At 43.5% G+C, this 288,358-nt stretch overlaps 2 protein-coding genes across 7 annotated transcripts; one reads left to right on the top strand and one right to left on the bottom strand.

Moving 5' to 3' along the window:
* Nucleotides 1–62,720: 62,720 nt before the first annotated feature.
* WASF3 (WASP family member 3) lies at nt 62,721–212,880 on the top strand. Of its 5 annotated transcripts, none has more exons than XM_059720305.1 (11): nt 62,721–62,830; nt 126,126–126,216; nt 164,854–165,004; nt 170,760–170,902; nt 182,908–183,042; nt 188,438–188,591; nt 194,780–194,897; nt 200,294–200,469; nt 204,991–205,254; nt 208,480–208,850; nt 209,860–212,880. In XM_059720305.1, the coding sequence occupies exons 4-11, from the start codon at nt 170,770–170,772 to the stop codon at nt 210,015–210,017; spliced, it is 1,509 nt and encodes a 502-aa protein (XP_059576288.1). In that variant the 5' UTR covers nt 62,721–62,830; nt 126,126–126,216; nt 164,854–165,004; nt 170,760–170,769; the 3' UTR covers nt 210,018–212,880. The 5 variants fall into 5 exon arrangements, with proteins under 5 accessions (XP_059576288.1, XP_014451421.1, XP_059576299.1 ...); XM_059720316.1 differs by lacking the exon at nt 200,294–200,469 and adding an exon at nt 204,032–204,198 and having other exon boundaries at nt 62,722–62,830; XM_014595935.3 differs by lacking the exon at nt 164,854–165,004.
* Nucleotides 212,881–271,225: 58,345 nt separating this feature from the next.
* GPR12 (G protein-coupled receptor 12) lies at nt 271,226–285,021 on the bottom strand. 2 transcript variants are annotated; one of them, XR_009458945.1, is made up of 2 exons: nt 284,788–285,021; nt 271,226–271,916 (listed from the first exon to the last, which is right to left on the bottom strand). XR_009458945.1 is itself a non-coding variant. In XM_019497383.2 (2 exons), the coding sequence occupies exon 1, from the start codon at nt 284,390–284,392 to the stop codon at nt 283,295–283,297; it is 1,098 nt and encodes a 365-aa protein (XP_019352928.1). In that variant the 5' UTR covers nt 284,393–284,777; the 3' UTR covers nt 271,226–271,916; nt 278,682–283,294. The 2 variants fall into 2 exon arrangements, 1 of the variants encoding a protein (XP_019352928.1); XM_019497383.2 differs by lacking the exon at nt 284,788–285,021 and adding an exon at nt 278,682–284,777.
* Between the last annotated feature and the right edge of the window lie 3,337 nt (nt 285,022–288,358).

Raw genomic sequence — 288,358 nt, 5'->3', positions numbered from 1 at the left:
CCTCTGTATGTGGCAGAGCAGAGAGGGGGCAAGGAGCAGAAAGCAAAGCAGTAAATCAGGCAGGGAGTATAGAGCTGGGAACAGAATGCAGAGCAGCCAATCAGAGTGGCACTTGGGGATGTTGCATGGCTAATTTAATAGATTTGATAGGGCTGGAAAAGGACCTTGTGAGATCATTGGGTCCAGCCTCCTGTCCAAAGGGCAGGAGGTAATATGACCCCAGCAAGATAATCATCCAAATGCTTGCCTGCTGAAAATGGCCCCTATTGGTATAGAAGGGGTGTGTGTGTGTGTGTGTGTGTGTGTGTGTGTGTGTGTGTGTACATATATATATAATGGCCTAGATTCATCACTACATAACAATCCTGATGTCAGTGGAGCAGCACTCATTCTAGCAGTATTTGCACCCATAAGTTTGAAAGCCAAGTCTTCGTCCTATTGATTTTTGCAGTGGGACTGAGATTTTGCCTTGACATACACTGATCTCCTATTAAATGTCCTTTTCTGTGCTTTTTTGTTTGTTCTGGCTGTCCCATGCATACTTAATCAGATATCCTGTCTAATAATAGTCATGAACTGATAAGATGCGTCTCCTTATCTCTCAACCATGATTTTTCATATTAAGAACGTTATTCTCTGCGTGCTGGCTTAAAACACTTCAACAAAAATCCCTTCATAATATAGTTCAAGAAAAAATGTGTTGATTTGGAACGCAACAAATTGCACCCCTGCCGAGTATCCTTACTTGCCATGCAGAGCTATGATACTGGGAACAGAAATGTCAATGCTGTTACTCACCAAATGATTATGTTGACCAATTTGAACTGACTCTTGAGCTCACTTCCTGGAGATTTTTGTTATGTTAGTTTGATTATGCTCAAAATTACCAGTGCTTTAGATTGATGCTGAAAAGGGGCTGTGAACTTATCACAAATCGCAGGTTTAAATTCGCAGGTTTAAAAATGAGGTATTTTAAGCTTGATTGCCATTCTCTAGCAAATGTGACACACTTGTCATAAGGGACAGCATCTGAATGGATAGTGCATAGCAAGAACCGGCATTTCTATATACCCTGTATAAAGATGGAATGATTAGTATGTTCTAGGAAAGCAGTTACAACTCAGTATTCTGTCCTATGGGATTTCATTTATTGGTGTGGGTGGGGAGTGTGTTTGTGTCTGAAAAGACACACACTTGAGAAATTCACTTCAGTGTCCTATTATGCAGGAAAGTAGTGTCCAACTTGCTGCCCTTATCTCATTCCTGGATAATCACAGTGCTATCTCTTCTACACAGACAGCCCATTATAATCCATAAGGTCAGAATGACTGTCATTTTCTCATGACTGGCTGATTCATAAATGGTATTAACATTCTCCACAGAAAGTTGCATCTAGCATACTGCACTGGGAGAAATGATAGTTTACATGTGGTTTTAAGGTCAGGAAGGAGAATGTTTAAAGCAAACCAGTGAGGATCTGGGAAGGTGAGGGCCTAAAGATCCTCACTGGTTTTAAATGCATGCAAAGTCAATAGTGTTGGTTTTCTTTTGCAAACGTTTCCATACTATCTCTTCCGTGAAAAGATGCTGAATGGCAAGAATGTATGTGTCAACATGTGCAAAATACCCGGTTTTCCTGAAAACTGCTGCTCACTTCCTTATGCTTGTCTGCCATGCCTTGATGTTAAACAAATAAAAGGAGAAGCTGAGTGTTGGTACCCAAAAGGAGTAACAGCATTTTCTCAACTGAGAGTGTGTCCTCTTCACAGGGCTTCACCTTCCCTACAACTTGTCCTTGCCACATGTGCAAGGCTGATACCATGGTCTTTCCAATATGGCTGAGTCTCTTCATCAGTAGTTCACCCAGTCACTGATGCTTATCACCCAATAGGACTCACTGGGGTTTGCTTGATCCCAGTACATGCTCCTCTCATTGGTGTACATGCTCTCTGAGTCTAGCACCTATCATGGGGTCCTCACACCCTTGGTTGAGGGGTTCTCCTCCACACTAATACTCCCTCACATAAGCCTCATGGATACAACATTCATCATTGTTGGCCTTGCTTTAGAAAAATCACCCATCTTCCTCAGTGGTGCCCTTTGGTTGGCCTGAGAGCTCCACCAACCAATTCCCCAGTGGGACTTCTCTACAACAGACCATGCAGAATGGTATTCACAGGGCCAAAAAGTTACAGTAGCATTTTAGCATTTTATTTTTTGTGAGCCTGCATTACTCGCTGTGATTTTAGCTGTAAGTTTTATATCCAAAAATATAAATGTAAGTTAAATCATGCTCTCCCTACTAAAATAAGATGTCCCAGGAAGGCCAGGGAACTGTCTTTGTGATTAAAGCATTTCAGATTAAGCCCTGTCAAGTTTTCAAAAGTGGCACCTGTTATCAGCACAGCTCTAAGCCCCATATAAAAATGTTGGATAATCACTACTATAAAGTCCCGTTCCCCCTCATATCATCTGATGTTGCCGGCCTAGTCAGCTCTCTGACCCAAGCACAAATTGCAGGTGGGTAAGAGTAAGATTCCAATGAAGATTATTATAAGAGTGTTTCCCCACGAGGAAAAATTACCATTAAAAACAGCACCGTAGAGTGTGGTTGGCATCATTCATTGATTCTCTATCATACCTCTTTTAAAAGTGAACAGATATTCTCTCCATTTCTGCCCAAGCTGGCTGGGTGGTTATATGACTTGCGGTATACAGTACACATAGGCTGAGAATGAGTCTTTCCATAGCAGCATTCCCTGGCTTGGTTTTAGGATCCATTTGTTGTCATGAATTACTGCACCAGTGTTTGACACTCTTCCTTGGATTAGTGCTTTCAGTAGAATAATATATATGACAGTCTCCCTGAGTACAGGAAACCCTCGCTATTCGCAGGTTCGGCATTCGTGGGGGATACAAGAACATATCCCCCGCGAATGGCGAGGGTTGCCTGTATTTAAGAGTTTTCGCAAGCTGATTGTGATATGTGGATAGAGTTCGTAAATCTGTTTGACAGATTTCATTTAATATCTCTTTACTCTTTACAGTGTTCTTGAATTATAAGGATTTATACTGCTAGCTGCATGTTCCAAACTCAAGGTAGTGCTGGTGGGAACTCTATACGGGGCAAGGACAAATAGGTGTCTTGACAGCTCCAACTTGTTTTAGCCAGACTCCCCTACTGTTGAGTAGGAATCATGTTTAGCTCTCCATTGAGCTTTTGAGAACATAGATCTCTAGAGGTAAATTCTGCACTTCAGTAACCAAGTGAGGTTATCACCCATTGTTATCATCAATGAAGGCTGTGTACATTTGAGAAGAGAGTCATCTTGCTGTAGAGGGCTTGTGTGAGGCCTATATACTACTTACATCCCATTTGAAATAGGTCTTAATACGTGTACAGACCTTGTATTGGCACACTGTGAGGGGAAAAGACAAGGAGAGAAAAATGAAACCTAGAGCTCTAATGTATGTGCACCTCTTATTTGTAGCTGTTTCTTCATATGAACATATTTAAGGTGGGGGTTGACAAAACAGCATTTAGATTTGTAAGGACTTGCTGGGTATGCTGTGGACTTTTACTGTTTCCTGTCTTGAAGAACAGCCTGTGTCTCTGAGTAATCTGGATGAAGCTTGTCCCACATTCGCAGTCTAGTGGCTGATTAGCAACTACTTTGTCAGAACTCATCAAGCCTCTGCTGCATCAATACTGTTGCTTAAGAAATGATGCTGTCATCTAAAATCATGCGCTTTTCCAGTTCACCAGGAAGCATACAAATTGCTGATCAACTCAAAGAACAGGAAGAAGAAAATCAGTGGAAAAAAAAGACACTAATGAACCAACCAGGTGAGTCTGCATACTAGCTTCGATGCTGCTATTGGAACAGGAGAGCCGAAGGAAATTGTTTTGAACACTGCAGGAGTCAGGTGTCAGACCAACCTATTTGCCAAGGAGCTTGTTCCTCGCTGCTTGAAAAATTGGATAGACAGATAATCAAGGATTCAGAGCACTTGTAAGAGCAGACACCCTAAGGCAGATCTAATTGCCCAAGCTGAGACAGGAGAAGGAGACGAGCGTATGGAGTACACATGCTTTATATAGCACACAGTTGTCTGTTGCTCTGTATCCTGAATGCTTGCTGGGAGGAGTAGACCTGTTCATAGCCCTTAGAAGGGCTTATCATTGTGCTCTTGCTCTGGGGATTTTGAAGAGTGTGGCATTACAAATTTAAAGTACAGCACAATGAAACATAGCACCTCATATGATTTACTTCAAATCATAATGGCTGAAACATTCCAAATCACTACCTGGACTTAATACCAGTTGATTATTTCATCTGTGTGTGGACCTCTTTGACCAGAAGATTCAAGTTGTGCATGACTTTTAATCGGTGTGTGATATTACTGGGATATGAGCACAGCTGATGACTTGAGTTTGAAATGTGATTTCAGTGTCCAAAACAAAAAAAGGAAAATGTATTCTTAAAACACAGGCATGACAATCACTTCCCTAACTCCTGATATAGTGTCTGTTTAAGCAAGACATCTCTAGAACTACTAAGGTGCACTGCAAAAAGTTATCAAGGGGATAAAATTCCAGGTGAATTAAGATTTTTTTTTTTTCCAGCTTTTTTCCTGGGCTGTAATCAAGGTGAGACCTGGGTGCAGCCTCCAGTCACTCTGGGGCCAGACTCTGAAGAAGTAAAGAAAAGAAGGCTCTGTTGTCTGATGATCATAACAAACTCTCTTCTTGTTCTGCCAGCAGTGCTGTAAATTCCTGACACATTCAAAGCAGCATTGCATCAGTGTGACAGCAGGAGCAGGATAAGGAAAGAAATTAAGATTTACCAGAAATAAGCAACAAATAAAAATACAAAAAAATGGATGTCATTTTTGGGATGTAGGATATATAACTCACTTCAGAAGAGCGACACCTAAGAGAGGCATGTTTTTGACTTCAAGACAAAGCCCTGGGGAAGGATTTTTATGCCTTTACCTCAGCCAGATCTTAGGCTGAACACTCAGCCATGCAGCTGTGATGAACTTACAGCATCAATGATTCAGAATCATGGATTGTTTGGAGCTGGGCTAACTCCCTCCAGAAAAAAAGAAGTCAGGCTCTTGGCTCAAGCAAAAGAGAAATGCTGTCATACCCCCAAAGGTAAGAAAATCATTTAGTGTCTGAACAGGTGCTGCAGAACTAGATGAAAATACCAAAGATGAAGTCATTAGAGAAGAATTCAAAAGAAATACAAGGATGCAAACAAATTACTGATCTGTAAATGCTGTTGAATCAAACCTTTCCTTGCTGTAATTCTGATGTAGTCAGAGGATAGTTTGGGCCTCAGCACTACGGAGGCTAAAGATTTTCAGTAGCTTGAGTTCCACTGGAATCCCTAAACGGGGTGATCTTGCAGGGGTAATACAGCACTGTGCACAAAGCCTGAACCTTCTTCATTTGTAATTTTAAAATGGGAATATTGCAAAGGTGGAAAGACAAGTGACCAGAGGGGATGGGATTTCCAGAGGGTGGGAGTCACTCATCTGCTCCGTGTGTCCTTCCCTAGAAGCCAAGTAAAATTTCTCACCACTTGTTACTTAACTGCAGTGATTCCCTTGTGCTGGGTGGTCAGTCACTTCCCTTGCTCAGTGCATTCATCACATGGTTTGAGACGGTGAGACACTTTGGGCTGGAATGGCACCACCACAATGGTAACTACATCTCCTGTCATTGCACAGTGATAGAAAGGTGTCTGGATTTGTTCAGTGTCTAATTGGGACAGTAGCTTGGGTGAGAGTTATGCTGAAGCAGGCCTTCCTGTTGGATTAGGGAACTCTTTCCAGGAGACAAACTGATCTTTTTCTTACAAAATGTGTTGTCCACTGCTTGTGAAGAAGTGGTCCTTAATATTTACACTTGCCTCTGTTGCTTCCATGCTGCCTACTATTGTTCTACTCCAGGTTACCCTTGAAGATCAAATATAGAGCAGCTTGTGCAAAACAACAGCTTGGTCACTTACAGAGGTACCATTTGGCCTAGCTACCCATTTGGTCCAATTCCAGATATGTGGGTTAGAGCTACATTCAAGGAAGCATAATATGGTTGGGATCCTACCTGTATTGCATAATATGGTTGGGATCCTACCTGTATTGCATCTCCCTTCCCCCTGGAGATCAATGGCATGCTCATGCTGGCTGCCACCGGACTTGGATGTCTTATGACTGAAGAGGAAGCATCCCCAGTGACACGGGGGAATGTCCTAGGCTCCACTGTTTTCTTCCCTCTGCTTCAGGAGACATAGAAAGCACATTGCAAACCATCTGTGCCTCTCCGGCATTTCTTGGGTGAGTGGAGTGAACAAGGTGAATTATTTCTCTGGCTGGAACATCCTAGTTCAAGTTGACCTTTGTCACCATCTTACATCTACTGTAAGGTAGCTGCAAATTGTGTGCGTGTCTTGAGAGGTTACAAACACAAAAACAGCAATCAGTATGACTTGCGTGTTCTGTTAAATGTTTTCTTCCTTTTCATTTCCCTTTCCCCTGTTCTTAGTTCCCTTCTGTCTCTCCTTTCCTTTCCCACTTTCACTATTTAGTTTTTCCTTCCCTTCTAGCTTTCCTCTTTCCCTTTTGAATGATGTTTCTCTTATTTATCTTCCCAATGTGTATCTGCTCTCATTTCCTCAGTGATTGATTCTCTCTGGTCCCTTTTCTGCCTCTCTTCGTTCCCTCCTTTCCCCCCAACCCCCGGGTGCCTCTGCCTGTCCTCTGTTCCTCTTTCAGTTCTTTACACTGTTTCCTGAGCCCATATTTCTCAGTCACTCTCAAATCCCTCTTTCTCTCTCTTTCTACTCATGTCCTTGGCTTTTTAATGTCTACTTATTAACTTCTTTCCATCATCCTGTTCAGCACAAGCCCAGAGCTTATAGGGGAATGGATTCTGTTTCAGAGGAAAGTGCTCCCTGAGATAACAAGAGGAGGGGGGTGGTCCCTGGAAGACAGTGCAGGTATGCTTAGTTCAGCAGTTCTCTGCAGGGCCCCTACTGCTGTGGATGGGCTGCTGGGAATGCAGGAAGAGGATGTTCAGCAGGTCCAGTCTCCAAGTCGTAAAGAGAAGTCCGTTTGAAAGAACCCAGCAAAGCACCTCTGCTACTGGGCTCCAGGAGCATAGGGAATGCTGTCCCCAGACGCAGACTCCCAGAGGCAAAGACCCATGCACATACTATGAAGTCCTGGGGATAGGCTCTTTTCCTGGACTTGGGCCTACCTCCCACAAGCCCATGTAGCCTGGGACAGAACCCAAGATTTAGCCTGTCAAATACCACACCAAATACCATTTGGTGGACAAATACCATCAATAAAGCTCCTTGTCAGGTACCTCATCCTAGTCTTCAGTGCCTTGAGTTAGGAGGTTAAGGTTCTTTGGGTAAATCTGATATCTTTTATTAGACCAACTAAATAGTTAGAAAATTCTAAGTTAGGAGTTCACCAATGACCTGAAACGTAATTTGCAGCTCCATGTATTTTCTTTCCCTTGGTGCTCCAGATGTCTATACAGAGGGAAATTAGCTTGTAGCATACAGGAATGTGAATTTTCCCTTAAAAGCAAATTGCAGCTAAAATAGTGGTTCATTTTCCCTTGTCACAGTTACAGCATCCCCGATGTGAACACTAAAAGCTATTTTGTATGAGAGAAGGACCCCTAGTGTCAAAACAGGTTTTAGCTCCATTGAAAATACAGGTTGGCCATTTAACACAGCATCACAGAGGTGTACCAAGCCATGTTGTTGCTGTATGAATGTCTCAGAGATGATAAGGAAATAAACAAGGACACACACAGACAGTTCAATGCATATCAAAGCCTCACTCTCAGGGAATTAAGAATACCATTCTGGTATTAATGCAGGTCAGATCAGGTTTGCCTGCTACCATAATCCACAGTAGACAAAACTACCTGCAACTGCCAGTGGTGACACGTAGGGGGTGCACAGGGGTACATGTGCACCCCCGAGAGCGCTGGTGCACTTCCTCACAGCAGTGTTCCCTGCGTAGGTGGCAGGCAGGGAGGGCAGGCATGAGTGCTGGTGCCCCCCCCTGGGAGCACTGGCAGAGGAGCGTGGGTGCCAGGAGAGTGCTGCTGGTGCTTCTGGGCATGTGTCTATCCCTTCCAGGCCACTGGCACTTCTGGGCAGTGTTTCCTCTTACAGCCAGCTTAGAGGGAACGCTGCTTCTGGGTCAGCGCACATGACCAGCTGCAGAGAAACCCCCCCCACTGGTTGATGCTGACTGGCCACTGGGGGGGCAAGTGCCCCTCCTCCAACTCGAGAGGCACCAGTTGCCCATGGCAACTGTTATTACTGAGTGCTGGGCAGCAGTTAAATAACCAGTCAGCCTCTGGTAAATAACAACAGCTTTGTGTAGCAGAATGCTTAGATAAGGGCAGTAGTTATACCCTTGGCAAAGGAAATGCTGCTAAAAAGTTGTGGAACTAAAGTCCACTCCATGGTAGGGCAGACTGGGCTCTTTAACACTAGTCAGCAGCCTAGTCTAGGGGTGGAGCCCCGAGAGACGGACAAACGGATGATCTCCTTTGCTCTGTCACCTCCTGTGTCCAAGCTGGTTCCAAATGTACTGGCACATGTCTTTCCTTCGGATTAAATCAGCAAGGCTGAGAGGGGGACACTGGTGTGTGAGAAGCTCAGTGCCTCCACACACACTGCCCAGGGTTTTGCACCCTAGAGAGGTCACTCCAGCTTCACTTTATCTTTCAAGCAAGGATTAAGTTTAGTGAGCTGCTGTCTTATTCGGGGGTAATTCTATTGTCTCGTGACACAGACAGATGCCTACTACACAAAAGAGAACCGAATGTTGGAAGACATTGCAGAAAACCTGTCTCAAGCTTTCACCTTGGAAACCTCATGTAGCGAATCTTTTATTAATAAATATTTTAGAAAACTGTGCTCTGGAGATGGTTGAGGCATTACTGTGTGGTGTTTTCTGCCTGGAAAAAATATCTGAGCTGCTTGGGTATCCAAACACTTAATATGTAGAATCTGTCGCAAGGAAAAATGTCTTAGGGTGAAATGTCTTTAATAGAAAGAGGTTAATATGTTAGTGATTTTTCTCATTTTAGTAATATCTCGCCTGCAACAAGTAATATCTTGCCTGCAACCTCTTGAACTGTGTTTAACAGCATTCAATAAAGATGATCTAAGGAGTTGTTCATGCTACTGAAGGATTCAAGAACTGTAGGTGAGAATCTATACATTACAAAACTTGTAGTAAACGGGGAACATGGATAAAGCCCTTTCCTGTGATAAACACATTGAATGTGTTGCTCCACTAGTTATTGAAACAGAGTCTAAATGGCTTTGTGAGGTGCCTAGATTTATTTCTGTGGAAAGAAGGTCTTATGAGAGAGACTTTTATTAAAAAGAAAATACATTATGTTAAAACAATGACCTGCAGCAGCAGTACTGCTATAAGCCATTCTTGCCAGGACTGTCCCTGGAGAACAGCGCAGTATAATAGTAATAATAATAATAATAAATATGTTATAAAGCATAGCTGGGAGATTGGTTTGAGAGCTGTCAGAATGAAGAGGTCCAACGGGCCTGGTGACTTTATCCTGGACCTGATTTGGAAATTCTTCAGGCATGCAGTTGCACATTTCTAAGCAGCTCTGCGTGCCAACTGTATGACTGAATATTGACCTGGCCATGTGCAACTGGTTTGAATGCAAAATATTATTGATTAATGATTCTGATGTGTGCTTTTATTGAACCATATTGTTAATTGTATTGGCAAATGAGGAAAACCTGAGGCTAGCTTGAAGGGTTTCAAAATCAAGACTAAAATGTCTTGTCTTTTAAAGTGTCACCTACCTTATTGACAAAGACTGTGTGTGTACACACACATACACGGACTCTCTCTCTCTCTTTCTCATACTGACTGACAAGAGCTGTTCAGAAAACTGCATCTTATAGTAACGTGTGACAGCATAGTTTTGGCTCACAGCTTACAAGAGTGTGGTGGCCCTTCCTTTTCTAAAAAAGGATTTCATATGAGGAAGAGAGTGTGCAACCACATCCTTACCTGGGGTGAACTGGGACATTATTATTTCATATTTATACTGTGGTAATGTCCAGAGACACTACCAAAGATGAGGTTATAGAATCATACAGAAGTAGGCCTGGAAGGGACCTCCAGAGGTCATCTAGTCCAAATGCCTGCCTGCAGAGCTGGCTTTTGGGAAAATGGTACCCTGGTCAAACTTGTATTTTGGTGCCTCTCCCCCCTCCCCCAGTATCCTGGCCCCCAAGTCAGCAGTGCTGCTACAGGCAGAAGCAGGTGGGCAGGGGTGCAGGGTGCAGTCTGATGCAGAGGCAGAGCAAAATGGTGCACCAGGCAAGCAGACAGGAAGGGACCTGCACTGTCAGGCCCAGCACCATCTGGGCAGTGGCTGGAGGAGAGCGGGGAGGAGGGAAGGAGGCTGGGGTGGGCAGTGTTCCTCCTGCCTGGGGCAGGGATTGGCCAAGGTATGATGGGGCAGGGGGAAAGCGCTATTGTAAATGTGGGCTGCTTGCACTTGTGTGAACGTGCATGTGTGTATGTGTGGCACCCTCCTGACAATGGTGCCTTGGCAGTCATCCACATTGCCCACCCCTAAGGACAGCTCTGCCTGCCTGAGGTGGGATCATCCCTATCCAAACCATCCTATACAAATCCATTATCTAACCTCTTAGCAAAACTACACAGGCAACCCTGACGCACAGAAGACGTAACACTTTAACCTGCCATCACACTAAGTTCTCCATCATACTAAGGTCTGCACAAACATGCTCATTGATCTCAATGCATCTGCATCAATTTAAATCCATAGATTCATAGATGTAGGGTTGGAAGGGACCTTGTAGATCTTCTAGTCCGACCCCCTGCCACTGGCCGGAAAGAGAGCTGGGCTTATATGACCCCGGCCAGGTAAACATGGAGTCTCCTCTTAAAGCCTCCCAGGGTAGGAGCCATCACCACTTCCCTTGGAAGTTGGTTCCAGATCCTAGCCGCCCTGACTGTGAAGTAGTGCCTTCTAATGTCTAGTCTAAACCTACTTTCTAGCAACTTATGGCCGTTATTTCTTGTTACTCCGGAGGCATTCAGGGGAACAAGTTCTCTCCCAAACCCTGCTGGTCACCCCTAGTAAGTTTATAGATGGCCACCAGGTCTATGAAGTCCTCTCCTACTCTATCCAAAAGTCCTCTCTAAGGCCATATCTCTGCTGGTATGTTTTATTGCATTGGTTCACTCTAAACTAGCCAGCGACGGAGCTGAAGTGTATCTGTATCACATTGTTCCACCACCTTCATGTGCTTCCCTTGTTAATCACTGCATCCACACAGTTGTGTGGGGTTTGGGGTTTTTTTTCAAATCAAAGCTCAGCCCTCTGGAAAGATAGCACAGGCTAATGTTCTGCCGCTTAGCTGGATGCTCTTAATTTTTTTGCAGGGCATCTTTTGGAGACCACAGGAATCCTGGGATAGGAGTTCGTCAGTTTGACCTCTCTATGTTTTCCTCTCCTGACATCTGTAAATGCTATGAGTGTCAGGTTTGCACAGACATACTGCTCAGGGCCTTGTTTATGACAGTCATATATATGAATAGGAGGATGCACAGACAGTCAAGAGTTGTGTTGGTGGATGGATTTAGCTCTGCAGTCTTATGTATAAAACTGGCTGTAAAGCTAACGGAGGAAGAGGAGAAGGAGAATGAAGTGGAGCAGTTATTTTTTCAGAGCATTTATCTGATTCAGTTGTGCTTGGTAGAGAACTGGTTCTGGGATTTACCATATAGCACTGACTGATATGACAGGGTAGCAATAGGGAGCTGAGAGGACCAGTTGTGGCAGCAGGACTTAAGGAAGACAAATGCATAGACTCCACCAAAGAATGGCAGCAACAGAAGTCCAGCACACTATGCCACATTGTCTCTTACTAAAACTAAACAAAAAATCTCCACTAACTTGGAAAGCTCATGATGCAAACTTAAGGCTAACAGATCTGAGGCATGCCCAAACTAAACAGTGCTCACAAGATTGTGCACAGACCCAAAGGGCTTCATAGAAACAGTAGGACCAGTAAAGTGTGTAACGGAGGATGTTCCCTAACAGCTGTGTGCATTTGCCTTCCAGGGCCCTGGCATTCCTTTTCAGGTCTTAAGAAGGTTCCAGGAAACCATCTCTCCACAACTTCTATGGCCTTCTGTTGGGATGCATATAAAAGCTCCTGGGACAAATCCTCCCCCTACCCCCACCCCACTCTTCCTCTGTTTTTTTAAGTGGGAGATTTGTCAGCTTCTCTATGGGTAGTAACTTCCTTCTGAATCAGCATGTGAGGTAGGGTGGGCTGCCACTGTGGGCTGGGGATAGGGCAGCACTGGGCTCTTCCCGGTGGAGGTCTAAGCTGGGATGCGCTTGGGTCAGGCATTGGTGGTGCTGGAAGAGGGCTATATTGGGGGGGGGAGGGGCTGCAGCCACTCCAAAATTCCCTGTAGCCCCCCCCAACCTCCCTCCCAGTACAGCCCAGCCCAGCCCAACACCCCAACTGGGAAGAGCCTGGCACTGCCCTAGCCCACAGAGGCAGCCCACCCTGCCCCACGTGCAGATCCAGGGCCACTTGCCCCACCCCATGCCCTCCAGGGGGGTATGCAGTGGCAGGAGCCACCTGTGCTCCCCGGACGAGCCTCTCATGGCTCTGTCCCATGCTCTGTCCCAGCTGTGCAGTGCCTGCCCCAGCCCCACTCCCTTCCTTGCCATGGAGATCTATGGGAGGGGGCTATGGGAGGGGCTGCAGCCACACTAGAATTCTCCGCAGCCATTCCAAACCCCCTTCCAGCACCACCGTCACCTGCTCTGAGCACAGCAGGGCCCAACCCCCTCACTGGGAACAGCCTGCCCTGCTCCGTGCACAGATCATGGGGCACTTGCCCCCCATGTCCTCCTAGGGGTGTGAGTAGTGGTGGCACTGGGAGGGAGGGGCTCACTTGTGGCAGCTGCCACCACCCTGCACTTCTGCTTCCCACTGCTGCTGCCACACCCCACACTGCTTTCCCATGGCTGGTAGCATGTACGGCTCTGTGGGCTGCTGACAGGCCTCACAGGTGGCCTGTCGTGAGCACAGAACACAACTTCTTCCCCACCCTTGCCATTCAGACCCTCGCGGCTCTGCAGGAAGAGGGTGAGCTTCTTGCCATCAGCTATTGGCTGAGGGTGGCAGCCAATCAGGAGAGTGAGCTGGGGTGAGGTTGGGACGGCACCATGATGTGCCATGTGGGGCTGGCAGTGCCCGGCATGCTCCTCCTTCTCCCCCAGGTAAGAGGAGAAGTGAAGGAACATGCAGGGGAGATGCTGCCGTGCCCTGGGGTCTACCCCGTCCCCACCCACCCGCATACCTTATGACCTTTCTAAGTACCCTAGGGGTATGCGTACCCCTGGTTGACAACCCCTGAGCTATGGCATTACTGCTGCTAAGGGAGTACAAGCCCCCATAGTAATGTCTGGGTTGTTTGTTGGCTGCCCTGTTTTTAGGTGCAAGGATGTTGGTCTCTGGACTTGTTCTGAAGGCAGTCCCTAGATCCTGCTGCAGTTGGTGGCTAGCTGTTACACGTGGATCCCCACAGGCCCCCATCCTTACCTTGAAGGATACTACCCTCAGCCAATCCTTTGGAGACACAAAAGGTTCTTATTCAAAATGGCAATGAGTTTAAAGGAATCTGGGATTTAGAGAAATACTAGTAATGGTGCAGTGACGGGACTCTGATCATGGGGATGTATGTATACTTTCTGGAAATGAAACTCAAACCCTGCTGTAGTTTCTGGGCTGCTTCCAGTGGAGACCTGGAGGATTCAGTGGAAGCAGCCCAGGGCCTGAGTGCTTCTGGAATTGCCTCCAGCTCCATGTCAACTGAGTCCTGCCAGACAAATGAATCCAGGCTTCCAGCGGTGCAGCTCATGAATAAATGCTTCTGGTTTGTGAGCTAGGGACCTGATCCAAAGTCCAAAGTCACGAGACATATCAGGGGAAAGACTGCCATTGATTACAGTAGCTCTTGGATTGGGCTCTTTGTTAGAATGTAACAAAGGAATGATGGGTCATTCAATTTGCTTGGGTCATTTCCTGGGAAAGAAAAGGCTTTCGGACTCTAATCACTCTGGAGGTCTCAAGGAGATTCATTGTTTTGAGAGAGGTGTTTGAGCTTCTGTCTAACCCTTCACTGTGTGTCACCTTTCTCCCTGTTCACCTGGTAAGTAACCCTACTGCTTCCCTTATAGAAAGCCTGATTTGACTCCCATCTCCTGAAGTTTTCTAGAGGACTTAAATGGGATAAGAAGCAAGCCCTGGGTGGAAGCGCAGCACAGTGTAGGGGCAGCAGCTGGAGGTTCACCACTACAGGGGGAAAATGTCTCTTCCTTTTTTTGCCACCAATGTCTGTCAAGTAGCCATTTAAACACCAGTTTTCAGCAGCAAAAAAGTGACACCCCCCATCAGCAGCAAGGGATGCAGGCCCCCCTAAGTGGCAGGTGGTCAGATTTGACAGTTATAAGAGTATGTGACAATTTTCCCCAAACAACAAAGAAGGAGGATGTTCTGTATGCAATCACTTGCCCATTTAAGACTTTGCAGGAACTAAGTACTTGGCCACCAACGACACACACTGATCTGGAAGTATTCTATGAAGAAATTAAAACGTGGCCTTAATGATGTGATGAAAATGGCAAGCCTCTCTAGCTCTGAGCCAGCCTATCCTTATAAATATTCAAAATAATAAAACTGTTAATGCGGCATGATTAAAAAGTTATGGTTCCCTCAGCAACCAGAGCACTGCTGCATTGCACATGCGGAAGGTCTGAGATTACTGACTCTACTATTAATTTTATACCTTCATCTTTATCTGTACAAAGTAGCTGGGTGAGAGTTGCCATGGGAATAATTGGTCAGGTTTTCCACTGGTGTGAATGTAGAATTTCCCCATAACAGTATTTTAGTGCTGTTGCTTTCCATTGCCTTGGGTGCTGTCATCGCCCCTGCCCTAACCTCCTTCTGCTTTCTATTTTCTAGCCTGTTCAAAATGCTGTAGCTAAAAGCATATTCCTCTCCCTTTGTTCCTCTCACAATTGCTCATCCCCACATCCCTACACTGGCTCTCCTTCACTTTCCATGTCAGCTTCAAGCTAGTTATCTTCACCTTTGAGTGAAATCCTAGCCCCACTGAAGTCGATATCAAAATTCTCATTAACTTGATTGCGGTCAGAATTGCACCCTAACTCTGTTCTTTGTACTCCTTCATCTGGGAGTTAAACTTTCTTTGGTTAGAACCAAGTAAATAATTTACAACAAATGTTATTCACAGAATTTTTCCATTATTTGTTTGTAAATTCTGTGCCTACAAATGGGAATGTTTCCTTTTTATTATCCATTCAAAATTATTTGTATATATAATGCAGCCAGTAGTTTTGGTTTGCAGGTTATTCCAGTGTCAAGAATTTGTCAGATATACAACTCATGTTTTGTATTTCAATTCATATAAGTAACATAACTATGGAGCTGGACAAATTCAAACTAGGAATATGGCAAAAAGTTGTACAGTGAGGATAGCTGACCATTAGAACATCACACCAAGGGGCATTTAGATTCTCATCACATGAATGACTTTCCAAAAGAATATCTGTCTAGCTTCCCATAAATGATTGAATTTGATGCAGGAATGACTGGGTGAAATACAGGAGGTCAGACAAGATGATCATAATAGTCCCTTCTGGCCTTAAAATTTATGGATCTATGAATTTGAAACTGTTCATGTGATTTTAGTATTTGCAATTTATAGTACATTTCTGGTCACTGATAGGATGACATTTACATGACCACATGATATGTAACTAACCAAAACAGCAGATACTGAATTTTGCAGTCCAAAATCCAAATTTTCATTTGCTTTAAGCAACTATTTGATCATTAAAGCTAAAAATGAATTTTTAATGACTACTTCACACAAACTAAGCACGAGGGCTCAAATATTCTTGCAGAGAGACCATGGGGCAGCTTTCAGACAGAAGAAATTCACTTTCAAAATTTCAGCCAATGCTTGTGGGCATTCTCAACTATCCTTAAAAAAATGACATCTTCTCCTTTGTCATTACCCAGGCCCTCATGCCTCTCTCCTCAGTTTTGTTTTGTATCTTTCCAAGTGAGGTTATAAACTCCTTTGGCAGGAGTTTATAACCTGGAGGATTATCTCCAACTTGTTTTTCAAAGTGCAACCTCTGATGCTATAAGATCAATTACAACTATAATTTCAGAGGCAAATATTTCACATAAAAACACTTACAAGAACATTAGGAAGAGATGGATCTGAATCAAGTCTACCATCAAAAAACTCCCACATCCTCTTGGCTCTGCATCTGAACTTCCCATACTAGGCCCATTGAAAACTTTTTTGATATCCCCAGCTGTCATTTTAAATAACCAGAAGTCAAACCAAAAGTCAAATAACCAAACTTTGCAGTATTTTTCTTTTGATATAACCCTTCAACTGTTTTTAATCTTAACATATATAGATAAAGAAATGTTTCCTCAAAATGGTTAAATAATGAATTGTTGCTTAACAAATTCTATTTTCTTTTCTTCAGTAACTTTATTATGATATGACGTGCTAGCATTTACAGTAGCAGAAATCAAACTCTGTAATTAATTAGGTTTGTTAAATTTAAATCTAGAATATGTATAGCAAGCAGTAGAGGAAAAAAGGGCCATTGTTTTATAAAATACATGTTGCGATAAAGACAGAAATCTTACATAGCATAGTATGAAGACTTGAAATTTCTTTGCAGAGGAGAATTTAGAATCTCTTAAAAAGTTGTGTTATGTTTTTTACCTTGTTTTCTGGTAGCTATTGTGCCAATGGACTCAAGGATTTCACGTAATAGACAAGAAGCATTTTTCCCCAGCATTCATCCACATGCAGTTCTTCCTGATACCAGTAGAGGGCAAATATTAAGTTCAGTCAATTTCCACACCTTTTCTTTCTTTTTTCTTTGGTGCTCAGCAAACAGAATTGACTTTGATGTCAGTAAAACACACAATAGCATTACAATACCATTATTTCTTATTTGTAACACAGTAGCACCCAGCAATCCCATATACTAACAAACATGCTTCACACCAACGTTTTTATAAAATAGCAGTGTCAAAGAAATGGCCTGTGGAGCCACATCATCTCGTCCCTGGTGCCCCTCCCCCCATCTGTACCTGCTGCACCCACTCCAGCTGGTCCAGACTGCATCACAAGTGACACCCACTCTAGCCAGTTTGGGATGCAAGTTGCACGCGGTGCCCACTCCAGCTGGTTCAAAGCTGGAGCTGTGTTTAGCATGGGTCCTGAAGCAGGCACCGCATGTGGTACAGTCTTAGATGGGGCAGAGCGGGCACTAGGGCAGGGCAGGATTGGCAGGTGTGCGCCCACAGGGCCAGCTCTGTGCAGTTCACCCAGCCTGTGGACTTTGACAACTCTGTTTGAAGATATTAGGAAATACTGAGATGTGAATCAAAACCCAGAACGAAAAAGAAAACCCCAAACATGAGCATTTAGCTCTGACTCTAAATCTTCTACGCCATGCCCATTACAAAAAATCCATTTGTACTTCCGACTTGATGAGAAAAAAGGTTCCGAGTTTAAAATAAAGCATTACATAGAAGAATGGCGCAGTTGAAAAATGATTTAGAATTTTACCTCAAAGCCTTACTTTGTTGCGATACATTATGGTGGTTCACAAAAATAAATCCCTTTTTTAGCTTTAGAGTTTATCCACTTACCCATAACAGCTTCCTAGATTCCAGAACACAGCATTGATACTGACAAGTAGCAGTAGACACAGGAATTGAAAGTACAATGTACCAGGAATATGACTAACAGTTGAAACTGCACATAATAGAGGAGCTTGTAAAGCCAGGACTCCTATTGCGTCAAAATACTGAATAAAGGCAGCCCTAATTCTTCTGACTCTAATCCTTAATGGACTGGCCGACACCAACATCCTGAGGGATACCCAGCAGAGGTTTGTTGTGGGTAGGTCTTGCCTGACCAATTTCATCTCCTTCTACGACCAGGTGACCTATCACCTGGACAAGGGAGAAGAGATTAATGTCATATATCTTGACTTCAAAAAAGTCTTCGATCTGGTATCCCATGATCAACTCTTGGTGAAACTGGCCAGTTGTGGCCTTGGGTCCATCATGATCCTCTAGCTGGGAAATTGGCTCTGTGGTTGGACCCGGAGGGTGATGGTTGATGGAAGTCAATCGTCATGGTGCGCTGTGACCAGTGAGGTCCCCCAAGGCTCTGTCCTTGGACCCATATTGTTCAACATCTTCATTAATGATGTGGACATTGGAGTCAGAAGTGGACTGGCCAAGTTTGCTGATGACACCAAACTTTGGGGCAAAGCATCCACACCAGAAGACAGGAGGGCGATCCAGGACCTGGACAGGCTCAGCAAATGGGCGGACAAGAACCTGATGGTGTTTAACACTGAAAACTGCAAGGTTCTCCACCTTGGGAGGAAAAACCTGCAGCATCCTTATAGGCTCAGTAGTGCTACACTGGCTAGCACTACAGAAGAAAGACTTGAGGGTCATGATTGACCACAAGATGAACATGAACCTTCAATGTGATGCTGCGGCTAGTAAAGCGACCAAAACGCTGGCTCGCATCCATAGATGCTTCTCAAGCAAATCCCGGGACGTCATTCTCCCCTTGTACTTGACCTTGGTGAGACCGTAGCTGGAGTACTGCGTCCAGTTTTGGGCTCCACAATTCAAAAAGGAAGTGGAGAAGCTTGAGAGAGTCCAGAGAAAAGCCACGTGCATGATCAGAGGTCAGGGAAGCAGACCCTACGATGACAGGCTGAGAGCCATGGGGCTCTTTAGCCTGGAAAAGCGCAGGCTCAGGGGTGATCTGATGGCCACCTATAAGTTTATCAGGGATGACCACCAGTACCTGGGGGGACGTTTGTTCCCCAGAGCGCCCCAAGGGATGCCGAGGTCAAGCAGTTATCAACTCCAGCAAGACCATTTCAGGCTGGACATAAGGAAGAATTTCTTTACTATCTGAGACCCCAAGGTCTGGAATAGCTTGCCATTGGAGGTGGTTCAAGCACCTACACTGAACAACTTCAAGAAAAAATTGGATGCTTATCTTGCTGGGATCCTATGACCCCAGCTGACTTCCTGCCCTTTGGGCGGGTGGCTGAACTCGATGATCTTCCAAGGTCCCTTCCAGCCCTAACGTCTATGAATCTAATGTCAGCTTCCTTGCCTATATGTCCAGGGAAAGCTTGCTGCTATTTCAGCTCTTGAGCACTGAACAAGTTTACCAGGGAAGGGGCTGTAATATGATATTGTGTATACTACTGACTTCAGTGCTGCTGTCTGCCTTTTATTGTGAATCTTGGGCTACTTTTCATATTCATTAAGCATTGGTTTCTGGGGTAATGTAATTTTATGAGAATTTCAGTTTTCATTCTTTTAAAAAAGGAAGTTTTCTAATCCTTGTGGAAAAACCCAAAAATGTGGGATCCTGTAAGTTTCCAGAATCAGAAGGTAAACTGAAAATTCCAAGCTTTACTATTATTATTTGTTTAAATCTCATAATTTTGAATGCTTGGGCTGTCAGTAAAGTGCTACATGGCAAATTAGTATTTTAAAGTTACACAGAAGCTGGAATCATTACGTTTTGTCATGAGCACAAAGGTCTGGGTTTTCTAAGATCTATGTAGATGTGAGGTGTGTACAAAGGCCTCCAGTGCAAATTAGAACAACCTTACACCTGCTTTAACTTGCTCTCCATTGACTATTTGTTGTTTTTATGAAGGTCTGGGGAGAGCAACTGGCTCAGCTGAATTGATTTATTGATTAGGACTATAAAGAACATATTCAATTAGCAAGACACAAAGTTATACATTACCAATCCAATGGAGTCCTTTGTTATGGGGCTGCAGCAACATGGTGGAATGGATTAACATTAATGTAAAAGGGGAGTTTTGTTTGATATGTTCTGCTGTTGGTATTACATTGTTAATAATATAATTACTAATGTATTTTTGCAGTACAGTTAAGCATGAGTATAAAGCATTCTGTGAATATAAGACAAAAACTAACAATGCAAGGCTTTAGCTAACAGCTGACAAGAACAGTACTCTTCCTGACAAAGGACCTTTGAGACACAAAAAGTAGGTGGGATAAAGCAGGATCCAAACCAGAAACATTGGAACCAGTAAAATAAATGGGTATTTGCATTTACTACTAGGATTAATCAAACAATGTAGGAACCTAGTCCTGGATACTGTCAGATTCTTCACATGACTTCACTTTGAAGTCTCCTCTCCTTTGTTACCATTGTTTACAGATATTGTACAATGCAGGTTGTGTTTGCCTTTTTCTGGAAAGCAGAAAGTAAAGTTGAAACATAATTATTACATGGTGGGGGGAGAGGGAATTCAGTTAATTTTGGATGGATTCAGAAGCATTTTACAGAGGTTAAACCAGGGGCCGCCAATTATTTTGGGCAGAGGGCTGCTTACCCAGTTTTGGCAGGCTGTCGAGGGCTGCATGGGTAGCCCCACCCCTTGACAGGTGCCCCGCCCTCTGGTCACCATCTTGGGACCAATGTCCCAGGGCCAGCACCAGTGGGGCCCAGAGCGGGGCACAGGCTGGCAGGGGTCTGTGGAGCCGGGATTGGCTGCACCAGGAGGGAGAGGGGGAAGCTGGCCCAGCTCCATAGAGCTCCTGCCAGCTGGGACCCTGCACTCTTGCCACCCTGCTGTGGGCCCCACCAGCACTGGCCCTGGGACACTGGTGCAGGCCCCGTGCTCCCGCTGGCTCCCCGCCTGCTCACACCCAGTGCCCCCCAGTCCCGCGGTACAGGTGGGGGGCAGCGCACAGCCCTGACCCCCTGCTCACCAACAGGGAAGAAGCTGGTGCTGAGGGTGGAGAAAAGTGGCCCATCGCCTGCCCCATGGCCGGCACTCCCTGCTGCAGGCACTCGCAGCCTACACAGGGCTGTCTAGAGCAAGCACAGGCAGCCTCATGTGGGCTGCAGGTGGCTGCAGCGTGGGGCGCTGGCCATGGGGTGCGCGAGGGGCCACTTTTCCCCATGCTCAACACCAGCTTGTAACCCAGCCCCACTGCCAGCCTGGTGCTGAGCATGGGGGAAGGGGAGAAAGAAGCCCCTCCCTGCCCTATGCCCGGTGCCCCGCACTGCAGCCCCTACCTGGGGCTGCCTGTGCCTGCTCTAGACAGCCCTGCGTGGGCTGCAAGCGCCTGCAGCGTGGGGCACCGGGCATGGGGCGGGCGAGGGGCTGCTTTGCTCTGTACAGGGAAGGAGCCCAGGGAAAAGCTGAGCGCGGGGGGAAGCAGCCCCTCCCCCACCCGGTGCCCTGCGCTGCAGGCACTCACAGCCTGCATGGAGCTGTCCGGAGCAGGCACAGGCAGCCCCATGTGGGCTGTGAGCAGCTGCAGTGCAGGGCACTGGGCGTGGGCGGGGAAGGGCCGCTTCCCTCCCCTACCCCTGAGTTTCCTGCGCTGGGGCAGCCACGTGCTCCCAGCCCAGAAACCCCGGCTGGGCCTTCCGGCTAGGGGGCAGAGCCAGGCTGGTTCCCCTGTTTTTGGAGCCCACTGGGCTTCCCCTGGGTCCTACTGCCCTTGGTTCCTGTCATTTTTGACAGGAACCAAGGGCAGAGAAATATTAATTTTCTACATTTTTTTAGGGACCCCATGGGCTGGATAGAATGGCCTTGTGGGCTGGATCCAGGCCGTGGGTTGTATTTTGCCCACCCCTGAGTTAAACCATGCAGTGAGAGACCAGAAAAATAAACAGGCAATATATAAGCCCAGGGGATGACGGGATAACTATTTAAGGGCCTTTTTACACCTTACACTGAAAGTCACAGAAATGTTGATCAGTGTTAGTGCTAGCTTGGAGTTTGGAGCAGTCTCATCCTTAGGGTGCATCTACACGAGATGTGTTAATTCACATTAGCCTAATTTACTGCACAGTATGGGCACGCAAGTGCAGGTATCAAATTTAGTCATGATTAGTTAATGCACAGTAATGCACATGTATACGTGACTCTATGTTGTCTAAGACTGTCAGCGTGGTGTTCATGTGCATTGGCTGTGCAAATTCTTGTGCTGCGTTTCAGGGAAAGTAGTGGTGTTTCAACCAAACTTTTATGTACATGGGGCTTTTTTCTTTACTTTTCCATAGTTTTGTTACTTCTATGTACAATTTTGTATTGTTACTAATGTGAAAAGGATGATACAATTCTTTGCTGCCATTCCCTCAAGTAGAACAATTCCAGGTACTTCCAGTTTCCAAAGAGGCTTCAGTAATACTGAAGTAATACTTTAGGAAGGCCCAGGGAGGAATAGGACCCCTGCTAAATGGGCAGAAACAATTGGTGACAGACAGGGGGGACAAGGCTGAACTCCTCAACGAGTTCTTTGCCTCAGTGTTCCTAAGCGAGGGACACGACAAGTCTCTCACTGGGGTTGTAGAGAGGCAGCAGCAAGGCGCCAGACTTCCATACGTAGATCCTGAGGTGGTGCAGAGTCACTTGGAAGAACTGGATGCCTTTAAGTTGGCAGGCCCGGATGAGCTCCATCCGAGGGCGCTGAAGGCACTGGCCGACATCATTGCAGAGCCACTGGCGGGAATATTTGAACGCTTGTGGCGCACGGGCCAAGTCCCGGAGGACTGGAAAAGGGCTAACGTGGTCCCCATTTTCAAAAAGGGGAGGAAGGAGGACCTGGGCAACTATAGGCCAGTCAGTCTCACCTCCATCCTTGGTAAAGTCTTTGAAAAAATTATCAAGGCTCACATTTGTGAGAGCCCGGCAGGGCAAATTATGCTGAGGGGAAACCAGCATGGGTTTGTGGCGGGCAGATCGTGCCTGACCAATCTAGTCTCTTTCTATGACCAGGTTACGAAACTCCTGGACACAGGAGGAGGGGTGGATGTCGTATACTTAGACTTCAGGAAGGCCTTCAATACGGTATCCCACACCATACTGGTGAACAAGTTAAGAGGCTGTGATGTGGATGACTACACAGTCCGGTGGGTGGCAAATTGGCTGGAGGGTCGCACCCAAAGAGTTGTGGTGGATGGGTCGGTCTCGACCTGGAAGGGTGTGGGCAGTGGGCAGGGCTCGGTCCTTGGACCGATACTCTTTAATGTCTTCATCAGCAACTTGGACGAGGGAGTCAAATGTACTCTGTCCAAGTTTGCAGATGACACAAAGCTATGGGGAGAAGTGGACACGCCGGAGGGCAGGGAGCAGCTGCAGGCAGACCTGGATAGGTTGGACAAGTGGGCAGAAAACAACAGGATGCAGTTCAACAAGGAGAAATGCAAAGTGCTGCACCTAGGGAGGAAAAATGTCCAGCACACCTACAGCCTAGGGAATGACCTGCTGGGTGGCACAGAGGTGGAAAGGGATCTTGGAGTCCTAGTGGACTCCAAGATGAACATGAGCCGGCAGTGTGACGAAGCCATCAGAAAAGCCAATGGCACTTTATCGTGCATCAGCAGATGCATGAAGAATAGGTCCAAGGAGGTGATACTTCCCCTCTATAGGGCGCTGGTCAGACCGCAGTTGGAGTACTGCGTGCAATTCTGGGTGCCACACTTCAAGAAGGATGCGGATAACTTGGAGAGGGTCCAGAGAAGAGCAACTCGTATGGTCAAGGGCCTGCAGACCAAGCCCTACAAGGAGAGACTAGAGAAACTGGACCTTTTCAGCCTCCACAAGAGAAGGTTGAGAGGCGACCTTGTGGCTGCCTATAAGTTCATCACGGGGGCACAGAAGGGAATTGGTGAGGATTTATTCACCAAGGCGCCCCCGGGGGTTACAAGAAACAATGGCCACAAGCTAGCAGAGAGCAGATTTAGATTGGACATTAGGAAGAACTTCTTTACAGTTCAAGTGGCCAAGGTCTGGAACGGGCTCCCAAGGGAGGTGGTGCTCTCCCCTACCCTGGGGGTCTTCAAGAGGAGGTTAGATGAGTATCTAGGTGGGGTCATCTAGACCCAGCACTCTTTCCTGCTTATGCAGGGGGTCGGACTCGATGATCTATTGAGGTCCCTTCCAACCCTAACATCTATGAATACGTATAGCTTATAACCGAGGATTTGCTAACTTCAAAATGTATTTGGATAACCTAACAAAAATCAGCCACAATGAGTGTAGGTTCTGGTACTTCTTATGTGAAATGTCAGGAGCCCTAGAAAACTGGTTCTGGGAAGCTGTTTCAGCCTATGAACCCTTCCTGAAGGTCAAGGATTGTTTTGGAAGCTTTGGCTTGATAACACGCTCTTCCATCAGCAGGCACAAGATGGCAATATACAGAAAATAAATATTGCTGACTTTTCACGCAGGAACACCATTTCTTAGAAGCGGATACTGTGGGTAGACTCCACTTACTGAGTTTAACGGGGCACGATCTGCACTTACCACTTGCCTAGTCATCCCTCTGCTAAACTACTGACCTGCTGATTCACAAAATGGAAGTTCTTTTGCTGTAAGACAGATAATCTTGTGCAGACTGTGTACAGAGGACACCAAACTTCCTCAGACTATATAGATGAGAACATGCTCTGGGAAGAATGCAATGACACTGGGCATGTATCCATTTTTTTCAGGAAATATCCATTTTGCATCCAGACACATTTCTTTTACACATTGGCAGATAAACCCCTGTTGCTTACGTGCTGCCAGAATCCACCTCCGGAGCATAGAAGTACATCACTGAAGAGGAAACATGTACATGAACACTGCCATAATCAGCAGAAAAGGAATCATCAGATTGGAGGTGGAAAGATAGACAGAAACAAAGGACAAAAAATGGCTTTCTGGTTCCCCAGATCCAGTGCACTGGTCTCTTAGGAAACCATGTCATACAATTCCTTTCCTAAAGTTATTAAGTTCTATTGGAAAATTGAGCTCACTCATGTCTAGTTCAGTGGTGCCCAACCTTTAGCCCAGTGGGCCAGCTGAGTGCTGGGGGGTGGATCTGTGGCTCCGATCCAGTCCATGGACCAGTTTCAGTGAAATTGGATTGGGTCCCAGTCCCACATTCCTGATCACAGCCACTGCCCTGCACCCAATCAGGCCCCACCACCGCAGCCCAGTGTGCGCTAGATCAGGCCCTGCTGCCCTGGCTCTGGCTCCAAGCCCAGCTTCATGCATGCAAGATCAGGCACCACTGCTTGCCCCTAGCACTGTATGTCCAGGTGGCAGGGGCACATCATCTAGCCCAGAGGGCATGAAATATGGCAGTTGGGGAGTGGTGGTAGCATTAATCGGCACTGTTTGTCCCCCCAAGCCGCCCCTTCACTCATTCCCCTCCCCCACTTCCCAAATTTCCAGACCTTTGGGGAGCCCCGCTGGCTGGATGGTTGGGCAACTAAACTTTCCGTGTGTGTATTCTGAGTCCTTTGGAGATTCCTACATGGGTTTTGGGGTACCAGGTCACAGGAAGGACAATCCTAAGAAACTTTCATCTCTTTTATTTGCTCCTCCAACCTGGATAGACCTTATTTGGCCCAATCTCCTTGAAAGATGCTGTACAACAGGTGATACTATGTTTAGAAATCCTAACAATTGTGGACTGTAACATGTTAGAATATGTGTTAGATAGATGTAATTTTGTAGAGTACCTGTTAGAATTAGTGACATAGCAAGCTTGACTGCTTTCTTGAATTTTGGTAATAACTCCTTTAGGTTAGCCTCATAAAGTTATTACAGCTGTTTAAAGGACTATTTGACTTGAGCATCAGTAAAGTCATAGACATTTTTCTGAGATTTAGACTGTAAGAAACAGTGGGAGCTTAGGTAGAGAAATTAAATGTTGCCTAGCATAATCATCAGCTAAGCTTCTCTCATTGGTGTTTAGGTGCTATAAAGTAGCCGTGGTTTGGAGTGGAGAATGTGATTTTAGAATGAGGCATATTTTTTGACAAGTCACTTATTTACAGAAAAAATGCAGACTGAGGACAGCTGAAGCTATTCCCCAAATTGTCTTTAATTTAGTGAGCAGTGAACAGTTTGGGGAAAGAAAAAAATGAAAGTATTAAAAGGATTTGTTTTGACATTTCTCAAATGATTTTTTAAAATTTTGTGGGCAACAGGGGGTTCCGGTACTATTCAGAACCACAGCATGACAGGTTGCATGATTTTTGGGACTGAGCATAAACTCAATGGTGGACTGACCATGGACAGTATGGCTCCCAGGTGCCGACCTTGCGTGCGGGTGACAGCTGGGCCCTTCAGAGTTTTTATAGTGTGACGTGACCAGGGCCAGCATGTCCTATCTGTGAAACCTGTGGCTGCAGGGGGCCCTGCAGAGCTGGCAGTGATGGCCGCATTTGTTATATAGCAGAGGTGTCCAACCTTTTTGAATGTGGGGCCGGATCATGAACTTTTTATCACCCAGTGGGCCAGTGAGCTACATTCAAAGACCTCACAGGAAGCGGTATCACATCAGGAAGTGATGTCATGTGACCTTTGACACCAAGAAGTTGCAGGAAGTGACAATGAAATGGGTCTAACCAGTTCAAACCTCTCCCTCTTTAGCATCCACCTCTGCCACTGTTCGGGACAGGATACTGAGCTAGATGGACCATTGGGCTGACCAAGCATGGCACTTTTTATGCTCTTATGTTCTTTGGCTGAGCTTCCAAACTATGGCTGAGATTTGCAAAAAGGGGTAGATAGGCATGTTACAAAGTTGTCATAAAAGATTTGGAGCCCTCTAAATCTCATTCATTTTAATGGAAGTTGGCCTTTTGACTCAGCTTTGAAAATCTCAGCCGAAGGTGCCAACCAAATAAGTAAAAATATATTTTGCATTTCTATGCAGTGCATCTATGTGGGGCTCTCCAAGCATTTTACAAACATTAAATGAACCTCAGGACATCCCTGCCTTTCAGAAGAAACATGGTGGTGAGGACATTCTTGGAACATCTCTCACTCTCTGTGTGTGATCTGCTTCTACTGTCCTTGGGCCACCCCAGAAGGGCCCTTACTGCCTCATTTCCAGTTCAAAGCAGGTAAAGTGTAAGTGGGTAGGAAAGGCTTGTTTTTTGGCAGCAGGTTTGAGTGGCTTGAAGCTAATGAAGATGTACCCACAATTAGTCACTGACCAGAGTGGGAACACAGTTGTCCTCACTTATTAACATGGATCCAAGGCCCTCCACTGTCTCTGCCTACATGTTTTTCTCATGTCCTCTTGCTTTCCTAAATCTCATGAGAGTAGAGGATTCCTATCATGCCTCCTAGACTGCTGTCACCGGATAGCTGTCCTGGTTCTAAGGTTGTGCTTCTGACCCTTTCATGGCCTCTTTTAGGGTGCACACTTAGAGCTCCGGCTTTTCCTTTCCGCCCATTTTGCTGAATTGTGGTTATTCCCATGGGGCATGAATTTAGTTCAGTGGCTATGATTCTGCTTTCTCATACAGAGGCAATGACTCTCACAAAGTACGGCATATTTTAGTAGGATAAAAACATTTTGAAGGCCACACAGAAGGCAATAAGCAGTCTTTATTCACATGAGCTTACCAGGTATCAACCACCTGCTACTTGGGTTCCTGGCAGGTATAGACACAAGTTTATTAGCACGTTGTTCCAGAGTGAGTCTCTGTGCTATGGTCTACAAGGTCTCAGATCTAGGGAGCCTGACCCCTCCCCAGCCATAGGCTTGTCACGTTATACCAATCTGCTGGCTGGTGCTTACCCGGCTGGGCTCCTCCCATCCCCGGCAGCACATGGGAAGCCAGCTTCAGCTGCATGGCACTTTTCCTGGCCGGTGCTGACCTGGCTGGGTCCATCCCATCTGGAGCATCATGCAGCTGAAGCTGGCTTTCCACATGCTACTGGGGATGGGAGGAGCCCGGCCAGGTCTGCACCGGCCAGCAGAAGTGGCGGCAGAGCCGTGTGCCACTCGAGACAGGACAAGCCCGGCCAGAGCAGCAAGGGCTCAGCTGTATTTTCCCCCTGCCTGCACCAGTGAGTCCCGAGCGGCACATGGCTCCACCGCCTCTTCTGCTGCCTGCTGCTGACCCGGCCGGGCGCCTCTTGTCCCCAGCAGCACATGGGAATCTGGCTTCTGCTGCATGCTGCTCCAGATGGGATGGACCCACCCGGGTCAGCACCAGCCAGCAGAAGCGGCGGCGGAGCCGTGTGCCGCTCGGGACTGACTGGCGCAGGTAGGGGGAAAGTGCAGCTGAGCCCCTGCTGTTCCAGCTGGACTCATCCTGTCCCGAGCAGCACATGGCTACTCCTCTTCCCACACGCACCGCGTCGGCAATGTCAAGCTGATGCGGTGCGTGTGGGAACCTTGTCTCTTCCCCAGCCCTTCAGCAACCACTAAGAAGCTGCTGAGGGGGTGGGGGAGGGACAAGGGGTGGGAACGAAAGTAAACTGTGTTTACCTTCATTTCCCGTCGCAGCACCGCGGGCCACAGAAAATGGCTTGGTGGGCTGCATGGCAGCCCATGGGCCATATGTTGGACAAGCCTGTTATATAGGCTGCCCGCCTGCCCCATGGGCTGAATATTTAGTTACCTGTTCCAGCCAGAAATTCTGGCCACCACTCCTCCCCCTGCGTCTGGTGTGCCAGGACTTTCATTTCCTTCCTGGCTGAAACAGGTAACCAATCAGGGCTAGGGTGGGAGACATTAAATATTGCTACAAGAAGGATGGAGGGAGGGGTGGGGGTGTGTGTGGGGGGGTGCAAATGCAAGCATTGGCCCTTGGGCACCGGAGACCCATAGTACGTCACTGCATAAACTTCCTTAGATCCCAGTCATACGATTAGATTAGCATCTGTGGCAGGTGATCTGCAAGGGGCCTAAGAGTAGAAATAGATATCACCTGATGTTGCATTTGTGCTGCTGTAAAAATGTTTAAATTTGTGAACAAATAGATGTCCCTAACCTTTGTCACACCACCTTGGTGGTGCAACAAAAGGTAGTCTACTTTATTGCAGTGGACCCCTGTCTGTTTGCTTTGTGGTGGGAAAGTGTAGGCAGCCCAGAGCTGCCTGTACTCTCCAGCTACCCTGGGCAGGTGCTCTGGGGACTTGAAGGGCCTGATCCTATGCACCCCAAGAATTCCTGCATGCCTGCCACAGCGTGATCCTCTTTGTTTGTCTGTTTTTACCCTTAGAGACCTTTGAAATACAGAACACTGTAGGTGTGGTACTAAAATGTGCCATTAGAGGGAGCTGGTTTATTATGGCTTATTTGACAGGACCACAGTCCTTCAGCCAGTGGGTGACAAGAAAGCAATAAGAGTCTGAAGGAAGATGTCAGCAAATAAAATGAGGGGAGCAGCTTTACGTATGTGAGAGCGTCTTAGATATCCCTGGAGATAACAGGCTGCCAGCGCTGTATGAAACTTCCATCCTGCGGACAGATGTGTTTCATAGTCATAAATAGATTCTTATCCATGTTGTTATTATATCTGTTATGTATTTCTGAGGCTTATACCAGAGAGGGGTCACTTTTGTGTTAATATTCAGAAATCCTTACCCTTCAGATGGGCTTTTCAACATTAAAACTAGAGAGATAAACCTGAAGGTACTTTGGAGTGAGGTGGGGTTCCTGCAGTGGGAAATCTTTACATTTTAGGAGATCAGCGGCTCTGGAAAGAGCAACCAAAACACCTTTTACAAATTTAGGGTGAGTAGCAAGCAGAGAAGAACTGTACATAGATAAAGGACTGCAAAATCCTGTCTCTACATCCTGTTCAGTTCAGCTCTTTCTTCTCTCTCATTAAGAATGCTGCGAGGCCAAAGAGGCTGAGACTGGGAGAGCTGTTAGAGGGACTCTCAAGAGAACTGGAAATGGAGGAAGTGATTAAGAAGCTATTGGATCAAGAGTGACTGCGTGCGCCCTGATCTGGCTTCAGGGAATTAAGAGCAGATTCTTTTCCGACACTCAGCTGCACATGTCAGGAGGCAGGTATTTACTATCTTCAGACTGAGGAAGGCTATTATACTTGACAAAGATCTGATGTCTTCTCAGGTGAAGGGACTGCAAATAGCCTCAAGCAATATTCCTCCTAATCCAGAACTGAGCAGAGGTAAGTATTCATTTTCTTTAAGCTATTAGAATTCAGTTTGAAAACAGCAACTTCCTTGCCTGATTATTTGTTTCCACACAAAGAGAGACCTGGCTATAACATCTTGATAGAAGTAAGTGACAATATAGTTCAATCTGAGCTTTGTACTAATTAGCTCTGTGGAGTTGTTCTCCCCCAAAATGTTGCTTCTTCCATGTAGTTTCTATATGTTGGGTCTGCTTTTTTATTCCATATGTTGAATCTGCTTTATTTTTAGTAGATGATTCACGTTCAAACTTTAGGGCCAAAGTTTTAAAACACAGGAGCCTAACCGTTAAAAAGCATGGGCTCAATTCATCATTATCCTGCCCTTTATTTACATGTGACCAAAGTAAATATAATGTGCCACCTTTCTGATTCAGTAGTGGTCCTGCTTTTCTCTGTGTTTGAAAGTTGATACAACTGAAGCATAAGTGACTTGGAGAGACTTCTCAGTACTATTTTGGGCGGTAAGCAGCAAAGTAGCACTGTAGGAAAACAACTAGTGAGACCTGGAACAAACAGAGCAGGAAAAAAGAAGACTCAGCAGCTTTCATGTAAACCCAGAGGGTAAAGTTCCCTCTGCTTTGAGCCTGATTCTAGAATTGCAGGATTCTTAGCGGAGTGAGACCGAGGGAGTGAGAAACCTGATGACATACAAGAAAACTCTTGGGAAGCTAGGAACTACAATTACAGCCATGGCATTGTGGGCTGATGTGGCATTAAAGAACCAAGATTTGACCTCATTCCTGGTATCTGAGGCTGGTTTATACCTGAGAAATTATAGTGGTGTAACTGGGTCAATTAGTGATATTATCTTTTTGCAGATAAAATTATAATGGTAGGAGCCCTCATGCGGGTATAGTTATAGCAGTCAGTATAAAGGGACCTTATACCAATATAGATTGTTTCTGTACTTAGATGGGAATGAGCTCTCCCACTGTAAGCGCCTTAATGCTGGTGTAACAGTACGCACATGGGGTATGTGACTGTATCAGTCTAGTTAAAGTGGAAAAACGTGTATAGACAAAGCCTCAGAGAGTGGAGTTCTTTGAACTACATTGTGCTTTATGCTAACCAGGGGGATTTACACTTATCTTTATTGTGGATGTTTTAGTCAGGGAACTTATTATGCCTGAACAAACATTGGTTTATTCCAAGATAAAAGGAATAAAAATAATGTATTCCAAATCCATCTAACTGCCATTTCTTATTCTTGTTTGAAACTCTCTTACAGCTTCTAAAATTCTATTTTAAGGCTATTCCTTCCTTCTTTGGGTGGGCATTTGATTTTAATTAATGCAGGATTTTTAAGTGCTACATTTCGAACAGTGCAGAAACAGGTTACAGAGTAGAGGGAGATGATGCTGGATCCTTTTTTAAAATTTTAAATAAAGTAAATTATGCCAACTGATATAATTTGCGCTGTGCAGCAGGAAGCTGTAGGTTGAAGTTCCCACCATGACCACATCTTACTTCTGAAAAAAAAATCTACCTTTTGTGAATAGTTTTAAATATTGTAACCTGAATGACCATACTGTAACACACAAGTGATGGTTGTATAACAGGTAGATAAAAAGTAGGGGGAAAAAATCTCTTGCCCATTTATTTTTACTTCCTAATAAATTTCACAGTGTAATATATTTTATAACATGTTTCCTGGAAGCATCTACCTTCAGATGAAATACTACGGCCTTTAAACACAGATAGGCAGACTATAGTCCTTCTTTAGCAGTCTCTCTCAAAACACTGTACACACGTGTTAGTCATTAGGGATATAGAGATGTATTGATCAACACTACTGATTCGTATTTCCTTAGAAAGCTAAAAACATGACCTTCAATGTACACTTTTGTCAATGTTCAAAATGCCCACAATTCACATGCAAACCCTCAGCATAGCAGTGAACCATAGAGTGATTCACATGTGCATTCATTTTTTTGAGATTTCCTATATTAAAACTTCATAGAATGAACAAATATTCACAATAGGACATATTTTATATTTTAATTTATTTAATAGACTAGGGAGCTATACGCAGAGAAAGAATGGCAAAAGGAGGCATGCAAGCTGGAACCTGAAGCACTTGGATTTTGGAAAATGAGAAACATGGCTTGGGTGTTTTGCTACCCACAAGTCAAAGTGCACCTTCGTGCAGTACATCTGGTTTTAGGAGAAGGATATCAGATTTCTGTTTGCTTGAGTGCATCAGAAAAGGCCTAGCTTTCTTGAGCTAGGAGCAATCAAATCCAAATTGTAGATGGAATCAATGATAAAACGTGTGCAGGGATCAGAGTCCCTAAGGAAGTCTAGAAAGTTCTACCTGAAGCTGGCAGCTGTGTATACTAATTAGTTTTTTAACAAGTTTTTGATGGTACTGTTCACTAAAATTCAGTTTTATAAGTTGGATACCTGCAGAAAACCACTTGCTGGTTCTTTTTCAAACCTACCTTACCTCCCATTACTTGCCTGCTACACCTTTGTTGTTGTTAATTGTTGATGGGAGAAATCCTTGAGAGTTGGTAGTTGTTTATCTCCTGGCGTAGGCTGATCTGTCCAGCTATACCTGGGGCTTTTTTGCCTTCTCATGGTACTTCCCTTTCAAGGGGACACACCCCATTAGTTGCTGGGGCACTTGTTGGGGTCTCAGCTGTCGCAGCATCAACCCCCTTTTCCTCTCTGGCCATAACCTTCACCTGAGCCTACTGTTCAAGGCCTCAGCCTCCAGGGTTCAGCTTTGCTTGGACAGCAATCCCTTTTCTAGGGTTCACCTGCTCCTCAATAGTGTCTGCCTTTCTGTCTCAGAGTCTGACCTCTGGTACATATTGCACCCTCAAGCACCCCTACCTGTGGCCTCCTTATTACCCCTTTTAGCCACTCCTGGTCCAGGAGAAATCCGATGCCCAGGAGAAATCCGAACTCAATGATTACTTTGCATCAGTATTCTACTAGTCCAAGGAAGCTACCCTGCTTGACAGGATACGGGATGATCAAGGTGGGGGCGATCACCCACCAACAATTGGCGAAGATCTCGTGAGGGAACATCTAGAGAGGCATTTTTTAGAACATCTACAAGTCAGCAGGCCCAGATGAACTGCACCTGAGAGTGCTGAAAGAACTGTCTGATGTCATCGTATGACCCATGGCAAAATGATTTGAGAACTCATGGTGCTCGAGAGAGGTTCCAGAAGACTGGAAGAGGGCCAATGTGGTGCTTATCTACAAGAAGGGCAGGAAGGAGGATCCAGTGAAATACAGGCCAATCAGTTTGACCTCAATCCCTGGAAAAATCCTGGAAAAAATTATCAAAGATTCCATTAGCAGAAGGCAACATTCTAATAAACAGCCAACATGGTTTTATTGCAGGCAGGTCATGCCTTACCACCCTCATTTCCTTCTATGATTGGGTAACACACCACCTGGATAAGGGAGATGAGGTTGATGTCATATACTTGGACATCAAAAAAGCCTTTGACTTGGTCTCCCACAATGTGCTCATGGTAAATTGGAGAACTGTGGCCTCAATAACCCAATGGTCCAGTGGCTAGTGAACTGGCTCTGAGGTAGGACCCAGAGAGTAATAATACATGGAACTGAATCAACATGGTGTTTGGTGATTATTGGCATCCTGCAGGGTTCAATACTCAAACCAGTGCTTTTTAACATGTTCATTAATGATTTGGACTTGGGTGTTAGAAAAAGAGTGGCAAAGTTCTCAGATGGCACAACATTGTGGAGGACTGAAGTCACACTGGAGGATGGGCTGAGGATACAGGCTGACCTGGACAGGCTCACAAGGTGGGTGGATCAAACCCTGATGATGTTCAACACTGAAAAGTGTAAGATGCTCCACCTGGGGAGAAACAACCCGCAACATACTTACAGGCTTGGTAGTGCTACACTTACCAGCACCTCAACCAAAAGAGACCTTGGGGGTCTTGATAGACCATACAATGAACATGGGCCATGAATGCAATGCCATAGGCAGCAAAGCAAACAAAACACTGTCAGGCATCTACCAATGCATCTCAAACAAGACTAAAGATGTCATTCACTCACTTTACTTGGCATGGGTGTGGCCGCATCTGGAGTTCTGAATCCAGTTCTGGGCACCACACTTCAGGAAGGATGTGGAGAAGCTTGAGAGAGTCCAAAGGAGGGCTATGCATATAGTTAGAGGTATGGGGAGCAGGCTGTACAATGAGAGGCTGAGAGACATGGGTCTGTTCAGCCTGGAGAAGACAAGACTCAGAGGGGACTTGGTGGTAACCTGCCAATATATAAAGGATGCATATCAGGGATTGGGAGAACATCTTTTCACCAGGGTTCCCTAGGGGAAGACTAGAACTAACAGTCATAAATGTCTAGAAGACCACTTTAGATTAAACATAATGAAAAATGTCTTTATAACTCGAGTGTCCCAGGTCTGGAATAGACTCCCTCCAGAAGTGGTACAATCACCTACTCTGGATATCTTCAAAAAATGCCTGGATGCTCACCTTGCTGGGCTCATCTGACCCCAGCAATCTTCCCTGCCCAAGTTCAGAGGGGCTGGACCCGATGATCTCAAGAGGTCCCGTCCAGCCCCTAACTTCTATGAATCTATGACTATATATCTATATATGAGTGATGTTTCATTTTAATCATGGAAAAATGTGGATTTGGGGTTACTTTTTTTTAACTAAAATTGGGACCATGTGTGAATTTTCACCACTTTTGGCTCATAAATACTATGCACTTTAGAACTGATTCATCAGTTCTTGACCTCCTCTGTTATTTTAATAAAAAAAGACTGAGCTCAAGGTGGTTTTAAAAATACTCCCATTGGTCTGAATAAGTGGAGAAATTAAATTCAATAATATTTACTACTTATACTACACAGTGCTAAGGCAATAGAATCAGACCTTACTTCTGGAATGTTGATCTTCTCCATGTGACTTTTTTACTCCTTAAAATTTTGGGTAAAGAAAAAAATACTTGTCATTCTCATGAGATCAGTTTACATGCTAACTTACAATGAAAAAAGACCTGCTACCTATCTCTGGTTGCTTGAGATGCATCATGTATCCAATTCTGGTGTTCATGATATCAGACTTAATTTGGTTTACAATTAAGTCCTATGCTCTGGATGTCCATGTGCCCTCTAGTCATTCCTTCATTTTCTTTGCAGCACAGAATCCAGATAGTGTAGGCCTCTGTAATGCTGGGGAAGATGGTAGGGCATGGAATCCACATGGACAACGTAGGTCAACACAAAAACTGTCTAGTAAGGCTCTTTTTCTAATATGTTCTAGACTTCATCTTAACAGTTTGTTCTGGTGGTAGTTAGCTACCTCACATCTACAGTGCCAGAATCCAAGTCTTGTTCTGCAAGGTGAGGCAGGTAACTTGTGAGCTGTGCTGACATGTAAGTTCATTATGTCTGAATATCAATTCTAGACAAATTAAACTGATAGTCTCTTTATGCTGAATTGTGATCATTTTTTACTTCTGAGAAGCTTCAGTACCATGCCTTCAGTATCCCCCATTTCCCTCAAAGATACTATCCAGATACCTCCCATAAAAGTAAAAGCATCCACCTCCATTAATTACATCATTGCTGCTGCATCCCAGGTCATCTGAAGTAATATCTTAATGACTTATTTTAACAGGAAATCCCTGCCCCTGTTACTAAGAAAGTTTGAATGGGTAAAACACCAGGACTTAGGCAGCTAATGAGTCAATTAACTGCAAGTGACACTGGAGAAAGAGAGACAAAAGGATAAGGGGGCACTGAAGAAGGGGGCTCTGAGCTGGAAAGGGACAGACTAGTCCCGTAGGCTATAGGCTAAGGAGTTCCTCTGTAAGCTGGTTGCAGGAGGTGGACTGACTGGTGCCTGTGCAGTGCCAGAGAGCTGTGAAGAAGCCAGGGGGAACTCATAGGCTGCAGAGCAGTATTAACCTAGGGTTGGGAGGATACTGTTTTTACAGCCATGAGGCTGGTGTTCACGTTCTAGTTGACACTATTTGTGCCCACATGGATGAGGAGCATGAGGTAGTGGTTGGAGGGCCAGACAAATTTAGGAATCCTCTCTGCCACATCCCAGATATGGGCCCCTGGGAGGCAGCAGACCTCACAGGCCAGGGGTCAGGGCAGCAGATTGACCCCTCTGTGTGCCTCAGAAGGGAGTTGTGCACCAACACTTGGCACTCCAGAGACCTCATTAAGGAGCATATTCCACAGGTGGGGGTGACCTTCCTCATTCCCAGTTGCTGGCAGCTATGCCAGGTGGCCCCCACAGCCTGGAGCCAGGTGCTCTGCCATAGGCTCCATATGGGTAGAGACCTCAGTGGTATGAAGGGGGGGAGCTTCAGCTGGGGCTGAGGTGGGAAGCTACGTTGTATGATGTGCCCCACCATTGTATGGGTAATAGACTATGTGACTACTGAGTATTCAACTGCTTCTCAGGCTTTTTTCCCAGGGCCTCTTGCCCTTCCCATGTGGCCTTCCACACAAACTCCTGAGCTAACTCGCACACCGGGCCCAGATGTGTTCCTGTTTGCATGCTCTGTTCACGTGGCTCCAGTCATGCAGCTCCCTAGGGTGGTGGCATAGGCAGTGGAAGGGGAGTCAACCCACATTCCTGTGGGGCACTGGGGAGTCCACCCGCACTCCTGTGGGACTCTCCATCTATCCCAGCATTGCAGCGTTCACGAGCCACACTGGTACCTCGAGGTATGTAGAAAAAACATTTAAAGCTGTGTCTATGTCCGAATTACTGATTCACCGAATCAGCATTGAATCTTCAGATTTGGATTCAGCTGAATCAAATCAGGGACAGTGGTCTGAATCAATTAATTGAATCACTGTCCCCCAATATGGGCTGAATCCAAATCCAAAACAAATAGGGCCCACTTTGCACACCCCCAACAAGCAGCCAGAGCCTGCAGGTGGGTGGGAACTCAGCCTGACCAGGCCCCATGTGGAGCAGCACCCAGCTGAGCAGGTAAATGTGTGGATGGGAAGGGGCACCAGGGAGGGAAGGGGCATGGGGTAGCAGATCAAGGACCCTGTGAGGTTGGGTGAGTGGGGCCCTGGGGCAGATTGTGGAATGCTCACTGCCCGGATGGTTCATCCAGGGGTGGGGGTTGGGGGCTGCTGCATGCACCCCTGGGGCAGGCACAGGGGATATGTGCCTCCCGATCTGTGCTGTGTGTGGGGCAGAAGTGGCTTCCACTGTGGGCTGCACCCCACTGCCAGTGCCCCGGAATCCATGAAACACCATGTGCCTCCCACTGCTAGGCAGGTGCTGCAGGCAGTGTGCAGGAGGCACCTGGCATCACATGGCTGCTGGGGCACGGGCACGGGGGTGCAGAGCACAGCCCACAGTGGCAGCCATCTCCACCCCGCAGGCAGCACAGATCAGAGGGGGTGTGATCTGTGCCTTCCCTGGGTGTGTGAGCTCACTGCCTGCGGGGTGGCAGCCATCTCCACCCTGCAGGCAGCATACCCTCGCTCTTGCAGATAACAGAGAGTAAGGGCACAGACAGAAGTGAGAAATGTTGCCTGATTTGGCCCCTGAAAGCACTCTACACTCATGACCTAACACAAGTGCGGCTGCAGAGTGTTTTAAAGGGGCCCAATCCTGCAACAATTTGAACCCTCATTATATGAGAGTTCAAATGAAGGTGCTCCAAAGTGGAGCGTCCCCTCCCCTGCCTTCATTTGTGCAGCCCAGTCCTGCTTCCAGCACTGCTTTCAGAATGGGAAGGGCGGGGAAGGGAGCTGAGGGAACTCATTCTGGGAGTTGCCCAGCCAATGCTGAAAGGTGGGGCAGGTGGATTGGAGCCCCCCTGATGTCGGGGGCTCCTATATGCCCACCCCCCTGCTCCACTGTAGGTTATGGAAGCCTTAGAATGGATTTTCCTCCCACACCTTCTCCTCCTCCCATCCTGAGGCAGCATGGGGGTCCAGGAGAGGGGGACAGGGCTAGGGGAAAAGGATGCTGAGATGTAGCCTCTCTCTCTGGATCAGCTTCAATTTGGAGCTCAATCTCCCACCCTCCTGACCCAACAGCTAACATCTGTTGGGTCAGGAGAATTGGTCTAACTCATGGCACTTTATGTGAAGTGCCATGAATTAGACCAGGGAGCTGCACTTCTGTCTGTACCCTAAATCTCTTGACTGAGAGCAATGAAGATCAAATTCTTTAGTCAAGGTACAATCTGCTATTATGGGAAGTTGTATTCCCCATATTCATTCAGTGCTGGCATGGATTTTACCTTGTTAGATGCACCTTATATCGCTTTATGTAAAGAACATTCACCTAACCCAAATTACCTTCAGATACTTTAATGAGGAGAAAACCCTGAGACCTGGAGAAGAAGGGCACCTTTGGAGACAATAAAGTGCTGATCTCTCTTCTATTTCAAACAGTTCCATTATTACTATTCCTCAAAGCTGTTTGAAAGGTAACACACAATAGGTATCAGTTACTGGTAAACGGTTGAATTATACAATTACTTAACTAAATTTTAACTGTGTCATGAGCTTCTTATGAATGGTTTGCACTAGAAATGTTGAATTTTATTTTTAGGTTCATACAGATGAAGATGATCTTTCTTGGCATCACCCACTTATACCTTGAACTGTCTGCAGCTGGGGACTTAAAAATAGCTACACTAATCAAATTTTAAATATTCTTACTATAATCTCTTGCTTGAGGGGCTAACACTACTAAACATGGAAAGCTTTATGAGGCATTGTAATGAAGGGTGATCCACAATAAAAGAATCAGAGTAACAATACCATTATCACAAATTACAAACCCCTCCAAAATCATGTTTGATGGTAAATTACAGACTGTCTGCAGCTTCCTTTCTGCAGCTGTGGGTTGTTTACTATTTGAATGTGCAACCTTAAATTAGAGGGCAGAGATAAAGAAAGGAAATGGAAGCTGAAGGCATATACGACATAAGCAAGCATATGCAGCGTGTATGTGGGGGAGTGTTCCTGTGTGTCAAATGACTATTCTGTCTTCATTCAAATTCCTCTTTAATTCACCTCTGCAGAGGATTTCAGTGCTAATTTACCACTGAGAGAGAATTTATACACAAACAACAAATTTAAAAATTGCATCAGTGACATGAAATCCAAAAGCAAACAGTCTTGCACCCTGTCTAGGGAACTGGATCACCCCCCCAAAAGAGGTACTCCCATCATTTCATTTCCAATTATCTTCATTATTAGCCTCTGCAGTCTGTTATCTCATCATGGCCTGATTTCCAGAGGCACTGAGCATACTCAGTTTCCACTGAAATTGGTGAATTCAAGCAACAGCTGAACCAGACAACATATCTAAGGGGCTGAGAAAAGGATGTCTAACTTTTGGCAACCCAACTGGCAAATTTCAACCAAGACTTTTACATTTCTGCAGAGCAAATTTTGGAAGCACTGAGGAAGTGCTGGAGTAATGATTTGGTGTAAAGCAAACCAATGGCATTATATCATGATCCTTGGCTGAAGATGATTTTATTGAAATAACAGCAATCTTTAGCATAGACCAAGGCTGTCCATTGTGATCTTCCAGAAAGTAAAGGTCAGTGATACTCAAAGCTTGAAAACACAGAGTTGGGTATATGACCATGCAACCTTAAATCTATTTGCATGGAATTAGTAATAGTGAGGATTATCTATATGTACTCCAGCTGTGTTTGGTGACAGCTGATTTTCATGGTGGAACGATTAAGTGGGGCAGCCTGGCTGAGACCTGATTATGACAGAAGGTTGGGTATTTAGTAGGGCTGCGCAAAGCTTTGGGTGCTGATTCGATTTGGAGGAGATTTGGCCCGATTCGGTGGCCAAATCTCCAAATCTGAATCAAATCAGGGGACCAATAAAAAGGTCCGAATCAATTCAAAGCTCTCCGAATCTTCGGAAAAGGTTTGGAGGTCTTCGATGATTCGGGCAGTCCCCAGTGGCTGCAGCAGGGAGCTGGTAAGTAGGGGCCAGGGGAGTGGGGGCTGGAGGAGTGGGGAGAAGACAGTGGGGGGACCCCTGCCAGCCCCCAGCCCTTGTGGGCTCCCCCAGCCCCCCCACCAATGGCTGCCCCACCCACCCCAGCTCCTGGTGCTTTAAAAAAAGCCCCTACTCACTAGGTGCTGCCGGGTGGGGGGGCAATCCCCATTCTTCCCCAGTGCCCCACGCTGCATGGGGGGCTCTGCCATGAGTCCCCTGCCCATGGCTGCCCCACCTGCCCCAGCTCCGGCCCTTTAAGAAAAAAAACCTGGGAAAGGCCCTGGGACTCACCGGCTCCTGCAGTGGCCACAGGGCTTTGCGGTCTCGTGCAGAGCCCCCCATGTGGCGTGGGACAGTGGGGGGCAGCAGGGACCCCACCCCAGGCAGGAACAGTGAGTCCAGGGGGTTTGTCTTTTTTTCTTAAAGGGCCGGAGCTGGGGTGCACGGGCAGCCCTTGCCGGGGCTGGGAGAGCGGGCAAGGGATGGGCCTGGTTGATTTGGAGATTCGGAGATTCAGCTGCTGCCGAACCTCTTAATAAGATTCAGCCAAATCGATTTGGGATAGTGATTCGAACCCCCGAATGGGCCGAATCCGAAGCAAATACTAGCCACTTTGCACAGGCCTGGTATTGAGGATTATATTCCAGATGGGATGGGTGGTGAGTTCCTATTTGATGTCCAAGTACATGACCTAAGAAAGAAAGTGCATGTGGAGCTCAGGAGATGCAGTGTCCTTTTGTAGCAGGGTACTGTGCTTTCTTGCCATGGACAGTTGGGTGGAAGAATGTAGTGTGTGCGTTTAACAGTGGGTAAGTGAAAGTATAGTGTTAAATGGTTTCATGTAGGGAGACAGAAAAAGGGAAAGAAAGGACTGCAAAATTCAGCAGAGGTGGTGTTTTTTCTGCCCAGTAGGACAAGCAGAGGCAGCTCTGGTTCAGTTCAAAAGCAGAGTGCGAGCATGTGTATTAATTGTGTGCTGTGGCATTGAGTAGAGGGCAGAGTTAAGGGGCGGAGGGGTTGTATTATTGACTTTAGACTTCATTTTCCAGTTTTCAGTAGTTGAAGTTTTGCTGAATCAACCTTCTAGCACAGCATAAGATACCAGGCAATCTTAACTGTACTGATAAAGCTTTCTGTTATTTAATTGAATAGTTTTCTTTCCCTTTAAATGAAAGGGAAATGTTTCTTGCAGCAATCACTTGTGCTGTTGTAATTTATGCAGGTTTGCCTTTAGGATGCTGTATTGACTAGAGAAAATATAAAGGATGTTATGTGGTTCCTATGTACTCTTCTTCTCTCCTTATGCTTGGATTGGGGATTATGGTTGTGCAGTATAGTGTTACTAGGACTAGTAAGAGAAATCACAGACTAGTAAGAGAAATCACAGACCTGATCTATGTCCTAAAATCTTGTTTTGTACTCTGGTAGTTACAGTACTGTCAAGCCCGTTAAAGAAGCACAGTGTGTGTCTCTGCTTCTACAATCCATTCTCTACCAACCCTGTAACATATAGCACTTATCATGCTTCCCTACTATGCAAATAATATGAAAAGTTGCTCCTTGCTCTTTGATGCTCTCTGCTGCTACATACCTATGTCAGAGGCCCACAGTTTGCTGGAGAATCATACATTTCTTCAGCTATGTAGCTCACACAGGGCACCCCTGAATCTAGTTTGTATGGAGAATTAAGGAGATCTCAGACCCCACCCCCTGGAGAAGGGCAGGGACTTCCCAGCACTCAAGTATTAGGCTTGTGTCTTTCTATAGAAGTTAACTCTTTTAATACTGTGTTCAGTATTCCTTCCCCAGAGTGAGGGGAGGGTGAATGCTGAGTAAGTAAGGACCTCATAAATGCCACTATATGATCCCTTAAGGATATGCAAGAAACTTTAATAGACTGTCAGCCTTAAAAAATGGTTTGGTGGGAGATGAAGATGCTACATCATGAAGTAAAATGACTCCAAATTCAAATCACTAGCCCCACTCTGTACCTCTGAAAAGCACATCATATTTAATAAGCATGTGGATTTTTTCGTCAATCTTGAAACGGGAAGAAGTTCTCAAAGGAAAGTGAAGTAGTCCATTCATTTCAGTGTGATGTTGTCAGCTGAAAGACAACATCCCCACCATGTGACGGGTTGTACTTCAGGAGTCCATCACTCAAATGACCCTAAATGTGGAGCCTTTAATCCTATCTCATACTCACATAAGGCATACCACATCTCATGGCAATCTGTGCTAGAATGTGGATTTTTGGAGCACTTAGGAAAGTTAGTCTTGAAGCAGAAAGGGAATTTCAAAATTCATCAGGCACAGGCCACATGCAGGGAGAGGGGGTCCTGCCCCTGGCTGCCTCTCTGGAGAGGCCTTCCAGGGCGTGGGCAGGGGTGTCACCAGCTCCATGTCTTAGTTAGGCTGGAGCCCCTTGCCCCTCAAGCCTGGCTGGTATGGGCCTTGCACCTCAGGAGCAAACTGCCTGGCCTGGAGGAGGAGAAATGAGGGACTTAGGCTGGAGCAGGTGTGGCCAGCCCTGGCTCAATCTGGGGAGGGGGCTGGGAAGGCAGGCTACCTGCAGCAAATGACAAGTGGGCTGCCTGCCCCCATGGAGGGAGCAGGGACAGAGGGCTCGGCTGATGGTCACCTGTGGCAGGGGCTGCCTGGTCAACTTACCATGGTCCCTAGGCAACTGCGCACACACGACCCCCAATCTGAGGCCTGGTGGCTCACAGACCCTTGGTATAGTGTAAATTATCTCTGAAATGTTGCAAACTATCACAAAGAGCCTCTCTGTCCTTGCTCTGCAGGTCCAGCAGCTGCTTACCAGGGGAGATGCACTAGCCACTACCAGCGATGTGGTGTCAAGGATGGTGGTCCCAACAGCTGGCACCCTCCTCATGCATTGCCTCCAACAGCAGGGTTGGACCCTGCTCCTGGACCTGGTCACCATAGTGGAGGAGCGGCTGGTGGACTTGTGGGCCTGGTGCACTGAGGACGTTGTGCATGAGCGGGAGAGGGACTGCGAGGAGCAGGCATACTGTGCTAGGCTCCTGGACCTTGAGGAGAGAGACACTGCCCCCCTTGAGAGAATGGTGGCTTCCCAGGAATGGCAGGCCTCCATGGCGGCATGGGCATTGGGGACCACGGAGGAGGACCACAGTGTGCTTGACAGCATCCTGGCCCTGGTGGCCTCCATGCTGGTGGCCACCTAGCCACTGGCCCCAGCCCTGCATGCTGCCTGGTAGCAGCTTGCTGCCCATCCATGAGCCCCAGCTCCACCTGCCACCTGGTAGCCATCTGCCGCCCAGCCACTGGCCCGGCCCCAATTGCCACCTGGAAGCCACCCAATTGCCCAATCACTGGCCCTGGTCCCACCTGCCTCCTGGTAGCTGCCCACCAGCCAGCCACCAGCCCTGGCACTGCCCACCTCCTGGCAGCCAGCCACTGGCTCTAGCCCAGTGGACCTGGGAGGAGGTCCAGCAGCAGGTGCAGTGGCTAGGACCTCCTGCCCCAAAGCCAGGTCCCCCAGCAGCTAGGCTGCCCACCTTGGCTGGCACCTCCCATTCTCCCACCCACCATGTGGCCCCTGAGCAGGAGATGGCTCCCACTGGGCCTGGCCCCATGGAGGAGGAGGGGGACCAGGGTGGACAGCATCTGCCCTCACCCAGGGCCAAGCCCCTGGGCCACTGGCCTCACTGCGGTCCGTACCCATGGTGGTGCTGCCAGAGGCTGGGTGCTGGGCATTTCTCCGCAGGCTCCATGCCATAGACACGGCCAGGCCACCATTATCCCCTCACACTACATCAACCACAGTCTTGTAAATAGCTGGATGGGGAAGAGGGTGTTTTATTCATGGTGGACATTGAAGTTGTAGGGGCATGTTGTTGGGGAGGAGGGATGGGAGGGAGTGTGTTGTGTTGGAAGGAAATAAAGATTCTTGATTGGAAACTGTCTGAAATGTACATAGTTTTGGGGGTGTTCTGTGGGCCTGGGGTCCATGGGCAGCAGCCCAGGTGTCCTACTGCAGGAGTTGTGGGAGGAGGTGGTTTGCGGGTACCTAGCAGACATGTTGTCCTATCTGCCACTGCTGGGGGAGAGGGTGGGGAGTATCCATGATGAACTCACCACAGGCTCCCAAGACAGCAACACCTGCCAGGTTGAGCCTGCCTGCCCCCTGGAGACCCCTGCCAGGATGAATCTTCCCACCCCTTGGAGACCCCTACCAGGCTAAGCCTGCCCATCCCCCCCCTCCCCCCCCCCCCCCCCAGAGACCCCTGCCAGGTTAAGACTACCTGTTCTCCACTGAAGACCCCTGCCAGGCTGAGCCCTCCCTCCCCACACAGAGCCTCCTGGCACCTGGGCAGTTGCAACTGGAGGCTGCAGCTCCCCCTGGCTGCTGAAGGAGGTCAAAGCAGGGCAGGGGCAGCCCTGGATCTGCTTAGTCCTATAAGGAGCAAATCTGCTTCCAGTGGGTAAACATACAGATGTGTTCCCAAGGCTGTTTATCACACAATAATTTACTACTCAGTAAACCTATATAGCATTAATCGACATGTAGATGTGTTCTCGGTGAGGCAAAGACAGGAAGCAGAAGCCAGAGGAGAGACTGTCTGCTGTTGCAGCCAGAGCTGGGGGTGGGGGAGGGAGTGGTGGCTCAGTGAGAGTCCAGGGGCTGCACATTGCCCCATTGTGGGCTGCATGTGGCCCACAGACTGCTAGTTGGACAACTGTGATTTATTGCCAGGTTGAATCTGTATGTAGCAAGCTCAGAAACTGAGAAATACAAAGTGGGGAATAATAGTTGGTTTTGCTTCCCCTTCTGAGCTGTGCTGAACACTTCTTGGCAACCACTAAAGCTCAGGGCCAGTAACTGCATAGATATGGCTGTGTGCCACATCCATCTAAACATAGCAGAACAATAATGTTGACAACAATGAAGAAGAATATAGGAGTTAAGTACTGAAGGATCATTAGTATAAGAGACAGAAGGGAAATGTTTCTATGATGAAACAGTGAGAAGGAAAACAAAAGGAATGAAATGAGAAATTGTTTTGTTGTTCAAATGAGTGAAGGAGCCATAAAGACTAAACAGGGAAGGAAACAGGAGAATTTAGTGACACACAATGGATGCAACTGATAACAGATTTTTTTCTTTGTTGATCTACATTTCTAAGATGCTTAAAAACATAAGGTTTAGAAACATAAGGAGATGATGATGGGAGGTTTACCAGAGACATGTAGACACTTTCGTGACAAGAAGGAGAAATGCCCGAGAAACCTACAATGTGGACATGCAGCATGACTACTCTAGAGTAATTTATCTTGGCTTTTACTCCACAACCGACTTTCCCAAGATTGTAGTAAGGGCTATTGGCACTCCGGGCCAGCAGGTGGCAGGAGAGCTGGTTTGCATTAAGAACAGTAAACAGTAAATTTGGACAAGGGAAGTGGATATACAAATGGGTATTGCTTCCAAGGACTCACTTTACCCCAGAATGGACTGCCTTATATCAGCATAAGACTATGTTGTGTGTCTGCTCCACTTTTACCCCAGAGTGAAGTCAGAATATGAATTCTCTGGAGTAAGTGTGTTGCGTCTGCGCCTGTAATATTACAGACTAGTTAATGTGATAGAATGTTACTGTGAGATGCCCAAAGAACCAAGGTCAGATCAGTTTTTCTCTTGAGCACAGAAAATGGTAGCAAAGAAGCAGAGGATATTTTTGAATGAAATATAGCTGTTAGCAAATGATTGGGCAGAAGCATAAGAAGGAAGTTAATGTTACACACAGGCTGAGAGAATTTGGAGAAAGGTAGAAGCTGGAGATTTTTTTCATGTTGCCATTTTAGAAAATTGCTTGCAAACACCTGTCTTATTGATTGAAATATACCAATGGCTGTTTGTGTCGTTTAAAAAAAATCATGACTAGTCTCTCTCTTCCTTAGTTTTGGTCAAATCATGACATAGTTATGAAAGTGACAGCAGAGGATAAACTTTATGAAAGTGCTAATGGCAAATCAGGTGTTAGAAAATTGGTGAGATTGGTTCATAGCTCAGTGCATAGCAATCCATACTATCTCACATGAGAGCTGGATCTCCAGCTCATCAGACTAGGTAAGTGGATAGCCTTCCTTGACAAAGTTGTGTTACTGTGCCAGATCTATGAATAGCATTGATGGGTTTGAAGGAGGAATTCTATCCAGCCCTTCAACAAGGCAGTGTCCTATTGCAGACAAAAATAGGAATTAAAAGGGAAAAGGTAATGGTTGCTAACCTGGCAGGGATAATTTGGGCTGTGTAACAGTTCCTTGGAAAATATTCAAAAACTTTTCAAGCAGTTGGCATAAATCCTCCTGCTGGCTGTGAGAATCCTTTCTGGAACTTGTCTTCCACTTGTGCATTTAAAATTTAAATTTCTAATGTGAATTATGAAGTCATAAAAGGTAGAAGCTGATTTGACAGCCCTGCAGAATAGAGGTCTCTTTCTGGAACAGGTACAGCCCTGGCTGCAGCAGCTCTAGCTTCCCCCCACTGTATTGCCTGTGTGCCTCAGTCTGGCTTCAAAGAGGCATTGCTATGGGGGTGAAAGGGCAGTCCAGTCTTCGGGACTCCAGTGCTAAGTCTCTCTGCTGACAGTCAGTAAGGTTTGTAATGGTGGTCTTTGATATTGGTGCTTGTCTATGGATGGCTGCATTGAGATCAATAAGCTGGTTTTGCATGAGCCATAAAATAATAATGGTTGGAGTGGACCCAGAATTTGAACAGCTTTTCATAGGAATTTAGGAAACTAGGACTGGAAGAGACCTCACAAGGTCACCTGGTCCAGCCCCTGGTCAAGGTGGGATCATCCCTGCCTAAACCATATCAGTCTTATGTCTATCCTGCTCTTGAAAACTTTCAAAGACAGAGATTCTGCAACTTCTCTAGGTAGCCTGTTCCAATGTTTGACCACCCTCATAATCTGAAAATTCCACATAATCTCCAACCTAAATTTCCCCTGCTGTAGTTTGTGGCTGTTGCGACTTGTCGTATTCACATGGCTACAGAAATAAAAAGCTCATTTCTATCCTCTCTTTAATCATCCTTCAGGTATCTGAAGACTGTTATCAAATCTCCCCTCAGTCTTCTCTTCTCCAGACTAAATAGCCCAAGTTCTTCAGCCTTTCCACATAATCCTGGTCTTCCAGGCCCCTAAATATTTTTGTTGGTCTGCGTTGAACTCTTTTGAAATTGTCTACATCCTTCTTGAAGTGTGAGGCCCAAAGCTGGATACAGTACTTCAGGTGAGGCCTCACAGGTGCTGAATAGAACAGCAAAATTACTTCCTTCCATTTGCAAGGAATACTCCTGTTAATGCAAACCAGAATGCTTCTTGACTTATTTTGCAACAAGAGCACTCTGTTGTAAATCAAAAGCTCGTATTCAGATTATGGTCCACTGCAACACCCAGGTCCTTCTCTCCAGTACTACAGCCTAGCCAGCCATTCCCCAGCCTGTATTTGTGCATGCAGTTATTCCGTCCCAAGTGCGTCCCAATGTCTCTTTCTGGAACAGGAACAACCCTGGCTGCCGCAGCTCTAGCTTACCCACACTGTATTGCCTGTGTGCCTCAGTTTGGCTTCAAAGAGGCATTGCTATGGGGGTGAAAGGGCAGTCCAGTCTTCAGGACTTTGCATTTGTCCTTGCTGAATTTTATCTCATTTATTGTAGAACATTTTTCCAGCCTTATCAGGTTATTCTGGATTCTAGCCCTACTTTCTGGAGTATCTGCAAGTGCATTCAACTTGGTGTCATCCTCAAATTTGCTAAGCATGCATTTGATCCTGTCGTCCAGACCATTAATGAAGATATTAAACAATATCAAACTCAGGACAGACCCTTGGGGAATGTCACCTGATACGTCCTCCTAACTAGACATTGAGCCATTGATGACTACTGGCTGAGCTACGTACTTTTATCTAGTCTGCATTTCCTTATCTTGTTAATGAGAATATTGTGAGAGGCATTCCATGAGTATGTGTCAATATCAAATACCACCTTGACAAATCTTATTTTATCAGTATCAGATGATTTGAACGAGCAACTGTAATTCAAGAAGTCCTGTAATTCAAGAAGGATAGCAGTTAAGTGTTGTTCATCCTTCGCAAGTGAAGATGGCTGCATCCGACAGCATGGCAGAAAATACCATGCTGAAAAGGGTAGGTGCGAGCACACAGCCCTGCTTGAGGCCATTCTATTGAAGCCAGCTGAAAGTAGCTTCATGAAGCTATACACTCTGCAGCTCTTGAGACCCTGGGACAAAGCATCCACAGACACCAAGACTGGTTTGATGAAAATGACCAAGAGATGCAATGGCTACTGCAAGAGAAACAATGTCTCCACAGAGCTTACCTCTATGATAAGTCTGTGTCAGCACAACACGCCTACAGCTCAATATGGAAGAATATTCAATGCAAGCTGCGAGAGATGCAGGACACATGGTTGAAGAACAAAGCAGACGAGATCCAGCACTATGCTGACCGCAACTAAAATAAGAAGTTCTTTGGTGCCCTAAGGCTGTCTACAGTCCTCAGGTCCTCGGATCCTCCCCTCTGCTGCCTGCCAATGGGACCACACTGCTAACTGACAAAAACCAGATCATTCAGAGATGGGCTGAACTTTTCAGTGCTGTCCTCAATTGGACCTCCTCCCTCAACATGGACGTCATCAGCAAACTGCCCCAAATTGCCATCAACACCTTGCTTGAAGCTCCGCCTACAATAGCAGAAGTCCAAAAATGTCTAGTCACAAAGCTCCTGGAGCTGATGTGATTCCAGCAGAGGTCTACAAATTAGATGGTCGCAGCCTCATGGAGAAACTAACAGAGATCTTCTGCAGTATTTGGGCACAGGAGGTAGTCCCTCAAGAATTCAAGGATGCCTTCATCATCCACCTGTATAAGAGGAAGGGAAATCACCAACTCTGTGACAACCACAGGGGCATCTCCCTCCTCTCAACTGCCAGCAAGATTCTCATGAGAGTCCTCAACCAGCAGACTGACCATCTAAATGACCTACTGTCTGAGAGTCAATGTGGCTTCAGAAAAGGACACAGAATCACCATCATGGTGTTTGTGGCCTGGCAGCTTCAAGAAAAGTGTCAGGAACAGAAGACCAAATTTCTCCTCACGTTCGTCAACCTAACCAAAGCCTTCAATACAGTGATCCACAAAGGACTCTGGGAAATCATGAAGAAGTACAGATACCCTGGAAAATTCATCAATATGGTTCAACAGTTCCACGACAGCATGATGGCATGCATCATTGTGAATGGCGAATGCTCTGACCCTTTCCAGTCACAGCACTTAAGAACAGTATATGTTTAACAGGATATGCACTTACACTCCCCTGAAGTGAATGAGATTTCAGCAGGTGTTTAGATAATGTTCTGAATAAGGATGGATTTAAATAGAACTTAGATATGAAAGACTGTAAGCAGGGTCCTCCATTTTATTTCTGATGGCTTTACATGGCTTGAGGAGGACAAAATAACTCAAAAGCTGACTGTCAGCCATATGTAGATCTGCCTAAAGAACAGGGGCAATGATCAAGTTGTACACAAAACCTCTTCATACACTTTGCCATAATCTGTATGGCCAGATGTATCTAGATTGCTTCCTGGGGTTATAGGTAGATAAGCACAAACCAAAGCAGTCTAAAGGCTCCTGTAGCTTATGCTGAGGGTTGAGATTAAGCCTAGAATGGGAAGGAACATGAAGTGGTATGAAGCCCCACTATGTTTGAACTTCTTGTCTTGTGCCAAGCACAGCTTCACTAGATTCTAGGACTGAGGCCTCTGTCCTAGATATGGGAAGGTATTCCATTAACAGTCCTTTGAGCTCTTAAGTAGTTTGTCTGTCTGTTTCTCCCCCTATCTTCCCTTACACTTTACCCTTCTGCTTGCTTTTAAATTTAATTTACATTTTTATTATGCAAACATGAAGTTTATAATTTGATGCATTCAGGGTAAAGAGTCCATAGGAATGCAAAGGAAATCTGCAAAAGCTTTATCTTGCAAATGGTTGTTTATTGTTTGATGCCATGAAGCATGTATATTAACACTTTTGGGGCGCAGGAGCTATTATACATGTACAATATCATTTTATTTGAAAAGCTGAGTTTGCACCTGAATTGCATAAACTCTATTAAAGTTTTGATCTTCTTTAGGCTAATACAATTTTGTATTCCCAAGATGTTTGTTTCTAGGCAACGCTGCAGATCCTAGTACATGTTTGCGTATCTCTTTAGTTAGCTACTATACCACAGAAGATTCCAAAAATAGTTATGCAACTGATAACATCAGGTATTGCATACAATTCAAGACTATGTTTTTAGCAGGTGCAATTTTTTCTCCCTTTTTGGAGGTTCTCTGAAGAGGGATGTGATGGTTCTGTAGGTTACTGAGAGGTGGTTTAAAAAAGAAGAGGTGTCCATGATGCAAGTCAGTAACAACATACAATGATCCAATATGCTGTTTCAGTGGAATACAAAGCTGTTAATGCTTTAATGTAGTCATGGGGGACTTGCTCCTTCAGAGGAGTGAATCCCAAAAGATGGCTGTGAGCTGCTGTACAGGGTCAACCAGAATTATGGCTCAGCCATGATTTTAAAATGACAGCACCCTGCTGAAGTCTTGCCACCTACAAGGTCAAACTCTGCTTTTTTTACTAATGCCAAACTTTTTTTTCATGTATTAGAATGAAACACAAGGCATTAACCATGTAGAAATTTTCTATAAACGAACTCTTACGTATGTTATGGTTAAGGACACTCTGCGAAATGCAAGTTGCATCATCTACTTTATATTCTGTCTGTATTAAAACAACCCAGATATTGTTGAAATTGTGATGTTTATAGCAAATAGAAAAGTACATTATTCATTGCTGTGATATCTTGTGGTGTAGGCTGGTGAATTCACAACATCATAGGATAAGTACAAGTAAGCAGTCAGTGCTTACAAATTTTGTCCTTCAGAGAAACTGCCTTAAGAACTCTGTTGTTAAATGTCATTAATGCCTTCTCCTTAGAGAGCAGAAGTCTTGTATTTTATATAGGACCTTTCATATAATAGGTCCAACAGTTTGGAGTTTATAAAGTTTATTGACTAGATATGTAAATGACATGATATTATATGACATAAATTAAAATCAGTCTCCTCTGAAGAGACACACAGCATAGCAAAGTTGCACAATGTTTTAAAGTGGAAGTGAAAAATTGCTGTAGCTGACTGAGATTTCAGATTTACCAAAAGAACATTGTCTGCCTATGTCTTTAGACAAGCATGGCTACAATCTACACCCCTGAGATTTCAGGAGGAATTTATAATGGCAAACTAATGACCCAAATGTTTGGGATGCTGTGATTTCTCCCTTTTCTCATGAAAAAATTGCCATGGGATTATTAATAACCAGTTGAATGCTTTGCCTATAGAACAGTACTTCTAGCAATACACAACAACTTTGTGTAATGATTTGCCACTTCCAGGCCACTGTATCACAGTATTATGAGAATCCTTGAATTGGTAGAAGTTAACTTGGTGTTAGAATGATTAGGCCATGGAACAGACTGATGCTGCTCCACTATTATTTGTATTGCATTGTTGCGAGGCCCCATGAAGGGATCAGAAACCTACTGTACTACACACTGTGCACACAATCAATGAGAAGAACGCCCTGCCTCTCAGAGAGATAATAGGTTGGTACAACAAAGTGGCAGGAGCACAAGGCAACAATGAGATTTGTATAATGAATTCACATGATTCAGATAATAGGCTGCACAGAGAGTCCACTGGCTGCCTAGATCTCTGAGAACTTTGCCATTTGGTACAAAAATAGAACGATTAGGCATACTTATCAAATAGCAGTTACTGTTTAGCATTTGTATTACAGTAGCACCTAAAGACCAAATGGAATTGTACTATACATAATAGGCAGCCTCTGTCTCAAAGAGCTTATGGTCTAACTGAAGAAAGTTGACAAAGGGTTAGTCAAGGAAGGGCACTATATAAACAATAAGAATAGTGGGATGGATTTCACTTTAATGAGTATTTTAGGGGGTGAAATGAGTTTGTTGGGTTTAATTCTTTGAGTGGAAATGGAAATATAAAAGAAGAAGTCCTTCTTTAGCTGCATAGGGAGTAAAAGGAAAACTAATGGGAGTGTGGGGCCTCTGCTCAATGCCTCAGGATACCTGGTCACTACCACTCAGGAAAAAACGGAACTCCTAAATGACTACTTTGCCTCGTTCTTTCACCGGACCAAGGGAAACAACATGCCAGGTAGGGCACAGAATGAACAGGGTGGGATTGACACCATACCCACCATTGCCATAGAACTGGTGTACGATCAATTAAAGAAATTAGATGTATATAAATCAGCAGGACCGGATGAACTCCACCCAAGAGTCCTGAAAGAGTTGGCCAGAGCCCCTGGCAAAGGTCTTTCAAAAATCATGGGCCTCTGGACAACTCCCAGAGGACTTAAAGAGGGCCAATGTTGTGCCCATCTTCAAGAAGGGGAAGTGTGAAGACCTGGGAAACTACAAGCAAATTAGCTTAACTTCTATTCCAGGGAAAATCCTAGAAACATTCATCAAAAAGGCTACATGTGACAAACTTGCAGAAGGCATGATACTGAATGACAGCCAGCATAGCTTTGTCACGGGCAGGTCTTATTTCTTTCTATGATCAGGTGACTCATCAACTGGGTAAGAGAAAAGTGGTTGAAATATACCTCGACTTCCAGAAAGCCTTTGACCTAGTATCCCATGAGGTACTGATCAGAAAACTGGAGGATATTGGGCTCAACTGTGGGACCATCAAGTGGGTGCAAAACTGGTTGTGGGCTAGGACACAGAGTCCAAATGAATGGATCAGTGTCATCCTGGTGAGATGTGGGCAGCGGCATACTCCAGGAGTCGGTACTTGGCCCAGTACTGTTCAATATCTTCATCAACGACCTGGATGAGGGGGTGAAAAGCCCATTGGCCAAGTTCACGGATGACACCAAGATATGGGGTTGTGTAGTGTAAAGATCATAGTAAATTTGCCAGGATAAAATGTGTTCTCATTTTCAGGAAAGTAAATTCAGGGTAACTTAATTGATGTTATTGATAGACTTAATCTGTATTTGCATCAATGACAACAGCGTATAACTCAGGGTCCTGATTGTGTGCGTATGTGATGTAGATCTCTGTGTTGAGGTGTTGGTTAGCTGAGTGGCGTAGGAGTAGGTATCTTTATGACTGGATCCCTATGTCAGCATTCAGCTGTGCACCACATTGGTTGGTGCCTGCTTTCCTTTCCCTACAACTTCGTGAGATGTATATAGCTTAGTTTCTTTTTGTGCATCCTGACAGTCAGGATGGACACCACCTCTCAAAACTGCCAAACTATAATAAGATATGCAGCTTTTCAAACACATTTCACATTGCCCTTTTCAAAAGGCATGACAGCTGCAGAAAATATAACAGTGCTATGGCTGTAAAACTTATGCAGGAAATAAAGATACATGCCATAAAGTCTGCTGACCTTTGTGGCAATACTGCAAGACCTGTCTGTTTTCCCAGGCTTGTCAGAAGAAAGAATTAGGAAAGTGCCTATGGGCTTCAGAGGGAGGCTGTATTGAGGGGTCAGTTGCATGAAGAAGATTTTTAGTTTTCCCTGGTACCTTTTGCAAGATTTGTAATAATTTCCTGTTCATGAAGCTCCACTGAATCATTGGGTCCTAAATGAATACATAACATAAAAGTAATGTTGAAAAGGAGGCTTGTGGTGAGACAGTCATGGAATAGAGAGTATTAATAATCCAGTAGAGAGCTCCTAGGGAATCATTAGTGTCAGGCAGATCAGTAGTCCATTGCAGACATTTTGTATTGATTTTCATACTTGTTAATGTGAGACTGTGATTTTTTTTCTGTTTAAATACTACCAAGGGGGAAACTAAGGAAATTGACAAGCATCCCTGCATTCAGAATTAAGTCTGGCATGCAAAATAACTGCAAGAAAATCCTGATGGCACAGTCATCATGTTATGCTATCTGCTATGCCCTGAAAACCTCCCCATGATACTGGTAGGGGGGTCTCTGGCCTTGGTGAAACAGCCGCCTAGGTTCAGATTCACTCCTGTGCATGTCACTTCCATTTGCAGGCTGCTGGGGGGGCAGTTGTCCTGGGGGACACTTACTTGTGATTTGAAACACCTGAGGTAGTGGATGAGCCCTACAATAAAGCTATCTCAGCAATGGGATCAGTGCCTGAAAGCAGAAATGTCCATAGAGAACCTTCAAAAGTCACTCGTAGGTACACTTTCACCAAGCATTCACCAAGCATTACACGTAGTAAACTGATACAAGATCTTTAATGCAATCTTTTCTCATTGGGAACCCCCCAAAGTCACTATATTTAGTAACAAAATCTCTAAGGTAGCAATGATTTCCTAGAAGTGTTGACTCAGTGCTCTTCCCAGACTCTGTTGTTCATCCTCTCCATTACTGGGGCAGCTCTGACAAGGTGTAGTTCTTTCTCCCTATGGAGCAATACTTGCCAGAAGCTTCCAGAGCTGTGCCTCCATGTTTGACTAACCTATCACAGGTGGAGGAGGTTCACTTCTGTCATTGCAACCCAAGATATGAATCTAACTCATGAGCTATTTCTTGAACCTAACTGTCCTTTGAGTAATGGCAATAGATACAGAAGAGCCTCAGCTCTGGTTTCAATGACTTGGTGCTTCTGTATTGGCAGGCAGAAATGCAAACACTATTCTTGTAGTGGGGTGAGAAGAGCAGCAGCATATTTATGTTGGCCTGGGTTTGTGTTATAACACAATGACATAATGACATAAATACAGTCTGGTGTATATTGCATAGGCCTTTGTGACAAGGCTGCTTTCCAGTGCTTATCATAGTCTCTTCTGCCTCACCCTCATAGTTTGTGAACTGTCCGTGGTGCTGACCAGAAGTCAATCAATCAATGGCTAATCAGCTGTTTTATAAAGGTTGTGAGAGAGCACTGTAACCATAGAATCAGCTCTGAAGGAAAGCCCTGGTGCTATTCTCAGGGGGCCTTCTGCAATTAACCTTAGTGATGTGTCTTCATTGATCCAGGTCACTGTAGGCTGAGGGGGCACAGTGGGAGTTGCACAGTTCTCTTTTTCTTGCTCATGGGGAGAGTAAGTTTTATTTCCTTCCAGGATAAGCTGGATTAATATTGTATTTTACTTCATACTTTATCTTAAATCACAACTCTATCAACTGTGCAACAGATGTCAAATGCCAGTCTGGATTTTTGTGTTGGATTTGTCCTGACAACGGAGGGAGATTAATTATGTCAGCTTCCTCCTAGATGAATAACTATATAGGTTTCCCTTTTTTCCTGTCTTGTCTTCATTTATCTCACTTTATGTTCTATAACAGCAATTGACAAACACTGAAACACTACTGCCATTTAGTTTTCTGGATTTTTAAAAATTCTTCAGTTAACTGTAGAAATAATGAGAACAGCAGGGGAGCAAAGCTTGATTGAGATTGATTAGTTTGTAGGTTTGGCTTCTGATGACCTTTGAGAGAAGTGTATGTTTAATTGTACTGATATTTTAAAGGACAAACAAAGTCCTGACCTTTCTGATCTAGGGTAACCATTATGAGCAACCTACTGAGAATTCATTATAAGAGCCAGGAGCTGCTCCAAGAAACATTTCTTGGACTACCATAAATGTGGTAATAGCAATCAGTATTCCTAGCTAAAGGAAGCTACCACATCTTGTTGGTGTGGAAGTATAGTTATGTTTGTTTTTAACTTTGTTTTTCTCCTTAATGAAGTAAATTAGTACAGCAAGGGATTAAAGGATTTCAAATGTTAGAATAATACAAAATGTGCATACTGCTTTTCCAGTCAGAGAACAGTCACATGCATTTAGTTTAGTGTACTTGTGTTTTAGGTAAAGGGACAAGCCACAAAAGTAGATATTATAAAAGTCCCTAAGAGAGAAAGCAAAGTGGGAGTCGTGACTGAGGTATGCCACTTCTATACAGAACACAACATGGCAGCTTCTTCCAGCAAATTCCTATAAATTGAGATGTGCAATGCCCAGAATACAACATCAGGAAAATGATCTAACTATAGATACCACAAACATATACTTCCAAAGACAAGCACTGTGGAGGGTGGTATTAAGACACATAAAAAGACAGGATCCCTATTCCAAAGAATAATCTAAAGAGTGAGTTTTAGGTAGAAGAGTTTTTGGACAAACGGTAATGAATTTATAGAGTGAGTTCCGAAGGGGAAGATAATTGAAGGAAAAGGTATGAATAAAGTTTGTAAGCCACCTAGATTTCTTTAGGATAATTTTAATTGGGATTATAATGAAAAAGGCAGACATTTAGATTAATCTTAACTGAAATGGGCAGCTAAGTTACAGCAAATGGCTTTTTTTCCTGTTTTTTAAGTACCTTTAAATAAGGAAAATATTCTAGGTAGTGACAGTTGTTTCTAAATAAGTTTATTTTTTCTAATTTTTCCCATGAGGCATCAGTTGATAAAGGAGAAACAAAAAGATACATAAAATCAGACAGTCTGTATTGAACTGTTGTTTCTTGAGATCTGGAGGCTGGTTTGATGTATGACTGAGAGAAATGATCCCGCTCAATTTCCAGTTAGATTTAACCAAGCAATTTTTTTTTCATTTCCTCCTTAGCATCTGCATTTAAGAAGCTCTCTTTTCACTCTGTGCTGAAGGTTTTCAACCTATATTCCTCCAGGTTTGCTAATCTATTTTCTTTTTCTTATGAAAAGGTTTTGCTGTGCCTTAGTATACTTGCTAATTCATTGCCTCATTTACCAATTAATACCACTTGCAATTATCTAAAGAACATTATCTTCCTACAGCTGAAAATCTGCTGCTAGAGGAGATTGCCTTTTTCTCATTCCCTTTGTACATTATTTCCCACTATGAAATCAGAGAGAAGAGAAATATAATGATTACTATACAATGTAACCTCACCTTTTTAGCAAGGCTGGATTGCATTTTCAAGTTTTGCACTCTTGCTTGCCTTATGTGCCTTGTGAGTACAAAACCTCTTGCATATTTCAGTTTGCATGCACATGTGTAGGATTTGTTTGTGCATTTGGGAATTTACACATGAGCGATTTGTAAGTGGGAATCATAAGCATCCTTACATCTTGGAGAGGCATAATTAAAAAGATCTCCTGAAAATTTCATCTTTAATGTTCTTTCAATTCAGCGTTAATCCTCCCTAGGTGATGAGCACATTGACTCAGTCCAGACAAGCACCTGCTCAATTTTAGCATGTAAATATTCTGGGTGAAGTCAGTGGGGTTACCTGAGTGCCAGAATCCTTTGCAGTTTGCAGGAGCTAAGTTCTTGATCAATACATAAAGGAGCTGATGCTTCACTTTGTGGAGATGGAAGATTCTAACTAGAGTTGGCAGCAGGTTTTGTACAACACAAGGAGAGGGTGAGGCCCAATATAGAAATGTCCTTCTTTTTATGATGTTACAATGTAGATAATATCTTGTTTTAAAACAACTAAAGAATAAGCTAAAAACCATAATCTGTACAATATAGCATCCGTTAAATTCCCAGGACTCTGGTCCTTACATAGGAAGAAGGATGTTTGGGCTTCTTTGCATGACACTGATGGCCTACTACTTAAATTTCTTCTTTAATATCAGTAATTCTAAGATTTGAGCATGTTCAAAAAGTGTGAAGATTTGGGCATAATTCTAAACGCATTTGTGTAGGTAATAAAGTACTATCTGAAAAGGACCAGGGCAGTTTTGAGACCATTTCTATGTCATTCCATACATATTAAAGCAGACCATGAGCAATTGTGGAAGGCCTTATGATAGCAGAATATAACCTTTTCATTTAATATTTAACTTTTACACAAAGAGCGTCCCACCGTCCTCCCCCAACCTTGCTAAAATTAAAATACTGTGAGTTACAACAAGGAACTGTAAGCTAACAATCTACCTTAGTTGTTTTGCTTTCTTAGTGGCCAGCTCCCCTCCCTCAGCAACCCCCAGTATAGATTTCACTCTTCCTTCTCATCTCTTAGGTAACTCACTTTCTCAGAGTACCATCATGTAAGGTGCTACCCACCGCCATGCACTTCTTGTGATAGATCGGGTGTTTCTTGATTCTCTTGATACATCCTTGAAACATCATCCACTTCTGTGCACTGGCAAGGGGATTTTCAAAGGGACATATAGCAATTATGTAACTAACTTCACCAAAACTCATTGGGAACATCTGCCATCTATGCCTTTGAACTCTCACTTTGCCCCTGTTTCTGTAGAGATATTCCTGAACTGGATGGAAAACAATTGGGTGCTTAGAGGAATTGATTTACAAGGGAAGATAAAAAGAACTACCTATGCAGAGCTGTATGCACTAAGGAGACAGCTGAGTTAGTGGCTCTGTTACATGGGATATATCCAGTACTAATGCAGTGAAACTGAGAAAGGAAAAACATAGGTTGGGCAGTGAGAGTTATTAGGTTATAGAAAGGAAGCAGGCTCCCAAGGGAAGTAGTGAAGCCCAGTGACTGAGGACTTTGAGAGCTAGCATGAAGAAAGGGCTAGAAAATGTACAAGGGAGTAATCAAACATTAGCAGACTGTGCTTTCTCCTCTTATTTTTATTTTATGATCCCCAGGGGTTCTACCTGATATATGCTTATCATAGATACAGTAGTTCATTGCTGATATTTCTGAGTCTTTCACAGCGTTATGACAGTGGATTTTGGATGGAAAATTATAATGCCAAGAAAAACCAATCAGATCTTTTACTAGGTAAAAATAGATGCTTTCCAGCAAAAAGAGAAGAGAAAGTAACAGACAGCAATGTGTTACTCAGATGGGTTTATAGAGACTGTTTTGGGAAGTCCCTAGATACTTGACATGCCGCATGATAGTGTTTGATTTGTTCATAGCCTGGTTGTTGATAGCCTAATAATTCTTTAATTCATTAGCTTTTTGTATTTTGCCTTCCTCCAGAAGTAACTACATTTCCCAAAATGAATATCTTCCCATAGTGAATCCTTCATGGGTCAGATACAAAAATTGACAGAGAAATAGTTTTTTTAAGCTTAGTCATCAAAGCACAAGCCAGATGCCAACTGGTTTAAATTAAGAGATGACTTCTGCACATAGGATTTTCTATACTTGTCCTCTGTTATGTTCCTTTCACATTTCTCTATTGCATCAGGTACTGTCTGGTATCAGATAGGTACAGGAATAGCTGAACCATAAGTCTTTAATGATTTCGCTTAAATTATCTGGGATTTTAATTTTTGTCTTGAAAATTTCTTGATTGCTGCTGTGTATTCATTTTTCAAAAGGAAGTCTGTTGAAATTATAGGTTCTTATTGGTTACAAAGCCTTATGTCGGTTCCTGCTATAGATCATTGGTTCATGCCTCTCATGATATTCTAGCACAGAGGCCTTCTGGACCATGGAGCAAAAGCCAGCCTAGAGAAAAAAAGTGCTTTAGAAGTTAAATGCTTGAGTATAAAGTCAATGGACCTTGCTCATTACCCAGTGCAATTACAGGCCTTTTAGTTCATGAAAAAGGTATCCTGAAAAGTTATCTTACCTTTTACTTGCTTTTCTGTGTTTGTTTTTCACAAACCTGGTTACCAACAAGACTCTACTAATGATACTTTGCACTTAAATTGCATCTGTCTCTTACAGATTTAGTACTGAATCTCAGCTTCATAAAACCCGTTAGTTTCTCTGTATTCCAGCAGTTTGAATAAATTGATTTGGTAAAATAGTAAAAGAAATAAAACTCAAATAAAATTACAAAATATCAGTGATCCCAGAAGAATGTGCCTTTATGTTTTTAAAATGAAGAAAGATGCTCAGGTACTTATAGGAGCTAAAGATTGGAGCACAGGAAACTGAGCTCCTCTAATGCATGTGTACTAATCTATAATGCATCTGATACCATGCATTATAATATCCTTTAGTTGTCCTAAATCAATTCCCAGGCCAAGATATGGAGGCCTTTTTGTAGGGTGAAGCTGGGGCTGAAGGGAAAAGCAATTTATTGCAAAAGCTGATTCAGCATTGAACTCTTCTGAGACATATTAATGTTCCATTAATAACCAGAGATACTGAAATGATTATCAGGGGCATTGTAAATCATTTGCAGTGAGTCTGTTTATTTTCACATTATTCAGCAATGTTAAGTTTTCATCATATTGAATTTTTTTTGTCTTTAAAAACTGTATTTAGATCACTTTTATATGCAACAGCAATACATTATACTGGTTTTTGGAAATATTATTTAGTCTTGTGTTTTATATTTTGGGTTTTTCTTCACTGCCAAATACACTATTCTAGAAGGTACTGGACTGACCTGAAATACAGGCAGTCCTTTGACTTAAAGACACAATTGGTTCCTGAAAACTTGGACTTAAGTTGAAATGTTGTAACTTGGAACCAGTATTTTCACAAGAAACAATGTTATAAATGGGGGATTGGTATCTGAACCAAGGCCTGATAACCTATTTTCACCCAAAATACCCCAGAATTTTGTACTCGATCAGTTATAGATGAGTAATATGGCTACACTAATGTATTTATATTGTAAACAGCAATCATATTGATTTGGAAGGACCTCTTTGAGGTGACTCTGCTGGACTTCTTGAAAGACTTTGGTTGGACTTTTTGAAGGGTTCTTGGCTAGAGTCTTCTCAAGTCTTGGCTGCAGATTTTTCTGGAGTCTGGTCTGCTTTCTTATAGAAAGTGTCCAAGGAAGTTTGGACAGATGTTCTCCAGGGAGATGAGCGACACTGCAAACTTGTTTGCTCGTATGGCATCGCATCGGATCAAGCATTGTAAGTCGAAACTAACATCGTAAAGTTGAAACAGGGTGTCAATTTATAAACATTGTAAGTGCGAAATGTTGTAACTGAAAATGTTGTAAGTTGAGGACTGCCTGTAGCTATTGTGCCAACAACTGCCACACGCAGTTGTGCCAACACAACTTGATTCTGGTCCTCCATTATTCCTGCAGTTTAAGTACCCGTTGAAACCAGGAGGAACAGGGCTAGATAGCTCTTAACAGCTTAATCCTGCAGACAGTGGCTTCAGAGAGTTTTCCTGAGGAAGGACTGAAGGTTTTTTCTCCCAACATAATAATGCTTAGAACTGGAATTAGTTGCATTATTCAGTAAAAGTATTTCCTGAGGAAGGACTGAAGGATTTTGCCCTCAAATAATAATACTTGGAACTAGTCCCATTATTCAGTGCAAGTGTTTCCTGAGGATGGACTGAAGGATTCCCCCCGTCCCCCCCTTAGAACCAGAACTAGTCACATTATTCAGTGCAAATTATTTATCTAATTGTTCTGCCCCTTAATGTCGACTTAGCTGTGGTCTAAATAAAATATAAACAGCTCAACAGATTTACATTATTTATAGACTCTAAGATCAGATGAAAATAGCCGTATTACAACGGCTCTTACTTCCCACTTGCAAAAGATCTAGAAATTATTGTAAGAAAAGGAATGGTTGAAGAGTCTGAGTAACATGGGGGCCCGGAGGGGAGCAGAGAAGAAACCCAGGGGCTGGGAAGCGGCTGGAACAAATCTGCACTCATGTCTTGCTTCGTGCAGCATCCTCCCCTGTGCTGCCGCTGGAGCAGAAAAAGAAACAACACGTTCACCTGGAAGGAAACTTCCCGGGTCCCCCGGGACACCGGCCACGCTGCCGAATCGCTGCTGCCGCCTGGTCGCGGGTCCTTCCCCGAGGAGCGCCCGCCTCACGGCTCTCCCGCCCGAGCCCGGGGGCCCACAAAGGAGAGCACCAAAAAGAGTCTTGCCTCCCAGAAAGTTTTCTAGCAGTTTGACTGGTGCCTCCGAGGCGTCTTCTCTCCCTCTTGCTGCCCGGGGAAGGGAATCCCGCTCTGACCAGTGACTTCTCCTCAAAAACCCCGACACGGATTTTGGCGCCGCGGCTGCCCCCGGGTGCTCTCCCGGGGGGCTGGGCGGCCCCTGACCCTCCCGGGGGCAGCGGAACGAGCCAGAAGCAGCCCCGGGGGTCAGAGCCGGGGTAGGGGCGCTGGTGCCGGGGGGCCGGGAGGAGCCCAGCCGGGCTTTGTCACTTTCTCCGGGGCTTTGCAGGGCAAACAAAAGCCCCGGGCCCAGGAATGCAGGGCGGGGGCAGGGGGCGAGCGCGCATTGTTCCTCCCGGGGCAGCAGCTGCAGCAAACAATGCAGCAGCCCTCCCGGGATCCGTCTGTGTGTGTCGGCTCCGCGGGGGGCGGCGAGTCGCGCCCCGGACCGAGCTGTGCTCGCCGATCCCCAGGTGGGGCCAGTTGAGTGACAGGCCGCTCCTCCCCCGCCCCCTCTTCGCCGCGTCCGGCTGTCCCATTGGCTGCCCCTCGCGCCTGTCAAGCGCAGAATGCCCGGGAATGCTGCCTCCTATTGGTGGGCCTCGCCCCTCCCCCCAGCTCCCCGGCGGTGGGGGAGGGGACGGGCGGGCGCGCGGAGCGGCGCTGGCTGCCGCCTGTGGAGGAGCGGGAGCGGGAGCGGGAGCTGGAGGCGGCGATGGAGCCGGGCGCGAGGTGAACGCGGGGCTGGGTGACCTCTCCCGGCCTAGTCCTCCCCCATTCCCCGCCCGCCTGCCCGTCCGTTGTGTGGAGGGGCCCAGGCCGGGCCGGGCTTTGGCCGCTCCCCGCGAGGCTCGGGGCTTCGCCCGGTCCTTTCGCCCCGGACGGTTTCAGCAAGCCTGGCCACCCCCCCCCCCCCCCCCCTTGCTGAGGGAAGGAGCCGCAAAGGCGGGAGGGCAGGGGCAGCCGAGGCTCGATGCTCTATAGAAATCCCCCACCCCCCCACCTGCAGCGTGACGCTTAAGGCTCTCGGGACATCAGTGCCCCCGTCTGTGAAATGGGTCCAGGCGGGTAGACCGGGCCCGGCGCAGACGTGCGCTCCGCCTCCGGCCTCCCCCTTCCCACCCCACAGAGCTCCTCTTGCTTTGAGTGCATGACCCTGCCTCTGGCAGAAAGCCCTGGGAGCAGATCGGGAGGGAGACCCGGGCTGGCTGTACTCCATAGAGCCGGGAAGCCAGAGCAGGGTTCTTTAATAGGGGTTCTGTTTGCTTGTTTATCTTGTTTTGTTTTTTTACAGTAAAAGCCCAGTGCTAATGCAGTTTCATTAGAGCCAAGTGTTAGGCAGAAGGGGTGACTCGCTAGGTCTCTTGGACCTGGTAATGTGTGTACCTCCAGTTACACTTCTAAGTTTGTGCATGCTGAAGGCCTAACTCTGGCTTTACTTGAATAACTTCAGTTTGGGCGGCTTTATGCACTCTCTTCTGTTTCCTTTGCGCACCATAAGGGATTGTTACTAACTTATCTTGTTTAATACAAACTCTCAGGTACATTTTCAGATTCCGTTAAGAGTTACCTTGGCAATCTGGAGTCGCTGGGTTTCCCTCTTGGTAGGCAGTCCTCTTGCACCTGAGCACAGAACTGTTGCCAGCCGTCCTTGTCCAAAGCATGTGAGACGATGGCAGCAGTGTCACTGCAACGCTGGTTTGATTTCCAATGGACCTTTCTCTTGATAATTGGGCAGGCTTCTCGGTTCGTGTTCAGTTCGTGTTTTCCTAACTAGTAATGGATTCTTAAGTAGTGAATATGAGCAAAAGTTTAGCTTGTACAAAAAACAGATTGTAACCCCATCATTCTTTACCACAAGGCTTTGAGTTAGGGTTTTGAAATAGAAAAATATCCCACTCCCTTTGCATTGCATACTTAAATAGTTATTAAAACAGTAGATTTTCGTAAGTCTTTGGTATGCTAAATTTTTCTTCATTGCCAAATGACAAACCGTATATGCAATCTAGTAATGAGAATGTTGCAATCTAGTAATCTGTTTCTGTTTGATTATGCAGGTGATGAAATGGGATTTAAATTTCAAATAAAAATGTATAAATAGCACAGATTGCTGTGCTTCATTTGACAGGTAATTGCACTGGCATCTTAGCAGTAATACATTATCAATAGCATTTTAAATGTTCACGTTTTATATTTTGCATATTTAAAGTCAGGCATAAGGTAGGTCACTGTGGCACCTTGGAGGAGTGACTCTCAACCAAGGTTCTGGGGCACTCTGGACATCCCTTTCGGAGGTGCCGCACAGCGTTAGCACTGTTAGATGCAGACATGATTCACAAGATAAACCCGAAGATTCTGATTTGTCGTGGCCTTTCTGAGTTCTTTTCAACAGAATCGCTCTGTTCTTTTTCTGTAGTCAAAAAGAAGCAAAAATGGAGAGCTGGCATTTTCTGAGAGCTGCCTTGATTTTAGAAAGGTTGAGAACCACTGGCTGAGAGACTGACTGGTTCAGAAACCTACTTCATCAGAAACAACATTGATAGCAGTGACTATTTGGTGTCAAACTTCTGTTGTACCTTTGAAAATTGTACCTTTTTGTTTGTGACTTCTGGAGTGAAAGCCTGATCTTGCTGTAATGGAAGGTACTGAGAATAAGGTAGAGCCTTTACTTTGAGTTACTTTGAGTCCTCCTTCAGCACATTGTCCTTTTTACTTGCAGGGAGGAGTGAACTGTAGTTGTTTTTGCAATTCAAGTTGGCTACTATTCTCTTACTGTATTCTTTCTGTTGTTATTGACTTCTTGTCAAATTATTCCATATTTTGGTTTTTTTTGGAGTCTTCCTTGATACTTCTGAACTTCACATGTGGTGCTAGTAAAGCTTTTGTCAAAAACTTATCAATATAAACACAGTTTATTATCCTTTGCAGCAAAGTCCCAGCTACTGCAAGAGGTGACAGGAGTTACGCTGTTGGCTTAAGTAGTACATTAGATGTTGGGTGTTTAGCATGCTTTGTTGTAGAGACTGAATTTTTGTTGAGTCTCCATCCCTGCATGATAGCAATCCTGTGTTCTTTGGAGAGTGGGGAGCATAGGGGTTTAGGCAAACATTGTTTCCAGTTGCTGTGTTAGATGCCTTGGCATCATTTTCAAGCTTAAACCCAGATAATTTATGGAGATACCTAAGGAAATTATTATTTAAGTATGGGTGTTTCATATAAACAGCATTTTTTAAATCTTGGTTATGTATTGTCGTAGTGCCTGGAAGTCTCATTGTACTCTGTATGCATAATAAGAGAGAGTCACTATCCTAAAGAGTTTGCAACCTAAATACTTAAGCAAACAAAGTGGTAAACAATGTGCATTATGACTCTTATTTCACAGATGGGAAACTGGGGTCTTGGCACAGGACCCATGTTTTTGCACTGATGTGTTCAACCTTTTATACTGTTGCATAAAAAAAAAGGAATGGACACTCAATATACAGATCTACCCTGGTATCGCTTACTTGAATCCTATTTGTTTCTTTATTTATTAGATTTATGCTCCAGGAAAAATAAAGGCAAAAGCACATAAGTATTAAATTATTAGGCTAAGTGTCATGTGTGTGAACCTTATCTTTTTTGCTTAAGGTAGTGTTTCTCAACCAGGATGCTGCAGCATCCTGGGGCGATGCTCAATATGATTGCTGTTGGGTGTGCAAATGCCTACACACAATAGGGATCCAAAAGGAATTTGTCCTGTAGTAGTTTTTCTGAGTTCTTTTTCAGCAAAAGAATTAGTCTGTTTTCCATAGTCAAAAGGAGTGGAAGCTAAGAGCTGGCATTCTTTGAGAGGTGCCTTGAGTCTAAAAAGGTAGAGAACCACTTGTTTTAGGCAAGCGGGCTGTTACTTGCTTCTGTCACCTGGTGGAAAGGTGCAAAAATAGTTTACTGCAGTGGGGGCCAACCTTTTTGAGAGGTATGCCACAGTTTAGCCTTGCACCTTTCCTGAGTACTGCTCCATCCCCTTCCCCTGTTAGATCTGCTGCTTTGCTTTCTGCTTTCTTCCCTGTGCTCCCTGTCCCTTCCATTGCTTTGCTTTCTGTTTTCTGCCCTATCTGCCTTCATGCTTCTTGTCCCCTCCCTGATCTGCCACCTGCCACACATAACGCCAGGTCCAGATGAACACGGCTATGCAGTATGTAGTGCCACACATACCACACATTCAGGTGTTCTCCACACTGCAACAAGGGGAGGAGGGTTGCTAGGAGATCCCGGGGTCAAAAAACCCACATGAAAAAAGCGGGATGGCACATGTGGGGGCAGTGCGCCACACGCAAAACGAGACTGTCTGGTCAGTCACACTGGCTGCTGGCCAGGCTTCAAGCAGCAGGATCACCATGGCTGCAGCTCCTTGAGGCCCCCAGGACTCCAGGTAAGGTTGCTGGGGCCAGCACAGTTGCTGGCCCCAGCCTCCCCTAGCCCACCCGAGGTAACCTGCAGAGGGCCAGAAGGTGTGTTGCACAGGTGTTCCCTGGGGACAGGTAGCATTGGCACAAGGTGTGCTGCTGCTTCTTGTCCCTGGGGAAAAAAGTGTCCATGCTCATCTGGACATAGCCATAGAGGCTACACAGAGGTGTGCCACAGGTTGGCCATCCCTGGTCTACTGTATTCTATACCCTCGGGATAGATCATCCTTCCTGGGTCCTGCTGTAATTTTACTTTGGTTCTGTGCACAAATGTAGATGACATCAGTGTAAATGTGTGGTGTCCAGGGCATGAGTCATAAAGTGCCCATAAAGTTAATTTGTGATGGTGCCAAGACATGCTCTTGTGTCAAGTTTTAGCTTAGTTCTGTAACCATTTTGCTGCTTATATTATCTGAATTCATGTTTGGAAATACTAATGAAAATATTGTATACAATTATATTACATCTGCTTGCTTAACTAATTTGTGAACAGGTTTCTTCATAATTATCTTAATTTAGAAGCTGCCAGACTTGCAGTTCACAAACCAACCCATAATGTGAGTTACTTAAACGTAGCATGTGGTTTGTTTATTTTTTAAGCTGGAAAAAGGAATTTTTTACTGCTCTTGGAATCAGACCTTCTTTGTTGCTGACATGTACATTGTCTTCTTTACTGCAGCAAAAAAGAAGGAGAAAAGAATTTGGAAAGAAATTAAGGATAAAAAAATTCTAACTCATAAAAAAAATTGAGAGTCCAAAAGGAAGTCTAGAGACAGCCACCAAGTTTGAACAGCCAAATCCCCCCCTGCAGGCCCCAGAGGAAGTGGGAATTTTGTGCATCTGGGCTTGCTTGCGCACTGTTGATTGAAGTTCTGTTAACACTGCTAATTGCATTTTCAGATATCCAAATGTGTGTGTTTCATTTTAGAAGCCTACAAACAGGTCTGAAAACTTGATGGTAAAATGCATATAATTAAATCACTCATTTTTCAAATCAGGCCTGTTTTTACCTATACATAATTTTTTCATTGTTAAGTTAATGTTGCTTAAAGTTAGTGTATTGATAATAACAATCGCAGGCGGCTTAGATTCTTGTGTTAAATCTTGAATTACCATTTCATGGATGTTTCCTAGGTTTTCAGTATTTTGCAGCTCTGCTGATGTTTCCATTCTTTGAAATTGATATGTGCATGAAATCAGAATTAAGACCTTGGGTTTAATTGTTGATCTAGAGTAAAGCGTAGCTCCGTTAAATAGCAGTGTTTCTAGGTGCAACATTGGACATATTTTTTTTCCATTAAACTTATTTGATTAGGCGCATTCCTTCACTTTTTAAAATTAAAAAAAATGGTATTAAAAATGAAGGAGAGAGATTGTTTGCCAAGTCATTTTTAAAAATCTAGTTTGTTTATGCTTGGGCACAAAAACTAGTGATCATTATAAAAGGGAACATTTTCCCACTTCCCTGTGGCCAAAAACTGATTGTTTTAAAAATGTGTAGCTTTTTTGTAAGAGCTGATAATCATATTAGGGAGTAGTTTTTCTTACAAACCGGTAGGTTTTTTTGTTTGTTAGGATTTTAGTTTCTTTGGAAAAGTATCTGAAAGAACTTCACCAAAATACTGATGCTTTCGAATGGTCTTTGTGTGAAATTTGGCTAAGCATTAACTCCACGTTTTGTCCTGGACTTGAGCAGCATACAGATATTTTCTTTATAGCTTTTTAATTAATTAATTCCACAGAGATCTGCATAATCTGTAATTTATTAAGTATGATATGATATCTGAAATAAATGCTATTAAGTGCAATAGAGTATAAGTACAAATTCAAGAGTATATGTACAGATTCAGAAAGTATCATTCATGTTCATTCAAAGATCATATTCTGCAAACATCTCTGATGATTAAATAAAAAAAACAAATGTTCTGTGATAGTCTCAAGTTCCATTAATACACCAAGAACCAAGCTTTAGTATGACATTTCTTCTCAGGATATGGGTGCAACAATTCCTTGAAGTTACCCAAAGAATGACAAGCATGTTTAATTTGGGTGCTCCTTCCCCTTCCCCCATCAATATAAATTGAATTAGTATTTGAATAGATAGTAATTTTCAGTTGTTCTTTTTTACATTACCATCTGCAGAGCCAGAAAAGAATTTGTGGTAGTGAAACTACTGGTGGGTTAGGACTTCTCTGGCATTACTTCTTTACACAGTTTCTGTGTAAGGAGTTAAGACATTTTATAAGTTTTGGCTCAGATCAGATGAAGTTGACTTTTATAGGCATGTTCAATTATTACATATTTCCCCTCCTGGTGTCTTAGTAGGGTAGATTAAGGTTTATTGTCTTATACATAAGCATGGAAATGCACACTTATTTTTGTCTGGGAATATTAAAATGTTTTAGTCTTATTTGCCACTGAATCCTCTGTCAGTTCTTTTGCAACACAATCTTTTCAAATTTTGTTAAAATATCTTTTGTTCTGTATTGCTTGTTGAAAACATTCACAAAAATGAGAAACAGAAAATGCATGGGAAATTGTAAGATTATTGTCAAATACACTGTTAAACTGGGTGTTTCTTTGTCTTTATTTCTCTAGAAGTCTTTTGTGCTACATGTAATATTGGGTATAATATTTCAAACAAGCTGTATCTTTGTTACTTTCTTTTTAATGATAAACATATATGTGAAGTGAAATATTTCTGTATTTTTCAAGTATCTTGTGTTTTACTTTTCCACTTTGAAATTTGTTTCCTTCAACATGCTGTTCTTTATCTTGAAAGTATTAACCTTCTTTCATTGTTTGGCCAGACTGCCATGGTTTACTAGTTTGGCCTTGCAAATACAGTATTAAAACTGCTTTTTGACCATGTAAAGTTCAAAATCAAGTCATGGCTACATACTTGTCATGAATATTTTCAGATAGCTTTTTAAATAAATGGCTTGTTCATACCTTAAAGTCCCACCTCTCTCTCCCCAGCTAAAATAGGGCACTAGGTTGGTTGCAGTTCTGCTAATAGGATAAACACTTGTCTTCACTGCATTATTAACTTGAATTAGTATTCTTGAGGTGCCTAGTTCATCTCAAGTGAAAATAGCCATACTGTAAAAGAGAACATAAGTTGTCTTCGGATTCTTCTTGTACTTTGTTAGTACTGACTCAAGGGAAGGTGCTTGCTTTCTGAGGGCATATTACTTAGTTCTTAGTGCCTTACGCTTCTGAGCTGCTCTTTCCCACTGTGAAAGTTTGCAAGCCTTTTCTCTTACATGCGTTCTGGATAGATGGATGGAAGTGGCAGCTTCTTTTAGTTATGCCACTTCTTGTACTCAAAGTCTTCTTGAAATCAGGGTCTTCAATGCAATCGCTCTGATGGCATTGATACTGTCACTTTAGACAAAACAATGTACAGGGTATGAGCCATGGTGGAAGGCCTTTGGACAGTGGCTTGTTACTTAGAAGGCAGTGCCATGCTCTTGTGAGATCATGCAAGCTGCTTCTGTACATAGCATAGAGAAATCATAATGTGTAATTCAGACTTTTAGAGCAATACAATATAGATGCCAGCTCCTAGTTCTTGATTAGGACCATCATTGTAGAGTGTTGACTACGTAGTAGTGTGGATCCAAGAAAACTAGGAGAGAACCTAGACCTCACACATGGGGGAAACTGTATTTGAGAAGCTTGTTTCCACACTTCTGTAACTAATGCACATGAGATTTCTATTTCCATTGGAAAGTGCCTGCCCCTGGCATTAGCAGGTTAGAAATTGGTGCTGTGATGGTGGAATTCCAGTGTTGGTAGAGAAGAGTTTAGGTCCCTGACAGCCTAGTAGGCATAGGTTTCCAGAAATGTGCTCAGGCCATTGGTGGCACGTGTGTCAATTAATTGGCAGTATCTGTGGTTCATGTTGTTGTTAACCATGGTGTTATTGTGGACCATATTTTGCTGAAAGTTTGTAGAATGCCTGTGCAGAATGCATGATGCCAGATTATTTTGAAGATCAGGCCTTTATAAATTTGGTCAAGCAACAACTTTGTTTCTTCCCAATATTATGGATGTTTAAGAGGTACCTCTACTGTTGTTTTAGGAAATGTAGCTATGTATTCTCTGTTGACATTTCTCCGAGTAGCAGACCGTGCTCCAACATGCAGTACCTGACAGAAGATGATCAGGTATACCTGGTTCAAGTACAAGATGGGCTACAGAATGTGCAGTTGGCCTACTGAAAGCAAGATAGCATTGCTTAGAGAAAAGCTTTAGCTGCAGCCTGCATGATGAAATGTGTCATTGAGGTGCTCTCTACTCTGCCTAACATGTGAGGAAAAGAGGGAATTACTTTCTTGCACATTGGGGAAAATGATCATGCTGCTATACAGACAGCCAAAATAACATCTGTTTGGGTCTCAGTCTATATTTGTGTAGATTGGCTTTTAAGGCAAACAGGTAGTACATGCCTTTTCTGTAAAAATTAAATAGAAAATAATTCCTTTTGACTTTTCATGTCATAGCACTGCAGAAATTACTACCTTCTCATGAGGGGTTGTAAAAATTGGCACCTTCCTATGAAGGGATGCATTTTCTTCCATATTTCAAGCTCTCAGCTTGGTAGCTGGTGGATTTCAAATTTCTTTCACACTTAAAAATGGCTTTATAGTTATTAGCTAAAAAGGTTTGGAGATTTTCTGTGGATGGGTAGGCATATCTGAAACACCACTGGAACAACAGTAGTGATTAGGGGTGCAGTGATAGAGATTTTGTGGGCCGATACCAATGGCTGATTTTTAAGGAGTCATATCAGTTGATACTGATCTGTTTCTGATATGCAGTCAGCCAGCGTGGCTGGTTGTGGAGGAAGGAGCTGGGGGAGGGAAGGCACGAGAGCGGGGGCAGATTGAGGTCCCCATGGTGAGGGAGGGAGTGGGGCTGGGGCAGGTGCTGCTCAGCCAGGATGGGGTGGGGCGTGGGACAGCTACGAGCAACTCGCCTGGGGGCCATGGCGGGAGGGGAGGTGGTGGCTCCTGCCGTTGCAGGCACAACATGCAGGGTGTGTGCCACTGGATCTGTGTGTGGGGCGGGGCAGGCTGGTGCTGCGGGCTGGAGCCGGGGTGGTGCTGGGCTCTTCCTGGCGTGGGCTGGGCTGGGCTGTGCTCGGAGTGGGTAGTGGCGGCACGGGGAGGGGGAGGCTGCAGCCACCCCAAAATTTGCCATAGCCCCCCTGTAGCTTTGCTTCAAGCACTAAGCACAGCCCGGCCCAGCCTATGCCAGGAAGAGTCCGGCGCTGCCCTGGTCTGTGCCTGCAGCAGCAGCCTGCTCTGCCCTGTGCAGATCCAGGGGCACATACTTTCCATTCTCTCCCAGGGTGCACACAGTGGTAAGAGCCACCCCTCCCATGCCTCCTGGACAAGCTGCTTACAGCTCCTTCCTGTGCCTTGCCCCGCCTTGGCTGAGCAGCGCCTGCCCCAGCCCCATTTTTCCCTTACCGTGTGGGGCCTTGATCTCCCCCCTCGCCCTCTTCCCCCATAACAGACTTATCAGCCAATGCTGCTCTCTTAGCTGCCAGGCAGTGCTCCTGGCTGCATGCATGCTGAGGCTGTGCAGACGCATGAGGCACTTATCGGCTATGTTATTGGCCACATCAGGCAAAAATAGCCAATTGCTGATGCTTTTAACATCACTTCTAGCCTTGGGGGCATTAAAAATGTTTATGTGCTTTGGGATTTCCCAGCAAACTCCACTGCTGCCCCTCCTCCTCACGTCTGGTCACTAGAAGAAGAAAGAGTCCACCTGCCATGGACCAGCTTGTTTCTTGACAAAGAGAAAATCGACTTATTTTGAGCTTTAAGAAAGGTTGTGGGAAGTCTGCTGTGCCTGAAAACTTGAAAGACCCTTTGAAAAACCTGTGATGAATTCTGCAACACCATTCCATACAAGTAGAATAAATTTTAGCAAAAGTAAACGGGCTGCTGAGATGGATGTAACTTGTAGGAACATCTGTCCCACGGAGATGTGCCTTTTTACTTTTCCTTTCTTCTATAGCAGTTGGAGACTGTTCCTGTGCTTCTTAGAATTTTTAAGTTCTCTGAACTTTTACACTAAGACAGACTTTGTAGAAAACTTACTTCTTGGGGAAGTGTTGGTTTTAAAAGTTTGGACTATCTCTTTAAATGCTTAATTTTTTTAAAACCAATATGAGAGAGAGAGTGCAGTGTTGTATATCGGTGGCATTCAACCTTTTGGCCCCATGCACCCCACCCCACATGAGTAGTGTGGGGTCAGTTTGCAGGCAAGATTGGGCCCCTCGTGCTTTGGCTGACTCCTGTGTAGCTGGATCAGGCCCTGTGCCAGGATCAGACTCTGCATGCTGGGATCAGGTCCCATGTCACCCTGGATGCCTGAAGTAGTGTGCAGGGCCACTTTCTGGCCTGTGGGACTCCATATGGGTCCTGAAATTTGGCAGCAAGGGAACAGCAATTAACACTGCCACTGCTCCCCCATTGCCAAATTTTCAGACCTCTGGAGAGCCCTGTGGGTTCAATGATATGGCTCCACTTGTCTGCAGACTGGGAGTTGAGCAGCCCTGTTATATATCCTGCAACTCATGCTCTTCATACAGTAGTTGCCTTGTAGTGACCATTTTGCACACTGGGGCGCAAAACTGAATGCAGTATTCCAGAGGTGGCCTCACCAGTGCAGAATAGAGGGGAATAATCAATTCCCTTGACCTGCTGGCAACACTCCTACCAATGTAGCCCAGTATGCCATTAGCCTTCTTGGCAACAGGGGCACACTCTTGGCTCATATTCAGCTTATTGTCCACTGTAACCCCCAGGTCCTTTTTTTGTAGAGCTGCTGCCCAGCCAGTCTTCTACCAGCCTGTACTGGTGCATGGGATTGTTCTGTCCTAAGTGCAGGACTTTGCTCTTGTCCTTGTTGAACCTCATGAGATTTCTTCTGACCCAATCCTCCAATTTGTTTAGGTCACTCTGAATCCTAGCCCTACCCTCCAGTATATTTACTACTTCCACAAGCTTGGTGTCATCCACAGACTTGCTGAGGGTGCACTCTATGCCATCTTCCAGGTCATCGATTAAAATATTCAACAGAACTGGCCCCAGGACTGACCCCTGGGGCACTCCACTTCCTACTGCCTGCCAACTAGACATTTAGCCATTGATTACACCCTCTAAGCCTGGTGCTCCAGCTTCTTTACAGTCCATCTTACAGTCCATTCATCCAACCCATACTTCCTTTGCTTGCCAGTGAGAATGTTGTGGGAGAATGTATCAAAAACCTTGCTAAAGTCAAGATACACCACAACCACTGGTCTCCCGGCATCCACAGAGCCAGTCATCTCATCATAGAAGGCAACCGGGTTGGTCAGGCATGATTTGCCCTTGGTGAACCCATCCTGACTATTCCTAATCACCTTTTTCTCCTCCAAGTGTTTAGAAATGGGTTGAGGATCTGCTCCATGATTTTTTCAGAGACTGAAGTGAGGTTGACTGGTCTGTAGTTCCCTGGATCCTCCTTTTTCCCTTTCTTAAATATGAGCACTATGTTTGCCCTTTTCCAATCATCTGGGACCTTTCCTGATTGTCATGAGTTTTCAGAGATGATGGCCAATGGCTCTGCAGTCACATCAGCCAACTCCCTCAGCACCCTTGGGTGCATCCCATCCAGCCCCATGGACTTTTACATGTCCAGTTTTTCTAAGTAGTCCCTAACCTGTTCTTTCACCACTGAAGGCTGCTTACCTCCTGCCCAAACTGCTGCCCAGTGCAGTAGTCTGGGAGCTGACTTTGCCTGTGAAGACTGAGGCAAAATAGGCATTGAGCACTTCAGCCTTTTCTGCATCCTCTGTCACAAGGTTGCCTCTCCCACTCAGTAAGGGACCCATGCTTTCCCTGATCATCTTCTTGTTACTGACATACTTGTAGAAACCCTTCCTGTTACCCTTCATGTCCCCTTCCTAACTTCATCCCTGCAGGCCCAGGCAATATTCTTATACTCCTCCCTAGTTGTCTCTTCAAGTTTCCATTTCTTTTTGTGATTTAGAATTCTGTGCTAAGTCAAGCTGGTCTTCTTGCCTAGTCTTCCTGCAGATCAGGATGGTTTGTTCCTGTACTCTCAGTAAGGCTTTTTTTTAAATTAGCTCTTCTGGACATGTGAGAGGGAGAGAGCATAAAAACCTCTTTACTTGATGCTGGGAGAGGGAAAGCTAGATGATGGGGTGAGGGGGAATGCTGGCTTTTGTGTCCTGGCAGAAGGCTTATAGTCAGTATTTCTTAAAGTTTGCTGTCCTTTGTACCCTTAGAATAGTATGGTTCTAATAGATATTGTGGCCCCCTTACAACTTATGTACCACAACCTTAACAGTAGTGGTGAATGGAGTCCTAGTATGGCTGAAGTGGATGTTGCCTGTTTTCTCACTCTCCTGTTCCTGTCTCCTCCATGGAATTTTGGATTAATTGGTTGTGCTGCGCTCTCTTTCTTTGCCATTAGTGAGTACCTGCTCTGCCTCACCTGTGATTGCTGTGGCTGTGTCTGGTTCTGACTCTAAGGCTGTAGACCAGTGATTTTCAACAAGGGTGCCTTGAGATCCTTTCATGGATGCTGCAGGCTGCCAAGCAATGTTAACATGCTCTTGGGTATGTAAACATTATTCACAAGATGCGCACAGAGGCCGCGTCCACATGAGCCTGGATGTTTGGTTCTTCGGGAACAACTAGCACTGGGAAACCTTGTTGTCCCTGGGGAACGCCTGTGCCATGCATCCTCTGGCACATGGCAGGTTACCGTGGGTGGGGCAGGGGAGGCTGGGGCCAGCACTGAATTGGCCCCAGCAGCCTTACTTGGGGTCCTGGGGCCTCCTGGTGCTGTAGCAGTGGCACTCCATCTGGCCAGGCTCTGGTTTTGAGCAGTACATGCTGTTTCCATGTGTGCTGCTCCTCTTTTTTTTACATGGGTTTTTTGACCCCTGGAGATCCAGGGGTCAACCCCTCCCCCCACACTTCTCCCTTGCAGTACAAAGAACACATGAATATGTGCAGCAACCCTGACCTAGAATGGCCTCTGCACCCTCTACCCACTGTAGCAGTCTGACAGTAGGTACTGTTGCTTGGCTGTGACCAGCTGCCACCTGTGACAGCATCTGCCCCCTTGGACCTGCCATGGCTGCACTCCTGCCAGACCCGGATGGGGACTGCATGGCTGCCTGGGCTGTGGTATGGGTGCTGTAGCAGAGCCACCTGCACCTCTGAGTCAGCTGCCAGTGGGCTGTTGCTGCACAGCTGGCCTTTGTGTGTCAGTGCTTCCATGTCTTCTGGTGCCCCTGCTCTGCCATTTGGGCAGCTACCACCTGGAAGATGTGTTCATTGTGGTGGCCCACTTTGAAGTGTTTGAGTGTGTCCTCTGGCTCCAAGTGACCAGGAGGTCAGCTACCTTGTCTGCCTTCCAGCTGGGTCCCCAGTGCTGGCTCCAGGCAGACTCCTTTGCCCAGGTGCCCTCCACTTGCCTCACTAGCAGGGATCCTGGTTTTCTCTTTTAAAAATCACAAATTCTTTGATAAAACATCCCAGATTCTATGATTAAAATACCCCAAATCTGCATTTTTCCACGGTTAAAACGAAATCTTTCTCTTTCTCTCATTTGAGGACAATGTTTTATTGATATATTTACAATTTTAAAGCAATTTTGAAGCCTACCACGGTCTCAATCCTTTCACAGCTTTCATAGACATTAGGGCTGGAAGGGACCTCGGAAGATCATCGAGTCCAGCCCCCTGCCCCAGGGGCAGGAAGTCAGCTAGGGTCAAAGAATCCCAGCAAGATAGACGTCCAAATGTTTCTTAAAAGAGTCCAGTGTAGGTTATAATAAAATAAATTCTAAGTACGTTTATATTTTGGTATTTGCTTTTGGTTTTGGTATCATGAAATCAGAGCTCCCTTCACTCACTGGGATGTGGGTCCAGCTGCAGCTGTCCCCACAGCTGCTTTGTGGCCCTGAGCAGCAGTAATATACCCATGCCCTTGCCTCTCACTCCTGACCTGTAGCCCCTGCCTGCCTGCCCCCCCCCCTCCCCCGGACTTCCTCCCTCCCAGCAGCAGCTCCCTCCCTGTAACAGGACAGGTCCAGCTGCAGCTGTCCCATCTGCTACTTTGTGGCTGTTGAGTAGTGCCAGCCCTTGCTGCTCCGCTCCCTGTCCCCCGCAATCCTCATACTCTGCCTGGGAAGCCCTTTCCCTTCCAGGCCTAGCGGGAGCAGGGGAGCCCCAAGTCTGGCTCTGGCAGCCACTGTGCTTTTTCTCTTTTAACAGCTGTGGCTGTTGGGCCAGGAAGCCAGCACTGCTTTTGCCTCCCCACATCCCCCTGTGCCCGCAGACATTGTGCTGGGGGTGGTGAGTCGTGGGCCTCGGGGAGGGAGGGAGCCCTGCCGGTTGGGCTCAGGCTTGGGCTGCCCCGGGGGGCAGGGAGCAGGGGGGTGTCTTTGCATGTCCTGTACCCCCCCCCCCCGTGGGGTCCCCGCATGTCCCCCTGGCTGCTGAGCCGAGGCACACAGGTGTGGGAGCATCCTCGAGGCTGCCCAGGTGGCAGGGAGGACATGGCAGGGTCAGGCAGTGCCCTTTGACCCCTGTGCCCTCAGGCTGTGGCCGGACTGGACAGGCCACGTGAGCGTCTGCTTCTGTCAGCCCACTGGGTGATAAAAAGTTCATGATCCGGCCCCACATTCAAAAAGTTTGGACACCCCTGACAGACCCTGCTGCCACCTCAATTTCCCACCCCCCCTGGGGTTTGTGGTGGGGTGTGTGGGGCCGCTTGCCACACCGCTGGCATGGTGCACAGCCTCTGTTGCCAGCGGCAGCAGAGGGTCTTGGGGGTGTTCATGACCTGTAGCAGGCAGAGCCCTCCGGCAGCTGGCGCTGAGTAGCACTGATATGCTCTTCTGAGATGCCGCAACACACGTGCACATCGTGTGGACGTGGCCAGAGCTGATAAATAGGAATCCTGAGTGTTAAAAACAGTCTGACCTGCTGTGGTGTTCCTGAGTTCTTTACAACATGAACATTGCTCTATTATTTTTCTGTAGTTAAAAAAAAGAATGAAAAAAGCTGGCATTTTCTGAAGGGTGCCTTGAGTCTGAAATGATTGAGAACCACTGCACTAGAGACACTTGAAATAAGACTTGTGAGTAAGGGCCCAGCTCAATGGCAGTAAATTCCCTTCACGCTGCTTAAGGGGACAAAGGGGAGCCCATGTGGCCCTCATGGCATGCAGCCTGTGAAATGTGCAGCTTCAGAGCTAGAGATGTAAAGTTTCTAGAAATTTTGAAGCCATGGGAAATAACCAGTTTTTTTCAGGAAAAAATGGAGATTTGGGGAAAAATTGAAATGTATGCAATGCTTATTTTCTTAGCACCCTTTACAGATCTAAATTCACTTTGCTACTTTAAGAACATAAAAAGCATTATGTATAACTTGGTTTGCTCATAAAATTATCATGTTTGATTTATTTATTAAATTTAAAAATATAGTTTATTCAGACAATAATTACAAAATTACCAATTGAATTTACTTTAAAATGTTTTTAATTTTTGTTACAAATGGAGCTACAAGCTGCTGAAATCTAAGGAACCTAGCATCTTTTAGTTTTTGCTAGTTTATGAGAAGCAGGCAAAAATTAAGGTTGATGGTTCCTTCTGTTTTCAACTTTATAGTAAAATAAGGAAAGTTATGTGTTCTGGACTTAATCTCCTCTACAGTGTCAAGCAGATACAGACAGCACTCATTTTTAGAAAAAGAGCTGAGAAAAAAAGGGAAAAAAACCAAGACTCGTTGAATACAAATTTTGCTTCATGAAACTTTGTCTAATCAATGTCATTTTCTGAGCTACCACTATCAGTGGTTTCTTCTTCTGATCCTTCATTTTCATCACCTTCATGGACTTCTGAAAACTGAAGGTTTACCCAGATTGAGACAAGCCGTGCCTATTACCTGAAGGTATGTAGAAAAAAAACTTTTAAAGCTGTGGCTATGTCCAAATCGCTGTTTCTCTGAATCAGCATTGAATCTTCAAGGTTCGGATTCAGCCGAATTGAATCGGAGATAGTGATCCGAATCAACTAATCTAATCACTGTCCCTGATTTGGGTTGAATCCGAATTGAATAGGGCCCACTTCGCACATCCCTAATATTTATCCGTTATGATCTTCCATGCTGCTTTCATGTTACTTGCATTGTCAGTCAGCAAAACAAATACTTTACCATTCCTAATCTTCTGTAGGACTTCATGTATTTTACTGCTGATACACTCTGCAGTATGCCTGTTCTCTCCTATTTCAGTGCTTCTGTAAAAAACTGGTTGAGGTGTTGTTATCACAAAGTTTATGATTCCTTCTCCTGCACATTTGTCCATCCATCTGTAAGTACTGCAGAACAGTGCTTCGTTGATTTTTTCCTTGCACAGATTGCATTACACGTTCATATTCTGACTCTAAAAGAGGCTTGCTCAAAGACTGTCTCCTGGGCAGATGGTATGATGGTCTTAGTAATTTAAAAGCTTCCTGCCAGTATGCATTTTCAGTTATTGACAATGGCGTCCCAGAAGAATATATTACTCTTAAAAGAGCTTGGTCCACTTTTTCCTGATCTTCAGGTGTCATCTTGTCTACAGATGAAGCTATTGAGTCTTTTGCATACAGTTGGTTGCAATATTTGGTTACTTGAGGATGTTGATTGGGGAACCCATTGGGATGGTGATGTTATTGAAGCAGCAGCAGCATAGGAGGACTTCTGGATCTAGAACATTGGAAAGAGCTACTTACACTTTCATCATCATCATGATCTGTCTCCTCACTTACACCTATGAAGGATTTTTTTTAATGTCTGCAGGACACTTTTTACATACAAGGATGTGTTTTGGTCATCCTAGTAGCATTTGGAAATGCATATTTCATTTGACAGTATTTGCAAATCAGTTTTTTTTTTTTCTCGGAATAACTTGTAGTGTGGAAATGCTTCCATATTCAAGAAGTTGGTTGCACCATTTTGCTGAGGGAATAAAAAAGAAAAATATATATGCAAGCTAGCCACTAAATTACAAATGCTAAGCTATAACATGTACAAATTCAGTAATGGATGGAGGAGAAGCCTCCTCAGAATTAGCTGTGAACAACTTCCTTGCCCTGCAGGCCTCACCTCGCTGCTTACGTTGGGCAATTTGTCACAAAACATCAGGTTAGTAGGAATTCAATTATGAATTACATAGGTTATGAAAATATACTAATGCAGCTGAAATATGGCTTAATATATCCTGAATTCAGAGAAATTTAAACTTACTTTTCAGTAAAGAAGTATACTTTCTTTCAGCTCCTTTGTGCTGCTTCTGTACTTCTGTGGATCTTGAGGTCACAGGGCCAGGAGGAGGCAGGTTCCATCCAACTCCAAAACCTTTAGACTTGCTCCACTTCCTTTCCTGAGGCCTTTGAGCAAGCAGGGCAATAATCTATAGGGCTGTGCCAAATTTTGGCAGCCATTTTGTTTCGGAGGTGTTTCGGCACCCGAAACACCAAATCTGAAATGAAACTGAAGGCTCCGAAACATCTCCAAAATTAAACAAAACCATCCAAAACGTTTCGGAAATGCTTTGGATGTTTCGGAATGTTTTGGAGGTGCCCCCCGGGAATAGTCCGGCACAGCCCCACACCCCTCCTTTTAAAGTGCCAGGAGGCTGACGCCTTATGGGGGCTGGGGCTGGGCAGGGCAGCCATGGGGGCTTCTCCTACAGCTCCCCCTGCCCATGGAGAGGCAGGCACAGCCAGAGGAACTGTGGGGAAGCCCCCATGGCTGCCCTGCCTGGCCCCTGCCTTCTGGCACTTAAAAAAAAAAAAAAAAAGCCCTGCACACACAGGCTGTAGTAGCAGTGATCAGGGCCCCTGAGGGCTTGTGGCAGAGCCCCCCCACAGCACGGGGCAGTGGGGATGCCCCTCCCTCCCTTGGCACTTGCGTGGCAGCTGTCCCATGGCACAGGTGCAGCGCGGTTTTTCAGGGCACTACGCGCGGTCTGGGAGTTGGGGCCACTAGGGCTGAGTGGTGTTGAGTTCTGGCCTAGTGGTGCCCCAGCTTCCAGACAGCGTGTGGCGCCCTGCCGAGCAGCGCTGCACCCACGCAACAGCTGCTGCGCAGGTACCAGGTGGGGGGGGAATCCCTGCTGCCCCCTACTGCCCCATGCTGCAAGGGGGGCTCTGCTATGGGCCCTGAGAAGCCCTGATCACTGCTGCTGCATCTGGTGAGTGTGGGGCGCTTTTTTTTTTTTTTTTTTAAAGTGCCAGTAGGCTGGGGCCAGGTGGCGGGCATGGCAGCCGTGGGGGCTTCTCTCATGGCTCCCCCTTCTGGGGCAGAGTCAGGCACAGCTGGAGGAGCTGCGGGAGAACCTCCAGCCCACCCGGCTGTGCCTGCTTGTCCACGGCTGATCTGAATCTCCAGCATCGAAACCCTGAAACAGATTTGGCTGAATTGAAACGGAACAGTGATCTGAAACGCCAAAATGAATCAGTGTCCTCCGAAATGGCCGAAACCTAAATAAAACGTAGCCATTTCGCACAGACCTAATAAGCTTCTTGTTTCTAATCCCTCCAGGAATGAACGGATGCTGCTGTCAGTGTCTACTCCCAGTCCTTTGAGGCCTAGTCAGGAGGGTAGGAGGAGATCCATCAACCTCTAGATCAAAAGTCAACAATGGAGGAAGTCCACAAGCAAAGAAGGCACTGAATCTTTCTTCCTTCTCTTGTGAAAATGGCAGTGCCAGGGGGGCAGAAATGCATCTTGCTCTTGCATTTGAGAGTTGTACTGTACTGCTTGTCCTCGGCGTACAGGAATTGTAATGATCTGATACTGTAGATAGTCTTACAGAAAAGTGTTCCTATTACATAGTTATTAGAAAACATTTTTGTGGAGTAAAAGGTAGCAATATATGAACACTTTGTTTTAAACATTTGAGTCGTCATTGTCACAGGGAGAGACAAACGGGGAGGGCCCAAGGAGGGAACCCCGGGGCCAGAAAATGGGGGAGGAACAGGAAAAGCAAAAGTTAAAAAAAGAACACTTACTTGCAGCAAGACGGGAGGCAAAGCGGGAACGCCGGGAAAACCCCACGTGGGCCATTAGCCGTGCTTTCATTCAGCTGCGACTGGCTGGTGATGTCAGCAGCAATCACCAGCCGGCAGAGACAAAAAGGACGGCCCACAGAGAGGCCGGGGGTCGGACGCTGGGAGGAGTCCTGGCCGGAGGAGTCAGCTGGAAGGACGGTGCAGAGTGAGAGGCGGCGATCCCCAGCAGAGGCAGATCCGACACCTTACGCAGCGAGGGAAAAGCTGTCGGCACCGGCGAAGACAAACCTGCACTAGGAGCAGGAGCTCCGGTGCGGGGAAAGGCAGGAAGCGAAGAGAGAAGCAGGAGGAACCCCGGGACCAGTAGCCTCCATGGAGAAGGGAGAGACACTGGCCCTCCTTACAGCCTCCAAACAGGTGGGACGGTGGAGGGACCCAGGGTACTTGAAGAGACGCCCCAGAGGGAGAGGCAACATTGTGACAGTCCAGAAAGAGGGCTGCAGGGTTGTGAAGGCCCAGAGAGAGGGCTGCAGGGTTGTGAAGGCCCAGAGAGAGGGTGACGAGATCGTGAGGGCCCAGAGAGAGGGCGATGGTATTGAAGGCCCGGAGAGAGGGCAACCATAGCTAGGGTGGTAGGGACCAAGCTGCGGGGCTAGGGTTACAAGAAAGGACCCTATCGGTCAGATAGGAGCACGGGGTGTATCTTGGGCACACACAGAGGGCACAGTGTTGGTGGTGGTTTTCTTGCATTCGTCTTTTGCTAGAGAGTATTTTGTGTTTCCCTGTACTGGAAGGGGTTGAGGCAGAGGGAAGCGAGAAAAGTGGAACGAGAAGTTCTACGCTTGTAGATTGAAAGACACTCGGGGTGCACAAGATCGGCCACAGGATCAACAGTGACTCGCCAGGCTGGGAAAAGGGTGAGGTAGAGGGGAGGTGGAGCCTCGTGGAAGACCACCAAAAGGACGAGTGGCCAGCGAGGGTAACTGCGCAGTACTGATCCCCCCACACTGAAGAAGATTCAAAGTCATGGCAGGCGAGAAGGGGGTGACCTGCGTCATGTGTGAAGACCTCCTAATAAGACCACCTGTGACGGCAGGGCGGATCCCAGTGAGCACCCGAACCAGAGAGGCACGGAGCAAGATGTTCGAGGTCAGGCAGGTACAATCATTCTAAAAGAAAATATTTCATAAGAGGTTTTTTTAATTTTTCCAAAAATTTTTAATTTTTCCAATTTTTCAGAAAAAGAAACCAAAAAAAGTCCTTGGGGGGAGAGGGAGGAATGGGAAAAAAACACTTTTTTTTTGTTTGTTTGTTTTCTGGGTCCTCACATCTCTTCTTAAGGCTCTTAACTGGAGTGGTGTGAGGGCTCCAGCCATTCTACAGTTGGACAGCCCTGGTGTAGAGAGGTAGTTAGCTGTGTTAGTCTGAAGTCAGGCAGAAGGCAGGGCAGAATGGCACCTTGGAGACTATCTGGGTCAGAGATTCTTCAGATTTGGAATTGTGATCCTCATCTGACCATAAAGATTCTCCAGAGCTTTTTTTGTTTTGTTTTGTTTGTTTTCCCTTGATAGGTGTAGAATGAATTTGTAGCCACAATGGTCCAGGAATTATGTAAGAGCAAATGATTTCTTAGGGTGAGAATTTTTATTGGACGAACCGCATAGTTGTGTTAGATGTGGACAAGCTTTCAAATGCAAGATGCTCTTCAGGTCATTCTTTAATTTTTTTTGTTCGCACTGGTAGCCAGTGTGGTGACCCCTTCCTCAAGTGCGTTTACTGACTTTGAATCCAAGACCTGAAATAAAGCTTTTTAGCATTGCAATATGGTTGCACAAGCAGCTTATTGTCAACTGGGCCAGCTAGTTGCACGCTGGAATGGTGGTTTTGCTTTGGATGCCTAACAGGCAAAAACAAATACAGTCTACTGTAGCTGTAGATACTGTATGAGTGTTTACGTATTAATCTGTGTTGATGGATTTGAAACACTGTTGTAAAATCTAGTCTGGGACCATAGTTGTTAAATGTGTTGTCTAAAACACCTAGCATGCTGCTTTATGCAACATTAAGTCCACTGGAGGAGATGAATATTCTCTTCAAAATTTCTGGTTCAGCTCCTTTTTTTTTTTTTTTTTTTCTATGCTAAGAACTTGCAGCTTTACAGGGTTTGTCTCTCTCATGCATGTCTACAGTGTGCGTCACCTTCATTTTTTTTTCTTTTTATACCTTAGACTGAATGCTCTGCTTACTAGTTGGGCTCATTCTAAATTGGGATTGATAGTTTTAGCGACTTTGGTGACTTAGAGCATTGCTTCTCAAACTATCTGATGTGGCGGACCGGCAATTTTTTTTCCAGTGGGCCAGGGACTGGTGCCCAGTTCAGCTGGTGGCAGCAATTGTGTGTAACAGCGCTACACAAATGCGCGACCGGCTGTTTCTTTCTCTTTCCTCACCTTGCACGACATGACATCACCTGGAGTGTTGGAGCGTACGAACTGTGGCGCTATGACTTATGTTATGCTTCTGAAAATATATTTCTTTCTTTCCTGGCAACTCGCTGTAGACTGGCGGCCAGTGGCTCGCAGACCGGCACTGGTCCGCGGACCACCATTTTGAGAAGCACTGACTTAGAGGACAGGTGCAATATTAGAGTTATGTTTTCAAGCATGGCAGAAAAATCTTAACTAGAATTCCATGTTCTCGATAATGTAAATCTTTTGTAGGATCACAAAAATTTTAAATTAGTACTGTATTTACATGTTACAGTGATATGCTGATTAATTTGGATTTAATTTAATTTTTATATTGAGATTTCTTATCATGCCTCTTCATCAGAAATGAGATGAAGAGATACCAGAAAAATGAGGCAGGGGAAGAATTTTTGGCAGAGGCTCTTGACTTTGGCAAAGGCTGAAAATGCCAATATAATATCTTCTCTCCCTGTGTCCAGTATCTTAAAATGAAACTGTTAGTATTTTTTGTCTCATCTCCTTCCTTGGATTTTATGATCCTGTCCGTTTCATTTCCCCACGCTTCTGTCTCTTTTACACACTACTCTTTTACTCTAAACCCTCATACCCCCTTTAAAAGCTGTCATGCATCATGTAATTTCCTCTAGAATCCACTATTGCTTTTTAGTCTATTTGAAATGCTCACTAGAGAGAGAGAGACAAAGTACTATTTTGTGCATTCATCCTGAAAAAGGCTGAATGGCAATCTTAAAATGGAGGAAAGTGGACATAAAACATGGTGTACTTTGCCAACTGAAAAAGCCTTTTGCTCTCTGAGCTCTGTAAACTGTTTGCTATCATATTTCATTAAACCACAGAACGTTGTTTTTGGAAAGAACATCAAAAAGCGTGTTCTTTTAAACAGTTGTTGTTTTGAAAACAAGCATATGTCTGGCATCATCATGTATTTTCAAGAGGAAAATATAATTTATTTTCAAACTATGTAGCAAAACTGTGTTTTCAGCAGAATCTACTGTTAAATGTTTTGGAAGCTTGAACTTAATGTTGTCCTTATAGCTAGCTGTCAAGGTTGAAATGACAAATACTGTTATCTCATGCCTGCCTAAGTACTCATCATAGTGCAGTAAAGGTTGTCTTGGGCTGAGTTACTGACATCTAGAAAGAACAAATGCAATTGACTTGTAGTAATTTACAGTTATTTTCAAAGCTAAATTTAAATGTTGAGGTTCAAACTAAAGACTCTGTAATTCCTTTGAAGTATACTATGAGCTCCCCACACCCTGCCCATTCCCAGTGAGTTCTTGTTATCGTAATTGGAAGAGTGGTTGTTTAGCATCTCTGGAAATCCCTATTGAATTTTATATCAATATCACTGGAAATATTAAAATAATGGAACCAGTGTTAAAAGACAGTTCATGTAAAAGGTAGTGATACTGCAAGCAAGAAAGTTTGGATTTGTTTGTTGACCACTTTTTGTACCAATGCAAAATCAGTATATGATAATATTTTAGTGAAGCATTCGGTTAGATATGGCATGGTCAGTCTAAACAGAAAATTATCTACCAGATAGTAAATAAAAGGTAACAGATCAGGCCTGAGTAATCTCTTTGAAATGCCTGTTACCTTAATATCTAACTGCTGCTTTACTGAGATTTTCTGATCTTTGCCATATGACTGGGGTGAATTTATTGTCTAGATATGGCCTAAGACTGAGGGTCTCAAACTTTTCCTTATTGAGTACCCCCTTCCAGATTTACCAGCTGCCCGCATACTCCTACCAGCATTCATTTTATATTTTAACCCCCTAAATGCCAATTATAATTATAACGAAAATTAAATCTGTCATTACGCACTTTCTCCTGCATACCCCCCAGAAATAGTTTGCGTACCCCCAGGGGTACGTGTACCACAGTTTGGGAACCCCTGACCTAAAAGACTAGTCACAGAGACTGAATTCTAAATATCTGAAAGAGCAATTGCTAAAGCAAGTTTATGGAACTTCTGAGCTTGATTTGGTCAGGAAAACATGGTCAGCTGTGTGGTAGGCAGAGTACATAATGTCACTATATATATTGGAGGGAGCAGTATTGAAGGGCAGACAAACTAGGGGGTATCAATAGCAATTTAGTATCTGAATGTTCATTTCTTTTTCAGCAAATGGTAAAACTGTGGACTATGTATCAGCAGGTTTTTGTATTACAATATGGTTCTTTTTTTCTTAAATGATGTGCTAACAGTTTTAATATTACAATTCTAATACTTCATTATCAGGAAGAAGAAATGTGGATAAAAGAAACAATATCTAATGTCCAAAATCAGTGTAAAACCTATGGCTGACCAAATTATGAATTAAGGAAAATAATATACCAATTAAAAAATATTGGAAGGGTGAATTGCATTTTTCCCCCAAACCCAGACTTCACAATAGAAGAACATTTCACTGAAAATAGAGAAAAGATCCCAATAGAGTGTAGTAGGTAGTGCAATTTAGGTGTCAGAACCCATTGGTTGAGTTGTTTGAGACTACTCTATTTGAGTTTTTGTTCGATCTTGCATTGATAATACGGAAAGTCAAATGAGCTGTCGCTTTTATTGTTTGGGTCATAAAAATAATTATCTTAAGTGTAAATTCTGATATAGCAAACTTAGTCTGTTCTAGTTTGCCCAGTTGTGGAAATTTTTAAGTTTTTTTTTATGTTGATTCAGAGCAAAAAGAATTATTGACCGACATCTTAATGATTGAAGTCAGCAGTTAACTGTTGAGTAGTCAGTTGATTAGGGTGAAGTTATACATTACACTTACATTATACTAAATCTGTGGAACATTAATTGAGGTTAAAGTTAGAATGTGCTGTGAACAGTGGTACATTAAAGTTAATACAGTTTCTTGCCTGCACAGCTTTGACTTGCTACTAGAGGGTTGATGAGCAGGGGGTGTGGCTAGAAGCCAGGATACCGGGGCCTTTTCCCTGTTCTGGAGGGGAGCTGAGGCTAGGAGCAGTGCATCATGGGATGCTGGAGCACTGCAAATTGCTTATTTTAAGTCTGTGAAACTATCTTAAGGAGAGCTAGGTTGCACAGCCTGGAGTTAATCCTTGCCTGGTGGCATACCTTTGAGATGCTCAGAGGGCACTTGGCATGAGTTAATGAGCTTTAACATGCAGACACTTGCTTCTCAAATGCCCTTTACATAGTTTAAATGTAACCTGTAACTTCATCCTTAACTGTTACAGGATAGTTGTCCCATTTGTATCTACAGAATTTTCCAGTGTTGAGCAAACTAAATATCTCATTAGCCAAAAAAACCAAAAGAATGCATTTTAGAAATATTATCTGAAAGCTTTGTCTCTCATCTCCAGTTATTTTGTTTATTTACTTTATAGTTTTGTTAATAGTCTAGACCATGGGTTTGGAAAGGAGGATGAGCCTGTCTCAGGTTGTAGGACTATATGTCCTTTGGAGGTCCCTTCCAGCCCTACTATTCTATGATTCTGTGATTCCGACTATTGGAAGAAGATGTTATATCAAGTTTTTTACCAAAACATGTTGCCTGATGTTTGTTAGTGAAATTTGAAGTAGTTCTGTTTACTGGTTAAAATTAAGAGCAAAGTCTGCACATCACTGAAATTTAGATATAGTGAAATTTAACTTCCTCACTTAAAAAAATATTTAAATTGATAATATTAGGAGTATGTAACAGTATGCTGCAGTGTAACCAGAATTTGTGGGTTTTCTACTCTGTTGCTGACTTACTTGGTACATGTTATCTATGCATATATAAAGGGTAAAAATTTAAGTCCCAGCCTTGTAATTAGACCTAAACAAGTGCCTGGATCCAAATGCAGACTTGTCAACTTAATTTCCAGCTTTCTATTTTTAAACAAAATTGTCCAGGTAAATGTGTACTAGCTCCCAGTGAATGGGTTTGCTTAATTCATATGCATCTGTTGGTTTGCCATCTACACGATCTATTAATCTAATTTAAAGCATTTTTCCATAGGGGTTTAGCTTAGTGGGAGAGTGTGAAGTGGAAAGGTCACTTCTGCTAGAGAATTGCAAAGTTCTGCTAGAGTTTTTAATCTGACAAGGTTTAATAGGCTAAATTTGCAGCAGTCATTATATCAAAACAGGTTTTGAAATTTTCTTCCAGGCTATTTTAAATAATAGATTAAATATAGTTCATTATCATTTGTACTGTTTTCTAGCTGCAATGGCATGTTCTTTAAACATACCTCTATTTCAAATGTAGGTAAATTCTAATAAAATATAGTTCTGTTTGTAGATAAAAAGCAAGCCCAAAATGTTACTTTTTATTTAATGATTCTTGTATTCCTATATAAATTGTGGTCAGTTCTAAAATGTTTTTAACTGCCAGTCCTGAAAACTAATAATTTATTCTGAGAGTCAGTTGGGGTGGCTTTTTTCCTGTGCATCATCACCAGTAATAACAAAGGGTTGTCATGCCAAATTACTTGTTTAAGTCTATTGCCTAGAATTTAAAAAATCTTGATCATAAAAAAAAAAAAAATGTTCACTAACAAGAGTCATTGACTTCTTTATGGTTGAAACTTTCATTTACTTCTCTTCCACCAAAAAAAAATCCTATATTATAATTGCAAACAAAGCTTTCCAATGTGAACTGAGTGTGAAGTGCATTAAGACAGGCATTCATCAGTTTATCTAATGACTGCATAATGTTAAATGCATAAGCAGTCCCAGTAACAACAGCTGGAACCAAGGACTGTTGCCTTACCAAGAGAATGCTGTTATCACTAGCTTGCAGAATGGGGTTCCCTTTTGTTTTGTTGTTCTAGCCCCATTGCTTTTACCTGCCTTTTTGCACAGTGTCCTAGATTCCACAGGAAAGGTAGAGAGAGTGCCTTGAGCCCAGCCCCTCCTTTAGCTTGGTTAGAGTGTTTTCCTAGGAGGTGGGAGATTTGCATTTTAATCCCCTCAGACTGGTGAGGGTATTGAAAAGAGGTCTCTTGTTTTTTGGGTGAGTGTTCTAACCATTAGGCTATTATGCAAAAAGAGAGTACCCCCCAACTATATGTTAAAGAAATGAGTGAACTGTCCAGTTACTTGTGCACAAAGGGTTGATGACCTAGATATGAGAGTCTAGGTGGGGGTGCCTTACCTCACGTGGGTGTCTAGTTTGGGGCCTCTCTGCAGTCCAAACTCCTGCTTAAGTCTCAAGGGGGGGATGTGAGATTTCAGACACGTCCACCTCTTCTGTGCTTCCTGCTGACTGACCTAGGTGTGCTGAGTTCTGTGTATCTGATCTTTTGATCATTTGATGAGCTTTAAAAAAAAAAGTGCCTCTACCACCATTTTGAAGTGCGGGGACGCTGATACACAAGACGCTCTGGGTGTTTTATTTAGAGTGGCTCTTGAAGCCCCCCAACCCCACTTCTGAAGCACATGTATTATAAACATCCTATGTGCCTAATTCTCCTGGAGGTAGCCAACTACATTTAGATACCAAAAAGGTCAGTATCCCCATACCTACTTCCCTTTGTGAATCTGGTCCTTAGTTGCTGTGTGAGGTATTTGGTGCTTTAGCTAGTATAATAGAATGAAACTGGGTAAAATAAATAAGCATTGGGCGCATCTACACATGTGATTTACTATGGAGTAGACTAGTTCTTCAGTAAAGTGTCACCATGTATACATGGGCTGATATTGGGGCACAGTAAATTAATTAACTTTGCCGTAAGATAGTACTGTTGGGGACAGTACTTTTATACAGCAGAGTAATTTACTGCACTGAAGCACACGTGAAGATGCTTCCAGTCAGGAATAAATTGTGTCCTGTCAGCCCAGTCAGAAGGAGGTCAGAATCCTGCCTGCTGCCTAGCCACAAAGCTCTGCACTTTGCACACTCTTGTGCCCTAGCCAGCCTCTCTGCCGCCCAATGCTCCTGCCTGGCACTTGCCCTGAGCCTGCTGCCTGCCCGGGCCTGCTCCACCCTGGCTCAAACTGCTGCTGTTCTGGGTGCAGGTGTAGATACTGTGCCTGGGAGTAGTGTACTCCAGCTCTGGAGTTTATTGCATCGTGTTAATTGTACGTGTAGGTGAACCCTCTATGACCAAAACAGAATAATGGAGTTTCTTCTGCCAAAATGGGAGAAATAGGCATGGACATAGCTGTACTATAACACCTTGTTTGTTATTTGTGCTCTACACTTCGCAATCTCTGAATTTTAATTGTCAAAATTTTTTGGAAATTTCAAATTTCATCTGGTCCTATTAAAGATAAGAGTATGTGGCAGTTTGAGCCTGGCTTATTTTATAGTCAGGTGAGTCTCAGTGAGCCAGAGGGTTCTGTTCGTAAAACAGTTGTCCTGACGATACTGAGTTAAATGGCAGTGTTCACTATTCTTTATTCCTTCCGAGTTTGCAAATTCACTAGTTCATGTAGTTTATAATAAGCAGTGTCCTGGGAAATGCCATGGAACTTTTGTAACAAAACAGAGTACATGTAGCATTTGAATAATGGTTGCAAATAAAATGTAATATTTGAATACATTTTGTTCGTTTTTTGTTTTTTGTTGTTTTTTTAAATGAAGCAAACCAAAACTGAAGAGCAAAACTCTGACATTCACACAATATCTAGGTAAAGGTAATCAATTGCTTGAACATTAGGAAGTAGAGAATTAAGTTTGAAAGCTGACTTTTTAAATTTTTCTTTCTGTGCCTGTTCTGCAGAATAGCTTTAATATAATACAAGGTGTTGTGGAAGAATTTTTAAATGACAATTTTATGGGTAGCCAAATCTAGAGAGGATTGTAGAGTTGAAAGACCTAATAATCTAGGGGCTTGAGCAACATATCTACAATGAATTTTGTCTGTTACATGCAAGGTTTAGCATTAATAATATGAGGAATTTGTATTTTATTCATCTGTCTACTCATCAAGAAGTCCTGGGTGTCTTTTTGTGTGTTGCTGAATTCATACAGGTATTTCAAAATGTCATGTCTAAGAATGGAATAGAAAATACTCAGTATTTATAATAGGGTAACATCTGTTAGCTTCGAGTAAAGCTTAGTTGCCATGGTGAAAAATACCTGTGCTGTGCCCCTCCCATGTGTAATTTATTAGAATAAATCAGCTGTGATTTCTGTTTCAGTTCCTGTTTAAGCACAGTGCTTCAACAACATTGTTAGTCATGGTGTTTGCCAGACCACTTTGAAAAAGGTTGTATTGCACCAGAAGCCATTTCTACTCAGATATATGTTTAAAGGGAAACTATCCAGGTAACCGCTCTGATAACCTCTCAAGCTATAACAGCAAACTCCTCTGTTTATATTATATTTTCATTTGATTTGGCTAGATGGTTTACAGGTAAAAGTTTAATTTTGTTAAGCTTAACAATGTATTTGGTATTTTTACAGTATTGAAATATAAACAGTCACTGACCTAAACAGCTTATAGTCTAAAAATTCTATTCACAAAAGTTAAGATACATAGAGGACCTAAAAAGGTGATGTAGTTTGTATTCTTATATATGAAAAATCAGTTATTGCATGTTTAATGGATGAAGTAAGAGGTAAATAAAGATGATGGTAGCTTAACTTGAGTAGAGTGGGGGAGAATGCTTGTACATATGGGGTTCGAAGGTGACATTTTATCCAGATAAAATCTAGAAAAGAAAACTAACAGGAACTCCAGAACAGCAGAGAGTGCAGTGGCACATAATGATCAAAATGGTCCATTATGATTTGCTGAAACTTGCTCCTTGTTTCTCATTAATCATACAGTGTTCTTTGGATTTGCATCTTTGAAGCAGAATATTAGTTAAACTGAAAAGAACTTTTTAATGAATATGCTGCTTGTTTAGTATAGTAAAATAGCCTACGTTTTTGTCTTAAGCCACTTGAGCCTTTTTACTGAAAGGAAAATGGATTTTCTTCTCGTTGGCTACTTTTCACTTCTTGTGATTTCCTTGATCTCTGCAAAATGCTAAGCTTTTCACATTGAATGAGGCTTATGATGTCATAGACCCATGAAAAACTGCTTTAGTTTAACTGGCTTATCTTTAATAAGTAAAAATCTGGATCTGTCAGATGAGTTGTTTAAAAGGTGATAGGAAGAAAAATCCTTAAAGCAGGTGAATTTTATTCTCCTATGTTATGCTATGCTGTATTCTTTCTTGTCTTTCTTGATTGACCTTCATGCTGTACTTCAGAAGTGTAGGATGCCTGAATTTATCAAGCATCTCGGAATTTACCTTTTTAAAAATACTGTTTTCACCAATCATATTAACACCTAACTCCTTTGCAAGTTTTACCTTATAGGTCAATCCATATCAGTTATTAATTTGTCTTTTCTGTTGAGGTATTTGAAAAAATACAAATTTAATTTTTTTGAAGTGTTTCCAGTTTAAGCAATAAACAATGGACATTGTGAAATTGTAGACTAAATTACAGTATAGTAAGGGGATTTTCAAAGATCTCTGTACTAAGAAGAAAAATCTTGGAAGGGAAAAAGGAAAGAATAATGAAGTAGATTTTTTAGAACGTTATCTGTGTTGTTTTAAGAACAGATGTGTTGTTTCTTTTTTTTCTTGCTTATTCATATTTTTATAGGAATATCAGTGATACCTTGCAATGTATGTATGTACGGTAAACATAATTCACATGTAAATTTGGAAGAAATGTGTGGTTATAACTGGTGGCTGAATACATGCACAGGAAATGCTAAATGTTAAAAAAGATGGACTTTGCCAAACTATTGGGAGATATTGCTTGAGCAGAGTAATGCAATATGACTAGCACGTGTCAGTTTTTGGCACTTGATCAGGCATGAAAATACAGCTTACAATAGTAACACAAGACTAAGCATTAACAAAGTCAGCTATTTCAGAAGTGAAATTATGTAACATTAATATTTTCCTTTCTTCATTAGTTATGTTTCACTGTACCATAAACAGAACTGTAGTCCTTTACAGTGGTTGCTGAAACAATAAAGGTAGTGCTATCTATGTTTTCTCTTGCGTGGTATGCTTTACTTCTGCTCCATATATTGGAATTTCATGTATATTTTGGATTTAACTGCTTTTATGAGCTAATCCAGAAACACTTCAGATTAGTACCTGTGGTGTTTCTCAAGTGGTTTTTCTGAAGCATCTGTTTATCATTCAGAAAGATCATGATTTAACTGAACACAGACTGACTTACTGGAATATCACCCACTTTCTTGGTATCATCTTCATGTTGCCTCCTATTTGTTTTTGTACAGTCTTCATTTGAAGATGGATCTTACAATTGAGTTTATCTCCATAGAATAGATATTCCCACAATTGACTCGTATCATTTCGTATTCATAACGTTCAGAATTGTTAAAATTCATGATAAATTTGCCTTTTAGAGAATTACTGTATTTACTTGAATCTGAAGTTTTTGGGGTTTTTTTTTTGCTGCAGCCCTGGCTCTGAGCCTTGGGGAAGCCGGAACTAGTCCGTATGTGGTGGGGGGAGAACAAGGTAAATTCTGTAATGGTGGTGGGGAGCAAAGGGAAACTGGGTGTTGATGGGGGCATGTGGAGGCTTTCAGCGTGTGGCTTGGGAGCAGTGCAGGATTGAATGTGCTGTCTGTCCTCCCTCCTCCCCACCCCTGCCACCCCCATTATGCCTCTTGCCTTCTGCTCTGACCCTGGACCTGCCTGGTGCTGGCTCTTCTGTGTGGCTGGGCAGCAGGGGCAAGTGGCTTGTTGCGGGGCAGGCATGGAGGGGCAAGGATTGGGATCTGGTCACCTTACCTCTTCCACTTCTTTCTTTATTGGGGGATCACCTAAAATTTACCCTCCCACACTGCTGCCACAATTAGATTCTATACATGGAAAATTATAAAAATGTATGATTTCCCATGTATAAAATCTAATTTTGGTGGGTTCTCTTAAATTAGAAGTTGTCTTGGATTCAGGTAAATTTGGTATTAGAAAGTAGATTGAGACCAAATTTGGAAGATAGATTATTACCCTATATGGATGCATGCAGACGAGCGTGGATGTTTGTTTCCCCACGAACAAATAGCAGTGGCATACCTTGTGCCACTGCAGTTTGCTTCTGGGGAACACCCATGCCACATGTGCTCTGGTGCGTGGCAGATTACCCCAGGTGGGGTAGGGAAGCCTGGCTCCAGCAACTGTTGGGTGGTCCTGGAGCTGTCTGCTTTCTCTTTTTTTTTTTTTTTTTTTTAACCTCAGGATCTCCCAGGGTCACAACCCCCCTGCACTGCAAAGTAGCAGGGTGGTGTGGTGTGTGGCACAGCACACAGGTCTGCAGTTGCACATACTGCACTTCCATGCTTGTCTGGACACAGCCTGTCTACTGTGAGATTCTTACGTCTACTTCTGAAACATTGGGTACAAGTCATTATTGAAAATAGGAGCTACTCTTTAATCCATATGAAATGATCATAAATATGTAAGAAGGCAGGGTAGATTTGCACTTTATAGACTAATCAGACACACGTAGCATGAGCTTTTGTAAGCAGTGGGTCTCTGTGACAGGTCGCCACTCTGGGCCACCCTCAATGTGGCCCGCGCACCTGTCTAGGGCAACCTCCCGCCTACTCGCCTGCCATGCCTTGGTCTTAATTAATTAATCAGTGATTAATTAGCGGGAGGCTGTCCTTATATTGCCCCGCCGCTAGGGGGAGCTATTTGCGGCTCCGTTTCCTCCCCTACACCGCAGTCCACACCTCGCCGATGGAATCGTCGTTGTCTCACTTCTCTCGCTATTTTGGCCTCTTCCTGTTCTCCCTGGGCCTTCCTTCTCTGTGCCCACCCTTGAGCTTCCTAAATGTTGCCCCCCTGTCTGGGGCTCGCCATGCCCAACTTGGGCTTCTCAATAGTGCTGCCCCCTGTCTGGGGCTCGCCGTGCCCAACTTGGGCTTCTCAATAATGTGGCCCTCTCCTGGGGCTCTCCGTGCCCACACTGGGGCTTATCAATAGTGCCCCCTTTCTCCGGGGTTCGCCACACCCACACTAGGGCTTCTCAATAGGGCCCCTTCTCTGGGGCTTGCCACGCCCACCCTGGGGCTTCTCAAACACCCCTCTCTGGGGCTAGGGTCTATGCACCCCGTATGCTGCACCCTCACTGGCTCTGGGGTCCTTAGACTCTGCTGTGAGTCCCCTATGAGGCCTCCTCCATCCCCTTATAGCCTCACCCAAACCACCGGTTATAAACAACAAAGCAGAACACAAACTCAAGCCTCTTGGCTACAACTTAAATATAAGCCGCTTGGCTATAACAACGTTACTTGGACATCATAGAGCTGCCACCCTTTACTCAGCTGAAGTTGTACCTGCAGTCAGGCTGCTTCTCGCATCTTAACTCCAGGAGCCCGAGCCCGAGCCCGAGCCCCAGCCCGAGCCCCAGCCCGAGCCCGAGCCCGAGCCCGAGCCCCAGCCCCAGCCCCAGCCCCAGCCCCAGCCCCAGCCCCAGCCCCAGCCCCAGCCCCTGCCCCTGCCCCTGCCCCTGCCCCTGCCCCTGCCCCTGCCCCTGCCCCTGCCCCTGCCCCTCTGGCTGCTGGCAGGGAACTGCCTCTGGCCTCTGCTCCTGGGCTTTATAAGGGCCAGGCCCTGCCCCTTCAGGTCAGCTGACCTTCTTTGGTTGCCCCGGCAACCCACAGCTGTGCTCCTTAGCCACTGCTAGGGCTCCTTCCCTAGCAGTTTTCCCCTCTTCAGGCACAGGGAACCTCAGTGCTCTGTGACAGTCTTCTTCATCAGATGGTGCTTACAAAAGCTTATGCTATACCTCTCATTCAGTTAGTTTATAAGCTGCAAATCTACACTGTCTTCTGACTGCCCTGTGTCTAACCTAACTAATTGCCTCTCTTTCCTTTATAGATAGTCTTTCTGTACCCCTTTGTCCATTTCTTGTTCCTAAACTGCAACAGTCCAAATAGATGGGAATTTTTCAGCAGATAAAATGATCTTCATTTATTTTTTTTAATATTTGCTTCATCACTATGCTATTTCTATTGCTAGAGAATATAAACATAAAAGTAATTGGTTGCAGAGGTCAGGGCATATGAAGAATTTGTATTTGTGAAGGCCCAGCAGGGGAAACAATGCTGAAAGGAAACCAGCATGGGTTCGTCACAGGTAGATCCTGCCTGACAAACCTTATAGCCTTTCATGACCAGGTCACACACTGCCTTGACACAGATGACATCAGCCTCAGCTCCTATCTGGAGTTTAGGAAGGCCTTCGACACAGTTTCACATCCTATTCTCATAGGGAAGCTAATACACTGTGGAGTGGATGACTACAGTCAGGTGGGTGGCTAATTGGCTTAGGGACTGCACCCAGATAGTGGATGGTGGACGGGTTGCTCTCGGCTTGGAAGGAGGTGGGCAGCGGGGTCCCGCAGGGTTTGGTCCTTGGACCAGTGTTATTTAATATCTTCATCAGCGATTTGAATGAGGGTGTGGAGAGCACCCTCTCCAAGTTCGCAGGTGATACCAAATTATGGGGAAAGGTTAACACACTGGAGGGCAGGGAGCAGATACAGGCTGACCTGGACAGGTTGGATCAATGGGCAGAACGAAATGGGATGCAATTGAACAACGATAAATGTAAGGTACTCCACCTAGGAAGGAGGAATCCCCGGCACACCTATAAGTTAGGGGATGACCTCCTCAGCAGCTCAGAGGCTGAGAGAGATCTTGGAGTCATAGTTGACTCCAAGATGAACATGAGCCGGCAGTGTAATGAGGCCATCAACAAGGCCAATTGCACCTTGTCACGTATTAGCAGATGCATGACCAACAGATCAAGGGAGGTGATGCTCCTCCTCTATGTGGCATTGGTCAGGCTGCAGTTGGAGTACCGTGTCCAGTTTTGGGCGCTGCACTTCAAGAGGGACATGGAGAATCTGGAGAGGGTTCAGAGGAAGGGCCAGTCACATGATTAGTGGCTTCAGTGAAAGACCCTACGAGGGGTGGTTGAGAGATCTGGATCTCTTCAGCCTTCACAAGAGATGGCTGAGGGGAGAGCTTGTAGCCGCCTATTAGTTTATCAAGGGAGGACAACAGGGAATTGGTGATGCCCTATTTACCAGAGCACCCCAGGGAGTAACTAGGAATAATAGGTGCAAACTAGTGGAGAGTAGATTTAGGTTAGACATTAGGAAGAAATTTTTTACAGTAAGGGCAACTAGAATCTGGAATGGACTTCCAAGAGAGGTAGTACTATCACCTAACTCGGAGGTCTTCAAAAGGAGGCTTGAAGGTCACTTGGCTGGGGTCATCTGACCTCGGTCCTCTTTCCTGTCAGGGGAAGGGGGTTGGACACGATGATCCATTGTGGTCCCTTCTGACTCTACAATCTATGAATCTATGAAGAAAATTTATTTTTAGAGTTGTGTTACTATACAATTTGTCATATGAATGAATTCTGGAAAAGTGAGCACTTAAATTCCTTAAAAAGTGATGCATTGTATTCCAAGTAGAAGCATCCTGATAATGTAGTTTACTGATGCAATTAATTTCCATTAACATATAATCATGGGTAAGTTAAGCAACTGGGAAGATGTTTTTGTCATTATTTTGACTATTGTAGTTCATTTTTTACTACTGTTTCATAGATTTCATAGACATTAGGGCTGGAAGGGACCTCGGAAGATCATCGAGTCCAGCCCCCCGCCCAAAGGGCAGGAAGTCAGCTGGGGTCGTAGGATCCCAGCAAGATAAGCATCCAGTTTCATCTTGAAGGTGTTCAATGAAGGCGCTTGAACAACCTCTGGTGGCAGGCTGTTCCAGACCTTGGGGGCTCGGACAATAAAGATATTCTTCCTTATGTCCAGCCTGAAACGATCTTGTAGTAGTTTGTGACCATTCGACCTCGTCATCCCTTGGGGTGCTTTGGTGAACAAACGTTCCCCAAGATACTGGTGGTCACCCCTGATAAACTTATAGGTGGCCATCAGATCACCCCTGAGCCTGCGCTTTTCCAGGCTAAAGAGCCCCAGGGCTCTCAGCCTGTCATCGTAGGGTCTGCTTCCCTGACCTCTGCTCATGCGCGTGGCTCTTCTCTGGACTCTCTCAAGCTTCTCCACATCCTTTTTGAATTGTGGAGCTCAAAACTGGATGCAGTACTCCAGCTGCGGCCTCACTAAGGCCGAGTACAGGGGGAGAATGACGTCCCGGGATTTGCTTGAGAAGCATCTATGGATGCAAGCCAGCATTTTGGTTGCTTTACTAGCCGCAGCATCGCATTGCAGGCTCATGTTCATCTTGTGGTCAATGATGACCCCCAAGTCTCTTTCTTGCATAGTGCTAGCCAACATAGCACTGCCGAGCCTATAAGGATGCTGCGGGTTTTTTTTCCCCAAGGTGGAGAACCTTGCATTTATCGGCGTTGAACACCATCAAATTCTCATCCGCCCACTTGCTGAGCCTGTCCAGGTCAGCCTGGATCATCCGCCTGTCTTCTGGTGTGGATGCTTTGCTCCAAAGTTTGGTGTCATCGGCGAACTTGGCCAGTCCGCTTCTGACTCCAGTGTCCACATCATTAATGAAGATGTTGAACAGTATGGGTCCAAGGACAGAGCCCTGGGGGACCCCACTGGTCACAGGACACCACGATGAGTGACTTCCATCAATTACTACCCTCTGGGTCCGACCCCGGAGCCAGTTTTCCAGCCAGTGGATCATGGAGGACCCAAGGCGACAATTGGCCAGTTTCTCCAAGAGACGATCATGGGACACCAGATCGAAGGCTTTTTTGAAGTCAAGATATATGACATCAATCTCATCTCCCTTGTCCAGGTGATAGGTCACCTGGTCGTAGAAGGAAATGAGATTGGTCAAGCAAGACCTACCCGCAACAAACCCGTGCTGGCTATCCCTTAAGATGTTGGCGTCGGCCAGTCCATTAAGGATGGCCTCCTTAATAAACTTTTCTAAGTTCTTCCCCGGGATAGAAGTCAGGCTGATGGGCCTATAGTTAGCCGGATCCACTTTCCTCCCTTTCTTGAAGATAGGCACCACATTGGCCTTCTTCCAGTCTTCGGGCACTACACCAGAGCACCAAGAGTTTTCAAAGATCCGCGCTAGAGGCTGGGCTATGATGCTCGCCAGCTCCTTGAGTACCCTGGGGTGAAGATTGTCAGGGCCGGCTGACTTGAAGGTATCCAGCTTCTCAAGATGTTCCTTCACAAAGTCAGCATTAATGGAGGGCAGGGGATCACCCTCACCCGGACTTCCCGGCCCAGTAGTGGGCATGGGCGTCCCATGGGGCTGATGAAAGACCGACGCAAAGTACCTATTTAATAGGTTGGCTTTTTCCTGGGCGTCAGTTGTCAGTTGCCCCATCTGGTTCAGCAGGGGTCCAACGTTGCCCCTGCTTTTCCTCCGGTTGCCCACATATCTGAAAAAGGACTTTTTATTGTCCTTGATGCTCAAAGCTAGCTGGAGTTCAGTTGCAGCCTTGGCTTTCCTGGTCTGCTCCCTACAGGACCAGACCAGTGCAGAATAATCCTCCTTGGAGGTGACTCCCATCCTCCATCCTTTGTAGGCCTTTCTTTTTAGCCTCAGGAGGTCTGCTATGTCCCTGGAGAGCCAGGGGGGCTGCTGTGCCCTCTTGCTGCCTTTCCTCTGAGATGGAATAGACTTAGTTTGTGCATTGAGGATCGCTCCCTTGAGGAGCAACCACTCTTCTTGAACTCTCCTCTCCCTGTGGTCACAGTCCCTTAGGGCCTCACTGACAAGCCTCCTGAGCTTGTCAAAGTATGCTTTCCTGAAGTCAAGGACTTCCGTGTTGCTGACTGACTTGCCAGCTTTTCGGCGGATGGTGAAGGTGATCAGCTCGTGGTCGCTGTCACCCAGCTTCCCATCAATCACTAGGTCGCCAACTAGGTCATCCCCAGTAGCCAGCACCAGGTCAAGCAGCGCTTTGCCTCTCGTTGGCCCATAGACTTCTTGAGTCAGGTAGAGGTCATCCATGCACGAGAGGAAGCTCTGCGACCGCTCAGATTTTGCTGAGCGATCCTCCCACGAGATGTCTGGGTAATTGAAGTCACCCATGACAGCCATGGTCCTGGAGCAAGCTGCCTCAGCCAGTTCTTGGGCAAACTCCTGATCTAGCTCAGGACTTTGGGTGGGAGGTCTGTAATAGACTCCCACCATTGTGTCCCCTGTGCCGTGTTCCCCATGGATTTTAACCCAGAGGGTCTCCAGCCGTCCACCCTGGTCGCCAATATCGGCTTGCAGGGACACATAGCTTTCCTTAACATAGAGAGCTACACCCCCGCCCCTTTTCTCTACACGATCGCTCCTGTACAGGGTATAGCCATCTATCCCTGTGGGCCAGTCGTGGGTGGAGTCCCACCAGGTCTCCGTGATCCCTATGACATCGTAATTGTTTGCACTGAGCAGGAGGATGAGCTCCTCCTGCTTATTCCCCAAGCTCCTGGCATTAGTGTACAGTCAGGCAAGTGCCCCCTGGGGGGCTCCTTCCTTGCCCACAGATTTTACCAGGGCTGGGGCTGGGGTGGGCTCCCTTGAGTGCCGTGATCTGCTGGCTTTGCAAGGATTGCTCAGCGGGCCAGCAGTGGCGGTAGTCCCCCTGTTCCCCAGCGGGCTTAGTTTAAAAGCTTTCTTTCCTCTTTTTCTCATCTCATATTTATAGTTCTTTTTATTCCAAGATCTCAAAGCATTTCACAAGGAAGTATAAGAATTATTATTAACATAAACCACGTCACCAGATTTTGAGCATTTGTGTGTGTGTGTGTGTGTGTGTGTGTGTGTGTGTGTGTGTGCACATATCTCCTACAAAAAATCATGTTTCTTGACTAGCTCTTTCCATTGGAGCTGTGCACATGTTCTGTGTTGGTTTATGCTTAGGCATGAGGGCATAAAGGGTAGGATGGCTCCATAGTCTCTCCTTTCCTTCTTTTTGCCTTAGCCAGTGAGGTGAAACCTGTTGAGTATCAGACCTACTTGGTCTTTGGTCAAAGTAAACTTTTGAAAAATCTTCTGCAAATTGTTAGTCACATTTGACCTTTTGTTTTAGCCCTTGTGAACCAGTTACTAGCTGCCTGGGCTAAGTTGCTTTTGTTAAATGTCTCCTCTAATGAAGTCAGGAAGGCCGAAGTGCAATTGGAGTTGCAGCTAGCAAGGGACATGAAGGGTTTCTACAAGTATGTCAGTTACAAGAGGAGGATCAGGGAAAGTGCGAGTCCCTTTTGAATGGAATGGAGGAGGCAACCTAGTGACAGTGGATGCAGAAAAGGCTGCATGCCTCTTTCATCTCAGTCTTCACAGGCAAAGTCAGCTCCCAGACTACTGCACTGGGCAGCACAGTTTGGGCAGGAGGTGAGCAGCCAACAGTTGTGAAAGAATGGGTTAGGCACTATTTAGAAAAGCTAGACATATACAAGTCCATGGGGCCAGACAAGATGCACCCAAGGGTGCTGAGGGAGTTGGCTGATGTGATTGCAGAGCCACTGGTCATCATCTTTGAAAACTCATGGTGATTTGGGAGAATTCCTGGGTGATTGGAAAAGGGCAAACATAGTGCCCACATTAAAGAGGGGAAAAAGGAGGATCCAGGGAATTACAGGCTGGTCAGCCTCACTACAGTCCCTGGAAAAAATAATTGAGCAGATCCTCAAGGAATCCATTTCTAAGCACTTGAGGAGAAGAAGCTGATTAGGAACAGTCAGCATGGATTCACCAAGGGCAAGTCATGCCTGACTAACCTGATTGCCTGCTATGATGAGATGACTGGCTCTGTGGATGTGGGGAGACCAGTGGATGTGATGTACCTTGATTTTTAGCAAGGCTTTTGATAGAGTCTCCCACAACATTCTCACAGGCAAGCTAAGGAAATATGGGATGAATGAATGGACTGTAAGGTAGATAGAAAACTGGCTTGAGCATCAGGCTCAGAGGTTATTAATCAATGGCTTGATGTCTAGTTGGCTGGCAGGTGGTATGAAGCTCAGCATCCCAGGTGTCAGTCTTGAGGCTAGTTTTGTTCAATATCTTCATCAACGACCTGGAAGATGGCATAGAGTACACCCTCAGTAAGTCTGCAGATAACACTAAGCTAGGGGGAGTAGTAGATATGCTGGAGGGCAGGGCTAGGATTCAGAGTGACCTAGACAAATTTGAGGATTGGGCCAAAAGAAATCTCATGAAGCTCAACAAGGACAAGTGCAAAGTTCTGCACTTTGGACGGAAGAACCCTATGCACTGGTGCAGGCTGGGAGCTTATTGGCTGGGCAGCAGCTCTGCAGAAAAGGACCTGGGGTCTACAATCGACAATAAGTCGAATATGAGCCAGGAGTGTGGCCTTGTTGCCAGGAAGGCTAATGGTATACCGGGCTGCATTGGTAGGAGTGTTGCCAGCAGGTGAAGGGAACTGATTATTCCCCTCTATTCTACACTGGTGAGGCCACAACTGGAATACTTTGTCTAGTTTTGGCGCCGCCCCCCACTACAGAAAGGATAAGGACAAATTGGAGATAATTTAATGGAGGGCAGTGAAAATGGTGAGGGGGCTGGAGCATATAACTTTTGAGGAGTGGCTTGGGGACCTGGGCTCATTTAGTCTAGAGAAACTTGAAATGGTGTCATCAAGCCCTGTTTGTCTCATCCTGCCATAGACTAAATGCCCCTGACAACCCAGCAGGTTTCTCTTCTGGCTGGAGGGAATCTCAAATTTCAAGTGCATGTTTGGAATTGTACGCTTATTATTTGCATCAGTAATAAGTAGTAAGCATACTTGCTACTCTCAAGATACGAGGCTGAAATATCAGCGTTGTCTTGTCATTGAAGTTCTTGGATTCAGAGGAAACAAGCTCGAAAATCGTACCAGTGCTTAAATCAACATTATTCAGTTTTCCTCATTGATTAATAAGCAGCACTTAAGAACACTGGAGATTACAACTTGGAGGAAGTCATGTATGAACATAGGCACCCAAGCTATCCTTTCTTTTTGTTTTCAAGCAAGTATCATTTTCTCTACTGAAATCAGACACTGAAAGGGGCCCCACCAAGACAGAAGTTCAGCAGGAGCTCAGTGTCTTCCCATAAGAAAAGGGACAGCAAAACTTCTGGAGAGAAGTTTAAGCTCTGTACAGTATTGAGAGAGTAAGAAAAGGAGCAGGTTGCCAAAGACTAATGGCACTGACCCTAGCTATAGTGGATAATAAAGATTAGGCAGAGCCAGATCCATCCTTAGTGAAGATCAATATCAGTTCAGACTTCACTATTAAAAGTATTTTGCATTTGGGGCTGCCTCTAGTAGAAATCTGCCTATGACCAACAGGTTATATGTTTTCATTATTAGTGAACAGAAAACTTTCCTTACTCAGCTCTGTGATCATGCCACCTGAAAATCTGCGTTTACAAGGCCCAGAATTTGTGGGCCCACCTAAACTGGCAGTAGTCTAACCCAAAACCCATACTAGCCTTGCATGCTGCTGTGATCCTGTTGAAGTTGCTAGGACAAGTACTGGCTGACTTTGTAGTGTTCTTGGGCCTGTTTTTGTGGATTGCTAAACTGCTCAAGGTTAATACTTTCTTATGTTCAAAAGCTTATCTAACACTATTCCATCTATACAGTTGGTGCAATAAATGCTTGGTGGTATTGTAGACAAGGTTCCTTGGGTGAATTTGATATCTTTTATTAGACCAACCCAAATGGTTGGAGAATAGTTATTAAGCAAGCTTTCGGGTTCAAAAACCCTTCGTCAGGCTAAGGAAGCTGCAGCAGTTGGTGTGTGCTCTTTCTGGATGGAATGAAAAGTAAAGAAGCCAGGGGCTGGGCAGGGCTGGGGAGTCAGTTGCCAGGCAGATTATAATGCATCAAAAATCCAATGTCTATGTTTAGTTCATGATCTCTAGTATCCAGCAGGTTGATGAAATGGAGCTCATAGGCTCGTCTCTGGGAAGTGTTGTGTAAGTTTCCCTTGAGGATCAGGACTGAGAGATTGGAGAGAGTGGCCCCCTCCTGTGAGAAATGTGCCCCCACCGATAATTGAGTGTTTCTGTCTTTGATGGATTTCCGGTGTGCATTCATTCTGGTGCGCAGTTGTTGTTTGGTCTTCCATCAGGGCATTTGGTGCATTGGATGAGGTATATTACATTTCTGGAGGTGCAGCTGTAAGATCCAGGGATGCTGATGGCTCTGTTGTGGGGTATAGTAATTGTGGGGGTGGTGGAGATGTGTTGGCAGGTTTTGCATTTCTTGTCCTGGCATGGTCTGGATCCTTTTGGTGTGTTCTGGGCTTGAGGAAGTTTGCTTCTGGTGATGAGGTTGGCGAGGTTCGGTGCTTGTTTGAAGGCTAGGATGGGTGGCTCTGGGAAGATCTTTTTAAGAATAGGGTCTCTTTCTAATATAGGTTGCAATTTTTTGAGGATTTTCCATACAGGTTCAAGGGATGGGTGATACGTCATAACCAGCGGTGTGCGATTTGTGGGTGTTTTTCTTCTGTACTGCAGCAGTTCTTCACGTGGTATCCAGGTGGCTCTTTCAAACGTGCAAACTACCTCTCTGGAGGAGCGTCCTTGTTGGGTGAAAGCCTTTTTAAGATTGGTGAGGTGGCAATCCCAGGTGTTCTCTTCAGTACAAATGTGGTGGTATCTGAGGGCTTGGCTGTATATCACAACTTTTTTGGTGTGAAATGGAACTCATAGCCTTGTCTCTGGGAAGTGTTGTGTAAATTTGCCTTGAGGATCAGGATTGAGAGATTGGAGAGAGAGTGGCCCTCCTGTGAGAAATGTGCCTCCACTGGTAATTGAGTGTTTCTGTCTTTGATAGATTTCCGGTGTGCATTCATTCTGGTGGTATTGTAAGCACATTTTCAGGAAGGAAGGACTTCAAGTCTACCCGGACTTGAATAACAGGCTGGCTGATCAGGGGCATGATTCCAATTGAGACCAGCTTAGATTGGGTCCTTTGCATGTTCTCTTAAGTATGACTTCTTGTGAAATGCAAGAAATAGCCATGGAACGCAGAGATTGGCAGGAGCTAATGGTAAATGACCTATAGGCAAACAAACCTGATACTTCTTGAACTTTTTGAGTCATTAGTCAGCAGGCACTTGTGATGTTTCTTTCACTATGGCCTGTACAACTGCTTGAGGTCCACAGGCTTCCCATCCTGACATCATTGAACAAATGGATCACAGTTTTTGTGAGAACTTGCTTCATGACTGACCCCCTGAGTATAAGGAAAGAGGTGATATTTTTGGCCTCCTACTTCATGATGGTTTTTACAGATGTTTCAGAGACAAGCTTGGATGCTTCCTTTGAACATGTGGAACACTTTTAGATGCAAGTCATGTAGTCGTGGGACAGTTTGGCACACTCTGTGAATTTCCTTTAGCTGAGTGCTGTAAGGCAAGCCTGTGCAGTATTCATTTCAGTGTCTTCCCAGTGTCTTCGCTGTGCTGTAAGGCAAGCTGAGTGCTGTAAGGCAGCCCTGTTCTGTGGAAAACCAAGGTGCAAATTGCAACACATTTAAGCAATGCACAGTAATAACCAAAATCAGGTTATTTGCCTATCCTCTACTCTTGCAGAGAGCCATCATGTTCTTTGAATAGTGTTATCAATATAGGATAACCCCACTGGCTTGTACTTTCCAGGTGCCAGTAGTGACCAACAGACTTCCTGTGCTAATCGGCTGCTAGTGGTTACTGTGGACATTTATCTTAGACCCAATACTTTGTCAGTGGGGTGGGGCTAGGGGAACCCCAGCATAAATTTACTGAAGTAGAGGACTACATTGTCTGAATTTCTGTTCAAGGGGAGGCACGACCCAAGGTTTCATTCTGGTTGTCCTTCTCCTGTAGTTTGGACTTATTTGCCACTGGTTTCTCTGGATTTCCAAAATAACTCTCAGGGCCAGGTAGATCAAAGCTTCAGTTGTCTTGATAGCCCTGGCTGAGAGTTTGTGGCTGTTGGACCTGTTGCTGATATCCAGGCAGTTTCTTATACACTGCCTAGCTTGCCTGAGATAGTACCCTAGAATCATGGGTGGATACCATAGTGGCTAGCCAGCTATTCAGTTGGCTTGCCCAGTAGCTTGGATGTTGCTGACTTAGTGCTACCAAAAGGCATCTGTCTTCAGAAGAGCAGCACCTCTTGCAGGGAAGCAAGGAACTTCTTGCCAGGAAGATGTACTTCTAGAAATGGAACAGACTATCAGCACAGGCAGCTAATAATAATAATAAAATTGGACTCAGTTGAGATCCCAAAACTGAAAAAATTATACTGTATAGGTTCCTGAAACCAGAAGGGCTAATATTTAAATCCATTAAAGTTTACTGTGCATCTCGGCTGTCATGCTCCTTTAGACTTTTACTCTTTTTTTTCCCCCCTCATAACCTATGGCATCAACATTCCTCATGGACCTTTTTCATATTTACCCTGTCAGAGGCCCAACTTCAGCATGTGACCTCTTTTATCCTTTTAAAGCTTATAGAGCCTCCCTTTTAAACTACTGTCAGAGTACACCACTTCAGCATGAAATGCTGTCTCATGACATCTCAGCACAGAGATTTGGTGAACTCCAAGCTCTTTTGGTTAGTCTTCTATACATCTTTTCCCAGGGTAAGGATAGTGATGGAAGGACAGTCTGGAGCAGGGGTGGGCAAATCTGGCCCACAGAAGGACTTTGTCCAGCTCACAGCGGGTCCCTTGGTCCCTCCTGGTCCAGGTGCCATGTGGCTCATGGTGCATCCCGCTGCTCCCAGGTGTGCAGCAGGGCTGGGGTGGCTGTGTGGCTGGATTGTGTTTCTAGGCAGCCCAGGTGGTAGTGGCTCCTGGCTGCTGCTGCCACTGGCCCCAGTCCTATGATACTGGCAGGGACCTGCACGCACAGCCCTGGTCCTGGCCTGCCTCATGCCCGCTTTGGACTTCCCCTGACCTGAGCGGATCAGCTTTGGACCAGTTGGAGCCTGCTCACATAGTCCTGACCTGGCCTGCACTGCACCAGCTTGGGACTGCCTGCCCATGCTGAGCGGCAGTGGATGGGCAGAATGGGGGAAAAGCAGCTGCCTCCCCCTCACCACTGCCAGGTCTTCTTGTTGCAGCTGCCTGGAGCCTGTACATGGGCTGCCCTGCGGCTCTTCTCCACTGCTGTCACTGCTGCCTCCGTGCCTCGTAGTGGTGGCAGTGGAGAGGAGCTGCAGGGCAGCCTGGGCATGGGCTTCAGGTGGCTGCAGTAAGAAGGGCCCAGCAGTGGTGAGGGGGAGGCAGCCGCTTTTCCCCTATGCATAGTTGCAGCTTCTGCCCGACTGCTGCCACTGCTCAGCATGGGCAGGTGGTTCAGAGCAGGCACATGGCAGGCTGGGGTCAGGGCTATACATGTGAGTTCTGACTAGTCTGGACCTGGTCCACTCTCACTGGGGCAAGTCTGGAGCAGGTGTGGGGTGGCGCAGCGTCAGGGCTAGGACTGTGCACTCAGCTGCTGCTGGGCACTGTTGGGGGAAGAGTCGCAGGGCACAGGCTCTGGGCTGTTGAGGGGGTGGGGGTGCTGGTTGGCCCGCGACAGCTTCCCAGAACTGCCTATGTGGCCCGTGGGCCCAAATAAATGCTTTCCCTTGACCTACTCGAATGCCAAGCTTTCTATCAGCTCAGCAAACTGAGTAGATTACACTGTGCATTTCTACCTGTTATCAACTGGCTGGTGATTCTCTCTATCTCCAAAAGTCAAGGCTTATTCTACCAGGCTACAGAGTAAAGCTTTTTTTTTTAGAGCAACCTACTAACCTTGGTAAACATTAGACACTAAATGTGACAGCCAGCAAAAGAACAGTAGGTCAATTTGTTTGACTAGTAGAGCTAAAGCTTTTCCTCGTAATGTTTAGGAAAGATATTCTGGTCTTTCCAACGAAATCAACCTTGACCATGTACCCAAGAGAGAGAGCACTTAATCTGTGGTAACTGTGTGATAGAGTTTAATGCTATCATTGTGGTTCTATTGCTAATTCTTCATTTTTGCTTTTTGGAGCCCTGGGCATAATTGACTTTAAATTATAAGGGACCAGAAGAAGGCTCATGGGTTACCTATCCTTATGCCCTTGTGGGAATACAAGGAAATGCAGGCCATAGACATGACCTGGTGAACATTACTAGTCAAATTGGTCTCTTGTGCAAAGGGACCATTCTCCCTGGTGGAATCCACACTGACTATGTCATCTTCATGGCAAATAATTTAATACTTTCTTTAAAATTATTTTGGTGTGGGCATTGTGCAGTGCACTGTAGAATTGTATCAAGGGTTGGCGACATGTGACCCACAGGCTGGATATAGCCTGTGGAGCCATTTGATCTGGCTTGCAGTCATGGGGTGGTGGTGGTGGAGCTTTGGCAGTAGTTGCTCTCCCTGTGCTGCCCTGGGGAAAAGCGTGGGCTGTAGGTGCAGTAGCTGGGTCCTAGTGCCTGCCTGCTTCTGACCTAAACTGGGTCAGTCTCGCCTGCAGCTTTAAAAGGTTGCTGACAGCTAAATTATATAATTAATAAATCACATTTAAAGTGTATGTAAGGAGCACATCTGTGATGGCCCGGCAACGGGGATGATGCTCAAGGGCAACCAGCACGGTTTCATTAGGGTTAGGTCATGTCAGACCAGCCTGATTGCCTTTTACGATCAGGTCACAAAAGCATTGGATGCAGGTGTCGCCGTGGATGTAGTCTTTCTGGACTTCAGCAAGGCCTTTGACACTGTCGACCACCCCATCCTCATTAAAAAAACTAGGCGACTGTGGCATCGATGCCTACACAGTCAGATGGATTGCAAATTGGCTGAAGGGTCGTACACAGAGGGTGGTGGTGGACGGGTCATATTTGACCTGGGGGGAAGTGGGTAGCGGAGTCCCCCAGGGCTCGGTCCTTGGGCCCACACTGTTTAATTTCTTTATCAGTGATTTGGACGACAGGGTGAAAAACAACCTGTTCAAATTTGCTGATGATACGAAAATATGGGGAGAGGTGGGTACATTAGCAGGGAGGGAAAGACTTCAGCAAGACCTGGATAGATTGCAAGGGTGGGCTAACAAAAACAGGATGCGTTTCAATACTGACAAGTGCAGGGTGCACTTGGGCAGTAGTAACCGGCAGCACACTTATAAGATGGGAAACTCCCTTCTTGAGAGCACGGAGGCAGAAAGGGATCTCGGAGTCGTCATTGACTGCAAGATGAACGTGGGCCCACAATGCGAGGTCACGGTCGGCAGGGCTAACTGGACCTTATCATGCATCCACAGGTGCATCTCAAGTAGGTCCAAGGAGGTGATCCTCCCCCTCTATGTAACACTAGTCAGGCCACAGCTGGAGTACTGTGTCCAGTTCTGGGCACCTCACTTCAAGAGGGATGTGGACAACATTGAGAGGGTCCAGAGGAGGGCCACCCGCATGATCCGGGGACAGCAGGACAGACCCTACAATGAGAGGCTACGGGACCTAAACCTGTTCAACCTTCACAAGAGAAGGCGGAGGGGGGGACCTTGTGACCGTCTATAAACTCACTAGGGGGGACCAGAAGGGTTTGGGGGAGACCTTGTTTCCTCTAGCGCCCCCTGGGATAACAAGGAATAACGGCCACAAGTTTCATAGATTCATAGATGTTAGGATCGGAAGGGACCTCAATAGATCATCGAGTCCGACCCCCTGCATAAGCAGGAAAGAATGCTGGGTCTAGATGACCCCAGCTAGATGCTCATCTAACCTCCTCTTGAAGACCCTCAGGGTAGGGGAGAGCACCACCTCCCTTGGGAGCCCGTTCCAGACCTTGGCCACTCGAACTGTGAAGAAGTTCTTCCTAATGTCCAGTCTAAATCTGCTCTCTGCTAGCTTGTGGCCATTATTTCTTGTAACCCCCGGGGGCGCCTTGGTGAATAAATACTCACCAATTCCCTTCTGTGCCCCTGTGATGAACTTATAGGCGGCCACGAGGTCGCCTCTCAACCTTCTCTTGCGGAGGCTGAAAAGGTCCAGTTTCTCTAGTCTCTCCTCGTAGGGCTTGGACTGCAGGCCCTTAACCATACGAGTGGCCCTTCTCTGGACCCTCTCCAAGTTATCCGCATCTCTCTTGAATTGCGGCGCCCAGAATTGCACGCAGTACTCCAACTGCGGTCTGACCAGCGCCCAATAGAGGGGAAGTATCACCTCCTTGGACCTATTTGTCATGCATCTGCTGATGCACAATGAAGTGCCATTGGCTTTTTTGATGGCTTTGTCGCACTGCCGACTCATGTTCATCTTGGAGTCCACTAGGACTCCAAGATCCCTTTCCACCTCTGTGCCACCCAGCAGGTCATTCCCTAGGCTGTAGGTGTGCTGGACATTTTTCCTCCCTAGGTGCAGCACTTTGCATTTCTCCTTGTTGAACTGCATTCTGTTGTTTTCTGCCCACTTGTCCAACCTGTCCAGATCTGCTTGCAGCTGTTCCCTGCCCTCCGGTGTGTCTACATCTCCCCATAGCTTTGTGTCATCTGCAAACTTGGACAGAGTACATTTGACTCCCTCGTCCAAGTCACTGATGAAGACATTAAAGAGTATGGGTCCAAGGACCGAACCCTGTGGGACCCCACTGCCCATACCCTTCCAGGTCGAAACTGACCCATCCACTACGACGCTCTGGGTGTGACCCTCCAGCCAATTCGCTACCCACCGGACTGTGTAGTCATCCAAGTCACAGCCTCTTAACTTGTTCACCAGTATGGGGTGGGATACTGTATCGAAGGCCTTCCTGAAGTCTAAGTATACGACATCCACCCCTCCTCCTGTGTCCAGGTGTTTCATAACCTGGTCATAAAAAGAAACTAGATCGGTCAGGCACGATCTGCCTGCCACGAACCCGTGCTGATTTCCCCTCAGCATAATTTGCCCTGCCGGGCTCTCACAAATGTGAGCCTTGATAATTTTTTCAAATACTTTACCAAGGATGGAGGTGAGACTGACTGGCCTATAGTTGCCCGGGTCCTCCTTCCTCCCCTTTTTGAAAATGGGGACCACGTTAGCCCTTTTCCAGTCCTCCGGGACTTGGCCCATGCACCACGAGCGTTCAAATATTCCCGCCAGTGGCTCTGCAATGATGTCGGCCAGTGCCTTCAGCACCCTCGGATGGAGCTCATCCGGGCCTGCCGACTTAAAGGCATCCAGTTCTTCCAAGTGACTCTGCACCGTCTCAGGGTCTACGCATGGAAGTCTGGCACCTTGCTGCTGCCTTTCTACAACCCCAGTGAGAGACTTGTCGTGCCTCTCACTTAGGAACACTGTTGTTGGAGAGTAGGAGAGTAGGTTTAGATTAGACATCCGTAAGAACTACTTCACAGTTAGGGCGGCTAGGATCTGGAGCCAACTTCCAAGGGAAGTGGTGCTGGCTTCTACTCTGGGGGTCTTTAAGAAGCAGCTTGATGCCTACCTGACTGGGGTCATTTGAGCCCAGTTTTCCTCCTGCCCAGGCAGGGGGTTGGACTTGAAGATCTACAAGGTCCCTTCCGACCCTACTTCTATGATTCTATGTATTAAAATGTATTTAAACTGATCCTGTCAAGTTTGTCTGTTGTTCTAATTATATTGAGAAGTTTTAAGTTCCTTAATTGTGTTTGCACAACTCTCACATAATTTGCAATATTAATTTGACTGTTTATTTCTGTGAAGTTGGTTCTTTTCACAATTTCTAGTTTTCAGCAATGCAGACTTTGTATGTTCATAGTATTCAGCATAATTTCAATTGATGATTTTTTTAATATTAAAAAATAGTCTCTCTGCCCATGACGCATGTTACTCGTTACAAGTTTTGGATGATAGTCACTAAGAAAAGATAAGCACAGGTCTATATGATCTGCAGCATCATTTTTCTTCTGCTGAACATCTGCATTAAAAAAGCCCTTAAGGAAATGAGAGGACATATACCAGATGAAAGTATTTTCTTTATGTGTACTAATACTCTTCTCATTAAGTCTTCTGGAATCCTGAAATGGCTTTGATTGCTTTTAAAGAGTGATAGTTTTGTCAATAAACTCACTTCAAAGATTAAACACTCAGAAAATTTAAAAGTTATTTTTAATTGCAACATGCATTTCTTTTTCCTTGTCAGAAGAACACCCAAAGACCCTTGAACCAAGAAGTAGAAGATCTTCTAAATGTTAGAACTGATCTAAAACTTAACCTTAAATACCCTGATAGAAGTTTTTATGTTGTTAAATTACTATTTTCTGCCCAGTGCTGTTTTCTGCAAACTATGGCTACATGTTCATTGAAGGCCGGGCAGGGTAACACCTTAAAAACTAATTCAGTCAGAAAAGCTTGTGCTTTCATAGTAAAAAACTACTTTGTCATATGCTGCCTGACTTCACAGCCAACTATTTCTATTTGCATTGAGAATATTCTTAATACATCTTTCTCTGAAAAAAATGTACCTTTGCATGCCTTTGGACTCTTTGTCCCAGGGCACTAATGAAGAAGGAGTGGCATTACCTAGCAGATCAGCATCTCTTACTCAGTTTCTGGGGATATATCCATGTTGATATCTTTTAAGTATTGATGAAAGCAAGCTTTTATCTCATAAGATTGTTCCTCCTCGAAGCTTGCAATTGTGTCTGTGCAGGAAAGTAATGCAAATCAGTATTGCATCTCTGAAATGTTTTGTCCTCTTTTTCCTTTACTTGTAGCTAATTTTTAGTATTTTATTCAATTCAGGATGGTAAGGTGTATATTCCCTGCCAATCTGGAAATATTAAAAAAAAAAAAAAAAGAGAAACTAACATTTTTGTACTCTTTATTGTGGTGACTACCAACCACACAGATACTTTTTAATCCTCAATCTCTCTAAAAGTTCCTTGATTTGAATCCTTTATTTTCCTTGAGGATTTCTGAAGTAATCCTCTTTTGGCCAGAAAGCCTGTTCTTTTAAATTGCATACATGCCATATCCTCCATTTCTGGTGAGCCATGTTTGGAAAGTTTCAAAGCAATATTTTTATCCAGACTTCAGATGGTACTATGTGCTATACACATTCATCATCTTTAACCTCGTTTCCTTTGCAGATCACTTTTAGCACTTCATAGCACATTCAGTGCCAACTGGGACACTCAAAGGGCACTGAATTTAAGGGATACATTTGGTAACGAATGAAAAGTTCTCTGTGTTAACTCTATTAGAATTTGGTACTTTTTTTTTATATTTGCTGTGGAAACAAAGAGCTCATTCAGAAAGGAGAAGCTGAAACGTACTGTAAAAACAGCCCTTGGCTGTGAATAGTAGATTAAAAATATGGTCAACTTTTTTGTTTACAACACATGTAGTATCCATATGTGAAACTTTTCATTGCAAACCATATGCTTTAAATGCATAGCATGTGGCGGGGAGGAGAAGAGAAATACTAAATAACTTCCTGCTGGTCTGGATTCCTAATTTAACATCTAATTCTTAATGAGTGATTCCTGCAAAGAATATCAAAAGGCCAAGGTCCAACGTCGCACCTTTTTTGCAATTCAAAAAAATTTGCAGTCAAGTTTTATCCCACAAAAATGAGATCAAAATAGGTTTAAATCGGTGGCAAATTAGGTGCCTAATTACCTTTGCATCTAGTCTAAATTCATTTCCACTTTAAGAATATACCTAGCTGATGAGACCAGACCTATGCCTGCTCTAGTTAATTTGGTCTAGTTAGACCAGACCTATGCCTGCTCTAGCTTTAGTTAAAGCATCCCTGCAAACATTTTGAAGCGCAGGATGATGAATACATGTGATGCTGTGGGTGCTTTAATTAGAGCAGTTCTCAGAGCCCCTCTAATTAAGGGTCCCCCATCATCCCAGAGCGAGTGTGAAGACTCCGTATTTGACTGAGTATCCTGTGCTTCAGAAAAGTCTCAATTTCCATGGATTTCCCTTCTTTAGAGGCCCTCCTCAAATACTCATTTTGATGGCTCACTTCTAATGCAGTCTTGTTTGTTAGCTCTTTATAAAGAGCTAGCAAGGTCCAGAGTTAAGGTCTTTTAAGGAATTACATTAAAAGAATTCAGCTGTCACATGAAAAGTTCCTTCACAAGTCTGAATGGAAAAACCCATAGTAAGGAGGACAACTGTGTATCAGCTGACTCCTCTGGCCTTATTGTCTGTTACTGCATACAATTATTACCCCTCAGCTGCTTTGTTCATACTGGATAACCTTAAAACATTTCAGGGCCTCCTTACAAAGAAATTCCATGGGGGGTGGTCCAGGGAAGGCCCTGAATTGTTTGGCATTCTCTTTTCCACATCATTATGTAATGTGGGATACATTTATACTCCGTAGTCATCTTAACCTCTATATCATCAGTGAATTTGAGGTTTGATTTGCATCTTTCTTCTGTCTTGGATGACAATGACCATGAAATATATTCTAAGGGTAGGAAGGAAGGAGAGCAGCAGAATAAACTCACTGTACTTAAGAAAATCCAGACTTGAACAGACTTAGGTTACTGGTGAACAAGTTCCCCTAGGAGACAGGGGTGAGGGGAGAGTACAGATACCAGCTTGGCTAGACAATGAGTTGAAACTCAGAACACAAAACAAAAAATGGCAACTATTTCCCAATTTTCCATATTACTATGGAAGGGTATAAGAGTATTGGATGGGCACTCCAGGAGAAAATTTGGAAGGTTGAGGCATGATATGAGATGCAAGGGATGTAAACGGATGTATAAGTGTGTCAGAAGCAAGGGACCTGTGGTTTCTTTGTTGTTCCTCTTACAAAATACAGAAAGCATTCTAGTACAGATGATACAGAGAAACCTGAAGTATTTAATGTCTTTTTTTACTTCAGCCTTTATGAATAGGGACAGCTATCAGATGACAAGTGCAGTTTGCAGCAAAGATGAGAAGGAGACAAACAGCTGAGAGTAGTGGTAGAACAGATTAGGAATTGCAGTATAACCTCTTAAATCTGGATATCAGAAATCTGGGATTATTGAAAATCCGGCACTTTTTAAAACTATGCTCCATCGGGGAGTAGTGGTGTCCGGTCCTGAAGCAGCGGAAGGGGAAACTTGCATGTGGTGGCTGCCGCTTCCATCCACCACCCTGCTCCATGTGCGGCTGCTGCTCTGGAACCGGCCGCCACTAAGGTTCCAAAAATCCCAAATTTTCACATTTCTGGCAGGTGCTCAGTCCCGAGCATGCTGGATTCATGAGGTTATACTGTACTTAGAGAAGCTAGCTGCTTTCAAGTTGCTGGGTGGGATTCACTGTAAGGTACTGAAGGAATTAGCTGAGGCAATATCAGAGCCATTGACTATCTTCTTTGAGAACTTGTAGAGATCAAATAAGATCCCAGGTGATTGTAAAAGGGCAATTTTAGTGCCCATCTTTAGGAAAGAGGAAAAGGAAGATCTGGGGAATTTATAGACCAGTCATTCTGACCTTAGTACCTGGAAAGATCATGGAGCCAGGTCCTCAGGGAATCTATCATAAAGCACCTACAGAGAACAAGGTGATAAAGAACAGCCAGCATGGATTCACCAAGAGCAAGTCATGGTTGATCAACTTGATTTCCTTCCATAAGGTGACAGACTCTGTGGATGGGGAAAGAGCACTGGACTTTAGCAATAGCAATGACTTTAGCAAGGCTTTTGACACCATCTGCCAGGGCATTCTCATTAACAAGCAAAGGAAATACAGACTCAATGAAAGTGCTGTAAGGTGGATATAAGGTTGAATCATTCTGCTCAATAAGTAGTCATCAGTGGTTCTATCTAGTTGGAAGGAGAAATCAAGTAGGGTTCTCCAGGCCCCTGTACTGGGTCTGTTATTATTTAACATCTTCAAGTTTTGGCAATGGGATTGAGTGCATGCTTAGCAGATTTGCAGATAATGCCAAGTTGGATGGAACTGCAGAAGCTGCAGGGTAAGAATGACCAGGGTAAACTAGAGAAGTGGTCCACCGTTTACCAGATGAAATTCAACAGGGATAAGTGCAAAGCCTGAACTTGAGATGGAATTATTGCAGGACCTGGGGGTTACAGTGGACCATAAGCTGAATACAAGCCAACAGTGTGTTCTTGTTGCAAAGAAAACAACAGTAGACTAGTTTGTATTAACTTGAGTATGACTTGCAAATCAAGGGAAGTGATTCTTTTGCTTTTTTCATCACTGGTGCAGCCTCACTTGGAGTAGTGTGCCCAGTTTTGGATCCCGATCTCACACTCCAAGAAGAATGTAGACAGATTGGAAAGAGTCCAAGGCAGAATGAATGACAAAATTGATTACGGGCCTGGGTAGCATGACCTATGAGGAAAGGCTGAAAGAACTAGGGTTATTTAGCTTGGAGAAGAGGAAACTGTCGGGGAAGGGGGGAAATTTGATGACAGTCTTTAAATACCTGGAGCATGATTAGAGACAGGGTGGCTTTGAGTTTTTCTCTGTGGCTGTAGGGGGATAGGAACGGAACATTGGTTTCAAGCTTCAACAGAGAAAATTTAGGTTGAGCATATATTAACCTTTTATAGAAGCAGGATGTTGGCTACTGTGGTTCCCCTGTTTTACCTGTGGCAAGCTAGGGTGTTATGTCTTGTGTAAGAGTTGACAGTAGTTTTATGAAGAGTTCAGATTATGAATTTGCATACGATGGTTTGGATAGGGATAATCCTGTCTCAGGCAGGGGGTCAGACTAGATGACTTCTGGAGGTGTTTTCCAGCTGTACTTCTCTATGAGAAGAGCCACATGCATGATCAGAGGTCAGGAAAACAGACCTTACGATGACAGGCTGAGAGCTATGGGACTCTTCGGCCTGGGAAAGTGCAGGCTCAGGGGCAATCTGATGGCCACCTATAAGTTTACAAGGGGTGTCCACCAGGATCTGGAGGAATGTTGGTTCACCAGAGTGCCCCAAGGGACAACAAGGTCTAACGGTTCTAAACTCCTGCAAGACCATTTCAGGCTGGACATAAGGAAGAATTTCTTTACTGTCCAAGCCCCCAAGGTCTGGAATAGCCTGCCATCAGAGGTGGTTCAAGCACCTACTTTGAATGCCTTCATGAGAAAGTTGGATGTTTATCTTGACGGGATCCAATGGCCCCTGCTGACTTCCTGCCCCTGGGGCCGGGGGCTGAACTTGATGATCTTTCAAGGTACCTTCCAGCCCTAATGTTTATGAAATCTATGAAATGATTAGGAGGAACTTTGACTAGGAGGATGGTCAAGCATTGGAACAGATTATCTAGACAATTTGTGAACTCTCTGTCCCTGGAAATTTTTAAGAGCAAGTTGGATAGGCACTTGGCTGAGATAGTTTAGTTGGGTATGATCCTACCTGAACTAGAGGTCCCTTCCAGCCCTTCTTTACTGTGATCCTATCTCAAGATGCTAACTTTTACCATACATCCCAGGCACAAGAAATTCCTGGTTTCATGGTATCCTTTGGCTGCTCAGCATCTCTAAAGATTGTTTATAAATTTCTTAAGAGTAGTAGCTGCACACTTAACAGTATTTCAGTGTATGATACTTAGGCAACTAGCTATAACTTTCCTTTGATAAGCAGGAATTTCAGGACTTGCTCCATACCATTTTTCAGCTATTGGGGTTCTTGACCTGCAAGTCAACATAGAAAAGTCTCCTGACATAACACAAAAGCTTTAATATATTTGAGGATAATAAAAGCTGCCATTTCTCAAGACAGATTTGAAGTTTTGTTCACTGTTATTACTTCAGACAGTTCCTCAGGCAACAGCAAGGACTTGTCTGAGTTTACCGGGCACCATGGTTTTTTTCCCTTTTGTAGCATTCCATGACAACTTGCAACTACCCATTTACAGGACTGGAAAAAGTCTGTATATGTTGAGTGCAGTTACATTTCAATAACCCTGCAGATGATTCTTTCTTCCCTTACTTGGTGGAATGACCCAGAGCATGCATAGGGATACCATTCTCCCCATTCTTTCCAACAAGGAGTTTAGTGATGGATTTGTCAGGAGTGGATTGATAAGTTCACTGGGAACATCACTTAGTGCAAGAGAGTGAGAAAATAGGGCATATAAGTGTTTTAGAGTTGGGACTAGTTTGCAGCTTTTTTTTAGGGAGTTTCTATCTTTTGATTCTCAGCTAGTCCTTTCGGATCTTCACAGACAGTGCCCTGTTAAATGTGAAAAGGCAGAGAAGGATGAGATCATTCCTGTGCTTAGAGAAATAGTACAGCTGTGGAACGGATGCATATAGTATTGAATTATTAGTTCAGCAATTCATTAACCATGTCTGTAGAATGCCGACAGACTGAACAGACCTCTTCCTACAGAGCATAAGTGAATCAATAATTCAGACTTCCTGAACTGGAGTCATCCCTCAGTGGGCTTATTTTCTGATGCAGAACTTCTTTATTTCTGTATCTTCTATTTGAAGAGGAGGAAAGATTCAGGATCCTTATTGTATGTGTTCCTGACACCTTAGGCACTACTGCTTCTTGTTCTTGTACCTCTCCTTGCCACTATATCATATGCCATGCTGATTAGTCTGCCAGATTGCTTGGAAGGCATTCATTTTTAATAGTGTTTTGAAAGGTGTTGTAGACTTGATTCAGTTAGTCACCGATGTTAGATGATTACTAAAACCCTACTTATTTGTTGTATCCTTTGACTGGATAATTTAAATATGAAGTCAAATGAGGCAGCACAGTCTGCTCAGCCTAATCTGTGCAAAGCAGAATTCGAAATTTGCATCCTACTTTGAGAAAACATTTGATTGATCACTTGCAATGTCAAGTATAGTGTGACTTCAGTTAGCTCATTGCTGGAGCTAGTACAGCAGAATCTGGATTTTTCATATTGGGATGGTTCACAACCTCTGTAATATGCAGAAGATTGCTGAACTGAAAACTAGCAGTTCATCTGATTGCTCTGGCCTTTACTCTGAAGGGCACTGTTTCTCCACTCGGCTGAAGCTCCTTAGTGGTACTGTGCATATGATTTCAGTTGGTGTCACTTCTCCAATAAGGGCCACAGTAAACAGCTAGAGCACATCAGTTGCCCCATGCAGCTGTTTGCTGCAGCTATATATAGTCCTGGTGAGTTTGCAGATCAGAGAGGGAGAAGGAAAGGGAGAGGGGGTTGGATATAAAAGAAATTAACTTGGGAAGTTGGGAAGAATATGGATTCTACTCTACGCTAAGGGTAAAGGCAAGGTCAAGATTGCCTCAATGCTTTCAATAGCTTCTGTTTTAACAGAACTGGGAAGCTTTGAGTCCTGGACCAAGTCAAATTGATATGCACTGGCTTTAATCTCTGCCAGATTTTTCTTTTAATTCTTTGTGTAATCCTACTGAGTTCCATGATAGTTGAAGTTGTCAAAGATGATCTGTGATATATTTCTTGGCTCTGGTGGGATGATCAATTGAAATGTATGGGAAACTTAATGCTCAATTTGTGAGGCTCAACAGTAAGAATGTAATGTTGGGACATTGGAAATAGGGCATGTTGTGAGATGCAGAACATTATCACCTACAGATTTCACTAAGAAAACATATGTTGCAAAGTGAAGAAAAGTGTAGAGACTATAGTGTTCTTGCTTGTCCATGTGGGCACTAGTGATACTGCCAGGAGCGACACTGATTAGATCAGATGTGACTATAAGGCTTTTGACAAGAGGGTTAAGGAGCTTGGAGCACAAGTGATGTCCTCTTCTACTTTCCCCATGGAAGGCAAGGGCCCTGGAAGGGACCACTGTATCATGGAAATAAGTGTGGTTGAGACTTGTCAATGTAAAGACTTTGGATTCTTTGACAACTAATGGAAATTCTGGGGAGGAGGATTGCTGTCAAGAGATGGCAGAAGGAACATCTTTAGGCATCATCTGGTCAACCTAGTAAGGAGTTCTTTAAACTAGGTGCCACAAGGATGGTGAACAAAACCCTTCAGCAACAGAGCAACCAGTTCAGAGGGGAATGGATGGGAAGAAGTAGCTCAATGCTGGGTTAGGGCCAGAGATCCACAGGACAGCAACAAGTGATGCAAAAGTGAAATGCAAAGTATATCTGGTGTGTGTGTGTGTATACACATGTGAGAAATATGAGGAATATACAACATGAGCTGGAAATTGCAGCCTGTGGAAAGACCTATTATCTGATTGGTACCACAGGGATCTGGACAGCTCTTATGACCGGAATGTCAACATTGAGGGCTACACTCCGCTTCAGAAGGACAGGGTTGGGAGAGAAGGTGGTGGTGACACTGTATGTCAAAAACACAAATACTTGTTCCCTGGTTCAGGAGGAAGAAGATAAATTAGAATATATTTGGATGAAGATAAGAGGTGAGCACTGATATAATTAGGGACCTACCAAATTCATGGGAGAAGTAGACTGTGTGGCAGCTTCTTTAAGCTTGCAGGTTCCACGGTACACCCCCAACCTCATCCCCCTTTTGCTGACTGGCTGAGCAGCCCTAGTGGCCCTGCTGCTTGCTGCTGACTGGTCGGGAGGTAAAAATGGTGCCATATTTAAAACTGCGGTTTTTGTCTCCCTGCTGATCAGGAGTGAGTGGTGGGGGCCCCTCTGCCAATTGGTGGGTGTGGTGGGGGGTACATGGAGAAACCTGCAAAAATAAAGGAAGAAGAGGTGAATGAGGCACTGTTCAAGGAGCTGATAACATTATCCAAAATGCATGAGATGGTACTGACAGGAGACTTCAGTTTTTCAGACATCTGCTGGAAGAACAATACAGCCAAACACAATGTTGAGCCAGTTCCTAACTTGTGTGGAGGACAACTTTGTTTCAGAAGCTTGAGGATACCACTAGGGGATCATCTATCTTGGATCTTGCCTTGACCAATAGGAATAATTGTGGAGGATGTGAAAGTGATGGGAAACTTGGGAGGAAGTGATCACAATATGATAGAATTTCAGATAGACAGGGGGAACATGAGGTTGCTAGATTTCAAAAAGGTGGTGGATTTCGGCTGACTCAGTGAGTTAATAGGCATGATGTCATGGAAGACCAGACTGAAGGATAAAGGTGCCCAGAAGGGCTAGAAGCTTCTAAAGGACCCAGTATTGAAAGCCCAATAGGAAACAGTTCTGACACGATGGAAACACAAGAAGAATGGTAAGTGACTAATATAGCTGTACAAGGAGCTTCTAGGATGCCTCAAATGCAAAAAGCGCACAGGCTGTGAGAGAAAAGGCAGGTCACAATGGAAGCATACCAGGAAATAGTAATAACCTGCAGGGACCAAATTAGGAAGGCAAAGAAAGAATGAGCCTCTCTTGCCAGGTGAAAGACAACAAGAAGAGGTTTTATCAGTATGGGCTTGGAAGGCAAACCATATGAGGAGAGGTTGAAGTAAATGGGCATGTTCAGCTTGCAGAAAAGGTGCTTAAGAGGGCATGATAGCAGTCTTCAAATACCAGTGAGAGCCTGCATCAATTTGGTCATATAGCAGCCTACACTTGCATGAATATCTGTGCAAGGTGGGCCGAGATCTATTTAGTAGCCAGACACAACATGGACTTCTAAGGGCTCTTGTAATGTAACCTTTAGTGGACAGATCAAAAAATGTATGTATTGGGGAATTTTGTGTTTCTTTCACTGTTCCCCTCAAGGACTCTAAATATTATTTACATGCAAACATAGCCTGACCATCTCCAAGCTCAAGCTCAATGATCCTCAGGGTCCTGGGCATGCTTATATGAATTGGTTTTCTCAGGGCCATCCATCTAGCCTGGGGAATGTGTGTTCCTGTCTCCTATTCAGTCCATTGCTACAGAAGTCCTTACATATGGTATAAACTGTATATGCAGAAAGGAGAAAAAAATCATCCCTGTTCCATAGGTATATAGCTTCCTGATGTAAGTGGTATATTCGTCATTGGCTTGAATTGGTAACCTTTCATCTGCTAGGTACCCAGAAAGACCCTGCAAATCAGCTAAGCTGAAAGACCACTTTTACTTGCAAGTGGGAGTAGAAAGATTCTTTTGCATGCATTCCAGAAGTTGAGAGGCCCTTCAGCAGATCCACTTCCAGTGTTCTGCTCACAGCAAGGAATAAGTGCTAAGCCTATAACAAATGCATTTGATTTCTTGTATAAAGTATCAGTTCTGTGCCTTTTCCTTTCCCCCCTACACCCACTCTGTCTCCATCTGCTAAGCCTTAAGGCTGTTTGCAGACATTAAAAAAACAAAACAAACCCCCCCCAAACGTTGCTTTATTTTAAATTCCGTGCACTCCTGCGCTGAGTCCAACACGTTCAGAAGAGGCAGCGTGTTAGTTGGACCCAGCTTGCCTGATGTCTATAGATTTGGTGCTTTAGTGGGTATTTTTTGGTGCTTTTATCTAATAGCTGATTGAATCAGCTTTAGCTAAAAGCACCAAAAAGCTCTGCTGAAGCTTCCAATCTATACAGAAGCTGCAGAGCCGGGTCAAAGTAACATGCTGCCGCTTCTGGTAAAATGTGTGGTGTTTTTTTGGTTTTTAATGTTTGCAAGCAGCCTAAGTTTCTCAGAAAGGTATGTCAGACTAAGGTAGTTCCAGCCAGAGAATGTAAGTGTTGGTGCTCTAAGCTGTTGTATTAGCCAATCCAATCTACTCTTACACTTACAAATCTCTTGGGCACTGTTTTGCAGAATTGAGGCCAAATGTTGCAGCTGGACCAGCAGTCTCTACATCTGATAGCATGAAGATTAAACTCTGTGGATTAAAGCTATTCAATGGCTGTACAGAAAAATCTTGGCTCATAAGAGAGTCTACTACAGAAAAGATTTACCAGACTAAATGGAGATATTTCTCACCGCTTCATTCAGATGCTTGCTCAGCTCTTGGAATCTTCTGTTTCAAATATATTGGATTATTGTTTTTGAAATACTTTGGGCTTTCAGTTAGTTTTGTGAGTTCATCTAGCTGCTGTATTAGCATAATAGCAACCAGTAGAAGCTCATTTAATTTTTTTCCCTGTCATTGTCTACATTTTTAATGAGCCTTGTTTGGGTATTTCTCTCCATTTTTAAAGAGCCATTCCCTACCTGAGACGTAAATTTTATACTTTGAACTGGTGTCATTACATCAAAATGAAATATGATGCGTCAACTTTTCATAATTACAGTCACACTCAAGTTGCATCTGAAATTTTTAGTAGTTATGGTTTGGAATTCCATATATACCAGTCTGTATATTCACAAAGGCTGCTTGCAGACATTAAAAACAAATGAACAAAAAACAAACAAATGGTGCTTTACTTTAAACTCTGTGTGCTCCTGCGCTGACCCTACCATATACCCAGAAGAGGCAGCGTCGATTGAATCAGCTATTAGATAAAAGTGCCAAAAAGCCCCACTGAAGTGCCTGATCTATATAGATGCTGCAGAGCCGGGTTGAAGTAACGTGCTGTCTCTTTCAGTAAAGTACACTTTTTTGTTTTGTCTTTTTTGTTTTGTTGTTGTTGGTTTTTTTTTTTTTAAACACCTTAATGGCTCTCCTGTAGTTATTGAACACCACATACCAGGTGATCTGTGGGTTGTGCCAGTCTGTCCAGAACAAAAGTTGGGTAGAGATGCACTTTATAGACTGACTAAATCGGAGATTAATAAACTTTTGTGAGCCAGATCTCACTTTATCAGATGCCATGAAGATATGTACAGAGTAGTGTATCAAATAGTGATGTGAATACAAAAGACAGGAAAAGGGGGGCGGGGCAGTGGTGGAAGAGGCAAATAAGTAATCAACTCATAGGGACAAAGGCATCACAGAAACTAATCCAGGTAATAGGGACTACAGATTTTTAACCCATAGTGTAAACCATATTTAACACAATCCAGTCTCTGGCTGACGACTTGTTCTGCAATTCTGTGATCAAGATGGTATTTAACGTTCGTTGCTCAAAAACAGCTATGCTGAGGTTCGTGACAGAATGTCCAGAGAGGTTTAAGTATTCTGCCACAGGCTCATGTGGCTTTCTAGAGCTGATAATTTGTCCAGGACAAAGCCACTTGTAAACCAGCTATACCAAAGGTGTCAAACTCATTAGGTCCTGCAGCGTGGTTCAGGTTTGTTGATTGGCCCTTCATGCTGGATACAGGGCTGGTATGGTGCTGTGCCGTGGGCTGCGTGCACCTTAAATCAGCCCTGAGTGCTGCTGGCACTGCTGAGGTCAGATCAGAGACCCACAAGCTGTGCCAGGGCTGGATGATAGGGCAGTGGGCTGGGTCTAACCCACAGGCTATCTTTGACAGCCTGAGATGTACTTACTGATTATGCTGCTTAACAAGTTGAAGTGGCAAGCTGTCAGTTGAGACAGACTCTCTAAAATTTACCTAAAATTAAGAGATGTTCTTCTGGGGCTTATTCAACATCAGTAGTTTGCTTTAGGTGAGTTCCTATTTCTCAGGTTTGCTAGACAGCTACTTGGAGTTTTGGTCTATATTAGAGGTGCACCGATATATTAGTTTGAGATCAAATTGGCACCGATTTATAAAGAAAATTGACTGTATTGGAAATCAGCTTTTCTGTCTGATGTGACTCATAATTTGGCCAGTAAGTGCCCTATGTATGTGTGCAGCCACAGCTCAGCATGTAGGTGGCAAGGAGGACAGCCCGGCAGCGTGGAGAGCTGTGTCCAGTTGGTAAGTCTGTTATAGGGAAAGGGAAGGGGCATGGGGGAGTGGGGCAGATTGAGGCCCCCATGGTGTGGAAGAGAATGGGGCTAGGGCAGGCACTGCACAGCTGGGGTGGGGCAGGCTGGGGCACGGGGTGGAGCTGTGGCTTGTCCAGGGGGCGTGGGGTGGGGTGGCTCCTGCCACCGCGCACTCCTGAGAAGTGGTGGAGCTGTGGCTTGTCCAGGGGGCATGGGGGGGGAGGTGTGCCCCCCAGATTGCGTGGGGCTGGGTGGGCTGGGGCCAGGGCTGTGCTGGGGTCTTCCTGACAGGGGGTTTGGGCCGGGCTCCACTTGGGGTGGGTGGCAGCTGCGCTGGGAGGGGGATTGGGTGCTATGGCAGATTTGGGGGTGGCTGCAGTCCCCTCCCAGCCACCCCTCCCAGCACTGCCTGTTCTGAGCGCAGCCTGGCCCAACCCCCCTGTCAGGAAGACCCCAGCGCAGCCCTGGTCCTAGCCTGCAGCGACAACCTGCCTGCCCTGCTCTGCACAGATCTGGGGGCGCATGCCTCCCTGTCCCCCCATGCGGAATGAGCCGTGGCTGTCCCATGCCCCACCCTGCCCTGGCTGGGCAGCACCTGCCCCAGCCCCACTTCCTTCCTTACTGCAGGGGCCTCATTCTACCCCTCCCACGCCCCTTCCCTTCCCCTGCTTCTTCCACCACAGTAGACAACCAGCTGAACACTGCTCTTCAAGCTGCTGGGTTGCATATCGGAAATGGGATCAGTATCAGCCGATATACCTCCTTAAAAATTGGCTATTGGTATGGACCCCTGAAATCTCTATCAGTGCACCCCTAGTCTAAATGTTTACAAGTCATTACTTTTAATGTGACAGCTTCTTTCGTTTCAATCTGGCAGAATTGTCCTAGTCTTTTTAGTAGATGGCACTCCTTTTTTCCCTCCCCCAGCACCTTGAGCTTTATAGATACAAAGGATGAAGCAGCCTCCCAAACCATTCAAGTGACACAAAAGATGTATAGTGCAATCCCAAGAGACACTACTACCAAAAGATTATAGGCCGAGTCTGTGCCTAAAATGGGCAGAAAATTGTTTTTGATCTCTGATGGCTGTAAGTTAAGTACAAAGTACTTACTCTTTTACAAGTATACCAGTTACATAGTTCTGGGATGTATGTGTATATGGCTTCAATCTGTTGATAGTGAAAGCTAAAGATCTTTGCTTAACATAGAATGTTGACAAGAGACTTGACTTCATTCCTTAAAGTTAAAAAAGCTTGGCTGGCTTTTTTACCAAGTTTGAGGGCTGAATTTCAGAATTGGATCACTTTGTATGCACCTTTGAAGGGCTGCTTAAATTGGTAGATGTTGCACTTTTCAACGTACACCTTTAGTTTGATATTCCATTTGGAGCAGAAGGGTTTAAATACAATTTCTATACTGATAGGGTTGTTTGTTTGTTTGTTTGAATTAACAGATAAGAGGATCTGAATGTGCCTGCCTGTTGCAGAACAACAGCTCTTACTTGGTGAACAAGAATGTTCTCTTGTTGCATCTTCTTTTAAAAGGTGAGTAGTTCATGGAAGCTACTGCTTTCTTACAGAGTGTGCATCACCGTCTAGCTTCCGTTTGGGATTTGAAAGGTTTTTTATTTTTAATTGTTACAAATAACTTTGTAAATTGAGTTAGGAATCTTAGACTTTGACTTTTTGGGAAATACTGAAAAGACTTTGAGCTGTAATTACAAGAGGTTGGGGAATGACAACTAGACTTCTCTGAAGGTGTGTCTGTGTAGTCCTGAAACAATGTCAGAGGTGCTGCTAAATCAGGAGACCACTGACTATTTAAATTTACATAATGAACAACCAGGAATAAAGTTCTTCTGGCTTTCTTATACTAAGGTAGCACATCTTAAAAACTATAGACTATGTGCAAGAAATAAGGTGATGTGATCTTAACTGGCATGTTTTCTCAGTGACAGATATAACCAAATTTGTCACATTTAGAAACAGGTTGGCAGTTCGGTACAAGCACTTTCAGCTCAGCAAATTCTTATATTCACTGATAATAAGCTAGTGATCAGTAAGAATTTTTTGTGTGTGGGAGTTTGTGATGATTGCTGAATCTTTTTTCTTACTGCATGAAAAACATGGTGCTCTGACATCTCTTAGGCATTAGAGTCTATTACTAACGCTTGCTGTTTTGTGAGTGCTGACAATGTTTAGCATTATATCACTTGCAAAATATAAACACTGTGTGTCATGAAATACTTAAAATCAGAGACAGAAGAAAAGACTTATTGGAATACCCAGAAGGGGCATCAGCACAGAAAAATGTGTACATATTTAAATATATTTGTTTGTCTTGGATACGGGGGAAGAATTGAATATTTTTGAGTGATAGGAAGGAAAGGGTGGTTGCTTGGCAGTTTGGGATGTGACCCAGGAAGAGTAGTACAGATGGGAATGAAGATGTAGCGGGGCAGGGGAATGTATAAAGCACCGAAGCTGATGTTATCGGTTTAAAAAAATAATTGACTGAGATCAGGGTAGCTTATGCTGTTCATGTGATCCTTTATGGAGAAAGAGACTGTTGAAATAGGCATCAAAATGGTAAGTTTAATAAGTGTCTTGCCTTTCCTTGTCTCTGCTATACAGAATTAAAATTATCTGTATTTTAAAGATATCCAATTCTTTGTAAATCTGCCCTTTTCAAAGACATCCAAGTGAGGATGTATCACGAAGAGTAAATCGGTTCCCAGCAGGTTATAAGTAAACAAAATGACCACATGAAGGTTTTCAGCAAGGGCTGAGAAATCCTCCTCCAGTGTTATATTTCAAAATTAGACTAGTCCTGGATTATTGTAGCACTTCTTATTCGATGAAGCACTGCAATGCTTTAAGTAGATGGTCTTGTTATATTCTGTGTTGTTTGCTTTCTGAAAACATAAAGTGGTACACCAGAGCAGCAAACATCTGAGGTGAATGCCAAGTTGCCTTTCCACAATTTTTATACCTTCCTGATCTTGTGGGTAAAGAGTTGAGAAGTGCTTTAGCATACTCTAGTCTTGTAATTTACAGCAGCCTAAGATTAGTTCCAAATTCTGAGAACTCGTAAATGCTCTGTATGAGCCCATGTACCTTATGCTGGAGAGTTAAGTTAGGGTGTTCTTGTTCTTTTGTACCACTTCCTTATTGGGGTTAGACCTTTTATTTAAATCCATTCTTTCTGCCAGCCTGAAAAAATTAAGCTACAAATAGAAATCTTGGAAAATTCTGTCAATGTAACATGAACTGATTGAATTGACTATTTAAAAAGCAAAAATGTGCCTCCAGATCTGTGTGTGGGGTGGGGGTGGGTTGCCCGCTGCAGGCTTGGGCTCCCACCCTGCTGCCATCCCTGGGGCCTCTGCAGTCCCAAGGGTGCGACCCAGCACTGTAGGGCAGAGTAGAGTAGGGCTGTGCTTGAAAGCTGCTTGCTGCTGCAATCTCCATGCTACCCTGGTGAATGCATCCTATGTGCGTAAAGCAGCAGTGAGGGGCACAACTGTGTGTTGCAACCCCCGCTGCTACCGCGTGGACAGGGGACGCCTCACCAGGGCAGTGTGGAGCTCGCAGCGGCAAGCAACTTCCTCGTGCAGCCCCGTTGTGCCTTGCAGCACCAGGTCACACCTGCTGGGCTGCGGAGGCTTCAGGAAGGGCAACAGGGTGGAAGTCCTAACTCGTAGTGGGCAGCCCGCACCTGCCCTCACCTTGTGCACAGATCTGGGGGCATGGGTCCTCTTCCCCCCCTGCCCCCCATGAGTGTGCACAGTGGTGGGGAGTTGACCTCACCCCCAGCCCTCTGGACAAGCCTCCTGTGGCCCTCTCCTGCTCCCAGCCAGGGTGGTGCAGCCATGCATTACAGCCCCTGCCCCAAGCCCATCCCTACTGGGCAGTGGCCCTAACCCCAGCCCTGCCTAACTCCCTCCCTCCCTATGGGGGCTTTAATCCATACCCCTCCCCCCCCCAGCTTACCTGTGAGAGCTGCTCTCCAGGCTGCCTGACAGCCATGTGCATATACATGCACATGGTGCCCCCTGCCTGACCCACCCTCCTCCTGCTCCCCACAGCCCTCTGCAGGCTGGAACTGTCAGCCTGCAGAGTGCTCTTTGCAAAAGTGCAAAATCTGTGGGTTTCTCTGGTAATATGACAAATACGCATTTTCCTCTGTTAAAGGGGGAAATCCGCTTTTTGCTCCATTTTTCCACAGGAGACGGAAAACCTGGATGCCTGCTGATCAATTAAGTGACAACTCTATATTCAAACAAGACAAAAATAAGTGCAGTCCCAGATTTACACCATTTTATACAAACAGTTCATTACTTAAAATGATTTTGGTCTGTTTGTCATTGTGTTATGATATTTTTGCTTAATCAAGTCTGTTGTGGTTTTGTCATAAACTTTATCACTTGTCTCTTTTCCTCTAAATTTCTCATCTTCCACCATGGTGCATTAAAAAAACCAGAGATAATTGTCAAGGTACTCACCCCTGTAATATGCAAATGATGATGAGCCTAAAGGCTTTTTATATATATGCACATGTGAAAAAGTTTCATAGTTTCTAGGGTCGGAAGGGACCTGAACAAATCATCAAGTCTGACCCCCTGCTGCTAAAGTGGTTAGTATTGAACTAGAAACTGTCCAGTTTGACAGTCTTTTCACAAAGGTTTGTCTCATGTGCTGTCTCGGTGAAGTCAAATACAAAGTTATTTAACTGAACAAGGTTGTAGACTACAAAAATCTTTACCCAAAGAAAATTTGGGGTCATGCAGTCAGGAAAGACATATTAAGCGCAGGGTTCTAAAACTTCCATTGCCCAGACTGAGGGCTCAGCCTACTAGCTGAATTTGGAAAATTCTCTAACCAGTCACTAATGCAGTTTCAAGTAATAAGTACTGTTTTACATCGCTGTACATTATATTTACATAACTTAATGTACAGACATTAAGTATGTCTGTACATACTTAATCAATGTTATGTTTTAATAAATTTCAGCCATAAATTTAATTATTGTACTTTTCCGTTCCAGGCCTCACTCTGCCTTTTTTTTTCTAAATCTCTGATTGTATGGACAAACAAATCAATTAAAGCAAATTGAAAGGCAGCAGCTGATGTGTGGTAAATCCCTTATTAGGAGTAATTGTCCATCTGGATGCTTTTACCAGACAGAAAATGAAAACTGAATTGGGGCAGTTTAATGTTCAATTAGAGAGACTATGAAAGACAAGTTGCCTTGGTTTAGCTTTCATATACTGTGGGGTAAGAACGTGCAGATGGACAGTTACTGTGGAATGGTGCTGACATCTAGTAAGTTCCTGCCCTTCTTTAACACAGTTTGTTTGTCCAAACCCTGAGTTTGCCTTTGCTTTTACTGTCTTTTTTTTTTCTTCCCTTCCACTTGAAAGTCCAGCAGACTCAATGAGTCTTGCAGACTGACTGCTTGTGATGCAGAGAACTTGGTTAGTTTGAAATGCCTTCAGGTAATGCTGCTTAATTCTGTTAATTTATATCTTTACCCTCTTATTTCTCTTGTCATAGTAGCCAACAACAAAAAAATCAGTAACAGTGATAGGAAATGATTGGGTTACTCTGGAAAGAATATTTATTCCTCATGAGTTTACAGTTCTTCATCTCATTAACAAACACTGAGGACAAAACAAGATTTCACAGTTAAGAGTTTGCTGAAAAATTGCCTAGAGTCTAGCCAGCCTGTTGTCAGTGAAGGGAAATTGTTGGGGATGTCTTCTGGGCATATGGTGTTAGACACAGCTAATACTGCTTCAGTATGTATGGCTGTATCCTTAGTAATCAGATTCTCTTGGATGTAACACTGGCAAGATCTGCAGGCGACAGTGAAAGATTTGCTTTCTAAGAGTATTGGTCTTAGTGAAAAGACAAATGTCTCCCTCCACATATTAAGATTCCTAGGTTATACTTTGCTTCTGAAGAGTCCGTACACCTCAAACAGAAAGACAGAGCAGCTTTTAGGAATAACAGAAATGCTGTTTTTACGGATCACCATGGAAATAACAAAAGGTGACAACCTTGTATGCCTTCTTAATGTGTCTTCGCAACCACATTCATCAGTAAACATCAATTTTGATGAGACTCTCTAGAGTAGCACACCAATTTTCCTGTCAGATACAGCCTCCCATTCACATTTTTCATTCCTTTGTGGTGGATGCCTCCACCAGTTCTTCACAGCATCCTATTTCACAATGACAGACAAATGGACAATGAAAACTGTTTCTCAGGCTTATACATGCACTAGTTAATTCCAGCCCTCCCCACTTATCTGGATTCAGAGGCCACATTCAGAGCCTTCTCTGAAAATGTGGAATTGGGTGTAACTGAGAGAACACAAGGAAAAATGTCTTTGTGTATTTTGGTTATCTGTCTCCAAAACTGAAGGCAGGTGGGGCCCATTTTGGGTCTCAGCAGTTTTCAACACCTGTATATGTCATCTGAGATTTAGATAGGTTGCTCAATTTTCAATTTCTTTACTGGATTGAGGAGAATGTGGTGCTTAACATGAAAGATTAATATTTTTCACACAATACAATTTGGTTTCATTGATATATTTACAATTTAAAGCAATTTGGAAGCCTACTAGTACCTCTATCATTATAGTAAAATGAATTCTAAATATCTGTACACTTTGGCATTTGCTTTTGTTTGTTTTTTTTTATCATAGAAAAATCAGAGCTGCCCCTGCCCCCTTTGCTCACCAGGATGTGGGGCACTGAGCAGTACTGGGATGCCAGTGCCCTGCCCCTGCCCTTGCCCCCTCATTCCCAACCCACAGCCCTGCCAGTGCCTCTCACTCCTGACCTGCAGCCCCTGCCCTTCCCCCCACTAGCTCCCTCCAGGCAGCAGCTCTGTCCTAGCACCAAGACATGAGTCCAGCTGCAGCTGTCCTACCCACTGCTTTGTGCCTCTGAGCAGTGCTAGCCCTTACTGTTCTGCTCCCTGTGCCTGTGCCCAGGGCCCAGTGATCCCCATGCTGTTCCTGGGAAGCCCTTGAATGGGGCTCAGGGACAGTTGGGCAAACCCCTTCTCTTCCAGGCCAGCCTCCCCCTGCACAGGCTGCTTTAGGGGGGACAGGGGGCTCTAAGCCCAGCTCTGGTGGCCTCTCCTAACCAGAGCACTCCCCCATCCCCGACCTACATCTCTCTCTCTCTCTCTGTCTGTTACACACACCCCTGCTGCCATCTCCGTGCTCCCAATTCAAGACAATGAAGGGATATGTTATCTTACTCTTCCTTCCTTCTGCCAAACAGCATAACATTTGAATGGGTTGAGAAAGATTACTCTATTTTCTTGAATATAAGATGACCCTGAATATAAGGCAACCTCACAATAATTAGGTTCTATATATGGAAAATGTATACATTTGTTACAATTTTCCACATATATAATCTGATTATTGGAGGTTTACCTTGAATTTGTCCCCTTCCCACTGCTACATAAGGGAAAATAAATCTGGGGGGTCAGGTAGTCCCCTTGCCCTCTGCTCCCCCCCCAGTTACTTCCCCCATTCCTTACTGTCAAACCTTGCTCTCCCTGAGCACATGGAAGTGAGGGGCAAATTTGAAAACACTGCCCTAGAAACAAGCATGTCTGTAGTAACTTGTATATAGGGAAAATACTACAGGTACCCATAGATTTGGTTCATCCAGAACTGATGCAGTTTACCTCTTTTGAAACTGCTGCAAGTTTTAGCATAGGTACTCCATAAACACACTTTTAAGTAGCACTTCTGTACCCACTTGTATATAGTACAAACTATGCATGACATCAGTCAAAAGCCAAAAGATATACCATATAGTTCACTGGCCTGGGACCCTGCAGACAGCAGTTTTTCAAGCCATGGAAGACCTCACAGCCCAGCCCTTCTCACTATGTCTATGTACTCCAGATACTGCGCCTACAAAGGAACCATGTGCCAATTAACCCCTCACTCATGGCTGGAGCTAGGTGTTCTTGTCGTGAGTCCTGTGAGCCTCCAAAAATTTCTGTGCAGATTAGGTGCAGGGAAACCTGGTCCAGCTCCATCTCATGGAAGGTGGGGCTACAGTAAATCATGTGATAGACTGAGAGAGGGGGCAACAGAGGGATTCTGGGTAAGCTGTTTCATATCTGTTCAGTGATGTTTGCCAGACATTTAAGGCTGGTTAAAAAAATGGGACTCATTGGAAATGGGAAAGAAAGGTACAGCTCAGCTGTGGGAGTGAAGAGGAAGTCTAAATGTATTCAGTGTAGTGGCTCACTGGAAAAAAGTTGGTGTTGAGGGGGCCTGCATGCAGCGGGCACTACCATATATCTTATTCTGTGGTTTTAAGTACATGTTTTAAAATGGGATCCAAGGATTTTGGCAGATTCTGTGGAAGATGGCTAAGTTATTTTCTTAATTTAGCATTAGATCCAGAATAGTAACTCCTCATGTAGATGCTTTCTCTTGACATTTCCTTTTGATTCTTCCCTTTTAGTGTGAAATTAGTATATTAGCTATGTCTGTCACCACATTATATAAAGCAGGGGTATCAAACTCACCTTGTGCCTTGGGCTGCATTTGGACCATGGAGCTCCTTGTGGGCTGGATCTGGCCCAGGCAGTTGCTTGCTGTGGTGCAGGTGGCTCATCTGGTGCAAATGGCAGGGCAAATGAATACTGTATGGGTCCAGTTTTCATTTGCTCCCCTGCTGCCTATGGCCCTATCTGCTGGAACTCCAAGGGGCTGATTCTGTAGCTGACCATGCCCCAAAACTTTTTGGCTCGCTATAGCCCAAGAAGCCGGGTCCAGCCCACTGGACATATGTTTGACGCCCCTGGTATAAAGCCTTGAAAAGACAAAGTGGGTATACTTCCCAAATATTTCTTACCAATTCTCTTTTTAAATGCTTTGGTTTTAAGACAGGAGGGTCTGCAAAGTATACTATGTTTTCCTGTGAGAATATTCATTAAAGATAATTTTTTTCTGGTGATGTGGAGGAGGCCTATTTTGTCTCTTTCTTAGCCTGGTCTGCTTCTGTTGAATCTTTTTTTTAAATGGCTTGCATTTTCTTGTTGTAGAAGTTTACCTAAATATTTTATGATTAGCTCATATGTTTTGCAGTTGATCTGGTATTGTGCCTATATAGTGATTTTACCTACTACTTGCCATCTGTGAGTCTCAAAGCAATTAATATCATTAGTTCCAATTTATAGTTGGAAAAACTAAGGCACAGAGGTAAAGTGATCTTACCAAGAAGCATTCAACAGACCAGTGGGTGAGCCAGGATTACAACTTGTATTTTGAGTCCCAGTCCAGTGTTCGTTCCACTGAGCAATGTAAGTGCTATGTGATTGCTTACATTTCCCATCTGCATTTTTTTTTCTTTGTGTAATAGGCTTAGTGATTGAAATGATTAAAATGTAAGGAAATTAGATAGGTTCTATCAGATTCTTGACAGATTTATTACATGCTGGTTACAGTGACAAAGCATGTGAGAAAAGGCTGGTTAAAATGTAGTTTCTCCTCCAATGTATTGCAGGAAGCGATTAGTCCTGTAGACGTAATATAGCATGTGCAGACTTGCCCCTTACTTCTGGCGTCCTCTGCTGACACAGGCATATCTCAGACAGCAGTTTAGAGGAAAGGCATGCATCTGCTTAGTCATGTGGCCTAAATTACACTTAGCCTGGTCCTGTGCCCATGTTGGTTTCCTGTGGCCCTTACTTTGTTTTGGCTGGGTTTCTCCCAGTGTGCCCCCGAGTGCCCATTTTGCCCCTGTCCAAGCTGGTTTTGCTCCTCTACACTGGCTGGACTCTCCACCCCATGCAAGGTGGCACATACTTGAGCTTTCTTTCCTGGTTTACTGTGATGTATTACCTTCATGATTACTCTACCCTGGCACACAAACAGGAGGCAGCCAGAGAGGGGATCAGACCCTCACAGCAGGATAGCCTCCCTGAACTCTATGCATCTAGATGAGGAGAGATTTTGAACACGAATTCCTCCACTTCTGCTGTGAGCTTCTCTTTCCTCTCAGTACTTTCCCCTACTTCCTAGTCCCATTTATCTTCCCCACCATAACTGCTTCTATAAGCCACTTCCCCCTTCCCTCCCAACAAGCATTTACATATATAATTATCATCTTGAAAATTGATTACCTCCTGAATTATCTGCTATACTCAGATTATTTTCTCCAAAATAAAGAGGTTTTCATAGAGGAGGAGTTTAGCAAAATGATTACAGTTCATTCTCGGATTTCTCTCGAGGGTGTGTTTCAGACTTAAATGCCTGGGAGTAGATGAGTTTCAGTGACCAAATCCCTGTCCATCTTGATTAGTCTTTGTGGACACAGACATGTGGACATCTGTTTGGCATGATTGGTATTGCCAGCCCAAGGAACCTACCTTTTTTTATAAGCATTGTTTCTTTCTAGGACTAGTTGGGTGAAATACGCAAGCTGGGATAAAATGTGTAGCAGCTGAGGTCTGTTGGGGCATGATGAGAATCATCATGTGCATGCAAAAAATATTCCTAGAACTTGTGAACATTATGATGTGCTGTTTCTTGGGAACTGCTTCCTCAAATGGCACCAAATGTGAACCACTGATTCTGTTCTGTACTAATATGAGTCACAGCACATTTCGGGGGAAGCTGAGTAAGCTTTTAAAGCAATTATAAGTTATCACTTAAACAGAAGCCTCCTCTTCTTACTTCTCTGTCTAGAGGGACAGGACTTCCTTAGATGTTGACTCATATGGCAGGTGAGTGCTACACAGCCGTAGACCCCCAGAAGGGAAATTCCCTTCCCCTCCTCTTATCTCCTGCACTGGGGACAGAGAGCGATCCAACCTATCTAGAGGGGCAGGGTGTCCCTCAAGTCCCAATACATATATGGCGGCGGGAGGGGAATGTGTCAAGATACTGTGTTCCATGCCCTTCTCATCCTCATCTCCCTGACCTGAGCCCTTAAATAAGTGAGTCTCAAACAGGATGCTGCAGAACCCTGAGGTGCTGTGACAGCCTTTGAATGGCGCTGCTGGGAGAGAGAAGATATGCAAGATAAACACAGCTTCCAGTGATGAGATAAGTGCAAGCTTTTCCCTTCCAGCAGCGCCTCCTTCCTCGACTCATTGCAGTTTAGGATTTTCTCTGTTGGCTGCTGCTCCTCATTCCTGGCCTCTCATCAGTGAGGTAAGCACTATAATAAATGCATTATTTTTGAATTGGGCTGCCACTCATTTCACAATAGTTTTATGGAGTCTTGAGTCTAAAAAGGTTGAGAATCACTGCCCCTAAGGTCTTTTCTCTCCTCTAATAATGCCCATCTTTCACTGCAACTCCAAACACCACTTCTCCTATTTCTCCCCCTCTCCTTGTAATTCCCCATCTCTCCTGGCAAGCAGTCATGTACGCAGTCTATTTTCTGTTATTTAAACACTTTAAGTGACTTCTCGTTACTCAGATTTTGTTTCCTTAAACTAAATGAAATGCCCTGCCAGAGGCAGACATTAGCAGCGTGTCTATTTAACTCCCAGATTTCTGTCTAAGGTTTTTTTTTAAACTTGGACTATCTAGGTGTGTCCCCATGAGCGGGGAAGTGCGTTCCCTAGGGACAACTAGCAGTGGCATATTTGTGTCGCTGCTAGTTCTCCCCGGAGAATGCCGCTGCATGAGTGTCAGTGTGTGGCAGGCTGGCCTGGGTGGGGGAGGCTGGGGCCAGCACCAGGGGCTCCAGGAGCAGCGATCTGGGTGCATGGAGTTCGGTCATCAGTCAGAGTATGGCTCTGGCTGGCCAGGCTCTGGTTTTGGGTGGTGCACACTGCTGCCATGTGCACCGCCCTGCTTTTTTCTGGCATGGGTTTTTTGTTGTTTTGTTTTTTTACAGTGGAATCTCCTGGTGTTAAAAAAAACCTGCTGCACTGCATATGCATACTTGTGGGGATGTGCTCTCTGAGTTTAGATCTGGTTCAGTGGCCACAGGTTGTTTCATTGAACCATCAAGGTAGTGTGGGAACTGGGTGTCTCATCTTTTTGTATGAGTACATTGTAATCTCCCTCTTGTGCTCCCACCTTGGCCCCATTAATCTTGAATTATTTGAACCTTTGTTTACCTTCAACAGGAGTGATGGAGAGTGCCTTTTACACCCTGACCAGCCTCTAGACTGGTGCTTAGGATATTTTACCTGGGGATTAAGAGATGTGGGTTTTAACCCCCCTCTGGCTGACACCCACATCTCCCTTTCCACTGACAGGCCCACGGCACACTTGCTGTAGCGTCGGCATCCAGGTGGCTGGTCTGCTGGGGAATAGGCTGGTACCACATGACCGGAATAGGGCTTGCAGAGCAGTCTGGCCTCAGAGGACTCCTAGGATAAAAGGAACTCCTCATCAGCAGCATGGGGGAGGGAGAAAAAGGGCACACTGCAAGTACAACCTGAAACCCTCCCTGTAGCTGGAGCAGGACCAGCACACCTCCAGAGTGGGTTGCTAGGCCAGGCTGCAGGAGCCCCGGTTGCTGCAGGAACCCTCCCACAGAGAAAAGCTGCACACTTCCCTGCAGCACCACAGTAGGGAATGCTTCCAGGGGCAGGAAGTCCCGCCAGAAGAGGAAACACTGTGCGTGACCAAGCACCAGCAGGAGAAAGGGCAGTTATTGGTGTGGAAACTGTGACGGGCAAACCCAATGCTGCGGATCACAACACTGAAAGGTACTGCGAGGGCAGCTGGGATGGAAGGAGGCCAGACACTGGTAGAGCCTGCCAGGGGAGAAAACCTGCCTGGTGCCCCTGTACCCACTGCCACCACATTTGAGCAGGTACAGGCTCAAAATCCATTGCTAGAGTGGTAGCGTTCACGGAGGACCCTAGGAAATGTGAGGGGATGTTGTCCTAAGTACTGGGGCACATGGCCAGGTGCCAGCAGGCCTAGAACCCCAGCTTGCCTGGGGAACACCCATAAAAGGGGAGCCAGCAGGGGCCAGGCAGGCCCGCCTTGCCAAATGCAGAACATTGAGGTAAAGTGTTGGGTGTGGGTAGCATTGATGACCTGCTTGCCTGCACCACATGAGCACATCTAGTTTCATTTTTGTTAAGTTGTATATTCATTGGCAAAGAATGCCTCACCACGCTTCCATGGGGACTGTGCAGGCAGGCATGCCAGGAGAATGAGTGGCGCCAATGGCCCATCACAGACATCACCAAGACCAGAGTGGACCATCTGAGTAAAAAGGGGTGAAGTGTAGGGGTGGTGGAGCCTCATTGCAGACCTACCAGCTGAGCCACTTGGGCCCAAAGGGAAGCACTGAGCAGCACCTACAACTAATCTTAAATAACATCATTTCATGGCAGGTGAGTAGGACTTGGGGTGGCACCCAGGTGGGCAGAGCATGCCAGTGGCCCAGCATCCTGTATCTCTCAGGGGTAGAGAAGAGATTCTAAGGAGAAGAGTATTTATGCAAGGCCTATCTAGTTTGATCTGTCCCCTGCTCTTTCCTTACAGCTTCCAGTATTCAGAGGCCTAGGAAGTCCTGATTTGGAGTCAGTACCCCTAACAATCATGGACCTATGCTGATGAATTTATACAATCCTCTTTTGATCGTGATTAAATTATCATCCTCTACAATATCTTGTGGCAATGAGTTTCACAGTTTCATACATCCATGTGAAAAGGGCTTCCTTTTGTTCGTTTTAAACCTACTATGTAATAATTTAATTGCATCTTGTCTTGGTCAAGTATTGTGAGAAGTGGTAAATAGTAAATGACTACTTACTTTCTCTACACCATTCTTGTGTATAGACTGCTTTTGTATTTCCTCTCAGTTTCTTTTCTCTAAGCTTAAAAGTCCTAGTTTTTGACTTGTAAGAAAGCCTCTTCATGCCCATGATCATCCTTTGTGCTCTTCTCCGGTACTTTTTCCAGGCCTCCTATTTCCTTTTGTAGGTAGGGGGCTGGGACTGCAATATAGTATTTAAGGTGTGGCCTACCACTGATTTTCTATTGTTGCATCATAGCATTTCCTGTTTTTTCTCAGTTCCCTTCTTAATCCTAACCTTCTGTTTGATTTTTTTGACTGCTGCTGAACATGGGGCTCTTGTTTTCAGAGAACAATCCACAATAATTCCAAGATCTCTTTCCTGAGTAGTAACAGCTAACATAGGGCTAGTCATTGTGTACGTGCTTCTTGAATTATTCTTTGCTATGTGCATCACTTGCATTTATCAGTGTTGAACTTCATCTGCCGGTTTGTTGCCCATTGACTCTATTTGATGAGATCTTGTGGAAGAATGCCATGTCTGTCTCTCCTCAAACTCTACTATCAGGCGGGTGACCAATCAGACAATTTGGTTACCGTGGTCACTGCAGAGGGCAGACACCCCTGGCCCTATCAACTACAGGTAACCCTGAGTTGTAACCTGAGCTGGATACATTCCTGAGGTAGGGGGGAACCTGCTTCCTCTGCCTACATGACTGCCTCACACACCTGGGTGGAGGCTTAAACTCCCTATTGTTCTAAGCAATGTTATCATGACTGGGAGGGGGCTAGAAACCCTGCCAGTCTACCCGGCAACCAGTGATGTATTTTCAGTTTGTTGGCTGGCAGCCAACAGTTGCTGGCCTTCATTGGATCAAGTAAATGAGGTCATAAGGTCTATATAAGTTAAGGACCGCCCAGGAGGCAGGGCAGCAGCCATGATGAGAACTCTCAGAGAAACTGGACCATCTGAAGCTTGCTGTCTCTCTTGAAACTCATGGTCAATGAACTGCTTACCTCCAGAGGAAATCTCCACCTGCCTTTGGGTGATACTTGTGAGTAAGTTATTGAGATCTAACTAGATATATAGCTTGCAGTAACACAGATGTGTAATCAAAGGCTACCAATGCACTGTTTGCTCTAAGGTATTTCTCTGATATTGCTCTACCCTGTACTCTATTCCAAACCTACTCCTTGTAACCAATACAGTTCTACTTTGTACCTAGCGTGGGAGACTTATTGGGAGAGGGCCTAAATTATGCCTTGGGGTCCCCTTGGTTCGGCTGACTAAGGCAGACCACCATTTGTGCTTCAGACTGAAGGAAGCACCCCATGTTCTTGCAGTAGGTCAGGTACCCTCAAGGACTACTAAGCCTGTGCTTCCCAGGGGGCACAAGGCCAAGATCAGTCTAGACCCTGGGTGGTGGTGGCATTACCCCCAGGCTTATGGGTGTGCTCCAGGAAGGGGGTCGGCCAGACCTGAGGCACCCCCAGGGAGGCACTTGGAGCCTGGAAGGTGGTTGGGTGCAGTCAGGTGGGTGGCTTAATGCAGAAGCACACCCTACTGGCTTGCCACACAATTGTTCTTCAGTTTTTCAGTCAACTTTTTATTTTACTACCCTATCAGACTAGATATCCTTGAACACTGCAGATGTTTGTACATTAAGAGGTTAGCAAGAAGATTAAGCTTCTGAGATGTAATAATGGGATATACAACTAGATTTAAATTTTAAACATTTTGTTTCTCAAGTCATCTTTTAAGATTGACATTAAGGAGCTACTGACACCTCAGTAATTTTTCATTTAGGTTAATGCATGTTAATCACAATATAAAATCATTATGCATACAAATGCAGTGGATTCTTCTTGTTTGGCTAGTCATAGTATCTGATATATGGATATTTTACCACTATTCATGTATTTTGAAGTATTGTAAATGAAACATTTTGTTGGGTTGTTACAGAACTTTTTACTTTGTTTCATAAAATCCATATGCTATCTCATTATAACCTTAGAAAAATGAATAAATACTGATATCATTTAAACTTTTTAAAGTTTAAAATATAGAATTGTAGGCTTAAAAGTTACATTATAACATCCCAAAACCCCCCTTTTCTAAGCAGCAAGAAGAAATTATTTTAATTGTAAAAAAAAGTCACATAAATTTCTTCAGTGAAATTTATATTAAAGCTCTGTGATAAACTAAAAACTCAGCATGACTAAAAAAAAAAGAAAGAAAAACCCAAATATTTGACTATACTTCTATACTGGTATAATATACTGACACAAATACCTGTATAAGTAGTCCTATAGTAATAATGTGTATACATACAGTCTACTTCACTATGGTATTATGCAAGTATATTACAGTAGTAATATTGATATATTGAGCAAAAGAATCTAAGACTTCATGTTTCTATAGTTTTTTTTCTCTGTTTTCTTTTCAGCAGTGTTAGGTTCATTGTTTACTATATTTATCAGAGCAAATTTACAGGTTTTAAAAAACAGATTTAAATGCATTTAGTAATGTAGATGTAGGAGTGCATGTTTATAGGACAGTTTTCTAAGAAAAGCTATTAAATTTAGCTCATGGTTCAGAACATAGTTTGGTCCAATCTGAAAGAACATTTAAATAAGTTGAGCGGTTGGCACAATTTTAAATGACATATTATGGTATGGGTGAGAAAAGTGATAACAATTAATCTGTTTGAAAATAAAAAATATTTATAGTCAAGATTAATTTCAGAGAGACTAATTTCAGGCTACTGCCTTCACTTGGTTTAGCACCATGTTCAAAATCTTGTAACACTTACCTTTCCTTTTTTACACTGCAAGAATTGAATTGTACAAGAATTGAAGTGTACAATTAAAGCATCTGTTGCATAAGTACTCACAGCTTCAGACATCTGACTTCTTTTCTGTGTGTTAACATTTTATCCATAACTTCCTCTTTTTTTTTCCTGTGTACTTTGTTACTACATCTATTTATAAGATAAAGTTGACTACGCAGCTTGTCCTAAAGCTATTGTTTAGCTGGGTAGAACTGTAGAGCTTCTTCATCTGCACACACAGTTAGAGGCTGTCTTGTACTTTAGGCATTAATAGTAATGAATTATTAGGATAATTTAGCAAGGGAAAGTTGATGTCTCCTGAGAATTAGGGCAGTTGTTTGATTTGATGCCAGCAGATAGTCTATTGTGTGAGTTCATGTGCCCATACTTTTGGAGAGGCTGGTCCACAGCTCTGCTTCCTTCCTGTCCCAGTGCCTTTTTGACAGGAGACAGTTTAAGTGCCATTGTCTGACTGGAAGGATATTTTTAATAACAATGCTGCTCATGCACACAAAAATGACATCTAAATACTTGATCTCAGTATCCTCTTCTGGGTTTTGAAATTTGTTGTCATCCTGCAGTATTTACATGAGCAGAACGTGTGCTTGTGTTTATTATCAGGAAAAGTTTCAGACCTCAGAAACAGTCTGTGATTGAAAAATAAGGTAGGTCTTTTCTGCAAAACTAAGCCAAAAAAACTAGTCGAAAGAATTGTGGGGAGAAATGGTTGGAATCACTAGATGCTGGAAAGGAGCAGATAGAAGTCCCTGGAAAAGTATGCATGGTATCTGATAATATGGCTGTAATATGCAGCAAATCAGTTTATTTTCAAGTCTCTGGTTGTTGAATTTACTAGATATTTTCTCATTCAGTTTACCAAATATAAAAGCTGTTGAGCAGTGATTGCCAACATGAGCATATGATTAGACTTTCAACATGTTAAAGTTGAAGGAAGTAGCTGGGAATAAGGATTAAAGTAATTAATACTTCAGAAGGCTGAGCCTGGAATGGGGGAAGGCTGGGACTGCCCTGCAGCAGGTGCCACTGACCCCTTTAGCGTTGCCCTTGGGCAGGACAGAGGCAAGGAAATGGGGTGGGAAGGGTTATTGTTATTACTTGTTCAATTTTTTTAAATTTAAATTATTTTTAATTGTATTTCCTTGGCAGGAAGGGGAGGACGAGTGAGTTTTGGGGACAGCCATAGGCCCCCGTGTGAGGGAGGGAGTGTGTAGGCTTGGGAAGGACAGTAATGAAGGGGGCTTTCCTGAGTGAGATAGGACTGGGAGGGAATCTGGGGACAAAAATAGTTTTTCTTGTTTGTAGAGGTAGTTAATGGTGGTTGGGAAGCAAGGTTGGGTTGGACAAGAGGAATGTTCTTAATCAGAGACGGGGGAGCAGGAGAGGGTGTGGTGGATTGCTTTTGAATCTGGGAAATTTAGGAAGGGATTTTTTTTTTTTAAGTACCTTCTTATTTTAATATTTTATTCTGTTTTTTGTAACTTGTTTTGATTTTATTGTTGTTTATCTTTTACTGTAAGGTTCTCTGAGCCTTTTTTGCGAAGGATGGCATATAAATCGAAAAATATTTAATATATTTAAAATAGATGCATAAATAACTCTTACATAAAATGTAAGTGTTAGGTACCTTACGTTTTCAGGCTAGCAAGTATTTGCATTCATCTTGGAAAGTGTTGGAAATGGATACCTTTTGGATTCTTCAATGTTAAATATGCAATTAAACAAATGTAATTCTACAGGGAAAAAAAGCAGAACAGTGATTAGTTTCATCATCCATTTGAAATGTTCTTGCTAATATAGTCCTTTTTTATATAAAACTGCACTCAAAATTGAAATCCATGTTCCAGGCCTCCTTGTAGCTCTATAATGTTAACTTTATTCAGAAGAAATATATTTCTTCCATACCCCAAAAGTATCAAAACTGAGATACAAAGATTAGTGCACATAATGGTAAGGGCCCCTTTATATATGAAGCTAAAGGCACAAGAAGATCTAAGGCACAATCCACACGATCACACCTCCTGCCATGACACACATGCTTGGCAGATAGCATGACTGTGGGGTCCAGCATCAGATCCTATCATGCCTTATTGTTGGTACAGAGGGAGCCCAGGATCGCCATACCAGGCTCCCCACTGCACTGGCAGATAGCAAGCTGCCAGGGCTGAGAGTCCTGCAGCTGACAAGACTCTCAGCTCTGGCAGCGGTAGGGCACCCCTGCAGCTGGGAGATCACAACAGCTGTGGTCTCCTAGCTGTGGGAGCACAAGCAACACATGCAAAGTAAAGCTAGATAGAAACCAGCTGTAAAGTTATTACACATTTTTGAGCAGTAAATTTATAGCTGGTTGAACTTTTTTAAGGTGCCAAAGTTAATTTGTACGTGTAGCCAGTCTAAATTAATTGTGCAGCTTAATAGATATAATGTGTAGAGGGGGCCCTTATAAAGCAATTTAAAGATGGGCTTAAAGCTCTTAACCCTGGGTATGTCCCTTCAAATTATTGTATTAACCCAAATCCCGAGATGACTTTGAATTTAAGATAACTCCCCTCCCCCCCCAACTAGATTCTATATATGGAATATGTATAAATTTCTTTTAGTCTTCCATGTGTAGAATCTAATTATTGCAGTGTCACCTTAAATTTCCCCTCTCCCCCTCCTTTGCCCCCCACCCTTCCCCCCTGCCAGTGCAGCAGGGAAAGTAGCAGTAGCAGGGAGGCAGGTGGGCACAGGTCAGGCAGACCCCTCTACTTGTTTCCCCCTGGCAGTGCCTGTGCCTCCTGCTGCCTGCCCCCACCTGCTTTCTGCAGCCTCTGCCTCAGCTTGCTTATTGCAGCCTCTGCCCCCCTTCAGTCTTTGCCCCTCTCCCCCTTCTGCCTCGGCCCCCCTCCCTGCTGCTTACTGTCAGGCACAGGTCAATCTCTGGCTCCATGCTCTCTGGGGCACAGAACACATGCAAGCTCCAGCGCCTACCCTGCCACAGAGCAGTGTCCCAGGGCCAACCTGCCAATGTTGTATGGCTGGGCAGGGGCAGGAGCTTGCATGTGCTCTGTGCTCAGGAGGCAGTTTAGCCAGAAGGGAGCCATGTCTGACAATAAGCAGCTGCCGGGGGGAGGGGGAAGAGACATTGGGAAGCAGGCACAGGGGCCGGCAGACGATTGCTGCAGCTCTGACTGTGGTCCTGACCTGTGCCAGCAGCTGCCAGCCCTCCATTCTGCCTTGTACTCAAATCTAAGATGAGGGTCTTTCCACCACATGTTGAGGGGGGTGAGGCTCATCTTGGATTCAAGTAAATACAGTATATAAAATAAAAGATTTGGCATTGAGTTTTTAAATGCAGGATAGTTGGTTAATTATGGGAAATGATATGTTAATGGCCATAAATATCCATATTATAGAAAAATGTGTTTCTGTTTAACGATGGTCTGTATTTGAACCCTCTCCTCCCCACTTACTATCTCTCCAAGTTTTTGAAAATTTTAGACAAGAGTCTTTCTAAGCAGTAATTTTCTAAGCACTTGGATAATTAGGAACAGTCAGCATGGTTTCATCAAGGGCAAGTCATGCCTGACCAACCGGCTTGCTTTCTATGACCAGATGACTGGCTCTGTAGATGCGGGGAGAGCAGTGGACATGATATACCTTGTTTTTAGTAAGGCTTTTGATAGAGTCTCCCACAACATTCTCGCAAGCAAGCTAAGGAAGTCCAGGTTGGATGAATGGACTGTAAGGTGGATAGAAAAATGGCTAAATTGTTAGGCTTGGAGGGTAATAATCAGTGGCTTGATGCCTAGTTGGCAGCCAGTCTCAAGTGGAGTGCTCCAGCGAGTGGTTCTGGGGCCGGATTTGTTCAGTATCTTCATAAATGACATGGAAGATGGGATTGAGTGCAATCTCAGCAAGTTTGCAGATGGCAGCAATCTGGGGGGAGTAGTAGATACACTGGGTGTAGGGCTAGGATTCAGAGAAACAGATTGGAGGATTGGCCCAGAAGCAGTTGCATGAGGTTCAATAAGAAGTGCAAAGTTCTGTACTTAGGATCGAACAATCCCATGCACCACTACAGCCTGGGGACTGATTGACAAAACAGCAGCTTTGCAAAAAGGACCTGGGGGTTACAGTGGACAAAAAAATGAATATGAGCCAACAGAGTGCCCTTGTTATGAAGAAAGCTAATGGTATGGTGGTCTGCATTAGTAGGAGATTGCCAGCAGATGGAGGGAAGTGATTATATTCCCCTCTGTTCAGCATTGGTGAGGCTACCTCTTGAATACTATGTCCAGTTTTGGGCCCCCACTACAGAAAAGATGTAGACAAATTGGAGAGTTCAATGGAGGACAAATGAAAATGGTTAAGTGACTGGGGCACATGACTTCTGGGACATTTAAAATTGCCTAGATCACAACTGAAAGGACTCTTTAATCATTATAATCTCTGGGGCAGGCATTACTATCAAGACACTAACTGCCCTTAGGTTGCTAATCTTGTCCAAGATCTGGGGTGGAGATTTCTGTTAGTATGCTTGAGCTAATGATTCACTGTAGTAGGGTAGTAAAGGGAGATGGTGTCTACAGCAAGCAGTCCCTCATTTGGCACTCAGTGGCTGAACATCTAGGAAGAGGGAAGAGAGGGGAAGTCTTGCTCATTCCACATTTTCAGCCGCTCTTTTCCACAACATGGAACCATTGCTCTTGGACATAGGAGCCTTGGTTTGGAAGATGGTATGTGATGATACTATCCTTTTACATAACCCCAGCTGACTGACCGAATATCTAGGTGATAGTGAAACTTAGCCATCCTCCATTGCATCTTTTCTGCTAACCCTGCATGTAGTAGTGACTTTGCATGTCAGAATTGCAAGGACAGCTGTAAACCAGTATAATGTTCACAGAAATTTTCTAGATTTTCATGGAGAAGGTTAGAGGTTCTGCATATGTTAAATGTCTTTCAGAAACTAAGGCAGCTAAGGTATTTTGGGTAAATCTGGTATCTTTTATTAGACCAACTAAATAAAAGATACCAGATTTACCCAAAGAATCTTGCTTGCCTATGTCCTTAGACCAACACGGCTACAACCTACACCCCTGTAACACTTTCAGAAACTATGTTTTTTAAAATACTTTATTTGAAATGTCAAATGAGAATTGATTTTTAAATACTTTTCTGACTCTTCTGACTTTTCAGTGTTCATAGATTCATAGATTGTTGGGGGCTAGAAGGGACCTCGCATATGATCGAGTCCCACCCCTCCCCCTCTGGTCTCCCCCCCCCTTTCCCGGCTCTAGGCAGGAAGACAACTGGGGTCAAGTGACCCCAGTGAGGTGACTGTCTAGTCTCCTCTTGAAAACCTCCAGGGTAGGTGACTGCACCACCTCTGGAGGGAGTTCATTCCACAGTCTAAACACCCTGTCTGGGAAGGAGTTTTTCCTGGTATTAAGCCTGAAGCGGCCTTCCAGGAGTTGATATCCATTGGTCCTGGTCTTCCCCGGAGGTGCCCTGGTGAACAGTTGTTCACTGAGCTCCTAATGGGCTCCTCTGATATAGAGGTAAGCTGCTATCAAGTCCCCTCTCAACCTTCTCTTCTTTAGGCTAAAGAGGGCCAGGATCCTCAGCCTTTCCTCGTATGGCTTGCTTTACAAGCCCCTGATCATATGGGTGGACCCTCTCAAGTTTTTCTATGTCCTTATTGAAGTGTAGTGCCCAGAAGGATGCAGTACTCCAACTGTGGCTCACCAGTGCGGAGTACAGCAGGAGTATCACTTCCTTAGTTTTACACAAGATGCGTTGGTTGATGCATGCAAGCGTGTTGTTTGCCCTGCTGACCACCGCATTGCACTGACAGCTTATGTTCATGTGATGGTCAGTCATTACCCCTAGGTCCCTTTTGGCTGTGGTGGAAGTCAGGCTGTCACCACCAAGCCTGTATGTATGTTGAGGGTTATTTGCCCCCAGATGGGAGCACCTTACACTTGGAAGTGTTAAACTTCATCTGGTCTGGTCTGCCCAACTCTTGACCCTGTCCAGGTCTGCCTGCATCAGCAACCTATCTTCTGGCATGACCACACTGCCCCATATCTTGGTGTCATCCGCAAACTTGGCCAGCGAGCTATTCACTCCCCCATTGAAATCATTGATAAAGATGTTGAAAAGCACTGGTCCAAGCATGGTGTTGTTCCTGGTAACACCAAAATCCAACGTAAGCTAAGATTTTGATGACTGTAGTTGGGGAAAAAAAGTTGCTGAAGCCTCACTTTGATCAATGATTATATGGCAAGACTGCATTTTAATTTTTAAGTCTAGTTTCTGGAATGTTCTATCCATTGAGCTGTGTAGAGCCCCTTCAGTAGTGTCTGATTTCATGGCGCACTGATTTCCAGCCTGCAAGCTGTGAATAGGGATTTTGGGAGAAAAGACCAACAGCTTTGCTCAGTCTGAGGCTTATTATGATTTTATAATAGCCTATGTATCTCTGAATGGGTATTTCAGTTTATGTAGCAACTAAATTCTTTGAAAATGCTACAAATGAAGCATTGTTTTGTTAGTCATTGGCTTTTATGTTTTCAGTAGTGCTTCATTTTTTTCTGTGCGTTTTGAAGGGGGAATCACTGACAGAACTAAACTTTAGTGAGCAGCTGGTTGACACATCTTGTTGAAATCTGAATTTGGGATGGGCAAGAGGAGGATTTGTGGGAAATAAGCCAAAGGTACCAATGGAGATTAATGTGTGTGCTGCTTTCTCAGCTATAAACTTTAAACATTTATGCCTTCTACACACTTGTATTAAATTAAATAAAATCTAACAAGACTTGGTACATTTTTCTGTAAATTTCCATCCACCTGCTTATACAATTATATACATATTGAAAGATATTCAAGCATATCTTTCTTTCATTTTAAAATCCATTTTGAATACTGATGTTGAGGGAAAGGAGAGCTAGCCAATCTGACTGTTGTTAGTTTGTGCATTGATTGGTGCCATAGGGGGTGCAAGTGTGGCATCAGGTGGGTAACCTTGGCACTTGGCATGGCAGGAGGGAGGGTCATGTGGGATCAGGGGCCCATGGTCTTACTGATACAGCTCGTACTAGCATGGCCCAAGCTGCATGCAACACCCAGCCACTTAGAAGTTTGACAGTCCTGCCTTAAGCTAATTATTTTGGATTGGATTGTTAACAAAATACTTAATTCTGCTTAAAATTGATATTAACCTGTTTCCTGCCACACACACTCATAAGCGTTGCATTTCCAGGTGTGTCAGGACATCTTTCTCTCCTGTGAGCTTAGCCTTCTTGCCCCTGGCACATCTCCCATGTTGCACCATACTGTGTGAGGGATAGTACACGCAGAGAGGATGATGGCACAATGGGCATGGAACTGCAACTGGTCTGAGGCTTTGTTTCCTCAGGTGGATGGATATTATTAATATCAATCAAAACATTTCCTTTAATTTTTCTTAATGAATATGCCCCCAATCTATTTTTTTCAGCATGGAAATTTCTATTTTGCGAGAGTCCATATTTTGGTGGGAAGACGCTTCTTGTTTAAAATTGCCACTGCGAGTCTGAGGAAAGCTGCTGGGGGGAAGCAGGAGAGGGAGAACTCCCCTCTGCTCCCTGAGGCTGCCCTGGCTGTCCCTGGCACTCAGTGGCTCAGGTAAACAGCTGTGGGGCAGGGGGAAGGGAAGAATTTCCCTCACCTCATTAGGGCTGCCCCAGGCTTGGGGACCCTGGGCTGGGGTCAGGGGAAGCTCCCAAGGGCAAGGCTGCATGGACAGGCACCTGGCCCGAGGGACTCCTCCTCCCTCCCTCCTGTGGTAGTGGCTGAGGCATGGGGGAGCTGGAGAGGAGAATTCCCCTCAGCTCCCCTGGGTTGTCCTGGGCTAGGGGCCCCCAGGCTGGGATGAGGGGAACTCCACAAGGCAGTGGCTCCCTGGTGGCCCCATGCTGGGCTGCATAGGCAGGCACCTAGTCCAAAGGACTCCTTCCTCTCTCCTGCGGTAGTGCCCAAAGCAAGAGGAGGGGGAGAGTTTCTCGGGCCCCCCCTCCACCCCCCCCCGCCCCGGGCTAAGGGAGGCTCCCTCAAGGTGGGCCAGCACTTGAATGGGGGGGACAGCAGGGGTTGGGGGCAAATGTTGGGGAGCCAACTGGGGACAGCTCTGCTTGGCTGGGCTCGAATGGCCAGTAGGCTGGGAAATGAAGTCTAGTGCCCCCTGCCTACTGACCTGGGTCAGTGCAGGCCTTCTCCTGCCTTTCCCAATTGAAAACTGAACATTAGTTCAGTTGGTTATCGGTTCAGTCTGCTTAGCTTAGAGGAAGCTGCGTAGATGGAACTGATTCTGCCTCAGGCTTTTTGACCGTATGTACTTAATCGTGAGGATTTAAACCCCACGTTCTCTGTATGGTGAATCCTAAAGAATGCGATAGCAATGACATTAAAATGTGCTCTGACCCAGGCAGATATCCTGAGCACCTGGAATCCAGTAAGACACTGTTAAATAGGATAAATCTAAGTTAGCAAGGCATAAGTTTGAAGTTTACATGTGCAAAAAAATTCTAACAAATTTAACTTCCTCCCATTGGGCTGGGCCATGCCCCCTTCCTCCTATTGGGCTGGGCCACACGTGTCCCCCCTACCTCCTGCCCCCACAGAGATGGATCAAGACGGGCTGCCCTCCATGCCTTGTCCTCCTCTGCACTGCCAAAGGGGCCTTGCTGTGCCTGCCCAGTTACTAGATTGGGTCCACTGGCCGAATCCAACCTGCGGAGGGACCAGACACTACCTATCTGGCCTGCTGGATGAAAAGGTTGGGCACCACTGCTCTAAACTATCCCACATGCTTTCTGTCTTCCCTTCCTCATCACTGCAGATTACCAAGGTATTTGTGTGCCTGCAGTCATGCTGTCTTGAGCTGTAATCTCATCAAATCCCATTAGATAAGTAGGACAATGCTAGGACAATTCTTAGTGTATGAAAGGAACTTGCAGAAGATGTTATGGTTCAGTAGGGGTTTAAATAGTAGTATTCTTTAAGTATCACTTTTCTCTTAATGCTGTTATTAACTAGTGCCACGCAACACTGAATTGGAACCCTCTCGTCTATGGTAGACTAAGCAGGTATGGAAGGGCAGGATTCTTAAGTATCTCTGCATTGTAGGGTGTCTAAACTATGGACTGTTTTAGATGCAGCTTGACTGTTTCCATAGCACTGCTGCCTCTGGATCTGTGTGGACACAGGGAGAGATAGCATGTGGTCATACACTTTCCTAAATGCCACCCACTTCCCTAAATATTGAAGGTAATAGTATTTGACAGCTGGGAAAATGTTCAGAGGGACTTTGGACCTCTGAAGAAGGAAAATATTGGAGTGGGGCCAGCAGGTTTCTGTCTGGGAGCTTCAAACTGAGTAGTGGATACAAGACCTCTGGGCTGCCACACAAGCTGATTCAAGGTGAAGGAAAGAAGTCATAATGAGAGAGTTTTCTGAGTAGCAGTGGATCCAGTGCTGGCTGAATTGTCATTGACAACTTGGGTTTTTGATGCACTCTTCTAGAAACAAGGGAAAGGAAATCACTGGGATCATCGGATTTTTGCTCATTTTGTGTGTTTTTTCTAGTCAGGGCTAAGAAATTAAATCTTAAAGTTAAGGTACCGGCAAATTCAGGAAAACCTAAATCCTTATTGTTTGCTTCCTACTTGCCCCAGAATTCAGGCAGTTGCAAATTTTGTGAATTGATCCTATTAATGGAAATAAGCGTTCTAGAGGTAGAGAAGACAATAGTTTTCCTTTTGGCAGAACAAAGATGTGTCATTACAACATTACATTGTAAATACTAGCATCTTCTTATACACAGCACTAAGAAAAAGCTCCACTAATAAAAATGAATTATTTATCCTTTTTAGAGATTCATTATATGTTTAAAATTTACATATTCATTGTCTCTCATTGACTGCCAACAAAAAGGCTTTTTTTTTCTAATTGCAAGCTTGACCTGGGCAAACTAATTGCAAACGTATATTGATTTTATGTAGCTTGTGGGGATTGTGTGGAATGGCTTGAACCTCGAGGGCTAGGGACAGAAGTTGGACATAAACTGGTTTAAGTGATCAGAAACTAGGTTAAGTCTGTACCAGACCAAAATGGCCAAAACTGGTTTGAGATAAATCTGGTTGAATGTAGTATCAGACTTAACTGATTTGGGGCAAACTGGTTAACGGAACTTTTGTCCCAGACCCCTTCCTGGTTGAAGTTGAATCAGACTCTCCCAGCATGCTTTACAGCCCTGGCCTGGGCTATGCTGTCTCCTCTGCTTCCAAACCAGAGCAGTGAGGGCTGGCTGGCAAGGGGGTGAGGGTGGGTAACCTGGCTGGTGTCTGCAGCTGGGTCTGCCTGGGGGTGGGGGCAGCCCCTGCCAGACATTGCCCCCCTGGAGCAGGGGGAGAAGGGGTGGGGGCATGGGGTGGGGGTGAGGTAACAGCCTGAGAGGAACTGCCCCTCCCAGGCAAGCCCCTCCTGGTGCTTTAAGCTTAGGGTGCTGGTGCCAAGCCCTGCAGGACCTGACTGAGAAGTGGGAGGTGTTGGCAAAGACCTGTCACAATCATCACATGCACGTGCTGGAGAAGGAGGAACCAGGAGAAGGTTGCAGACAGCTTGAGCTGGTGTGATCAATGAAAGCAGAGAACTACATTTACATTATAAAGCAGAACTTGTAAAAGGTGGGAGACTGGAATACTTAAGCAAGGACTTTTTGAATACTGGGCTGTAACGAGACACTCTGTCCTCAGGATTATGTAAGATTTATGTAAGGCTTTCTCTTGTTGTTCTGGTTTCTTACATTCCATTTGAAGTTAGATTACACTGTATTTTACTGGGCTGTGTCTTAGCTTAGGCAAAGGTTTTTGGTGGTTCTGTCATGTGCTTGAGGTTGCAAGGCGCTGTGTTCAATACATACTCGCTTCAGAGAGAGGGCTATTCTTGCTCAAGCTTCTATGAATTTGATTCCACTACCTTTTCCCCCACCCCCCTCCTCAGTCTGGCAGTGGCTGCCCTCGCCTCCCTCAAGTGGGGATTTGTGGGGGAGGAGGGGCAGAAGCCTGGCAGGCACTTCCCTCCTGCCCCCTTTCTGCAGACCTGGCTAGGAGTCCTGTGTGGGCCAGGAAGGGAATTTAAACCCCACTCTCCATTGTGCTGGCCAGGCACCAGCCCAGGGCTATGCCCCCTCCTCTGGAGCAGGGAAGGGGTGACAGCCTTGGAGGGCTTCTGTCTTTCCTTCCCTTTGGCAGTGGCTGGCAGGCACCCCTCAGCTTCTGGCTTGAGCCACTGCACTTGTGGCTGCATTTCCTGCATCAAAAGTGGATGTGTAGTTATTTGCTAATTGGTTCAATCTGTACAGCTTAAACTAACCTGCAAAGACTGAATCAGTTCAGCCTTGGGCTTTTTGACTGTCTGTACTTAGCCAAGGTGTCCTGCCAACTCCATATGGTTGTAACTTGTGTATTGCACTGCCAGTACATTAAACAGCAATGTGCTGGTATGAGGTATGTGCTATATATTGTATTTGGACACAGTTGCAAGTGCATTTATTTTGACTTCTGTTTAAATTCCAGAAATCACTAAATTAGTTTTGTTCACAATTAGATGAAGAACAATAGCATACTGATGGACAGAGATGTGAACTATGCAGTTTTAAACTTCAGGCATTTTTAAGTAAATAGAAAATTTATAAAGGGGGAAACTTATTATGCTTATCTAACTCAAACATGGATTCTCTGCTATTTTTTTGCATCATCTTTCCAAAATAATTTTTCTTTGAGTTTAAGACAAAGTATGGGAAATTTCATCCCAAAGGGGGATCCTGAAAACATCTCTTCAAGCTCCCTCCCAAATAAATGAGAAGACATCTGGCAAAAATGCCTCTTACTGCTTTAAAAGTAGTCATAGGTATTCAGAAAGTTATAGAGAGGAATCCTGAAGGGCATGTATGATGCCATGGGTACTGGAAGGGGTTAAAGGGATTAGAAAGTTATTTATGATTCAGGAGAACTATTAAGGGGTATGGTCTATTCTCTATTGCTTTATCATGCTTTTATTTCTGTCCCCACACAGTGGACATTAGACATCCAATATTGTCATTTAAAATTCACAAAAATTGATGTATATGTGAAAGTAAATTAGTAGAATTCTAAGAAACCAATATTCTACTAAGGGTTCCATAACCAGTAATTTCATAATTTCTTATTTTTGCATTCACTGCTGCCACCTCTTGGGGCTCAGGAGCCAAAAGTAAAAATTAAATACTCTATTTCTACAAGGAAACAAACATTTTAAGTAGTTTCCTCTGTGTAATGCTTGGAGTTGGATCATATATTATAACAAACTGTCCAATGAAAACAAAAATGAAGTTGAAAATAACAAATAGCCTTTTGGTTTAGTTTTTTTTTCCTGCCTGACCCCTACAAAGGGCCATGGAGTAGAATATATTCCTTAGATAATTCTCCTGAAATTAATTCAGATACCTAGTGGGATTTCATAGACATTAGGTCTGGAAGGGACCTCACAAGATCATCAGGTCCAGCCCCCTGCCCAAAGGGCAGGCAGTCAGCACGGTCAAATGATCCAAGCAAGATAACTGAAACTGAAAAATCTGTCCTTTCTAAAGGCCTAAATTTCTGTCCAGAAAAATACCCTAATAAAATACTTCAATGTGGAGAACTAGAAGAATTCTTCCGACGCCTGCGCCTCAAAGAATATTTCCATGACCAAACTGAACCCACTCCCAACAACAACTCATCCTCTGACAACATTCAGGAAAGGATCAATGCCAAAAAGCCCAAAAAAACATTGGATTGGACACCTCAGAATGGACGAAACCCTAACTTTGACTGCTACATTGACTGCTTCAGGGAAAGAATGAGCAATGAAATAATCAGCAACACATGCCACCATAACAACCTCTCTCTACCAGAGAAAAAGACGATAGAATCTCTAAGATCTAACCACCAAATAGTAATAAAACCAGCAGATAAAGGAGGAGCCATAGTCATCCTAAACTGTGAGGATTACATAAAGGAAGCCAAGAGACAGCTTTTTGACACCACCTACTACAAAGAGCTACAAGAAGATCCTACTCCCCTTTTCACCAAAAAACTCAACAATACCATCAAATCATTTCCATCAAGACTACAAGAAAAACTACAGACCTTGATCACCCTGCTACCTAACCCGGGGACTTTTTACATGCTCCCTAAAATCCACAAACAAGGGAACCCTGGCAGACCTATCATATCCAACCATGGGACCCTAACTGAGGAAATATCAGGTTTCGTTGAATCAATCTTAAAACCGCTTGTCACCCACAGAGCAAGTTTTGTACAAGACACTACAGACTTTTTACGGCAACTTTAAAAACATAGACCACCTTTCCAGCAACACACTCCTAGCCACCATGGACATTACCAGCCTGTATACCAACATCCCACACCAGGAAGGCATCCAAGCCTGCCTTATATATCTACAGGAACAAGATTACAACGCAGAATACAGGCCCAAAGATATTACTGACCGTATACACTTCATCCTCACACACAACAATTTCACTTTTAATAATCAACACTTCCTCCAGATGATGGGAACAGCTATGGGCACTAAAATGGCCCCATAGTATGCCAACATTTTTATGAGCCACCTGGAAGAAGACTTCCTCAAGAACTGCACCATCAAACCCTTGCTGTACTTACGATACATCGATGACATCTTCATCATTTGGACTGAAAACCTACAATCTCTGATTGAGTTCTATCAGAAATTCAACAATCATCATCCCTCCATCCGACTTTCTTTAGAATACTCCAGCACCAACATCTCCTTTTTAGACACAAGGATCAGTATCCAGAAGGGTAAAATACAGATCACAGTATACAAGAAACCCACAGACCAACATACATATCTGCACAGAACCAGCAATCACCCGAAACACACCAGAAAAACTGTGATATACAGCCAAGCCCTCAGATACCACCGCATCTGTACTGAAGAGAACACCTGGGATTGCCACCTCACCAATCTTAAAAAGGCTTTCATCCAACAAGGGCACTCGTCCAGAGAGAGAGATCACACGTTTTGAAAGAGCCACCTGGATACCACGTGAAGAACTGCTGCAGTACAGAAGAAACCCCCCCACAAATCACACACTGCTGGTTATGACATATCACCCCTCCCTTGAACCTGTACAGAAAATCCTCAAAAAATTGCAACCCATACTAGAAAGAGACCCTATTCTTAAAAAGATCTTCCCAGAGCCACCCATCCTAGCCTTCAAACAAGCACTGAACCTCACCAGCCTCATCACCAGAAGCAAACTTCCTCAAGCCCAGAACACACCAAAAGGATCCAGACCGTGCCATGACAAGAAATGCAAAACCTGCCAACACATCTCCACCACCCCCACTATTACTACACCCCACAACAGAGCCATCAGCTGCACCTCCAGAAATGTAATACATCTCATCCAATGCACCGAATGCCCTGATGGAAAATACGTAGGAGAGACCAAACAACAGCTGCGCACCAGAATGAATGCACACTGGAAATCTATCAAAGACAGAAATACCCAGTTACCGGTGGGGGCACATTTCTCACAGGAGGGGGCCACTCTCTCTCCAATCTCTCAGTCCTGATCCTCAAGGGAAACTTACACGACACTTCCCAGAGACGAGCCTATGAGCTCCATTTCATCAACCTGCTGGATACTAGAGATCCTGGACTAAACATAGACATTGGATTTTTGATACATTATAATCTGCCTGGCAACTGACTCCCCAGCCCAGCCCCTGGCTTCTTTACTTTTCATTCCATCCAGGAAGAGCACACACCAACTGCTGAAACTTCCTTAGCCTGACGAAGGGTTTTTGAACTCAAAAGCTTGCTTAATAACTATTCTCCAACTATTTGGGTTGGTTTAATAAAAGATATGAAATTCATCCAAGGAAACTTGTCTGCCAAGCAAGATAGGCATCCAAGTGTTACTTAAAGGAATCCAGAGTAGGTGCTTGTACCACCTCTGGGGGAGTTTATTCCAGGTCCTGGGGACTCGGACAGTAAAGAAGTTTTTCCTTATGGTCAGCCTAAAACTGTCTTCCAAGAGTTTGTGACCATTGGATTACATTTATTTCTAATTTCTATGTAAATGCATGTAATTAACAGCCCTGATGCAAAGTTCATTGAAGCAGAGTGGAAAGGCCTCAGCAGACCTTTGCTCAAGCCCTAATTAGGGAAAACAATTAAAGGGAAAGAAGTGATAGAAAAGATGACACTGTGGTAAATGTAATTACAAAGCAGTGATTACATTTTAATTATGGAGCACACAAATGTGAAGTCTTAATGTTACATGTACAATGTTAATCTAGCCACAGAGGGTGAGTCCAGACAAGCAGGAACATGCAGTATGCAGCGCTGCAGGCACCACACATGCTGGTGTTCCCCACACTGTTTATTTGCAGTGCGGGGGGTTGGGGCCATGTAGGGTTTGACATCGAAAGAACCTGCACCTTAAAAAAGCCGAGTGGCACATGTGGCGGCAGTGCGTGCTGCCCAAAACTGAAGCCTGGCTGGCCAGAGCCACTCTGGCTGTTGGCCAGGCTCCCTGCTGCAGGATCTCCATGACTGCAGGCCCCAGAGGCTCCCAGGACCCCAGTTAAGGTTGTTAGGGCCAGCCCATGTGCTACCCCTACCCGACCTTGGTTAACCTGCTGCGCGCCAGAGCACGCATGTGTAGGCTTTCCCTGGGTACAAATTGCTATCTAAAGTAGTAACAACACGTGGTGCTGCTGCTGTTTGTTCCTGGGGAAACACACTTTCCTTCTCATAGGGATGCGTTCAGAGAGGGTAATCTTGATTTGTACAGTGTTTATATCTAAGGAATATCTAAGAGGAATTTAAGAATATATCTATATCTTAAGAATCCATATGAATATATACCTATAGCTATATAATTTAAGAATATAACTATATCTTTATATCTAAGTGAAGAATTTAAAAGTATGTCAGTAATTGAGAAATTAGGCACCATTGTGAGCATTCAGCATACTAAGGATTAGATTTGCAGAATAGTGTATGATTTCAGGAAAACTTATTTGAAGGAAGAAATGTAAGGAGCAAATGGCTGTTTGTTGTACTGTGGAAATAAATGTGCATAGCCTGAGTATTTAAAAACACTGAGTATATCATCAATCCTAAGCTAGTGGATAATGCTCTCTTACAATTAATCTTTACTTAATATTCAAATGCAGCACCTAGGGTGTGTTAGGGGGATTGATGGTGCTCTGTTCAGTAGTTTGCCAACTAAGACAGTGGTACAACAGTGATGTTTGCTTGCTTTTTTTACTTTTTAATTTATACTTGATTTATAACGTGCTAACAGAGAATTAATACCATGCACCCATTGTATTGAATGACCCTATACTTGTCTTGGTTTATGCAAATGTCACATTATTAATATCACAATCTCAAATAGCTTGGAAATCAGCAATGCTAAATCCTAGGTGTTGGGTTTTAGTACTGAAATGAGGAAATGAGTTTGGCTTTTACAGGAAAATAAGTTAGTGTCTTCATTTAAATACCTTGAAATCTATTTTAACAAAAATCTGAGCTGGACTGAGAACATTGCAAGTCAAAGCACGTGAGCGAAACAAGTGTTGGGTGGAGTTTTATTCTTTTGCAATAAGATAAGTAGGAAGGTGGTACTGGCAGCACTAAAGAGCTATATATCTAAAATACTTACTGTATCAAGTGCAACTCTGGGGTACTGATCCCACAGTTCACTCAAAAATAAAGATCTTTAATAACTTTACAAAGACAGCTTTTATCCCTACCTTATTTTACAATGGGAGCCTCCCATGCTCCGATATGGGACTGATTAATGTGAGCACCTTAGCTCAATTAAGAAGTTTAAATTATTGCATGAAAACTGGATCTTTGCCTACCAGATGCCCTAAGAAGTACATTTGAGAAGCCTCTCTTTTTCCAAATAAACACTTGTTTGGATGATTAAATGATACCTATGTTCTCTTCCAGATAAATGGCCTGGGAAATAAACAAAGAATGACTGACACAGAATTCCCCCTGTATGTTTAACAGGACACAAATTTAAGTTTTAAAGGCTGCTTACAGATGTAAAAATAAATAAATAAATAAAAATCCCCCCCCCACCCCCAACTGCACTTTATTGGAAGAAGCAGTGCATTATTTTGACCCAGCTCAACAATGTCTGTATAGTCTGGGTGCTTCAGTGGGGCTTTTTGGCACTTTTATCTAAAGCAGATTCAATCAGCTATTAGATAAAAGCCCCACTAAAATGCCTGATCTATACAGATGTTGGGTGAGCTGGGTCCAACTAACGCGATGCCTCTTCTGGGCACTGGCTGGGCTGGGCTGGGCTGGGCTGCGGAGCACAGGGAGTTTAAAGTAAAGCGCTGTTTTTTTGTTTTTGCTTTTTTAACGTCTGTAAGCAGCCAAAGATGGCAGCAGACAGACAGATATACAGGCAGTGAGACTTCTTTGAACTTCCCCTTTCTTGAGATATTAATAAAATATTAGTTTGGCCTAGAACCTATCTAACTGTGGTACAAAACTACAGGCAATGAGAGTCCATTACTGGACTGTGATTCGCTTCACTGAGATCTGTTATCATGGGCAGGTTGCATTAAGACTCCACATTCAGACAGTATATGTTCTTGTGGAAAAAATGTGATCAATGACTTAAACTGTTTGGTTTTGTTTGTTTTTATGAAGAAATAAGAGGATCTTCCCATTAGTGGAAAATTTTAAATACAGGGCTGATGGGGGTGGGAGGAAACAAATCTGCTTCTTTCTAAGTACTTGCAGCCTGTTGTATACTTCATAGGTGTATTTCTGTTACATGCACAAAGAATAAGGGCTAAAATCAAAGTGATTTCACCTGTTTTACATTATTGTCCACTGCTTAATTTTATCTAGGTTTTTTTGTTTCATTGTGCAATTTGTTTTGTTTTAATTTTTTTAAACCGGTAGAAAGTATAATCTTATGGTTTGCTTTTATCAAAAAATATAAATAATGTAAATGTTATATATAATTTTCATTTTATAGTGAAAGCTGTAAATAAATACTAGTACTAAATCAAGAGTCATAAGGTGCTGTATTCTTTGAAAAGACATCTTTCTCATAATATTTATTTATTTAGTGTTATAAAATTATTAATGAAGGTATAGCACAGTTGATGGTGAGAATATTAGAAGATTTTAAATATTAAGGTAATTGAACAGATGTTACAAACAGTATGGAATGCTTTTTTTTTCTCCCCTACCCCCACCCCTGAACATCCCCATTCCCATGGAGCCATCTGGAAAGCCCTGTGTGCAGGATGAGCAGTCATCACAGTAAGAACAGGATTAATATGTCAGCATCTTTTGTTGATACTTTAATCTGTCACCATTTGTTCAAGAGAAAACAACAGAGTAAACTGCCATTCTGTGTATAGTTAATTAGCCATATCCATGTCGAGAGTAAACAGAAGAGAAGCTGATCCTCATTCAGATCAATTTTAAAAAATAATTACAATAGTGATGGCCAAAATCACTTTGTATATCAGTATTAAAATGTAATGTGACTAACAATTATGTTTGCTGCTAAGCACTCTCAAATAACAAAAATTTTTGGAACCACATTTGAATCCTTTGCTGTTTGTATGAATCCTATGAAAGCTTTAATGTGGATGTTTCCATAGTTCCACAGCATGGAACTATGCTGACGTGGTCTTACAACTTTCTTACATTTTTGAGCAGGCTCTCTGATGCATGGGATGTCTTAACCAAAAAAAGAAAAACTGGAATCACTTGTATTTAATAAGACTAAGCCAATATTCTAAAGAGAGGAGGAGTTTGATAAGTCTAATGATGAATAAATAAAGGAATAATTTAGGGAGAGGTCAACTTTATGATTCAAAAAAGGAAGGTTGTTGCTATATGAGAAACCTTCTTGGATCATCTCCTTTCTGACTGAAATGAGAGGAGAGGAGTACTTAGAAGTTACGGCTCCAAAATGCATTCAGTGCAGTAAAAATGGGTTCTTAAATTGTAGTAGTTAATATTAGATTTCAAGTAAACGGGTTTTGCCTAAATAAGACACAAAGGTAAAAAATACGGTTCAGTGAGATAAAATACTAAAATATGCTAATGTGAGAGAACACCAGGAGATTTTAAGCTATAACAAATAATGTACAGCAGATCACAGTTCTAAAGAAGAAAGAAAAAATAGGAATTTAACTGCTGTAAGGAGTTGTGCTCTAAGATTAGAGGTTTTAACCCTGTTTCCCACCCCCAAAATATACTGCAAATGAGGAAGGTGTTTCTGGGGATGGGGAGTGGGCTGGAGGAGTCAAGCAAGACCAGTCAGCCCTAGTGGGCTTGGAAGGAAAAGGTTAGTAGAGCAGGGAAGTAAATGAGTTGATGTTAGTTGAAAAGTGTTCACAAACATGTCAGGAAAAAGCAGGAGAAACTAGGCTTCTACATAATGAGGAGAAGAATCAAAGATTTAGAAATGGCTAGTATTCTAAATTCCTTTAAAAATCTTTTTTCAACAAGAAGATAACACATATTACAGTACCTCTATTTCTATGTTACACATGAGGGAAGAAATGATCCATCATTTTAGAAAATGTAGAGATTTAAACTACAAAATACATTTTTTAAATGCTAGTAATGTGCTTTGAGCACAAACAAAATTAAGTAATGTTGTATATTAAAATGTTTAAAATCCTTTTATGTTGCAATAAAGACCAAGGCAGGAGAGAGAGGAAGCTTTTTTATATTAATATATCCAAGGCTTTGTCTGACAAGTACTATGCCGTCAGTGTATTCAAGGAATCAGGTTAAACATTGTTCACGCAAATCAATGTATGAACTATATATTTTCTTAATTATATAAAGGAAGAAATAAATGATCTTTCTAACTGTATTCCCTTGGCTTTACTTTGATTAATGTTATTAGTTGAGCTGAGTCAGTTGTATATGCTATATTGATAACTTACAACATTTACATTGACATAGTAGGGAGAAATCTTTCTCATTTTTATACAAAGGATTTTTATACTAAGGATTTTATGACATTTGGATTTGCTTCCTGGAAATCAATGGGAATATAATTTTTCTCAAGCACACCTGTTGATATTACCAAAAGAACTGGAACACCCAGTCTCTATTAGAAAAGAAAATAAGAAAAATCAATGACACTTATCCTTGGGATTCTAATTCATTGAAGTACCTATAAACCCTTGTTAATTTTTAAGGAAAGGTAGTTCTGTTAGAAATTAAGAGAGTTCTCTACATTCATATGATCAGTCAGGTGCAATAGTTAGTCTGCCCTCCATTAGATTTTTGGAAGTGTAGAGATGGGTTTATAAGACCTGATGTAAAAAGCCATCTGGTCTACAAGCACTGCCATAACATTGTTTTTTCCCCTGTTGTTTAAAGCCTTGATCTCCTTTATAACATCACTAGACCATCAAATAATTCTTGGAGTTTTGGGGGGCGGGAAGGGATGCAAGTTCACAGAACTGCAGAATAAAAACAAAATGGGGAAGTTCTTGTCAGAAAAAAGGAAATTGCTCCAGGGATATCTAAGCCAGCTTCACTGCTGTCTTGTACTCAGACAGAGGCAACATGAGGAGAAGATAAAAAATGGAAACCCAGTGCTAAGAGGAACAAACTATTTTCATTCAAATCTTAACCATTATAGTCTCCTTTCCCAAGTAGAATGCTTTACAGTCAGTAAGTTACAGCCCCTGTAGAAATACTTTAGTAAAGAGCAGATAATGTGCTACTTGGAAGATCTGTACGTATGCTTTTTGGATGATGTACATCCTTCAGGCCATTATGAATACATTCATTATACCATTGAAAAGCTGTGGCTCATTGGAGAGGAAAAAATTGTTTTGTATTGTAGTAGTTCTTGGATAATCGAGGCCCCATTGCATAGGCATTGTACACATACATAACAAAGACGGTCTCTGCCTCAAAGAGCTTAGCACCAAGAATAGGAAGACTTGCATGAATTAAAGTGCCTAGGGAAATATGAAGAAACACTGAAACAATTAGAATAATGAACAGTAGTCCTAAAGTAAATATAGTAACTGTCCGGAAATGTTACAGTGATCTGAGCAATAATAATCCCTTAAGTTAGTTTCTATTCTTAGTAAAGTAATGTAACAAATATTAAGTGGTTATTTTCTCTTGATATCCAGAGGGTAATGAAATTGTGAACAGCTAGCAGGAATGTGTTTATAAAGAATAAATCATGCCAGCTAAATTTGCTTGATTACTTTATGGTAGAAACCATAAAATTATCCTGTAAAATAAGTGCAGTAATATAATGCCCAGTAATTGGATGTGATAGTTTAAATCTAATTTATGAGAGTGTGCTTGAAATTCTAGCTCAGATTTACTGGAATTAGAAACAATGCTGTCTTTTTGGATCAGAAATTATTTAAGACTAATTTATCAAGAGGGAACTGATACATGACAATATACTCAGTGGATAAAGGTTTCACTGAAGTTTTTATGGGGTTCTGGATTTAGTCCTTACTGATTTGGAATACTTAAATTAACAGATATTTCTAAATATAGAAAAGCTGCAAACATCAGTTGGTACAGGGAAATAATGCAAAAGGACTTGCACATAACTATATTGGCAGGGGAGACCATTCCCTTTTCTCTATATTGGCAGGGGAGGCATCAGTAGTTAGTTCCTCACCCCATAAAGAAAGCTAGTTTGCCAACGGGAAAAGAGATCAGGAGAAGGAGGTACTGGAGAAACAGTGACTGTTTTTCTTCAGCATTTAGAGGGAAAACAGATTCTATCTCCCAGCAGATGGAAAGGAGAAATAAAACTCCTCTTCATGTGCTTGAGAAGTGCAGGAGAAATTTAATCATGAGTAACTACAGGGAGAAGAGGGAACTCCAACAGGGGAATTAGGAAGTAAAGAACATGGTGGGAGGGCCAAGATGACTTTCAAGGAAGCAAAGTGGGGGTACCCGAAGAGTGGAGGTGGAAGGATTTAAAACTGTTTGGCAGTTTGTAATTCATGGGCAGGAGAGAGATTCCAATGCTGATTGGAGGTCTTGCGAACAGAGCAAGGGTGATGAATATTCACAAACAAGCATTTGGTCTCCCTTCCTCCTTGCTTTAACTCCCAACTTTAGAGCCAGAATTATTCAATGCAAAGAAAACTTGAAACTCAAGTAGAAAGTAACAGTGATATTAACAAATTGGGTACAATTCAAAAGAAAAAGGGAAAGAACATTATCAGGGAAAATTAATTTGAGGGGTACGTGATGACAAAGAATGATGGTAGAAAGAACAGATCTTTAAATTATAGAATCATAGACAATTAGGGTTGGAAGAGGGACATCAGGAGGTCATCTAGTCCCACCCCCTGCTCAAAGCAGGACCATTCCCAACTAGATCATTCCAGACAAGGCTTGTCAAGCTAGGCTGTAAAAAACCTCCAAGGATGGAGACTTCACCATCTCTCTAGGTAATTTGTTCCAGTGTTTCACCACCCTCCTAGTGAGAGAGTTTTTCCTAATATCCAACCTAAACCTCCCTTGCTGTAATTTGAGACCATTATCTGTCACCACTGAGGACAATCTAGCTCCATCCTCTTTGGAACCACCCTTCAGGTAGTTAAAGACTGCTACCAAGTCCCCTCTCAGTCTTCTCTTCTCCAAACTAAATAAATGCAGTTCCCTCAGCCTTTCCTCAGAAGTCACATGTCCCAGCCTCTTCACCATTTTCATTACTCTCTCCTGGATTCTTTGCAACTTATCCACATCTTTTCTATAGTGAGGGGCCCAAAACTGGACACACTACTCCAGATGTGGCCTCACCAGTGCAGAATAGAGAAGAATAATGGCTTCGCTTGACCTGCTGGCAACGCTCCTACTAATGCAGCCCTGTATACTGTTAGCCGCCTTGGCAACAAGGGCACACTGCTGACTCATCCAGTTTATTGTCTACTGTAACACCCAGGTCCTTTTTTGCAGAGCTGCTGCTGAGCCAGTTAGTCTCCAGGCTGTAACAGTGCATGGGATTCTGCCACCCTCAGTGCAGGACTTTGCACTTGTTGAACTTTGTGAGATTCCTTTTGGCCCAATCCTCCAATTTGTCTAGGCCACTCTGAATCCTAGCGCTACCTTCCAGTGTATCTACTGTACTCCCAAGCTTGGTGTCATCTGCAAACTTGCTGAGAATGTAATCTGTCCCATCTTCCAGATTGTTAATGAAGATGTTGAACAAAACCGATTCCCCAGTCCCAGGACCAATCCTTGGGGCACTCCATTTGATACCAGCTGCCAGCTAGACACTGAACCATTGATTAGTACCCATTGAGTCTGACAGTCGAGCCAGCTTTCTATCCACCTTACAGTCTATTCATCCAACCCATATTTCCTCAGCTTGCTTGCAAGAATGCTGCAGGAGATGGTATCAAATGCCTTGCTAAAGTCAAAGTATATCACGTTCACTGGTCTCCTTGCATCCACAGAGCCAGTCATCTCATCATAGAAGGCAATCAGGTTGGTCAGACATGACTTGTCCTTGGTTGAATCCATGCTGACTGTTCCTAATCACCACCGTCTCCAAGTGCTTAGAAATGGATTGTTTGAGGACCTACTCCATGATTTTTCCAGACTGAGGTAAGGCTGACTGGTCTGTAGTTCTCTGGATCCTCCTCCTTCCCTTTGGAGCACTATGGTTGCCCTTTTCCAATCATCAAGGACCTCTCCTGATCACCAAGAGTTTGCAAAGATAATGACCAGTGGCTCTGAAATTACATCAGCCAAATTCCTCAGCACCCTTGGATGCATTGCATTTGGCCCCAGAGACATGTATGCATCCAGCTTTTTTAAATAGTCCCTAACCTGTTCTTACACCACTGAAGGCTGCTGACCTCCTCCCCAAACTGCTGTAGTTTGGAAGCTGACCTTGCTTGTGAAGACCAAGGTAAAAAAAGGCATTGAGTACTTCAGCCTTTTCCTCATCATCTGTCACTAGGCTGTCTTCCCCCATTCAGTAAGGGACCCACACTTTCCCTGAACTTCCTCATGTTGCTAACATACTTGTAGAACTCTTCATTATCCTTCATGTCCCTTGCTAGCTGCAGCTTTAATTGCGCTTTGGCCTTCCTAGCTTCATCCCTGCATACCCGAGCAATATTCTTATACTCCTCTCAAGTTGTTTGTCCAAGTTTCTGCCTGTAAGCTTCCTTCTTCTGTTTAAGCTCACCAAAGAGTTCTTTGCTAAGCCAAGCTGGTTGCTATTCTTCCTGCATATCAGGATGGTTTGTTCCTGTGCCCTCAGTAAGGTTTCTTTAAAATGCAGCCAGCTCTCCTGGGTTCCTTTCCCCCTCAGACTGGCCTCCCAGAGAATCCCTGCCCATCACTTCCCTGAGGGAGTCAAAGTCTACTTTTCTGAAGTCCATGGTCCATGGTCTGCTGCTCTCCTTTCCTTTCGTCAACATCCTGAACTCAATCATCTTGTGGTCACTGCTGCCCAACTTGCCATCCACTTCAGCGTCTCCCACCAATTCTTCCCTGTTTATGAACAGTAGGTTAAGAAGAGCCTGGTCCCCAGTTGGTCTCTCCAACACTTGCACCAGGAAGTTATCTCCAATGCTCTCCAAAAACTTCCTGGACTTCCTGTGCATTGCTGTATTGCCTTTCCATCATGTCAGGGTCACTGAAGTCCCACATAAGAACCAGGGCTTGTGATCTGGAAGCTGCTGCTAATTGTCTGAAGAAAGCTTCATCTACCTCATCCTTCTGGTCTGGTGGTCTATAGACCACAACCTCACCCTTGTTGCTCTTCCCTCCAATCTTAACCCAGGGACTTTCTACAGGCCTATCTCTAGTTTCATACTGGAGCTATGATCAATCATACAGCTCCTTTACATACAGTGCAACTCCTCCTCCTCTTTTCCCCTTCCTTTTCTTCTTGAGCATTTTGTACCCATCCATGACAGTGCTCCAGTCATGTGAGCTATCCCACCAAGTCTCTGTTTTTCCAATCACATCATAGTTCCTTGATTGTATAAGGCCTTCTGATTCTTTCTGCTTGTTTCCCAGGCTCTGTGTGTTTGTGTACAGCCACCTGAGGTGACTAACCAGTTGCCCTACTTTCTCAGGAAGAACGAAGCCTCCCCTATTGTCCATTCCTGATTCTGCTTCCTCCATTTCCCCACTTTTCCGCACTTACCTCAGGGCTTTGTTCTCCATCCCCCAGCGAACCGAGTTTAAAGCCCTCCTCACTAGGTTAGCAAACCTGTCTGTGAAGAAGCTCTTTCCTCACTTCATCAGGTGGATCCCATCTCTTCCTAGTAATCCTTCTTCCTGGAACAACATCCCATGGTTGAGGAAGCCGAATCCCTACTGCCTTGTCTGGAAGGCATTAACATCAAAGATGCAGAGACATATCATTAGAAGTAGTAGTATAGTTTTAATGGGTAGGTTATAGAGCTGGAATTTAGGAGACTTATTTTCCTGATCTTATCACTAACTTACTGTGTGACCTTTGACAAGTCTGTTGTTTTCCTCCTTGATATGAGGATTATCATAGTTGACTTTCTTTGTTAGGGGGCTTTAATAGACATGCATGAAAAGCTCTGTATTCAATTAGTAGTGATGAAACATACAAAGGGCAATTTTGTGGGGATAACAAGGAAGAAAAGTATTCTGTGCCAGATGTATTCAGCTGTGTAAACTGAATCAGCCATTTATGAGGATTTTTTCCTAAATGAATTTGGTGAAGATGGTAGACAAAGCAGGAGAAACAGTCCCACATTTCCAGGAAGATGCACTAGATGATTGAACAGGTTTTTTCATCTCTAATATCTGTGAACGTATGTATGAAGACTTCATTTTGTCTTTAGTTGGTACAAATCTGCCTGTCGAGAGTTCTGAAGTTTCAGTCACAGTTTTTAATGCCATAGGAATGCTTTTAAAGTAAACTTGTCATTTTTTTAGGGATTAGGAAGGATGAGGATGTTGATTTCAGTAACAGCTGTTAATTTGAATTCCTGCCAATTGTTCAAAGACCCCCAAGCAGTTTAGAATGAGCTGTTTCAGCTAGTCTCTACTAATAGCCAACACTATTAGTGTTATTCAGAAGAATTGTACATTGTTTGGAGTCTTTCATGCCTTTACTCTACATCTGCTTTTTGGCTGAATTTTAAATGTCTTGTTATAGTGTGGCAGTCTATAAGCAGTAACCATTTCCTGTAGTTTCAATTACCCACTTCAATTTAGGGATGGGGTATGATCTGAGTTGAAGCAACACTGCTAAAACAGTTGGAAAAGCATGCAGAACGTAAAAATGTATCTATTATCTCTTGTATTCCTGCATCTGCAGTAATAACTATTGGTTAACGACATTCTCATTTAAAACAGAGGATATTTTTGAAGATAATATCGAAACTCATTGATATAGCAAGAGATCCTGTCAGGGTGAATTTTTAAATAGACTATTCTAAGTGAATTCAGATTTATGATGGTGAGCCCTTGAAATATTAGGCACAGAAATTGTAATAAATAAATAATATTTTAATTAGTTTTAATTTCCTCTGCTCATTAGCTGATGATCTGTGAATAATCTATGAAAAATGAGTGAGAAACTACTATTTCTTCTAATATTTGAGGTATCTTGTAAAACAAGAAGTACCCTAAATTATCAAGTAGCAGGTTTAAATAAGTACTTTTTTACATAATGCATAAATAACATGTGGAATTCATCGCCACAGGATATTGTGAACACGAATACTATAATGAGGTTCAAAAAGGGATTAGAAAAAATTGGTCTATTGGGATATTAAACATAACAATTATGGATGTCATCTGAGGCCCATAACATCCCTAAGCCCAGGAGTGGATCTAGGATTTTGAGAAGGTGGGGTGTGATATAGTTTACTGCATATGCACTACACAGAAGGAGAGTGTAACCACAATACCTGTCTAAGCCTGTAACAGCTAGTGACTGGCAAGGCTTGGCGGGGGATGGATCACTCTACACATTTCGGGGTTTTTTTCTTACACTTTTTACTCTGAAGCAGGAGGGTCAAACATCCAGCCAGTCTTTTTACTCTGAAGCAGGGGTGTCAAACATCTGGCCCTTGGAGATGTATCATCTGGCCTGTGAGTCTTCTGTAGTGGCCAGGAATTAGGGGGTGGGGCCCATCAGTGAATGCCAGTGACAGAGCCTTGTCAGAGAGTCAAGCAACAGCTGCACTAACCTTTACCGCTTCCTGATGCTGCTCGCTCCACCACCAAGAGTAGGTCTGTATTCAGCTGGTGAAGCTCCCTGCTCTAAAGCAGTTACTAATTGCCAGTGTGGGAAACAGAATACTGGGCTAGATGAACCTTTGATCTGACTCATCATGGTAGTTCTGTTGGCAAAGACTTATATGACAACATATGATGATGATGATGAATGAAGGAATACATATTTGTAGTTCATGGATTTTCCAGTTTCCTAATGTGATTGCCTTTACTTCTCTTTTTAGGAAGAGTTGGCATAGAAATAAAATAAATAAGGAACTCATGCATGAGTTCTCCTGCTAATGAAGGAGATTGATGAAGTAGGCTGTTGACTATGAAAGCTCATACCTCTGTGAACCAGTTAGTCCCAAAGATGCTACCCTGCCCTACCTTCTACCTCACTCAGAATAACATGACTAACTGCCTGTGTGTATGTGTATTTTAGGATTTGGAATCTCTAATTTATACCATTGATCTCTGCTCCTCTTTGATTTATTTTCCACTATTTTCAGTGTTACTTCTTTCTAACACAGTTCCTCATAATGAGTTTCGTTTTCTCCATAAATAGTATGCTGTGCCCTATACAAAATGGGCTGTTGCTAAGATATGCTTTGGCAGTTCTGAATGTCCAGATGTTGTGTTTTATAGATTGACTTCACAAAAATGAATAAACTTGTATAGTAAATAATGCCTTTAAAGCTAATCCAGTCCTAAAGAAATTTGAAAAGCTCAATCAGAAATAAAAATATTTCAAGAGGTTTTCTGTTGAGTAAAAATTAATTTGATCATTTATTTTTTCTAATATAAACATCAGATTTAAAGAAATTACCAGACTGAACTCACTTTAACATTTAAAATATTAAAAAAATTATATGCCTTTGGGAGGACTGAGAGAGAGATGCTTTGAATAAAATTTAAGGTCTTTACCATAGCTTTAAATAGGTTTTTTTATAAAGATCCTGTTGAAACAAAATAGTTCTAAATATTCAGTTAAAAGAGAAATATTTATATGAAGATTTCTAAATTCTTAGTAAGCTGCATTTAAAATATTTTCCTTCTATCTTGACACATTAAAAGTTTTATTTAGAAAAAAAATCATTTATTAGAATTATTCTATAGTATTGTTTTGAAAAGAGAAATGGTGTTTGTTTCTGTTTTACCCATTGGATTTTAATTTAAAGCAGTTGAAAGGTTTATTGAATTAAATGCTTCAAATAAACTCCTGCCTTGTTATTTTTTCCTAGACTGCCTACCTTATGTACCATTCTAGGTTGCATCAGTGCTCTGATGAATCTGAACATATATACCAGTATATGCTTGACTAGCATATGGATGCAGTGTTATTCCATTAAAAAAAAAAACTTTCCTTCTTCAAGCTAAATCATTGTTTCATATAGCAATCAAAACCTGCCTTGACTAGTTGCTTCCTCTCTAATTTTTTTATTTTTAAATACTGAATTCTGCTCTGTTCATCTCTAAAATGTCCATGTCAAATTCCTCTTGCTTTCCCATGCATCACTATGATCGAAGTTTAAATCAGCATTAAAAACATATATTGTATATCATCTCTCACTCCATGTTTGAGTCATGTTGTTGATTCCTGGTTAAACTGTCCAGCCCTCAGTCATCTGTGCCCATCTCTCTTATATTCTACACAGAAGTCTCTGGTTTGCTACGTGCTTTCTCTCTTGTTTTCTCCAAATTATTCAGCTTATGCTTGGAGTGTCCTTCCAAAATCTGTTAAACGTGCATTCTTACTTTGTTCAGATAACTCCTAAAACACATCTACATCACCTAGAAAAATGAATAGATTTAGAATTAAAGTCACAAAAAAGATGACATACTTTAGCTAAATCTGTCATGTTTTTCTGTCACTTACATGTGCTTCTTCCTCAGTATGTTTCTTGCATGTTAGGTCCTCATTTGTCTGCCAAGTACATAATTTAGATTCTAAAATCTTTGGTGCAGAGATCTATCATTGTTCTATTTTCTAGGCTTTGCCTATTCCAGAATGCACTCAAATACTAAAGAAACTGTTCTAATGATCTAATGTACATTGGAAAAGGGGATAGTATTTATGTATGGATTTATCAATGCTGTATATGTGTATGAACCATATAACAGGTTTTTCTTTAAATTGCAGATTGTGAGTCATGCCTTTAGTAAAGAGGAACATTGAACCTAGGCACCTCTGCCGAGGAGCTCTGCCTGAAGGAATTACCAGTGAACTGGAATGCGTAACCAACAGTACCCTTGCTGCTATTATACGGCAACTTAGCAGTTTAAGTAAGTACCTGAACTTCAGTGTGTAAGTGCTATTCCATGTCTTCAAAGAGCTCTGCAAACAAAATATTTCCTAAATAGCAAGTGTTTACAATAGTAGAAATGGTAGCACAGAAACATAAGTGATGTGCTTATGTTTCTTTCCATCAAGTGATTGCTGGAGCCAAGATTACAACTTGAGCCATGAGTTGCCAGCTTTCAGTTTTGGGTGCAGTTCAGTAGATTGCTTGGCCTCTTGGAATCAGATGGCTAGTTTCGTTTGTCTTATTAATATTAATTTTTCATTAAAACTTCCTGGCTCATGGCCCATTAAAGCATTTCAAAAAGACATGTTCACGCAGGTTCCTATCCTGTATACAGGACCTTCACCTGATTCAGGAGGTACATGGTGCCACTAGGGGGAATGCCTTACTGGACCTGGTATTGGCAACAGGGGTGACATGGTAGGGGACCTACAGATCAGTGGTCACCTGGGGGACAGTGACCACCAAATAATAGAATTCATCATTAGGTGTAGAGTGGGTAAGATAACTAGTAGGGTAGAGTGCTAGACCTTAGGAAGGCTGACTTCAGCAGACTTAGGCGTTTAGTAAATGACACACTGCAGAGTAAGAGAGTTGGCGAGATGGGAGCCCAGGAAGAGTGGCTGTGCCTTAAGGAAACGATCCTTCCATCACAGAAGGAGACGAACCCAATGTGGGGGAAAATGGGGAAAGGGGCCAAGAGGCTTCCCTGGCTGAACAGAGAAATCCAGAGTAGCCTAAGGGCAAAAAGGGGGGCATATAAGCAGTGGAAACAGGGAGAGATTACTAAAGAGGAGTATACCTCCTCAGCTCGCAGTTGCAGGGAGGCAGTTAGAAAGGCCAAAGCTACCATGGAGCTTAAGATGGCATCCCAAGTTAAGGATTACAAAAAATTGTTTTTCAGATGTATAGGGAGTAAAAGAAAGGCCCAGGGCAGTATAGGACTGCTACTGAATGGGCAAAAGCAACTGGTGACAGACAGGGGGACAAGGCTGAACTCCTCAATGAGTTCTTTGCCTCAGTGTTCCTAAACAAGGGGCAAGACAAGTCTCACAATGAGATTGTAGAGAGACAACAGCAGGGCACCAGACTACCAAGCATTGACCCTGACATGTTGCAGAGTCACTTGGAAGAACTGGATGCGTTTAAGTGAGCAGGCCTGGATGAGTTCCATCCAAGGGTACTGAAGGCACTGGCTGACATCATTGCACAGCCACTGGCGGGAATATTTGAACACTTGTGGTGCATGGGCCAGGTCCCGGAGGACTGGAAAAGGGCCAGTGTGATCCTTATTTTCAAGAAGGGGAGGAAGGAGGATCCGGGAATCTATAGGCCAGTCAGTCTCACCTCCATCCTTGGCAAAGTCTTTGAAAAGATTATTAAGGCTCATATATGCGAGAGCCCAGCAGGAAAAATTATGCTGAGGGGAAACCAGCACGGGTTTGTAGCAGGTAGATCATGCCTGACTAATCTAGTCTCTTTTTACGACCAGGCTACAAAACACCTGGACGCAGGAGTAGGGTTTGACATCATCTACTTAGACTTCAGGAAGGCCTTCAATACGGTATCCCACCCCATACTGGTGAACAAGTTAAGAGGTTGTGACTTGGATGATTACACAGGCTGTGACTTGGTGGGTGGCAATTTGGCTAGAGGGTCGAACCCAGAGAGTGGTGGTGGATGGGTCGGTATTGACCTGGAAGGACGTGGGCAGTGGGGTCCTGTAGGGCTCAGTCCTTGGACCGATACTCTTCAATGTCTTCATCAGTGACTTGGACGAGGGAGTGAAGTGTACTCTGTCCAAGTTTGCAGATGATACAAAACTGTGGGGAGAAGTGGACACGCCGGGGGGCAGGGAACAACTACAGGCAGACCTGGACAGGTTGGACAAAAGGGCAGAAAACAATAGAATGCAATTTAACAAGGAGAAATGCAAAGTGCTGCACCTAGGGAGGAAAAATGTCCAGCACACCTACTGCCTAGGAAATGACCTGCTTGGCTGCACGGAAGTGGAAAGGGATCTTGGAGTCCTAGTGGACTCCAAGATGAACATGAGTCATCAGTGTGACGAAGTCATCAGAAAAGCTAACTGCACTTTATCATGCATCAGCAGATGCATGACAAACAGAGCCAAGGAGCTGATACTTCCCCTCTATCGGGCGCTGGTCAGACCGCAGTTGGAATACTGTGTGCAATTTTGGGCGCCGCACTTCAAGAGGGATCTGGATAACCTGGAGAGGGTCCAGAGAAGGTCCACTTGTATGGTTAAGGGCTTGCAGACCAAGCGCTATGAGGAGGTACTAGGGCACCTGGACCTCTTCAGCCTCCGCAAGAGAAGGTTGAGAGGTGACCTTGTGGCTGCCTATAAATTCATCATGGGGGGGCAGAAGGGAATTGGTGAGGCTCTACTCACCAAGGCACCCCTGGGGGTCACAAGAAATAATGGCCATAACTAGCAGAGAGCAAATTTAGACTGGACATTAGGAGGAACTTCTTCACAGTTAGAGTGGCCATAATCTGGAATGGGCTCCCAAGGGAGGTGGTGCTCTCCCCTACCTTGGGGGTCTTCAGGAGGAGGTTAGATGGGCATCTGGCTGGGGTCATCTGAACCCAGCACAGGTGGGAGCACACAGAGAGGGATTGTGGTGGTTGTGGCTTCATCCTGGATGTGAGCCCCACTGAACAGAGGGACCCACGCTGAGGGGAGGCATGGAATGGGCTCCAGTGTGTCCGCACTAGCCTGGGGTAGAGCCAAGCTGTGGTGAACGTGCAGCTGGGGGAGTGGGACACTACCCCTACAGCTTTCCCACTGACATCAGGCAGGCCTACCCTGGCTGTGCTGGTTGGTGTCGTGTGCTCCACTGAACTGTGGTTGGCCACCGGGAGGGCAGATAGCAGTGGCGGTGGGGAAGCCACAGGGGTAGCGCCCTGCACCTGGTGCCTGGTACATGAGGCTGTGCTGTACCTATGACTTCCCCGCTGCTGCTGTCTGGGGCATGGCCAGATGCTGGCCTGGCATGGCCCTCTGAGGCGAAGGGGGCAGGGAGGGGGTTTATTCCCCCCTCTCCTTCTGGGGGATCACAGCTAGGGTTGGCCAACCTTGGGTACTGCCTCTGTCTTTCGGCTCTGGCCAGGCAGACCCCGGCTGGGGTTCCCAGGTGGGAGAGGGGAAGGAGTGGGGAATAAACTTCCTCCCTGCCCCCTTCACCTCAGGGGGCCATGCTGACCAGTGTCTGGCCGCCCCTCCTAGCCGCTGCCACTGGAACTGTCAGGGAGGAAGGACACTGACAGGGCAGTAGCCCCTGTCATCGTGTCCTGGGGAACACAAGCCTCTTCCTGGTGGGAGGGCTGCACTGTGGGTGGGAGTGGAGCAGGCAGAGCTGCTGCAGCCTGCATGGGGCAAGAGGCAGTGGCAGGGCTTGGAGGTGTGGCTATAGGGGCCAAGCTGAATTTTGGGGTGGCCATAGCCCCCCAGCTCTCCCCTCCCCCTAGCACCACCACTGCTGCTACTTACCCTGCGCAGGCGGTGGCAGCTCTGTCTGCCCTACTTGTAGTGCAGTCCCACCACTGGGAAGAGGCTTGTGCTCCCCAGGACACCATTACAGGGACTGCTGCCCTGTCAGTGTCCCTTCCCACCAAAAGGTCCAGTGGCAGGGGCTAGGAGCGGTGGCCAGACACCAATCAGCATGGCCCTGTTCATCTTACGATGCCATGCTAGGCCAGCATCTGGCCCTGCCCCTGCTCCTGCTCTGGCTAGAGAGCAGAGGGGTGGGGCCAGTTCTACTCTCTGGAGCAGACAGCCCAGCCCAGCCCAGGGCTGAAAAGCACGCTGGGAAGCTGGAGGACTCTGATTGTTAAACCAGGAAATGTGTCTGGGACAGAAATTCCATTAACTGGTTTGACTCAATCCAATTAAGTCTGATACTGTGTTCAACCAGGTTTATTCATAGATGTTAGGGTCAGTAGGGGCCTCAATAGATCATCGAGTCCGACCCCCTGCATAGGCAGGAAAGAGTGCTGGGTTCAGATGACCCCAGCCAGATGCCTAGCTAACCTCCTCTTAAAGACCCCCAGGGTAGGGGAGAGCACCACCTCCCTTGGGAACCCATTTCAGATTTTGGCCACTGTAATTGTGAAGAAGTTCTTCTTAAACCAGTTTATCTTAAACCAGTTTCAGCCATTTTAAAACTGGTTTATGTGCCCTGAACTTCTGTTCTGTTACAGGTTTAAACCAGTTTTTGATCACGTAAACTGGTTTATTTGTTACTGCATTCATCAGCTACATCAGTTTTTTCAACCATCACAAAGCACTAACCAAACCATATCTAAGGGATTTGCTTAATTCACAACTGGCTATCAAATTAAGGTTGAGCTACTCAACTGTTTGCTGAGGTTTTTATGTTGGAGGGTACTTGTTCTCCACTCAGCTGGGGCTTAACAGCTGTTTGCTGTGGATCTCGCTGACTGAGTTAGTATATAAACTCTCAGTTAGGTAGAGGGATTATGAACCTACCTCTATGCAGTATCCAGGTTCTACTGTACTTGTCATATCCATGAACTAGTTTATATCTTCTTTTCCATTAGTTTTATGTTAAATGGTGTTGTTACCATGCAGCCTCTGATTACTCCCTGGAGGTGAATTTTCTTGCTGGAGATCCAAAAGATTCATTTCTGTCTTGACTCTTTTTCTGTTTTGGATGTCTGATGTGCATAGGGAAAGACTTGTATTGTTTCTGAAATCATAATCTGTTATATCCTTGCTCTTTGGATAAGGACTAGACAGCTGAAGCCTAAACCTTCAGTTGGTTGCCTCTACCCTTTTTTTGGGAGCAATGAAGGCACTTACACGCACACACTGAGTGCATCAGCTTTTCTAAAGGACTGCCTGTGTGCATGCTGTTTCCCACAGTAAATGAGGTAACTTACTTGACTTTTGAAGCCTGCACTATCTTTCATGGACATAAGAGCATGCATGCAGCCAGTTACAGCAGGGTAGCTAACATGCTATAAATTTACACTTTACCTCGATTTCTTGCAGGAAACATCCCAGATATGAGAGAGAGATCTTCCTTTTTCAGCAAGGAAGAGCTCTCCTTCATGAGAGTTTCCTGTGCAGAAACAAATGCCTGTACATTCCCTACTGCTGGGAGTCAGGGATTGGGAGGAGTCAGGTGGTAGGGAAATGCTCCATGCGCCTTCCCTAGATCGGGGTGATCTCAGTCTGGGGAAGGGGCAATGAACCTTTCCCTGACTCTGTTCCACCTAGGAGGAATTGAGCAGCAAATGTTGCTTTCACTATCCATGGATTAGGGGTGTTCTCAGGCATGATGTACAAGCTTGGGGATTAGGGGTGTGGGGATGGTTTCAGGCTAAAATGTTTGTACGTCTTCTCTCTCTTGTGAAGATTTCTAGCACGGCAACTTTCCCAGAAATTTGTACTGCTAGGAGCAAGTGTCTGTTCATACCCTAAGCATCATGTTCTTGTGTCCATATACTGAGACTACAACAATTAAACAAGGCTGAGTTTCCCATCCACCAGTGGCTGGCACCACGAGTTCCTTTGCTAAGAACTGCAATCTACTTCTGTACTGTCATTGACATTGATGGCTATTTTGGCTCTGCTCGAACTCATGGTATATCATAACTCTGCTAGACACCACATATTGATGTAAAATCAGTATTTGTTGGTTGATTCTGTGCTGCCCTTTGCAGTTGTGGAATTAACTAAGGGTACAAATCTAGGGAAGCAGAAAGTGATGGCTAAAAAAGTTTGCAAAGTAGATATTTGTGAGAGAAAAGTGGGTTTTTTAATTTGTTTTTGTTTCCTCCCTCCTATTTGTTTTTTGTGCGACAAAATCTTTGCTCAGCTGTTGTGTTCCATTACAGCACTTCACTTTGGTGACCCATTAAGCCCAGTTGGACTCATTCCCTGAAGAACAGAGAGCAGCTGCAAAGAATTTAGGCATTGATTTGAGCAGCATATATTTGTTCTCTTCTGCTAGACCTATGACTTCTCACAGGCTTGAGAGAGACCGGTATTTTTGGCTCAGATCCACCAGGCGTTGTATTGGAATTTCATATACATAATTGAACACCAGCCCTTCAATATTCAGGTATTTTAATAATAAAAGGGGCAAGACCTTATAGGGAGGATTGGACCCAAAGCACCAATGGCTACTTCTTTAGCTCAAGGAGGAGACCATCCCTTTGTGGTTCTGCAGCCTCTTCATTGCTGCGTCAAAGCTTTTTATCTAAAGAGGATACTGATCCATTACTTCTGCTAAAAGATCACAGTATAGAAAAAGGATTCTTTGTCTGTCTGCCACTAAACAAAGAACCATGGTGCAGCAGTGGTGGAGGGGTGGGTGCACATTTATACACCTGCTTTTTGGGAAGCATTGAAGCTGGTTACAGAGCTCAGCTTAGATGATCAATAACCACACATCATTGCCTCTGCAATGTGAACTTCCTCTTTTATCCTTCAGGGCCCTTGCAAGATCACTTCAAAATGATGACTATTTGACAACATCTGAGACAGTTACAAACAAATCACATCCATTAGCACCTTTCAACCTGATAGTATAGATTGTTTAAAAATTTATTGGGAGAACCATGTTATGTATTCTGGATATTTTACTGTGTTCTTTCACACTGTGGTCAGTTAATGTACTGAAAGGTATGTAATTTTGGCAAGGAAGTCTAAGAGGTGTTCTGGGTCTCAGGTGCCAGAAAATGACTATTTTATAGAATAAGAGCAAAAAGTTTTTTTCTTTCTTCAGTTTGACTTCCTTGAAGGAGGGTAGGCTGTTCTTCTAAATTGGAAGTTTTTCTCTTTGATTGCAATCAAAAAGAAAACATCTTTCCCTCAGTTCCAGGCTGTGAAAAATGATACAGTCTTGACTAAGACTTTCCAAAGCCAGCACTGCTAGCAAAGTTCATCTATGTTTGTTTATAGTATATCATACTCACAAGCTGCATCTTCAAAATGGCAAATTTTGACAGAGCCATGGAGATTTTGAAACCAGCTTTATCCCCCTTTTTGCATCCTCCTTCTTACCTGTTTGCTGCTTGTTTAATTTCTCAGAGGTAGAAAAATTAATTGCCACAAGCTAGTAAAGTTCTGTATAATAACAGAAAGACTTCATAAATGGGAGCAGAAAGACCCTAGGCCAGGTGCCTTTTTCTTATCTGGTGGACTATGATGTTTCCTTCTAACAGTGGTTTTGTTACTTGTACATTTTAAGTAAAAACTTTTTTCTTCAGTCAGTGAACTGATAGCTTCATGGTAGCTTTGGCTTTCATGCACGAAAACTCTTTTCAGTTAAATTCATGTTCATGTCTTTCTATATAGCAGATGCTGCTGCTTCAGAGGGTGGAACAGTTGCAAGCCAAAGTGGCAAAAGAAGCTAAAGTGGTGAGAGATCTGACCAGGAACTGAAAAATTTCACTGATTTGACAGAGAAGAAACTTTCTTTTGCCTCAGCAGTACAGCTATCAGTTCATATGTTTCTTTTACGACAGAACCAAGAAAGAAGCATAGGGAAGAATTGATTCTTTTCGTCTCTGACTTCATATTTGTTCATGGGAAGAAAGAATAAGATGCTGTTGATTTTATTTTTGAAGCCTAAATAGCAAAGCCTTTAAATGTGCCTTTTGTGTCGAAAACATCCTAAACTGTCTTACTAAACCATGAAGACCTCTTATTAACTTGAATGGCTTATTGAGGTTGTCTTTATTCTAGTAGTATATTTGTAATCTGAAGTACAAGGAAGACGCACTATTCTTTTAAATCTCAAGTATTTTCATTACTAAAAGAAGATAGCTTACATAATACTGATAGGTTTAGGCATCATTGGTTTGTTTCTTTTTTGTTATAGAACTAATCGTTTTCATTACTTACAGAAGATAGCTGCAGGGGCATCTTATTCAATATGTTAATACAGACTTTTGTAGAGAGTGAATTAATTGCAGTTGATTTTTACAGAGCTAGCTAGTAGAAATCAGCCAGAGATTCATGAAGACTTTACAGGCAAATGCCCCACAAATAGTATACTGTAGAACTTTGAGAGACATTTCATGATTCTTGCTGGTTGTTAAGCACTGGTCTCCAGAACAATTTCTCAAAATTATTCAAAATGTATCTTCTAAGGCACTTTATTATCTAGAGTATTATGAAGAATGATTCTTACAAGTGCTGAGAAGAAGCACTTCTTTGTATATGACATCACAGCTATTATAAGGAGACAGAAGAGATTTTGTGAAGAGAGGACATTTTATAATTATAGATTAAAAAAAAAAATGTTTTTTTCACCCTGGTGGGTGGTCTTGTCTGGTTTCTCAGTGCCTGTTGAGGTGTGGCTTGTAGAGTGAGGGGTGGGGAGGGGGATAGGTGACTCTGTTCCTTCCTACCCTGAGAACCTGATCTTTAAGTCCCTCACCTTCACCCTTCCTGATTCTCTGTGAGTCGGGGAGCTTCTGTTTTCAAGAGAAGGATTTTCTCTTGCTGGGGAGAACAAGTGCAGACTGAAGTTTCAAAGAGTAAACAGACCACTTTTTCAATAAAGGTATTTATTGGGGCAGAGCCAGTAAGCCAGAAGTGCTCTGCCTCCTTTCAAAGGGTTAAGCAGTTCCTCTGTCCCCGGTCCAGCTCACACAGCCCAGAGAACCCTGAAAGACTGCTCCACTGTTTAATTTGCAGCCACAAAGCTGTACCAGACCCCTCTTCTCAGCCATACACTCGCTTGGTCACACTTTCCGTTTCATTCTTATGCTTATCTTATCCATTCAATTTTCTGTAGATGGATGTGTCTTCTATCATATGGGCTGAAAACTGGCTTTATTTTCTCTCTAACCCATTTTCTCCCTTCTTCCCTTCATATTAGTTAGCTAGAAGGAAACTGAGGCATTCAGTGTAATTACAACATGAGCCCAGTTAACACAGAAACATTACAGTAAACCCCATAGTCCATTACAGCCTACATTTCATGTTATTCTTTGGGAATTAAGTATTTTTTTCTCTTTTTGGAAATAAATATTTAATCTTTTCCACATGCTGGTTGCAAATAGCTATCTTTAAAAACCACAGTCAACTGGCTTTTAATATGAAGCTATAATCCTCACAACTGTAGGTAGCTTCTATAGTTTTTTTTACTACTCGCTAATCATCTATCCCCCATGAATTTTAGAGTAGAAATTACAGTAGAAAATCTTTATTCATCATTAAAAAAAGGAAATAATTTATGAAGCAATCTATTATAATCTTTTCTGCCTTCTCTAAGAAAACTGAAAGACTGACACCTACACATGCATACTGTTTTTTTCTTCTTGAAGAACTTTGCAGACTAGCTTCTGACCTAGACACATCAGAAGGAATCTTAAGTTCCAGCGACGGGTTTGAGAAGGGTTCTGGAGAACATTCTGTCATTGAGTTAATTTCTACAATATTCATAGGAATGTAGGGGCAGAAATGGCCTCTCTGGGTCATCAGTTCAGTCCCTAGGCTTTCAGAGAAAACCATTCACCCTTAAATTCTTAAAATTTCCACATTAACCCAGATGATCTTAGATTTTCCACTTAATCCTCACACAACTCAGCTATAAGGCGCAGAATCAGAAACCTGAAGAACATCCTACAGCAGGCCACAGGTAAAAGCAGGGGGACTGGGCACTAGCCATGTTCTGGTACTGTAATAAAAGAGAAGTACAGTAGATGGTTAATAAATATGTATTCAGATAATCCCAGGAAGACAGCCATCCCCACACTTCATTTGAAAGAACCCTCCCCCCTCTCTCCCCTGCACCCTCCATTCTTTGCCTGCTTGATTTGTGGGGAAGATTGCTTCCTGACCGCAAATTTGTCACCTGGTATCACCTTTGTCTCTAGTGGGTTATGGAATAGAGAAAATCCCACACAATTTACTGATTCGTTTTGATGCACTGGCTGGGGGAGTATTGATTGCACGATTTCACAATGATTACACACTTAATTCATACAACACAATTTTATTTTAAAATTCTTTGCTACGTATATAACACTGCTTAGCTTTAAGAAACACCACAAACATTAAGAACACAATAATTACATATATCAGAAACAATGCTCCGAATGTACTTCCTTCCCAAACAATGCTATAAGAATTAGTATTACAAAAACAACTACAATTACAACTAAAAGTCAAATTTGAATCAATACTATTATTTTCATAATATACTTACAATCCTAGAATTCCGAGAAGCCAAACACCTAAATATGGTTTCATTCCTCAGTAGTACAATTTAATGGGTTGGCCTCAGTAGTACGGTTCAGTGGGCTCGCCTCAGCAATACGATTCAATGGGCTGGCCTCAATACTGATAGAACTAAGTCCCCTTCTTTCAGTCCCTTTCGGGCGCTCTGCAGCTTCAGCGTGAACTAAGAGATTCGTGTTCACGGAGAGGGTGGTTCAGGTGATTAGTCTGATCCGGCCTACACTTGCGATTCTTCCTTCGTTGTTCTGCAAGTATAGTCACCTCCAAATTGGGAGAGTAGGTTACAATTTTTATTGAGTGAGCTGCCGTCAATGGGCTCCTCCTACTCAAACCTGTCATTACCCCCAAATTTGGGCTCGGATCTTACTCAACAGATTCTTTTGCTTAGTAATTAGTTTCTTTTGTTGATCATTTTAATTACTTTGGGGAACTTCCATACCACTGCAAGTGACCTTTTCTTACCAATCTGGTCAAAAGGCTCTAGGGTTTGATCTCTCGGAACTCAGGATATTTGCTGAAGGGTCAATTTTGAAGTTCTCTTTGTAAAAGACTTCTAAAGATAAAATTCAAGAGTTAAAACTTTAAGCAAAGTCTGGATCTTTCACATGTAGTCCAAAACAATGACCTAGATAAGGAGATAAATCCGATCTTCTTCCTGAAACTGGCTAATGGGCAACCATTACAAACATTCAAACTATTTTATTGAATATGACAACCTTGAGTAAAAGAGCAAGATTTTTTGTCAGAAATTTTATGCAGTTTTTGAATACCCGTGCAGGTACCAGTGCATCCCAGTCAAAAACCCAGTATTGTTTGTGGGTAATATCCGGTGCTTGAGAGGAAGATAAAAGAACACGTGCAGAATTCAAAGCCACTCTGTGATTCTCGATCCCTGCTACTGCTACAAATGGGGGGGAAGCGGGGGGGGGGAGCAAGGTATACCTTTGTATACTTATTTTCTGTACTGCTACAAGGTCTTACATAGCAATACAAATATAATGTCTGTCCAAGGCCTAAGGGATACTTTCCGAACATCTGTAGTTCACTTATGAAACGTTACAGCTGGTTAAAGGGCTCAACTTAACTTTAACATAATTCTGCCACTTTTCTGCTATTCACTTTATTTTAGATGATTGATTTTTAAAAAAACCCACCAAGCCTATTGTGGTTTATGTTCTGAAATTCCTTGGATTGACTGCGGGAATCTACTTAAAAAAAAAAAAAAAAAAGTAACATGGACTATCCTTAAGTTTTTATCACAGAAGCTGACTTTATTAACCACTTAACATGTTCTTGTTAATATCTTAGCTGTTTAAGGGTAAAATTTGAGTATCTCTGTTTTTAAACAGAAAAGTGCTCAGGTTGATCAAACTTTGAGTCAAAGTTTAGGGGATGTTTGTATTGATATTAATCTTCCTGATTTTGCAGGAGACTGGATGCATACATTGCTGGGGTTATTTGACCCCAGCAGTCTTTCCTGCCTAGAGCAGAGGGACTGGATCTGATGATCTCATGAGGTCCCTTTCAGCCCTAAACTTCTGCGAAACTTCTGCATAGCACTTAACAATAGATATTTTGGATGTAATACATTGCACTTAACTTCTAATGTGCCCTGTGCAGCTGTAGCATACTGTAATTCAGTGACTCGAGTGCTTTATTATAACATGCTATTGAAGCACTGTTCACTGTGTCTTATAAATCTTTAACACATGTTTTTCTCTCTGTTTTTTCCTCTACAGGCAAACATGCTGAAGATATATTTGGTGAATTGTTTAATGAGGCCAACAACTTCTACATTAGAGCAAATTCCCTTCAAGACAGAATTGATCGCCTTGCTGTCAAAGTTACCCAGCTGGATTCAACAGTAGAAGAGGGTAGGTAATTGCATGAAAGTACTGAGCCAGAAGTGATGTTGACAAGACTACAGTAATTAATTACCTAACAATCACAGCTTTTTCTTTCAGAGCAGTACTGAGTTGATATTTCATCTCATTTTTCTTGTTGGGGGAAAAAAATCAAATTAGGGTAACGTGGAGGAAATATTCTTGAACTACATCCTTGATTTAATAATTAGCTTTAGGGAGTATTATATTGAATTAATGTTATTATTTTCAGAGTTTTGGTGAAAATCAGCGTTTACTTGCAATGCATCTTGAATATGACTAGCTCTAGATCATGGTGCTCAACGTTTTTGCCCAGTGGACCAGATTGGCAGCACCCAGGTTGCTTCCAGCTGCTGTTCCCAATCTGGTGCCTGGGCAGGCATGGTGGGCATCATCTGGCTGTGTGGAGGAGGGGCAGGGGGAAGGCTGGCCCCAATGCAGCCCTGCAGGAGAAAGGAGCTTGACATGGCACTTTGAAGAGGGAAGGGTGCATAGCCAGGCCCCAACCTGGCCCTACAAAGAGGGAAGGGGACATAGGTTAGCTCTGCAGGGGTGGAGTGGGGTGGGGGAAGGGGGCATGGCCTAGCTCAGCCCATTCTGGCCCCATTGGGATGGAAGGGAGCATATGCAGCCCCAATCCAGGAGCAGGGGGGTGTAGCCCAGCCCTGCTGGGGAAGGGGTAGCAGTCTGGCCTGGCCCTGACTGAGCGTTTTGGGTTTGGGGATTTGGCAGGGTGAGGGTGGCCATATTAATGGCCACTGCTCCCTTGCTGCCAAATTTCCTGACTCATGGGGAGTCCCATGGGCCAGATGTGATGACTGTGCAGGCCACAGGCTGGAGGTTTGAGCGTCCTTGCTCTAAATGGTTTTTGTATGCATTTGTTTTATATTTACCTTCTGACAAGCTGATATCATGTAAGGTTCAAGTCACAAGAAACTGCTTAATTGGATCATAACCTGTCACATTCTTACTTTTTTTAATTTTAAGGCATGTACACATATGCTGTAAAGGCTGCACATGGATGTTCAGTTTTTCTTGGGAGAGTCACTGCTCTCCTACTAAAATCCAAATGTTCAGGATTTTTTTCTCCCAGGTCAAAATTGGCTGCTCTGGGAGAAAAATAACCCAGGAACAACCAGGGTTTAATCATTCCTGGAAGAGTTTACTGGGAGAAACATGCTCTTTTGAGAGAAGCCATAGCAGAATCCTCTAGCATCCCAAGGTACTTTTTCTGTCCCCTTGGGAGACTGTGTCACTTGCTGGGTTCTACTGCTCCAAGTCAGGCAGGGAGCAGAACATGTCCCCTTCATAAATCCCATGTGCTGCAGGGAGACACAGGCTGACCCTAAATATTCTGGGTCAGTCTGTCAGGGCTGCCCTGTGCACTGTTGCCATCTGTCTCCAGGCAGACCGAAGGAGCCTGCAGAGTGCACTGAGATGTGTGTACAGGTGCCCTCTGGAGGTACAGCATTATCACTGCAAGTATTTTGCTCTTCAGGGGCTTAGCATTCAAATATCTGTTCAGGCATCTCTGGGTAAATTTTTTCTACCAAAAAAAACAAATCTGAGAGAATTCTGTCAGATCATTTGATCATGTGGTTGAAGCCAGAATGAATAGCCAAAGCAATAATATATGCTATGATAATAGTGATAGATGATAATCTGTATTGTGAATTTAAGAATCAAAGAAATGCACAGCTGTAATCAAATCCTTGCTTTTAGGAATCAAGTGCATCTCTTATATGAATTAAGACCCTGTCATACTTAAGTAGACTTCCCAGAAGAATCCAGTGTGAAATAGAAATCAGTCCTGTGGTTTTTTTCAGTGAAAGTATTCTGGGACAGGCCATGTCTGTGAAACAGCTTAATCAACTAGCACCCAACAGTCTGGTGTTAGAGGCTTCTAACTCCTTAAATGGATTACATAGCCCAGGGCTTTCCATTTGGTGGTGTGTGGGCCACACCGAGCCTGCAAGAGATTAACATTGTCTGCAGGCTCTTGCCCAACTGTTGCTCTCCGTATAGCTCCTGTTGCTGTGGTGGCTGGGGATCTCTGGGGCAGAGCAGCACAGGGAATAAGGGCCTAGTGAGACTGCTGTCCACACAGTGGCAAGGGGGGGTGTTCACACTGCCTGCACAGTAGTCACATGGAGGAGGGAGGCCTTGCACTGCCCACATGAGCTGCTGGAGGGTTGTGCTTTCCATATGGCTGAAGTCCTGGGGAACCCACTCAGTGTCTAGCCCAGGGCCTGTAACTGGTATGGCATGCAGCCCCTGGCCTTTCAGAAGCTGCACAACCCTGATGTAACCCATCTCTTCTAAATTCTCATTATCTGTGCTTGCAAATGGATGTATGTATATGCCTACTTTTAATTGTAGCTGTTATATGAGTTTGAAATAGCTGCTGAACATGATCCTTTTTTGTGAGGGTATGGCCACCTAATATAATTGTCCTCTTATATCTTCCTGGAAATTAAGATTAGTTGAGTTTAACATACAATTAAAAATAATTAATTTTTTTTAGAGAATTCAGGGAATTGCAAAGATGATATAAAGCTTTTCACATGCTGGTTATTAGTGACTACAGGCTGTTACTGATTGGCTCTTTCCTATTGTATGGAATGGGTGTCAGATTTCTGGCATGTGGGCCGGCTTTGGCCCACAGAGCTGTTTCAGGTGGCCTGAAGGGCAGGGCATTCAGGGGCAGGGCCTGCTGCCAAAATCTAGGGCATGGAACCCTGATGGGTATTCATGTCGGTGGGGGGGACAAGCAATGTCTGTGTTAACCCACCACTGCAACCACTTGCTCCACTGCTGTGTTTTGATCTGACATGCAGTGAGTGAGCAAGTCCTATGGTCTGATCTGGAAGGAGTCTGCTGCCAGGCAGGGCAGAGTGAGTATGACACCCTTAGTAAAGAAAGCTTTTTTCTAATCTTAGTCCAGTTACTAGTTAATCTGTATCAGCCTTTAGTATAGAGGCTAAGAACTAAATGGGCACAGAAACTAAGCTGTTTTAGAGTGAGCCTCTGCATGTTAGAATTCAAGCACATTGTATATAGTAGTAATTTGAGCAAACTGTTGCTGTTGATTTCCACACTGAACTTTTTCTGCATAAGTTTGAAGACTTCCATTTCCAGGACTTCTTACTTCAAATGTTTTGAGAGCATTACATTCACTAAACTCCCTCACCCCTCTCTCTTCCCACAAAACTTTCAGTTAAATTCATCAGTCCATCTGTTCCATCATGAAATAATTTCCTGCTTGCCCCCCAGAGCTTTAGAAAGCCACTAAGGACAGTTTATCTTCTGTTTTTAGAAGGTGGAGCCAGTCTGCTTTAACTGACTAGGTACAAGGGTTGTAGAAGGCTTCTGTCAGAATCTTCCCTGTAGCTTCTCTATGCTGCTAGTAACCATTCAAGTTAATAAACAGTACACACATTATTTTAATACCATTTGAGTCTCAGTAGGAAGCTTCAATTAACTCCTTGGTTCTGAGAATTGATTTTGTGCAGTAACCCACATGGCATTGGGATAGATGATTGACGCTAAAAGTAAATGTACATTTCTGGCTCCCTAAAGCTCATTTCAGTAAAATCAATTACTAATCACTTTTAAAAACACCATTTTATTCTCATTAACTTTAACTTTAATAGCAGAGGAATGCTTTTACATTTTCAGGAAAGTTTCATTTTTCATTTTAATGTTGTAGCTGAAAATACTGTAGTGAATAGGAGAGACTATCATTCAGGATAAAATTTTCAAAAGTCCATATGTCTTGACTTTCAGTGAGACTTAAACACCTAAGTCACCTCTGTGTGCTTTTGAAAATTGTGGTTTAAAATTAAAATATAGCCTTGTGTGTACAATAGAAATAACCATCTGTAATTCTCATCACAGCATTTCATGTACAAATAGGTTTTGAAAAAAAAAAAGGAATTGATAGTCAAGAACCAAATGTTTGTATATCCCACATGTGCTGGTCAGGTGAAAGAGGGCTTGAAATTGCAAGTGTAGTTCCTAAGTCCTCCATCTGTTTAAAAGCTGCTTGAGAAGTTAAGTAGTCATGGAGTGAGTGGTTGTGGATGGAAAAATAGGTAAGAGACAAAAGAAAAAAACAGAGTAGGATTAGGAGGTAAGGTCTTTCATCATGATAGAAGGATCAACAGCAGGTTGGCTCACAGCTCTGCATTAGAGTTCATGTTTAATAAATGATCTGGAAAGCTAAGATGAGTAGCGAGGAAACAAAGTTCTCAGAAAACAATTATTTGTGTTGGGACTAAAGTGAACTTCAGGGATTCAGTGTGACCTAAACAAGCTAAGTGAATGGTTAAATTTTAAATGTCAATGAATGAAAAGCAGTGCATATTGGAGGAAAAAATCTAAACTGCTGATTTCCTACAAAGTTATCAATTGTATCAATTTAAGGAAGATAGTTGGTGGTATCACCAAAGGTAGCTCAAGGAAGATTGCTGCTCACTGTGCTACTGTGGTTGAAAATGCTAAATTAAATTAGGTTGCCTAAAGAATGGGATAGAGAACAAGAAGGATAATGTTACAGTGTGTTTGTTGGAGTGGCCTCATCTGAAATTTTGTGTTCAATATGGTCACTCCATCTCAAAGAGGATATTTCAGAACCTGAGGGGTTCAGAGAAGGATGCCAAGAATAATTAAGGGTATGGAAAGCTTTTGATGTGAAAAGAGATTGAAAACATGGGAGGAGGAAAGAGAAAAGAGGGAACTTAATACAAACATATTTAACAGGAGACTAGTAAATGGGGACTTGTTTTCTCCCAGTCTCTGTATGTAGGACCAAGGAGATGTTGAAAGAAATATAAAAATGTTAAAAAGCAATAGCATAATTTACACTGTGGAACTCACTGTTACACAAAGGTCATTGAGGCCAAGACTATATATAATAAGATTCAGAAAGGAATTGGACATGGGTATTACAAAGTTGTCATATTTAATAATAATTTGTGGAAGGGATGTTAACCATATGTTTCACTAAAGCCAGTCTTTAACAGTTAGAGGTCAGGAGGCGACCCAATGCAGAATTGGCAGGCTATTCCACACCTGTCTAGTTCTTACATCATCCTCTGAGGCATCTAGAGCTACTATTGGAAGTAAGATGCTGAACCATAGGTGCACAGGCCTTATTTAGTGAGAGAGTTCCTATATTTCTGTGTGATTAAAATATGCAGTTTTCTATACAGGTTAAACCATATAAATATTACCTCCATTTTGCTACTATATATGTATATTGAGAAATGTGGTAAAATAATTTCACCAATTAACTACCGAAAAATTGAATATTTAAAAATGAGATGATTTTCAGTCTGTCATAATGTCAAATTCTTTCTTAGAATTTTTTTTTTCTTTTCAACAGTATCTTTACAGGATATCAATATGAAAAAAGCATTCAAAAGTTCAACAATACAGGACCAGCAGGTGGTTTCAAAGAACAGTATTCCTAACCCAGTGGCTGACATTTACAATCAGAGTGACAAACCACCTCCATTGAATATTCTTACACCATATAGGTATGGATACTTTCTATGCTTAAACTCTTGGGCATGTCATTTAATTGTAAGTATAGAATGAGCAGTGTAGACAAGATTGGGTGAATGAGTAAAACAGTCTATCTAGAGGCTTTTCTGAGCAGAAGGGTCAGGTCTGTCCTCAGGTAATTGAATGACTCTTCCCTGAGTTGCAAGATAATGCAAAGTTAACATGTGGAATAGGGAGAAACAAATAATGCAAAATCCGATCAGATTTAGCTGCATAATTTACTAATTTACAGGCATTAATATAGTTTGTATTTGAAAAGTAAACAGTAATGTTGATTTTTTTTGGAATGTTTTACTGTCAGTGTGAAAATAGCCCCTTGACATAATTTTATAAAGCTTGATTTTCAGCACTTTGCAAATGGAAGGAGATATGTAAATATTTGATATAGAAGATGTACAGTCCAAGCACAGGAATGTGATCCAGGCATTTCTCTAAGTTCTTAATATTATCTTTGTAATAACATCCTCTGTAGTCTTGGACAAGTCTCCTAACCTCTGCCTTGGTTTATCTATATGTGAAATGTTGGTATTATCAAACTCCTGGTAGTGTTGTAAGTTATAGCCATGCTAAAGGCTCTTAGCTGATGACTGTGTTTTAAAAAAAACCATCTCTGGATGTTGCAGTAGACAAACATCTTAATTATATGCCTGCCTGTGCAAGTAAGTCCTTTTCTTGACCACATGGGCTAGTCTAGTAATATAGTGAGCACTACCCAGGGAGTAGCAATGCTATTAAAATGGTGTCTTATATCAACTGGTACTTTTAAAAAGCATTGGTAGTAGTTTTATGATGTCTAGGAATAACTGTTTCGGGAACATACAGAACTTTCTTATTATATGTAAAGAACTTTTGAAACTAGAAGGTAGAGCTGGCTGATTTTTTTTTTGTATTAAGTCTGCAATATTGGGAATTCTTTACTTAGTAACCAGTAGGTAAGTGGATATGTATACTGAAAATAAACTGAAAACTACCACTTATACTATATAGCATCTGCTTCAGTAATTTGCTGGTAACATGTCAGACCTAAGCCAGACCACCTTTGAAACTAGCCAGTGGCTCAACCTGGAGTGTCAAAAGCCTTGCTAAGGTCAAGGTACATCACATACACTGGTCTTGCATCCACAGAGCCAGTCATCTCATCACAGAAGGCAATCAGGTTGGTCAGACATGACTTGCCTTTGGTTGAATCCATACTGACTGTTCCTAATTGCCACCTTCTCCAAGTGCTTAGAAATAGATTTCTTGAGGACCTGCTTCATGATTTTTCCAGGGACTGAGGTGAGACTGACTGGTCTGTAGTTCTCTGGATCCTCCTGCTTCCCTTTCTTAAAGATGGGTACTATATTTGCCCTTTTCCAATTGTCTGGGACCTCTCTCCATCTCCATGAGTTTTCAAAGATTATGGCCAACAAGCGCCTCTGCAGTCCCATTGGCCAACTCCCTCAGCACTTTTGGGTGCATCCTGTCTGGCCCCATGGACTTGTACACATCTAGCTTTTCTAAATAGTCCCTAACCTGTTGGCTGCCCACCTTCTCCCCAAACTGTGCTGCCAGGTGCAGTAGTCTGTGAAGACCAAAGTAAAAAAGGTACAAGTACCTTTTCTGCATCCTTTGTCACTAGATTGTCTCTCCCATCAGGGGAAGTAAAGGACCCACACTTTCCTTGGTCCTCCTTTTGTTGGACATACTTGTAGAAACCCTTCTTGTTATCCTTCAAGTCCGTTGCTAGCTGCAACTCCAATTTTGCTTTGGTCTTCCTGATTTTATGGGATCCTAGTTTTCTGTTCAAAAATCCCAAATTCTCTGATTAAAAAACCCCACAAAATCCATGTTTTTCTATGATTAGAATGAAATGCTGCTTTCTTGTGTGTGCATGCTCTCTCTCTCAATAGATAGCAGCATTTCATTTATATATATATAGCATTTAGAATTTACTTCACTTAGGAAATTTTAGAATTTACTTTATTATGATTGAGGCACTGGTATGCTTCCAAATTGCTTTAAAATTTTAAATATACCAATAAAACATTGTGTTCAACTGATACCTCATGTGCATGCATGCATGCGCACTCGTGTGTGTGTGTAGTAGTATTTCTCTCACACACGCACGCACGCAATCTCTCTCTCTCTCTCTTTCTTTAGGTATCAGTTGAACACAATGTTTTATTGGTATATTTAGATTTATGTTTAGAATTTTAAAGCAATTTGGAAGCCTACCAATGCCTCAATCATTGTAATAAAGTAAATTCTAAATACCTATATCTTTTGGCATTTGATTTTGGTTTTTTATCATAGAGAATCAGAGATCCCCTTCCCCACTTTGCTCACCAGGACTTGGGTCCAGCTGTGGATGGCCCCCTTCCCCACTGCTTTGTGGTGATGAACAACCCTGATATGCTGATGCCCTGCCCCTGCCCATGCTGTTGCCTCTCACTTGCAAGCCATAGCCCTTCAGCCCATTGGTGTCCCTCACTCTCAACCCACAGCCCCCAATCCCCAGCCCTGCTGCTGCCCCTCACTCCCGATCCACAACCCCTTGCCCCCTATTTTCTGCCCCCCCCCCCCCCCCGCCCTGCTGGAGGAGGCCCCCAGCTCCCAGATCTACAGGACCACTTTTTGCTTCGTAGGTGCTGGCCACAGCTGGCCAATAGCACCCAAGCCCCAGCTGCCATGCACATGAGAAGCTTCCCTCCCCCTGCAGTGGGCATGGCCCAAGTGGATCTGAGCAGAGCCTGTGGGGGCTGAGGGGAGGATGTGAGCTGCCCATAGCGGGGCTTGGGGCTCTCCCTCTGGGGACCTCTGCGGACCCAGTGCAGAGGGGTGGATCAGGGTGGGAAGGCTTAGTGCTGCCATTGCCAGGAGCCCTGTACCAGCCACGCCACCATGGCAAAGCACCCCCTGCCCACCTGGCAGAAGTGGGAGGACATGACTCTGCAGTGCTGCTGCTGCCCTTGCTGCTGTCAGGTGGGCAGGGGGTGCCTCACTCTAGCGGTGTGGCTGGTGTAGGTTTCCTGCTGGTGGCGGCAGCAGCATTGAGTCTCCCTGCCCCACTTCAGCCTCCCATGCCAGGTGCTGCCCACTGGGCCATGGAAGCAGCCAGGTTGGGGCCCCATGGCCTGCTGTGGGTGCACAAATGTGGGGTGGGGGGGCATGTGCTACCCCCCAATGCATCACAGAGAGCTGCTTCCCCCCCCCCTTCTCCCCGCCCCCAGTTCCCCATGGCTCCATTGCACTCTCTGGCTGAGTCCTGTGGCTGTGTATTTCTGCCCTGGGCACTGCCCTGGCTGGGCAGAACCCCCAGCCACCAACCGTGCCCTATTCCCTCCCTCACTGTGGCAGCCACCACCTCAATCTACGTCCCCCCATGTCACCTATGCTCCCCCATCCCAGATTTACTTGTGGGAGCTGTTCTGCACTGCTGCCTGGGTCTGTATTCCCAGCCACATGCATCCCACTCCTTCTAGGCCTTTGCAGGCTGAAACTCTGTCAGCCTGCATAGCGAAACCTGTGATTTCCCATGCTTTTCTCCTTCAATGGAGAAAATCCACATTTTTCTCCTCTGAAGGAGACAACCTGCTTTTTTCTGTGGCAAACAATAAGCCCAGATCCCTGCTGATTTCACCCCTGCATACCTGACTAACACTCTTATACTCCTCCCAAGTTGTTTGTCCAAGTTTCCACTTAAAAGCTTCCTTTTTGTGTATTAGTTTGCTGAAGAGTTCCCTGCTAAGCCAGGCTGGTCTTGTGCCGTACTTGCAAGTCTTTCTGCACATTCGGATTGTTTGTCCATGTACCTTCAGTAAGGTTTCTTTAAAGTACAGCCAACTGTCCTGGACTCCTTTTCCCCTCAGATGGTCCTCTCAGGGGATGCTGCCCATGAGTTCCCCAAGTGAGTCAAAGTCTGCTTTTCTGAAGTCCAGGATCCATATTCTTCTGCTCTCCTTCCATCTTTTCCTCAGGATCCTGAACTCAATCATCTCGTGGTTGCTACTGCCCAAGTTGCCATCCACTACTACATTCCCCACCAGTTCCTTCCTGTTTGTGAGCAGCAGGTCAAGAAGAGCATGGCCTCTAATTGGCCTTTCCAGCACCTGTACCAGGAAGTTGTCCCCAACACTCTTCAAAAACTTCCTGGAGTTCCTGTGCACTGCTGTATTGCCCTCTCAGCAGATGTCAGGGTGATTGAAGTCCCCTATGAGAACCAGGTCTTGTGATCAAGAAACTTCCTTTAGTTGTTTGAAGAAAGCCTCATCCCTCATATCCTCCTGGTCTATAATAGATCCCCACCGCAATATAACCCTTGTTGCTCTCCCCTCTGACCCTAACCCAGAGATTTTCATCATAGCCCTCCATTCACTCTAGTGACAGTAAGCAGAGGCTCCAGCAAGGAAGATCAGCCCTCTGTGAGCTAAAGCAGCTGGCTGGATCAGCCAGAGGTAGTGGGCATGCTATTAGCAAATTGCGGAATGCATCATACAGTTGGGGAGTCAGCGCATCCCTAGTAAAATGCAGACTGGATCAAACCTTCACAGACAGAATCCAATCCCTTTGTGGACTGGATCTGGTCTGTAGGTTGCCAATCCCTGTACTAGGTAGTAGCAGGAAACTGAATGAGGTTGTCGCTGACTTAACGTAAGTGAAGGCTGAAGAATATAATGATTATTGTTTTACTCTATTCAGTCATTGCGAGATCTTTTTTGGTTCTGCTTTGCTCCTTTTCACCTTACTTTTTCCTGGCTAATAAACTGGTCTGGTAAGCAGTAGAAGTAGCAGTTCATTCCCTAGTTTCCATTAGATTTGCTATAGTCTGTAATGTAGGATTCTCCTTTTAAAGCCATATGAACTTACAGTATTTTTAGTTTATCCCTTAAATTTCTTTGGGTAATAGATTGCTGCAGTATGAGAAGCTGTTGAATAAAACAAAGCTCATGGACTGATGTTACTTCAATAGCAACATAAACGCTACAGCACTTTGAAAATGTAGTAATACAGGTGTAGACAGACAGATGTGCAGAGCTGCTAGCTGGAACACTGTAAAGTCACTGTGAAGCATTCAGCAACATGCTTTCCAGCCAGGGAGTGTTAGGGGGTTGCTTGGCCCTGTGACGCTACTCCCCTACCAGGCTGTTTCTGTGTGATCCTGGTTCCACACTCACTGACAGCTGTGAATCCCTGAGACTAGGATGTCAACAAGCATGGAACCTGGACTGAGACCAGGATTATCCATGGTGGGCCCAGCAGCGGTCCAGCTGAGATTGGGCTGTTAGAGCTGGTTATGCATGACCCCATTCCTGCACTTACTGCTACCCTGGTCCCAGTGGGGGAAACAGGTAGGTTGGGGAGCAGACAGGTTGTACATGCTGCTCTCTCTCCCTCCAGCAAAGTGGTGTGGGATGCTGGAGAACCAAGAGCCCCTGTACCACTGCGGTGCTCTGGACACATGTTGTACGTGGCGCTCCAAAAGGTAGTATGACAGAAGTTCCCATTTCATCCAAGAACATTTCTGTAACATCTGCAACATTTGTGTAGAGCTGCAGGGGGTGTGCACATCCGGCTCTTCAGCTTTTGTAGCACTACAAATGTAATGCCTGTCCATGACCTAGCACTGGTTATATGTATGCCTTGTAGTTTTTGACTATGCAGCATCTGTCAAGCTTTAGTAACTTATCAGAAAAAATGTCTATCTAAATGACACATCAGCATGATTGAAGATTTTTTTTTTTACCTATACCATACCTTGAAGTTATAATTATAAATAATTTTAATTGCTGAACATTTAGCTAGTTTACCTGTGCAGAATATAAAACGTTGCTATTTGGTTGTTTATGGGCACTGAGCTGATAATGAGTTTTGGGCACCAAACATATGTTTTGCATAATTATATGCTTATATACACTTTGGTGTTCTGTATGACAGCATAACTGAAAAGTATTTTTGTTGTGTTATTTTCTTTCCTATTGTGTTAGGTATATGTACATTTCTATTACAGAAATGATGTTACTCTGGAGTTCTTTCAGAACTGATGAATTAAAATTATGCTGTATACTGGATTTGCCCAGCTACATTTTTATATTATGAAAAAGGTCCTTAAGCTTAAATGACTGACTCCTGCAAGTCAAAAAAAAATGTTTGCTTAGTTTCTGTTTCATTTTGTCTGCAGAGATGATAAGAAAGATGGGTTGAAGTTCTATACTGATCCCTCCTATTTTTTTGATCTTTGGAAAGAGAAAATGTTACAAGATACTGAAGATAAACGAAAGGAAAAAAGGAGGCAAAAGGTAAATAGGCAGCATACCATAATGAATGACATCTGTAAATATATATAAAAAACCATATATTTATCCGTATATTTGTCCAGGCTGATCTAGCTAAACTGTGCTTTATGTGCTTAGAAAAGATCTTCTCCTAATTAGAAATTATTATAATTGTAGGTTTGTCATTAGAATTTATAGCTCATACTTTTTACTTGAAGTTTCAAAATTGAATATTAGAGAGCTATAGTTATCTTCCAGTAAGTTTGTCTTTGCAAATATCTTTTTAATACATAGAAGCAGCCTGTTTTACTTTATATAAAAAACTGTTCTGAAGATGGTGAATGTTTGAATTGTAATGTTTTATAATGTTCTTATTCTTCATAATTAAGGGTTTTTTATCCAGCAAATCCAATTCAGCAGCAGAATATAGACTTTAAGATAGTTCCCCTGAAATATGTGTTATGCCCTTTTCAATCTTTAATTATACCTCTTTGATTTTATGATTCTTTTTGGAGGACTTGGTAAGTAGTAGCAAGGCTATTTCATGGATCAGCAGCTAAAGCAGATATACTTAGGAATGTCACTCCTTGCTGTCCCTCAAAGCCCTGTAAAAAGATTAAAGCTCTTCACAGAGGCATTTTGTAAATTCCTCCTGGTATGTTTAGGTAGTCCATCAGAGACGTACTTCATTTGTGCAGAGGATATTCATATTTTATAGTGTTTTTAGCTTAGGATGAAAGGGTTTAGTGGATACCTATTTCTGTTGGATATCTATTTGCTGCTGATTGACTTTAGAAAGCTCCCAGAGGGTCATCAGGTGCTTCATACACTCTTGAGAAAGCAGAGAAAGAAGAAAGAAAATAGTAACTGCCTGTCTTATCTAGCAGGATGCATCCTCCTTCCCCCTGTACCCAGGAGAGCTCCTATAAGACTAACAGGTTCCAGAAGAAAAGGCTTCAGTCAAGGATCATCAGATTGGTTGCCTAGAGAGAATGTCTTGCCTCTAGAAAAAGTGAAGGACCATCATATGGTGATTTTGGTCCTCTGATTTTTATAAAGTGAAATTCACTCCTTATGACTAGAACGATGCAAAACCATTTTAGCAGCAACTTTTTTTTTTTAATTAAGACTTGGGACAGCTGCAATATTTAATAAATTGGTATTAATTTTTCCTGAGTTATTTTGATAGGAGAAGCTATAATTTATTCAGAACTTGTTTTAAACTTTTGATTAATTAAAAAAAAAAATAATATAGTTCAGTGTTAAAGATAATTAACACATTCTTTGAAAGCCCAAGTAAATCATGTGTGCCTAACAAAACACTTCTGTAATTTTTTGTACTTCAAGTGAAACAAAAATTGGTTATTGGGTCTGCTTATGACTCCAGTGAGTTTCAGCATCAAAAATCACATAGTACATTCACCACACATCGGAATATTAATTTTAAGTGGAACTTCTCCTTTGAAATAAGGAGTAAAGGTAGGCCAGTTTCCATTCCTGTTAAGTCTTCAAGGAATGCTGCCATCAGAAAGGGTTTGCATGCCAATCAAGAAAAAGAAACAAATGGTGGTGGTAGCTTCATTCACCTGAGGGCTATTAGCCAAGGAACTGTCCCAGTAGTCATAGAATTTTTTTCCAGCATCAGGAGAACAGGTAGGTATCCTTTACAACTATTTAGAATCTCACAGCTATTTTGGAAGTTATTGTTCAGATTCAGTAGAAGTGCCATGATGGCAAACAGGCTGCTAGAGTGTTGACTGAATTTTTAGAAGGTCCAGTTAATCTGATGGAGGAGACCACATTAAACAACTATTTTAGTGAGTGTGATTTGGAGAGGAGGATCTTATTGAGTGATAGAAAATTCTGAGAGAGAGATAATTATTGCTGATTGCTTCAAAAATTGCTGTCTTTTTCCATTTTTCAATTTTCATTCCACATGTTTTGAAGAGACAATTTAACATTTTCATGAAAATATAACTAAGATTTATAGAAAGTTCACACATTTTTATTGTCTTTAATTTTTGGTTATTCTTTGTTTTGTTTTTTATATTCTACTGAAAAACGGGGAGGAAAAGAAGTTGGAGTTTTGTATTTAAAAATATTTCCTTTTTTTTTTTTTTTTTAGAGACCCTCTTTTCTGAAAGAAATGTTTTATTTGAAAATATATTGACCATCTCTCAGGGAAGATCTTTTTTAAAATAGGAATTCCTTTGACTACATATTTTGGGACAGATTTTTAGATAATCTGCCTAATTTCTGAGTGTCCATAGCTTACTTAGCATTTAATTTTTAAGATTTTCTTAAGAGATCAACAAAATACTGATTCTGACTTAAAGCATACTTGATTAGGATAATTAAAATGAAGTTCATAGAAATTCAGTTGGATAATATCAATATTAGTGCAGTCTAAAAACAAATTATCCATCCTCAATGAATACTTGAGCAATTGAAGAATGTCTTAAATTTCTTGAAATAAACTTTCTCTCATATATAGATTGAGAGAGAAATTGCTATTGTGCTAAAAACACATCTAAAAAGTTGCCATTCTAGTAAGTAACCCAGCATTTTGTGGTGTTTAAATAATTACAACTTCTATGTTAATAAGATTTGTAAGACTTTTTAATATTCCTGAAATCTGTATGATTAACAGAATACAGTCAGTTTGGAGTCTGAATAGCAAAGACAAGCACAGATTATTTGTATTGATTTATATTTTTTTATGGCTGATGTTGCAGTCAGAAGGTAATGTGAATTTCATAAATTAGTTCTGTTTTATAAAAGTACAATCTCTGAATGAAGTAGCTAAAGGAAAATAAGTGTATGATGTACACCAAATAGAGTGGTATTTTAGGGCACCTATATATGTGCAGTGGGGCTACTCTAATGTGGTGTAATTACAGCGAATCAGAGCTGACTCCAATGTCACATGTATCAGCATCCTTGCTCTGCAAAAAGGCTGCGGGGGCACTTACAATTAAAGCCTGTTCGATGAGCTTTAGTTAAAGCAACCCCGCTGCCATTTTTCAGCATCGGGATGCTGATGTGTGTGATGCTCCAGATGCTTTAAATAGAAAGGATCTTGGAGCCTCTCTAAAGTGCTCCCCACCTGCCACTATTCCCGTAGCATGTGCATAAATGCCCTTAGAATTTAATTTGTTATGGGTTTTAGCCTTAACTTCCATTGCAGTTGGTGAGGAATAAGGATGCTTGTCATCTCACAAGATGTTCAGAGACTGTGTGGGCAATTGCATGCATAGTTGAGATACTGGAAGAGGAAGTTCTTGATATATTTAACTGCCCATCTTGACTGTGACCTTTATTCAGCATTTCCATATTCTACAGGATTAGAAAACTCTCACAAAGATAGTTGACTTTCCTGTTAAAATTTAATAGACTTTTTCAAATGCTGCTGTTTTTTTCTCCAAAGAAAAATATAACTCTTATTCTCCTTGCATTTAGAACCTACAGTAAAGTCTCCTATTCTGCACTGTTACACTTTGGACACAAAATAGGATAGATCACTGGACTGCAAGGGATTTCTATATTTATCAGGGGTTTTACTTTATTGTTTTTAAACTTACAATCAGATTCTGCATCAAATAATGTTCGAGCATTAGAAGCGCTGACAATGTGGGAACCCCCCCACCAAAACAGCGCTTTACTGGAAGAGGAAGCACATTAGTTTGATCCTACTCGCCCAACATCTGTATATATTGGGCACTTCAGCAGAGCTTTTTGGCACTTTAATCTAATAGCTGATTCAGTCAGCACCAAAAAGCCCCAGAGAAAAAAAATTGGCATTTGAAAGAGTAAGCAGCCTAAGAGCAGTTATCAATGGTCTTTTAAACAAAAAATACTTTTTCCCCCTACTCTTCAACTTTTCTCCTCCTGAAAATAACTTAACTTACTTTCATAATTGTAAAGACTCTAGCCCATTATTTTTTATTATTATATTTAATAAGTTGTTTGATATAAGATTTCATATTATACTGTAGAATGGGAAAAGCAATAGTTAATGTATAGTTCATTAAGTGCATTTCTGAAGTCCTTGAAAGTATTGCCAAGACCCGCTGAAGCTACTTCCTTTTATTAACTCTTGCTCTTCAATACTGATGCTTTGTATGAGTCCCATTTGCTAATCATTCTAATGCAAATATTATGTTGAAATTAATTTTCCCTCCTGGCTGAGGTTGCTAACATCTGTTATGTTTACTGAAATCATTTTTCCAGTAGTGAAACAATATGCCCATTCCCATTCCTGTGACTACTGAGCATTCACTTGCCAATAAACTGAACCATTTGCATTACTTTATTCAAAATGAGTAGTCAGAGGTTGGTAGGAGACGATACCTTGAGGCTGTGGAATATTAGTGAAAGCCTCGAACCTCGCTAGATCAACAGAAATGGGGAAAAGGAAATAACGGACTAGTTGGATGTGAAGCTCTGAAGAAAAATCTCAAGTACATGAAACATGCTGATATGTCCTGATAGCTTCATGATAAAATAAATCATTGAACTAAATATTACTGGTACTTTGCAAAATATGCTTCATACAGCTCATTTCCTATATATAAGATACTGTGAAATGTGATTGATTGAATGAGTGGGAAGGACTGGTTTTTTTTTTGTTTTTTTTTCCCCTTATCTGTCCCCTTCATATACAGATGAAGAATAAATAAGTTATGAAGATTTGGGTCTTGCTTTTGTATGTGAGACTAGCTGTAAAGAGCTCTAACTTTTTCCATACTTTTTAAAAAATGTAGGTACTTTATAGTCATGCAAAGCAATTGATAGGCATACAGTGAACAGGAATATACTACATATATATATATATATATACACAAGATTGATCTATAGGTCTAATAAGTATGCGGTATATTTCAGAATTGTCTAGACAGATAATTACCATGCACTGTTGGGAGAAGTAAAAAAAAAATGGTACTGTATCTTTAAAAATTAGTGACAATCTATGTATTTGGGGGGGGGGAAATTAAGTGAAGGTCATTGCACTAACATTTAAATTTCTAAAAAACACAGCAACTCTTTAATGAATAAGATCAGTACCGTCTATGGCAGGGGTGGGCAAAATGTGGCCCCCCAGGCCATTCTATCTGGCCTGCAGGGCCCCTAAAAAATGTAGAGAATTAATATTTTTTCTGCCCCTGGTTGCCTGTTACGTGGCCCTCGATGGCTTGCAAAAACTCAGTTAGCAGCCCTCCACCCAAAATAATTGCCCACCCCTGTTCTGTGAGGTCCCTGTTATAAAGCAATAGTCACTTGGATGGAAATTTTTTGTAGACTTGGCTGCATCTGTAAATCTAGTCCTTATTTTCATGCATTCTAACTGCATTTTAACATGCTCTTTTCCTTTCCTTTTTTCTTTCTTTCGCATGCTTTCTTTCTCTCCTATTGAACATTAGGAGCAAAAACGTATAGATGGCACAACCCGGGAGGTGAAAAAAGTTAGAAAAGCCAGGAACAGGCGCCAGGAGTGGAATATGATGGCATATGATAAAGAGCTTAGACCTGACAACAGGTTGTCTCAAAATGTGTACCATGGAGCATCTTCCGAGGGATCACTGTCCCCAGATACTAGGTCTGTTTACAACAAAGCCCTTTGTTATACCATAGTTGAACCATTCAGAGACGCTGAGTATCCTCAGGTTTATTACACATTGGGTACGTAACAATTAATACAGAAAAAGCACAAAATAAAGATTTCAAACAGCCTCTGAAAATATTTTAAAGCATTGTGTGACATAACACAAATTCTAATCTCTTTTAAATTTCTATATTCATGCCTGTTTTTTTGTTATCAGAATTTGTTAATTTCAATATTCAGCTTTGTTGAAAATTTATGGTGCCTGCCACGTTTTGCTTTTGAATTTTTAGTAGGTGTAATTGCAGAAAGATTTAGATCTGCATTCAGTTGATAGCATCACTTCCTCTTCCTTCATTTTGTTTGGCATATTTATTGCTACCAACAGTTTCATACATACTTTTTTTTGGTCAAGATAACTTAATTATTTCAGAAACTAGTAATCTGTGAGAACTTTAAGTGCTTTTGTGTTCAAATAGTAAGTATTTTTAAATATTCAATGATATACATGGTTTTACTTTTAATAAGGTATTGAAATTGGGTATTCAGTTGAGTATTAGATGTTCTTTATCAGTATTCTGCTTATATATGCACAAGCTACCAAAACAGATGCATTGTGATTTTTCTTTTTAAACCAAATTGCCGTAGAAAATGCTTTCCTCTGATGTACACATCAGGACTCATTTTCAGTGTTTTGCTCCTACTGTGTGTTAGAGACATCCTTTGAGCTCAGTGGGAGATCCATGCACACAGGGAGAATGAACATCTGAGCCTGTTCAGCAAGCAGGTCCCACTAGAAATTTTTTCCCTTAATGTTTGTTCTGTTTGTTGTATTTAATTGCTGGTAGAAACAGATTCACTAAATAAGTTAGTGGGATCTGGTGAAAAAACAGCTATTTCATAATTCAGCTAAGTATTTAAGCTGTTTATTCATTCTGGCTAGCAAAAAACACTGAATAAGAATTGGTTGATATTTTTGGTTCACTACCAAGGGAATCTGCTTAGAACCTTAGTTCTTTAATGTTCGGGGGGGGGGGGGGGGGTTTGCGGGCTGTAGCATTCTGACATTTAATTTTAAACCCTTGAAAATATAATTGCTGCTGTTTCGTTTCACAAATGTCTTCAGAAATCTCCCCATCTATATTTTCACCATTTTATTTTAGTTTACCTCAGTTTCTAATGTAAATGTCTAATATATCCTGGTAATTACTCTATTTTTTTTTCTCAGTGGATCTCTCAAGTTAAAGGTTTTAAGATGTTGATATAATAGGAGGATATTAGTGCCTTTGGCTCAGCTGCAAATGATTTTCCTCTCCAAGCTGCTTTTTTCACAAATTCCAAGTCCAAATGTAGGCCTAGTAACAACCATAAGATTAAATAGTCACATTCAAATTATTTGTTTCTCTGCCTTTTCACCTCAAGTATTGTCAAAACACATGTTCATGGTTCTCTGTGCACAGACGTTTGAAATGTCAAGAAAACAATCTCAGGGAAAGAATTGCAGTGTATACCTTTCTCAAGCATAAAGTGTAAAGACTTATCATTAGGCGTTTGGAGGGCAATGTTGAATGGGTGGGGGAAAAAGGATTTATATGTACCATTCAGTTCATGGCAGGGTAGATTAAAAATTGACTATTTAAAAAATTAAAAAATGATTTATTAAATTTAAATCAGACTTTTTATTTGTTTAATTTAACTTTTATAGTTAAATTTTCCTTTAAAAAAAAAAAAGTAAACCAACTTAAAATGAGGTGTAAATTTAATACAGCATAGGCTAAGGCATATATTTAATATAATCTATTAAAAACATTTAAATAAAATATCTTTAGTCAGTGAGCCTCTACCAAAACATCTGGAGTTAAGGGTTTATTTTGTTTTATATGACAATGAGGGAAAAAATATCTAACTGTTGAGGTCAAGCTTTAAAAATACATATTAGGGGCTTGACCCTGCAAGGGATGTAGGGTCTGTACTACTGGATATAAAGGGTCAGCAAAGTCATTACTGGCCCCTGACTCCAGCAGACACCATCATATGTACTCTTTGATCAGAATTATCCACTGAGCCCACCTGGATGGTATCAAACTCCAGTGTTATTCCTTCTACCTGAGCTCTGTTTAGCTCAGCTCTTAAATTATAAATATTTTATTATTCTGCACCCATAATGGAGGCTTATTCTCATGAAAAACCAACCATCTATTCAGTAGCTACTAACCCCCTGCTTGAAAGAAAGAGGGTAAACATTTTTAAAACAGCCTCGGTAAAAAAAAAAACCAACTCTCTCATTTTAAAGAAAATTAGGCAAATAGGAACTTAAGCTATAAAGACTTTCACCTAGGCATTTTAGAAATTTTTCCCCTGGGTGGCCTGAAAGAATTGCTTTAATTCACTAACCACATTTCATACTTCTAATTCTATAACAGTTAACACTAGTGTTTAATGAATCAGTAAGTTGTAAATGTGCATCATGTTCTGATTTAAAAAAAAAAAAAAAAAGTTTCTATAACCAAAACGTGTTTAATACATTTGAAGTGCTGGTTTTGCGTGTTTAATTAAATTTAAGTTGCCATCTTAATACAACTTTTTATGAATATGAGCAAAAAGTGAACCATCTAGTGAATAAGAAGTATATATTTCACCATTTTATTCTAAAATGTAGAATTGTACCACCATTTTATACTAAACTGTAGGATTTCTAACAATTCAAATGTTAGAATGTTATGTTCAGCTGCATATTATATACGTGTGAACACATGTGTAGTATACGATATATATGTATGTGTATGCAGTTTTTATACCTAGAGAATATGTCACCAGACCTACTGTAAAAACTGTATTTAGTTGTAAACTAACATGCTTTAATTGCTATATCAACCAATGAAAATACACCTTTCTTTAAACAAACACAATATTCACTGGGAAACTTGATTTAAAAAATCAGTTATTTAAACGAGCCTTTAGACTTGCTGATTTAAATCTGTGATTTAAATTGATCTACCCTGGTTCTTGGTATGACAGTATTCTATGCTTCAGAATTTTAAAGTTTTATATTATGCAGAATTAATTTTTGGCAGATATGATTTAAATCATATTTTAGTCATTGTATCATGGAATTTCCATAAAATGTACTGTGAGTTAATTTTGTGACCAAAGATTAGGATGGGAAGATGATTTAATAATTTGTATAAAATACTATTTTAGTTTGGTCTATTATGTAGAGAATAATTGGAATGAAGCTGTAGGATTGTAGATGGTATTTTTACATTTAACAAGCTCAAAAAATTTGTTGTATGGTGATGAGTGCCATGGAGATGTTTATAAATACAATGCTTATCAGTCAATATTGCCTAAAGTAAATATCTTCATGTTGCAATGTTGACATTAAAAGACAAAAAAAATCTTCCTATTCCTTTTGTCTTGCTTTAGCTGAATGCTGAGGTTAGGCAATTAAGAATTATTGTTAGTGTGATGTCCCAGTCAAAGTTGCAAAGTTTAAAATTTAAGTTTCCAAACTGTGGCAGCTTATTTCAATGCATCTGTTATGCTTGTTGTGCTTTAGAGGGAGAAACACAAGTTGAATCCAAACAGAAACCAGCAAATTAATGTGAGAAAAGTAAGAACAAGAAAAGAAGAGTGGGAGAGAAGGAAAATGGGCATTGAGTTCATGAGTGACGCAAAGAAATTGGAGAAGGCAGGAAGCATGAAAGAAGACAAAATGCCCAAAGGGTTTGTCATTTTTTTTGCTCAAAGCCCTGGCTTTTTGTTGCTTACCTGGCTTCCAGTCTTAAAGATAAGTGCATTAGTCTACTCTTTTAACTAAATGCCAGGCTGCATAGTTGCCTGTTACTAATACAGTACAGCTGCATGCAGTTGTGAAATTAAGAGATCTTTTGCTCCCTCTCTTGGGCTTTTATGACAAAACGTCTTACGCTTTGCATTTTTATGAACTCTCTGCTCGACTAATATATGCATTTCTCGATTTCTCTCAGTCTTTCGAAGAAAACAAGAAAACTCTTAATAGCTTTTTAAATTGGTTCTCTCTGCTTTGGTAACGTATAGTCTTCCATATAATTATGACTGCTCACATCGTTGCTTTCTTTTTCTGCTTCCATTATTAATACCTAGCTGGTTGGCCTGCAGTTATATAATTTGTAATTATCAAAAAATGCTATAAATATGAGGAACGACTGAAAAAATACTCTTACTAGTTCTGCTTCTTCAATTTGATTTGTTTTAGAGTATTTTGCTGCAAAGTTAATATGCCAATGTGTTGAAAAGAAGATACAGACCCTACAGATTAGGATTTAGTTACTCTATAATAGTTTATTAGATTAATTCATTTTTATGTTACATAAATCTGAGCATCTTTAACTGTTGCCATAACAATTGCTGCTGTTGTGGTTTCCATGGACTGACAGATGCTTGAAAATGAAAACAGGGAAAGCTGTTTTTATACTCTATATATTCCTTAGCACTCATATAATTTATTTTTCCCCATCCTATTGACTTTAATTGTAGGTCACATGCATCTGACGTTACAGATTATTCTTATCCTGCTACTCCAAATCATTCCCTCCATCAGCAGCCAGTAATGCCTTCATATGGAGCAGGAGATGGTCCACAGTATATGGGTGTATCCCAGGGCCATGAACATGAATACAGACCACCTTCTACAACAGTGCGACATGCTACCTTAAACAGACCTCAGCAACCACCTCCACCTCCACCCCAGGCTTCAGATGGTTCACACAGCTCTGTACCTTTGGTACCAGCAGATTATGGGTAAAACTCCTGTTTTTTACTGTTGTGGGTTCTTCAAAAGACCAATAAGATGTGCATTTTTCCTTTTCCTAATACCCTGTACGGGTTATTTTACATGTTCAAAACGTGATGTCAGTTCAGGTGGATAATAATCTCTCATTCCAGTATAGAAGTATGAACATTCAGATCAGTGTTATGACCTTAACTTGGGTGGTGAGATGCCAAAAATTGAAATACTGAATAATGTATTTAATATGGTTACGTTAGTAAGGCTGTAAATACTAAAAGTTTCCAAAGCATTGCGAAAACATGGGATAACGTCAAGAATGTCAACTATTGTTATGAGACAGTTCATTTAAAAATATTCAGGGCTGCAAGGAAAATGTAATGGAGCGTGATGCATGCAAAATGGAAAATACTTTTATATATATATGAGAGATAAAATGGTTCTTGAGGGACATAAGACTAGAAGTGTCATCTTTGCTTGTGAAGTCTAGTTCCCTGCTGCCACAGACAACTATGTCAATAAATCTCGTTTAGAAACATCAATCTCTGTGTTAAAACTAGTTAAGTTATTGTCTTGCTCCCATTTCGGTGGAAAGGTTGTTCTAGAATCTTATTCCTCTTCTGCTTAGAATCCTTCTTCTAATTTCCATCCTAAATGTATTCTTGGCACATCTGTTTTTGCCACCAGCATCCTTTAGCTTAAATAACTATTCTTCCTCCTGAGTATTTAGCCTAGGATTTATTTTTAGAGAGTAATTGTATCTCCTTTACTACATTAAGCAATCTAAGCATTTTTGTCTCCTTTAAGAACGGCTCACCTTTCTCCTGATCATCTTAATAGAGGGCTGCGATTCTGTCAGTTTATTCTTCTTGAATATGAGTGACCAGTTTTGTTCAGTTTTCAGATTTGATATTACTAGTGCCTTGTACAGCAGCATTCATACTTCTGTAACCAGATAAACTTGGTTGGATGTAGTATATCAGACTTAACAGATTTTGGTCAAACCTGTTTATGAAACTTCTGTCCCAGATCCCCTCCTGGTTCAAGTTAACTTACAGTTCCCCAGTATCCCAGGATGCCTGGCAGCCCTGCACTGTGCTGTGTGTTCCAGCGGGGCAAGCTCTGCCCTGTTTCTGCTCCCTAGTCAGAGTAGTATCACTGTTGTGGCTGGCAGAGAAGGGTGTGTGGTGTGGGGGGGAAACCCCAGTACTGGCCCGCCAGCTGCGGTTTGGTGAGGGGTGGGGGGAGCCCACAGAAGGTTTTCCTCTACCCAAGCTGGGAGCCCTGGCTGTGGCCAGCAGAATCACCCTGGGCTCCTGTCTGGGACCCAGCTGGGCTGGTTGAGAAGGAGGTGGGGGGGACCTCTAGGCCAGCGCCAGATCCCCAGCTGTGGTCTGCTGAGCACGTGGCAGGGAGGGAGCCCATAGAGGCTTCCCCCGCTCCCAAGCCAGGATCCATGGATGTGGCCAGGGGAATTGCCCTGGGCTCCCAGCTGGGGCCCAGGAAAACCCCCAGGCCCAGCAGTGGACCCCCAGCTGGGGTCTGCCTGGTGCGAGGGAGGGAGGGAAGCCCACAGACCCCAGCTTGGGGGTCCAATGCCAGGCCAGGGGGTTCTCCCACCTCCTCCTCAGCTGTCTAGCTGGGCCCCAGTCAAGAGCCAGGGGCAATTCTCCCTGGCCACACCCCTGGCTCAGGTTGGGGTGGGAAGGTAGGAGAAGCCTCCGCAAGCTTCCCCACCTGTGCCAGGCAGACCCTGGCTGGGGTCTGTTGCTAGGCCAGGGGTGATTTACCTGCTGCTTCTGGTGCATCAGTGTCCTGGGGAACAGACACTGTGCCACCCCTCCTCCTCCTCCCCTGTACATCCTAGAGAGTACAATCCCTTCCAGTCATATTGGATTACATGTAACCTTTATTAATTTATCAATAAATTTGCCATGGCCCAAAGTGGGACTTGGCGAAACCGGAAGTGGGACTTCCAGTTTCACTTTTGCTGTGTTGACCAGCATACCGGTTAATAGAGCATGCCGGTTAACAAAGTGCCAGATAACATGGCTTTTACTGTAATTTAGAGAAACATGCAAAGATTGATTCAAATTCAGCCTGGAGCTTTTTGACTGTCTGCACTTAGCTCTTGATTGTTTCCAACTGGTATATTCCCAATTTATAGTAAAAAGTCTTGTTAGTCCTGAGGGCTATGACAGTGCCCTTTTTAAACTCTTAAATCTCATCCCACTTCTATTTCAGTCCTCAAGATCTTTGTGAATATTTTTTGATCCACATCTGTATCCACTGTGCTTCACAATATTTCCATCGAGTTCACTACCACTTTTGATGCAAAGTGCAAATTAGTACATAAGATCTCCCTCCAAACTAGTCTTTGAGAATACCACTAATAACTTCCTTCTATGCTGATAGTTCTCCTTTCAGTACAGCCCCTGTTGTTTCCTCTTGAGCCAATTTCTTGTGTACTTAACAATTCTTAAGATAATTATTGTTTTCTCCTAATTAATATTATCTATATGATACCATAATTAATACTTACCAGAGATCTTACTCCATTTCACTTGTTTAAATAGTCAGTTATCAAGGAAACAGATCTGATTTATTTGGCATGATCTACCTGTGATAGACCAGTATTGTATTTTATATAATTGTCCATTTTTATTTCTGTATCTTTTATTAACACACATTTTGAAGAAAGGAATAGTATTGGGTGCTATGGAAGGCAGATTATCAGGTCTGGCGTTGTCCTGATTTGACAGATTTATTGAAAATCTTCACTACTGAACTTGTAGCTTAGTAACAAATACATATATATACTTACCTCACGGAGGTATTGGAGGCCTGAGATGCTATAATACAGTATTTTTAAAGTACTTTTAATAGGAAAAGCAGCATATGAAGGTTGGTCTTAAATTTCAACAGTCTTAGTGAACCTGTGTTTGTAATATGCTCTCATCTTGGCTTTATGATTAAGTCATAAGAAAGCAGTGAGGAAGAGGAGGACCTGCCTTTTGTACTAACTGTTTTTGAGGGACATGAGCAAGGTAGTTTAAGATTGCATTTGGACACCTAGTAGGTGGACTAGGATCTAATCCTTCATGTTTAAACTTTTTTATTTAGAAAACCACTCTTGTTAACAAGTATTTCCATGGTTTAATTTTTTTTTCTTTTTCTCTATCTTTGTCTGTCTTTGTCTGTCCGTTTGTCTGTCTACATATATATAATAATATATATAGGATGCTTCCAGCTCAGATAGTGGATTATTACAATCCTACAGGACCTCCTCCTCCTCCCCCTCCTCCTATGATTCCTTCAGCACAAACTGCTTTTGTTAGTCCTCTTCAGCTTCCTGTGCCACCGTCTCATTCTGGACTTGTGACTGGATCTACTTATGCTGCTACTCCTCATCCTCCTCCTACTGGGCTAGTTGTTACAGCTCCCCCTCCTCCTGGCCCGCCGCCGCCACCGCCAGGCCCTCCTGCTGCAGGTTCATCTCTCTCTTCCTCCCCAATGCATGCTCCTCCTGTTGCTGAGACAAAACGACATGAAACCACACAGGCACCAATCAGTGATGCTCGAAGTGATCTTCTTGCCGCCATTCGTATGGGTAAGTAAATATTGAGAAAGATTGAAAATTATTCCTTTTTGCATGGTGTGGCATCACCTAATGATTTGTTATCATGGCTTCTATTGCCAGCTACCCATAATTTCATCTTCTGTTTGGCTGAGGGAAATACTTTGTTGCTGCTGGCCCATCCTTGGTATTCTGACAGTTTCTGCTCCTTGGGTATGCAACTTTGGTTTTTCTTAGCGTTACCCCACACTCATTGTCTGCTTTAGTGTGGAGAGTATACACCAGTGGTTCTCAACTTTTTTAGGCTCCAGGCACCTCTCAGAAAGTGCCAGTTCTTTAAATGTTCACTCATTTTTTATTACAGAAAAATAATAGAGCAATTCTTCTGTTGCAAAATGCTCAGAAAAGACCACAACAGGTCAGAATGTTTTTAACTCTTGAAAGAATCTCCAGGCATCCCCTTGCAAGGTTCTCAAATCACTGCTACCTGCCAGGTCCCATGCTCTAAGGCTTGAAAATTATTAGAAATTATTATTTTTGTTTATACGAATACAATCAAATGATAACATGTCCTGTGATGCAGTGGGTAAATATACATGTTGCAAGAAACCCCTTACAGGAATTACAAAAGCCATATGTAAGTTACAGTAGATGTTGCTTCTTTACAAGTTAAACAAATACAATGTTTGTTATGCCCTATGTTCAGTAATCTTTGTGTTAAGAAACCACAACCCTTAATGTTTTCAGACACATTTTGAAACTGGTCATTCTGAGAGCAAAAGCCTTGCATTCATAAAAAGCTTTCATTTCAGCCATAACAGATGATCATGAGAAGGTTACAGGAACTGGCTCCTGGGCAATTGACTCCAATCCACTTGGTCTTTTTATTTGTCTCTTACTTGATCAAGAAATTTTCAGACCTAAATGGTGTACCTTCTCTGTACTACCTAAATATAGCTGTTAAACTTGCTTCTGCATTTTAGGTATTAAATTACATTTTATGTGCAGCAAACTGTTTCTGAATTTAACTGTCTGTCTACAGGAATTCAGTTGAAAAAGGTACAAGAGCAACGTGAACAGGAAGCAAAGCGAGAACCTGTTGGAAATGATGTAGCAACTATCCTTTCAAGACGCATTGCTGTGGAGTACAGCGATTCTGATGATGATTCTGAATTTGATGAAAATGATTGGTCAGACTGAGATCTGTTCCATGTGCTATAGCAAAATTCATGACACTTAGCTTAAGTGGTCATGGTGTTAGTGGGATAGAAGTCTGGGTGTTGATACGTATTACAACTAATGATCTAAGCACTAAAAATGAATTGGTATTATTTGGAATGCTGTAGCTTAGCAACTCTGGTAATAATAATAATGTGATTATGCTTATGCAGATCCAAAAATTTTCTTACTTTCAGTATTTACTGCATAATACTTAAGTGCCACTAAATGTAGCAGATCATGTGCTGCACACAAAGTAGGCTGCAGTTATTGCACTGTTACAAAACCAGCATTTTGTTTTGTTTTCTTGATAATGAAGGTATATGGCATATTTTTACTTTACATTTCTTATTCTATATAATTTTGCAGACCTATTTTGTACTTGTGAAGCTGTCTGGTTATTAGTCATTTAAGTCCTTGAAGGTTATTGACACATGACTAAAAAATGTCTTCAGGTCCTTAGATTTTACCTTTCTAACATTTTTCAGAAGTTATGACTATCTTGAAATACAAGAGATAGTAAATAAGGGTGATTATAACAAGTGCAGAGGTTGTTCCAATGCACTGGATTAATAGTCTGCTGGAGCGTAGCAGTTGCTGCGCTCCAGCAGCCTCCTGCATCTTGTATATCAGCATCCCCTGTGCTTAGAAATGGTGGTGGGGACACTTGAACTAAAACTCATCAAATGAGCTTTAGTTCAAGTGTCCCTGCCACCATTTTTAAGCACAGGAGATGCTGATATACAAGACACAGCAGTGCTTTAATTAGAGTGGTGCTCAGAGCCGCTTTAATTAAATGCTGCTCCCCTCACCCCTGGAGGTGTGTAAAAATATAAAAATGGTACATGTAAAAGTGCCCTAAATGTTTCTTTGCAATGCTCTTTTAAGTCATCTCTTGACTTAGTAGCTTGCACATGTATTTGGATTTGGAATTTTTAGCATTATATAATGTTAATTTTCTTTATGCATTATAGCTGTTTGAAAGTCTCAGTTAGAATATAAGTTTTGAAGAGTAAATTCTTAGGGTTTGGTAATTATTTTGGGAGCAAGATGCTTACTAGGATTTTAGCTCTAGGTTGCTGGCAGCTGGGTTGATAGTATGAGAAGGTGGAACCGTAAAGTCGGCACGGAAAAATTTGCCCCTCTGCTATTATTGCTAAGCCTGTTTCAGGGCTGTATGGAACAGTTTGTCCAGTGCTAGCATTCAGATACATTTCACAAGTATTAAACTAAGTTTTTATTTCTATAGCTATAAATGTTTGTGGATAGGATTTGATTATATTGTATGTGAAGAGTCATGTAACATTGCTTTCACTTTCTTATAGCACGCTCATTGAAGGTCCTTGATTTTCTTGAATGTATTTCTATCCCAATATGTTCCATTTTATATAACTGGAAATGAACATGGTTTAATTGTTTAGATACGATGCTGTATATATTTTCATTATTTTTTCCCCTAGGAAAAGGGACTGCTATCCACTCTGCTTTTGCTATCTCTGTTCCCTTTAAATATAATTCATAGCTTATTCAATACAGTATTGAAATTTTAATTTTTTTCTTCATATACTGTGACTCAGGCTGCTGCTTTGTCTAATACAGCTTTTTGGTGGAGCAGTGGGCTAGAAGAGGGAGAGGAAGAGGGGGTGTGTGTGTGTGCGTGTGCGCGCGCGCGTGCATGTGGGGGTAGCAGGATGGGAGGGAGGGAAGAAATGGTCTTTTTTTCTCCTTACCAGGTTACTATTTTAATCTTTATAAAAGAAAAAAAATCAGTGTAATTCTATGTCTTATATTTGGTAAAGCTCCTTTGTTCTGCAAGGCCCTTCTGTTCCTAAAAGGAAGAAAAGAATTTATATCCTAACCATTTATTTTTACCCACTCTGAACTTCCACCCCTTTTCATCCCAGCCCATGCACAAGCCTTGTCTAAAAATTTTGTCCAAAGAGAATTTTGTTTTTCACAAAATTTACTTGAAAATTATTGGCTACTTTATTACTATTTAAGGAGTTTCTGATTTATGAGAATCTTGCATTATAGTAGTAAGGCAAAAATGCCTTTGCCTCAGTGTTTGTGTTTCACTGCCCATAAGGGCCTTATCCTTTCAGATGTGAGAAATGGGAGCATAATGGTGAGCCACCAGAGCTCCCATTAACCAATGAGAGCCAAAGATGCTCAGCTTCCTATAGAATTAGGTATATATTTGTCTTTGCCTTAAAACACAGGGATAAATTCTTCTGTTGATTTTGTGCACTGAAGTCTATAGGTGTGCACATTGCAGGACAGAACACTTGGACCATACCTGGTAGTGGTTCTTCATTAACATGCAGAAGACAGTGTTTGTGTTGGTCACCAGGATATAGTTATACAGTAGCTTGCAGAACACAATGATATTTTGTGGGGTGAGCAAATAGATAAAAATGCAACTAATACTGCAGTGTTATGTCACTGTATGGGTGGGAGAAATACTTTCCATAGTCTTTTTATATGTATCAAGATAAAATAGCACATTACACAATTCTTTCCATTCTAATGAAATTTGATATGATAGAAAATATATTTTATGAACACAGTCTGAATGAACATCATGGAAACTTTGTAATTTGCATTAAGAAATTTTAAAATGATAATCTGTGATCAGTTAAGGATAATTGGGATTTTTCAGCCACAGTAGCCAACCCGTTTTTCTAAACTTGAGAGTATTGTCATTTCCTTTCAGTATTTTATCAGTACAAATGTCAATTAAATTTAGTGATGTAAACTAACTTAATCTTAGGTCATTTTTATCTGTTTGTATAGCTTACTCTGGATTGTGCAAACGTAACAAATATGAATAAAACCTCACTTTTGAGCCTTGTTTTTCTTTCCTTAAACTACAGAGTATAAGTTTTGCTGTTAACTTATCATTGGCTTTTGGTAAGTTGGTTACTAGCATAAATGGTAATGTGATACTTTTGAACTACTCTTAGTGAAGCTCATATAGTACTTCACATTTTTTGCATAAAGAGATGGAACAATCAGGATTCTTAATCATCATTTTTATAAAACTCTTCCCGAGAAGTTGTCCCATACAAATAGTTATATAAAATCAGGCTTTATGTTTTCCTGTGGCCAAAAGAAAATATACCAAAGAATGCAGAAATGAAATTTATTTGAAGTTTCTTTAGAACGTAAGAAAATGCCTTTTGAATTAAATTAATTTTGCCTTAAGAAAGTCGTCCAAGACTTACTTTTCAAAAGGAGACATTAGATATATGCATGTATGTGTTATGCTTACACAATAATGTAATGACTGGGCGGTACATATTGAGGGCTATAGATTGTACAGAAAGGACAGGTCGGGGAAGAAAGGGGGGGGGTTGCACTTTATGTCAGTGAGCAATATACATCAACCCTCATCAAGACAGAATCCGAGGCTGAGGAAGTAGAAGGATTGTGGGTTAGGCTACATGGGGGGCAAGGAGAAAGGGATTTGGTGGTAGGGGTCTGTTACAGACCCCCACACCAAGGGGAAGAAATAGATGCGGGGCTCCTGAGGCAACTCTCGGAGACCATAAAAGCTAAAGAGGCGGTAGTCATGGGGGACCTAAACTACCCGGACATCTGCTGGGAGACGCAGACAGCAAGGTCCCATCGCTCACGCAGGTTTCTAACTTGTGTACAGGACCTCCACCTGACACAGGAGGTGTATGGTCCCACTAGGGGGAATGCCATACTGGATCTGGTATTGGCAACGGGAGATGACATGATAGGGGACCTCCAAATCGGTAGCTATCTGGGAGACAGTGATCATCTTATGATAGAATTCAACATAAGACGGCGAGTGGGTAAGGTAACTAGTAGGGTGAAAGTGCTAGACTTTAGGAAAGCTGATCTCATTGCACTCAGGCGATTAGTCAAGGAAGCACTGCAGAGTAGGAGTTTTGATGGGATGGGTGCCCAAGAAGGGTGGCTGTGCCTAAAGGAAACGATCCTTTGGGCACAAAGCAAGACGATCCCCGAGCGAGGCAAAAGAGGGAAAGGGGCCAGGAGGCTTCCATGGCTGACCAGAGAAATCCAGGGCAGCCTAAGGGCCAAAAGGGGAGCACATAAAAAGTGGAAACAGGGTGAGATCACTAAAGATGAATATACCTCCTCTGCTCGTGCTTGTAGGGAGGCAGTTAGGCGGGCCAAAGCTACCATGGAGCTGAGGATGGCAACCCAAGTAAAGGACAACAAGAAATTGTTTTTTAGATATATTAGGAGTAAAAGGAAGGCCCAGGGAGGAATAGGACCCCTGCTAAATGGGCAGAAGCAATTGGTGACAGATAGAGGGGACAAGGCTGAACTCCTCAACGAGTTCTTTGCCTCAGTGTTCCTAAGCGAGGGGCACGACAAGTCTCTCACTGGGGTTGTAGAGAGGCAGCAGCAAGGCGCCAGACTTCCATGCGTAGATCCTGAGGTGGTGCAGAGTCATTTGGAAGAACTGGATGCCTTTAAGTCGGCAGGCCCGGATGGGCTCCATCCGAGGGTGCTGAAGGCACTGGCCGACGTCATTGCAGAGCCACTGGCGGGAATATTCGAATGCTCGTGGCGCACGGGCCAAGTCCCGGAGGACTGGAAAAGGGCTAACGTGGTCCCCATTTTCAAAAAGGGGAGGAAGGAGGACCCGGGCAACTATAGGCCGGTCAGTCTCACCTCCATCCTTGGTAAAGTATTTGAAAAAATTATCAAGGCTCACATTTGTGAGAGCCCGGCAGGGCAAATTATGCTGAGGGGAAACCAGCATGGGTTTGTGGCGGGCAGATCGTGCCTGACCAACCTAGTCTCTTTCTATGACCAGGTTACGAAACGCCTGGACACAGGAGGAGGGGTGGATGTCGTATACCTGGACTTCAGGAAGGCCTTCGATACGGTATCCCACCCCATACTGGTGAACAAATTAAGAGGCTGTGATGTGGATGACTGCACAGTTTGGCAGAATTGGCTAGAGGGTCGCACCCAAAGAGTCGTGGTAGATGGGTCGGTCTCGACCTGGAAGGGTGTGGGCAGTGGGGTCCCGCAGGGTTCGGTCCTTGGACCGATACTCTTTAATGTCTTCATCAGCGACTTGGACGTGGGAGTGAAATGTACTCTGTCCAAGTTTGCAGATGACACAAAGCTATGGGGAGAAGTGGACACGCCGGAGGGCAGGGAACAGCTGCAGGCAGACCTGGATAGGCTGGACAAGTGGGCAGAAAACAACAGGATGCAGTTCAACAAGGAGAAATGCAAAGTGCTGCACCTAGGGAGGAAAAATGTCCAGCACACCTACAGCCTAGGGAATGACCTGCTGGGTGGCACGGAGGTGGAAAGGGATCTTGGAGTCCTAGTGGACTCCAAGTTGAACATGAGCTGGCAGTGTGACGAAGCCATCAGAAAAGCCAATGGCACTTTATCGTGCATCAGCAGATGCATGACAAATAGGTCCAGGGAGGTGATACTTCCCCTCTATCGGGCGCTGGTCAGACCGCAGTTGGAGTACTGCGTGCAATTCTGGGCGCCACACTTCAAGAAGGATGCGGATAACCTGGAGAGGGTACAGCGAAGGGCAACTCATATGGTCAAGGGCCTGCAGACCAAGCCCTACGAGGAGAGACTAGAGAAACTGGACCTTTTCAGCCTCCGCAAGAGAAGGTTGAGAGGCGACCTTGTGGCTGCCTATAAGTTCATCACGGGGGCACAGAAGGGAATTGGTGAGGATTTATTCACCAAGGCGCCCCCGGGGGTTACAAGAAACAATGGCCACAAGCTAGCAGAGAGCAGATTTAGACTGGACATTAGGAAGAACTTCTTCACAGTTCGAGTGGCCAAGGTCTGGAACGGGCTCCCAAGGGAGGTGGTGCTCTCCCCTACCCTGGGGGTCTTCAAGAGGAGGTTAGACGAGTATCTAGCTGGGGTCATTTAGACCCAGCACTCTTTCCTGCTTATGCAGGGGGTCGGACTTGATGATCTATTGAGGTCCCTTCCGACCCTAACATCTATGAATCTATGAATATTGTCACCATGTTAAGACACTAAGATGTATAGTTTTAACCAGCTGTTAAACATGGGAGGTGAAGGGGGTGAACATGGTGTACTGCTCCACCCATGGCCCTGGAGACACCATTGCACTGGTGCACTGGCTTGAGTCTAACTGAAATGTGCTACCATTCTGTTCTCTGTGAAAACAGATTTTTGTGGGGACTGCAGCATCCTTCAGACAGGAGGGGGCACTTTGGGGCTTCTGTTTCTCCTGCCCCTTTGGTTTAAACAGCAGTAGACATAAATGTTTGGCTGGTATATAAGAAGATACCACTTTCTTCAGCGGCATTTCTATTCCCCTGGTCAGTGTGGCAGTAAATACTTGGGCTTTGCCCAGAATAGAAGTGTGCGCCATATGGCCCACAACCCAAGCACCAATGGTGGCTGTTTAACCCTCCTTATGAAAGAATAGTAGTTCAGCACATCTTTTCCCAGCAAAAAGGGGTTGTAGTTTTGTCCCTCCTGCAGCTGCTGGCCTAGGGGGGCTGCTTATACTGCAGTTAGAGCCAGTGATGCTGATGTAATGAGGATCCATGCGCAGGGTGGAAACAAAATAGCAGTGGCCATACAGCTGCAAGCTGGCACTTTTTGCTCAAACACTGATTCAAGTGCTAACTTCAAATAAGGGATAATTTAATTTTCAGAATGTTCCTTCTACAAAGAACCTTCCCAGAACCATCTGCTGCTGCATACTAATGTGTATCTGAATTTTAGGATGCCCTCATGAGGAAATATTTTCATTATTAAATTGTTTTAGGCAGTCAGTTGGGGATTCTGGAATATTTGGAGAGAAACACATCTGGGATGCTGTATATGTATGTTAAAGATGATGCATTAGTGGATGAATTTGCTAAATAAAATCCCATTCCCCATTTAAGGAATATTCCAAAACACTCCAAGCAGCAAGTAGTAATCCATGAAAGGGTATATTATTATTCAAAATATGTGACTCCGCTAACTGTGGTTGGATGGGGAATTACTGTAGTACTTTGGGGTTTAAACGTTCAGCTGCTTAAAGTTCTGTGGCTTTTCAGAACTTGGTTAAAATAAACAAACACATTTCCAACAGGGATTAAAATGTAGATCTTATCAAATAAGATAAATTTTAAAGATCAAAAGGGTCTGTAATCAAATCTGATTCCTGCATAACATGTCTCAGGAATTTCAGTATGGGTCACAAATTTCTGCATCAAGCCCATAACATTTATTTCTTTTAGAATTACATACAGTCTTTAAGGACTTCAAGAGATGGAAAGACAACCATGATGGTCCGAGTAAGTTGTTACAATGGTTAATTATCCTCACTGTGAAAAATTGTTGCTTTGTTTCTATCTACATTTAACTTCGTTCTTCAATCACTGGCTCGATATATCTTTTTCTGCTAGATTAAAGACCAGTCTGTCTGAACATCTCTGAGCTATTTCAGAGGGCCAGCTGCACCAACATATAAGCACTCTGAAACATGTTAAAACCAGCTGAAGCACTCCAAAATAGTACCTGTTCTTTTTGAATGAAGTACTGTTGTGAGCTGATTCACTTTTTGTTACATGTGCACGGAGACACACAGAGAGCCTGCCAGGTTCCCAGATGCTAAGCCCTATTTTAGGTTCCAGGTGCTTCCAAGGCCCACTGGGACTCCCCTCCCCTCCCCCACCTCTCACCACGCCTTTGACAACCAGACCCTTGCTTACTCTCTGTGCCATCTGATCTGAACTTAAACTGGAGCTAGGCTTAAACTTCTGCCAACTCTCAGGGGAACCACTAGAGTTGGGCCCTCCAGCCCTAATTCTCTCTATCTACCTCTTCGCTCAACCTTGAGGGAGAAAGGAGAAGTTTGGGGGATTTGAGGTTGAAAAATTGAGATCAGTGTGGTGAGGAGCACCCTCCCCCATCACTTTTATTCTGCTTTACCTCTCCATTTGAGAGCTGCTTGCTTTCCCCTCCCCTCCCCTTTCTGTGTGGGGAAGGAAGAGTGGGAAGTGGAGCTGCAGGTTGGTGCAGCCTCCTCTACCTTCTCCTGGCTGGCACTAGAAACAGCTGCAGCATTTTGAAATGTCCTAGCCAGGAAACAGCACAGGGGCCATACGTACATTTCCCCAGCTGTAATTATGCCTTTTTTTTAAGCATTTCCATGTGCATTTCACTTGCAACTTTTTCAAAAGTTGCTTCTGTCCACAACTTTAAATGCATATAAAACTGCTCAAGTGTCTCTTGCAACCCGTGTTTTGTTTAGAACTTAATTCATACTTGTAGCTGTTTTCTGAACACTTTCTAACTTTTGAACACAAAACTTTCCTTCTCTCATGGTTTTAAAATTAATGTAAAACTTGGCTTTGCAGTCCTTTTGTCAAAAGAGACTAAAATTATTACCTGCTTGAGCTTTCTTCTGTCAATATTTGGTTTTAAAAAAATTTCCTTTTCTGCCACTGGGCAAAATTGGTATTTTTCAAATGTCTTATTGTAAAACAAGAGAGCCTTGGAGAGCTGGAAATCTGGAGGTTACTTGCCTAGGATGGGAAAACCCAGGTTCAAATCCCTGCTCAGAATCTGAGCAGAGAGTTGGTTTCTAGGCTACTGTCTGCTCTCTCTTGTTTTGACCAGAAATTCCATCCTGAGAAGTCTTCCTGAGGAAAGTTTCATTAAAAACTGATTGGTACAAGTTTAGATTTCAACAAATCAGCATTTTCCAGTGAGAACCTGTTTTCTCTAAATATTTCCTACCAGTCCCATTGGGTGCACAAAGGCAATGCTCCTAAGGAAGGGTTTTGTTATTAACAGTACTCAGAACCAGTTTTCCAGAGCAAAACCTCTTCATATACTACCAAAACCAGTATGAATAAAATTGTTCGTCAAAGGTGGCAGAGATCCAAGAGCTAGGTTTAAAACTTTTATTGCACAATCTGGTAATAGGGCTCTTATTTTCATCACATTGAAAAGAGCCCACATTATAAAACTAGCATATTAAACATGCTTGTGACACAATTGTCATTAAACAAGGTTATTTATGTAGTGCGGAAAAGTCTTATAGTTCATTGGGAAAATTAATTAATTTCTGCTTTGTTCCCCTGACAATTCCTGCCCTTCTGGGCATGCTGCTCTGGTTTACTCATACTCAGTTAAGCTTTCTATGCCTGACTGAAACTGAATTCAAATAAGTTAGGATCAAGACACCTATTATAACCACAAAGTTAAGTAATTAACTGAGCTTTTCTGGATATATTTTGTTTAAAAGTTGTTTTAATCAAATCAAGTTGATCCAACACCACAAACTTGCCTTTATCAGCTGTGGTTTGAAGTGAGGGCTGGTGATTGATATTGACATGTATGTCAACATACCATATTGCTTTCTGCAGTTTTAGAGTTTGCCTTTCATTTTTGAATATTTGAGGTTCTAATCTCAAGTGATTATGTTGACGTGGCTTTCAGTTTTAATGTGCAGCAGACCAATCCAGTAGCTCGAATGAGGGGATAGAATCTGACTAACTTAGAATAAAAAGTTCAAAGAACAAACTCAAAAACAAATAAATTTGTAGTGTGCAGCTGAATTAAGGAAGGATGGAAATATAAAGGGAAAAAAACTTTAGGAAAGAGCAAGGACTGAGTCTTAACTTTTGAAGTTTCTCCCAACTATTGACTTTGCAGAAAACCTCAGTGCAATAGCAGAAGTGTGCTGGTTGGGTTTATTTGGGGTCCTAATTGTATTTCATTTTCTTAGATGATAAAGATGTCTAGTTATTGTGCTTTGTATTCCATTAGTTGGAAATGTGTGATGTCTTTATCAGTTATTTTAAGATCTTTGCTTCAGTGTAATTATCGCCTCATTTTATTCTTTTGACTGAAAGGATCTTGCAGAAGCAGCACTGTAGCCTTTTGTAGTTTTGCCTTAGCTAGGTGTTCTGCTGCTTCTATACCCATCTCAGCCTGCATATATCCATTTTTAGCAGAGTTGCTTCTGCTCCTGACCATCCTCTGAGAAAGAAGAGTCTTACAACACAGATGGCCTTCCCAGGAAAGTAAACTCAGTCTTAAGCAGAGGTCTAGGCATGTAGACATCTCTTGGGGGACAGTGCTATGAATAATACCTGTTTCTTAAGTAACGGTTTTCACCAGCAGATATCACAGTATTTCATAAAAGAGATCAATATCATGGGGAAATTAAGGCCCAATGTTACCAAATGACTTGCCAAAAGCCAGACAGACTTGTCAGGGTTTGAACTGGAAATTCTGAGCCTCCGTCCAAGGTCTGTCTACTAAGTCAGTCTGCTTCCTTCATGTTTGACCTCTTGGTTTCCCTGTTGCTAAAGGCAGATCAGTGCATGAAGGTTGCATGATGTGATTTTATGAAAAAGACAGATCTGTAATGGAAGCTATTTCATGGAATCAGTTCTGTTTCCTGTGGGGAAAATAAGATGGCTTGTAGCAGCAAAAATGAAGATACAGCATCTACAGAGAGAGACTCAAGAGAAAATACCATGTAAATGGTAGCAGATCTCCTGGTTCTAGGCCTATTTAATCCAGCTTGTTTGCATTTTGAATAATTTATAAATACCATTAAGCAAGTATCAAAGAAAATTTATGGGACTGGTATTGGCAACGTCAGGCATGTGCATAATGAGGTACTGGACAAAGGACATTTCCTTTAGTGTCAGAAAGGATTATGGGTATGAATGGACACATCTCATTAAAGTAAATTCCTAATCAGTCCTGAAGTCATTAAGGGACATTCAGGATGAAATCAGAACCACGAGTGTAGCTGTTTCAAATAATGTTCTGTCTAGCTTTTGAGAACTTTACTTGATTCACCTTTTTATAACTCTTATTTGGTAAGTACATTCTCATACAGTTTAATTTTATTTTCTTAAATGAAATATATGTAATGCTTAACAAGAAAGCTGAGGAGCATGAGGACGCCTGGGAGCCTGCTGGAATGGTCTGTATGACTTGCACCACCACATCTTAATATAGAAGCTGCTGTTCTCATGGGGTATGTGGACATCCCAGATTGCATTTGTGTTCCCCAGCCAAGCTGCAGCAAGTAACGGAAACATCTGCAAAGACATGAAACCAGTATTTGTTCAGGAATATTACAAGGAGTGTCTAATGCATGAGAGGTGGCAGTGGTGGTTATATAATAGCATTAGAAGCTCTGACTATGCCACAGTTACAGAGGTACCTCATATCATTAAAACAGCATTCTCTGGGGGACAGAACTATGGGCCAAATCTAAAGTACTCTTGGGCTTTTAAATTGTAGCTTAGTTGGAATTTAAATGCCTCAGACCAAGACTGCTATCCTCAAGAACCCTGCCTTTCTGCCTCCAACTTTAGACTGCATAGGTGTACAACATACACATGTTCACCAGTTCCCTAGGCACCAGGAGGTCTGCTACTGCACATGCTCAGAGGTGTTGCCATGTTGGCTGAGCTCAGCTGAATGCCTTCTCGCATCTAACACATTAGGGATTTGAGGCACAATCCAGTAGGCATACCCAGAAAGCACCTACTGTGTATCAAAGGCATTGAATTCAGCACAAAGTATGCATAGCAACCACAGCCAATGTTAGTCAAGCATGCAGCCCAATGAGGAGCTGATGGTATCTACTTTAAATAGTTTTATGGTTCACCCAGGAAATGGAAGATGTGGGTTCTAGGACTTCCTTGGTCTGAGGATATTTAAACCCACAACTCTCACCCTGCAAGAAAGTACTCTTAACCACCTGGTTACAGACTAGGTTGGAGGGCTTCCCCTCCTGCCATCCTTAACCTGTTGATACTGGACCACCAGGAGCTAGAAATACAAGATTGATGGAATTAGAGAAAAAGCAGGCAAGAGTGAGCCTGCCTCCATAGAATAGTGGTGAGGATGCTCCTCTGGAAGGGAAAAGCCTGGGTTCAAGTCTATCCAGTGAAAGATAGGCAGCTCAGGGTTGCCAACTAACAGTAAATTTACTGGATGCCAGTTAAAAAAAAAAAAAAAAAAAGAAAAAGGTTAAAAATGGCTGTCAGTAAAGTCTGTGAACTTTGGCCACCAGTAAAAGTACTAAGCAGTCACAGATTGATTGAAGCTGTGATACAGCATAGCAGCACCACCTGGACTCTTGAGCAGGAGTGCAGCACCCTGCAGGGAGCATTCTCAGCCATGTGCTGCTGCTGTGGTGGCTGCTGCTGCACCCTAGACTGCCTGAAATACTGCTGGGTAGAGGTGTGCGAAGTGGGCAGTATTTGATTTGGATTTGGCCCGATTTTGGGGGACAGTGATTCAATTCAGCTGCATCTGAATCTGAAGATTCGATTCTGATTTGGAGAATCAGCGATTCGGCCATGGACACAGCTTGATTTTGTTTTTTCTACATACCTCGAGGTGCCAGGCATGGCTCATGAATACTGAGATGGTGGGGTGGATGGAGCGTCCCACGGGAGCGTGGGGGGTGTGCCACTGAGCGCATGAGGCACCCTCCTGTGCGGCCCCCCAGCTTGGCAATCAGCCACAGGGTGGGGCAGGTGCCCCCCCAGACCCAGGAGGCACTGGGAAGGGGAGGTCCCCTGTACGCTCTGCAGTGGACTGAAAGTACTTCTGGTCCACTTCTGGGTTCACCACCGAGTGTGCCCAGCACCCCCCTGCGGTCCCACGAGACGCTCCTTCCACCCCACCATCTCAGCATTCACGAGCCACACCTGAATTGTCAAATCTCTCTGAATCGGATTGGAGGCTTCCGATTCGATTCAGGGAGATTAATGGGTCTCCTGATTCAATTCAGATTTGGAGATTCAGCCACCGAATCAGGCCAAATCTCCTCTGAATCAAATCAGCAACTGAAGCTTCACCAAGCCCTACCTGGGTCACAAGTAGGCTTCAGGGGTCTGCTTTAGGAAGGAGGGAGCAGGGCTGACAGGGATAAGGCTGGGAAGGTTGGCCTGGGGGGCAGCATGGTGCAGTGGGCAGTCAGGGACATCGGTGTGGGGGCAGGTAGGTGGGCACTGGTGTGGGGAGGAACAGCACAGTGCAAAACCATCACTGTAGCGAAGCAGTGTTACTAACCCAAGAAATATTTTTTTACTGCAAACATTTGATGCATGTTTTTACTGTTATATGTTTTTGATGTAATGTACATGAAACTCTCTTGTCAGACCCTGCCCCGCTAATAGGCTCCAGATAGAAGAGCTGGGTTCAAATTTAGGAGTTTAACATCAGCCATAGTAAATAAGTTTGACTGTCAATAAAAAGCTTGCAGATTTTAAGTAAAAAAAAGAATTATTGGGTTGGCAACCCTGCTACTAGCACATTGCCAGAGACAGTTACCTGTACAACAGAGATGTCAAACATGGCTTGCAGGCCTGATTCAGCCCACAGAATCTCTTGATCTGGCCCATCAGGCTATCAGAGGACACTGGTAGTTGTACTGTTTGGCCCCAGTGGGCATGGCCATCATCAGCAAACTTGGCTTGCTGCTACCATACCCCATGCTGCTTGCGCTCCTGCCACCCCTGCCCCTGCTGGACATCTGTACCACTGCCACTCCCCTGACAGACTACACTGGCCCTACTGGACCTTAAAACACCCCCATCACTGTTGGGACCCCATTCTGCTGCCTCAGGCTGCTGCAGCTGCCGTGGTGCCATGGGTTGCATTCTGCCTACAAGGAGCCAAGCAGTCTGGATCAGGGTTGGTGCCCTAGTTGAGCTTGACACTCCTGTTAAATAGGAAGAGATAATTTATGTATCTAAATCTAGGCAAGGATTTCAGGCTGTGAATCCTAATTTCACATAGGCCCCAATCTGCTACCTGAGTCTGGAAGAGAGGTGGGGTTTAAGGCATGCAGATCTCTTCTGAAGTCCTTCTCATTATTGAGGTTTTCCCCCGCTTCCTGTGCAGAACATTGTGAATCTCAGTCTGAAGACACTGACGTTTTCCCATTTAGGGGGTATGGAACTTGGCCATCTCCCCAGAAAATTGCTCTAACCAGGAAGCAATTTGCCAGCCTGAGTGGGAGGACCCTTCACTCATACTTTTAAAACTGAGCAATTTGCCAGTCTGAGTGGGAGGACCCTCCACTCATCCTTTTAAAACTGAGTCATTCTGTTGAAGGGAGTATGAAATTCATGAGGTGAGGAAGAGGGAACACAAGAGAGAACATCGTTGTAGTTCAGGATTGTCAAAGATGTAGATTTTCCATGGGACTCCCAGGGAGGCTCGTTTCTAAATTCCCAGGTAGGGCAATGACTGTGTTAACTTCACTTTGCCATCTACCCTGCCACTACTGCAAGGATCCAGCCTGAGAGAAGCCCTGCAGTCCAGCTCTGGACCAGAGGAAGTGACTGATTTTGACACCCCGCTGTAGCTCTGATGAGGAGGAGCCTTGTACTAGAACCATGATCTTGTCACTGTTTACAAATTTGATGTAGCGCAACTTTAATGCAAAATGCATAAGCTGTCCTGGAGCAGGGGCCAGAAACTAGGTTTCCTCTCTCCTAGGAAACTAGGTTTCCTTTCTCCTCTTCCTTCCTCTCTCCTCCATCACCGGTCATACTTCTTTGGGAGCTGTCGCTCACGCTTTCTTTGGCTCCACCATTCCTGGCAAGATAATACATCTGGGAAAATGAATGCAAGTCTTACCTACAGGATGACACATCTGATTTGGAAAGCAGTGACTCGGAAAAGAATCACCTGGATATGAGTTCTTATGGCAGTTCAGAGACTAAAGTCCCCTCTAAACATTATGTTTATGCCATGATTAACATGTTAAATCACAGCATAAATGCCAAGGGTGCTACAGGTGTGCCCTATTTCAGGTGTCATAAAATGACAAACCAGCTGTAAAACTGTTCCATATATACTGTAGAACAATGTTATGGCTGGTTTGTATAGTGCCATGAATTGAATGTGTGGCCAGGCTAATAGTCAGCTGATTGTTGCCTTGGGCTGGGGACCACGCTGAGGTCTGAAACCGGCTCGCTCTGAGTTTGCAAGTAGGGTGCATGATCCCGGATTCCAAAATTGTGTCTCTTGCTGTGCATGTATTGGGATTGGGCATCAGATCTTATGGCATATTTACATGAGTGTCTGTCAGGGGCCTATAAGGGGCAAAACTCAATGTATAAAAATGAGACTACCAAGTAAAAATATGGAAGTAGTGTTGTCTTTGTACATAGTCTTGTTAAGGCCACTGCTAAACTATTTTGTTCAGTTCTGGATTTCAGACTTCAAGAAGAATGTAGAAATACTGGGAAGAGATCAAATGAAGGACACAAAAACAGCCCATTGGCTGGAAAGTAGTTTTACAATGTGAAGCTTAAAGAGCTCAATCTATTTAGCATATTGAAAATAATATTAAATGGTAACCTGATATTTTTGTATAGAAACTTGTTCATGGGAAAGATACTGGATACTGGAGGCTTTTCAATTAGAAGTGAAACACATTTTTAAACTAGAAGTAATTCAATATAAGCTCATCCAATGGAAGAAGTTTGCCATTATTAGGGGTCTTTAAAGAAAGATGAGAAAAATTTCTAAAAGATATCTGTTAATCCAGCTCCTGGGAAAAAAAATTGTGCGCTGCATGTACAAGGAGTTGGATTTACAGGGTCATGGCTGTGTCTTAAAACCTATTTATAAGGCTATGGGGCACTGGCTGCATTATAAACACCCAACTGTTTAAATCCTTGGATTTGTGTAGATCTTGTGTTCACGTCGGGCACCGACTGTGCATGGTGCTGTACAGGACATCCATGTAAAGGATTCTCCTTGTGTTGCCAAAACGGCTAGTTTTGTTCCCCTGGAGGCTTGTTCAATTACCCTCAAGGAAAGAGCCACACATACAGGCCGGGTCCATCTAGGTTTATTGTTTGCAAACAGTTCGACCGAGGAGCAGAGAGCTCAAATCAGGGCCGACGATGAGTCCGGCCTGGAATCACATTTTTATAGCTTACATTCAACAGAGTCTTGACGTACTAGAAGTTTATTGGCTGCAGTACCAGTTCCTAATTGTGACGTCTTATCTTGTAGGCTGTACTTAACTAGTTATTGGTTAATGTGACTTATCAGGGTTAGTACGTGCGCACTCAAAGGTAGAATTGCAGCATGCACAGAAGAAAAGAGCAATTTCAACAAAGTTAGTTAAACTTTAGTAACTTCTTATCTTAACGTAACCTTAAGGCACTGGATAGAGATGATTTCAAAATGCAAGGCAAGCAGTAAGTACCACAGCTTGGACATTATACCTCCTGATCTTTACACGAAAGGGTCATAAGATGGTCATAAGACACTTCTATCATATGGTTGTTGCTCAAGCATTACTGCAAAATTATGGGGGCTAACGTCTTTTTACTACAACTCCCCCCTCAGATGCTTTCTTACTCTAAATTTTTAATAAGTGTCTGCGATAGCCAATTTCTGATAGTGTACAAACATTTTACGGTTAACAACTGATCGAACAGTCCGTCTCAGAAGGGTCATGATGCATGGTAGCATACAGGGAAGCAAGCAAAGGGTTGATACTAACAAGCATAAGGCCATCAACACTCCCTTTATCCAGCCAGTCTGGGGAAGCCAGGATGTGAACCAGTCAAGGTTCCATCCGTTCCATGTCTGGACTGGAACATGTGCTACCTTCTCCATATCATTTGCTAGGTCTTTTATCAATTCACCATTATCATCAATTTCAACACAACAATTGGACAGGTTTAACTTTTTACACACCCCTCCTTCGCTGGCAAGTAAATAGTCAAGAGCTAAACGATTCTGCAGCACCGTGGTGCGTATCTGGGTGAGTTGACTTCCAATTAAGCGGAGGGCTGTGGCAGTCTTGTTAGAGACTATCTCTACTACGGCCTGGAGTCTGATAATGCGGTTAGTCAGATAGGTGGGCTCCCTTCCAACCACAACTGGTTCCCAAGTTGCCGGGTCATAATATTGAATGATTCTTTTGGCCGGCCATTCATTATCGCCCCACCGTTGACTCCCTCCTGCAGCTATCCTTTCAAGGGAGGTATCAGTACCACGCTTAGCATGATAAAGCCCAGGGTGGATGGTTTGAGTATCATGAGGTGTTGGCTGCACTAGCCAAACGCCAGGAATCAAAGCCCCTAGATAGCAGGTCCCAGCCCAATTGGGGGGAAGCTGCCTATATGCCCATCGCCCGCAAATCCACCACAGCCCACAGGTTTCATTTACGATGCTAGAACGGGAAAACATTAAAGCCAAGGTCAGTGAACCCCTTTTTAAAGAGTTTTTCGTACCGTTTTGATGAGTGCAATTGTGGCCCCAAACTAAAATTTGTTCCTCACCCAGGAGACGAGGGAGGCTTTCAAACGTATCATATGAAGCGTTTGCATGTGTCCAAGCACCTTGGCGAGGGGCAACCTCCTTAGATATCCATGTCTCTTGGCATCATGACTGTCCCACCCTAAATCCCTCTCCCTGTTGGGAAATACAAATAGATCCTTTAATCTTCGCTACCAAGAGTCTTCCAGAACCATTAAATCGTGAGGAGAGATTAAAATCACGATTAAAGCCCCAGTCAGAGATTAGGCCTGTCCTATTGAGGGGAATAGGCAGGAAAGGGACTCCCTCATCACTAGAAACAGGAGTAAGTGCACACAGAAGACAACTGTGGTTAGTTAGAGCACGGGCTGACTCCTTGAGAAGGGCCACCCATACATTTCCCACCCATGGGTTTGCAGGTGGACCTTTAGGTCTTACAGTTTTATTCATGGCGTAATGGTAATCTCCTATGCGGATTCCCTGGGGCTGAACCTCGAAGGGAGGATTTGAAGGCCAATCTCTGAGGATTGCCGACCAGAGTTCTGGTTCTGGCTCTATACATACCGGTGTTGGACCAGCACGGAGTGCATACGTTATTATAATTTCTCGACTCAAGCAGCATTTGGAGAGGGTATGCATAGAGGCATTGATTATAGTAGACTTTGAAGCCTCATAGCTAGTCTTATTTAGGGGCTTAAGCTTTATGTCAAAGGGACATTTGCAACAGTCTCGGTGATATCCTTTTAGGTTTGCTATACCTAAAAAGGACATGAGTCCAAAAAAATAGATTAGAGTCCACATTTGTGTAAGCGTAACTTCAGATCTCCTACTGGTTCACTTGTCCACTTGTCGGCTTCTTGTTCCCGGGTGTTGTCAGCTTCCGGAGTGACCACACCCTGGGAGTTGGTGTCCTCCGGATGAAAAGGCTTCACTCTTGAATAGTGGGTCCACTTGTCGCTGTTTGATAAGCGGACAGCCGTGTGCGTAGTCAGCAACACCTGATAGGGTCCTTCCCACTTTTCCGCAAGAGGATCTTTTTTCCACTTCTGTACCAGGACCTGGTCACCAGGTTTGAAGTTGTGGGCTGATGCATCAAGCGGAAGGCTCTGGAAGGATGCAGCAAACCTGTGTAGAGAAGACAAAACAGACTGCAAGGCAATAATGTGTTTCCAAATTTCAGATTTACCAAGTTCTACAGTAACTAGTTCCCTCCATCCTGCTGGCAAGACCCTGGGAGGCATACCAAACATCAATTCAAAAGGTGATAATTTAATTCCCCTACATGGTGTACTACGAATACGAGTTAAAGCCAGTGGGAGTGCCTGTGGCCATTTCAAATGAGCCTCAATACAAATTTTTGTCAACATAGCCTTCAGTGTCCTATTCATGCGTTCCACCTGGCCTGAACTCTGGGGTCTCCATGGAGCATGGAGTTTCCAAGTGATATCTAAAGCTTTGGACACTTCCTGTACTATTTTCCCCACGAAATGACTGCCTTGATCTGACTCAATAGACTCAGGTAACAGAAATCTGGGTATTATCTCGTGGAGTAGCACCCGTGCTACTGTAGATGCGGTAGCTGTTCTCGTGGGATACGCTTCCACCCACCCAGTTAACTGGTCAACTAGTACCAACAGGTAATGGTATCGGCCGGATCTAGGAAGTTCAGCAAAATCAATCTGCCAAGATTGTCCAGGATTTTGAGCCCACGGTCTTCCTCCCATGGGAGCTGGTGGTCTGGCAGATTTTGGATTCACCTTCTGGCAAGTCGGACACTGAGAGACCACTCTCTGGTCATCCAAATAAAGTCCGGGGGCTACCATTTGACGAGTCAACAAATCTCCCATTGCTGTGCTTCCCATGTGAGTGGAAGAATGCAATTGGTGGAGTATCTCTCCCAGCAGGGCTTGAGGTATCAACACTTTCCCTCCTGGTACGATCCACCATCCCTGTGAATTTTTACTAGCCTTGAGTTCAGCGGCTAGCTTATCTGACCCTGGACCATATTTTACTTCCCAATTTTCTAAATAGGAAGACACTTCATGGGCCGTGCCCTGGAACGCTGCCTCTCCTCCTGTTTGTGCTGCCTCTTTAGCTGCCATGTCAGCCTTTGCATTTCCCCTTTTCTGGCGTTCATCTGCAGCCTTGCCATGGGCTCTTACACGTACCACGGCCACCTCCTTTGGTAGCCGGAGGGCTTCCAATAACATTATTATTTATGGGCCATTGGCAATCTTTTGTCCAGAGGCCGTGATGAATCCCCGCTCTTTCCACAACAACCCATGGGCATGAACAGTGGCAAAGGCATAACGTGAGTCTGTAAAAATGTTTACCCTTTTATCTTTTCCCAATTCTAGTGCACGAGTTAGGGCCACGAGCTCTGCTGCCTGTGCTGACCATGTCGCAGGGAGCTTTTCTTTCCGTACCGTTTCTGTCAATGTCACCACAGCACATCCGGTATATCGCACACCCTGTATCACACTGCTCGAACCATCTACAAAGAATTCCTCCTCCGGGTTCTCAATTGGGTCATTGTTCAAATCAGGGCGAATTAGTACTGTCTGTGTCAATACTTCTAAACAGTCATGACCCGGAGGCCCCGGCTCCGGCAGTAGAGTTGCTGGATTTAAGGCAGTGGTGTGCTTAAAGGTAAGACCTGGATTAGATAAAAGGAAGATTTCATATCTCGATTGTCTGGAGGGGTTCAAAAATTTCCCTCCTTCTCCTCCGAGAATCTGGGGAACCCCATGTGGAGTGTGTATCTCCATGTCAGCTCCCATAACAATCTTTTGGGCCTCTTCCATGAGGGTAGCAGTGGCGGCGACAGCCCTCAAACATGCAGGCCACCCCTTTGCCACCGGGTCTAAGACCTTGGAGTAGTATCCCACTGGTTTCCAAGTTGGACCAACTGGCTGAGTTAAAACTCCTGAAGCTACCCCTTTGTTTTCATGCACATATAGTCTATAGGGCTTGTGCCCATTTGGGATCATTAATGCTGGGGGTCGCAAGAGGGCAGCTTTCAGTAATTCAAATGCATGTTGTTTTTCCTTAGTCCATTTCCAATTTGTGAGACCCTCCTTTGTGAGGGACTCATATAGGGGTTTGGCTTTTCCCCCATAATCAGGAATCCACAGTCTACAAAACCCGGTTAAACCCAAGAAAGCTCGCAGCTCTTTAGGGTTCCTGGGAGCAGGCATATCCTGAATTGCTTGAATTCGATCCTTGCTCAGAGCCCGAATCCCCTTCTTAATGTCATATCCCAAAAAGGTAACCTTTGGTTGGCAAATTTGAGCTTTTTCTCTAGACACCTTATACCCTCTCTGTCCCAGGGTATTCAGTAAGGATTCTGTCGCCTTTTTCCCCCTCTGTAAGTCGGGACTTGCTATTAATAAATCATCAACATATTGCAACAGTGCCACTTCGTGGTGTCTCTCTTTCCAGTGCTCCAAATCTTTTTGCAAAGCTGTTCCGAAAATATGAGGAGATGAAACAAATCCCTGAGGTAATACTGTCCACAACAATTGGGTCTTATAGTATGTATCTGGATCTTCCCATTCAAAGGCAAACAATTTCTGACTATCTTCATGTAGTGGAATAGAGAAGAAAGCATCTTTTAAATCTAGCACAGAGAATACCTCAGCATCCGCTGGAACCTGGGTTAAGATGGTGTGGGGATTTGGGACTGTATGGTGGTCCACTAAAATCTTTTTGTTTATGGCCCTTAAGTCTTGTACCAGCCTAAAAGAGATTCCATCTTCTTTGGGTACACCCAAGATTGGGGTGTTAAAGGGGGATGATCCCTCTATTAACCACCCATACCTCTTAAATTTTTCAATTAGTGGCTTCAAGCCTATTCAAGTGGCTTTCTTCAGAGGATATTGTTTGACACACACAGGACCTTCTCCTTCCCTCAGGGGAATTTTTACAGGGTGTACATATTTTGCTCGGGCAGGAGTTCCGTCTGCCCATACACAGGGATTCACATTTTCTAAAATCTCAATCCCTTTGGGTTCTGATCTTGTCTCAACTGTCCGTAAAGCCATCTGGTAGTTTGAGCCTTGCTTTACCGGTAATTGCACTACGATTTGATCTTCACGGAAGAAGATTTCCGCTTGCAGTTTTGTTAGCAAATCCCATCCCAACAGTGCTACTGGGCAGGCAGGTGATACTACAAATGCATGCTCCATCTTATTATTCCCAATCTTTGTGAGGAGGGGCTTATATACAGGCAATCTGATCCGTCTTCCCTCTATCCCTTCTACTGTTACATACTTTACGCTTCCTTTAGCTAAAGGGGGTTTCACAGGAATCATTGAAAAGGTGGCCCCAGTATCCACTAGGGCCTCATAATCTCTGCCACCTACCCTAATCTGTACCATGGGATCCTTCCGGGCGTTTGCCTGTAGGACGGCGGCCTTGAATCCCTGGACCCTTCAGCTAGAATCTTCTCCCGAGGATTCCGCTAGCATCTGGTGGTCCCCTCGTTGGGTTTCCCTCTTTTTATCCCATAGCTTAGGACAATCTTTTTTCCAATGTCCTTTTTCCCGGCAATATGCACATTCATCCGGCTGCGGCCGACCTCTTCCTTTCTTCTGTCCCCCCTCTGGTTGCCCTTTCCATCCTCCATTGCCATTAGTACTCTTGCTTAAGGCGGCTGCTAGCATGGCCATTTGCTTCTGTCCACGCTTCTCCTCCTTCTTTTCTGCTATTTGATCCTGGTTCCCATAGACTTTATACGCAATTTCCACTAGCTCTGAAAGGGGTTTCCCTGGTCCTCCTTCAACTTTTTGCAACTTCTTCCTTATATCTGGGGCCGCCTGCCCAATAAACAGCATATTCACCATGCGGTGATTTTCTGAAGCCTCAGGGTTTATTTCACTAAATTTCTTAAAGGCATCATACAACCGCTTAAGGAAGGCTGAGGGAGATTCATCCTTTCCTTGGCGGACCTCGCATATCCTGGAGAGGTTTGGTACCCGTGGTACTGCCTTACCCAGAGCTTCTACTATAATCCCCAGATATTGACGATTCAGATCTCTCCCTTCCTCTGAGTCGTTATCCCAATTGGGACTCTCAATAGGACATACAGCACGCAGGTCCCCTCCAGGGGCTACTACCCGCTCCTCAGCTATCTTATCTGCTACTCCCTGTACCATCCACCTTTCCTCAGAGGTCAGGAGGGTATGCAGCATCATTTGAACATCAGCCCAGGTAGGACGGTGGGTTTGCCCTACTGACCGAAACAGATTTTGCATCTTATCGGGGTCTTCTCTAAAAGAAGGATTTTGATTCTTCCAATTAAACAAATCTGACGTGTGAAAGGGTACGTAAACGAAGGTTGTTCCCCCCCCTTCTCCTGGAGTCACTACTTGTCTCATGGGACAATTGTAATTGGTGTAATTGGGGTTCTTGTTACGGGAACTCCGGGGGATTTTATCATGCCAGGATTCCACGAGCTTTAACGCTGATTTGAGCTGAGCCAGCCCCTCTGGGAAGCTGTCCATTTCCTCATAAGGGGGAGCTGTTGGTGGGAGATTCTCTGGGTCTTTTCCCTTCTTTTCTCCTGAAACCCTGAGGCCAGTTAGGGGTACTACTGAGGGACTTTCTGACCTCTCCCTGCCCAACAAGTCAGGATCCTCTCGGAATGATGAGGATGATGGTGATGATTCCTGGCTCCTGGAGCTGGGGCTAGAGTCCGTCTGAGATGATGATGGTGACTCCTGACTCCTGGAACTGGGGCTGACAGGTGACTGTGTTCTAACTCTGTGTCCTGGTCCCTGAATCAGATCTCCCTCACTACCAGAATCAGGAAGGACTTGGGCTGTTCTCCCAGTGTCTTTTGCCAATAACATCTTACACATTTTCTTTTTACACTTCTGAACCCATGGGGGAACAGGATTCATTATAGCACTTATCCAACAATTTATATACGGCCACTGATCCCAGTGGCCGTCCCGGGTTATCACATTTGAAACTGCATTAGCTAATTTTACATTGTAAGAACCAACTTCCGGCCATCCAACCCCGAAAGTGGGCCATTCCTTCTGACAAAATATAATCAAGTCATCCTTTGTCATTTCTATTCCATAGTCTCCCTTAAATTTACCAAAATTCCTCAGCATGCATCCTAATGGGGAAGCAGAATCTTCTTCTCGGGAGCTACCCGAACCCATTGTGTCTACCAATATACAAATGCACTCAGGTCCCTGTCTGCTGAGTCACGAGGTTCCAGCTGAGCCCCCTTGCCTTCGACTCTACCTTGTTGGGCAGAATCGGTGCGGCTAGGCTCAGCTATAGTCTCAGACTTGGTCAGCGGCTCATTTTTCTAAAGGGATTCTCCGGATCCAAAATCCAGACCAATATGCTGGATACCAAAACCAACACTTAAATCCTTAGGGCTCCCCAAATTCCCTTAGAGACCATTCAATTGACACAAGGAAAGCGAATACTCACTCTGCTGGACCCCTGGCGCCGTCTCTTCGGACCCACTCAGCCTGGGTGACTCGTTCAAAGGAGTGCCTTTGACCTTTCAGGTGCCCGACTCACGGACCCGGGGGTCGTGACGGACTCCAAGATCAGTCCGGTGGCCACTTCACGACTCCCCTTTGCAGATCTCGTCGTGCCCCGAAGTAGTCCAGAGGGCTCCTGGCTGGCTCGCCAAATTGTTGCCAAAACGGCTAGTTTTGTTCCCCTGGAGGCTTGTTCAATTACCCTCAAGGAAAGAGTCACACATACAGGCTGGGTCCATCTAGGTTTATTGTTTGCAAATAGTTTGACCGAGGAGCAGAGAGCTCAAATCAGGGCCGACGATGAGTCCGGCCTGGAATCACATTTTTATAGCTTACATTCAACAGAGTCTTGACGTACTAGAAGTTTATTGGCTGCAGTACCAGTTCCTAATTGTGACGTCTTATCTTGTAGGCTGTACTTAACTAGTTATTGGTTAATGTGACTTATCAGGGTTAGTACGTGCGCACTCAAAGGTAGAATTGCAGCATGCTCAGAAGAAAAGAGCAATTTCAACAAAGTTAAACTTTAGTAACTTCTTATCTTAACGTAACCTTAAGGCACTGGACAGAGATGATTTCAAAATGCAAGGCAAGCAGTAAGTACCACAGCTTGGACATTATACCTCCTGATCTTTACACGAAAGGGTCATAAGATGGTCATAAGACACTTCTATCATATAGTTGTTGCTCAAGCATTACTGCAAAATTATGGGGGCTAACATCTTTTTACTACACTTGCTTGAGGACTTTGCAGAAGCACAAATCATGGGATGCCCAGGGAAACTGATCCAGGGATATCTGGAGAGGTTTGTATAGTTGCCAGTTCAGTTCTGTTGGGCCCCCTGCATGTGCACTCCCTGACCATGGTGGTGCACCCCCTGCAGAAAGGTACCACTGACACTGCCGGTGGTGCCTGCAGGCGGTCACTGCTCGCACCCCCCCTCCCCCCCCCGACAGCATTACGACCTCCTGTGGGAGCTCCCCACTTGCCTCTGTCGTGCTCTTGCTGCTGACAGTGCCGCTGCCTTCAGGAGCTCGCCATGCCTCCCCTCCCCCCCAGCCTCTGGGGGCACGTGGTGTTCATGGGCCCCCCTCTGTTGCTGTTGGGGATGGGGATTGGTAGCGAGGGTAAGCACAGGTGGTTTGGGTGCTCTGAGAGGGGCAGAGATGTGTAACCTGCAGCATGAGCCAAGTTGCAAATGGTGACCCACAGCAGGGAAAGGTTGCTGACACCTGACTTAGAATGTGCGAGGCAAATTCTTATTACCAACGTTCCCTTTTCTATTTGTTATCCATTTTATCCATATATCTTCTTTATATACCCTTTAAGGACTCCGGTAGGTGTGTTTTTCCTCCCAGACTATCCATTTACCATCTGGTCTCACTCCATTTTTCAATTTACTTAGTCTGTCTTAGAACCCGAACTCTGTTTCCACAGTATGCTTTTTAAATAAAGGAAGTTGTCCCCTTTGTATTTCTAGTTTATATTTTTGCTATGTTTCTGACATTGATATGTGGGTCTATACAGCACCATAGATTTACTTGATACTTTGCTGAAAAGAAAGATCTCTCTCTCCTAAGAAGCTTCAAATTTAAGTTCAACATAGCAAACTGTGAGGCAATTATGTAGCAGAACGATCAGAGACATGGGTGGCATGCAGTTCTAGTTCTAACTTTGCTTCTGACTCAAGTAATTCCTGGAATTACTGGATAGCAAACTTATCCCATCTCTAAAATGGATAAAAAACAAATACTTGGATTTTAAGCACTTTGATTAAAAGACTGTAGGTTTTAGTCACTTTATTAGGCAGAGACTAAAGGACGGAGCTGGGGAATAAGGGAAAGACAAGGTTTTATGCTATGCTAAAGCCATGAGGATACTTGAGTGAACAGTATATTTCAGTTCCCTTTCTATTTAATTTATACTTTTTTTTTTTTAAATAAACTGACAAACTCTTCCCTTTAAGTGATAACCTTACATTTTGCCCTTCATTCCTGAAGATCACCTTGCCCATGTTGTTCTCTCCACCCTGTCCCTTTTAGGACTTAATGATTTTTCCTCAATCTTCATCCATCTGCCTGGTTCAGCTATTATTTCCTTCATCAATCAGCTGAGATGTATGAGAGGGCAAATAGCATTGGCAGTAACTGCTGGCCTTGTTACCCCAATGGGACATGCAGGTTTAAAGATGACATTAAAGAAATACCTCATTGATTTTTTTTTTTTTTTAAGTCATGAATTTTAAAGAGGAGAGTATGGTAATCTGCACAGACTAGCTCATGGAAAACAGCCAGAACATGGACATTCAGGAACCTTTCAGAGACATCTTAGGAATTATGGGGTAACATAAATTCATGAAGGAAATAACATCTTTTCCCTTATTGTTCTGGGGCTATCATTTATTCCCTCCCAGGTGTTGTTTGTTTGCTGGGTGCAGACTGTTTCCGGTGCCATACAAGACACAAAATGAAGCCATTAACTGCCTCAAAGAGTTTGCTGGGCAATAGAAGCAGAGAAGATGCTAAGTATTAGGAATTTTAACCCCAGGATCCTGCATCCGTTTCGTAGGACAGGACTGTAGCTATTAAGAACATCATGACTTTTTGTACAGGGGTCTAGGAAAAATAACATGGCTGGGAAAGTCCCTTGGAATATTAGCTTTCCAGAAAGGTAGCACGCGCTCTACTATCTGACAGGGACCAGGCCAGATTTCCACAGTAATTCAGAATAAAGAATTCTCTTCCTTTTTCTGTTAACTAAAACAACATTTGAAAAATGTGTGTGTGTGTGAGATACAATAGAGGATAGGGCCACTTAACATAAATTAGGAAACTATCTCATATCAGTGTCGGTGTATTAGGTTTCCCCAAGTAGTGACTGAAAAATAGGATGAAAATAATTAACTTCTTTATGAAGAGAGGATAGTAGGGATATAAAGTCAATAATGTTGCAGTGGTGTAAATTAATATTTGTTCCTGTATTTATTATACTCTGATGAGATTCCTCATCCTGCTGCATCTCATTTTAAATTTATTGTTGCTGAATCAAAATAGCTCCCTGAGACCATTTGGAGAGATTCCAAGATACTGTGGACTTCTCTGCCACCACTGCTTGGTGCAATAAATGTAATATAATGAATGATATCAGGAAGGTGAGGGAGGAACACTGATCTCCCAGTCCTATGCACAAGAACAAGGAGACTTTCAATAAAAGTAGAAGATGGGGGAATTAAAACAGATAAAATACAGTCTTTTAAAAAATTTAACTGTACACCTCACTACCACAAAGTCATTGGCAGAAGACCAATTTCTTTATTTTTTAAAGAATAAAGTTCTGTAATCCACAAGTTGAATTCCTCAATCCTGGGAAGATTAGAAGAGCAATGTTTTCATGAATCTGTGAGAGAGATTACCAGGAAGATCTAATTTATCTGGGAAATGCGTTGATACTGTAGTGTAGATGCCATGGAAAAGTGGAGAGAATTTGCCAAATAGAACAGATGGAGTTTGACTAAGATGATAAATCTGGATAGTTTGGAACCAATTCTGCCTCCCATTGACTTAGTTTAATTCATTGACAAGATCTAGTCGTTGGCAGCTGAAACTAGAAAAATGAACTTGATGTGTGAAGGTTTAACAGGAAGGTGGGTTAACCATTGGAACAATTTGCCTGTTGAGGTGATGGATTCTACCACTTGACATCTTTAAATCAAAATCTGATGTCTTAAAAAAAGATGTGATAGCTCAACCAGGAGCTAGGGACCTGGTGTGGAAGTTCCTGGGTAAAATTCTGTAGCTTGCATTCTGCAGGAAGTAAAAATAAATTATTAGAAAGGTTCCTGCTATCCTGAAATCTGTGAATCTTTTGAGCCAACCCCAGTGTATCCCCAAGTAGGTGAGAGCAGAATTAAGTAAAAAATTGGACAAGGAGGAAATTAATTTCTCAGTTGCTTTGTTCATACATTGGTTAAAAGTGCAGGAGAGAGGTTAGAGGTTACATAAGTCAGGAGAAGAAATGAGGTTCTGGAAGAATGCAAAATTAGAAGCCTGACCAGTCCCTCTGTGAGCTGCAGCTACAATTGTAAGCATCTGGAGGATTCCCATCTTTGGGAAATGGAGGATCTGCTACCAGCTAGAGCCACTGGGCTATAGGCCGAATACACCAGAGGTTCACCATTTTTAGGTAAGTACAATCTAGGTACAGTCTGGATGCATACAAAATTAAAAGTCTGAAAATTAGGGCTTGAAGATCAGTGCGTCAGGCCTTGAATTTGGTTTAAAAGATGATGTAATACAGTTTATTACATGAATAACGGGACATACAGGTTTAAATACTAGGATAAGAGTTCATCACAGGCAAATGATGTTATTGTATCCTTTTACATAATTTAAATAGCAAGTTCTTCGAGGCATGGACCATGCCTTTACTCAATAGCTCTAGGGTGCCGAGAAAACTTCTGGCAATCAGGGAATAAACATTACTAATGACTGTAGAAGCAGAGTGGTGAAGATTTGCTGGATATACAGTTCATTGATTCATAGATGTTAGGGTCAGAAGGGACCTCAATAGGTCATCGAGTCCGAACCCCTGCATAGGCAGGAAAGAGTGCTGGGTCTAGATGACCCCAGCTAGATGCCTATCCAACCTCCTCTTGAAGACCCCCAGGGTAGGGGAGAGCAACACCTCCCTTGGGAGCCCGTTCCAGACCTTGGCCACTCGAACTGTGAAGAAGTTCTTCCTAATGTCCAGTCTAAATCTGCTCTCTGCTAGCTTGTGGCCATTATTTCTTGTAACCCCTGGGGGCGCCTTGGTGAATAAAACCTCACCAATTCTCTTCTGTGCCCCCGTGATGAACTTATAGGTAGCCACAAGGTCGCCTCTCAACCTTCTCTTGCAAAGGCTGAAAAGGTCCAGGTTCTCTAGTCTCTCCTCGTAGGGCTTGGTCTGCAATCCCTTAACCATACGAGTGGCCCTTCTCTGGACCCTCTCCAGGTTATCCGCATCCTTCTTGAAGTGCGGTGCCCAGAATTGCATGCAGTACTCCAACTGCGGTCTGACCAGCGCCCGATAGAGGGGAAGTATCACCTCCTTGGATCTATTCGTCATGCATCTGCTGATGCACGATAAAGTGCCATTAGCTTTTCTGATGGCTTCATCACACTGCCGACTCATGTTCATCTTGGAGTCCACTAGGACTCCAAGATCCCTTTCCACTTCCGTGCCACCCAGCAGGTCATTCCCTAGGCTGTAGGTGTGCTGGACATTTTTCCTCCCTAGGTGCAGCACTTTGCATTTCTCCTTGTTAAATTGCATTCTATTGTTTTCTGCCCTTTTGTCCAACCTGTCCAGGTCTGCCTGTAGTTGTTCCCTGCCCTCTGGCATGTCCACTTCTCCCCATAGCTTTGTGTCATCTGCAAACTTGGACAGAGTACACTTCACTCCCTCGTCTAAGTCGCTGATGAAGACATTAAAGAGTATAGGTCCAAGGACTGAACCCTGCAGGACCCCACTGCCCACACCCTTCCAGGTCGAAACCGACCCATCCACCACGACTCTCTGGGTGCGGCCCTCCAGCCAATTCGCCACCCACCGGACTGTGTAGTCATCCAGGTCACAGCCTCTTAACTTGTTCACCAGTATGGGGTGGGATACCGTATCGAAGGCCTTCCTGAAGTCTAAGTATGCGACATCCACCCCTCCTCCTGTGTCCAGACGTTTTGTAACCTGGTCATAAAAAGAGACTAGATTAGTCAGGCATGATCTGCCTGCTATGAACCCGTGCTTGTTTCCCCTCAGCATAATTTGTCCTGCCGGACTCTCGCAGATGTGAGCCTTGATAATTTTTTCAAAGACTTTGCCTAGGATGGAGGTGAGACTGACTGGCTTATAGTTGCCTGGGTCCTCCTTCCTCCCCTTCTTGAAAATGAGGACCACATTGGCCCTTTTCCAGTCCTCTGGGACTTGCCCCGTGCGCCACGAGCATTCAAATATTCCCGCCAGTGGCTCTGCAATGATGTTGGCCGGTGCCTTCAGTACCCTCGGATGGAGCTCATCCGGGCCTGCCGACTTAAAGGCATCTGGTTCTTCCAAGTGACTCTGCACCATCTCAGGGTCTATGCATGGTAGTCTGGCGCCTTGCTGCTGCCTCTCTACAACCCCAGTGAGAGACTTGTCTTGCCCCTCTCTTAGGAAATCTGAGGCAAAGAACTCATTGAGGAGTTCAGCCTTGTCCCCCCTGCCCGTCACCAATTGTTTCTGCCCATTTAGCAGGGGTCCTATTCCTCCCTGGGCCTTCCTTTTACTCCCTATATATCTAAAAACCAATTTCTTGTTATCCTTTACTTGGGATACCATCCTCAGCTCCATGGTAGCTTTGGCCCATCTAACTGCCTCCCTACAAGCGCGGGCAGAGGAGATATACTCCTCTTTGGTGATCTCTCCCCGTTTCCACTTTTTATGTGCTCCCCTTTTGGCCCGTAGGCTGCCCTGGATTTCTCTGGTCAGCCAAGGAAGCCTCCTGGCCCCTTTCCCTCTCTTTCCTCGCATCGGGATCGTCTCCCTTTGTGCCCGAAGGATCATTTCCTTAAGAGACAGCCACCCTTCTTGGGCTCCCATCACTTCAAAACTCCTACTCTGCAGTGCGTCCTTGACTAATCGCCTGAGTTCATTGAAATCAGCTTTCCTAAAGTCTAGCACTTTCACCCTACTAGTTACCTTACCCACTCGACGTCTTATGAAGAATTATATTATTAGGTGATTACTGTCCCCCAGATGGCTAATTATCTGTAGGTCCCCTACCATGTCATCCCCCGTTGCCAATACCAGATCCAGTATGGCATTCCCCCTAGTGGGACCGTGTACCTCCTGTGTCAGGTGGAGGTCCTGTACACAGGTTAGAAACCTGCGTGAACGGTGGGACTTTGCTGTCTGCGTCTCCCAGCAAATGTCTGGGTAGTTTAGGTCCCCCATGACTACCACCTCCTTAGCTTTTATGGTCTCCGAGAGCTGCCTCAGGAGCCCCAAATCTAGTTCTTCCCCTTGGTGTGAGGGTCTGTAGCAGACCCCTACCACCAAATCCCTTTCTCCTTGCCCCCCATGTAACCTAACCCACAATCCTTCTACTTCCTCATCCTTCGATTCCGAAGTTTGCAGAGCAGCCTTACCAGGTAGCTTCACTGGAGCTAATCCCAGAAAATGAACCAAGCAGGATTAATAAGAATAAAGGTAGGAAATGTCTATGCTCTAGCAATATCAATATGGTTTGATTAAAATGCTTATGAGGTTATGTACTCCACTAAGTATGAAGACATTAGAATATATGTGCATTTTGCTGTGGGCTCCTCTGTGGAACACATCTTCAAGAGCGGTGTTGGGGTGACTTGATACTTAAAATAACTCAGGGAGTTCCAGTGTGAAAGTGTAGAACAATGTAGCTATGGTCATTGACTCCAGGACAACTGGGGAATGGGTGTGGCAAATTCAGGGCTTGATCACAGCTGTTATTCAAGTGCGTATTGGCTAGTCCCACTGAAAAATAGTTCATGTGAGTATAGGTATAAAAGTACGAGTCCTTAGACTGACAGAAAAAGACTGCAATTGGACTCCATTCCATTCCATATATTGCAATAGTGACCAACATCTGAGACCTGGCTGATGCTCTTCACTCTGTTTTGCTTGCAGCTTTAAAAAGGTCCAGGAAAATCTGAGTCTTGCGGTGAAAGGATTAGAGTTGCCTTTCATCACACCAGGTATGAGGAGCTGTATTTCTGCAGAAAAATACTGACCTCCAGTGGTTAAAAGAGGAAATAATGGGAGTTTATTAAAAATTTAATCAAAATTTAGCTGATTTATTAGCCTGGGGGAAGGATGCAGAGCATGGTAAAGACCTAAGCCAAGGAAAACTATGCCACAAGCAACTTTAACACTTTCTCTTTCTTTGTTTCCATGACACTTTAACGTAAACCATTTAATGTGTAATACTGATTTCTGTATGGTGCAATGCGACTCCACTGTATTTGCATGTTAGAACATTTTTGTGAAGCATCATCTCTTTTGCATCTTTCACCTTGAGCGACCTGCCCCTCCTGCCACATCAGTCCCAGCACAGAGAAGTGGGTTGGGGCCATTTCTACCATTAAAGTATATTTGAGGGCAAGCAATTCTTCACTAACCCAACAACTTCAAGATGACAGAGGGAGGCTGTGAAACCCATTGGAAACCCTCTGGAAACCCATTTTGACTGTTCATTTTCTGCCAGCAGCAGAAATAGGGGAAGAAAATGAAAGAGTAAGGAGAACCCTTTGGGTTATCCTGGAATCTGCAATTTTTTTATCAGAGCCTGCCATACTCTCCTGGCCCCTTTTTAAGTGTCTTGGTCTTATCCAGGCAATGAACTACTCAGAAAAAGTGAAAGCACAGTTTGCCACCCTCCTTGCTAACATCATCTTTGAATGAATGAAGGTGGCCTTTAGTGGTAGCTTCTTCAGTTTATCTGTGCATGATGTTTTGAAGAAATCAGTTTTGTTGTTCCTTTTTTTTCCTGGAAGACTTGTCTGAGGCATTCAGGGGGGCTGAGCAATAGTGCTCTAGGTAGTAGAAACTACACCCTTCCCCTGCCTCCCACTGATGACAACACAGGAAAGCACATTCTGATTCTGAAGCAATGGCTACAGATTTGTGGTTTTGCTCCCTCTTTGTTTTGCTTCTCCCATACTGATTTCATTAGATACACTGTTATTGCCTATATAAAATGGAATTTGCCAATAGGTCAGCCTGTCTTTGTAACAATAGACCAGCACTCAAATGTCAACTAATCTATAGGTGGAATATATATAACCTTTAATTTACATAGAGATGAAGCCATTTTACAGAGACTGGAAATCGATAGCAACTTTTGTCATCCTCTGGGCAGAATATTAAATGTAAAGCTCCTTAATAACCAAAGTGCACAAAGAGATTGCAAACCAATAGTCCTAAAGATAGGCTAAAAACAGATGAGTGTCAGACAAGCTTTCATAGGGAGGTTGTTTTATTCTCAACAATCACACCAGAGGGGTGCAAGATGACTTTATTTATTTTCCTTGCAGCTGCACATAGGAGCATCAGCCATGGACCCTACTGTGCTGGGCATTGTCTGAACACAGAATGCAAAGGTCAATTTTTGACCCAAAGATATACCAGTCTAACTTGTCATATGCTGTATTGGCAGTAATGGCAGGTAGCTGAGATATTCCACAGAAGCCTTGGTTAAAGCCATTCATTATCCATTTCTAAATATGTATACTTCCCATAGGTCAGCTGAGCACTGGAAAGATATTGAGTATAGCAGTGTCATATGGAGGTACGATTTATTTTTACATTATTTGCATAGTAGCAAAAGCCCTGTTGTAGACACAAGTCATAAGCGGTTTTTTTTCTAGCATAGCTTATTGGTAGTCTAGCCTGACTCTAGCATAGCTACTGTATCATTCTGTTGTGATTGACTGATGTGCCTCCAAAGTGGTATTCTTCTCTTTGCAGTCAGCAGGAGTGATATAAAAAGTGTTTCTTTTGTTGCTGGTTTTTAGGATTCTTTTTTTCTGCAGTTCAATTTGATCCTGAGTGAAGGAATAAGGTGCCACTGAAATAAACCATTTCCATCAAAATAGCACATTTTTACAAAAGCTTGTCTCAACATGAAATGCAATTAAAATGGAGTGAACACCCACAGCTACAACATAACATTTGTTGCAGGGTAGTTTATTATGTTTCATGCTAGCAGAAGAGATTGAGCATTGAATTTTCAGAGTACAGAGAATCTATTGTTAAACACATTCATGTTTTGTCAGTCAAAATTTCATTACCATTTTGAGATTTCCTTTTTTCCCCTTAAATACATGCAGTGTGCCCTTGTTGCCAAGAAGGCTAACGGCATACTGGGCTGCACTGGTAGGTGCGTTGCCAGTAGGTCAAGGGAAGTGTTTACTCCCCTCTATTCAGCACTGGTGAGGCAACATCTGGAGTACTGTGTCCAGTTTTGAGTACCCTGCTACAGAAAGGATGTGGACAAATTGGAGAGTCCAGTGGAGGGCAACAAAAATGGTGAGGGGGCTGAGGGAGATGACTTAGGAGGAAAGGCTGAGGGATCTGGGCTTATTTAGTCTAGAGAAAAGAAGACTGAGGTGGGATTTAATAGCAGCCTTCAACTACCTGAAGTGGGGTTTGAAAGAGGATGGAGCTAGACTGTCCTTAGTGGCGGTAGATGACTGAACAAGGAGCGGTGGTTTCAAGTTGCAGCAAAGGAAGTTTAGGTTAGATATTAGGAAGAATTTTCTCACTAGGAGGGTAGTATAACACTTAAGCAGGTTACCCAGAGAGGTAGTGGAAGCTCCATCCTTGGAGATTTTCAAAGCCCGGCTAAACAAAGCTTTGGCTGGGATGATCTAGTTGGGGATGGTCCTGCCTCAAGCAGGGGTTTGGACTAGATAACCTCCTGAGGTCCCTGCCAACCCAAACTTTCTATGATTCTATGAATGCATACACACCGGCTGAATACTACTCTTAGTTCCAACCTGGGTTGAGTCTGACCTGTGAAGAGGTAATCTGCCTTTCTGTCTTCTCTATCCTGAAGCTAACTGGGTCTCTGGTGTAAAGTGAAGCCATTTCTAGTTTAAGTTGCTCTACTTTACATCAGGTGCCAGAAAGGCCCCAAAGGCTGTTGTAGGAGCTAGGGACCTGATGCGAGTGCTTCTGGGTAAAACTCTATAGCTTATGTTCTGTAGGAGGTAAAAATAATTTATCAGAAAGGTTCCTTCTAACCTGAAACTTATAAATCTTTTAAGATAATCCCAGTATATGCCCAAGTAGGTGAGAATTAGGTAAATAACTTGACAAGGAGGAAATGAATTTCTCAGTTCTGTTCATACGTTGGTTTAAAGTGCAGAAGAGAGGTTAGAGGGGGAAGGAAGAAGAAACAAGGTAAGTAGACTCTAGGTCCTATCTGGAAGCCTACAAAATTAAAAGTTTGGCCTACTCCTTTGGGAGCCACTGCCACATCTGTAAGCATCTGAAGGAGTATCATCTTGGGAAAGGCAGGATCTGCTACCAGCAAGAACTACTGGCTCAAAGCCCTGATACACCAGGTGGTCACCATTTTTTAAATTTCTGATTTTAAAAGTCTGATTTTAAAAAGTGTCCCCTCTCCAGCTCACCCACACCAATGCTACATTTTGCCATTGTCTATTTTTTTAATGATCCACACGGGGACTTTTAAAATATTCTTTATAAGCTCATTTAGTAAAATTGACCATTTGAAAAGGTTGAATTTGAAGCTCATCCTGTTGTCTGGTTGTGCCATAAAAAGTAGAGCCATAGCACTTGAAAAGGAGCATAATATTGTGTGGCTTATTGCATGTGTTGAGGCATGGGGGCAGGTTGGTTATGGCATGTCATCCTGGATATGGTGGTGGGGGGAGGAGTTGTTTGAGCAGACTATCTAGACTTGCCTTGAAGGCTACCCCCATCAACCCTGATGTACATAGGTGTTTGGTCATTTGGGGTCATTTGAGTCAAAAGTGACAGGAAATGATGCAAGTCACATTACTCCTGCTGGTCCCAGTGGACTTCTAGTTTCATGTGGATCCTTGACCATTGCTGTATTTGTCAAATTTTTGAAATTTCTGGACAAGGGTGCAGGAGAACACTGATGTGTTTTCCTGGAACTGCCAAATAACTTTAGCCAATGGCAGATTTGTAGTGGGCACTTTCCATTTAACTAAATTTGTAGAACTAGTTCCATCATAGTGAATGGCAACATCCATGCCAATGTTTTAACTGATTTTAAATAGGGAAGGTCCTGCTTATAACTTGTATATGGTTATGTGTGATTTAAAGACATGGTGGATTAGTTAGTTGCAATAGGTTTTAGCTATAGAATACAGTGAAGTGGCCTATGTACTACTACAATGATACTAATCACAACTGGGGAATCAAGGTACTGTACAAATGCAGGAAAAGATATTCCTTGCTCCAGAATTACTACAGTTTAAGTCAAGGCACAGTGGAGGGTAGCAGTCAACAGAAGGGAAAGGAGGATTGTGGGCTTAACTGGGAGACAGTTAGTTGGGTACAAAGCTGGCTGTGGGGTAGGACCTAGAGTCCTAATGAATGGATCTGTGTCATCCTGGCAAGAAGTGGGCAGCGGTGTCCCACAGGTGTTGGTGCTTGGTCCAGTGCTTTTCAACATCTTTATCAATGATTTGGATGTGGGGGTAAAGCGCTCACTGACCAAGTTCACGGATGACACCAAGTTATGGGGAAGCATGGTCACGCTTGAAGATAGGCTACAGATATCAGTGGATCTAGACAGGCTAGCAAGTTGGATGAGTTGGAACCAGATGAAGTTCAACACTAAGAAATGTAAAGTGCTCCACCTGGGGCTGAACAACCCCTACACACCTACAGGCTTGGCAGCGCCAAACTGACCACACCACGAACAAAAGGGACCTGGAGGTAATAACCAGCAGTGCAACACTGTAGCCAGCAGGGCAAATAACACTCTAGCATACATCAATTGATGCATTTCCAGCAAAACCAAGGAGGTGATTCTTCCATTCTACTCAGCACTGGTGAGACTCCAGCTGGAGTACTGTGTCCAGTTCTGGGCACCCCACTTTAACAAGGATGTGGTAAAGCTTGAGAGAGTCCAGAGAAGGGTCACTTGTATGATCAGAGACTTGCACAGCAAGCCATATGAGGAAAGCCTGAGGGACCTGGGACTCTTCAGCCTGGAAAAGAGAAGACTGAGAGGGGATCTGGTAGCAGCTTACTGCTACATCAGGGGAATACATCAAGGGCTCAGTGAACAACTGTTCACCAGGGCACTCTTGAGAAAAAACAGGAGTAATGGCCACAAACTCCTGGAAAACCATTTCAGGTTCAACATTAGGAAAAGCTTGTGCTCAGTCAGGGTGTCCAGACTGGAATAAGCTCCCTCCAGAGGTGGTGCAATCACCTACCCTGGAAATCTTCAAGAGGAGACTGGATAGTCACCTTGCTGGGGTTGCCTGACTTTCCTGCCTGGTGCAGTGGGGCTGGACCTGATGATCTTTTGAGGTCCCTTCCAGCCTTACAATCTATGAATCTATGAACATGCAGATAGCAGTGAGAAGAATGTATAGTTAAACCATTTAACTGTGCACAGCTGTATGTTATTTAAGGGGGGGGGAAGGTTGGGGGGGTTAAAATAAAATATATTATGATGCTTACTTACCTATTCATTAACAGTTGGTGATTCCTTCTCTAGGTCAATAGGATTTAGTCCTGATGAGGGGTTTGAGGAAGATAGGATTTTACAGACTAGCTTGAAGAGTGTGTTCCATGCAAAAAGAAGACAGACTGAAAGTCATTATGCAAGAAGGGGACAGCCTATCAAGTCTGGCCTCACTGGTGGTGAGAAGAGGGCAGGACGGGACTCGTTGAGATGTGAGAACAGAGGAATAGCAGAGGGGCACAGTTCTGACGCACCTAATGCTGAGGTCAAGAAGCTCGAATATGACGTGGGCTGAGATTTTCCAAAGTGCTGAAGTGATGCAGGAGCATGACTCCCACTGCCTCTTCATGCCACACAGGCTTCCAAGTCAGTTACTTTCTTTTGAAAATGCTAGGTCTAGGAGGGAATACATTTGCAATGTCCATGGTATGTGTGTTGAATAGATACTTTTAAATACACTTTGTCTGGCTGAGGAAGCATCTGCACACTGTGAATGCTTCCTCAGAGTGGTGAAGGGTATTTAAACCCAAAAGCTTGCTAAGAAGAATTTTTCCAACTGTTTGAGTTGGTCTAATAAAAGATATCAGATTTGCCCAAAGAATCTTGTCTGCCTATGCACTATCAACTTGTTGACATTTCATTGAAGATAGTGGCATTTTCCCTATTCTTTACAGGTACATACCATACTGCAATTACATCAAGAAACAGGTATTTTCAAGAGAATTAACTGTTTCAAAGGGTTATTAATCAAATGTATCATAGTCACTAATGATTTCATGCCCAGCTCTGTTGTCTAACCATTGGACTTTTAGTTTAGCCAGGAGTTATCTTGGTAATGAACAGCTCCAGTGATATTTTAAAATTATAGAAATATAGCAGGAAGCCACATCTGGATGTGATGCAGTTTAATCTTTTTATTAATGACTTGTTTGCAAGAGTAGAGAGAGATTACTGACCACAGTTTGCAGATGACACAAAACTGGGAGGGGTTGCAAACATTTTGGAGGGTAAGTCAAATTCAAAAGGATCTTAGTGTATTAGAGAATTGTGCTCTAGACAACAAAATAAAATTCAACATGGAAAGGGTTCTATACCTGGAAAAAGCAAATGCACCAATATAGAATGGGGGATCACTGGCTAGGTACCAGCAGTAAAGAAGCTGCTGCTCTTGGAGCTGCTTTAATTTAAAGTGCCCCTTCCACCCCCCCCCCCAGCACATGTAAAAATGCCCCTAGGTGTTGGAATGAGAAAATAATCTGTTTGCCGGTAGCAGACAGACACCTAAACAGGTGTTACTTAATCCAGTCCAGTTGCCCCGATTCTTTTAAGGAAAATTCTCCCTTTCGTTGGGCAAAGTTACCATCATTTATTTGTTTGTGCCATCAACTCATTTTTATACTCGTATATTGCTGATTACACCGATGTAAATGTGTTGTTTGTCTAGGCCGCATTATGATTTTTTTGTTTGCACTTAGGAGCTTGCAAGTAGGTTATCCATCCTCCTCCCAGTAGTTTGGGACAGTCATTTCATTTGGTAGCTAAAATCTGCCTGCTGCTGCCCCAAACCTTGTGTTACTGCATGTTAGTTTTATATCCCATGTGAGCAGCCCTATCCCAGCAAGGTGCTGACGTGCTCAGCTAAGTTGGTTTGGCTGGACATAGTTTCTTCTGCCTATCAATGAGCAAAGCTCCCTATTTAGTGTAGACACTGAATGCTTCCCCTGCTTGAGATGCATTTTCTAGGTGAGCAGTTTAACCATGCATAGGAGAGGGATTGTGGGGATAGGGACTAAGCTGTGGAAAACGCTGGGGGGAGGCGGGGGGTGATTATGCCACAGAGAAAGGGAGAGGAAGAGAGACTGATGGTAGTGGGAGAAGGAAATGTTAAAGAGAACTGGAAGATGCAGAGAATAGGAGAGGACAGAATGTGGGGAGAAGAGGAAAAGAAGGGAAAGAGGTGAGGTAATACAACATGTGTAGCTGCCAGGAAAATGCAACCACCAATACAGCTGTATTATAAAAATCATGCAGGGGTCACAAAGAAAATGGGCAACAGCTTGCTGTAGATAGAGAGCCTCATTAGCCACCCACATCCATGGAGCAGGACCTGCCACGCAGGAGTAGCTAGTAAGGGAGGGCTGCCTCACCCTCTGGAACAACTAGTTTGAGAGTGTATGGCAAAGTTATCTGGCTGGCTGGCACCAATGTGATGAGACCTGAACATGGGTTAGTCAGGAGTTGTGGTACTGGCCCTTGTGGCATGTCCCCAGGCAGGAATCTGTCACATGTGTGTTTAGAAAGCATGTCAACAGCTTTTTTTTTCTAAGGAACTTCTCTGGAAGGTGCCATCCACGTGTCTCAGTCTCAGTCTGACAGATGTGGCCAAGTCCCTTAAACAGCTAATGTGAAGAAAGCCGCTTTGCTTTGGAAGGGGGTGTCTGCCTGATCCTCCTTCAAATGCATTGGTACAGCTGTTACTGTTGCATCTACCCATACTGTTCTCCTCATGATCAGTAATGGGAATATTTTAAATCTCTCCATTTGCAGAAAACTATATTTGCTCATCTTTAGAGCCTGATCACATTGGATGCTTTCTCTGAACCTGTTTCTGCTGCACTCTTTTTTGTGATTGCAATGAATAGTATTCTAAGGCGTTCATTCTACTGTAAGCTTTTTCTTTAATTTTTAATGTGAGATTAAATTTAAAATCAGTTGGCTTGTGCTTCTGGAAAATCTCACTCCTGGATCTTTGTATGTGACTTGTGGGAGCTGTTGGTCTGATTGGCTTCTATCGTGTTTTCCAGTTTGCAGTGCGGAAGGTAAAGACAACTCCAGAGGACAGTGAGGAGCAGAGGGAGGAAAATGCAAGAGGGAGAAAGCAGCATGAATGATCCTAGATTGGCACTGCTCCTGATAGCAAACATCTTGCAGCTGTGCATGAAACAAGTGGTTCCATGAAAGACATTTCCCTTCCAATGGCCTTTACAAGCTAGCTACAAAAAGAGCTTGGAGGAAGCCATGTGACAGTGTGTGCTGCTGTTTCTGGATCTAGGAGTTAGTGCTCCAAAGGGAACTGCTGTATTTGTTTGAGCAGACAGAACTCAGAAGCCAGGCCTTTCCTGCCATCTCGGACTCATCCTGGAGTCATAGGGTGAGAGGGACAAGAGGGTGCACGCAAAGAGTGGTTTTCTAGAGAACTTTGGTGGAGGAGCTGCACCTAAGCTGTGTGTGTGGGTCTGCAGTGGTTTATGCCCACCCAGCTTATTCAAGTGCTTTATTATTTACTGTGTTCATAATGACTTTCATAACAGTGTTCCAGATCAACAAAATCTGCCGCCACAATTTCCTTGATGCCTTATTTGTTTGTGAGACGTGGACAAAGTGCCTCTCATACTGCCTCTAGACCAGTGATTCTCAACTAGGGTGTCATGGCTCCCTGGGGTGCCCTGAGAACCTTTCAAGGTTATTGTAGGGTGCCATGCAATGTTAGCACTGCTAGGTTTGCAAACTTAATTCACAAGATAAACCCAGATATTTCAAATAGGAATCCACAGTGTAAAAACATTCTGACCTGCTGTTGTCTTTCTGAGTTCTTTGAAAGAAATGAATTGCTCCATTATTTTTCTGTAATCAAAACTGAATGAAAATTAAGAGCTGATATTTTTCAAGTGGTACCTTGAGTGGCACCTATCAAGAGGTGCTTTGAGTCTGAAACATTTGAGAACCGCTGCAGTAGTCAATGAATGGATCTTTTAGATGATATTTTATGTACACTATTGTTACTAGCTCAGCTACTTCATTATCAGTGTTTTCATGGATATTCTGGAAGAATATCAGTAGGTACAGGGTGGTTCTTGCAGTTAAATTTCGTCAGTTTATTACTTACATTAGAAATGGCAAGCAGAATAAGGGCAAGTCCCTGATTCAAAGAGGTTACAATCTAAATAGCACTGCACTTTCCTTACCTTGGGGTTTATATTTTCCCATTATTCCCTTTGATGCAAGCATGATTAGAATACATGCACATGCACACACACACACTCATGCATGCGCACACACGGTATTGGAGTTCTAAGCCCAGACTTGAGCCAAGAACTCCCGAACTCCCAATCTCTGCTGTGGTATGGATTCTCTCTCTGGCCTCAGACCAGTCTCCTAATTTTTGTGTGTTAGTTTTTTTTTAATCTTTGAATACTTATGCTGTAGACATGTTATGAAGTACTTCCAACATAGACACATGATCTAAGTGCCAAGTAGTTTTACCAGAAACCTTTCAGTAACTGCTGTATTCCCAGTGGTGTTATCCTATTCATAGGCTGGTGCGCAAATGGATTCTGAGACAGAGCTGTGGTGTTCTTTCTTCTGATGTCCCTAAAGAATATTGTACTATTTGCTATAGTATGTGGCAGCTCTTCAGACTTCTCACAGTCCTTTGCCTTTCCCTTGGGCATTACCAACATCATTGGACTGGATTTCTTGTTTGAAAGGTTACATTTTGTGGCTTGAATAAAGTCCCCTTTGCCCTTTAAACATGCTGTCCTTTGCTCCTGCTTCCTGGGTTTGTGAGCTGCATGTGCAGGCACATGCTGTACCACTAACATGTTTTTAACAGTTCCCCTGATGATTTTGTGCAAATGTCTTTTTGTTTTAGAACTTTTCCAGCATCTGAATGATTCCATGGTTGGGGCACCAACTTTGCACAGGGATTCAAGCTCCCACTCCTCCCCAGACAGCCTTTGTGACCTTGACTTTGGTTAAGTTAATTATCTCTTCTGTGCCTTGGTTACTCATTGTAACTGGCTAGTGGTGCAGCCACATCCACTGCTGGATGTGAGCTCCTGGGCACATGTTACCTTCAATTTGAATTAAGGGTAGAGTATCCTTTTTATGGTCCAAAGTGGGTTGCTCTGTGTCTCAGGATCTGCAAGAAGGACTTTGTGCTGGTGCACCTTTTAGGCTTTCAGTGATTTTTTTTTTTTTCTGTAAATGCCTCTCTGCTAATCAAGTGGAGATTGAGGATAATTGTCAAGCTCTACAGTATTAGGCACACCCAGATTGTATTAATTTATAAAAATTTCCAGTGGATTCTTGTAAGTAGTTAATATTGTTTAAAATGCATAGTCTGTCTTGCGTGTTGGAGACAATTTTTTATTAGCAGTTAAGGGCTTTTAACCAAGCTTCTTTATAGGAGAGAGGCTTGAAGCCAGTTAGTTTTTAAAATAAGTTTTGGTTTTTTTTTTTATAAATAGGCATACTTTAAACAACAATTTATGGAATTTGATTTAGCGTGGACATTGAGGAATAAGCTTGTTGCCTTTTTAATTATTTTATTGAGACATCTCAAATTATGCTGATGTTTTAATTCATTTTAAAATATGGATGTGTTCCATTCAGTTCTACTATTGCCTCCAAATTATGTTGCATTTGGTTGTTAGTGAAATGCTTGGCTATAACTTCAAGAAAAAGCAATAAACTGCACTGTGAAGCACCATCAGATACAGAGTACCAAGGAAACTTTTTTGCTAGTAAGAAGATTATTGGTATCCAAGAGTTAGGACTAGTAGTGGCTTTTTTTCCTGTACATTTAGTGCTCCTACAGGTGTCATTTTTACAATGAAGTCGTCCCTTTAACCGTATTAGATGCGAAGCCAGGTGTCCCAAGCTTTTTGCTTTGTCTATGTGTTCATTCAGTTATTGGCCCACTTGTTAATGTTGTGGATAATGGGGCCAGTAGAGGGACACTGGACTAGACTACTACATACTAGACTGAAAAAACTGATTCATTTGACATGAACCAATAAACATGATGCTTACTGTCCTTGGCCATCATTGTTTGTATTGGTGTAGGAGACTTACTCACGGACTAAGACCCCACTGTGCTAGGAGCTGCATGGACACAGAACAAAATGTGTGTGCCACAGAGCTTGAAATCCAAGTCACCAACTACTTAGTTTGGATTTGAACCACTAATCTCATTTGGAGCAGAAAGGCTCTGCAGCCATTCACTACCATTTACTCTAGGCTGGTCAGTCTCACAAAGGTTGTAATTTTAGTAGTTTTGAGGCATTATTTTCTGCTTAGAATTACACTCCATTCAAATTTTAATGCTACCTCCCTCAAAGCACTCACTTCTTTTTGCTGGTACCTGCCTACAAGAGCCAGAGACAGACTATCAGCTTTAACCTTTTCTTTTTAATGTAGCAATCATTGTTACCATTCTTCTCTCCCACTGGTACAGTATAAAAACCCCATACTGAATTGAGGAGAACCTGGATCCAATTGTAATTACAATAATTTTGTTTCTAAAGCTCAGACTCCACTGGAGATCTCTGCAATGCCTTGCTTTAAAAGCGGTACTCTTACAAACATCATCAGAGTAACTAGAAAAGAAAAGTCAAAGGGAAAAGTATTTTTAAAAGCCAAAAAGGAGCATCCTTTAACAATGAAGAAGCAAAGAAATAAATAAAGACAGCTTTTTAAAACTGTTTACAAAAGGCATTAATTGTTACAATATTTAAACTAAAGACACCCAGTATATGGACCTTACTCTGAAGTTGCTGTGGATTTTAGATTTGTAGTTTGAGACTTAGAAGGGACCATTAGAGCATCTAATCTAACCTCCTGTATATCACAAGCCTTGAATTATCACACAACTATCCCGATACACAGCTATTCCTGTCCTGAGCAGAATAACTTGTCTGACTAAAATGTATCTTCTTGAAACTCATCCAGTCTTGATCTGAAGACATCGAAAGATTTAAAAAACCCCAAACAAACAAACAAACAAACACACAAACAAACAAACAAACAAAGCCCAACACTTATCTTTGTAGCTTTGATGGTTAATCACCCTCATTGTTACGGTACAGGTCTAATTTCGCATTCCAAATTTGTTCGTTTCCCACCCATGGGTTTCTGTTGTGATTTTCTCTACTAGAATAAAGAACTGTCCATAATCTGGTATTCTTCCTTTTGGAGGTTATAGTGCTCTGTAATCAACTTATCTTTTAGCTGTCTTTTTGATTAGTTAAAAATGTTGAGCTCCATATAGCTCTCCCTGCAAGGTATTTTCTTTAGCTTGACTAATTTTCATGCCTTATCTACATCCTTGGCACTTTTCAACATCCTTTCTAAAATGTTGACACCAGAACTAGCTGCTGCTGCAGCACTGCAGTCTCAGTCTAACCAGTGTTATACAAAGAGTTCATAACTCCTTTATCATTATGTACCTAAGTATCCCTTTAGCCCAAAGGCAAAATATGGCCTGTGGGCTGGATGCTTTTCTGAAGTCCATGGTCCATACTCTGTTGCTCTCCTTTCTTCTTTTTGTCAGGGTCCTGAACTCGAGTATTTCGTGGTCACTGCTGTTCGTGTTATCATCCACTTCTACATCTCCCCCCCTGCAATTCTTCCCTGTTTGTGAACAGCAGGTCAAGAAGAGCATGGCCTCTACTTGATCTCTTCAACACTTGCACCAGGAAATTCTCTTCAACACCTCTGAAAACTTCCTGGATTTCCTATGCACTGCTGTATTGTCAGGGTGATTGAAATCCTCTATGAGAACCATGGCCTATGATCTGGAAACTTCTGCTTGTTGTCTGAAGGAAGCTTCATCTACCTCATCCTCCTGGTCTGGTGGCCTGTAGCAGACGCATACTGCAACATCACTTTTATTGCTCTTCCCTCTTACCCTAATCCAGAGACTTTCAACAGGCCTATCTCCTGTTTCATCCTGGAGCTCTGAGCAAGCATATGGCTCTTTCACATAAAGCACAACTCTTCCTCCTTTTCTCCCCTGCCAGCCTTTCCTAAACAGTTTATACCCATCCATGACAGTGCTCCAGTCATGTGAGCTACCCCATTAAGTCTCTGTTATTCCAATCAAGTCATAGTTCTGTGACTGCAAGGACTTTCAGTTCTTCTTGCTTGTTACCCAGACTCCATGCATTTGTGTACAGACACCTGAGGTAACTAGTCCATTGCCCTGATTTTTCAGGAAGAATGAGAATGCCTCCCCTGTTGCGCCCTCCTGCTTGCTTTTCCTCTAGGTCACCCAATTCCCCACTTACCTCAGGGCTTTGGTCTTCATCCTCTGGCAAACCTAGAATAATTTGGTTTCATTCAAAACCATCTTGTGTGACTTGGGACCATCCTGTCAAATGATCCACATGACTCTATGACTTCCCCATCCTCACCATTATTTACCACTCTGCTTATCTTTGGGTCATCTGCCAATGATTTGGTCAATTGCAGCAGTGATGTTATATTTACTTCCAGGTCACTGGTGAAAAATATTGAATGGTGTCAGGCTTGTTATGAGTCCCTGCATCGTCAGCGGTCCTTCGAAGTTGAGGATGATGTCCATCACACTGCTGGACAGACCACTGACTTGTGCACTCAGCGATGAACATCTGCTTGGTGCCAAGACACCAGAAGACCCAGAAGGACACCCGGAGATGGCTGAACGTCCCAGCTCTGACAGACCCTGGACAGAGGGAGGAGTTCCAGGCCCAGTTGTATAGTGCACTGGAGCAAGTCCCTACTGCTGATGATGTCTTTATCCAGGCACACTGGGAACAACTCAAGTCTGCTGTCCAAAACGCCTGTGCCCATACTATTGGGTTCGCATCGAGATGGAACCAGCACTGGTTCGATGCCAATGACACTCAGATTCACAATCTCCTTGAGTGAAAGCATGCAGCTTTCATTGCATGGCAAAAGCCATCCATGAACTTGGCGAAAGACGGCAGTGTACCACCAGCTGAAGGCTGAAGTGCAGCGACACATCTGTGACAGGAAGAGCAACTGGTGGGTGGAGAAGGCATGCATGATCCAGAGCTATGCTAACCAGCATGACATGTGTAACTTCTTCCAGGCTACCAAGACAACCTACGGAGCCTGCTCCGTTGGACAAAACCCCCTCCGATCATAGGATGGCTCCTGGCTCCTCAAGGATGATGATGCCATCCGTCTGTGTTACACGGAGCATTTTGAACTCCTCCTTAACCGGGAGTCCACTGTATCAGAGGAGACCCTCCAAGCCATCCCACAATGCCCTGTGGTGGATTCCCTTGACAATCCACCAACCATCAGAGAGCTGAAGTGGGTCATCCAACAGATAAAAACCAACAAAGCCTGCAGGCCATATGGTATATCTACAGAGTTCTACCATGCTGACAGCTTCTGGCTGTGAGCTGGCAGCTCACATTATGACTCTACCAGCTTATCCTCCACCTTTGGGATGAAGAGGACATGCCCGGGGATCTCAAGAACGTGACCAACATGACCATCTATGAGAAGGGGGACAAATCTGACTTTGGGAACTACAGGGGGATTTCTCTCCTGCTTATTGTGGGTAAGAGCCTGGCCCGCATCATCCTGAACCACTTTCATCCCATCACCAAATTCCTTCTGGAAACCCCATGTGGCTTCCAGCCATCCCAGGGCACTATGGACATGGTTTTCATTGCCAGGCAGATCCAAGAAAAGTGTTGGGAGCACAATCAAGAACTGTTCCTCGCCTTTATTGACCTGACCAAGGCATTCGATTCCTTAAATCGTGAAGCTTTGTGGACCATCCTACAATGCCTTGGCTGCCCGCTGAAGTTTGTCACCATGCTCCTGCATGACAATATGACTGCCACCCTCCTGAGTGAAAGATCTGAAACTGATGCCTTCCACATCTGGACTGGGGTCGAACAAGGGTGCATGATCACCCCCACCCTGTTCACCATCCACCTGACTGTCATCATCCGCCTCATCTGAGATGATCTACCATCCAGCATCAGTATCCAGTATCGACTGGATGGGAAGCTTTTCAATCTCCAGCATTTCTGGGTAAAAGCAAAACTCACCACCAAGGACATCCAAGACCTTCAGTTTGCAGATGATTGCTGCATGATAGCTCACACTGCACAAGATGCGCAAGTGACCCTAGATCTCCTCAATGCTTCGTATAAGAGACTTGGCCTGTCCTTGAACATTGCCAAGATGAAGATTCTCTGCCAACCTCCTCCCAGGCCAGCTGAACATCCCTTGAGCTAGGAGTCCCTGCTAGAAATGCTCCAGTGCAAAGACAACTGCTTTTTGAGATGCGTTAGTCCGTTCTTCATTCATTTAATGTGCACTTTATTGTTATTGTAAAGTGCTAATTTTTTAACCAGAATGCTTTGTAACTCAAACATCTAACAAAAGTCTACCACATCTAGGAAATTACCATTATCAAACAAAATGTATAATCCGTATCTAAAAATGGAAATCAAGTTAGTTTAACAAGATCTATTTTCCATAAAGCCATGAGAACTGGCATTAATTCTGTCCCTACCCTTTTCCTTTTTCTCTCCCTATCTGCTTTTCCATTATTTTTCCCATAGCCTAACTGGCTTACAATTATGTGAGTCATCCTGCTTACCCTTTTATAGTATTGGTGTACAAACACTAAAGCACAGGTGTCAAATTTGTTGATACTTTATCTTCCCCACCCTAGTTGGATCTGGACTTCAGAGCTCTTCATGGGCCAGGTCTGGATCCACCTCCAGTAAGGGGCAAGCAGTGGCAGCATTAACTGCTGAGGGTGCCTGAACTGCTGTGTCAGTGCCTGATGTGTTTATGATGCATAGTCACTATGGTCACTAATGCAGTTTGATGATATTGTGTAGCAGGGTTTGGCTAAAGCGAAATAGGAATTAGACTCCTCCTTTCTCTGGGAGTATCTCTCTAGTAGCAAGCTCTCTCTCTTAAAAAATATTTTAAAAATCATAGGTCTGGTTAGGGCCTCAAGAGCCTTTTCATCCATCATTCTATACAGATGCAAAATTCGGTATCCTTGAACCATCCTAAATGGCTATCCAACCTCTTCTTGAAAGACTCCAGTTAATAAGATCTCACAGCTTCCCTAGGCAGCTTGTTCCTCTATTCTGTTCATCTTAGTCAGAAGGTTTTCCTGAGATTTCATCTAAACCTTCTTTGCTGCAGTTTAAATGCATTGCCTTGTGTCCCATCCTTTCTGCAAAGGAGTATTGGTAATCTCTCTCTCAGAATTTTAACTCAGACCTTGAAGCACTACATATCATAGAGACAGTTCTGCATGAAGAGGCAGCTTAGCTGCAGCAGCCCAGCTGAGGGACTCCACGTGCTAATGTACCTCGTAGCAACAGAAACAGTAATCACTTCACTTGTGTTGGGTGTCAGAGACACCCCGCCTACCCCCCCCCGGAGCAGCCCTGGCAGCCAGCCCTTTAGAAGGTTAAGGCAGGCCTGCCTGAATTGTGGACTGACAAGTATAGATGACAACTGAGAGTGGGTGTCATCACAGGGAAGGGCTAATGCTGTCATGGCATTGCTCTCTCAGCTCTTCACAACCGTGAGAGAAGGCAGGCAATATTTCCTCATTGTAAGCAGGGTCCAAGGGCTTAAACAAAGGGTTCTGTGGCTGAGGGCATAGGTGGTGGAAGGCCAGGGCTCAAGGAGCTTAGCCTCCACAAACATGGGGCAGTGGTGGCAGCACAGAGGGCTGCAGGGCAGCCCAGGTGCAGGCTCTGGGTGGCTGCAGCAGGGGATACGCAGACACAGCTATGCAGCCGCAGCCTGCACGCAGCCAGGATTGCAGCCTGGCAGCTTGTGCAGCACTGCTCACTGCAGTAGGCAAGTCTGGGAAGGAAAAAGGGAAGGGGTATGTTTGTGTGTATGGGGGCAGATCAAGGCCCCCACAGTGAAGGAGGGAGTGGGGCAGGGGTGAATGGGGCCCCAGGGCGGGTCATGGGACAGTCAGAGCCCAGGCATCTCGTCCAGGGGGGTGTGTGTGTGTGTGTGTGTGTTGAGTGGGGGGCAGCTCCTGCCACTGTACACACCCTGAGGGAGGCACGGGGGGTACGTACCTGCTAGATTTGTGTGCGGGGTGGAGGCAGGCTGCCACTGTGGGCTGGGGCTGTGCCCTGCTGCTCCTGGAGCTGTGTGATATTATGTACTTGCTGCCGTCAGGCTGTGCCGCATCCCCTGCCCACCTGGCAGCGACAGGCACATGGTAGCTCCTGAGGCAACAGCAGCGGGGCTCAGAGCCCAGCATGCAGTGGCAGCTCACCTTCACCCCATGCACAAATCTGGGAAGCACATGCCCCCCATGCCTCCCCTGGGGTGTGCACAGTGGCGGGAGACCACCTGTGCTCCTGGATGAGCCACTCAGGCTCTGGCCATGCCATGACCCACCCCAGGGCCCCATTCACCTCAGCCCTTGTCCCTGCCTCTGCCCCACTCCCTCCCTCACTGCGGGGGCCTCCATCTGCCCCTCCGCCCCTTCCCCTCCACAGACTTACCCGCTGGGTGGGGTGTGGGTGTGTGTACTCAGCTTCCCGCTCCACCCCCTAAATAATATTTTCTCCCTCTGCCTATGGGTGAGGGGAAAAGGTGACAAAAACTAAGCCTACGAAATCCAGCAACTTATAAATCAGTAGTTTTTATTATGAAAGACTTCCTCTGCCAGAGGTTCCTGGCCATCTTCCTAGCCATAGTCAAAGGTGCCCAGGGGAGGTAATGTGGTTTTCTCAGGTCTCTGTGTGAAGGCTTGAGCCAATGTTGTTTAGGTTTTCAGAAGGATCCTCTCAAGGGAACTGAACCTGGCCCTTCTTCCTGCCAACAAATCCTGGCAGAAAGGCAAAACCTGGCAAAACATTAGCACTTCTTCAGCTGTCTGGCAAATATTTCTCATGTACTCAAAGATTTATTAAAAATTACGATCAGCAGCCAGAAATTGGGTCAACCAGATCTTTTAGGACTATTGGATGCAAGACGCCTGGGCTTCCTGCTGTTTAAACCCCAGTGGATGTTGCATAACTTTCTCCCAAGTTTCTAATGAGCTGTTGAGCACTTCACTCTTCCATGATTCAAGCATATCATCTTGCTTCTTTCCAAATATGAAACAGAAATAATCATTGCCTTTTATACATTGTCAGTAACAAAGTTACCATTTCCTTAGGGTAAAATCCCATTCTCCCCCTGCAATTTCCTAATGGGTCTATATCATTGCTAGTGGGTTTTTTTTGTTCTAATATAAGTTTAAAATTCCTATGTATTGTCCTTAGCCCCATTACACAGGGATCTTTTCCTGTGAGCAGTGCTACTTGCTCATAGTGAATTAGCTGCAGAATTGATTCCTCTGATTCTACAGTGGTAAATGTATTGGAATCATATATATAGTGGTGCACCGTGTAACAGTTAGCTTCTTAATTGAGTCACTATAATAAATACGTCTTTTTTGCAATGCTACATTTGCACTATATGCTGTGTATATTGTAGTCAAGCACTGATATCACTTCAGCATCTTTTAATTGTTGTGTGTGTGTTCTTACCAAATGAATTCCTTAACACAAAAGCCAGATGTATAATGAGGGGATTTGGATTTGACCTCTGTTATTGGGAGACATTTCAGCATATCTTCAACAAAGTTAATTTCTCCAGGGTTACACCATTGTACCTGAGACCAGAATCTGGCCCCAGATCCCTCTTATGTTACATAAAAGACAGCATTAGATAGTGGCAGGGAAGAGGGTAGAATTTTTTGCTGCTGATCTACCAATGGGGAGCAGGATTTAAAAAAAGGTTTTGTAATGACTGTCTCGTTCCCTGTGGAGGCAATTAAGTGTCACTGCGCCTTTGAATGGAGGTGATTGTTGTCTTAATAAAACTGACAAGGGAGGATTGCATACTACTGTGCAATGCTGTCGTGGATATGGAAACCTGAGGATAAGGTTGCAGTGCAGCTCAGCTAGGGCCTAATTCTACCCCATGATAATCAGCGAGGGCTATGCCATTGGGTGCAACATAAGCAAAATTAGGATCCTGGTTCTGGCAGCAGAGACACGTCCATGCTTACCCACTTTTAAGTATTAGTCATTGTTCAACCTAAGTGAAAGGTAACAAAACATGGGTTTCCACCTGACCTAGTACAGAAATTGAGCAGGTGCTGAAGTTCCTTGCTGCCTAGTCTTTGGTATAGGGTCTTTCTGAAATGCACCACTGATGATAACCAACATTCATTTAACACATTTCTTAAACTGTTGGGATATTTTTAGTTTTTTCTTAGGTTTATCCAGAAGCCTCCAGGTTCTCTGTTTGTAAACCATCAGGCAAGGTTACAGGGTACTTGCAAAGTTCTTTCAGAATTTCTCTGTACTGCTCTCTTAATACATGGGACTGCCTCCTACTTAGCAGCTGCCACCCCTCAGCCAATCCACATTATGTCTGAAAAATCAACATGCACAAACCTAACAGCAATAATGCCACTAATGCCAGATAACTCTTTTGAGGCAGATCTGAATCTCTCACTTGCATAACTTTGGGTCACTCCACTGAAGGGCATTGTTTCTCTGGTTTTAAACAGTGAGAGATCAGATTCTGGCCCTTTGTCTTCACTGTCTCATGCCTTGAGCTGCAAGCTCTTGAGGGCAAGATTTTGTTTTTGGGTTTTAGTTGCTATATATAACTGTCACAATGTACCATGCACAATTACAGCATTGAATGCAGCGATGCACACACGCTGCTGGTTGGAATTTTTTACATTGTTTTTCCTCTCAGAAAACTATAAATGGCTTGCGACCTTCCTACTGGAGATGCTACTTATTTTCCTGTGTGATGCTGCTACAGCTGATGTAATTGCTGTTAGTTGCTTGAGCCCTCATGGGCCTTGGCCTCGCTAGGGGAAGAAAGCGTTCTTAATTTGGGTTAGCTCACACAAGATAAATCCTGCTGGAGTCATGGCATGTTGAAGTGTTCATGTGCACTGGCAGACCAAAGTAAACTCGTGGTTCACCCACACTCTCCAATTTGATTGGCCAGTTCATTTAGTAGATTTCATAGACATTAGGGCTGGAAGGGACCTTGTGAGATCGGGTTCAGCCCCCTTGCCCCAGGGGCAGGAAATCAGCTAGGGTCAGATTGCCCCAGCAAGATAAACATCCAAATGCATCCAGAGTAGATGCTTGCACCACTTCTGTGGGGAGTCTATTCCAGACTCTGGAGACTTGGACAGTAAAGAAGTTTTTCCTTATGTCCAGTCTAAAATGATCTTCTAGCAGTTTGTGACCGTTAGACCTGGTCTTCCTTTGGGGTGCCCTGGTGAACAGATGTTCTCCCAGTCCCTAATGCACACCCTTTATCTACTGATAGGCTGCCACCAAGTCCCCCCTGAGCCTGTGCTTCTCCAAGCCAAAGAGTCCCATGGCTCTCAGCCTCTCTTCATAAGGCCTGTTCTCTTGACCTCTAATCATGTGGACCTCTGGACTATGAAAACTGCAACCAGCCCTGTCTAGACAATGATTTTACTTCACAAAAGTGAATTGAAGTTAAAGGAACAACTTTTGTTCCAATAAGGAAACACCCTTAGGGCGTGTCCTGAAGATCATGCACGTGAGGTTTGTGGCACCTCAGACCCATTTGATCCACCCATTTGCTGTGCTGCTAATTTGCAGCACGGCAGCTTTTTTTGACATCAGGAGATCCCAATGTCAAAAAAAACCCCTGCCACTAAAAAAGCAGTGTGGCACATGCAGCAGCAATTTGTGTCACCAGAAACTGCTCTGGCCAGTTCATGTTCTGTCTGCTAGGCAGGCTCTGAGCAGCTGACTCGGCATCACTGCTGCCCTGGGAGGGCCCCAGAATCCCAAGTAAGACTGCTGGTGCCAGCTGAGGTGCTGGCTCCAGCCTCCCCTACTCATAGATTCATAGATGTTAGGGTCGGAAGGGACCTCAATAGATCATCGAGTCCGACCCCCTGCATAGGCAGGAAAGAGTGCTGGGTCTAGATGACCCCAGCCAGATGCCTATCTAACCTCCTCTTGAAGACCCCCAGGGTAGGGGAGAGCACCACCTCCCTTGGGAGCCCGTTCCAGACCTTGGCCACTCCAACTGTGAAGAAGTTCTTCCTAATGTCCAGTCTAAATCTGCTCTCTGCTAGCTTGTGGCCATTATTTCTTGTAACCCCCAGGGGCGCCTTGGTGATAAAGCCTCACCAATTCCCTTCTGTGCTCCCATGATGAACTTATAGGCAGCCACAAGGTCGCCTCTCAACCTTCTCTTGCGGAGGCTGAAGAGGTCCAGGTGCCCTAGTCTCTCCTCATAGGGCTTGGCCTGCAAGCCCTTAACCATACGAGTGGCCCTTCTCTGGACCCTCTCCAGGTTACCCACATCCCTCTTGAAGTGCGGCGCCCAAAATTGCATGCAGTATTCCAACTGCGGTCTGACCAGCGCCCAATAGAGGGGAATTATCTCCTCCTTGGTTCTGTTCGTCATGCATCTGCTGATGTACGATAAAGTGCCATTAGCTTTTCTGATGGCTTTGTCACACTAACGACTCATGTTCATCTTGGAGTCTGCTAGGACTCCAAGATCCCTCTCCGCCTCCGTGCTACCCAGCAGGTCATTTCCCAGGCAGTAGGTATGCTGTACATTTTTCCTCCCTAGGTGCAGCACTTTGCATTTCTCCTTGTTGAATTGGATTCTGTTGTTTTCTGCCCACATGCCCAACCTGTCCACCCAGGGCAATTTGCCACATGCCAGGTCAATGTGCCACTGCCACTTTTCCCATGTGAGATGCATACCCCTGCATGTGCACACTCATTGGGATGCACCCTTAGTGTAAAAGAAGTGGGACATAGTGTTTGATAGGAAAACCCCTAATTTTGGAGTGTGTTCCACCCACCTTAGGCATCAACAAGCTTGAATAGTTGACTTAGGACTTGCTAGGAAATGTTTGTAGAAGTGGTGGCTAATGTATTTGGGGGCCAACCTTTGGGGAGGGGGCGTTGAGCGAGCCACAAATTATTCCTACATTCTCCCTGAGTGCTACTTCAGTCCCCTTCCCTTGCCCGATTTGCTGCTTTGCTTTCTGTTTCCTGCCTTATGTTTGACTGTGCTGTTGGTCCTTTCCCTGATCTGCCATCCATCACAGGTTGGCTACCCATGAGCCACAAATGGATCCAAGATTTTATAAATGGGGGTGCAGTTGCAGTGACTGATGCTGTAGGGGTGGTTGCACAGCTTCTCCCCTTTCCCCCCACTCTCTCCCTCCCCCTTTGAAGCAGCCAGGGACTTGAGTCCCAAAGATAAGAATCCATCCACATTGAGGCACATTCCTTCCTCTTCCCCCTCTGTCCTCCTCCCTCCCAGTCCCCACTTCCCTGCCTGCCACTGCCAGTTTCTGTGCTGTCCCAGGTGAGGGGAACTTGTGTCCCAAGTCCAATTGGGCTGCGTGGGGGCTGGGATCACCTGGGACCACACCAGGCAGCAGTGGCAGGAAGGCCCCCCTCCCAGTTCCTGAGCTGGTGGGGAACACCTGAGGGAACATACCTAATGCTGCTATGGTTTCAGGCTAAGTCCAGCCCCTGTGCAGCCCAGGTGGAGCAGGCAGGAGCTCCCCTTTCCCGAGAAGGAGCAGATACAGGTTGGGGCGGAAACATGATTTTGAGTATGGAAGGGCAGGGGGTGGAATTTTTTTCTTACTTTGGAATGCAAGTCCCCAGCTGCTGCTCCTGCAGCACAGTCAAAAGAGGACGCAGCTGTGCCACTGCACCTCCTCTGGATCTGCCACTGCACCACTTCTGATGTGCCCCTGCCCTTCCTAAATGTGACCTATTTGCCTTGTCTAGACAGTACCTTCTGTGGCCTTGCTGTAAGCTCATGTCTTTTCCTAAGCTGCTGCAGAACAAGAAGTGTTATTATGTCACTATTAACACATGGCAGTAGGGTATTATTTGGGCTTCATTTTCCTTTTACTTGATTATGTTCCAGTTTCAAGGAAACTGCTAGTTGTACTGAATATATTTGTAAGACTGAGTTTTCAGTACCTGGGAGTTTGGAATAAACTTGTTTTTTCTAATATATTTTTTGTTTAAATATAAGAAAAAGAAAATAGAAATTATTGCTGCTGCTGCTGCTTCTATTGTTGCTATTTAGATTTATAACAGAGAAGCAGGGCTGGAAGGGACCTCCAGAGGTCATCCAGTCCAACCCCCTGCCCAAGGCAGGATCATCCCCATCCTATATAATTCATAATCTAAACTCTTTGTAAAACTACCATCAAGCCTGACATAATACACAGCATAACACCCTAACCTTGCCATGGGTAAAGCGGGGAACCAGAGCAGCCAATGTTCTCATTCTATAAAAAGGCTGTTAATATAAGCTCTAGAGAGCCCAGGTAGAGGGCCACAACCCCTGCTACAGAGGAAGGCAAACCCCACCAGTCCATATCGGTACCTTACCCTACCCAGAAAGGCTCAGAGCATTTTATAATAAATGACAAATAACCCACAGCAGACTCCTCAGACAATACATATTATTATTTATTTTCCTGTTGGAATCTATATAACAGAAGTGACTGCAGATGAGAGATCAGTCACATGGCTAGTATACCCACTGATGCTGGTAACTCAAACACATGAGATGAACCTTAAGCATTTTATTCATCTAAAGAGCATATTTTTGTTACATTACCCAGCAATATTAAGGTATTTAAAATCAAATGTGAGCTTTTTCCTCTTTGCTTTGTCTTTTTTATAAAATCTATTTCAGAGTACAGTGTCCCAGTAGAGAGTAAATGTACATGTGGAATCATAGCCTGATACTGGCAAAATATATTGTTCAAATAGTGAGATAGGTTGAAAAAAAAAATCACGCCCTTGTGCAGCAGTAGTACTTTTTTTTTTTTCTTCCCACTGTCAGCCACAGCAAAAATTCTTAAATGGAAAAATAGTAGAGCAATTTTTTGCAATATTTGCAAGGAACTTGGAGCACAACTGGTCAGAATGTTTTTAATGCTATGGATTCCTATTTGAAATCTCTGGGTTTACCTTGTGAATCTTGTTTGCACACCTAACAGTGCTAACATTATGTGGCATCAGCTGACACCCTGAAGAGAGCGTAAGGTACATTTTGGTGCTGTGACACCTGGCTGAGACCGACTGGTTTAGAGTAATATTAGGAATGCATGGATCTGATACAAGTCTCCTGTCCTCTGGAGCAGGGGTGGGCAAAGTCCGACCCACAGGCCAGATCCGGCCATCAGTGGACTCCATTTCCCAGCAGCCCCTGCCTGTGTGGCTGGGGATGGTTTCCATGGAGACCCCAGCAGCAGCCATGCTGTGATGGCAGAGAGTAAGTTTCTGTGGAGACTGGCCCCAGCTGTGCTGGCAGGCAGCTGTGGCACGAGCCTTTCTCTGGGTGGGGGGAGCTGTGCTGCGGGTATGATCAGGGTGGGCTCAGCTGCCGCTGTCTATGTGGGGCAGACAGCAGCAGTGTTGCCACCGGGGGGGGGCGCTACGTGTAATTTTGGGGTGGCTGTAGCCCCCCAAATCCCCACCTAGTGCCACCACTGCTAGCAGGGTGTGCAGAGTGCAGGGAGTTGCTCCAGAGCTGGGCTGGGATCTTGCAGTGGTGACAGTATGGTCCAGAGCCAGGGCAGAGCCTCAATCTGCAGCCTGAGCACCCTAGACAGGGGTGTGCAGGCAATGGATTGCAGCTCTGCCCCAGCACATCCCTGCCCGGGACATGCAGGCTGCAGATCATGGCTCTGCCCTGGCTCTGAACCACAGTCACCACCAAAGGTCCCAGCCCAGCTTTGGAGCAGCTCCATGTCCTGGCACGTGCCCTGCCAGCGCTGCTGGGGCCAGTCTTCACGGAAACCCCAGTCTCATGCTATCAGTGTGTCTGCTGCTGGGGTCTCCATGGAAACTGACCCCAGCTACACGGGTAGGGGCTGCTGGGAAATAGAGTCCAGCTGCTGGCTGGATCTGCCATGTTGCCTAGCCTTGCTCTAGAGTCTCTATCAAACTTAGAAGGTTAGACTTAGCTCTCTTTTGTTCTTTTCCACAGTTCACCTTGTCCTGGGCTCCCTCTCCTGTGAGTCTCATTGACATGAGTGAGAAGGGGCTCTATACTGCAAAATAGCCAGTTACACACAGACCACCAGAACTATTTTGGTGCCTAAATTCCCCTTGAAATCAGTGAGAATTGGGTACATAAGTACCTGTAGCAACCTGGAGCATATTATCTTGCAAAATCAGGCCCCTGAAAGAGAGGTTTTTGGGTCTGAACAGTCTCAGATGAAGTGCAGTATTATCCCTTGGTGGCCATTTGTCAGGTACAATAAACTATAAAAGGCTCGTTTATTTGTGCAGGTTTGCCTTTACCTTTTTTTTTTAATTTGGTTTGAACATCCTTTTGTTTTCATTTCTTTCTCCATATTTATCAAACCCTTTTCTTCCCCTTGTTTGTGTTAATTGGAACTATTGTGTCCTTTCAGCTGCAGATGTTCCAGATCCTTTTGTTCTCCTCAATGGTTTATTTGAGTAGCTTTACCTTTATTTTTTATTGGAAACTATTGTCTCATTTTTGATGTATGGGCCTTAATGATGCTCGACTAGGGTACTTTACCAATGTGTTTTTTAAATAGAAGTAGTTAGCTATAGTAATAAGAGTCAACATGAAGACACTAATCTGAAAGGCATCTTCTAAAGAGTTCTGTGCCATGAATTCTTAAAAACCAAATTACTCAACTAACCAGGACGGATCAGCACACACGAATGACTGAAGGGTTAATCTAAATGACAGGCTGCAGCTTTATCAATCCAGATAAGGGGGACTATCTAACTCATCTCTGGTCTCAGAAATGAGCCCACTAAGGGAGGGGAGGATGATAGTTTCAAGCACGTGAACCAGAGTAGGGTCTCAGCCCAGCTTATCTCATTCATCTGAATCTTCTTGGTGAGGAAGATCATACTAAAGAGCCCTCTTTTTATGAAGACTTCAGATCCTCACAGGTGCAGAATCCCACATCCCTTTTTAATGTTGAGGATCTGGACCGGTTGGGTTGCTATGGACACCATCTACCACCAGCAGCAAATTGAACCTTCTGAAAAACTACTGCTAAGCTTTGAGTCCTGTTCAGAATTCACCTGTGCCTCCCAGGTGTTGCGAGGTTGGTAAAAATCCTATCAAGGTGCTGGTAATTTGGCATCAGTGGTAGAAATTCTGGGTTGATGTAAAAACAGGCAAATAGTGTGCTCCTCTGCATTCTTAAAAAACATGGCTCCTATATTACAGCTGAAGGGAGGGAGGGATGAGAGGATTCAAGAGATTTTGACAAATGGTGATAGGAAGTGAGGAACCCCATCAGTTCCCACATTCCTCTGGCTGAGCAGCAGGAGGCAGAGAATATCTAAAGGAGGGGGCCTGTGTCTGCATTCCCGGTATGACCTCCACACACGTGCTGCCCAGATCTGTGTATCAAGCCCATGAGCCAAGAGAGAGATGGGTGGTATTCTACAAAGCTAACTCTTTTCCTTGTTCCTTAATGCTGTTTGTTGTCTGTTATGCTCAGCTGAGAGAGATGCAGTTTTCAGTCATCACTCCCCTGATGTTTTGGCTCCTTTTGTAGCACTAGATTCCTTACTTCCTTGCTTCGATTTCAACAAGAACTAAAATACCGTGCCTGAAAAGAGCGGGGCATTTTCCATATATGAAATTACTTGTTCTCTCATCTTTCTACTTTGGGGAAAGTCACAGAAAAAGATTGTAGCATCCAAGATGCATTCACCTGCTTCTCTGCCAAGGTCTTATATGCCATCATCTACTCACAGGGCCCCTTTACTGTTTACAGTGATAGACAGTGTTCCCAACGTGAAAGAATGACTGAACACTAATTTGATATAAATTTCAGAAAGATGCACAAGCCTCTGGCAGGCCATTTTAACCTCCCTGGACATTCCATTGCTGATCTCAGGGTGGCTATAATTAGACAGCAAAACTTTAAAAACCAACCCGAACAGGAAAATGCTGAACAATAAAGTATCCACAGATTGAACTGTGTTAAATATGATCTAAACTGAGACTATGGATTCAAATCCCATTACCTGGATTAATTTTTTATAGTTCCTATGTTCCTCAATAGGTTAACTATTTTTTCTGTCTTCTGCCTATCTCACCTCTCTCAGCAATGCTGTGAGATAACTAAGTATTAAATCAATGCACAGTAATTTATGCTATAGTACAATAGCACTGGTGCATGGGTTTTTTCAGATGCTTACTGCACAGTAGCATATTAACAGAGTTTTTGCCCAGCACACTACTGCACAGTTAGCATCTCATGTATAGGCACCCTGAAGGCACAACTCTTCCCTGCCTTCTGACTGAAAAAGATGTCATGGGTTCTCAATACAGGGCAAATCTTTTAACACATTCTTTTTTGGTTTTTTTGGAACGCCTTAGTGGGCCATCAATTTGATCATAGCAGCGTTGAGTTGATGGACATATTACTGCAAACAGGTATACTTGGTCTCAGCTGCCAGTATTGCATCTTTCCCTATATTTTACAATATAGACTATGGCGCACTTATGGCACATCTATATAGTAGGTTTACATAACATTTCCTGGCCTTAGCTCCTCAATTTTTTTTCTTTCATTCAGACTTAATTAGTCTCATTAGGAATTATGTCATTGTCTTCTGCAGAGTTAAAATGAGGTGTTATTCAGAGCTCAGTAATTGTCCCTATTCTGCTTACCTTTTAAGTGCTTCTATTTGTTTCTATTATAGGATGTTTTAATGAACATTCATTAAATCCAAATGTATTTGACTGTTTCCATAGACCTATGCAGAGGAATCTCTGGGCTACATTGTTTCCACAACTTCCATGTCTCAGAATGATATAGAATCATAGAAAGTTAGGGTTGGAAAGGACCCCAGGAGGTCATCTAGTCCAACCCTCTGCTCAAAGCAGGACCATCCAAGGATGGAGCTTCTGCCACCTCTCTGGGTAACCTGTTCCAGTGTTTTATTAGTGAGATTCTTTCTACTATCTTACCTGAATTTCTCTTACTGCAACTTGAGACCGTTGCTCCTTGTTCTGTCATCCATCACCACTGAGAACAGTCTAGCTCCATCCTCTTTGTAACCCCGCTTCAGGTAGCTGAAGGCTGCTATTAATTCCCCTCTCGCAGTCTCCTCTTCTCTAGACTAAATAAGCCCAGTTCCCTCACTCTTTCCTTATAAGTTTATGTGCCCCAGTCCTCTCACCATCTTTGTTGCCCTCTGCTGGACTCTCTCCAATTTGTCCACATCCTTTCTGTAAGGGTGGGGGGCAAAACAGAACACAGTACTTCAGATGTGGCCTCCCAAGTGCTGAATAATCACTTCCCTTGACCTGCTGGCAACACACCTAACAGTGCAGCCCAGTATGCCATTAGCCTTCTTTGCAACAAGGGCACACTGTTCAATCATATTCAGCTTATTGTCCACTGTAACCCCCAGGTCCTTTTCTGCAGAGCTGCTGCCCAGCCAGTCAGTCCCCAGCCTGTACTGGTGCATGGGATTGGTCTGTCCTAAGTGCAGGACTTTGCTCTTGTCCTTGTTGAACCTCATGAAATTTCTTTTGACCCAATCCTCCACTTTGTTTAGGTCACTCTTAATCCTAACCCTACACTTCAGACTAGGGGGAATAGTAGATATGCTGGTGTCATCTGCAAATGTGTCATTCTAGCAAAGTTAAGATGAAACAAAACATGGCTTTTCGGTTTTCTGTCCATCATTTTTCTTTCTGTAGTGATTAGCAATATATGTCTTCTTTTATAGCATGTTGGGTATTTCTGACACCATTTGAATTACTTTTTAATTAGAAGATAAAGACTTTTGCAAGCATAGATCTATTCTACACTTCAAAATATCAGAGATTTCCATAGCTAACATTAAAGCAGCTGTTTTGCCACAATGGGTTAAGTTTTATTCCTATGGATATTTGAATGACATTATTGTATTAGCATGAAGAGTACATGTTTTGAAACCCTGGTGTCCCAGATCCTCAACAGATATTTAGGTGCCTAATTAGTAAAATTAACGGCAGTTATGTGGCTAAATACCTTTGAGGTTTGGGGCCTAGGTAACTGGAAAACTAATTTGGGTCATTTTTGCTGGAACTTGAATTTTGATTTAAAAGATCCAAATTCCTGACAAGCTGGCTCAGTTATTGTGCTTGGAAGCCTCCTACCATTCTTGCTAAGTTTCCTGAATAAATAAGTACTTGGCAATGTAGCGGTAAAGGCTTGCCTTTTTCAGTTACTGCTTACTGGAGTAAGTATCCAAAATAGCATCCCATGTTGAATTTAACATTTATTTAAACACCATTCTGGAGATGATATAAGTCCCTACAACAAGATGTATTTCATAATACTACCATTATATCTCCCAGTCAATAGTTTGTTGTTTGAGCTAACTCACAGCATTATAAAACTATTTTGCATTCACAAAGCTTAAAAACTCAGTTACTATGCTTTAGTTCTGCAACTGAGAATATAAAAGTGACTGAGAGTCCAACACTTTATGCAGCACTTGCCAATGCTAAATATACCAGGAACCTAGTATCTCCCATTTAAGAATTTTGTTTAAGATTTCCTTCATTTACATTGATATGACTTCTAACCCAGCCCCTTACACTCTTTTGCTGTCTGAATTTGACTCACAAAAACATAAGACTGTAAGTTGGTGACACATACCAAGGTGTCAGAGGAGAGGGAGAACAGCAGTTCATTAGCAGTGTACGACAGTATGTTAGGAGTTGAATCTTGACTTTCATTTGCCCCTTCACATGCCTTCTTCCTGCTCTTTGGTGGAAAATGATACCAATCTAGATTTCCTGGTGTTATGGGTGCAAGTTCTATGGAAGTCCAACTGAGTCTGTCCATTTTTTTGCATCAGCTCTGAATCCATTCTTTGAAATCTTCTTCCAACAACTCCCAATAATGATCTGCGTGTGTTTTTGTTCACATTTTTAAATAAAACTGTAGCACTCTGTGAAAAAGAATTAAATTATTGTTTGACAAGTAACACCCACTCAGTAGGAAGAAAAGTACAACCTTTTGTAGAAAGGAACATTTATTTGTAGTTACATGTACCACATATAAAATTAACTGAAACGGACATAATTTGTTTCAATACTTTGACTAAGCACTTACAACGTAGACTACAAAACTGTACATTTTAAATTTAGCAACTAACTCTTACAGCATAGTGCAATTGTAACATTTTATAAACAAAGAATTATTTGTGCCTTTTTTATTAAAATAAAGTGCATTAAATGGTTATCTTGTATACAACAAGAAGCTCTGTAATCTCTATCCCAAGCTCTAATCTTTACAGAAACTTAGGTAAAACTCTTCAGCTTCCTTTTAACATTTCTTTACAGACTAGTAATCTATTATTTAAATGTCAACAATGATTATAAGAAAAAAATATGTCATTGTAGGAAATAACCATAGATCTTCATGTTCTAAGCAAAGTAATTGGTATTCGTATGAAAAGCAGTTCATGCAAAATTCTACTTGGGCTCCTAGGGAGAGGTGTATTTTTGAAAACATATCCATGCAGCTGCTGTTTCTAAAACATTACATAATTCAGGATGTAAATATCATATTGAAGTTACCAGCATTACGTGTTTGGGTGAACTATATTCAGTTTCCTAAGGAAAGCTGTCCTTGGAATACATTTAAGAGGATGAAAACTGTAACTGATAGGCCCTTTTTTCATTTGTTTTTTACTACATATGGTAGGACAAAGAAAATGAAAAGAGATATTCCCTGGGACCTACTGGCCCATGGTATTCTACTCTGATGAGCTGGAGTTACCAGTAAATATCAAATCTTACATCTAGAATCACAGACACAGACTTTCAACATTTATATGCTGTGAAATATCTTTTTTAAATAAACTCATTTGCAATTAATTTTCCTAGGTTTTTGCAATTATAGTAGAGCTAAGAGGAAAAAAAGGAAGAACTACTGTTAAGGCTTGACCCCAAACTACTGAAAAATAGAGATGTGAAATAAAAAGTGGTCTAGAGGTCTACTGTACCTACTCTTTGTAGCTCAAGTAAGAATAGAAATTAAATGCTCATTGACTTTAATGGGTTTTGAATGAGGCCCCATATACCCAAAGTCATAGTCTGTTAAAGCAGAAGCAGAATTTCCATAGGTTTCATTGAGAACCTGATTCAAGAGTAGGGGAGTACTACCGTAGGCTTTCCCTTATGATTCATTTATATTACCCACAATAGTAAAAATTGTCTGCTTGCTCACCAGTTGTAATTCCTCTCATGTTTTCGTACAAATCGCTTAAGTATTTCTGCTTTCTGCTAGATCTGTTTCCTACTCTTACCATTATTAAGTTTTAAGAACAACCATATTAAATGGAAATAGATAACTATATTCTGCTGCTACGCACTGGAACCACAGTTGCACAGAAAACCATGCACCACAACATGTACTCCACAGCACTGAGTTTCATGGGCCCAGGACACTTCTCTGTTCCCAGGGGAGGGGAATAAAAATGGAAAACAGAAGAAAGGATCAGGAATTGACAGTGTCAAGTGAAGTATGCTCACTCATTCCTATGTAGTCTGCAGAAAAGTCTCTGCACTAACACCACCTGATGAGAACCGAGAGCAGAGTGCCCCCTTCTGAAACCAACATGATTTGACACGGGGATTTAATACTGCTAGAGAAGAATTACCTTCAGCTTTATGCTTTCTACTTTCCTTTTAGCCCTCAAAATGAACTGCAAGGATCCGAGAGGAACAACCCAAGGACAGTCAAGGAGTCTTACGGTGGGGGCTGACTGAACACACTAATTCCACAAATTTAAACAGCATGTTTCCTGAAGATCTTGGGGTAACTCCATGTTTGGTAGACCATGTCTCTGCCCTCTTTACATACTATACTGTCTCTTTCCTGAAGGAAGACTAGAATAGACTGAGTTTTTTGTAACTGGGAGGTGTTAAGCATTACCCAGGCAATGTCAAATGAGAGCTAGGAACAATCAATACCTTACAGGACCAGAGCTAAGATACAGATTTTAAAACTTATTCTCTTTTGTGGCATTTTTCCAGAGAGAGGGTGGGAAACAATCAGATGTTGCAGTGATGGAGCTAGCTAAGATGGGGGTTATTTCTAGCAATGGCTAGCATTAGATACTCCTGAAACTGCACAGTAGATGAGTATAGGGAAAATGTTTTCCTGCTTCCCACTAATGGGAGGTTAGTATATGCTTTGGAACATGAAGATTTATATCCCTTTCAAAAACTCTAGTTTGTTGTGTGTTAAGCTCTTCCCACTGTAATAGGGAGATGTTTTCAATATCTGTCACCATAACCACCCTTGTTTTTAATCTTATTTAGGTCTTGGTCTTAATGTCCACTGACTGCATTCTGGCCACCACAACCTGGTAATGGAAGTTTACATTTGATGAGATACTAAAATGTTCTAGAAGACCATCTTTGTCTGTTATACAAGTGGAACATATGGGATTATTTTGCTTCCAGTATTCTTATAATAAAGTCTGCATGTAGATATTTTTAACCCAGTCTGCACATGAAAAAGGATTTATCCAGTTCTGTTTTTTATTCATTTGTGAACATATAAGTAGTGTTGGGGTCCAATTTGGAAAGGTGTGGGAACTTCATGTCCAAAGGTGAGAAGTGTGCTGCCCCTGCAAGATGGAGGAATTTGGGTTGTGTGATGAATATGTTGAGAGTTTTTTCCTTGAGTAAGGAATCCCAGACCAAGGCAATACTCAGATATCCCTGGATTTATAATTTCAGTACCCTCTGCAGCTTAGGACTGAATGTGTCAGTATATACAGAACTACTGCTGTAAACAACATGGCAACAATTTACTTAATTCTTTTTCTACAATTAAAACTCCTACCTTTTTTATAAGGAAAACATAAATGGATATAGAACTTTCTGACTGAAAGTGTTGCAGCCATTTAGGGAAGTCTTTACACCAAACTTCATAAGTATTACCCAATCAGAAATGCATATATTACAAGATATTATTTATTGCAATCATAGATTTTCTTTGAAAAACTTGACAATGTATGACTAACTTTGTTTTTAAAGCATCTTATTAAAGTCTTCTAAATGGTTCTTTACCTATCCAAACACAACTTTAAAAGGTAAGAGTATAAATTCCTCATTCACAAGGGGCTATGCTACCTCTGAACCTTAAAAAGGTAGATCACTGAAACTAAATCTATATTGTACCTGATTTCATACACTCATTGCTGTAAGTAAAGAGTAACTCTTTAGCCATTACTAGAATGACTGTACCAATGTGGAAAATCAAGTCCATATAGCTATCATTACAGTATGTCATGCTTTTTAAAATTTCATTCTGCTAAGAATATAAATTATTTTGTTTAGAAGTTACCTTAAATAATATTCAACAGCTCTACCAGATCTGACTCTTTGCTGGCTTTCTTTGTACTCTTAATTTAATTTTAAAGTTCATTTTCAATAAAACTAAAGCCATTCCACCTGGATAACTCTGATGCTATTTTGTTTGGTATCATATATAGTCCTCCAATAACTCTAAAATATGCTTACACATTAGATCAACTGCAAAACAGCTAAGTCAGTGGGAGAATTTCAGAAGTACCTAAAGGCTTTAGGACCCCAAGTTCTGTTGAATGTCTGTGGAATTTATGCGCCTTGATCCCACAGACATTTGGAAATATCCGCCATATACCTTACAGAACAATTGAAAAATCTGTTTTCCATGAGTTTTATAATAATTGCAATAATTATAAGGTTTGGAGGACAATCATCATCTTTTAGGAGCTTCTTCAGCTCCATCTCATTTCTCATGCTGGAAAAATGTTCAATATCCTGTCACTTCAGGTTTGTATATTGCATGACAATACAGTACTCCTTTGCTGCTCATCTAGAAGGGGTGGTTATAAATTTATAATATCTGCAAGAGCTGTGACATTTCAGCACAGGCCCAGGCATTTAGTCTGTAATATGGGTGGTAGCATCTTTAAAGTCATTATCACAGAAGCAACTTCAGTAAGTAGTAAGGGCTTGTGTCCTCTTCAGAAAAAAACAGGAACATACCTTGATGTATCCTGTACACTAACTGGCTGCTGCACCATGTCCTAAACCTGCAGTCCTTTTCTATGGAAAACTCCCAGTGACTTTGACTGGAGTTATGCAGGATTGCAGAATCAAGGCCAGTGATATTTCGGCAAAGTAGCATCAGATACTTGTATGTTGCAAAGCTACTCATTTGTGTATACAGATAAGGTGGTTAACATGAAAAGTCAATGTTTACCAGCAGCTACCATCAGAACACAGATACTGCTGTACTGGCATAGCCCAATAGTCCATTTGTTTTCCAACTGCTGCGTGAATTTCAGAGGAAGGTTTATGCATCTTCAAAATGTATGTTTGTAAAATAACTTGGTAATCGGAGATTTTTTTTTTTTTTTTTACAGTAACCTCAGTTAATTCCCTGAACACTAAAGACATATGCTCATGCAACTTTATCTAATCCAATGTAAATTGGATGTTCTCACTGCCCACATACATTTTTAAAATTTTGCTAACTCTCGGCCTTAGTAAATCATAACAGGCAGTTCTGCAGGCTACTCCCACATTGAGTGGAGAAGTATTTCCAAATTTATTGTTTTTCAATTTCACTTAAAGTCCTCCTGTTCTTGCGCTGTGAGAGGAAAAACAGGCATGCTTGATTTATCTTCCCTATCCCTTTCAGTTTTTTAAATGAATGTTTATCACGTCCCTTCTATTTAGACTTTTGTGTATAATAAATAGTCTCATCTTCATTCTGTCTCTGGACTACTAAAGACCAAAATCAAACATACCATTCCCAAGTGACTGATTTATAAAATGGCTTCCTAATATAGTCAGTATTATATTACCCTTATACTTCCTAATATTTTGATAGGGTTTTTTTTGACTGTCACCAAGCACTAAACTGACGTTTTCATCGAGTTGTCCACAGTAACTGACCCAAGTCTTTTTTGTGAAGGTCTACAATTTATCAAAAATCAAGTGATGTCTGTATTTAAACTTATTTATTCCATCCTCTATTACCAATAACTTATATTTGTTGACAATGAATTTGACATGTGACCTTGTTGCTCAGTTGCCTAGTTATCTTTAAGTCAATGGGGCTGTTGACTAGATTTAATAAATGGCAAGAACTAGACCAATCTGGTGACATCTGCTATCACTCTGTCACTGTTCTAATTTTTGTACCTCCAAGATAAAAAAAAATGGTTCATATCCAGGCATACCATTCATTTTTTCACTCTATCATGTTTCAGAAATGCCTACTGTGTCAAAATCCTGTTTCACTGCCAGGCATTCTGGAACAACCATTTTTCCTACACATTTTTTTAGATCTGGATATAGGCTGTAAAAACATCCAGATAGCTCTGCTATTTTCTTATCTCAAGTAGATGGAGGTATTTGGTATCTTACTGCTGTATAGTAATTGTGGATATTTTTTAAGTGGTGACCATTCTGCCACATTTTTACCTGCAAAAGTAGGCATATATATATATATACTGTCTGTTGATGGAAATTAGTACATATATGTTTTAACACACAGTTCTTTTCATTCTAGAATAAGCTTAAGAAAGTGAGGAAATTTACATTCCTGAATAGTTGAACTTATGCCTGAATGGCTGGACTGTCAGTGCTGAAATGGTAGCCCTTGCTCCCACTGATGCTCAGCACCATTGGCAATTCCACCTAGTCAGCCAAGATCCAGTAATCAAAAGCAGATCTAAAAACGAGGGGGGAAAAATGTGGAGATGAAATGCTCTTGGCCTACTCCAAATGCCACTGACATCAATGGGAAATCTACTACTGACTTCAGTAGGCTTTTGGATCAGGCTCCTGAATGATTAAGGATGGTGCAAGGCCCTACACCACTAAACTTCTATGGCAAGATTACAGGGTGTGCTGAAGGGACCACAGCATCCTAGGGCACTGATAAGAGATTCTGGGGGCTGATACTGATAGACGATTTTTAAGGAGGCATATTGGCTGATACTGATACGATTCTCTGATATGCAGCCTGACAGCTTGAAGAGCTGCGTGCAGCTGGTAAGTCTTTTGTGGTAGAAGGGGTGTAGGGGGGAAGATCAAGGCCCACTGTGGTGAGGGAGGGAGTGGGGCTGGTGCAGGCGCTGCCCAGCTGGTGCAGGTGCGAGATGGAGCTGTGGCTTGTCTGGGTGGTGCAGGGAGGGGAGGGGGGGCTGCTCCCACTGCTGTGCGCACCCGAGGGTATGGGCAGGGGCACGTGTCCCCCCTTAGATCTGTGTGGGACATGGCTGGGTTGTGGGCTGGGCCAGGCTGCACTAGGGGGCGGGCAGAGATGGAGCTGGGAGGAGGGTTATGGGGGGGGGTTGAAGCCACCCCAAAATTCACCATAGCCCCACTCCCAGTGCTGCTACCACCTGCCCCGAGTGCAGCCACAGTCCAATCCCCCCCCACCCACGCGCTGGGAAAAGCCCAGTGCAGCCTCAGCCCCAGCCTGCAGTCACCCTACGCAGATCCAGGAGCACACGCCCTGCCCCCCCGTGCCCTCCTGGGGTGTGTGCAGTGGTGGGAGACACCCCTCCCTTCCCATGGTTCTGTCCTGCACCCCACCCCACCCATGCTTGCCCCAGCCCCACTCCCTCCCTCACCATGGGGGTCTTGATCTGCCCCCCACATCCCTTCCCCTCCCCCTTCCACCACAACAGACTTACCAGCTACACGCAGCTCTCCACGCTGTCGGGCTACGCTCCTCGCTGCCTACATGTTGCGCTGCAGCTATGCGCATGCATGGGCATTTATCGGCCACATCAGGCTGATTTCCAATAAAGTCAATTTTCTTTATATTGGTGCCGATCCGACATCAGACTGATGTATTGGTGCACCTCTGCAGTTATGCTGGGGATACTGTAAAGGAGACCTGTCAGCTTGCTTCAAATGCATTCATACATCATAGGGAATTTTTCTTCATTTATGCCAAAAACTTCTTTCCAAAGCCAAATATCAGCAATCAGCTGCCAAGGAGCACAGAGGAATTTTATGGTTTTCAACATGGCAAGCCTTGTAAATATGGGTGTCTTCAACACAGGTTTTATGAAAGCCTCTTTTGTTAAAGGAAGTATATCAGTGTTAGCCTAAAACCAGAAATCCTACATATAATTAATGCTGCAACTAAACCTAAATCTTAAACCACATGAAGTAATACACTTAATAGAAATTCCTTGTGCTATACTATAATGCTCTCTGGGAGTTATAATGAATTCAAGATGTAAAAATGAGATAAAATTTATCATTAAATAATTCCATACAATAACTTAAATGCAAACCTGGGTGAAACACTGTCCTATACCGGTCCTTTAATTAATGCCAAACAAAGGAAGACTTCTATCTATATATGCTCATTCTATGGGTTTAATTTAGTACTTGAAATTTATTTTTGCCTAATGAATTTATTGCTTCCTTACTATTGCTATGAATCAGCTCTACAGCTTTATACAAACAGTTAGTTAATGGGATTTATTGCTGTTATGATAAAAGCATTGTTTTCATTATTGCTAATATTTTAAATGTTAAAAAATCAAGAATCTAATAGAAATGGATAGGTTGGAAACATGGAGCTCTGCAAGATGCAGGCACAGGCCAGTTAAAGCATCTCTATAGTTTTGAGTTTGAGCCTTGCCCTGGACTTGTGCCAGCAGCTGCATCAAGTTGACCCAGCTGTAAATGGGTACCTGGACCTTTGAACTGGGGAGCCAAATTAATCTGGATGTGATTTTTAGCTGCATCACTCCCGAGTGTGCTGTTGGCTACCAAAATTAGCATGCTTTAACTACATTTACTCTCAGCTACTTGACTTGAGAGCATTCTTGATCTTGACAGGAAACAATGGCTGTAGTAGATTTTGCCATCAAACGTGTAACCTGAAGGTTGAGCATCTTAAGAATTTTTCACATTTTGAAATTATTTTGATTAAATTCTGCATTGTTTTTAAAAACACTTCTGTTGATTATCAAGGTGTGAAAAACCCAGTATTGCTTAGAATTGTCAATTTACCACATCATGTAGCATTAGGCATCAATACTGTTCATTGCAGCATAAAAATGTATACCCTGGGGCAGATCTCTGTGCCTCACCAGTGCCCCTTCTATTTCAGAGCGGCCCCACTTGGATTGTGGGATTTGCCTGTATGGAACAACTTCCAGAATTGGGACCCAGGATATAAACTGCTTTTACATCTAGAAACTTGACTAGAAACATGGCCAGAACTGCAGGGTCTGAAAAATAGTTGCCTTTAAAAAACAAAAACAAAAACATTTATAGCTGTTGAATTACTGAGGCCAGTATTTAGATATGAACAAGTGATCTCCCCCTGCCCCCTCTACCCCACCACAAGGACACATGTTCATTTACGCGCATACTATGCATCATATGCCCAATACTGCAAGTTTTATAATTACAGTAATTCTGTAAAGCATTCTGGGCTACAGCCTTACACAGGCCATACTCATTGACTTCAATAAAACTTTTGGCCCACATCAGGACTTATATTAGAGTCTTCTGAATTTAAGGACATCTTTATTTTGATAGTCCAAATCAATCAATCAAGTGCCAACACATCTGGGCAAGGCTGTAGTGCTAGAGTTTAGAAACAAGAAACTGCCCCTTACCTAGGGATGAATATCACGCTGTAGTTTCAATGCTTCTGTATCGTAAATTTTAACCTAGATGGTATCCTCAAATTTGTGTTTGGAAAAAGCCCATTGCATATAGATCTCCCAAATCATGCTCGAAAGAGAGGGGTATTATTTCCTTCTCTGAAAAGTTGTCTACAGCTCTAGGTTCCCACTGAGTGAGACAGACACTGGTCAAGTCCCAATGTGAGTTGTTGCAGGGAAGCAAACATTGTTGTCCTCAGGCTCCTTTCTTTTAATGCGTTTTTTACCACAGATGGGTACTGTGAGGGATAGTTTACATAGGCTGAGGATTGGGAGGTGACCAAATGTTACGGTTGTATGCACCTAGAGAGAAGTGCAGAAAAACTCATTTCTTTTTGGGACAGAATTTTGGTGATAACCGTAAGTGGTTGTGATCACGGTTTTTTGGCACTTGTATACAAGAGACAAAGCTTATGGCGAGGCCTTTATGCACCATTCATTTAAGAATTTTCACGAGTAACCTTAGCAAGAGCTTCCAATATTTGATACTTTGTGTACTTATAAAATCAGATGTATATGGAGCATAGTTATTTTAAAAAGTGACTTTCCTATAACAATAGGAACAAACAATAGGAAACTCATCATGACTATAACTTCATTAATATTTTGAAGTAGATAAAGAATGCCAATATTCCAAATAGTAAGCACCATTTGGAATCTGGCCCTCAGTCTATCTGAAAGTCCCGGTGAAGCCAATGAGAATTGCAAGAGCACCATTCAGTCAGAGTAACGACATGCAATTTTAAAATTGATTAGATCCCAAATTAATAGCCAAATACCATTAAGGTTGAACAAGGTAAATAATGGAATATGAATCTAGCATTGAAACAAAAATCAATTATTGCTGCTAAAATCTGTACAGATCTCTGATAACATAAGACTGATTGATTCACATTTGAAATTTAGCTCTGTGTATCACATAAGATTCTTAATGCCACAGAAACTTGCTACAAAAGCTAAAGTACCCAAATGTTCACAGGAAAAGACAAAGATTCCATCTTAAAAGCTCCAGTGTCAGCGAGACGGTAGTCTCTACTATGTATACTATACAGGTATATTTTTTCATCAACTTTATATATTGCTATTTTTACACTGGAGATTTTTTTAACTGTAATGGAAGATACTGTAATGGAAGCAACAATACAGTACACTTACTTTGACATTCAAGAGAATATAACCTCATATTAATGCCAATGCTTGTAATTTCCATTAATGTTAATGGAAGTACAACTTGTACTGCAAATTCCTATGCACTGATATGAGACTACATCTCAACTTTCACAAAGAAATGCAAATCCGGGTTTTTTTCCCCAGTTAATTTTCCCCCCTGATGATCAAATCTTTTTATGAGAACACATTTTTGTTCTAGCTTAAATTTAACTATTCAAGAAAGGAGGTTCTGCTGTTTAGACTAGAACTATTAATCCAAAATTCAATGGTGAAATGATATGCATATAGTACTGAGCATCATAATATGTGAGGAAGTCATGAATAAAATTACTATGGTTGCTGAAACGGTTTCATACATGCATTTTTGGTACACACACTATGAATGCATGTTCTCAAAAATGCTCAAACTTAAGAATTTGAAATCACAGTAGAACAATGAGAACATGAAATAACAGCTGTGCATCAACCACTAACTTTAGGGGACCATTTAATGTAGATGCTAAACTTATTTTAACAAGGTTTTTTCATTAAATATTCCCTTACACATTTCACCAAAAAAAAATCTATCAAAGAAACATAAAGTGCTGTATGCATAATTCCTAGAGGCCATTTGGTTCCATTGATTTTTGGAGCAGAACTTCCCATCAGCTTCAATGGGGAATTTTGCCTAAAAATCAGTAGCACAAAAAGCCATTTAAATAAAAATATATAATGATTTTTAAAAGAAAGAAAACAATAGGAAAGACAAAAAACATATTCTATTCTTGCATCTATCCAGAACTCAGAAGAAAATAGGCAGCATTTTAAAATAACGGTCCACTTCACGCTGAGACACAGAATAGAAACCTATACAAGTAGCTCCCCATTTATAGAAAACTAGTTGAACAGAAAATATTATAATAAATACCCAGTGAAACAACAGTGGTTGGGCCGTTATTCTGAAATGTGTTCCACTAATTTACAATTTGGTTTATAATAACAAAAATCACAGCTGTTATCTTTTTTTACTAGCTTACCAAAGCTAGAAGAGACATTACCTGACAACAGAAATAAAAGCCAAACAAACATGCAGCATAATTGAGCCCAATCACAAAACAATTCTGAAAAAGAATGATTCTTCAGTCTACTTTTTTTAATGACTAAAGTTAATGTAAAATCACTGTATTTATGAATGACTGGGCCCGATGACCTGTACCACAGCAAAAGATCCTGAGTGACATTAGAAACCTGCAAGAACACTGATTATTTTGATTCTGAAAATCTTCCTTAAACCATTTCACTCATTTTGGTCAATGTGGTTTCTTTTTACAAAATGGTCAGTGCATCCTGTGGCTTGACTATGAATTCAATATGTAGAGTTTAATGAATGAATCTAAACCAAAGACTGTGTTGCAGAAATGTGTGAAAAATAAAATGTAAAATAATGTCCTCCTAGCTGTTAGTCAAACATCACTGGGTGATCTTGCTCTTTGAGACAGATTAGAAGGAATGCAGCCACAGCAGATGAGCCCAAGTGCTTTTTGTATCTCTTGGTTTCTAAAAGCGTATATTACAGGATTGATGATGGAATTGTAGGTGGCTGGCAGGAGAGTGGCATAGGTATATATAGAAGGGTATGTGTAATCTGCTATTAGAGAATAGAGAGTGAAAGGCATCCAGCAAGCAGCAAAGGTCCCCAAAATAATGGCCAAAGTAGACACTCCTTTTCGGGTGGTCACATAGTGAGATGTGGCCAGGAAATGGTGTTGCAAGGCAATCTGATGAGCATGGCGCATCACGATTTTACAGATTTGGATGTAGAGCTGTAGCATGAGGGCAAACATAAGCAAGAAAGAGACTGAAAGGATAGCTGCGTTATTTTTAGTGAGTGGTCTGATAACACTGCAGGTGGATTCATCTTTGAGGCAGTTCCAGCCCATTACAGGCAGCAGTCCAATACAAATAGATGCTCCCCAGAGCAAAATGAGCATGACATAGGTAAAAGTGACAGTCCTTTCTGAATTATAAGTCAAAGCATAATACAGTGAGAGGTAACGATCAACAGTAATAGCCAGCAAGCTGCAGACAGAGGCAGAGAAAGAGGCAACAATCAGTCCAATCGTGACCAGTTTTGTAGCTTCTGACTGGAGAAGATAGGCAAAAATAAAATTGATGATCAATCCAATTCCTGCTAAGAGGTCGGCAAGCGCCAAGCTGCCTATCAGGAGGAACATAGGGGCACGGAGACTGGGATTATGGAAAATGATAAGAACCACAATGGCATTTTCGCACGAAATAAGGGTTCCCGAAGTACACAAAACAATGTCCCAGGGGTTTACTACGAGCTCGGGCTCGGGATCTGCGACAGGAATCAGGGAGGAGGCCGCAGCCGAGACGTTCTCTGCCGCGCTGGCTTCCGCCGCGTCTCGAGGCAGCCAGCTTACATTACCCTTCCGGTCTTCGTTCATTTTAACCCCTGTCTTCTTCAACGACAAGACACGTTTGGGTGGTTTTTTGTTTTTTTTAACGTTTGGGTACAGCACCAGCGCAAGCAAGAACATGCACTGACCTCCCACAGCGCGGGGCGGGTGGCACTTGTTACATAAAAGCAATGATGGGTGATGGGGGGGGCAAAGGGGCAGAGGGCCAATACTCCCTTTTAAGAAGTATTTGGGGAAAGCAAAGAGGGACCTCCAGGGTGAGAAACCACAGGTACGTTTGCAGGGTGCATGAGAAAGGGGGCAGGAGACTCCCCAGGAACGGGAGCTGCTCCCAGGCGCTGGGAGGTCGGGTGTCGCGGCTTGGGGAGCGGGAATGCGATGAGATCGAAATGAAAATCAAAGCCGAATGAAATGGGACTAATATTAAATCACAATGCAATGGAGGGGCATGCAATGCAAGTCAGTAACCCTCTGGGACTGCAATATACTAGCGGGAGGAAGGGGTCCCCCCTCACCTCAGGCCGTGGGTGCCGCTCCCCGGGGCGGGGCGGGGCGGGGCGGGGCAGGGGCTGCGCGGCGGTCACCTTGGCTGCTCCCCGGGCGGCGGCGGCGGGTCCCTGTGTCCCTCCTAGGCGGCAGCGGCGGCGGCGGCGGCAGCAGCGGGGGGGGGGCCGGCTGCCGCCCGCCGCCGCCGCGCGCTCATGCTGCGGGCCGGGGGGGCGGGGGCGCGGCGGCCGCGCGGGTTCTGCGGCAGGTGGAGCCGTTGCTGCCGCCCCGGGGCCGCCCCGCCCGCCGCCGCTGCCGCCGCTGCCGGGGAGGGGCGCAGGCGCTGGGCTCGCAACCACGTGGGCGGGGGAGGGGGAGGGGGTGGAGGTACCTGCTGCTCATGCTGCCACTGCCCCTCCCTGGCGCGCAGGCGCAGTGGGGCGCCCAGTGGAGCGCGCCAAGAGCCCTCTTCCCTCGAGAGCCGCGGTCCCTGGGCTGCCGGCTCCTGCCACAGCTCAAGTACCCCCAGGGGCATGAACGTTGCGCGCCCCCAGAGGCTGCCGTTGGTGGCGGGAGCGTGGCAGTGGCGAGCGGTGAGCTCCCGCAGGCGGCCACGGCGCTGGTGGCGGTGGCGAGCGCGACCCCCCGCAGATGCTGCCGGCAGCAACCAGGGACCGTCCGCAGAAGCCACCAGTGGTTTTGGCAGAGAGGGGGGTGGCAAGCGGCGACCACCTGCAGGTGCCGCTGGCAGCGTTGGTGACGCTTTTTGCAGGGGGTGCACCGCCAAGCTCAAGGGGTGCGCGTGCATCCCGTACACCTCGCCAGTGCCCAGGAGGATGCGTACCCCCAGTTGACAACCCCTGGAATAGGCCATCACATGGTGGCAGAGAGTGGCTGCTGAAGGTTACTGTTGGCAGAGACTTCACTGTACTGCCCTGCATCTCAGCTACCATGTATACACTGCCTGACTTGGAATTCACTTTTGCCAGCAATAGCCAGTCTTTGGAAACGGACTTTGCTACAGCTTGTAAAGCTCTGAAGTAGATGTATATAGTAGTACATAATTATAATTTCAGAAAGTTACAAAGGGATCTTCATGACAGGAGAACCATTCTGATGTAAACTATTTTAAACAGCAAAATCGTATAATGCAGTAGAAGAACATATTATAAACTTTTTCTATGTACATGTGCCAAGTATTATAATAATAATTCTATCACTTTGAGGATATTGTCAATATACACGTTTCTGTGCTATCTTACTCAATGGTTTCTCTATACTTCCTGCAGGTGCTCTTTATACCATGACATTTTCATCATCCCAGATGTAGCAAATACACACTGATTAAGTACGCCTCTCTAAATATATGGATAGATTGCTTTTTTAAATAGACATTCATCTTTCCAAATATGCTCTTTCCAGCTCGGGCTTGGCTCTTTCTTACTTCATTGCTGCCCTCCTGCAAAGTGAGAAGTGACTGGGAATTATAGATGTTTTCCTCAGTGCTTTTTAATTCCCTTTTTATTTGCCAATATTCTTCATCCTGAAAGAGATGCTTCACCTCAGTTTAAGCTTCAATACTCCTTTAGTGTTAGTGGTATGCTCAGAAAATACAAAACTGCAGTGGGGCAAATCTGCTCCCAGGATCTTCAAATTAGAATTCCCCTTGGTACTGTACAGCTGACATTTCTCTTAGTACACCCTCATTTTTTGCCAGATTTATGAAACCTGTCTTTTGACAGTGAGCCCAAACCATGAGATCCTAACTCTTTTTTTCCCAATAATCAGGCTGAAGCAACAGGTGCATAATAGCTTCAATACAAATATTTTGGTTTTATTACCACTGCCCAATCAATGCATTATTTCACTTGATAACGAGTTAAAGATATCAATATCAGTACCGGTCAATGTCTTTTTTATGGAAAGTATGTCTTTTCAAATTGACCTGATACCATTGTTGGGTGCGCTTACACATTTGGCTGACTGAAGTAACTATTAATATAATAGACTTCTGTAAAACATTTAATTTGCTATGTGAATAAACATTCTGATTAAAATGTTATCACTACCCATTAATTATGGATAAAGAACTGGATACAGGACAGATCTCAAAAAAACTAGTTTTCATTGGGGATTCAAGAATAAATGAAGTTGTTTTGTAAGAGGAGCGGGTAGTACTAGGCCTGATCTAGAAGTGAAGAAAACCACTGCTGATAACACTCGTAGATGACACATGCTTTCATGAAATGGCAATATTGAGGACAAGTCAGTCATAGCAAGTGAGTTGGATTGTTAATAAGCTGGGTGGGTTCACACGTGGTGTCTTCTAATTTAGCCACATGCAACATAGGCTGTGGAATGGGATGGGCCACCCCAGGGCCATGGCCTGACCAAATTTTAGCACGTTCATTTATATAACTCACAAATGCACAATTGTCATTCCGGTTAAAGCTGTATAGCTATTTTTTTAGCTGCATAGCTAGCTAAATAGTTAGTTATACTTCTGCTCTGTTTGTGACTGACGTGTCATTACGTAAATTACCTGTACATATGTCCCAGCTAACGTCCCAAAAACGCATTCAGGACATCAGGGAAAAAAAAGAAAGAAATGAAACAAACCCATTACAGACTTTTTCAAAAGCAAACAAAACAAAAGAAATGAAGATACAACACAAGCACCACTGGCACCACTTCCAGAATCGACTAAGAAAAAGACAGGCCTCAATAATGAGGTTGAGAAAACAGAACCTGTTGTGTCTACCTCCTCAGTTTGCTCTGCTGCCACTTACTGCTCCAGTGAATGCTGCATGCGTTTTGCCAGGCCCTGTCAAGCAGATGACCCCCCACAGTGCTGGAGGGCACTAAAAAGGTACAGGGAACTGATTCATCATAGCAAATGTGATCAGTTCAATTGAATTGGTTCAAATACTTTAATTGGGTAACTTTGTGTGAAACACAGGGCAAATTGTTCTGCACACAGTGCTGTTTCTGTACAGACAAAGGCCTAAACCTGACCAAAAAAACCCAGGGTGCATTTGCTGTTAGTGGTTTTCAGAATTGTTAACATGCTGTCAAATCCTTCCAAGAACATGAAAAAACACAATGTTACTGGGAAGCCACAGCTCAAATGCAAACATATATGTCACATCAACCAAGCATTGCTACTGAGCTTGACTCGCAACTTAAGGCTCAACAAAATGTAACCAAGAAATACTAATTAAACAGCTAATATCCCTTCATTTCCTAATGGGACAAGGACTGCTAATAGAGGGTCACAATTCCGAAAGTGGCAATCTATATTAGCTCATGCAACTTCGTGCTCAGGATTGTCCTGATCTTAGCCGCTGACTTTCTGAGAAAAAATACATGTCCCATGACGTAATCAATGAATTAATTCATCTCTTTGCAATGGACGGCTTCTGCAGTCATGGTGACCAAACAACTCAACATGAGCTACCAAAGTTAGATGTTGGATTCATCATTTCTTCATGACTACATGAACCCCTTCAGAAAATATAATTTAGCTAAACAGAGAGCGTACAGGGATATATACTTTTTTATTTGAGGGAGGAGGGGTGGATAGTTAAATAATACAATAAT

Source organism: Alligator mississippiensis, chromosome 1 (genome assembly GCF_030867095.1).
Source record: "Alligator mississippiensis isolate rAllMis1 chromosome 1, rAllMis1, whole genome shotgun sequence".
Taxonomy (NCBI): domain Eukaryota; kingdom Metazoa; phylum Chordata; order Crocodylia; family Alligatoridae; genus Alligator; species Alligator mississippiensis.
Note: the sequence above shows the minus strand (reverse complement) of the source record. Positions and strands in the feature narration are given on the sequence as shown.

Excerpts from the sequence above, each read along its gene's own strand:
- GPR12 (XM_019497383.2), bottom strand. The coding sequence starts at position 284,392 with ATGTTCTTGCTTGCGCTGGTGCTGTACCCAAACGTTAAAAAAAACAAA.
- WASF3 (XM_014595935.3), top strand. The coding sequence starts at position 170,770 with ATGCCTTTAGTAAAGAGGAACATTGAACCTAGGCACCTCTGCCGAGGA. Across the intron at positions 200,470-204,990 it reads TCACTGTCCCCAGATACTAG|GTCACATGCATCTGACGTTA; the intron begins GTCTGTTTACAA and ends CTTTAATTGTAG. Across the intron at positions 208,851-209,859 it reads TCTTGCCGCCATTCGTATGG|GAATTCAGTTGAAAAAGGTA; the intron begins GTAAGTAAATAT and ends GTCTGTCTACAG.